The sequence below is a fragment of the Eublepharis macularius genome, chromosome 14 (genome assembly GCF_028583425.1).
Source record: "Eublepharis macularius isolate TG4126 chromosome 14, MPM_Emac_v1.0, whole genome shotgun sequence".
NCBI classification, from domain to species: domain Eukaryota; kingdom Metazoa; phylum Chordata; class Lepidosauria; order Squamata; family Eublepharidae; genus Eublepharis; species Eublepharis macularius.
The window spans coordinates 35,510,535-35,796,942 of NC_072803.1; the positions used below are offsets into that span (position 1 = coordinate 35,510,535).

Here is a 286,408-nt window from a genome sequence, read left to right on the forward strand (position 1 = left end):
ACCCTGAGAAGTGCACAAATGTACCATAATGCTAATTGGAAGTAGGACAAAAACCCCACTTCCCAACAGCACTGAACTCAGGACAACTAACCAGTGTGAAAATGGCCCCTGCCTACCAAACTTCTGTTTGGAGTAAAGAGAAGGCCCAAGAACCAAATCTTTGCTGTGTTCAGTTTCCATCTAGGGAACTATATATCATTTGTTTCTTGACTCACAAAGGCTTGGTGGAATGAAAACTATAAATAGTTGCCTACTTTTCTACATACAAACAGATACTTGAGCCCATGATCTTTTCCTACTGCAACCTTTAAAAACCGTACCTTTATGGTGAGGCTTGAAACGCCAATGCTCTGGGCCCGCCCACATGAACAGGGTTCGGGGGCTGAAATAAGAGTACTCGCTGGGATTCATAGACAGATGAAGGCACATGGACCCAATGTCTCCTTCCCCCAGGGGAAGAACACCTTTTCTGGAAAAAGCACACACACAGTCCCACTTACACATTACTTATAGATTACAGTGGACACAAAGTTCCACAAGCTTGACCACATCTTCTGACAATTTATAATATCAGCATTCCACGCATTCTGTAAACTGGTGGCACATGGATCACCCACCACCATTTTATTCCTCACAATTCCTCACCGCAAAAAACAAATAACTCTGGATAAACTTCCCAGAATCTGACTGTATGCAACAGGTCAGCCCTGGACATACCTTGAAGTTCCTGGAGTTATTCTACATGCCTCCAACTTTTCTGAGAACTCCCCAAGATCCTTAGCAACTGTCTTGTCTAGGAGGTCTGCATCAAAGTCATCCTCTGCTGGGTCCTCAGCATTGCCCCCAGAGTCACTATCAATGTCTGCATTGATATCAAATACCTGGTCACTCTTCTTAAATTTTTCCAGCAGAGCTGAAACCGACTAAAGAGAAAGCGGGACAAGGGAGTCAAATGGAAAGTGTTCTTTTTAAAAAATAAAAGATAACCATCCAATATAACACAGAATTTTTTTCTTCTTTTTTCTCTTTTTCTTTTCCCCCCCTTCCTTTCCTTTTTCCTCTCTGCCCGTTTTATTGGGATTTTACACTCATTAATAAAACAATAAAGTATTTCATAGAATCTGACAGTAGATCTGTGAAATTTGATTGTGTCATTCATACTTAAGAACGATGGTTGTTGTGGGTTTTCCGGGCTGTATTGCCGTGGTCTTGGCATTGTAGTTCCTGACATTTCGCCAGCAGCTGTGGCTGGCATCTTCAGAGGTGTAGCACCAAAAGACACAGATCTCTCAGTGTTACAGTGTGGAAAAGATGTTGGCAGGTCATTTGTATCTACTCAGGAGGGGTGGGGTTGAGCTGAGTCATCCTGTAAGAGTTTCCCAGGGTGTGGAATGCTAATGGCGGGAGGCTTCACTGTATCCTGAGGAGGTTCTTTTGCATATGGATTGGTACTTGATGTGCTAATCTTCTCTGCAGGGCTATTGTCGGGGATAGAATGTTTTGTTAGCCTGGTGTTTTTCAGAACTGGAAACCATGCTCTGTTCATTCTTAAGGTTTCTTCTTTCCTGTTGAAGTTTTGCTTATGCTTGTGAATTTCAATGGCTTCCCTGTGCAGTCTGACAAAGTAGTTGGAAGTGTTGCAAAACGTCAGGAACTACAATGCAAAGACCACGGCAATACAGCCCGGAAAACCCACAACAACCATCGTTCTCCGGCCGTGAAAGCCTTCGACAATACATCATACTTAAGAACCTTGGACAGTATCAAATCAAGAATACACAGAAATTGCATGGACTTTTCATACATTCCTTCGTGTTCCAGCACCCCCTTCCAAAACACAGAAAGATCCTTCATGTGGTTGTGGGACTTGCATGGAGGGATAGCTGTGTGGGCCGGGATACTGTAGCGAGGGGAAGAGGGTGAAATTGCCCCCTCTTCTCTTTTCTGTCAGCAGAGCTGTATTTATAGAAGACGCAGAAGAGAAATGTTTACCCCTTTCCCCCACCTCCCTATAGCACCCTGATTAACGTAGGCATTCCTTTGTGTGCATCGTGTGACCCCTGGAATGATCTTTACAGGGGTTGGAAGTGGTTGCAGGTAAATGAAAAGAACAGTGAGGAATCAGCGCTTCATGCGCACACAGCTTGGATACACATCTGTGTGTCTACAACTGCCTCTATCCCATGCTTCAGAATATGTTCAGCAATAAAAATGTTATGATACAAAATTGGAGAGTCCAAGGAAGGTATACCATGATATGCACAAAGGGAGTTCTGAGTTCAAAGCTCATAGTTTCATTGGGTGAAGAACTACAGCCAGTTGAACATACCTCATTATGGGTCTCGCTGTCCCACTCAGTAAATTGGAAGCCAGCCAAGGAAGGGCAAATTGGGCGCTTTTCAACACACTGCAGCAGGATCTCTACAAAAATGATCACCAAGGCATTTGAAATTAGCAGACATTCAGAGCTCCCATGTTACCAAGTCCTTCAAGAGACAAGAACCCTTGTTGGAGGGAAGTGCTATCAACTGGGCTAAAGTTCTAGGAGGCCTTAATCACTGAAAGGCCAAAGTTATTCTTCTCAAGTGCTTATTTTCTACTGTTAGAAGGAAGGAGGGAAGTGGGAAACAGAAAGCACCAAGCTGCCCCCTTCTCACTGATCCTTTCCTTTCCTCGGTAGGGATTTAGAACAACAAACCAAAGAGCAGGTTTGCTTCAAGAAGGCAGAAATAAACCTGATACATAAAATTACCCAGCTAACTGCTTGGAGAAAGGAATAGAAAAGGAGAAAATTGAAAAGAATGTCCGTGTGTGGTTGATCTACCTCTGGCCATGGAAATGACCACTGATGAAATTAAATTACCTTTGGCTTGCTTCCTCCCAGCTATATACAACCTAGTCAAGGGCAAAAAGCACCCTTCATGCCTTGACCCAGCTGCCTACTCTTTTCCCCAAGCAACATTTTGCATCGAACATCTTTTATTATTCATGTTAGATTTTGACTCTTGTAAGCCACAATAGGAGCCAATTTAGGGGCTAAAAACTGGGATAAAAATATCATTAAGAAAAAAATCTACAACTAGAACAAGTAGGAAACATAAGAGAGCCAGCAACTACTGGTGCCAACCTTTTAAGCCTGCCATTTTTACGTAAGAAGAGCTCGGTGGCTCGGAAGTTTCAGAAGAAGGGAGAGCTGTGACCATAGAATCAAACAGGATTTCACTGAGATAGCTGTGTGTGTGAAGCGTGGTAAGGAAAACGCCAACCGTGCTGCATTCATCAAAGGAGGCAGCAGTTTTCTGGAACATAGGATCAACCTGAGTATAAAAGCAAGAGGACAATCCCAGATTTAATATCAAACCAAAATAAACTTCAAATCATTGTTTAACAATCACTGTTTAGTGCAGAAATACTGTACTGTGGAAAGTAAAGTAAAAGACTAAGCAAGTACTCACAATGAAAGCAAATTCCACAACTAGGGGAAGGAATATGACCATCTGAAGTCACCACAACTAGGGGAAGGAATATGACCATCTGAGGGAGGTAGACTCTCTCTCCTTTTGCTGCCAATACGGCAAATAGTTTGCTCAAACCAAAAGGTATATCATTACAGCTGTCATGCTATTAATTAATGAAAGAAGCCTGTGTGGTGGGTGGAGAATGTCGTCAAGTCATAGGTGATTTATGGCAACCCCTGGTGGGGTTTTCATAGCAAAAGACTAACTGGCATTCTGCCATTGCCTGCCTCTGCAGCCCTGGTCTTTGCTGGAGTTGTCCCATCCGATTACTAACCAAGTCCAACCCTGCTTAGCTTCCAACATCAGATGAGATTGGACTTGCCTGGGCTATCCAGGTCAGGAGACAAAAAAAACCCCTCTATGCTACCAAAAATATGAACGTACGTGTTTTTGAACTCCTGAAGTACAAGGCTTGTCAGAAAAATTAAACCCTGCCACTTATGCTAGGCCCCATCAATTAAAACTTGACCTCTAATCAGCTCAGCTAGAAACTAGACTGACTGAAGCATGCCACATGTAGAAAAATGCAACAAATATTTTACTTTTTGATGCCAGCTAAATTATCAAATGTTGAAATACAATCTGTAGGAATGGCAAGCTTGACAATGGAGCAATAGTCCCTTCAGTAGAGGGGATGAGCATATGGTTGGTCCCTGACAGGTGAGTGAGCACACTCAAGCACACACTCTCCCTCCAGTGCCCAAATTTCATCCTTAACCTCATAAATTGATTTTCAATTGTTGTTATAAGCAGAAGGGCAAACAGTTTCAGGAAGGGTGAAAAATGAATCTTCAGAATAAGTAAACTCACCTCACATCTACGATCTGCGTCAGACACATTAATGTTATTCAGATTCTTTTCTATTGTTTTGTACAGGTGCTTTTTCTTGCTTGGAGGCTTCCTTCTGCTCTCAGAATCCATATCTCCACCTACAAGAACAGGTTTACTGAACATTCAAGCAAGGATTAAGCTGAAGTCAGGCACAAATACTGTCTATACCTATGTTAGCAACAAATCTAAATTCAGATATTGTATTTGATTCGTTAGTGAGATCTTCTATTTTTCTTTTTAAAGAAAGGAATCCCTCCAACATATTATTGTTTTGCCAATTATATAGATAACCGTAGCATATGAAGATAGGTACTGATATATTGAATTTCTCCTGGATTCTTAGTATACGCATGCCTGTCTTGCAGATAAAGATGTGTATCAATCTCTGGTAAGACTGCCCACTTCTGCTCTTGTGCCTTTGTTTCACACACACACACACACACACACACAGACTGATGCGTAACATATTGTAAGCAGTTTCATCCAAATTTACAGCCCAATTCTAAGAAGGGCGGGGAAAGTGAATAGGAACCTAACTAAGGCTTGCGACCGCGTATCTGGGCTTTAAGCCCGCGTAAGTCGCCCTCCGCCCGCGCTGGGACGCGGCGCTGGCCCGCCGGCGGGCTTGCACTGGCGCAAGCCTCAGGCGCCCGGGCGGCGGCGTAGGAGTGGCATAGAGCCCTGCGCCGGCGTGGGGGGAGGGTGGGGCCGGAGTTAGCCCGCTCCCTAAGCCCCTCCAGAAGCGGGAACGCCCACAGCGGCGCAAAAAAGCTACGCCACGGAAAAAGAAGGCGTAGCCCATAGGCGCCCATGGAACGGCAAAAAACCGACCCTCTCCCTGAGCGCCCCGCCCTGCCCCCATGGCCTGAAGGAGCATAGGATGAGAACTATCCTGGGGACCAATCAGCATGCGCGCCCGGAATGGACGAGCCCCCCTCTCTGCACCCAATCATCTGCGAACGTGCCCTACAAAACATCCGGCCAGCGCCGCCCAAACCCCAGGTAAGTGTGCACTTGGCCGGAGGCTCTGCCCCTCTGTCCGTGTGCTGCGTGGCATTGCCCCTTTCAACACCGAAGGGGGGTGAGGGCATTCATGGTGGCAGGCACAGAATGCACTCGGGGGACTTTGCGAAAAAGTGGAGGAACTTCCCGTAAAAGGGAAGAAGTGCAAATGTCTGCCTAACTCCCTTTCTACTCTGACAGAAAGAATGACTCAACATCTAACTGGACTCATGCAAGCTCGTTGCTTCTAACTAAGCACAAACAAATTAACCCTTCCGAGGCAGAAGGGAATGACACTTGGCAAATTAACTGCAGCCTCTCCTGTTTCCTTGCAGGTGCCCTGGCTCTGGCGCTCCCGCCTGGTGATGACCGACAGAGCGCTGACAGGTGAGGAGGTGGGGGCTGTTCCGCAGATTAGTGCAAACCGCCCATTCACCTGAACCCACCCGCTCACTTGCTGCTTTGGGTGAGGCCTAGCAGGGGTGGGGGGCAACCATGGCCGCCCCGGCCGCCTCAGAGGCAGGCGCCCCGAAAACCACATGCGACCAGGTGTTTGTTATGACCAGCTCATTCCCTCCCTTAAAGGTAAAGGCTTGCCAAGGCTGAGCACATCCTCGCCAGACCGTCATGCATCAGCTGGTCGCTGCTGGTGTCGACTATATGCATCCTCCTGGATGGCGGAGTGTGGGGCTTGCCTCGCCAGTGGAACGAGGCAAAGCCCACAAGTGTCTTTTCCCCCCACAGGCACGTCCAGGGCAGGGCTGCTCCCCCGCGTCCCGCCCTCCCCAAACATCTCTCACGCTGTAGCCTGCAGCCCAGCCCCGCCCTGCCGAGCTGGAAGGAGGGCTGTGAAGAATTCCCCGGCTCCCTTGCTAGCCTAAAAACAAGCCCACTTGTTCCAGTGCAATAAAACGAGTTGTCAAACAACTGCCTTCTGTTTCTGCGAGTCTGACTTCGTCCTCTGCTCCTCCCCCAACACTCCTGTCACATATCTCCACCTCCACATCGCCACAAATGTATCTGACAGACCCCGTTCTGCCTCCCCGCCCCCCCTCCCCTCACAGTAACGTCAGGTAGAGGGTTGGGGCAGGGCATGTCAGTGAGGAGGAGGGAGCCATCGAGGGTGATCAGTCCCTGGTAGGGCGAGCAGCTGGCACCTGATAATAAGCCAGGGAGAGGGTTGCCAGGGGTGCTGCTGCAGGGGGGCGGGAGATGGCAGGGGAAACGGTCCGCTCTCCCAAATCCTAGCCCCATCAGCAAAGAAACTAGGTGTCCTGCTTCCAGAGGTTGCCGAGTCTTAAGAGTGCTGCTGACAGGTAACGAGGTCCAGCTGGCAAGGCGAGGAATGTGCAAAGTCCGTAAATCAAGGGAGTAGTCGAGGACAGGCCGGGTCGGAGGTCAGAGAGACAGTTCCAAGGAGCAAACACAGGCAGTATAGGAGCAGCTTAGAGAACTCGTTGAAGCCACGCTGAAGGGAGCCCTCCCTCTGGCTTTTATAATCTAAGGGCATTCGGTCAGCTCGCACAGCTGCTTCAAGTCTCCTCCTCTGAAGCCCCTCCTTCCTCTGAGAAGGCTGGCCTGTTCAGAGCCCGGAGGCGTGCAGATTGACGTCGGGTCTGTAAGTCTCTTCTGTCCCTGCTACGCCGACGTTGCTCTCGGTAGTCTGGAGATGTTGGAGGGGATAAGGAAGCTGGCTGCATCTGGGCCGGTGGCTCTGGGTGGGGAAGGGGAACTTCTGGCTGGGATTCAGCCTCTGACTGTTCAGCTGTGGTCGGCTGCTGGGAGACAGGCTGCTCCTCCCCAGGAGGAGCAAGGCTGTCAGCAAGCGTCAGCTGTTCCAGTTCCTCCTCCTCAGAGGACTCGTCAAGCTCAGGCTGTACTATGACACCATCCCCTCCCCCAGGGCCCCCCACACTGGATGGGGCCGGTTTCCGTGGATAGGCCCGGTGGAAGCGGCGCACCAAGTCGGGGGCATGAAGATTCTCCGCAGGTTCCCAAGAGCGGTCCTCGGGTCCGTACCCCTTCCAGTCCACCAGATACTGGAGTTGGCCACGTCGTCGTCTGGAGTCCAATATTTGTGCTACTTCATATTCCTCCTGGCCCTCTATCATGACAGGTAGTGGTGGCGCCTCTGGATCTCGGAGAGGATGTGGGGGGGCAACGGGAACAAGGAGGGACCGATGAAACACAGGATGAATACGGAGCGTAGAGGGTAGCTGTAACCGGTAGGCCACGGGGTTGATTTGGGCAGTAACTAGGAATGGGCCAATAAAGCGGGCATCCAACTTTCGGGAGGGCCTCTGACTGCGGAGGTGTCGAGTTGAGAGCCACACCTTGTCCCCAACCTTGAGAGTCTCTCCTGGCTGACGCCTACGATCAGCAGCCTCTTTGTATGCCTCTTTGGCCTGGTGTAGTTGGTCCTGCAGGACTTTATGCAGTGCCTGCAATTCCTCCACAAAGTCATTGACAGCTGGTACTGGTGCAGTGGGCATGACCGGCGGGAAAAACCGGGGATGGAACCCATAATTGGCCATGAACGGGGTCTGACGGATTGAGGTATGCACTGAGTTGTTGTATGCAAACTCCGCCAGGGGGAGCAGTGGGGCCCAGTCATCCTGCTGGTGGTTTACATAGCACCTGAGATACTGTTCCAGTGTGGCATTGGTGCGTTCCGTCTGGCCATCAGATTGGGGGTGATAAGCGGAAGATAAGTGTACTTGGGTGCCCAGTAGGGTGTGTAGGGTGCGCCAGAAGCGGGAGGTGAACTGGGTCCCCCGATCAGAGATCAGGTGTTCTGGCAATCCGTGGAGGCGGAAAACATGGTGTAAGTACAGCCGGGCAGTTTCGCGGGCAGTTGGGAGTCCGGAACAAGGAACAAAGTGAGCCATCTTAGTCAGGAGGTCCACCACCACTAGGATGCTTGTGTTCCCTGCAGAAGTAGGGAGGTCCGTGACGAAGTCCATGGACACAGCTTTCCAGGGGCCATTAGGAGTGGGCAGGGGGAGCAATAGTCCTGTAGGCCTGCCAGGGGGATCTTTGGCTCGCCTGCAGGTGCTGCAGGAGGCTACGTACTGGGCTACATCGGTCTGTACATGGGGCCACCAAAACTCCCGGGTCAGCAGATGTGCTGTCTTATACCGACCGAAGTGTCCAGCGGGTTTGGTGTCATGCGCTAGTTGCAGGACTTCGGTCCGTAGTGGCCCCGGTGGCACATAGACCCGGTCTTGGTGGGTGAGCATCCCCGCCTGCTCTCGGTAACCCCTGGGGGGATTCTGCGTAGGATCACGAAGACACTGGAGCATCTTCATGGCGAAGGGGTCACGTAGCTGTTGTTCCTGGATCCGTTCCTGGAGCGAGGCAGTAGGGGGCACGGCAGCAAACACTTCCGGCGGTAGAACTGTGGATAGAAGCGGCTCCTTAAGGGACGGGGAAGCGAACTCAGGTTTTCGAGAGAGGGCATCTGCCCGCTTGTTCTGGGAGCTGGGAATGTAGGTAATGGTAAAGTTAAAGCGGGAGAAAAACAGGGACCATCGAATCTGCCTCTGGTTCAATCTACGAGCAGTCTGTAGATACTCAAGATTCCGGTGGTCTGTGCGAACTTGCACGGGGTGCCGGGCACCCTCTAGGTGGTGCCGCCAGACCTCAAACGCTGATTTAATCGCCAGGAGCTCCCTCTCCCAGATGGTGTAGTTTTTTTCGGCTGCGTTGAGTTGCCGGGAGTAGTAGGCGCAGGGTCGTAGGGGGCCCGCGGCAGTGTCTTGCTGGGATAACACAGCGCCAAGTGCGACACTGGAGGCATCAGTCTCGACCACAAAGGGTATGCTTGGGTCTGGGTAACGTAGGAGCGGTTCCGTTGCAAACCGGGTTTTTAGCTGCTGGAAGGCCTGTTGCGCTTCTACTGTCCAGCGGAAGGGTTCTCGGGGCCGTAGCAACTTGGTGAGGGGCACTGTTAGGAGGGCAAAGTTTGGGATGAATTGCCGATAGTAGTTGGCGAAGCCAAGGAACCTCTGAATGTCTTTCCGATTTCGAGGTGCCTGCCAAGACAGCACTGCCTCCACCTTTTGGGGGTCCATCCTTATGCCCTGTGGGGTGATGAGATGCCCTAGAAATTCTACAGTGTCTAAGTCAAATGCACACTTCTCCAACTTAGCATACAGGCCATGTTGCCTCAGGCGTTGGAGGACAGCCCGAACATGTTTGGTGTGTTCAGCGGGGTCCTGGGAGAAGATCAGGATATCATCAAGGTAAATTATCACAAAGTGATCCAGCAAGTCCCGGAAGACATCATTCATGAAGCGCTGGAACACAGCTGGGGCATTACAGAGGCCAAAGGGCATGACTAAGTACTCATACTGGCCATACCGGGTACCAAACGCAGTCTTCCACTCATCTCCAGGGCGTATACGCACCAAATTGTAGGCGCCTCGCAGATCGAGCTTGGTGTACCTTTGGGCCCCCCGTAATCGGTCCAGTAGTTCTGGGATCAGTGGCAGTGGGTAGCGGTCCCTTATGGTGATGCGATTGAGGGCCCGGTAATCATTACATAGGCGTAACTCTCCGGATTTCTTTTTTACAAACAAGACAGGGGCTGAGGTAGGGGAAGTGGATGGACGGATGAATCCTCTTTGCAAATTCTTGGCCAAAAACTCTTGTAGGGCTCCTCGCTCAGGTTCTGATAGGGAATACAACCGCCCAGTGGGCAAGGGGGCATCAGGAATAAGGTGGATGGCGAAATCATATGGCCGGTGTGGGGGCAACCGGTCGGCGCCTTTCTCTTGGAAGACATCCTGGAACTCTGCATATTTGGCTGGGAGTGCAGACAGATCTGAACTGGTGCTCCCTCCCAGGAGCACAGAGGGCGCCTCATGGGGACATGGGGTCTGGAAGCGCAGGTTCTGCTTGCTCCACTCAATCAAGGGGTCATGCTTCTTCAACCAGGACATCCCCAGCACTACCGGGAAGCGAGGCATGGCAGCGATGTCAAAGCTGAGCTGCTCCTGATGGTTCCCTATGTGCAGACCTAGAAGGTGGGTTTCCTGAGTAACTGGACCCGAGCGTAGAGGCCGACCATCGATGGCTTCCACCAAAACTGGCGTCTTTTTGGTGCGTGTCGGCACTTGGTGTTGCCTGACAAATTGGGCATCCATATAGGACTGGGCAGCTCCAGAATCCACCATGGCGTACACCAACAACCAGCGCCCCTCTGGTAGCTGCAGCTTCACGGGGATCAGAAGATGCTGGGGCCCAATGTCAGGAGGCTTTTGGTGTTCTATGGGGGGTCCAGAATGATAGGGGTGGCCTCCCCTTAAACCCTGGGGTGTAATGCTGACAGCCGAGGCTTCCACTTCCCTGGGCTCTGGGGTCAGGCTTCGGGACAAGTAGGAGCAGGGGTTGGATCCCACAGCAGGTGGTTGGCTTTCGGAGTGGCAACGTACTTCCTTGCGGCCCTGCCGTCGACTCTCCAGGCGACCGTCGATACGCAGGCAGAGTAAGATCAGGGCTGGGAGATTTGGAGGGCGCTCAACTCGGGCCACTTCATCTAGCACCTCCTCAGACAAGCCCTCCAGGTACTGGTCCATGAGTGCGGCCTCATTCCAGCCCAGGTCCTGTGCCAATAGCTGGAAGTCAGTGGTATAGTCCCTCAGAGTACCTGGCCCCTGCCGCAGCCGCCGAATGCGGCGGTTGGCCCGCTCTGCCTTCAGAGGGTCTGCAAAGATAGCCTTCAAGTGTGCCACAAAATCAGCAAAACTACTCAGCAGTGGTGAATTCATGAGCAGTAAAGGTGTCACCCATTTGGCAGCGTTCCCCTTTAAGAGGCTTAATACAAAACCGACCTTGGTCTTGTCATCAGGAAAATCTTGAGCCCGCAGCTCCATGTAGAGCTGACACTGTGCCAGGAATACAGGGAACTCTTCAACATTCCCTGCAAACTTCTCTGGAGGCTGCGCTGGGCATTTCTGGGGAGGTGCAGGACCTGGCCTCAGGGTTACCTGCTGCTGCAACAAGGCTATGGTCTGGGTTAATTGCTGCACCTGTGTCTGCAGCCACTGGGTCTGGGCAGCAAGGTCAGTAGCAACAGCAGTGCCTTCCTCCATTGTGCTGGAGAATTTTGAGGGTGGCTTCAAACTGTCCTGCTTCCAGAGGTTGCCGAGTCTTAAGAGTGCTGCTGACAGGTAACGAGGTCCAGCTGGCAAGGCGAGGAATGTGCAAAGTCCGTAAATCAAGGGAGTAGTCGAGGACAGGCCGGGTCGGAGGTCAGAGAGACAGTTCCAAGGAGCAAACACAGGCAGTATAGGAGCAGCTTAGAGAACTCGTTGAAGCCACGCTGAAGGGAGCCCTCCCTCTGGCTTTTATAATCTAAGGGCATTCGGTCAGCTCGCACAGCTGCTTCAAGTCTCCTCCTCTGAAGCCCCTCCTTCCTCTGAGAAGGCTGGCCTGTTCAGAGCCCGGAGGCGTGCAGATTGACGTCGGGTCTGTAAGTCTCTTCTGTCCCTGCTACGCCGACGTTGCTCTCGGTAGTCTGGAGATGTTGGAGGGGATAAGGAAGCTGGCTGCATCTGGGCCGGTGGCTCTGGGTGGGGAAGGGGAACTTCTGGCTGGGATTCAGCCTCTGACTGTTCAGCTGTGGTCGGCTGCTGGGAGACAGGCTGCTCCTCCCCAGGAGGAGCAAGGCTGTCAGCAAGCGTCAGCTGTTCCAGTTCCTCCTCCTCAGAGGACTCGTCAAGCTCAGGCTGTACTATGACACTAGGGTAGAGGCAGGCGGATGCCATATTCCGGGCAGGAGGTTCCACGCGCCGGAGGAGGGAGCGGCTAGGCTAGAGGTGCATGCCGCATGGGAGGAGGAGAACAACTGCGGGCGGGAGTTCATGGCTGCGGTACTGGAGGTGGGAGAGGGGCTCCGCGCCTCTCAAGCCCGTGCCGAAGCCCTGCTCAGGCAGCTCGTCACCATCCTGGACCCACCGGCCCCGCCCGCTGCAGCAGCTCCACCTGCCCCAAAGGCGCCCCTCCCTCGGGCCCAGTTGCATGCAAGAGGCCGGGCCCGTGGACGGCCAAGGGGGTCTGGCCGCCGGCCTCGCCGGTGAGCCCCGCTGCCACGTTCCGGGGGGTGGGGTGTTCTGCTGGACAGGCGGGGCCACAGACAAAGGTGTTATACAGCTGCTGGAGACAAGGGGGAAGGGTCCTGGGGGGGCGGGGGCAGCGAAGCGGGGCTTGGCCGCGTGACCTGGCTGGGTGGAGAGGCAGCTGCTTCTGACCATGCACTCGCACAGGCGCTGGACGGCACAGGGGGCGAGCGGGGAGGGGGCTGGTGAGGCAGCGCCCGGGCCGTCGACGGGCCCCTGGCTGCCTGTCCTTCCAAATGGGCTCTGCCCAGCCCTCGACACCCTGCCTCTCCTACACGCCTCCCCTTCCTCAAGTCTGCTGGGGGAGGTGGGATGGTATAATAATAAAGACTGATTTCTGTGCAACAGGTGTCTGTGGTCTTTGCCTTGGGACGGGGACGGGCAGGCCCGCTGTGTCTGCCTCTTGGTGGCGGCCTCAGGCCAACCTTCCCCTTCGGCGTGACTTGGTGGCTGTTCCCTACTCCCGGGACTGGCTGCTGCCCTGGATTCCTCATGGCAGGGCGCCTGGCAGTCCCATGCCAACCTCTCTGGACGCAGCTGCCACGGACTTGGCGCTGCATTGGGCAAACGAGGGAGAGGCTCCTCAGACCATGCCCACCCCTCTCCTTCCCGACTACGAGCCCCGCCCAACGCACGAGCCAGGGTGGTCTGCCGGCATGGGCGTGATTTGCCTGCTGCTCTGGGGCCTGGTCGGGATCGCGTGCTGCCCATTGGCTGCGCCTATCCTGGCCCCTCCTCCTGCCGCTTGTCAGGAACAGCGCCCTTTGGCTGCACCCGGCGGCGGCTGTGCATCAGACCCGCCCACAACACTTTCTGGTTCTACCAATTTGCATCTCTGCGCTGCTGCTGGCGCCGCTGTGGCCACAGTTTGCTGGCACAGGATCCGGCCCGGCGCCGCTGCCACACCGCATGTGCAGCTGCACCGGCGTTGGGGCCGGCCATAGGATTGCGCAGTTAGAGTACTAGTCTGATCTAGCTCAGTGTTGCCAGCAATTTTCTTCCAAGGTCTTTTTCTATCTGTATTAGATAATCCTTTTAAAAAAAAAGGTGCACAAAAGATTGAAAATACAACCCTGAGCACTACAAGTGCTACACTGAAGTGTGAACAGACCCTACACTTGCCATTCTCATTCCTAATCATATGCTCAGCAGATCACATTAAGACACTCACTTGTATCCCGCTCATCTTCAGGTTCTGCTGGTGCAGAGTCTTTGCCTAGTCCTCCAAGAACCCTGTAGACATCTGCATGGACAGCATCAACTCTCACAGCATAGATCTTCATACTGGCATCCAAAGTACCAGCTGCTACCTATAAGAGGAAATATAATGAGATTCAAATGAAGTTTCTCCAGCCTGAAGAACCTAGGACTACAAAGGGGACTCACAACAACCCGCACGCTGACCTGGCAAAATACCAGGAGAGGCCCACTGTGACTTGCACACTGGCAGCAAGCAGGAGCAAAGACAGGTACATATATTTCATTTAGATAATTTAATCTTGCCTTTTAAGAAGTCACAAGACAGAGACCAGAGACAGCGCCACACATCAAAAATAGATTGGAACAAAATAGGAGTTTATTGTCTTGGATTGCAGTTAACACAATACACAGTGCTGGCTTTCAAGACTCTTGGTACTGGCCCCATACAATTTTTCATCACTATATATACTGGTCGGTACGATAAGATAAAAAATTCTTGTTTCTTCTCCCTGATGTCCCCTGTCCATCAATTCTCCCACACTCTGATGCTGAAGACCAAATAATCTGAAACAGGTCAACAAGCAGACTAAAATACCCTTTTGTTGTAACTACTATCAGCTATTGCTTTCATGCCTTAGAAGCAGCTGGTGCCTAATAGGACAAGCAATTTCCCCTTATAGTAGCTCCTTGTATACAGACAGAAGTCTGAAAATCTGGCAAAGTCAGTCTTAACAAGATCCTCTGTATGGGGGTGAGGGGCCAACATCTGCACGGCAAAGGGGCAGATTCATTTCCTAAGAGACTGGGGACTATATTGAAAAGGGGACTTATGCAGACCTATAGCTCACTCCATACCAGGCAAGGAATAATTGTTTAATGACATACAATCATATGGTCTTCTAAGAAGGGGAGTCTAAAGAAATATCAGAAATCCTCCTCAATTTACCAGAAGGTGAAATAAATATAACTAACCAGACAGACTGATGGTGACTCAACATTTTTCATTCATATTCTATGTACCATAGGAACACATTAGAAGACTCTAACCTTAAAGTTGGTGAACTCAGAGTCCTTCTGTTTGAGTATTTCTGTCATATAATCAATGAGGTGGAGGCCAAATGCATTTTTTGTGGTGATTTTCTGGAAGAGAACCCAACAATTTCACATTTATGCATAAAAGTGTACATCAATAAAGAGATAGAGCTATTCTCTGCATATTAAAAAGTACATTAAATTCTATGCCAAGAAAGCCAAATTCTATAATCTGGAGTAAACAGCTGAAGCTAATTTTAAAAACCCAAAGGCATCTTACATTTTCTGTTGATAGTTTGATACATGTTGAATAATGATCAGCTATCTGGCTATTTGTCAGGCAGGGAATTTCTGGCAATGATGTTTCCGCTTGCCTTAAAGAAAAAAAGAGATTTAGAAAGCAAAATTTGACAATTTCCTTAATACACAGGAGAAAGTTTATAAAATTAATAAAGGGCTATGCGTGAAGCCCTTAATAGTCTAAAAATATATTCACGTGTCTCTGCTATGCAAATGTGTGCACAACTAATTGGTGGTCAAGCTTTCTTACTTGCGGGACGGAGATTGTACAGATAATGGCGATTCAGTGCTAAATTGCAAGTCAACAACTCTGGAACGCCGCCGCTGCTTTCTCTCCCGCTCATCATCATTCCCAGGACAATTCTCCAAAACAGGAGTTCCAGAGCAGCTAAGAGGTTGCCTCCTGGTACCGGGAGACACAAACACGTTGTCATAAGAAGTGCTTCTTTCATGGCCAGCGGACTGTAGATCTGAAGAACTCATTGCTGTTATAAGGAAAAGACAAGACATTGAAATCTATGTTCAAATCATTAGACTATCAGTCACTCTTCACACAAAGGCTCCCTTCCACATCACTCTCCCATGCCTTTCTGTCAGTTAATCACCACATGCCCTTCATTATCCTCTCAGTATCCTATTTCTAGATGTCTTTTCAAAAAGTACATCAAAGCAAAGGAGTGGGAGATAGGAGAGGAGCTTAAGAAGGGGGGTGGGTAACAGTTCTCCAGTATATCTACAACAGGAGTGAGTATGCGATCCAAACATCCCCAGGGAAGATATTTGGCATATTCTAAGAGGCTAGAGCAGTAATTCATGCAAATAAAGAACACGTAGCCTTCTCTACCATGGTTATTTTGGGCATACAGGAAACCTTTAATCTATTCCTCATGTCAAAGTTTACTTTCAAAATCTGAAAGTCAAGCTTTCTTCTTTGGACTGGTATTCAAGAATAGAGATGTACAATTTCTGGTAACTTTGAAGCCATGAGAAAAAACTGTTTTGGGTGGGGGGGAATTAAATATATACAATACCTACTTTCCTATTACATGAAAATTTCTTTTAGGTTTAACAACATAAAATGCATCATTTATAACCCACTTAGCATATATAAAATTGTACTACTTGGCATATTTATGACATTTAAAAGTACATGTGTCTGTTTTTCTAAGAAAAATTGCAAGAACACCAGGTGCTTGAGAAAGAGTTGCAAACTGCTGCACTGTGTGCTGCCATCTCTTGTATCTTTAATTTTTTGTCATCTAAGAAGTAGAAAAAAATAAAATTTGAAGGTATAAAATGAAATCTGCAAAGTATTATATTTGGATAGAAATAGTCACAGACTTCCAGCATATTTGGATATTAAGCTAAACTTTATAACACTGACAACACTAAACTCTTCAATTATGTATTTATTATCAATAGCATATTATGGCATATTGTTGACAAAATTATTTACATTTAAACAAAATTCCCTTGAAAATATAATATACACTGGTACTATCATTACCTAATGCTGTTGATTGTTTTACATTAAAAAAAAATTCATATTTACATTTTGAATAAAACCTTTCATCATGCTCTTTCATTTCACTCATTCCAAAAGTAAGGGGGGATCATAGGAGTCTTTTTCAGTGCTCCCTCAAATGCCCTAACTTTTATTGGAAACATTGAAAAAGTCCCCAGATTTTTTCATTCTATACATTTCAAGTGTGAAAAGCCTTGCCTTAAGAAGCATTTCACTTAGTCTTAAAGGAAAAAATATTTCACAGGAAGATTCCCGCCCCCCCAGTGCTCCTCAAAACTGACCACTGTTTCTGTTGGAAGAAAATTAAAGTATCCTAAAGCGGGGGGGGGGGGATTCCATTCAAGAGCAGAGATTAAGCAGAATGATGCCTGTGCACTTGTAATCTGGTAAGAGTATTTTGTCAAGCACTTGGAAAAGGCTGGGATGCAGTGCATCACTAAATGTCAGCTGCTGGAAACATTAGCTTGTGTTCATACTGTGAGCCTTCCAGAGCACCTGGCAGGCCACTGTGGGATGCTGGATTTATTGGACCACTGGCCTGGGTTCAGCAGAGCTCTTTTTATGTCCTTATTCTCAGTTAGCAGGTATACCCAACCAGAAAGTAAAGCTGTAAACCACGGGGCTAAAAAGTTATTAAGTGCTAGTAGTACAGGCTATGACACATTCACAGGCTAAACACAAGTACAGCACACATTCACCTGTGCTGTCGTAAACTAGTCACTCCCTTTTTACCCTATATACATTTGAACTGCACACAGGGAAGCTGAGCTGCTTCTGTTTCATCTCTTAACCCGTTAGATTTTCCTTTTTTTAATGCTCATGTTTCTACAAGAAAGCCAGAGTGCTTTAGCAATTATAGTAGGAGCAGAGAGACGTATGTTCAAACCCCACATCTCTATGAAGTTCAGTGGGTGACTTTAGGCCAGTCACTCCCCAAACACAACCAAATGTTTAGGATTAACATTACATAAACTTCTGTCAGCTGAGAAGAATATTTCATACACCTCTGCCTCCCAATTGCGGTTGTTTTGAATTCCTATTAAATTCTGGAAAACGACTGACATAAGTTGTAGAAACACCTTTCAATAAAGGGAAAAAACACCTGATCAAGCGAGCGCATGCGTGCTATTACCAACAGCCGACTTCAGGAGCTAATACCGTTTCAGGCTGGCTTCCTTTAAAGCTCTCTATTGGCTAAATCCTCCGGCTCTTGACCAATCAGCCATCATCTTCCTGTACCGCCTTCCACCCGCGGCCTCTTTCAATAAACAGACAGCAGCACCTTCGTTCTGTTTTTCATTTCTCGCTTAACCATCCTCACACAGTGAATAGCTCTTACCTTCTTTCGGCTACTCGTTCCTTAAAAAGATACCGACAAACACAACCCCAACAGTGGCCATAAACTCCTTTCTCTACGGAGCCTCAGATTTGAATCAACCCGCGCAGACAGGTTGCGCAGGCGCAAATAAAAGTGGACGGAAAGACGTCACGAGGGAGGAGCTATTAAAGCTCAGACAGAGGCCAGGAAAAAGAGCGGTGGGGAAGGCGATGAGGGGTTGTAACGCATGCGTAGTTGAATCGCGCTGAGAGGTTTTATATTTGTGATTGTCTGCTTCAGCCCCTTTCTCCTTTTAAAAAATAAATGAACAACGAATCCACCATGATCTTTTAATAAATGTGTAAACTGAATTCTAGCAGGGATGTGGAACGATTCATCCATGGTATCCGTTTTGAATATCAAACAGCATTTGAAAATAGTCATTGCTAAGGAAAGGAAATTTACATGCGAGAGGGAAATTGGTCACCGAGAAAGTTGGCCATCTGAGGCAAATTTCACTCGACTTTTTTCAAGCTTAGAAAAGACGTTTTCTTCTCACAGCGAGGATGGTTGCCAACCTCCACGTGATGGCTGGAGATCTGGAATTACAACTGATCTCCAGGCTACAGGCATCAGTTCCCCAGAATACAATGGCTGCTTTGGAGGGTAGAGTCTATGGCATACCTCGCTTAAGCCTCTCCCCAAAGTCTCACTGCTTTCTGTTCATCCCCCAAATTCCAGGAATTTCCAACTTGGAGCTGGCAAACCATTTCTTGAGGCTGTAAGCCTTGTTTTTTCTGTTCTTTATTTACATCACTGGATATCCACCAATCTCTTTCTTGCAGGAGAGCAGATTCCAGAGAGGTTGCCATACTAGTCTGCTGGGGCAAAAATAACGTCTCGCAGCTTTACCCTGAAGCCAGATGCATTTATTGAAGAAGAAACTTTGGTGACCCAACGCCTACTTGGTGCTCTGGACAGAGCGAGCCCTAGCTCACAAGATCTTAAGTCAATAAGTTTGCTATGCTTTCAGGTGTCACAAGACACTGCCCTGGTGGTGGTGTGGGGGAGGATTCTTCCAGGCTTAGAGTTGCTGCAGAGGGTGACTGGTATTGCACCACCAACAGTATCTGAAACGGGTTCTCTCGCCCCTCTGCAAAACCCAGGGCTACCTGATCAGACATCAGCCAAGTCAGTTCTCACACACTCCAAAGTCCTGCCAGTCATCAGTCAGATCTGACCATAGCCCAAGTGCCCCACTGGAGTCAGCATGGACAGAACTATTGAAGAATAGTTGCTGGAGTTGACCATGAAAGTCATTGCAGATGCCTTTGTATGCAGAAACAGGGCTAGTCTGGCCACATAACTAGACATGCCACAAAGTGAATCTAGAGGTCTACAATAGAACAACCTTGGGAGAAAGGCAATAATCAGAGGAGTTTTAGGGTTCCCAGGTGCCTGCCAGTGGTGGGCGAACTCCTGGAGGTTTACCTCCTTGCCCGCTGACCAACCAGTGATCAGCAGGAAGTGGCAAGCTCCTGGAGGTTGCCCACCACCAACAGGCACCCCAGGAATGTGCGCTGCGTGCATGCTCCCAGCAGGCACAATAACATCATTCCCAGAAGTAATGTTACTGCACCAGCTGTGGGAGCACTTCTGCACTTTGTTTGGAAGTTTGGCCCCAAACAGGCAGAATCGGCCCACACAGATTGTGGGACCACTCATGTGACTGGTGTGACGACATCACTTCCAGGAGTGATGTCATTGTGTAGGCACCGGGGCGTGCACGCACAAAGAAGAACCATGCTACTGGCACGAGGTAAGTGCCAGGTGCCTCCCCCTCCCAGTGGGAGGAATAGGGACCTGGCAACCCTAAGTAACGTTGTATGACCTTTTGTAGATTAGAAGAGCCATCTACAATGTATTGAGGCCCGGGTGCAGAGAGCACCTGAGAATGGCAGGAATGTCTTAACGTCACAGAAACAGAAGATACTACTCAAGGATAGATGTATTGATGGAGCACCAAAAGATATTCATATGTATGAGAAACTTGCAATCACTAATTTGTTAAATCAAAAATTTTAGTTCATTCTGTCAGGCTCTGCCAGGGGATTCTCCTAGACTACTTCACTTCATCAGGCCAGGCTGGATGAGTTAAGAGATTACCACCATTAGAGCGCAGTACAAAGTAATTGCCAAGAATGCCAGGGCATGGGCCAGTGGGCTAGTTATACCCAAAGAATGTTGCAAAGAGTTTATAGCCATAGGCCATCACAATTTACCAAACATCAACTAATAAACAATTAAATCCATTATCACAGTTTGTAAAGGTTAATTAAAATTAATTAAAACAGTACGGTATGCCAAACTATCCCACGAATCACAAAACAGCCTCTTTCAGTACCACCTTGGATCTTATCTTTTTGGCTGCGAGTGCAAACTGAGAGACTCTATAGGACACATGATTATCAGTGTCAGATAACAAAAACACAATCTTCTCGATTTCAGAATATGTGTTTGTGACTGATAGGATTCTGGCTAAGAATTTAGCTCTGGGTACACTATATAATGGACAATAGGTAGTGGGAAAGGTTCTCCACTGTAAGTAATCCACAAATGCAGGTGTGATGTTCCATAGGGATGTGAGAATAACGCCCTGCCAAAAGAGCTGTTTGCATCATCTGAAAGTGCAGAGCAGTGAAAGACACTCTGAGGTTATAATGAGAAATACTGGCTAGGTAGGGAGCTCTTAAATGGTCAGATTTGATTAGTTTATACCAAGGAGCTGCCTTAGATTTTAATATTGATAGCCGATCCATCACTGCATCTGACTTGTAGATCCATTCCTTAAGTGGGAGGTTGTTGGCTGAGACTCCTAACAGGTCATCCGGGATGTAGTTATACCCTCCTCTCTCCTCCCCCCTTAAGTCTGTTAGTCTTGGTGCATGTTTTCTCACAGGAAAGCTGGAAGAGGGAAGAGAGGCAAGCACCAAGGCTTCAAGATCATTTGGTTGGTTCCCAGGTGCCTCGACCTCCATCCACCCCCACACCTATAGATAAGACAGCTGAGTGCAGGATAGCAATAGCAGAGAAAATAGCAAGAAGACAGCAGAACTACAAACTATCTATTTCCCCCCTCATCCCCCAAAGTAAAAGACATCATTGAATAGGGCAGGCAGGTCACAGGCCTGCTTGACACATTCTTGCTAGTACATTTTATGTACTTTAAGAAGAAGTTTTAAATATGGATGGCCTGGTCTGATTATCTAGTTTGCAGTTATAAGATAATAAATTAGCTAAGAATGTGCGCCCCTTGAAGTGGGAAAGGTAGTTATTATTAAGAGATGGTTCTGAAACCCTATAAATATGAGAAGCTGAATCGTTTGGGAGCTTCTTCCTAGAGTGGGCTCTTTGCCTGTGACCTGTGTCTCTTTCAATACGATACTTTTTTGGACTCCTGTAATTGTTCTCTTTTAGTTAACTTTGTAGCTGTTATAATGGATGGCATGATTTTCTGTTCATTGAACTAGTGTTTAAAATGCTGAATAATTGTGTTTTATTAACAAAGGCTTAAAATGGAAGCAGAGATTTTGTGATATTGTGTACTAAGTCCAGTAGCAAACCTAAAACAATTTGCGGTGTACCTCTTGCCAGAAATTAAATGATTTGATAGAGGAAAGCTAACTAGATGCTCAGGGCTTCTTAAGCGCATGCCTGTATCTGAATCCGGCCTGACCAAAGTCATCCAGAACAAGTGAGAAGTTTCAAAAACTGTCACAGTCATCAGATGTCCACCGTGATTCATTGAAGGGGTATCTTAAGGAAAGGGTAGGAGACTGATTTCACTGAATGCCAGAGACAGAAAAAAAGAGGGCAGAACATTGTTTGCTGGAACTTTTATTGCAAATCTAATAGAGCAAATTCCTTTGGAACGTGAGCATACCAAAATACAGAAAAGGAGCTAGCCCTTGGAAGGTGAGCTGACTTGGCCCTTTGTACCGCCACTTGTGTTTCCCCCAAATCATGCTGAAGCATGGGAGACCTGTGAAGATACTCAAATGACACCATGCCAGGATCTGTGATGCCACTGCTTCTAATCTGGCTTGTTTTCATTACCAGTCCTATTAGGGCAAGCCAAGAAGGCTAGCCTTTCTGCTGGAGTTGCCCTTTGCTACTCTTCACACTCTGTCACCAGAGGTCTCACTTGCTGTATGATCTCCTCAAACTCCCTCACTGCCTCAGCATGAAGGTTGGGGTCCTGTGCCAAGTGCTTGAAAAGATTGAGGGGTGGAGCACTACGAAGGGCCTTGGGCATGGGGATCTGAACGGGTAGGGAGATGTTTCCAATCAGGAAGTGGTGGAGACATTTCTCCTTCAGGGCAGTATACATGAATAAGAGCATTTCATACAGCCATTGGACAGTATCTTCAGACCTCCAGTCTGACAATGGCTGGAAAAGCAGGAGGTGCATCAGACAGTTTTTGTAGTGATAGTTAGTGAGCACTGGGTTCTTCCTGTCTGATTGGTTGGACTCTTTTAGATAGATGAGGAGCTGTAAACATTTCAGGTGGCAGCTCTCCTCTGGGACTCGCTGGCTCACCCATTTGAAAAAGAGCAGCTCCTGAATGGCAAAGGTTTTCTGCCAAACTGTGCCAGCTAAATGGTCCATCTCAGCACCCTGAGTGGCCAGGAAGACTAAGCTGTCCCCTTGCTGGACTCCAAGTATGATATCCACAGTGATTGTCCTCCCAGACTTAAATGCCAGTTTCAGCTTGCATGAAGTGTTGGAAGGCTGAGGCAAGAGATCCAAGTTGTATTTGTAACGTATATTTTTCCAGGCCTCTCCCACAAGACTCTGGAACCAGTGGATGGTTTTATCCACATCTAAGTGGGAGCTGGTGCACAAAACATGCAAGAGGAAAGCACCTTGCTTGTCTTCACTCAGCTTTTGTTCAGGGTGATGAAGGAAGCACATCACATCCCCTAGCAGCCTTTCTCTCTTGCACACACACTCCATCTCCACCAAGATGTGCCCATGTTTGCTTGGGGTGCCCTCAGAATCCATCGTTTCCAGGTGGAAGGAGTGTCCCTTGGGTGGCAGAACTGGCACCAGTACACTGAATGGCTTGGATGCCTGTGAGTGCCATCCTTCAAAGGCACTGTCCACCCCAATACAGTTCTCCAAGAGAGGAAGGGTGTTCTGATAGGGAAAGGCATTCCGGCAGGCCTCCAGCAAGTCATTCACAAAGGACTCGATGAAACTGCACATATTGTTTAGGTCACTGGTGTCCACATCTATGTGGCGGTCATAGAAAGCCTGTAGCACTTGTTGCCCATTGCCAAACATTTCAGATTCCGTGTCAGTATCGTCATCATCATCGTCATCATCTTGGCTGGTGGTTGTACTGGAGATATCAATGCTAGAGTTATCACTAGGTTCCTTTCCCAAGTTGTATATGTAGCACAAGAACAAGAACAGAACGGTCAGTCTCACATAGTGCCACCTATCACAGGTTTCATCATCTGTAGACTGATGAGCTGTAATCCAGTCCTTCAAGGTCTCAGGTGGACCCCAGGTCCAGTCTCTCTGGTCAAACTCAGTCTGCAGGAGCTCCATTTCTTGTTTCATCCACTTCTCATGGTCCTGGAGCCGGTTCAGCGTGGCCATGTCTGTACGGTCACTGACCATTAGGGGGTGGTAGACCAGAGCTAGCACAGCCAGGAAGATGAGAGGGCCCAAGGCCATATTGACTGCAACTGTTTGGAGAAACATGAAATAAAACTATTCAAGCTGAATCCCAGGGAAGACAATAGGCAGGATTGTTTATATACTTTGCTGAAAGAAATGAAAATTCTACACCCAGGAATATGCCATCTGTGTGAATTATATAATAAATAATAAAAATAGCAACATTCAATTTATATACTGCCCTTCAGGACAACTTAACGCCCACTCAGAGCGGTTTACAAAGTATGTTATTATTATCCTCACAACAATCACCCTGTGAGGTAGGTGGGGCTGAGAGTGCTCCTCAAAGCTGTGGCTGACCCAAGGTCACTCAGCTGGCTTCAAGTGGAGGACTGGGGACTCAAACCCAGTTCTCCAGATTAGAGCCCTGCTGCTCTTAACCACTACACCAAACTGGCACTGGGAGAGAGGAACTTTGTAATTCTACTCAGAGTGGAGGGTGGGGGGCAGGGGAGAATTTCAGAGTTCTTCTTCGCCAACGATCTTTGAAAACTTTTATTTTAAGACCTGGCAAATTCCACCCAGAGTGGGGTGGGGTGGGGGACTAAAGGCTTGCTTGCGCCCATATTCTACACTAGAAGAATGCTTCTAACCTAATTTTGCTTGTATTTTCAACCTTCCTCTCCACAGCGATCCCAAGTGACTCTTTGAAAACAACAGTTCCCAGGAGACATTGCATCACCCAACATTTGGAGAACACAAGCCGGACATCTTATGAAGAGAGACTCTAAGTGCATTGAAGCCACTGGTATTAGAAGGGGATGACTGTTTCGGAGTGCACTGTAAATGTCTTGGCAAGTATAAAGGCTAGAGGGTTGTTCTTCAGTGTGTGTATTTTACATGAAAACTGAGATAATAAGCTGACGTCTATAATGAGTACTGCACCATGTGGCTTTTCTGCACTTGCACATGTTCAACATAACGCAGGCAACAGGAGTATGTGGGGTTGGTGAAGTCAGGGCATTCTGCTGCTGCATTTGCCACGGCAATTCCACAAATTTCAGCCCAATCTAACAAATGTTCATTTATAAGTGAACATTACTTCAATTAGGGCCTGTTCCAAGTTTGGGGGGATCCTGGGCAGAGAAAGCTCAGCACCCCCATGCCCACAACTTGTCTCTCCTTCTTGGCCTCCCACCCACCTGCCCCCACCTGCCTGTGCATCCTTCCTTTGCACATTCTCAAGCTCTCCCACCACCTGCAGTCACAGCTGTCCATGCTGCCTGCACACCCTTTCCCTGATGGTGCTGGGTGCAGCTAGGAGTGTCACTGCCATGCCCACCAGGAATGCCGATGCTCTGTGCCCCACCTGCATGTCCTTCTCCAACAGCATTAAACAAAGTATGCAGCTAGGAGCAGAGGTGACAAGCAGGCAGTGGAAGGGTGTGAGTGCAGGCATCAGAGGAGATGCAGGAGTAGGGAGTCAGCAGCAGTGGGCCCCACCAGAAGCCACTGGCCCTGGCAGGTGACCCATCTTGCCATGTCCTGATGCTGCCTTTAACTAGATCAAATTTAAGAGGCCCCGTTTCATTACTAAAAATGATAATGTTAGAGAGTGACTGGTTCAAAGTCATACTCAGGAAGCTCCATAACTGAGCAGAGATTTGAATCTAGACTTCCTTGGTTCGAGTCCCGCACTCTAAACATGACATTATGATGGTTCTAACCAAGAAGGCTCCCACTTTTTCTAGCCCAGCTTGTAAGCCTTTACCTGTCACAGGATGCAGGTGAAGGTATTTCCCCCCTTCATTTTATACCTACAACAGGAGCGTTCCATAGCTTTGATTTTTCCATCACTCCTGTACTTACCTATAGAGGCACTCTGGGGAAGTGCATCCTACACCAGGAGCGATCCACGCACCTCCCTACAGGCACAGTACAACATCCTAAGTAACTCTTACTTTTTAAAAGCTGGAGCTTTCCCAAAGCGTCCTGCTACTCATTGCAACATCAGCCTCCCCCATTATTACTTGGCTGTCTGTGAAGTCACATCAGTCCCAAAGTCATAGCTGTCCTTAAAGGGAGAGGGACCCAGCCTCAGCTTCTCTTCTGTTGCTTCAAGAGACCAAAACTCTCTTTATCAAACAAGAACGGCTCAAATGCTTGCAAGAGAAGAAGAGATACTAACTGGAGTTGAAAATCACATTTCCTCTGTTTTAGACTGGGGGCAACCATCAGATTGGTTAGAAAGGGGACCTCAGATAGCGGCATCTATCAGTTCCAAAACAGGCAAAACTGTTGGTTGTGTATGGTTCCATTAAAAATGACAAAACCAACGGTAGTAAATAATACCTTACTTGGCTGGGTCTAGTCAAAGTAGTCAGTTCCAAAGTGGCACTTCACAGCAGGAATTGCATTGAGAACCATCACCTTGGAACTGTATCTGTGAGAAAGTGTCTCATCAGAACGGGTCAGCCAGGTACCCCTTTCAGAAAAGACACTCAAATCCCCCTTTCAAAATGGCCATTTCCTTTAGGGGAACTGATCTCTGCAAGATGCATCGGGTGAAGCCGGTAGCGGGGCGTTTGAAACTGAAAGCACCCCTTCTTCTGCCACTCATTAGCAGCAGGAGAAGGGGGGCTTTCAAAGGCCCCCCCATGCCAGCTTCACCCGATGCATCGGATTCTCCTTCAATTCCCTCATGAGAGTTCCACCGCTTCTTTTCCCAGAAAAAAAGCCCTGGGAAGATGTAATCTCTCTCGTGAAACTTCTTGAGAATTTCTTTTCTCATGATGAAATGGTCAGCAAACCTTCAAACATGGTTGTGGAGATCGTATCACTGCGGTCTTTTCTATCCCTGGCTCCTAATTTGCTTCCCGGTCTAATCCAAAGTTCTGGTATTAACCTTGAAAGCCTCTATGCCTTGGGGCCAGCATACCGGAAGGACAGCCTACTCCCGTATGAACCTACCTAACCCCTCCAATCATCTTCTTTGCAGGTGCCCCTACCGTCTAAGGCTAGACAGGTCGCAACCTGGGAAAGGGTCTTCTCAGTCATGGTGCCGAAACTTTGGAACTCTCTATCCAAGGAGATTCATCTGCCTCCCTGTATTGTTATCTTCAGCCTGTGGATGAAGACTTTTTTGCTTTGTTGGGCATTTCCTCACTAAATCTTATTATCTCGTCTATCTGTTTGTATGTTTTATGCATTTGTGTTTATATTTTATGTTTGTGCTTATGTTATGTTGTTTGTTTTAATTATTTATATATATATTTGCATTTTAAATGCTTTTTAATATTTGAAATATTTACCCATGTCTGAAAGGTTTTCATGTTTGCCACCTTGGGGACCTTGAACTGAGTGGAAAGGCAACACAGAAATGTTTTAAATACACAAATAAACCACATTTAGATTGTGATTGCCTGTGTAGATGATTCTTAGAGATCTCCTGTCAAACATCCATTTTAATATATAACATGCTGGAATTTAGATAAAACATAGAACTAAAGTCAGAAGGTCATTTTGTTATAGGGAAACTTCATTTTTCTCTGGTGGAAATGAATTGCAGGGATATGCCTCGCTTTAGATCCTCTAAGCCCATTCCTGGTTCAGTACTACTGTTGTTCCTGGGAAAAAGGTCTGAAGGCATCTGCAATACAGACATTGCATTTCTTCCTCAAGTTGCATTATTTCTCTCTTAAGGGTACCCAATAGGCAATAAATTCAGGATGTACAAAAAGAAATTCTTCTTCATTCAATAGTGACCGTTACAGTGAAATCCTAAGCATTGAAATCAGTGGGCTTAGACTGGAGTAACTGCTTATGTTTTCACTGATAGTGATGATCACTAACATAGATGGCTTTAGAAGGGTGTTAGAGAGATTCACAATCCATCAGCGGCTACTAACTGCAATGACTAAAGGGAGCCTCAGAGGCAGCAAACGTCAGTCAGTTTCTAGGTGGCAATAAAGATGGAGGTCTTGCCTTCTATGCCCTGTTTCTTGGCCTTACGGGGCAACTGGTTAGCCACTGTGTGAAACAGAATGCAGGTCCTGGACTAGACGGAAATCTGTAACGGATATCTCAGTTTGGCTGGCAGAGGGCGCAATTGTGTTACAGGAGATTCCATTTTTGAATTTAGTTCCTGCATGCACACAAAAAAGCACATAGCGAAATGGGCAGGTGTTTTTACTAGCACAGGTAATAATGTAGAGCTGATTATGATGTTTCAGTGATACAGGAGCACGAATGGTATTTGGCTCATTTTAAGAGGTGTTACACACTTGACAGGGCACTCAGATTTGCTAAGGAAGGCTAGAAAGCCATAAAGTGTGAAGAACAAACACAGGTAAATGCTTGTCTGGTTTCATACTTTATTTATATAGGACTTGATATCCCACTGGGGTGCAACAGATTGTATAACGGCCCTCAAGTTAAGCAAAGATTGCTGGATGAATAAAACTCAGCCATACCCTCTCTAGACCGGCATCAATCACAATAACAAAATCCAAACACCAGCAATTACCAGCCCAAGCCAACAAATCCCAAACCAGTAAACAATCTAATATCAAATCATATTAAAGAGCCTATGAAAAAGATTTCCCCCACCTTCCTAAAAGAAAGAAACCAGACGTTTTTCAGAAGGGAAGGCTATATATGGAGATATTAATATTACTTAAGGCCCTATTGCTTGTTTTGTTAATCTGATTTTGTGTGTATTGCCATTGTTCACAGTCTTCACTATCTGAGAAATCTTGTTCATTGCCCCTGCCCTGATATTTCACCCTCTGCTATTTCACAGTCTGGAACAAAGAAATACTTCCTATTGTTTTATGTAGATTTTGCACATCAGCACAAACATAGCAGTTTATAAAAAGGACTCACAGACATTTGGCTGTATACAACTCTATTATGAATACACACACACACTGTTGAACAGACCTCAAAATGGAACAGTCATGGCGGAAAGCAAATAGACCATGTATCCTCAGGTTTGTTTTTTATTAGTCTTTCTCCTGTGTCTTTTAACAACAGATCTGTCTGTTGACCTGTACATTAAAAGTACATAGTTAGGTATCCTAATGCATGTATGCACATGACATAGTTGTAACACGTTGGTGGCTGAAAAGTGCACATTAAGTCACAAAAGTAAATGATAGCTTGGTTGCTGTGATTAGATCTGTCCAGTCTAGGAAAATGTAATGGGTTCAAACCTCTAAACAATGGGGGATGTTAGAAATGGGAATAGCTCACTATTTTCAATGAAACACTTTGTTTTTCAAATTTTAAACAAAAGGAAATTCCTGCAAGATATTTCCTCAAATTATATGAAATCATACAACATGCCTGATCCATCACAATTGTGCCACTTGTAATTGTGACATCAAAATGCACAGAGCAACACAAATACTGGCTTAGCAAGACCAGAGCAATTTCAAAGTACCCTGGTGTACTTCAGTCTGTCTGTGGGATCTGTAAGGTGCTAAGCCAGACCTGGAAGAGAATGACCTTCAATGGGGGGTCATGGAGCTGAGAAAGCAGGTAATGAGGGAAGAGTCATAGCCAAGTACTGCAGAACTCTGGAGAACTCCCAGGAAAAGTTATTCAACAAGCTCCTAATGAGTTCTCTCATATAAACAGGTGGGGCCTCATTACAGCCGGAGCCCCACTTCCTCAGCAGGGTATTGAAAGGGGGCAAGGGTCATGCCAATTTGGATTTACAGTGCAATCCTAAACAGAGTTACCCCAGTCTAAGCCCATTGAAATCAATGGGTGTCGACTCGACTAACTATGCTTAGGATTGCACTGTTAGTGTCTGATTGGTTGTCACACTAAGGGTCGACTAGGAATTTTTGCCCAAGTCAGATTGGCCAGTGGCCTGAGAGCAGTGGTCGCCAATGTGGTGTCTGTCAGTGGGTTTCCTGACACCCGTCTAATTCTTCTCCAAATCGTCTGTTTCCCAAACCAAAGAGCCAGTTCTACCTTTCTTCCTCCACCTCACTGGAACTGGAGGTGCTTCAGAAAAACCCAGAAGACATCACTGTTGTGTCTGCAAGGAGCACCCATTCAGAAACCGCTGTCTCCATTACAGGAAGATGCTTGGCTTGAAGCTGCCTCAACAATCCAAGGTGCACATTTTGTAGTGACATCCCTTTCCCATTCTCCAAATTCCAAAACTGTCCACAGGTTCTACCTTAGAACATCTTGCATTGTGCTGTTTGGCACTCATTGATGTATTTATGGGCCAGTCTTCAGGTTGATTGCTCGAGAACTACTAGAGAGCTGCAGTAGCAGAGTGGTTATGTGGTTGGGTTGTAAATTAGCAGTCTGCTGGTCCAAATCCCACTGCTGCCTTGAGCTTAGTAGATGGCTTTTGGTAAGCCGCTTCTATCAGCTTTAGCTCCCAACCTCTATTGTGGGGATAATTATAACACTGACTTTGTTCATTGCTCTGAGCAGGCACTAATCTGCCTAGAAGAATGGTATATAAATACAACTGTTATGTGGTGGAAGATCAAATTCACCTTTTTTCCTTCTCTCTCAGCTGAGTCATTCCACAGTCTCCTTGAACTCTATGGGAAATGTATCACAGTTTTAAGCACAAGTAAAGTTTCACTGAGAGCAGTGACTTGAGTACCCATGCAATAACATTTAGAAGTGAACCTTGGGCTCCTGAAGCCACGCACATAACCTAAAATGGAATCTGGGGTTAACCGCCTAAGCCTCATTTGCATTCCTGCACACAGATGCTGAAAACTATTACCAGTTACACATGCAGTTTGTGGTGCACAAATCCCAGGTGCACTTGTGTAACAGCCCATTTGGGAAGTGGTCCTAAACTGGATTTACTAGTCCAGTGTGTTTAGGATTTTATCCTTAAGATATTGAACAGCTCTCTCTGCACTTGGCTTACTTTTGCCCTCAAAAAGATAGAACTGATCTGTCTTCAACTCCTCCTGGTTTACATTTTGCTGAGATAAAAGAGAAGGGTGTCTTAAGATGTCTGAGAGATTAAAGCTGTAAAAGGAACTCAAGAAGAATCTGTATGGGGAGAGTCTCCTCCACCTCTACATGAGAGATGAAATGAAACCCATTCTGCAACACCTTTGGGAGGAGAAGGCATTTAAGTGGAGATAAAGCTGACCCCAAGGTTATGGTGCAGACAGCTTGTTATTGGGAGCCTTAGAGAAATAAACACAGTATTTGGAGGCAGTGAAATAAAAAATATGGAGAAGAAGGTGATTGGATTGGATTGCATTTGGCTCCTAAGCATAAGGAGAAGGGATTTAAGTCTTACACCCAAGCCATGTTGCTGTCTCAGGGAGTTTCCCTAATAGGCAAATAGAGGCTGTTTCAGTTGGGAAAATGGCATAGGTTGGAATATGTGAGTCATGCATAATGATCCCAGTCCAGATTTGGGATTGCCTTGGTCTTAAGTTTCCGGTGGGGAACTCCGAGGACAAGTCTGTTGAAATTTCTAGGGAGTGCTATTTGCCCTGGTGTGGGGTTGTGCATGCTCTGAATGAGGAACCTGAAATGTGTGTTTGGACATCACAGGCTAGCTTGAATCAAGAACTTTATGATGCTGTAGTCAGAGGTCTGAGAATGCAGGCGGGGGCCCCAGAGTCCCCTTCTGTATTGTATCCTTCACTATTACATGAGTCACCTAATTTGACCATGCTAGAGGTATTTTCTCATCTGGTTTTCTGCACTTGTAATTCATGATGGTTTGATTTTTGTCAACGTCATTCAAAATTTGAATTTATCTTGCTCATACCTATTTACTCTCAAATCAAGCACCTCATATAATCACATTGGGTTTACAAATTTGAAATAAGCAGTATTTCAGATAGTTTGCACCTGCAGAATTGCTGGAATTCAGCCGAGCAGCTGGCTTAGTAGCTGCTGTTGGAGCATACTCCAACAAAAGAATGTTCACCCATCACTGCTTGTAATGATACTACCACAGGAGCAAAGTATTCTGTGAGTAAGTACATGAGTAGAAGCAGGGCTTTTTTTCAGCTGGAACGTGGGGGAATGGAGTTCTGGAAAAATGGCCACATGGCTGGTGGCCCTGCCCCCTGATCTCCAGACAGAGGGGAGTTTAGATTGTCCTCTGCACCACTGGAGGGGCACGGAGGGCCATCTAAACTCCCCTCTGTCTGGAGATCAGGGGGCGGGCCCCCCAGCCATGTGACCATTTTCTCCGAGGGCAACCCACTGAGTTCCACCACCTCTTTTCCTAGAAAAAAAGCCCTGAGTAGAAGCAGTTCTAAGGAACACCAGTAATGAACTGAAACCAAAAGCAACAGCCATTTTTAGATCAGGTGTAGTTGCACAGTGTTAAGTAAAATGAAGGGTCTACCATAACAGTCTTTAAGATGCTACGAAACCTTTTTCTCCTGTAACAGAGTACTGAGGCTACCACTCAGGATAGGAATTTATCCGATTGTTAAGTAAAGTTTGTTTGTTCCATACTTTAATCTCCTTTGGCTTTATTTTATAAAGTGTTCAGCAGTAAAAATTACAACCTTGCATGTTTAAGAGAGCAATGCCTTCTACCTGCTATATTCCTAGCCCTGACTCTGAATCAAACATCCAACTCCAGCAATTATGGTTGCAGGGATCTTGGGTTGAAGATGAGGTTGCCAACCTCCAGGTGGGGTCTGGAGATCTCCCGGAATGCTAACTGATCTCCAGACTACAGAGATCAATTCCCAAGGAGCAAATGGCTCCTTTGGAAGGTGGACTCTGTGGCATTATAACCTGCTGAGCTCCCACTCCTCCCAAAATTCACCCTCCCCAGGCTCCACCCTCAAAGTCTCCAGGTATTTCCCAACCTGGAGTTGGCAGCCCTAGCTGAAAAGTATCCGCTCTAGCTTGGATTCCAGTATTCCCCCTTAATGGCCTTTTTAAGGCAGCAGCTGAGCATAAGTTTTTAATAAAGGAGTGGGTGGTGAAATGTGCTAAAAATGATACAGTAATGTTGGGGCACAAGCATCACTCATTTTGTTGCGTTTGAAGGGTCATGTGAGTGTTATTATGAAGTATGAAGCACTCTTACACCGAGTAAATCTTAATTAAAGCAGCTTATTCTGACTGTAACTGCTCTTTAGGGTCTCAGGCAGATCTCCTAAGGTCCTGAGGATTAACGTGCATGCAAAGCACGTGATCTGCTTATGTCTGCCTCTGCAGAAATTTTGGTTTTATAGTTTTAAGAAAAGAGCCATAAAAGTGAAGCTTACCTTTGGAATGACCTTTCCAAGAAGATCCATTTTAGTGCTATCATTTCTATTTTTCCTGTATCCAGTTTATTCTAACAGATTTGGAAATCTAGTAGGTCTTTTAAGGTGCTACTGGAACTGAATCTTGCTCTTCTACTACAGATTAACACAGCTACCCTATTTAAATCATGTTTGTTTCCATCCTGGCTTGTCCTGATTTAAGTGTTTTTTTTTTAAAGTTGTGGTTTTGGGGTTTTTACAGAAGCCACTTTGGGTAGGCACAGAGAAAGACTTCTTAGCAGAGCATTGTTTCCCAGGATGGTCCTCTACATTTTTGGGTGCTCAGTGGAAAGACAGGTGGAACAACTGTGTGTTGCTCTGACAGAGCTGCTTCCTTCCCCTCGAGCTGCTCCGAAGATAATGCTTGAGTTGTGACTCTGTTTGTATCCTGTTGTGCACCCCCCCCCCGCCCACACTGCATAATCCTCTCATGTCATCTCCATAATCGCCCTTTTATACTCTGCAATGTGACACCTCATAAGAAGACTCAAAACGAAGCTGGAGTAAGAGGAAGATGGATGAAGAGGACAGCAGAAAACTCGGCACACGCCATATGTTAAGTTGACTTCGGAGTCATTCTACCAACTTTAATGGCTTTGCTGTGGATTTACACTAGTGTTAGACCAGGCATCAGTAATGCAGTGGCTCTCGGGCATTTGGGAAATTCCCAGTGGCATTTGACTTCAATCATACAAGCCCAAAGGCCCCCCAAAACCATGTGTGGTTTTTAAAAACTTCCATGAACTCAAGTTTTTTAAAAAAACGGAGGCAAGTTTCTAGTCCTTGGGGTTGCAGGGATGCATTTTAAAACACAAAGGCATAAACAGTAAAGATCTGGGGTGGGGGGGGGAGTTGTTTATTGAGATTTGGTGGGGGCGTAAATTTTTCCACATGTATAAGTACAGCCTTTCTATCAGATAAACACCAGACACATTCAGGCTAACAATTTACAAAGCAAAATCAACTTGCCAGCAAATAAAAATATGAAAAAATGCCTTGCCTCATGTTTGCTTCTAAGCAGAAATGAACCTCTGTGTGCACACGGGCTTCCTTTCTTTAAACGTCTACTCCCCTCACGTTTGCTTTGCCCTCATCCAAAGTAGAATTGGACCTCCACCCTACCTCCTGCCCATGCTTCCTCACCCCTTTTACACAGGACCACAAGCCCTGCCTGCCCTGGTAAGATTATCACACATGTTTGGAGGGTGTAGTATTTATGGCTCAAGAGCCCTTTTGTTCCAGCTGGCTACCTTCTTCACCGGGAGCATTTCCCAGTCAGAGATGGGTGTGTGTGGTTCCCAGGTATTCCAGGAAGGTACAACATGACAGCAGCTGGTATATTTACAGGCTGTGGCAGGGCAATATCAAGGCTCCACATGGCTGAGGGCTGTTGAATAACCTTTTCGGGTTTATTTATGCTGAAGCTGATGCTCTGCCTCCCTGCTGTGAGGAGCAGTGCTGAGGATTCAGCGATTCCAGATCCCCTCATAAATCAGGCTGGCCGGCTGGCTTGAGTTACGAGGGTCTCCAGGTAATGACAGCCAGTTAATCCCAGCCTCCTTAGCTGGGATTACTGTCCATCATAGTTCATTACCTTTGGGCCCAATCAGTACCCTTTATGTTCTGGGGTGGGAGAGGAGGCATATTTCCACTGGACAAGAGACACTTGCTGCCTCAAAGACTTGTCATCACAGTTATAAATAAAGTGACTTGTTTGCAGAAGAACAAATTTAGCCTGTCCAGAAGGTCAAGGTGGCAGGAAGCCCGGTCTGACTCCAAATAGCCTTCCATTAAAATGGTTGTCATGTTTGAGTTTCACTTAACCAAAGGAGGAGAGAGGGTGGAGGGGAAGGAAAGGCAGGAAGAGTGCCGAAGGGTAGTGAGGGTGGGAAAATGCAAAGCTCTTTGGTCGATCAACCCCAAGAAGATTTCTCCTCTCCACACTCTACCTTCCCTTGGTGTATATAAAGTGCTGTCAAGTTGCAACCAAGTTATGGAGACCTCAAGAAGAGGCTTTCAAGGCAAGTGAGGAACAGGGGTGGTTTACCATTGCCTTCCTCTGCAGAGTCTTCCTTTGTGAGCCCTCATCAAAGTACTGACTCTCTTAGCTTCTGAGATCTGACAAGACTGAGCTATACCATGATGCCTTCTTCAACCTTTTTATTTAGTGCCTTCATTTTCAAACTGTGGCCAATGAAGTGGCCTGTCACAAGTGGATCGTCATGAGGCTCAAACTCCTGCTGGGTAAAGATGGTCTGGAGATGGTTGCCAATCTCCAGGCATAGACTGGAGATCTTCTGGAATTACAGTTGATCTGCAGACTACAGGGATCAGTCCCCTCAAGAGGAAATGTCTGCCCTGAAGGGTGGACTTTATGGCACTGTAATCTGCTGAGTACTCTCCTCTCACCAGACCTTGCCCTCCCCAGGCTCAATTCCCAAATCTCCAGGAATTTCTCAACCGGGAGCTTCTGACTCTAGTCTGGACACAATCCACCCCCAGTGATAGAAAAGGGAGAGGAGAGAGAAGAGCCATCACATTCTTCCCCCCTTCGCCCTGCACTCCCTCTTATTTCCAGATAATTGGCTTGCTCCCAAACTTTTGCAGTGCAGAATATGATGGACATATCTCATGCGCATTGCATCCTGGACATGCATTTGCCAGTGGCCTGTCACACTACATTAGCTGGTTCTGAAAATTAGAAGGTAGTTTAGAAGTGGGCCTCACTTCAAAAATATGATAATCATTGCTTAAGATAACATAGGCCTATTTCTCACTGTGTTAGTAAAGCTGTATCTGAAGACTTTACTACATTTTATTTACTTTTGTTTATTCCCTGCCTTTCTCCCCAGTGGAGACCCAAAGCAGCTTACATCGCTCTCCTCTCCTCCATTTATCCTTACAACAACCCTATGAGGTAGGTTAGACTGAGAGGGTGCAACTTGTCCAAGGTCACCTGATGAATAATAATAATAATGTTCGATCTATATACAGCCCTTCATGACAATTTAAGGCCACACTCAGAATTAGGGTTGCCAGCCTCCAGGTAGTGGCTGGAGATCTCCCAGAATTACAACTGGTCTCCAGGCCACAGAGATCAGTTCACCTGGAGAAAATGGCTACTTTGGGGGGTGGACTCTATGGAATTATGCCATGCCAAGGTCCTTTCCCTCCCCAAACTCCACTTTCTCCAGGTTTCACCCCCCAGATCTCCAGGAATTTCCCAACTTGGAGCTGGCAACCCTACTCAGAGTGATTTACAAAGTATGCTATTATTATCCTCACAACAATCACCCTCTGAGGTGGGTGTGGCTGAGACAGCTGTGAAAGAGTGCGGCTGACCCAAGGTCACTCAGCTAGCTTCAAGTGGTGGAATGGGGAATCAAACCAGGTTCTCCAGATTAGAGTCCTGCTGCTCTTAACCACTACACCAAACTGGCTGCTGAACTTCCGTGGCATAGTGGGGACTTGAACCTGGACTGCCCAAATCATAGTCTGACACTTTAACCATTACACCACACATGATCCTGTTCTTTGTGTTATTATTTTAAACATCATTATTTACTTTGTAAATACAGTCTCTGGGACTGCATTATCAAAAAGAAGATGGAAACTCCAGCCCTTCCCTCCTAAGCCATTATATTTATGAACTTCTTTTACCACCACTCCCTTCCCATTGGGGAAAAATAAGAGCACTTGCAAGTTTTCCCCAGATATAGCAAAAGAATCTCAGATATCTCTTTTTATTTCCAGTGAGAAAAGGACAGAGGAGAGAAAGGATTAAATTTCCACCCTGTTGTATTCTTTGGTGAAACAATCCTGGCATAATTATTCCTGGCATCATCATCATCATCACTACCACCACCACCACCACCACATTTGGGGAAAGAAAAGAAATCGAGCACAGAGAGCCAAACTAAATGTTCACCTTTTTAATGAGTTGGAATCCACTGCCCCAGCTGCTTTGTGGATGTGGAGAACCCAAGACGGGTGCAAGAAACCTGGACCCAACTCTTTAAAAAAAGCTTTACTGCTTCAGAGTGCATATGGAGGCCCATGTGAGAATGCTCCTCCATTCTAAGTATCTTGTCACACTGCTGAAATCTAGCACACCTTTGTCACCCCTTGTAAATTCCACAAATTCATTAAGGTATTGTGTAAAGACTTTCTTCCTTTTGTTTGTTCCAAACCTTCCTCCAGTCAAAAATGCCAGCTGGTCTCTTGGATAGAGAAATTGCACATGTAAGCTGCTTTGGGTCTCTTTTGGGAGAAAAGCAGAGAATGAATAATCTGGGGAAGTAATTAAAAAGAAACTCTACAGCCATTTATACAAAGCAAGGTGAGACAGAAAGGGCTGACTAACACCGTAAACACAACTCACAATAAACAAAAAGGGCTGGGAGGGAGGTGGGAGCTTGATAAACACACAAAGTGGTTTGGGCATATATGTGCTACTCCTCATTATATTATCCTCTTCTGCGATAATCCACATTGTTGGATTATTGAAATCTCTCTCCTTCTGCTATGCTGATTCAGCATAGCAGAAGGAGAGAGATTTCTACCAATGCTCAATTTAGGCCAGTCACTATCTCCCATCCTAAGTTACTTCAATGGATTGTTATCAGTCACGGTAACGAGGGGGAGAGCCAGGCATGTCACTCTGAACACCATGGAGGAAAAGTTGGATTTTTAAAAAATGTAAGACCTTTATATTAACCATGCACATATGACTCCTTTACCTCTTGTCTTTGTAGAAGACATGGGATGGGGGGGAGGGGGGAATCCCTCCTTTGAACTTCAGTTCTGGAGCCTTTTTTGCTGAGGGGTGAAATGCCTTCCAGCAGGTTGGTCTCTCAGCTGTCACAGCTGTCTGCAAATTCCAGCCTGTCTAACTCTGCCTTAGTACAGCTGTTGAGTGGAGGGGGGAGGAGGTAGGATGTGTGACCAAAAGACATTGAGACTGTTCAGAGCCTGTGGGGCAGAATGTCTTGAATGCATTGAGAATTCTGAGAAAAAGGAAGGACATAAGGAGGAAGGGACAGGTAACCGGAGAGGGTAAAGCTCTCAGAGGAATCTAAACAGGGTGGGAATACACTAAAGGCAAGGAAATCTTCGCATATTGATCCAGAAGCAGTCGAAGGTGGCCAAATATGGCCCAAGATGGCTGAGGCAAATGAAAAGGGGGACCATCAAGATTCAGATAATAAATGAACACAAATATAGGGTATTATTCAACAAATAAAAACATGATTGTTGTATAGGCTTGTCAATTTCAGTTTGGGAAATTCCTGGAGATTTGGGAACAGAACCTAGGAAGGATATACCTTGGGGAGGGCAGAGAGTTCAAGAGGGATGTGATTCCATAGACTATGCCCACTGAAGCTGCCATTTCCTCCAGAGGAACTGATCTCTGTAGTCTGAAGATTAGCTGTCAATTCTGGCAAAACTCCAGGCCCCACCTTGAGGATGGTAACTCTAATGCTATAGCAATGTAAATAAGCAGACCATGCAATTAAGAAAATGATTTCAGTCCTTCTGTAGTGTAGACCAGCTTCATCCATCCATTTCAAGAAAGAAGAAAGAAAGCATGACAGAAGACAGCAAGGAAATGCCCACGAGCCTTTTGTTCCAATGTTTTTTGTGTGTTTGCATTCTACGTTTATATTTTTGAATGTCAAAAGAAAGAAAGAAAGAAAGAAAGAAAGAAAGAAAGAAAGAAAGAAAGAAAGAAAGAAAGAAAGAAAGAAAGAAAGAAAGAAAGAAAGAAAGAAAGAAAGAAAGAAGACAGCCTATTGACAGTGTAATTGCTGTAATGTGGGAATGATTAGATACAGCCTATGGATCAGCTCATAACTAACGTAACCAGAGTTTGCAATTGGGGAAATATGTTTGGGGAAACTTAAAAAATGTCATATGTAAAGGCCATATTCTACAGTTGGAGACTATTGTCTGATAGGTGGTTAAAAATGGTTGGGGAAAGACCAAAGCTGAATAGTTGAGTACATGTTATTTACATGTGTATAAAGTCCCAGTTTCAGTGCCTGGAATCTCCAGTAAAAAAGATCTCAGGAGCATGACTGGCAAAAACCTGTGCTAGAGACTGTAGACTGTACTTATCTATGGACAGATGCAAGGTCTGACTCAGTTTAATACATCTTCATAGGTTCCAGATCCCACCTAGAGGTTAGCAAACCTAAGTTACAACCTCAATACCTCTAGCTTTCTATAGCTGCCAAGCCCCTAAACTGGCTGGAAGAGGGTGCTGCTGATTCCCGAGAAGCCAGTCTGTCTGGAAAGCTTGGATGAAAGAAGAGGGGATGAACATGCCACCTTTTTCAATCAGTCAGCTGAAAAGCAACATGGAAACTTGACCTTCTTCTCGAGATGGTGCAGAAGCAGCTATCCTGACTTGTCTTTCAAGGCCTAATTAACCAACTGGAGGGCTGGCGTCTCCTGCCTTTCACTGACAGCCAACTTGTGTCACTTGACAATGCAGAGAATGCCCAGCTGGGACAAAAGAAGCAGAAGAACTTGTCAGAGCTTCCTGCCCACCCGCCTCTGTTTTAGTTAGGATATAGTTGCACGAGTGTTTTGAAGAAGGCCAGACTTACATCCAATGTGTCTCTGGCTCCTGCACTCCAGCATCTGGTTGGTTCTTGTCCAGGCCCTGCTGATCCCCAATGTGTGTGTGTGTGTGTGGGGGGGGGGAGAATGCATGCCAGAATGCATTTTTTTGGCCAGGATGTGCGTTATCTTTTTTTTCCAGATATGTCTGTTATTACTTGTATAGTGTATCAGTATAGCTCTTTGCAGAGTAATGTAAGCACAAAGGACAGTTCCCTACCTCAAGGAGTTTGAAATTAAAAAGAATGTGTAAAATGGAATTGTTCAAGACGGCTTATAATAGGGAATAAGGTAGTTAACGGCTCTGAAATGTAAGCAGGTTTCATTGCTTTATTCCTTGTATACAATAAACTTGTTTATCACATTGTTCTCCAGTTGCTCAATTCAGCTCCATTGCAATATTTGTATGCATTTACAGTCCTATTGTATGTATTATACTGTTAAGGCACTGTTTCTGTTAGTTATGTTTTTATATTGGTCCTATTGCATTGTTTTAAATTATGTAATTCACCTGGAATCTCAGTGAGAAAGGTGAACTATAAATGAAGGAAGGAAATGAATGCATAAATACTGAATGCATCTAAACTGAGAACCAAAATATACATTCCCTTTCACATGATTTCTCCACAGAGGCTTGCAAGCCATATTGAAGCTGTGAGTTTGGTGATGATAACTTCATTTAGAAGTGCCATGGGAAGGGTGGTGGTGTCTGATTTGGATCAGGGCCGTGGAACATGAGGAGGAACGCTCCTGTCTTCCGGGAGGGGCATTATGTGCCCTGTTGGGAGGCTGCATGTGCAAGCATTCTAATCTTTACTGTCTTCTGTTTTGACTCAAGACAGCAGTGGGGGAGCAGAAAGTAATAAAAGACAAATATAAAGCAGCTGGAATTACACATACTTTGACTTCACTTTCGTTTGAGATGCACATCCCCAAGCTGTTTTCTAAAATAGCAAGTGGGGGGTTCCTCTGGTTTTACTGCTCTGGAGTATTCTGTGCACTTGGAGCAGTAAAGACAAGGAATACCCTTCCTCCGTGATATTTTAACACCGGGGTGGGCAATGGTGGGGGGGGGAGGAGCTCTTCCTTCCCCTGTGTTGGAGTTCTGAGGCTGTTTGGGCTCTCTTTTATTTTTTAACAGCCATTCCCCGCAGCCGCACAGCAGCCACACAGCATTTCCCTAGATCCAACCCGAGTTGGATCTAGGGAACCTAGACCCTGAAATCCAGGGACTGATCCTGTGACCTTCTATGTGCCAGGCCACTCAAAGGGTTGGAGCATCTACTCTATGAAGGAAGACTAAAAAATCTATGACTTTTGAGTTTAGAATAAAAACTCTCTCCCTCTCTCTCCCTTCTCCGTGTGTGTTTGTGTGTGTGTGAGAGAGAAGAGAGAGCGAGAGAGAGCAAGATTGCTTTTTAAAAGATGGTCAGTAGATGGAGGCATTTTTCTCCATCATAACAGTTTGGTATAGTGGTTAAGAGCAGCAGGATTCTAATCTGGAGATCCTGGTTTGATTCCCCATTCCTCTGCTTGAAGCCAGCTGGGTGACCTTGGGTCAGTCGCAGCTGTTCAGAGCTCTCTCTCAGTCCCACCCACCTCACGGGGTGATTGTTTTGAGGATAATAACTACACACTTTGTAAATTGCTCTGAGTGGGCGTTAAGTTGTCCTGAAGGGTGATCTATAAATCGAATGTTGTTGGTATAAATTGGCAGTAGATTCAGGTTGGATATGTCTTCACTGTATGCATAATTATAGAACTTGCTACCACAAGGTATGGTGATAAAGAGTTTTAAAACAACAGAAGAATTCTTCTTTCATGAAGAATGAGATTCGTTAATGGACATTGGCCCTAATAGCTCAGGGGAACCCTCATGTTTAAAGATAGTATACATTTGTATAGATGATGGGGAAAAAATAGAAATCTGTTGCTTTCTTCCCCCACTTCCTAGCATCCTCGGAGGCACCTGGCCGACTGCAGTGATAAACAAGCTCTTGGTTGACCATCTTGTTCTGATCCAGCCAGGCTGGCCTTATATTCTTCTATGAGGTGGTTCCAAGGGCAAGCCACAAAGATGAATGAAACTACAGCTGGAGAACTGTAAATACAGAGACGATTGGTGCCAGAATGGTGCATATTTTAGTGTCTACTCCAACAAGCTGAACAAAACAGTGGCCTCCCAGCTGCCATCTTCTCATCCATCCCCACGTCCAGCTTCCCTAGCCTGCTATGGAGACCATGGCTGATTGGCACCTGGTTAGACTGTATTCAGCTGTCCCTGATATTTGACACACACTCACACACATATACACACACCCCTCCTCCCTGCCAAGCCAAAGAGCGCTGCAGCCCTGGGAAAGAGAAATAAACATGTGAGGGAAGGAAAGGGTTAGAGAGCAAAAAAAAATGTTCTGAGAAGTTGCAAAAGGTTGAGGAAGGAGTCCAAAAGCAGGACCTTGATGTGGGCCTGGTGGTGGAAAGCTGAGCCCTCCAAGAACGGCTAACTTGACTCAATGAAGGAGATCTCAGGAGGGGATTTCATAACCTGAAAGGGACTGTGCACAGATCACTGTCTATGTGCAAATTTATTCCATAGCTTGGACAATCCATCCTTCTGGGAGATTTGTACACATCATCTTTGGACCGCTGGAAATATGTCAGCATTACTGCAAGCCACGAATGAGAACTCCGAAGGGATACCGCCAAGAGCTTTGGCAGGGACACCCAGTACTGAGAGTGGAGGTAAGGCATGGAGTATTCAGGAAAATACCATGTGGCCTGGGGACTTGTGAACCTGAGCCTGGGGATGGGTGTGCCTGAAGATGTGTTCTTGGGATCTCTTTGTGTAAATAAGTTATACCATAATATACCACAGGCTAAAGAGGCATTGCGTCCCATGGTGTGCGCACACATTTGTCCCTCTGTCGTTACTGCTCAGAGAGGTTTGACTAGTTTTGGAAACTTTTGCAAACCCTGCAAACCCTGTTAACCAATAGTGAAAATTAGAAGAGTGAATATACTGCAAGTAAAGAGTTTTGTAGCACAGAAAGAACAACATATTTATTGTGCCATATTTTTTTGCAGGCCAGAGCCCACTTAGTTAGATGCATACAAATCACTCCAATATATTTATTCATTTATTAATTAAAATGCTTATATTCCCCCTTTCCTCAAGGCAGCTTACAAGTCACAATTAAAATGATACAATTTAAGACCAGTAGAATAAAACCCCAGATACCTCCTTCTGAGTGTTCCCTCTTTCAACCCTCCGAAGCATCTAATGACTCTGTGCCTCTAGCCATAGCCAATCGCTCTTGTCACAACTGGTCATTAAACACTCATAAAAAAGAGATTATTTTCTAATCCATGGTCGAAATTACAGGTTGTAAACAACAAGCCAGGGTGTAGTAGCTCTTGTAGCTTAAGTAATCATGTGGAATCAAAGAATGAGAATCAAAGAGTGAAACCCTAGACTCTAAAGGCCAAACAACGTAAGACATTAACAAACTGAGTCCAGGTTTCTGCACATGCAGCTCCAAAGTGGGACAAATAACTCTCTCTGGGACTGCTTCAGTGAGGGACAGTGGTGCAGAGGAAAGTCCTCTCACCCCCTCCTCTTCCCCTGCCACATTCTTGATCCAAGTTGGGCCCCCAAAGACTTTTAAAACAACATTCTGCACAGCTGTTATGTGTCTGAGGGGAAAGTCAGTCCCCGGACCCAATTCATTAAAAAGTCTTATATAGTACGGCCCTAACAGAGAACAGTAAAGAAGCACAGATAAGAAGAAGCAAAAGACTGTAAATTGGATCTTGCAGATCCATTCCACAGATTTCCCCTAGAGGGACTGTTTTCCTTCAACAGAAGGAGTCTTGCTTAATGTATCTTGCAAGGGAGGGCTCCTGTCGCTAGAGTTAAATATACGGGGAGAGCAGGTAACAACAACAACAACAATTTTCTAGTGGGACAGAGCCATGGCATCTGACCCTAATCTAGAATAAAGTTTTGCATAGGTTGACCATAACAGAGCATTAGGATCAGTTCGGCACAATTTCTGGAGTGATCACAGTCCTTGAGGTCTTACATGACTTCTGGAATGGTGCTAATATAATTGTTCTGTAGCATGTTAGCTTGGATTTGGGATATGGTACAGGATTTTTTTTTTCAGTTGATTCCTACCAGTTGTACAGTTGTATATACAGTTGTATACTCAGTAGGAAAAAAGTTATATATTCAAGAGATTTGCTGTTATACCATATGCACATAGTAGCTTCACAAAAAAAGACAAGTCCTTGCCACACAGAGCTTACAGTATAAAGTTTAGCAGTGCACATCTGCAGTCTGGGAACTCTAGAGGTCAGAGGACCTTTGCATGTGACATATAACAGCTATCTTTCAGCCTATGTCTGTTAGGGCCTACTATTGGTTCTGACCCACAGGACATCGGCTAGGGCTTTTCTGTGGTGACAGCAGTGTTGTGGAATGACCTTCCTGAGGTTGTGAGGAAGGCCCCTACTTGGATGGCATTCCAGCATCACTGCAAGGATGGATCATTTGGAGGGTCATTTTGAATGTTGTTAGATCAAGATTTGTTTTAATTATTTTTTATTTTATATTTGCTGTTTATATGTCAGGTCTTTGGGGTGAGAGAGACAGGATAGAAAGTTTTTAGAATAAATATTATATAGCAAATCATGAAGAAAAAGCAAATAAAAAATAGGTATCCTCTTCTTTCATATTGCTAGAATTCAGGGTCACCCCAAGACATTGGCTGGCAATAAACTCAGGACAGTCCCAAGAAAGTCTTTCCCACTGTGAACAATTCACTGACGGAATTCACTGTCAGTAGATGGGGTGATGGGCATTTGCTTTGATGGATTTTAGAGGCATTGGACAAAATGGTGGGTGGATTGATTGGTAGATCAGTAGCTGTTAACCATGATAGCTAAGTGGAACCTCCATATACATTTCCTCTGCCTATCAGATGGGCAGGTTGTTGTCATCAAGCTCTGCTTGTGAACTGCGTAAAAGCATCTGGCTAGCCAGTGCTGAACTAGGTGGATCTGTGGTCTGATTTATCCAGGCAGGTTCATAGCTATGTTAAAAGGAGGATCAGGCTGCTTATATTTAAAATCTAAGGAAAATATACAATGTTTGTTGTGGGGGAAGAAGATAGATAGATCTGTCAGCCGTGCAGGAATTGCCTGTTCTTTAGGCTGAAACACATCTGGTGTTGTAGATCTTCCATCTGAGGACATCTAAAATTTGCAGAGGTTCATGCCTTAGGGTGATAAACAAACAGTCCTGCTGTAGTAGATTTTGCTTTTCAACACATTTCTTTGCTGTGTGATTTGGTCCATGTAAATATTCAGGATTAGCTGAGATTAAATGAAAGAGCTTTTAAATTCCTGATTATGTTGACTTCCAGCTACACTCATAAACATGTCTAATTTTGGGGTATATTAAGCAATGGTTGTACTTTGTAGACAAGGCCTATGGGTGACTTTTCCATGAAGCAGAGAGAAAAGGATGCCCCAGACAGTAGATATGGGGTGCCAGCAAAATCTGGAAAATTGTTAATATACTATGATAGTTCTACTGGGGGGAGGAGAAATGTAACCTTGGCAGTGTTTTGCTGCTGCTGCTGCTGCTCTCCCCACTCCATTTTGTGAGAATGCTGGTAAGTGTTCTACTGAAAACACATGGGTGAAAATGAAAGACTGGATTTACTGAGATAATTACATTTTAAGGGGAAATTGCTGGGATGGCAAGATGACTATTGGAAATCCTTAAATGAAAGTCTTATCCTTATAGCTGGTGAAAAGGTTATCAATTACACTTTGAAAAATGACAGCATACATTGTGAATCCCTAAATGCTGATTAATCCAAATGGATGTTTTACTGTTTCTTTTTTGGAATCCTTGATGTTTACTTTAAAACATGAGTTTGGTCCAGGTGAAGTAAGGAAAAGACAACCAGTTTTTGTATACATGCACACATACTGCCTAAATAAATGCATCCACCTTAAAGCTGGGAAAGTTCAGGAAAGGGATTTTCTGCTAAATCTCATCAGAAGGTTTCATGATTAGGCACTGATGATCAAATTTTGCATGTACATTTTTTGTTGTAACTGCTTTTGTTCCTTTGTAAAATCTGTATCTTCTGGAAGTTTTGGCTGTCCATATTCTCTGATCACATTGGAGATTCCATGTTAGTGACATTCAAATGAGTGACAGACTTCTGCAGCTGCAAAACTGGAAAAAAAGGGGTGGGGTGGGGACAACTGTCTCAAAGAATGAGAATTTTATAACTAACAGTGCTGTCCTAAGCAGAACCATATACTTCTTAGTTCACTGACGTCAATGTGCTTAGAAGGATATATCTCTGCTTAGAATTGCACTGTAAATAGCACATACAGTTCTGTTTGGAATGTTTTGACATTCATCGCTCATTTTATTGCATATCATAAGGCAAAATTTCCATTGTAGTAAGGATCTGCCTGGAGCTGCACCCTGGAGGACATCACATTGCAGAGGATGCAGGCTGGGTCTCCAGGTCCCACAATCACATATGAATTGCAGATTCGCCTCAATGCTTGCACATATGGTGCTTGGTTCAGGTCAGGACCACAGTGCACATGGAGAAGGGGCTTTTGTCTAACTCCCTGGGCCATTTTCCCAACCTGAAAGAGTCCTGGGGACACTATCCCATATGTTCCGTAGAATACACATGGGTTTCCCCTCCTGGAACTATTTCAGCATGGGAAAACGTAACACATGTGCTTGAGAGTTGAGGAGAACCCTTTTGACTGATGTTGTTATGTGTCTGGCATGGAACCCAGACCCAGCCCATGTACTCCACAAAGCATGAAGAGGTTAAAAGTTGTATTTACACCTCTTGGGGACGGGGTGATTTTATGCGTATCAGACTTGCTTACTCGTCTTCCCTGCAGGAGAGACTGGTGAGATTTCTCAGTGCAAATCTTCTGACTCCAGCTGTGAGGATGAAGCGAACTTGGGAAAAAAGAAACCACGTCGGCAGAGGACTCATTTCACCAGCCAGCAGCTCCAGGAATTGGAGGCCACTTTCCAGCGGAATCGCTACCCGGACATGAGCACCAGGGAGGAGATCGCAGGCTGGACCAATCTGACAGAACCCAGGATTAGGGTGAGGATCTATATCTGCACTGTAGGTTAACCAGGAATACAACCTCTGAACTTCATCCAACTGTGTTTACACATTCAAAGGCTGAAGAAGGCACTGAAATGGGATAGTTAGCCAGGTCAAAAAAAGAAAAAAAGGTCCTCTTGGCTCACTTTTCTTTCTCTGCAGCCACAGAATCAGGTAATATAAAGAATACCCTGGTTGCTGGGATGGAGTTCATAGTTCTATACGGAAACATTCTGACTTGCGATTGGCCTAAGATTGCCAGCATATCAGTGCTGTACAATGGGCCCTGCAGGCATCTTGTGTTTTGTCATACAGGATGAAGAATTTACTAGCCAGCCAAGGTTTCAAGCTGCTACATCTTACTGAGTTCACCTTGCCAGTTTTATTCCACCATTACCCAATAGTACATCTAGGATTCTTTTTTTGCTGCCACCAACACATTGTTAGTTAGGGTTATTCTTGTGTGGTTTCTGTAACCTGTATACAACAATTTCCAGAGCCACCAACTTAAACTATATAATTTAAATAAACAATACAAGCAAGGAAAACAAAGACATCCTGGGCAGGTTCTCATTCACCGAGCTAGCTACTGAAGGCCCCAGGCTCTGAGTCAAAAGCCATCGGTCCTTCAGCTTGGGCTTCTGGCCATGTCCAGAAGGCACTGAAGTCAGATCAGATGGCACTCAGCAAGGAATACACATTTAAATAAATAAATATTTAAATAATCAAAAAGGCCTAGAAGAAAGACAAACGTTTTTCTCTCAGTGATCTTCGAAGCAACTATTTGGAACTGATAAATAGTTTTCATGAGATTGGAAGAATCTATCATAGATCTTCCATCTCCTCTAATGTGGCCCTCATTCTAATGGTCACTGAATTGTTACTAACTGCTGCAAGTATAAACAGTACTGTTTTATTTATTTAGATACATATACCCCATTTCTCTCCCCAATGAGACTCAAAGTGGCCTACAACACTCTCCTCGCAATAACCTTGTGTGGTAGGTTAGGTTAAGAGGGAATGATCGACACAGGGTCACTCAGAGCCAAGCTACAAGTGACGCCTGATACAGGTTGGACACTTGTCAGCTTCCCTCAAGTTTTGATGGGAAATGTAGGCATCCTGGTCTTGCAGCTGTAATGGAGAGCCAAGCTGTAAAACCAGGATGCCTACATTTCCCATCAAAACTTGAGGTAAGCTGACAAGTGTCCAACCTGTGTAAGGTGTCACTTGTAGCTTGGCTCTCAGTGAGCTTTCCTGGCAGAGTGGGGATTTGAACCTGCCCCCTTGATTTTGGTCCAACACTTTAGCAACTCCTTACTCCTCTCTCTTTTTCTAGGTTTGGTTTAAAAACCGTAGAGCCAAGTGGCGGAAAAAGGAGCGGCATCAGCAAACAGAGCTATGCAAAGGGGCTTTTGGCTCACCACTCAGTGGCTTGTCCGGAAGCTCTTACGAGGACTTCTACCCAAGCTACACCTACAATAACTGGACCCCTAAAGGGCTGCACACCACCCCCATCCATGGCAAAGGGTTCCAGATCTTCAACTCTATGAACCTCAACTCATTTCCAAGCCCCACTGTCTTCCCTGCAGCTGCAGCAGCATCCATGTCTGGTGTGCCATCTCTGGAAACCTTTAATAGCTTGGCAAGCCCTTCTGGGCCTCCTGGTTCAACATATGGACCAGGTGCTCCTTCGCCGTACATGTACAGGGACCCCTGCAATCCAAACCTGGCTGGTCTGAGACTCAGAGCAAAGCAGCCACAGCCTTCCCTAGGCTATGGGGTCCCACAAAGTCCAGTTATAAGCCCCAGCACCAGCCACTATAATCTGGACAGACCAGTGTGATATCGTGTCTGAAATCATGAATGAATGAATGGATTTTTGTCCCCTTAGAACTCCTGCTGATAGTCCTTGGAGAAGAGTTGGCCACTGTAAGCCCTGTGTGGAAAGTGAGTAGGATTCACCAGTCATGGATAGAAGATCTCCTTTAGCCTGCTCCATTTGGAGAATACTTAACTTTCTTCTAAATTGCCTTCACACACACCTTTCAGTGTGTTGGTACTTCCTCCAAGGCCTCAAACTTTTGGCATGACTGAAGCCCACAAAGAGCCAATGTAATTTGGATTTAATACAAATTACATTTGTTTGAGATGTCCTAAGTGTTTCTGTTTCTTTAGTAAGGGGGCATTATATAAGTGGTGAAATGGGAGGAGAGGTGTCAGATGTCTGAAGGCTAAAGTAAGTCCATTTATTATGACCAAAAGAAACAAGAAGAATGAAGAAGAATAGATGAGGAACCTCAAAGAGTAGTGAGAGAGCAGGGGAGCAAGTGTGACAAAGAAGAATACGGGGCATTTTGCTTTCTTGGTCTCATCCATTCAAGTAAATTTTATCACACCACTGCTTTACATGAGAAACAGAAAAGCCTAGTCATATAAGCTGACTGCCATGCTCTGCTTTGTAGACTCTCTATCCACTGGTTCACATCAGGTTCAATGCTAAGCAGAGTTATACCATTATAAGTCCACTGACTTCAGTGCTTAGAAAGGTATATATCTCTACTTACGATGACGGTGTCAGAGTTGCAGATCTATTTGAGTGGGGTAGTTTATAATGAGAATAGGCAGGGATACAGTTTTGAGAAACAGCCCGTACAAAGACTCCTATAAACACTATAACTATGGAAACATATGCATTTCAATTTTTTACCACTTTGAGATGCAGAACATCAATTTTTTAACCACACTTTCATCAACCTTTTTTTGTGTGACTGCCATTTGAGTCTTTTTGACATACTATCAATAAACTATTTTTTTCTATGTTACTGCCTGTGGATTTGAACTCTCTAGCTTTACCAGTTTTGAACCATTTAAACAATAAATCGTGGCAATTCCAGTATAAATGGAAGGGAGCTCTGACTCTCAAAGCACATACCTTGGAAATCTAGTTGGTCTTTAAGATGCTACTGTTAAATATCGGGGTTTTACATCCATTAGGACCTTCCAAGAACACTTTCCAGACTGGTTCACTGGTTGATGAACCCTTGTGTATTGCAGAAGATTCTGAGGCTTGTTCAAAGGCACTTGATACATGTAGGACAGTAGCCTTACTTGAACTGAGGACAAAATCACATGCAAATTGTAAAACGCATGCTGAAAAGTGATTCTACATTAACCCTCCTGCATGGCCATCATAGTCCTGAAAGCTGATACAAACACACTTAAGGTTACCCCCACCCCATTCTTCTTCAAAAGTCACGAACAGCAGAAAAGGTAGCTGAAAAGCAATGTCAGCACATGTGAATTTGATCGGAGTTTGATATAAAACACAACCAATAGTCTGCTGCAGAATGAAAGAGAAGGTTAAAATAGTAGTTAGGTTTGATTTCAGGGAAGATTGTCAATCATTACTCATTGTTTCACTGAAGAACTGCTGATAACCTTAAAGGAACTGTGGTGTCTTGGAATAACGCTTCAAAGCCACTGCATTAAGACAAATAGTGCAATCCTATGCAGAGTTACTCCACTCTAAATCCACTGATTTTAATGGGCTTACACTGGAGGAATTCTGCATAGGACTGCACTGTGAAAGTAATTTAAAGCTCACTCAAGTTATGTTCAGCCATCCAGTTTCTTACAAAAAGGTCCTCACATCAATATAAATTAACTTTCCTCCATGGGTCTTTCCTAATATGACCACAGATCAAGAGTCCCCAACCTTACTGAACCTTTGAGGGCACTTCTGAAATTTTGAAAACACGTAGCAGGTACTGCCATGAAATGGTTGCCATGGAGGCTGGGGGCATTAAAAAATGCTGGAAAGTTCAAGCCAAGCATCCTGCTAAGATGGAGGCAGCTGTTTCCAAATGGGTGCTCCCTGCAGACTCAAAGGTGATGATCTGCTCAAGTATTTCCTATTTCAATAAGGAGGAAAGTCAAGGTGGCTCTTTGGTTTGGGGAAGAAAGAAGTGGGTGCCAGGAGACACATTGACAGGCACCATAATGAGGATCACCATATCCTCACCATAATGAGGATGCTGTAGAGTATCAAACCAACTTTGTTGAGTGCAAAGCAGCAGCTTCCTGTCCACAGCAAGGCTTCCACTCTCCTTTGCTGTCTTTGCTGGACTTGCACTAAAACCACTGAAGAGGTAAGAGAAGATAGTTCTGAAAATGGTATGTTTGTACAGAGCCTAAAGTATCTGTACAGGCCCTAGCACAGATGACCAACTTAGCCCTCTTCAATGTGATCTAGTCTTTCCTTTGACTTCCTTCAGCCACCAGGAGTGTTTCTCCAGCTCTAGTGTGTTCCCTTCACTACATAAAGTTGTCCTTTAAGAGCGTCTGGAAACTAAGCTCCTTCTTGTCCTTTTTGTCCTATCCATTTGGGATTGCTGGAAAGAACGGCTGGTAAATTTAGAACAAATAAAAGGAGATACTTCTTCACACAGCGGGTTGCCGGATAGCAGAATTCACAGCTGTGGGTGAAGGGCTTGGATATTCTGCCTTAAAAATGTCATACCTGTTGCAGATGCCCTTGGAATAGTGAGGTGGTGATCTTGAGAGCAGCATCAGGAGTCTTCAACTGGAGTCTTTCCTCCTAGACATATCTTTCAGATATCTTTCAGATATTCATTCAGGTCCAAATGACAGTTAACTGAAATTGAGCCAAGATAAGGCAGAAGTAACTAAGCAAGCTGCCATGGGAACTCACAACAGGGTTCCACTTCCCGATATATCACGTATGCAGCTCAGGGTGCTCATTACTGTTGGACAAAAAGATGGAGGAGGACGCTGGGTTCCCTTTTACCAGCATAAACTGGTTCACCAGCTGTGGCCATTCCTGGAGAGAGTAGACTTGTGTGGGTGAATCCAGGCTAGTTTACTGTCAAACTCCACTTGTGGGATGCCCTTGAAGATGGTCTGGAAATTCTAATTGGTATAAAATGTAGCAATGAAAGCCTTGGCTGAGGCTTACCATAATAATAAGCATATAAAATACTTTACCGGTTACACTGGCTCCCACTCTGTTTCCAGGACCAACTCAGGACTGAAGTCCTTAACAGCTTGAATCTACCAAAAGACAATCTCCACACATATCAGTGTGCCCAAGTATCTTCTGACTTTCTAAATTTCTCTCTTGAATTTAAAATATTTTCCAGAGCTCGGGTATAGAAATATTTAGCATTTACAGTGGGCATTTTAGAAATGGATGCTATGTGTGTGCTTGACCATATTCTGACTGCTTGAATGTATTTTATTCCAATAAAATAAATTACTTTTGTCTTCTAACACTGCTAAATCTCAATTTTTCTTTCCTTACATGTTCTAGAACCCCATCATGTGGACATAAATCCCTAAAATAAGAATATTGTGGTCTTAAGATTGTTTGTACTGTAATTATTAACTATACTGTAAATTACCTTGTGTTCCCTTCCAACTGAACTGGGAAAAGGCAGGTTTTAATGTTTTTTTAAACAAATAAATCCATATTTGAACACGTCGTCTGTGTTTAAAATCTAAGCCAATTCTTGCAAAATTAGACTGCCACAATGATAAAATGCTACTTAAAATTGCTATTGAGAAAAGAAGCTGAATGGATTCTGAGATCAAAGCCCTGGTTCCTTGTGGGTTAAATGAGGATCTGGACTTTTTACATCATTTCACCTGTCTTTTCTCTTAAGATGCTGCGAAGAAAGTTTTGGAGACGATAATACTTTCAGGTCAGTTGCATTTCATCTTTTCAGTTCTAGTGATCTGTTTATTTGGTTTGGGAAACCTTTAAGTATGGGATTTGCAGCACTAACTATATTTACATTCAGACTTGTGCAGAAGTAGGAACTTATCTTTTGCAATGTGGTCCAACTTACGACCACAGGGTTTCATGATGTGTTTCTTGCCGATGCCCAGCTTAGTATTCCTTTCAATTTTTTAAATACAATATTGCAGATCTCCTGACAAAGCAACCTTTGCAACACATGAGGTCATGATGTTTTTAATAAACTACCTACTTCCCCACTGGACCATTGGTGCTCTTTTGGTAGATATATTTCAACATTCATAACTCTGTAAAATTTCAACAAAATCCATTACTACAATGCAGCTCTCTTGTGTCAAATTTTGATTTGACTTGGAATGATGGGTCTATGTACCTCCACGATGTCATTGTTATATGCAGTTTTACCGGTCAAAGTACAATATGGTCAAGGACCTTCCAATGCATTGTGCTGCCATGGAGAGGCCTGCATCTAAAGTATGTAACAAAGATATCAAAATGCTTCAAAGTGTATATAAAAGCATATCTAGTGTTTAAACTAAATAAGGCTTAGTTTTAGTAGAGGATGAGGATTCAGGGATTGGCCAAAAGCTTCATATAAAAGGTGGCATTTGAAGAGGAATTTGAATAATTGATCTTAAATCAATTTGGTCATTGGTCCATCTACCTTGGTATTGTTTACTACTCTGATCAAGGAGGCTGTCTGGCAAAGCAAATCTGTTACCTGAGATCCTTTAACTGGATTGAACCTTAGATCTTCCATTCTACCAATGAGCCACGGCTCTCTGAGAAAGAGGCAATATTACATAGATGTCCTGGGAGGGAGTTTAAGGCTTAAGAGCAGCAAAGGAGAAAGAGCAGACTCATTTGAACAGGAGACCTCCATCTGCTGCAGGTGCTGGAGGCAGAGAAGTGAAAAAATCTCATCTTTTTTTACCCAACTTACAGAAATACTTTCAGCATCCATGTCTGTAAGAACACTTGGAAAATATTGTTTCTTTTGAACTCCAATCATCTTCCATGACTCATAATCTTAATACCCTTTGTTTGTCCGTACCTCAGTCCTGCCATTTCCATATTTCATGAAAGACAAAAGGGAACACATTACAAAGCAGATGCAGAATTCCAAGCTCTGTATATACCACATAACAATGATGCAGGAGTAGGGGAGAATCAACAGATGCAAGTGATCTGCTTAATATGCCTCCACCCCTCTGATTCTGTCCAGTAACCCTCAATTTTTCTGTTTTTCCTCAGGTGACTGTAGGTAAAAGTTAAGGTAGTCCCCTGCGCAAGCACTGAGTCATTACTGACCCATGGGGGGGACGTCGCATCACGACATTTTCTTGGCAGACTTTTTACGGGGTGATTTGCCATTGCCTTCCCCAGTGATCTACACTTTACCCCCAGGAAACTGGGTACTGATTTTACCGACCTCGGAAGGATAGAAGGCTGAGTCAACCTTGAGCCGGCTATGTGAACCCGGCTTCTGCCAGGATCGAACTCAGGTTGTGAGCAGAGTTTGGGCTGCAGTATTGCAGCTTACCGCTCTGCGCCATGGGGCTCTTTACAGGTGACTGTAGCACCTGAAATAAATCTAGCTGAAAGGGAAAAAAGGCCTCAGGGAAGGGGCTAGGCAGATATGGTGGAAGGAGGAAGGGTTAAGCACCTGTGAATTGTCCTAAGCAAATTTATTTACTTGCTTGAAAGATCTGTAGTCTGCCTTCTGAGGTGGACACTGCCTTCTCATTTAGGAAACATTTTTGCTGAGGTAACATGTCCTTCTGTTCTAACATTGCTATGTGTGCCTGTGTATAGATAGATAGATAAAAAGACATCCACATAAGAGTTCAGAAAGAAGTATGAAAATAAGTGAATACAAAAAAAATTACACACATCTAACGTAATTGCATAACCTGAAGACCAAATTTGGGTCTTTTGGGTACAGAATTAGGATTAATTTTTGGCTGGACAAACTTCAAGTCAGCAGCTTTGAAGATAGAGTAGGCACACAGTGTAGCCTACGGCTTGGGCTCTGATATCACTAGTGCCTTAGCTACTTGTGAATCCAGACCATCCAAAGCTATGGAGGGTGTTTCCAAAAATACTGCCATCACATACGAACCTTAAGCCTTCTGGAACATGGTCCTTGGCAGAATGCCACAGATCTATTTTAATCCCACTACAGAGGAAAAGAAGGTTTTAAAAAAAGCCATCTTGACCCCCTCTGCCCAGTTGGATTGTGTCAATGTCACATGTCCTTGAAGAACCCCCTTGCTCTCCTGCTTCATTAAAGCTGCAATCCTGTGCAAACTTCACTCAATTGAACACTTTGGAAACTTACTTCTGAGCTACTTTTGTGGTTACATGTATAGTAACAAATGTCATACAACTGGATTATACCATTAGAGAAGGACCGATGATAATTTCTCCTTGTTCATGGGCTCTAGTCATCTTCCATTTCTCAAAGTGCAAATGAACCCATGTACCACCTAAGGCAGCCTAGCAGGCTTTGTGAGTTGTGCTTCTACCTTGAGAAGTATGTGTACATTGTCTACAATATTACATGCCCTTCTAAGGCTTGAAAATGTTCTATTTCACGAGGCTTGTCTACTTGAATCATTTTGGATTGCTCTTGTTCTGTTTGCTGGGCTTCTGATATGTTTGTTTGACCGTTTTGTGTTTTATGATGGCATGGTTTTAACTGCTGATATTGTAAGTAGGTCTGAATTGATAAAAATATGGGAGATACATTCATCCAATACATAAATAAGTTAGAGGTTTCGACACACTCTTATATGGGTCTTAATAGTACACAGTCTCCATCCATCAAAAAAGGGACAATCCTAATTTGTATCAGTAATAGTGAATATGGAACATAGTGCATTACTAATACTGAGCAGCAGGGGGGGGGGCGGGGGTCTGCATTTTGAACAAAAATCAGTAAAATTCAGATTTGGAACTGGGATGGGTACTAATCCCAAAATTCCAAATGTTCAGGTTCCCTTATGCTAGTTCAGATTTATTTGCATGTGCATATGTGTGTTTGATTTCAGGATTTATGGGTAAATTGTTTCCTGTGCTGGGAATAGGGGATCTTTTGGGGTGTCTGCAGCAGGTAGAGCTAATTGCACCAAATTTACAGGGGCCCAAGACCCCATATCCCCTAAAGACCCCTGGAGTTTGACAGGGAATGGAAAATGGGTACGTAAACTCAGGTGCCTCTAGCCAGCCTGGTCTCCTGTGGGGGGAATGGGGATCTTTCCAGGGGTCTGGAGTGGATGTCTGTAGAGAAACTAACACCAAAACTGCAGGGTACAAGTCCTCTCTCTCTTATAAAGCCCTCTTAAGTTTGAAGGGGATTGGACAAAGGGTTTAACAGATCCTTGAATAAGGTCCCAGGTTCGATCCCTGGCATCTCCAGTTAAAAGGTTCAGGTAATAGGCAATATGTGAAAAACCTCCACTTGAGACTCTGGATAGCTGAGGCCAATCTGAGCAGACAATACTGACTTGTCCCTGATAGTCTGGTTCAATGTAAGACAGCGTCATGTGTTCATGTGTGTGCGTGTCCCCAGAGCCATTCTGAAACATGCTGTAGCTGATGAAAACTTATGCTTCAGGATATAGACTGGTCTATTAGGCAACTACACAGGTAAAGGTCACTCAGAACTAGGAGTTGGGACATTCCTGGAGATTTTGGAGGTTGGAACCTGAGGAGGGACCATGGTGGGGTATAGTGTCATAGAATCCACCCTCCAAAGTAGCCATTTTCTTAGGGTTGACAGCTTTAGGATGGGAAATTCCTGGAGGCTTGGAGGGTGGGGCCTGGGGAGGGCAAAGTTTAGGGAGGGAAAAGACCTCAGTGGGGTATAATGTCTAAGAGTCCACCCTCCAAAGCAGCCATTTTCTTCAGGAGAAAATTAGTTTGAAATTCCAGGATATCTCCAGCCACCACCTGAAAGTTGGTACCCTCCCTCTCTTTCTCTGCAACTTAACAGGGCTGCACCTCCGGAATCAGTATCTATTTCTAACCTAGAAGCATCAACCTACAAAACTAGAGTGACACACACATGCTGAACTTCCAGTGGAAACAGGAAGCCACTATTAGTTATGATCCTCTATGGACACAGAGTGGTGCTGCTCTATCCTGTGACATCTTTGTGGCAAAACCCCCACCTCTATTTCACACTCTTTAAAAAAATTAATAGTGTAGTGCAAATCTTGAAATGTGCAATAAAACCAAATTGTAAAAAAGAAACGTGTGTTGACAATGAACTCATAAACACTATGTCAACCTTGAATTACAGAAGTAGTACAGTGCCATATTGTAGTCAAATAGCTTTTAAACAGTAGATCTAAACATTACTTGCATTGTGTACAGGCTCCTGGTGACTATTGGGCTCCATGGCTAGATGGTGAGTCAAGTTGTTTGTTAGGGGAAGCATTAGAGTGACTATAGCTGTCAAGCCCAGCCTCAGTGACTCGATGAGAAAGTCTCGGAAAGGCTTCCAGAAATGTAACAAGTTGGGTGGACCAGGTATATATGGTAGTACAATTATGGTCAGAGGTAGATAACACATGTGGATAACTGACACATAGAGGGGTAGCGCTGTTACTCAGATGCTACCCCAATGTCGGTGAGGTATTTATCTAAGATTTGATAGCTTCCCTAGCCAAAGGCAAGTCCAACTTTGATACTAAAGGACTGATTGTGCCCCGGACCAGATCTTCCCTGGGCCTTTCCAGCAGAGACATCAAAAAATGTACTTGATCTAATGTCTCGGCAAATTCTTTATCCAATCTGATGGAACGTGGTGGCGGGCTGCATGGTCAGAATTGCATGTTTTCCGGATGCTTGCTGATAGTGTTTATACACGAATTAAAATGACTTTCAAGCTCATTTACTTTTGAACTGAACTGCACCTTGAGGAGGTTCATTGAGGAGCCAAGATAACACAAGAGTTTCAAGTCCTTATTTGCTGCATAGAGCTGCTAGATGTGTGTAGCCTGCTCTTTGACTATTGTCTCTAGGGTGTTATACCGAGCTGAGGGAATGTTGATCATATTATTCAGCTCCACCAAAGACAACACGCCTCTGTCTCGGTCAATGAGGCAAAATGCTCCTGTTGATTTCTCCAAAAAAGGGACCCATTCTGGCGCAGTGCCCATGTCTATGCAGGAGAAAGCAAGTGACAAACCTTGCTCTGCACAGACTAAGGCTTTGAAGTCCTTGAGCTGTGGTGTCTTGTACCCAGCAGCTCAAGAATGTTTAGATTTTTTGTCCTTGGTCCTCCTTTAGGTTCTAAATGTGCAGTGCCCGTGCTCTGGTCAGATTTTGCTGTTTCACTAGCTGGTGGCTGAGATTTTTTTAGATTGTCATTTGAAGCCACGATGTCATTCTCTTTATCAGGTTCAGTGCCAAGGGTGGCAGGAGAGAGTTTGGCAGGTTTCTGGGCAGTGGTGGAGATGGGTTGCTGTTCTTCAGGCTCTCATGTTCCAGGACTGGATTCAGTGCCCAAATAATTTCTTGATGTCTGGTTTGATGCCTTTCCAGATGAGGATGCTATATCTTTGTCATTGGATTCTTCTACTGTGGTGCCTTGTGGGTCATTTTGAACGAATAATGATCTGGAGTTGCTCACCTCCAGTACAGTGGTTCTGATTGCTTGTGGTACTCTGTGGCAACAGTTGGGCTAATCTAATTCAAAATTGTTGTTGCTAGATTGCTTGTCGGGAAGTGTGCCCTCTGGACTGATGGGCACTGGCTGGTGTTCCATGACATTCAAGACATTTTTTGATCATATCACGCAGGTCCTGTCGTGATTTCTCCCGCGATATGGAATACTTCCTGGATAACCGATCTGGGGACAGAGAACGAGAGAGAAGGCCACTTCGCACTCTCATTGAACAACCTGGGTTAATTTGACCCCTGAAGTGTCGCTAAACACGGCGCGAATCTCGCGACAGAAAGGCAAGTCCCAAAGTGACGCGCAGCCCCTCCTTCTCTAGTTCCACTTGAACGAGGCCGTATGAGGAGCTGCGTACAGATAGGGGAACCGCTCTAGCCCCAAGAGTCTATGACTTATCAGTCTTTCTTTGTAATTTGTCCCACCACCGCAGTTTTCTTGAAAACCGGAAGTGTCGGGACTATTGAGAGGAAGGAGTTGCGGATATGACCCGGAACGGGAACTAGTCGAGTGTTCCAAGTGCGTGTGGGGTTCGTTTTGTCTGCTCTGAGGGGCAACGAAAGAAGGCCGGGAGTGAAAGCGCTTGTCCTCCGGATTTTAAACGGAGTGGGGCGCAAGGCAACGGAGCAGCCATGGCGGATGTAACCGCCCGGAGCCTGCAGTACGAGTACAAGGCGGTGAGTGGCTCAAAGAAAAGGGTTGGAGGTTTGTGTGACATTCTTCTCCTCTAGAGGAAATGCGCACAACACAGCCTTGGTGCTCATCTGGGAATAGTGAACTGTTCTAAATAATCTGTGCAAAAAAGTGTATTGTTATTGGCGTTGTTATAATTTAGGTAAAGATAAAGGTAGCCCTTATTTAGCCCTTGTTTATAGTTTTCTTTTCTCACAAAGACTCTGGTGGATCGTCATTGTTAATAACAAACCTTAATAATATGGGTAATAGTAATATCTGAGCAGATATATTGGCATGATTGTGAACTTTGTTTGCCCCAATAATAGTAGTAATTGCCCAGAGGAGCAGTAGTTTTTGCTCTTTCGCTACAAAAACGAGAGTGGCTAACGACTCACAGAGATGCCCAGTGGTCAAGCCAGATGCAATGCAGATTTCGAATCTTTTTATGTCTATCAAAGGCAGTTTGTCAGTGTGTACAGACTTGGTTTGGATCAGGGCTGTAAGGAAGGGATGAGGGGATTTCCTATTTTTAAAAAACCTTTCCTGCTGTTAGCTCTTTAAAAAAGAAAAAGGATACTTAGAAGAATCCAAAGAAAGGTACTTTCTTTGTTATGCATGTGATTGTAGCTTTCTTCGTGTGGGTTTAATGCTGGAAGTGGGTGATGCTGTTTTTGATAGTGCAGGAAGTTTGTCCTTTTTCATCACTCCTGCTTTGTTTATTTCTCGTACCCAACAGGCTGGGAGATGATGGAATGCTGGCTAGTTTTCACAATTAAGAGTAAAGAATGTTTGTAAGATTCTGCTTTGTGGCCATTTCAAAAACATTCATCTTTCTCTTGTGCTGTGATTTTTCCAGAACTCTAACCTTGTGCTTCAAGCTGACCGCTCCCTAATCGACAGGACCCGGCGTGATGAGCCTACAGGGGAGGTTCTGTCCCTGGTTGGGAAGCTGGAAGGCACTCGTATGGGGGACAAGGCCCAGAGGACAAAACCACAGATGCAGGAGGAGAGACGAGCAAAGTGAGTCCCTGTGAAAGAAACTACAGCAGTAAAGAATATTGTATATGTACTTAGTCTGAGTGTTATGATAATCAGAGTATCTGAATTTCTGAGGCTGGACCCTGTTTTTGAATTCTATGTTATATTACACTTCTCACTGAAGTCTCTACATTGATTGACTGAGCTGGTCCATGGCCTGGAGTGCTGAAGTACAATTCAGCTTATTTGAGCGACTGGAGAGTTGACAGCTTGGTTGGAGTTGGACTATCACAGGGGGGCATGCTAAAGACTGGAGAATGATCCTGGAACATGAGGAACAGGGGAGGTATGGGGGCTGAAATGAGGGTGTAGGCTATGAAATGAGAGAGAAGAATCTGAAGGGGAGGGTAGCAAGAGAAAGAATCTTCAAAAAGAGTGTAGGAGGCAGGGAGGTGAAGCAAGAAGGGGCTAAATAAAAAGGAGAGATTGAAGAAACTGGAAAGGATAAACAGTGCAGCAAGGATGCACACAGCATTGCTGGAGTCAGTAGTCAAGAAACAAGATGGCTAAAAGGGGCACAGTAGTTAATGGTCTGAAAGGCAGGAAATTGAAAAAAACAATGGTAGTGGAGACAGGGTTGAAAAAAATGGAAGCTAAAGAGACTATATAGATGGGCAAAACTGTACATAGGGTTTAGAAACAGGAGTTTGCACTATTGGCTGATAGTTGTGGGGATGCAGCGGTGGCAGAAAAGTAAGCATGCTTTCCTGCCATCATCATCACAGAATAGGCACGATAATTTCAGACTCTGTGGCAAGAGAGAGGGCGTTCGGGGCAATTGTGTCCACAACCCAGATTATCTCCATGTTCCACTGATTTTACTGATGATAGATCAGTTGTGTCTTCAGGTATTTTAAGTAATAGTTGCATTCGCCTGCGGATAGTTATTGTTATCCTCTGCAAAGTGACTAAAGATATACAGAGATGTAAATGTGTTTGCTACATTGTGTGCTCAGTAACAATTGCATGTCTTTGTTATGTTTTTCTGTGGAATAAATAATTAAACGTATCTGCTGTTCATGATCTTGCCACATTTTTGAAGGTAGGGTGCCAAGGATTGTGAATAGCTGCTGTTCAGCAGTTGACTGCAACCCCTGATATCCCTGAAATAATCTCTTTTATACAGTAGAGAAACTAATGATGCTGTCAGTGCGTTAAAGAACAGGATGCCTTAATGTTTCTGTGGAATCCTAACCCATGCCATTTGTGAACTCCATTATTTTTTTATTTGTCTGCTTTTGATCTGGTTTGGTCCATGATCTTCCCTTGTATGTTGTTTGGCTGTCTCTGCTCCATGGTATGAGCAAAGCAGGTTACTGCAATTTCCCCTTCTCCTGGCTTTACTTCCCATCCATCTTCAAGTTTCCAGCCCTTGTCGCCTTTTTGTGGGATTCTTAGGGGTGAAGTAGGGGTGTAGTACCTTGACTGATTTGATTTATATTCTGCTCTCCCACAAGTGGGCTCAGGGCACATACAACCAAGTTAAAACTAGAATAAAATCATAAAAACAAACAAATTCAGTTCACTAAACATCACCCACAGTGGCAGCTACAATTTCTTGATCCAGCCAACACCACTCCACTGGGTGGAGGAGGTGATAGATTAACCAGTGGAATCTAGAGCAGGGGGTTGCATTGCCCCCTCCTCCCGCCCACAGGAGACCAGCCAGGAGGCTCATCCCTGCCCCAGCATCAACCATATACCTTTTGGTATAAGTAACTTACTTTACCTGTTAGTACCCCAGCATTGGTAAGAGTAGAACTTATTATTTGTAATTTGTATATTGTTTTACTGGAGAGGATGAATGTTGTCCTTGTTTTTCTGTTCTTAAGATTGTCCTTTTGACTATGTGCTGGTGAGGTATTCTGGTTTTTTTTCCTGATTGTCATATGGTCTTCCTCACTTTCTAGGAGGCGGAAACGTGATGAGGACAGACATGATATCAACAAGATGAAAGGTTACACTCTGCTTTCTGAGGGCATTGATGAGATGGTGGGAATTATCTACAAGCCCAAAACCAAGGAGACCCGGGAAACTTATGAAGTGTTACTGAGCTTCATTCAGGCAGCCCTTGGGGATCAGGTGAGAGGCAACCAGTTTGCGTTTCAGAGCTAAATGTGTCTTGATGAATGCCTGCCGTCTTTGTGCTGCACTGCTCCCCTTATTGGAAACGGTGCCCTGTCTTGCCTTGGTTTCACAACTGAGAAATAGGGATGCTTATCATGAAGTTCATGTGGGAGGCAGACAGCAAATCCATTAAGGTAACTCTTGATTTTCTCAGCCCCGAGACATTCTGTGTGGAGCTGCTGACGAGGTCCTGGCTGTCCTGAAGAATGAGAAGCTACGAGACAAAGAACGGAGAAAAGAAATTGACCTTCTTCTGGGACAGACAGATGATACCCGTTACCATGTGCTGGTGAACTTGGGCAAGAAAATTACAGACTACGGTGGAGACAAGGAGATCCAGAATATGGGTATGGTTCCTCACTGAGCCCCCTTTATATCTGCTTCAAACGTCATTATTTGTGTTCTGCATTCTGTGTAGACTAACAGAGATCAGTGGCCTCCTTTTTATTGGAGGCACGATTCACTACCCTTGACAACTCCTGTACCATGCTTTCTCACTTTAAAATTCTTCCTTGTAAGATGTTCTGTGAATTTTTTAGATGTTTGGAAGATAATACTCAGTTTTCCTTTGAATTGATCTTAAATGTACACTTTCACAATTAAAAATATATTTAATACCATAGAAGTTTGAGCTTTGTTGTGCTTTTGTGACCACTTCAGCCTGTAGTAATTGTGTGGAAAAACACAGTGTGTTAGAGCACCTGAGTTGCATGCAGAAGACCCAGATTTGATCACTAGCATCTCCAGGTAAAGGATATATAGGCTCTGCTTTGAGACCTTAGAGAGCCACTGCTATTTGGAATATACAGTATTGTGCGCAAAGAACCAGTGGCCTGATTCTATAAGACTGTGTCATATATCAATGCGTATGTTGTCTGGCAGCACTCCAGAATGGCTGCTGTGCACTGAATTCAGCTCACTGTGGGCCTCTATAATGTCCTTTAAATGTAGGCTAGGGTTGGCATGCAAAGTTGTTAGTTCTGCATGGCCAACTTGGCATATACAGGACACATCTGGGAGCCAACCTGTGCTGGCTTTTTGCCCTTGTGTGCTAAAATAATTATGGGGCTATTGCTTGCTTCCCAGCAGGGGCATCCTTCTCTTAAATAATGGACTCATTGTTCTTGGCTATGAGTTGTTTTATGGATCTGAAGCTGAGCTTCTTGGTTTTTGTTGCTGTCTTTTCTAGATGACAACATCGATGAGACCTATGGAGTGAATGTGCAGTTTGAGTCAGATGAAGAGGTAAGTAAGTGGCCAGACTCTTCTGATGTGGATAAGCCAGGAAATGGAGAAAACCTGTTCTTCCCACAGACATCTCTAAGAAAAATATCCTTGTTGTGTGTGAAGTCAGGCATTTAGAACTACACAGGCAATATCACTTCCATTCCTGCTTCTCTCTTGAGCTGGAAGTTTTTTCTTGATGCCTAGCACATTACTAGCAGCAGTAACAAGCCCAATTTCTTCCCCACCCAATCCCACTTTTTTTGTGGTTTGTCACTAATTACTAGACCGGCCCAGTGACCCCAGATCTTGCTTTTCTATCTTTGCTGAAGAGGAAGTGGAGATAGTAGAAGCTATAGTAAGTCTAGCCCTTGCCTCAAGTATGACTTACTCTCATTTCTGCTTGTTGAATCATTATCTTACTCTTCAGTCTGTTTGTCCATCTGTTACGGTGTTGGTATTGGAAATGTGTGATTGGAAAGAAGTACTAACTAGGGTGGTGTCTTGTTTCATCAGGAAGGGGATGAAGATGTCTATGGTGAAGTGCGGGATGAAGCATCTGATGATGACTTGGAAGGGGACGAGGCAGTTGTCCGTTGCACCCTTTCGGCCAATGTAAGTCATCCAGGGAAAACAGAGGGCATTTGCCAGCTATTAGGATGTTGGTTTGCAAGTGGTACTTTGTTCTGCAGTGATGTAGAGTAATAGCTTGGGGCTCTCCTATCACTGGTGCACATTAGGGTCACATAAACCAATATAGGGCAGTATACAGTCATGTGGAAGAAAATGCTAAGCAAATCTTTGACCATGTACAGTATTACTTAACAGCCTTACTGACAGAATTTGTGGAAACAGTGTGCTGTTGTTCCTCTTAGCTTGTGGCATCAGGTGAGCTGATGAGCTCCAAGAAGAAAGATCTTCACCCCCGGGACATTGATGCCTTCTGGCTGCAGCGGCAGTTGAGCCGTTTCTACGATGATGCCATTGTCTCCCAGAAAAAGGCTGATGAAGTCCTAGAAATCTTAAAGGTTTGCTGTTCCCCTTTATTCCTTTTGAGGTTAATATGTATGTGGGAAGTAAATATTGAAGTGGCTTCCTTCTCCCAAGGGAAGAACTTAAGCCTTTTCACTGTAACCCAGAATTGTTCTAGCCTTTTCAATGATGTGATTTGAATGGTGGGGATGACAAGGTGGATTTGTGTGAGAGAGAGAGTTTTCCATGCCCCTGGAAAAAATTATGGAGTTACTTCAAGTGATGGTTCCTTGGGTTCATTCTCTCATTAATGTGGCTTTTTAAATGTGTGTTTTCGGTTTTTTGGTTAACCATCTGATTGCATGCATTTCTATGTAAGTGGAAGTTACTAGATAAGGAGGAATGGTTCTCATTGGTCAGGTGAATTTGGTTCCCTCTTTCTCTAGACTGCCAGTGATGACCGAGAATGTGAAAACCAGCTGGTCCTGCTCCTGGGCTTTAACACATTTGACTTCATTAAAGTGTTGAGACAACACAGAATGATGAGTAAGTAAGACAACTAGAGTGGTCTAGTTGGTTAGAATGCTGGACTAGGATCAGGGAGACCCATGTTCAGATGTCTCTGCCACTGAAACTTGCTGGATGACGTTGTGCCAGTCACATGCTTTTAGCTTAACCTGTCTCACAGGGCTGTTGGGAGAATAAAATGGAGGTGGGCAGAACAGTGTATGCTCCTTTGGGTCCCCGTTGGGGAGAAAGGTAGGCGTATAAATTAAATAAGTTAATATCTGTTGTGGGCAGGGTAGCCTGTACTTCAGGCATTGTTGTGAATTAGCCTCTTCTGAATTCTAATCTTTTGCACCTTGCTCAGTAAAGTGGAGGGAACCATTCCTGTCTCTGGCTTGCAGGCTGCATATTTTGTTTGCCACCTTTGGGGAATATCCAGTAAGTTTTTGTTTGGCTCACTCCTCCAATGTGCTCCAGACACAGCTGTTTGCTTTCTCCACAGTCCTGTACTGTACCCTCCTGGCAAGTGCTCAGAGTGAAGCGGAGAAGGAGAGAATTATGGGAAAGATGGAGTCTGACCCTGAGTTGTCCAAGTTCCTGTATCAGCTGCATGAGACAGAAAAGGAAGATCTGATTCGGGTAAAGATTGAGGGTGGGATGGGGCGAAACCTGAGTAAAAATTCAGTTTGGCTGTCCAAAGCACCAAGGTAGGTTACAGTACATTCTTCTTAGTCTGATTGCTCAGTGTTGAGAGAGAAGGCTTAGCTTTCAGTGAAGCCAAGGTTTGTGTCTAAATCACTGATTAATTGGTGATTACTGGGATGGCTGAATGCAACCAGAAACTTGCCCAAAGCCCCTGTTTGAACATAATAGTTTTGTGTTTCAATTCAGCAGCTAGCATCTACTGAGTTGTGCTGGGTAATGGCAGGGAGGAATTCTGCTAAATCTAGCATGTAAAATATTTTGCATTTTTTCCCCTTTGCTACTGAAACAGAATGCACAATGAATACCATTTTTTTTCTGTAGTGTGTCTTGTAGTGGTGGGCCACGTGCATTGTAGCCGTGAAAACCCTTGGTAGAACAAAACCTTAACCCAACAATTTTTTAAAATAAAATTCAGAGGTGCCTCAAAATCATGAACACAGAAAGCTGAATAATATGTGCAGAATCTGATCTTTGCCAAGCTGCCTGAGGAGCTGAAACCAACAATTACTTGCAATTTTCTTTTAACTTCTTTAGGAGGAACGCTCTCGCAGAGAACGTGTCCGTCAGTCCCGCATGGACACTGACTTGGAAACCATGGATCTGGACCAAGGAGGGGAGGTATGTTGAGGAGGGGGGTGCTATGTGCTATGTGAGCAAGAGCAGCTGTGCAGAAAATTTTGCTTCTCAGGTTGCCTCCTAATAAGGAGGAAGAGTGAGTCCCTTAACCTCTTGCCAAACAAGCTACTTGGAGCAGTTTCTGTGCTGCTTTTTCTTTGGGTGTTTAGTTAAGTCTGAAGGGCTTGGTTTTCTTCTTCCATTTCAGGCATTGGCTCCTCGGCAAGTTTTGGATCTTGAGGACTTGGTATTTGCCCAAGGTAGTCACTTCATGGCCAACAAGCGATGCCAGCTGCCCGATGGCTCTTTCCGTAGACAGCGCAAAGGCTACGAGGAAGTTCATGTCCCTGCCCTGAAGCCGAAGCCTTTTGGTTCCGAGGAGGTTGATAATGTCTTTATTTCTTACCTGTAGAAATAGCTGTAGAAATAAGGCGCAGGGTTAGGGCCTTGGCAATGATCTCTACAATAGAGTGCTGCACAAAGCAGCAGCTTTGCTTGTACCTTCAGTATATATGAAGCCCACTTGGCTGGTGTTTCTTGGCTTGAACATCAATGAATTGCTTCCTGTCTCGTTACCTGGCCCCTCAAGCTGGGAGCAGGGTTTGCTGTGGCTGAACTGCTTGTCTGGTTTTCACTTCTTTGATGCTTGTACATCTGGGTAAGGAGATGCTAGAGCAAATGTGATTGTAAGGGTTTGAGTGTCAGACTAGGATCTGGGAGACCCAGGTTTGAATCCCCACTCAGTCATGGAAACTTGCTGGGTGAGCCTGATTAACTCCCAGGGTGGTTGTGATGATAATATGGAGGCAAGGAGAATAATGTAAGCCTCTCTGGGCCCCCATTGGAGAGAGGGATATGGTATAAGTGAATTAAATAAATCTCCCCACTTAATTTCTCTTTGGGAATGCTCAAAATGATGTATAATAGTACAAATGCTATGCTACTCCAGGAAAATTTCCAATTTCAAAACACCGGGTTAAATAAAAAGTTCTAGAGAAATCTCAAAATTGCATTGCCGTGGCTCTTATGGCTGGTGCTGACCAGTCAGTGAAATGCAATATGAAGTAGATATTTTGTAGCCTTGTACAGAATCAGACCATTGATTCATCTAGCTCCGTATTGTCTGCTCTTACTGGCAAAGACTTGCCAAGCAGAAAAAAGATCTTCCCGACACTTACTGCTTGATGAAATTCTTTAACTGGGAATGTCAAAAGATTAAACCTGCAACTTTCTCTATGCTAAGCATGGGATCTGGCATAGAGTTGTGATCCTTTCCAAATATATTAGGTTTGGGTCCTGGTCCCACTTCTAGAGACCATTCTGCTTGTTGCCTTGTTTTGTTTCACAGGTTCCCGCCCCCCCCCCCTTTCATCTTGCTCTTAATTCATCCACTGTTTGCTCCACTCTTCAGAAATGATTGATTTAAAGCCCTTCTATTTTGGCTTCAAATTCTGTGTTTCATAGGCTTGTATCTGATTTGCTTGAATAAAGAATATGTTGGATAAAGCCGCTTTCTCCACCTAATTATGTTTTTCCTTTGCAGCAACTGGTTCCTGTGGAGAAACTCCCCAAATACGCCCAGGCTGGATTTGAAGGTTTCAAAACACTGAATCGGATTCAGAGCAAACTGTATCGTGCGGCACTCGAGACAGACATGAACCTGCTTCTGTGTGCACCCACAGTAAGTGTCCTGCAGTATCAAAACAAGTGGATCTGTCTGTAACTCCAGCCGATTCCTGTTCTGAACATGCCATTTTTAGCCTTGCTTAATAAGGAAGGAGGTGTCTTTCTGGTGTCAAATTATAGTCTTAATCCTCCATTTTCCAGGGTGCTGGGAAAACTAACGTGGCCTTGATGTGTATGTTGCGTGAGATAGGCAAGCATATCAACCTGGATGGGACCATCAACGTGGACGACTTCAAAATTATCTACATTGCACCAATGAGGTCCTTAGTACAGGAAATGGTGGGCAGTTTTGGAAAGGTAAGAAGGGAGTTTGTCTTGTATGAGACCTGCAGTGGGTGTAAGCACATGGAGAACTGTGGCATCATTTCCTGAAAGTACCTGCTAATAATACGTCTGCTGGCATTATTTATCAACTTTTTATAAATGGCTTAGAAGTCTGTTAAGTACTGAGCAAAGAATAAATGGGAAGTGGCTTGTAATCTGGCACAGCAGTGAAGAGGGGTGGGAAGAGGGAGAACAAACAATAAGATCACTGTAGCAGTGTCAGGTGAAATGGCTGTGGTCTATTTGGGACAGAGGAACCTGGAGTGGACGCCCAAACTAAGCTGATGGAAAGCGCCTTGCTGGATCTCTCATGCTCTGAGGGCTTCACTGGAGGGAATGGCTACTGATGTAGCTTGTTGTGAGGGAGGGGAGCTAAATGGGAGTTCATCCCAACTAGGCTGCTGAAATGGGTTTGGTTGTGTTCCCCTTCCGGCAGCTGCTAGTTATCCTGAAGGCTTGTCCCATTTTCAGGTATTTGTGAAGTCTCATTCGTGAGCCAGATTCTCCTTTACGCTGCCTGCTTTACCCTTCCTTCAAGGAGCATAGCTCAAGATGCATGGTTCTCCACCCCACACTGCCCATCTTATTCTCATTACTACCTGTGTGAGATGGGTTCAGAGAAAATAACTGTCTCAAGGGCACCCAGTGAGCTTCAGGGGTCTCTGCTGAATTGAAACCTAGCACTTAGCTGTGCTATGGTGGTATTTCTTTCTCCACTGAAATAAAACTAGATCGCCCTAAAGTTACCAGCTACCCATTGCTAGATGTGCTCCTAATAAGGGCAGAGGTAATGAGGTGGCAAGGTTCTGTGGTTTGAATCTCTTCTGCCACAAACTCGTGTGTGTGTGTGGGTGTTTAGGCAAGCAACTCTTTCAGAGGCCCTCCTCTCCCAGTATCCTAGTATTGCCATACAGGATTACAATGAGGCAAGACTGTGTATGTGATGAAATGCTTTGAAACTAATAATTTAATTCTGATCTTGTTTGTAGCGTTTAGCCACCTATGGCATCACTGTGGCTGAATTAACTGGAGACCATCAGTTGTGCAAGGAAGAAATAAATGCCACACAGATCATTGTCTGCACTCCAGAGAAATGGGACATCATCACTCGCAAGGGAGGAGAGCGCACCTATACTCAGCTGGTCCGCCTTATTATCTTGGTAAGTTGCCCTAGAAGTGTCTGGCAGGGCCCAAAGGGTCCATGGATTGCAACACAACTGCACCCTTTTGAGGGTGTTGTAAAACGCACACAGCCGTCTCTAGCTTCTTTGATGCATTCTGCAATGTGCTTTGCCTTCTTTCATTTCTCCAGGATGAGATCCACCTTCTTCATGATGATCGGGGCCCTGTTCTGGAGGCCTTGGTGGCCAGAACCATCCGTAACATTGAGATGACCCAAGAAGATGTGAGGCTGATTGGGCTGAGCGCCACACTCCCAAACTACGAGGATGTGGCTACATTCCTGAGAGTGGAGCCTGCCAAAGGCTTGTTCTACTTTGACAACAGGTGCAGTGGGCGCATTTTGAGAGGGATGTTTGGACAGGGGTCACTTTTAGAGCCAGTCATAAACTGAGGACTTTAGACTTTAGGGAATGATATTGTCATCAGGCAATTATTTTGATCCTCAGTTGTATCTGAAACTTTTGAGTAGAAATGGTACTTGTAGTTGTGCTATTGCATGGATATACACTTGGAAACTAGCTTTCTGCCATGTATATGGAGAAATGGGTGATACTTAAAGAATTTGTGAAGCAGTCAGCCGAGAGTGCAGATGCCACAGAGGCAAGTTGGAAAGAGTTCAGACTCTCTCCTCTGGTATTATGAAGCCTATCTTGGGTACCTTTATGTGTCTTCACTCCTTGTCTCTATGATCATAAGAAATGTGCCCCCCTTTTTGAAATGTAAATGGAATTCTATGTGCATCATCTATCTGTTTCTGTTTGGATCTATGTTTTTCTGAGGTGCACACTTGTTTCCTGAAAAGGAGACAGAAGTACTTCTATTATCCCTCTCTGTAACATCTGAGACAGTGATTGTCTTCTATAGAACTCTCTGTGTGGCCTTAACCTCATGCAGTTTCTGCCTCCCCCCTCCTTTAAAAAAAATTTTTTTTTTTTTGCAGCTTCCGTCCAGTGCCTCTGGAACAGACATATGTGGGGATCACTGAGAAGAAAGCCATCAAGCGCTTCCAGATCATGAATGAAATTGTGTATGAAAAAATAATGGAGCATGCTGGGAAAAATCAGGTGAGATGGGGCTCTGCTGCTTTTTAAGTTCTCTGCGTCTCCTTCTAAGAGTTTGGATCTGCTGGTGTGTCTCCCCTCCTACCCAAGGTGCATTCATTTCATTGAGGACAGTTAAGCTGCAAGTGACCCAGTGAAGTTCATGGTCAAGTAGGTCTCCATAGTCCAAGTCCAGTACCCTGTTCACTATGTCTTACAGACTCCCTTTTTAGGGACACCTAGTTTTTTTTTAACCGGGGGATTGGTCCCAATGTTGTACTGTTTTCCATATTGTAATTTTGGTTCTGGATGCACTTCTTCCAAATAGATAAGGAAGTGTATCTGAGCATTCTCTAGCCACTTCAGGTGTTGAAAAAATTTCAGTAATCCTACATGAACATTGCTTTATCTCAGTCATTTCCAGGCATCTCTTGATTTTTTTTCAGCTAAAGAGTATGATGCCATGCATCTTCTCAGGAGTAGGTTGCATGTGAGACTCTTGCATAAATAAGTAAATTATTGATAATAGATCCCTTGTAGTTATAACCACAGTGAAGTCTCTTTAGGAATTTGAGAGGGCAAGCAAGAACACTTTCACATCAGATACTCTTCAATATATGAAGGTGCTTGAGGCTGTCTGGTGTATTTGAAAGTAGATATTGTTGAGGGAAGGTGAGTAGAATTTTCAGGGAAAAGGATGAAACAAAGATATTTAGTTGAATTTGCATAACATGCACCCCACAAAATCCAGCTTTTCTTTGTGCAGAATTTTAACTAAGAATCTACTTGGTCCAATTTGCCCATGCTTCAGCCTGTAGCTTCTATTCACTAGAGTTCCTCTGTGCTTTAGGACATTAATTGACTTCCTGGTTTCTGGCAGATGCTGTTCCAGTTTTCCTTCTCATTTTGAGTCCTTTCAGTACCTCTTTATCCATTCAAATCTCTTCAAGGATTTCTTATGCACACCATTCTCTCATCAAATCAAAGCTAGATCCCCACAGCCTTTGAGCAGAAGTATTGCATAAGCATAGTCAACATGGGCCCCTGATTAACAGTTGTGTTGTCATGTCTCAAACCAGGTGCTGGTGTTCGTCCATTCCAGGAAGGAGACAGGGAAAACTGCCCGAGCCATCAGGGACATGTGCCTGGAGAAAGATACCCTGGGCCTCTTTCTACGAGAAGGTTCTGCATCCACTGAAGTCCTCAGAACTGAAGCTGAGCAGTGCAAGGTATGCAGTGAACATCTCCTGGATTTTCTCTACTCGACTGCGAGTGCACTAGGAAGAATGCTCTCCTTAGCCATGTGACAGCAGTGTCGCTTCCTCCTTTGCAGAATTTGGAGCTTAAAGACCTGTTGCCCTATGGCTTTGCCATTCACCATGCTGGGATGACCAGGGTGGACCGAACATTGGTGGAAGACTTGTTTGCAGACAAGCATATTCAGGTAGGTCCAGAGTTTTCTTTGTCAACATTTGTTTTTCTTGCCAGTCCTAGTTTCTTTCTGTAAGTCATAAAGTTCCAGCAGCAAGTAAATGTTAACTGTTGTTCTTTCCTTCTGGGTTGACGACTGAAATCTTTGAAGTGTTTCAAAACTATTTTCTTGTAGGTTCTGGTCTCTACTGCAACCTTGGCCTGGGGTGTTAACCTCCCTGCTCATACCGTCATCATCAAAGGGACGCAGGTGTACAGCCCGGAGAAAGGCCGCTGGACTGAACTGGGCGCCCTAGATATTTTGCAGGTAACCTCTTCTTGGCATTTGCACTCCTGAGAGATTTGAGCACACTTTCTCTCCATCCCTTTGGACTCAAATTGCAAGCCTTTCTCAAATTCTCAGCTTCACACATTGACAACCTACGATAGAAGTTTTTATCCTGCTTTTCCACGTTTTTATCCTACTTGGCTACATAAATACGTGGAATGGTTAACAAAGAATAGCAAAACTCAAAAACAGCCTGTTTGTACCCAGCATTTAGAACAAAGAGCAAAGGAGTGCACATTCTCCCAATTTTCCTCTCTGCCAAATGCCTTTCTGTTACAGCTGATATTGCTGAGCCTGTAATAGTGATTAGCACTTATGTAGTACATTAGAAGTAAGCAGAGAGCTTCATATAAGTTCTCAGTAATTCTTACAATGACCCTGGGGGAAAGGCCAGTATCATCCCTGTAGTGCAGACGGGGAACTGAGAAAACAGTGGCTTGGCCAAGACCACCCAGCAAGCATGTGGCTTAGGTTTGTAGTTACTTATGCTATTTTTAACGTTTTCACTTCAGAAGGAAATTTTTATCCCACTTTTTAATTAAAAACTCATAAAGCAGCTTGCGGAGGCTGAAATACAGTAATGTGACATTAGTTCAAGTTAGTAAGGAGAGTTCTTCTCCCATAAGAAACTAATAAGATATTCTGAAGAGACCAGAATATCTTTAGCCTTCAGATGCTCAGTATTGATGACTTCCTTGTTAGGTATGCTGAAAGTCCTGCTCTTGAACCTCCGTTTTGCATCTCTGGCTTGTTTATTAGATGCTGGGTCGTGCCGGGAGACCTCAGTACGATACCAAGGGTGAGGGGATCCTGATCACTTCCCATGGAGAACTACAGTATTACCTCTCACTACTCAACCAGCAACTTCCCATTGAAAGCCAGATGGTGGCCAAGCTCCCAGACATGTTGAATGCAGAGATTGTGCTGGGCAATGTCCAGAATGCAAAGGTGAGGGGGGGAGATCCTTTCAAAAGTCTTCTGTAACATTTCAGCAGCAAAATGTTCTTGCAGGCAGCTGCTCTTTGGAGCTGTTTACATCTTAGAAACAAAGGAGGAAAGAAAGGATGTTCAGATAAGCGTCAGAGCAGGTCAGAAGAGACATCTGGTCACACTACAGAGCATATTGTAGAATGCTCAGGACCTTCTGTTGTAACATGCAAATACCAAATTTAGTACTAGATACAGAGTTGAGCATGTATGGGCTATGTCAGGCAAAATTTCAGGAGCCAGAAGGTGGTGTTCGCTCTTTGCATTGTGCATCCTAGCCTTTTTCCCTGTCTGGAACTAATATCTTGTAGTGTTAAAAGGAGGTTAGAGGATGCTGGCATTGATACTGTATTTATTGGGGGATGCAGGATGCTGTAAACTGGCTGGGCTACACTTACCTGTACATCCGAATGCTGCGTTCTCCAACCCTGTATGGGATATCCCATGATGACCTGAAAGGAGACCCCTTGTTGGATCAGCGGCGGCTCGACTTGGTGCACACTGCAGCACTGATGCTAGACAAGAACAACTTAGTCAAATATGACAAGAAGACAGGGAATTTCCAGGTGAGTGGATGCTGTCTGGACAGTCGATGAGAGAAGTCCAGACTCTGGTTTTCCAGGATGCACTGAAGTGGGGACAATGAGCAGAAATCTCACAAGCAGAAGGAGGAGACCTAAGATACAACCTTGTATCTTGAAGCATAAGTGGTTGGAGGATGAATGGGAGGTTTACTGGGTTTCAGAGAGACTGGATAAGAAGAGGACATGAGGGTTTTTTAAAAAAAAAATAAACATTTAGTTCTCAAACATGCTCTACTCTAGGTAGGTATGTTTATATAGATCAGCAAAGAGCTTCCAAAGTAGGTCATGCAGACAAGATACTGATCTTTTCCCTGTGCTGTGCAAAGTGGAGAATTGGGGAGAGATGTGATCAAAACTATCAGCTGTTGGGGAACAGAACAAAAACAATCTCTCCTTGGATGCTCATCTTGGTACTGTGAATGTGTTCCTTAATTATTTCCTTCCCTGACTAGGAAGGGAAAGATAACAGAGGGCTGGTATCTCCCAAAATATCTTAAAATAAAGTATCTCTCAAAGTACCTTAAAATGAAAGGAAGAGAATTGACTGCTTCACTGGGCAAACACTTTTGGGATAGGCTTGAAGAAACCACACATCCCAAAGGGACATGGAGGAGGAGTTCTTAATGCGTTTTCTGCACTCTGTCTTGAAACTCGTAACAATGGAGGTACTCATCTGTAAATAATGCTGAAGTGTCAGCTTTTAATGTGGCTGAAAGTTTAATCCTGGCTGGTGGAGTCAGAAGAAACTTGCAATGTTCACACCCAGCCAGGATATATTCCTCCGAGCTAGCAAAGGCAATGGGCTGTATCAGGTGAACTGCCAGTGCGTTACTTTTGGTCCACATGGGTCCTGTGATTCCTGGCAGTCAAAAGAGACTTTTGGGTGAAGGGAAACGTGGTGGTGGTGGGGAATCTGCATCAGCCAGGCCTTTCTGCTGGCTGTTGGCTAGATACAACACAATATTGTTTACGGTCTTTCCCTTGTAAATGCCAGATGCTGCAGGCAAACAAAAGATGGAGGGCCTTTACTGCCGCTCCCTGCTTACGGGCTTCCAGAGGTACACAAAAGATTGGACTAGATGATTCTTGATCTAAACCAGTCAGGCTATTTTTTCCCTTTGTCTTTGGGCAGTGTTTTTAAAAGTGGCATACAGCTTGCAGACCTTTTTAGACGTGTATTATGTAACCTATTTCAAGTAGAAATAGTGTTATTTGGACATGAGTTATTTCAAAGCTGATGCAGTATATGATATGCAACTTCCTGGAATCTTGCTTTCATTTTTAAAATTTCAGTTCCTGTTACAGGCTTTGGAAGGAAAAAAAGGGCAAATACAAAGGGTTAAGTAACTAGCCAAATCATAACAAAGTTATGTAACAAAATTAAGTAACAAAGCCAATCATGCTCTAAAGCTATTTGTCTGGCTTTTTTAAGAGGTTAAAAAAATTAGTTTGGACATTTAGCAGTATCAAGAGGCCGGAAGATGCACTAGACAAGCTTGGCCAGTTCCTATTAATTTTAATTATGGGGAATTACAATTTGCAGGTTCTGTCCTGGGTGCTGAAAGTCTCATGTTCCAAATCAGTATATTGCATTGTTTTCTGACTAGGGTTCTGCGGAACCCTGTAGTTCCACAAGATATTACGGAATAAAAATTTCAAAATGCCATGAAAAATTCCAAATATCCCTCAAAATATCACAATTAAGGTTATATTCTCTCTCACTCTCTTGCATGTGTACACTCACACTCCCAACCCATCCATGAGCTCTTTACAATGAATATTCTTGACGTTTCTGGTCTGTAAATATTTTCATAAGTAGAGATTCCTCAGGATTTGAAAAATTAATTTAGGGGCTCCTCCATGGAAAAAAGGTTAAGAATCATTGCTGTCTTGCCTACGTAGAATTATCTGTAGGATAATGTGGGCATTATCTGTAGGAAATACAGGATCCTGGTGCCTTTGCTTGATTTGTTTTTCCCTCTTCCTTATTTAGCCTAACAAGGCTCTGTCCTTCCTCTGTCCTTCCTCAGGTGACTGAGCTGGGCCGTATTGCCAGCCACTACTACATCACCAATGAGACTGTTCAAACCTACAACCAGCTGCTCAAGCCCACCTTGAGTGAGATCGAGCTCTTCCGGGTTTTCTCATTGTCCTCTGAGTTTAAGAACATCACTGTTAGAGAGGTATGAATCCAGAGACTTCGTTAAGCACATTTGTGTTTCTTGTGGACTTCGCTTCTTGGCTTGTGTGTAGTGGGAGAAGCATCCGTCTCATACTAACAGACACACAGCATTTTAAACAGGAGGGTTCACATGTGATCGGCCAGGCTCTGTTAGCCAGGAAACAATGTTGTGTCTTTTAAAATGTCATAATTTCCATACCTGTCTCAAACTTTAAGTGACTGAATCATATTTGAATGTATGGAACTAACAGTATAGGTGCTGTTAATCTTGCTAAGCTCGCTGGAAGAATTTTTCTACCCAGCCAGCTGCTGCTGTTACATTTCCTTACTACTGGGCTATTGAGAGGGATGTCACTATTGGATTTCTCTCCTAATTATTTTATTGTTTGCAGGAAGAGAAGCTGGAACTGCAGAAGCTTCTTGAACGCGTTCCAATCCCTGTGAAAGAGAGCATTGAGGAGCCCAGTGCTAAGGTAGTCCTCCTTTGCTAGGAGGAAGCTAGTCTCTAAAACTAGGGTGGTTCTATAGATTTCTCAGTTCTTCCCTATGCACTGAACTCTGCATACTAAGCAAGTTACCACATCAGGGAAAAGGTTCTAGTTTCACCTTCTTTCAGGTGATGTGCTGAATTGGAATGTGCAGGGAGTCATTAGTGTGGAGCAGAGCACCTATTTGCAATACAAAGTGGTGCCATACTAACTGAGCGAGTGCCCGGTAATTATTTTGGATGTGTAGCCTAAGGTGGAGGCAGTGTTAAATGGTCAGACAGGGGTATTGGTTTCAGTGCATGTAGAACTCTTCGCTTTCTCTGTTGTTTGTGCCATGCAATCTGCACTGTGTGGGCTTAGCTTTGTTTCTCGTCATTTATTTGTGAGCATAGTTTTAAAAGCTGTGGGCTGCCAGCCTCTTGAGAATAAAATGATATTACTGTTACATCCTACGACTTAGGCCAGATGGAGTCTTGGAAATCAGATAATGTGTTTTAAAAATAAATAGATCAAATCCAGAATGGTGCTAGGCAGCAGTTGTGTGCATTCCTCCTCTGAGTAATCTGTCATAGGGTTCAGTGGTTGTGTGCAAATATTATTCTGCGGCATAACTGATTTTCTCCTTCAGACTCAGACTCAATAGAGGGGCAGTTGTTTTGGAGGATGTTTATTTCTTCTCTCTCCTCCCTTCAGATCAATGTGCTCCTCCAGGCTTTCATCTCTCAGCTGAAGCTGGAAGGATTTGCCCTCATGGCAGACATGGTGTATGTCACTCAAGTGAGTAACAGAGAATGTGTGGCCAGTTTTTGTTTTATGCTTCAGTATTCTCTATGAAAAGTTTCCTTATATCTGATACTCATGAAATCTCAGGAACAATAAATGGTTTTCCTCTTTAAGGTACCACAAAGCTTTTTGTTGCATTCATACATTTGTATGAGAGTTTGGACGCATGTTACATTTACTGCATAAAATATAGCCATGTATTTTTTTAAAAGAAACTGGCCATGATTGTTAGGATTCTGAAATTCCCATAGAGATAGGTGGATAAGTTGGTAATGAGAGGGACCTGATAAAGTGCAGGATGGATTTCAAAGAAGCTTTTAAGTTTTTTTAAAATTTATTTGTTAATGGCATTTCTATGCTGCTTCTCTTCTGAGGGTTCTAAAGTGGCTTTCAGAAGTGTCCAGGACCAATTAAAAATAAAATTCTTTAAAAACCAGTTCACCAAAACAAATTCATCTTTGGCAGGTCCTTCTTCACTCTGCTGGCTATCATAGGCCTCTGTGCAGTGAGCCACAGGCCAAGAGCCCTTTGCTTCTTGCCATTTGGCTCATACCTCTGATTACACTCAGCACTTGTACCTGCAAGCAGGAAGGAGACAAAAACATAGCAGAGCTGTTGTGCAGCTGGCAGGATGCTGAAGTAGCCAGGGTGCTTAGGAGTGGTGCTGGAGAAAAGTTTGCTTTGCCATGTTAGAAATAATTAAAAGCTACCTAAGAGATTCTGAACACCTCCAATCAGATTTCTTCCTCTGATGCTTGAACCTGACCTCTTTCTTTTATGCCTCATGTAGTCTGCTGGGCGACTGATGCGTGCCATCTTTGAGATTGTCCTCAACCGTGGCTGGGCACAGCTCACCGACAAGACTTTGAACCTCTGCAAGATGATTGACAAGAGAATGTAAGTGATGGTTCCTAGAAGTCCTCTTAATTTTTAAAAAGCAGACTCTGTCTAGTGAGGAGTCTAGCATATCATGAAATCTCATTCCATGCATGTTTACTTGGAAGTAAATCCTGCTAAGTTCTAGGGGCATTACTCCTGAACAATGTGCACAGGATTGTACATATAAGAGGCTTCATTGACTGATGTGACAGCAGTCTAGTATGTCCAGTGAATAATGAGCCCTGGAGAAATTATGCACCGAACTCTTCTGGTATAGGACTACAGGATTCTGTAATCTTATGCCAGATACCACATCAACTGTATCTTCAGACCCCTTTTCCCCTGGGTCATACAGAGACTGTAGTGGGAACTCTGGGTAGAGGATCACATGGGAGTCAGATATAATAAATCAAACAAGTTTATTCAGATGGTAAACATAATTTCATTCCACTTCAGCCTACTAGATGGCAGTTTTCATTGTTTTTATCCATCTGGAAACTGAACTTAAACCTTGCCTGTTAGAAACAATCACTAAAGTCCATAGTGGACTTCTTGCCTAGCCCAGGATATCTCCTATCCCTTCTCCCTCCCTACCATTGTTTGTTGGCTGTTGACAGTTAAACATTCCGCTTCAGAGTTTCAGTCACCTTTTGGATCTGATCGGTCTGCTCTGATCATAGAAAACAGAGGGTACAACTCTCTCCTCGGTCTTGGTCACGTGCATTCTAGAATGTCAAGAAACTATTAGTGTAACTGATTCTGGTAGCAGAATTGCCTCTCATTCTCTGCCCCCACCCCTGCAGCCAATACCTTAAGAGGGTTTCTATTCCTGTTCAAAGAAGAGCTTGGCTCAGAAGAGAAAAACTCCCAGTGGAGTTATCTACTACCTGATGACCATGGCTGAGGCTCAACTTTGACAGCGAGTCTTTCCCTTGCAGGTGGCAGTCTATGTGCCCCCTTCGTCAGTTCAAGAAACTTCCAGAGGAGGTGGTGAAGAAGATCGAGAAAAAGAATTTCCCATTTGAACGGCTCTATGATCTGAATCACAATGAAATTGGTTAGTGTTTGGGGGGGAGAGGGCTGAGCTGAAGTTGGTGGATATAGCTTCAAGAATAGCAACCCCTACAGGAGGGAGGAGTTGAGAATATGTGCGTTCAAGCAATTGTCTTACTCCCCCTCTGCCTTCTTTTCACAAATACTTTTCCTCTAATATAGGGGAGTTGATCCGGATGCCAAAGATGGGAAAGACGATCCACAAATATGTTCACCTCTTCCCAAAATTGGAGCTGTCTGTCCACTTACAGCCTATTACCAGGTCTACTCTGAAAGTAGAGCTGACAATTACCCCAGATTTCCAGTGGGATGAGAAGGTAAATTGCCACTGAAGCCAATACAGATAATCGCTGCTTATATTAAGTGAGTGTACCTGGGAACTACTCTCAGGAATGATGCAAATCATGATGTAGGAGATTGAAATGCAGCAGTGCACGATAGAAGCTGCTCCTTCAGCAAGCACTGCAGTCAGTCTCTTGCTCAGACAAAAACGTTCCCTTCTTCTGGGTTAGGTCCATGGTTCCTCAGAGGCCTTCTGGATTCTGGTGGAGGATGTGGACAGCGAAGTGATCTTGCATCACGAGTACTTCCTTCTGAAGGCCAAATACGCCCAGGATGAACACCTCATCACCTTCTTTGTGCCAGTCTTCGAGCCTCTCCCCCCGCAGTACTTCATCCGGGTAGTCTCAGATCGCTGGCTGTGTAAGTTCCCCTCCCTGCTGAGTGGTGCTTTAGTGTTTGCTGCATAGCCACTCTCATTGTCCTTCCAATGGAAACCTTTCAATTTCCTCCTGTTGCACAATGTGTTGGAGAAAGAAAAGCTGCTGTGCTAACCCAAGGAACAGATAGTGTCTTTCGAGGCACATAGCTGTGGCACCTTTCTAGCACAGGAAGGTCTGCCTCAACTTTTATTTTGGATGCAGCTGAAGGAGAGTTGTTACGCACTACAACAGCAGATTTTTAACATAGTTCAGTCACTTCTAAGCATGATCAGAGAGGGGATTGCAACTTGCTGGTCAGGACCTGGGTATCACAAAGGAACAATGAAGGGTCCCTTAACTTAAGGGGCAGGTAAAGCAAAGACATATTGCTAATGTGATCAATGTTACTACTAAATGCTAGCACAAACACAGCTGTAGTTAAACTTAGATTGTTGTAGGCAGTCTTCCAATGCTGGAATATTGCTGCTTTAATTGAATGTTGAAAGCATCCCCCTTCCTTTATAATTTATTTTACAATCTATATCGGGAATTTTGCTATGAGTAGCTCCCCCCCCCCCCCAATACTGCAGAAGCTTGACATCAATCCTCACTTCAGTTGTACTTTGTTGTTCCAGCTTGTGAGACACAACTGCCTGTGTCCTTCCGTCATTTGATCCTTCCAGAGAAGTACCCACCACCAACTGAGCTGCTGGACCTGCAGCCACTGCCCGTGTCTGCTTTGCGAAACAGTGCCTTTGAGAGTCTCTACCAGGACAAATTTCCGTTCTTCAATCCTATCCAGACCCAAGGTAGGCAGGGCAGATGGGTCAGTGGGTATGGAGAAGGCTACATAGTAAGGCTGCTGGAGTGCCTAGAAAGTGATACTATCTTGAGGGGTTGGAATGGCTGTTCGACCATTAATATGTAGTAATATATTAGGTGCCTGCAACTAGAAACTGCACGTTAAAACCATGCAACCCTGCCTGCAGGTTTGCAGTTGACTAAGTGTAATCTGGCTTAGATCCAGGGAAAGGTGGCCAGTTGACTTGTTCACATCACTTTGGAGTGTGCTATCTAATCCACGCAGTATTTGGCTCTTGTGGTGACTGAGGTACTGTTGCTCTTCTTCTGAACACAGCCATTTTTCTGATATTTTTCCCTCCCCTTTTAGTGTTCAACACTGTCTACAACAGTGATGAAAATGTCTTTGTGGGAGCTCCCACAGGCAGTGGAAAGACCATCTGTGCCGAGTTTGCCATTTTGAGGATGCTGCTGCAGAACTCTGAAGGCCGCTGTGTTTACATCACACCAATGGAGGCCCTGGCTGAACAGGTTTGGAACTTTTTATTCTGCCTTTCCCAAGAGAATGAATGGAACACTGTTAAACCAATTGTTCTCCCTCCTAGTTTTACAAATAGTGAAACCAAAAAGTGTGGGTTGGTCAGAGAGGGTACACTTAGGTGGAACACATGTTCAACACAGCTCTTTCATTTCCTTTCTGTCTTCCTTTTGGTTCCTGTTTTACCCTGATTTCTCCATCCCAGAAATTCCAAAGTTGTATATTTAGAATACAAATTATGCAGAATTATTAATGCAGATAGGCGTTTTGTTGACTGTAAGCAAGATGGTAAGGAAAGAGCGTTCAGAGGCTGCTAAAGGGGTGTCCTCTTCTGCGCTGGCAGATCTTCCTGGATTGGTATGAGAAGTTCCAAGGTTTGCTCAAGAAAGTGGTCCTGCTGACGGGGGAGACGAGCACTGATCTCAAGCTGCTGGGCAAAGGCAACATCATCATCAGCACCCCTGAGAAGTGGGATATCCTTTCCCGGCGCTGGAAGCAGCGCAAGAATGTGCAGAACGTCAACCTCTTCATTGTGGATGAGGTGCACCTCATTGGTGGAGAGAATGGGGTGAGTCTTCTGAGAGAACGTAGGTTGCTGTGAAAGGAGTTGTTGGAGAAGCTAAACGTGGGTTCCTACCCCTTGTCCTGGTAATGTGGAGCTGCCTCCTTTGCTGAGTACCAAGGGGTTACACACCAGTAAAAAGCATGCAAGGAAAAAGGAGGACATAAAACACTATGGCTGGGATCCAAAAAATAGTAAAGACAGATTCTGCGGAAGGTCTGGAGCTCTTTGGGTCTCCTTGCACCATAATAGAATTTTGGATGTTGCCTCCCCTCCCAGCCACTCATCCAGCACCTGGCACCAGAAGAGGGGGTGTAGCCAGAAGCAGCAATTGATGAATTCACATGTATGCTGGGGAGTGTTTTAAGCATGTAAGCAGGGATCTCTGGGTTCAGACCTCTTCGTGTGTTTGCCTTGCAAATGAACCTTTGCCTTTTGGACTCTTGGGCAGCAGGGGACAGAGAGTTGAAACAGTCCTTGATGTTTTGTGAGGAGGGTGCTGATATATTAGGGGAAAAGAGGATCATATCTGTTGCTCATAGAGATAAATAGTTTTTCAGGATGGCCTCCTTCCCCACTTAAGAGCAAAGAATTCTTGCTGTTGTTTAGGTATAAGTATCAGCTTAGATTCTTCTGGGCTAGTCCCCTGGTTTGGTTTGCCTTTTCCAGAATATGACCACTAAGAACTAAAACATGCTTAAAATATATAGAGCTCATGACATATTCCAAGGATATCTTTTGCAAACAACATGTACTTCACGATTAAACAGAGGCAGGTGGGCATCTGAGATGATGACTGAGAAATTATCAAGTCACTTTGGCATCTTAGAAAGTGGGTGTCAGACGAACAGAACAAAGCTGATAAAGAGTCTTTGTATTCAGTGGTCTTCCTTGGGTCTCTTTGAAACTTTCATTCCAGCCTAGCTTGTAAAATCCAGAGTCAGCACTTCTATAATCCCCTTTCTGTGGATTAATTTACATTGTGAAAAATTAACATTGGTGATTGCATTGTTTAGAATTCCATTGATGTTAGAATGTTTACCGAAAAGGTTGAATGGGTGGGAGTGCTCAAGCAATGAGTTGGAAACCAACTATCTTCATCACAGGAGAGGAGTAAAGCAGACCAGGAGATGGGACCTTCCAGTTGCCCATTGCAATCTGAGCTTTCCACTGCTTTTGAAATCATGGAGGCAGCCATGAGGCATAGGATGCTTGACAATATGCTTCCTGCCCTGTCATTTTATATCTCTGGTTGTGGAGTTGCAGGGCATCTAGGAGCATCTGGCCTTAACTACCCTTCTCTGGCTTCCTTTGGCAGCCGGTCTTAGAAGTGATCTGCTCTCGGATGCGGTATATCTCCTCCCAGATTGAGCGGCCCATCCGCATTGTGGCCTTGAGCTCTTCACTCTCTAATGCCAAGGATGTGGCTCACTGGCTGGGCTGCAGTGCCACCGCCACCTTCAACTTCCACCCCAATGTACGCCCCGTGCCCCTGGAGTTGCACATTCAGGTAAGTTTCCATCATGTGGCCCTTACATTTTCCTTTCACCCAGCCACATTGGGTTGGCATCATCACGACCTGTCTCTCACATGCACACACTCTCTCACTCATCCTTTGTTTCCCTTGCCTCAGGGCTTCAACATCAGTCACACCCAGACCCGTCTGTTGTCTATGGCCAAGCCGGTCTACCACGCCATCATGAAACATTCGCCTAAAAAGCCGGTCATTGTGTTTGTCCCATCTCGCAAGCAGACGCGCCTCACAGCTATTGACATACTTACCACTTGTGCCTCAGATGTTCAGAGGCAGAGGTATGGAAAGAGGTTGGGTTTTTGTGACTTGTATACAAGCTGAGCCAGTTAACCTCTGTTGCATAATTTGTTCTGCAACTTCTGCTGCTGGCACTAACCAACCCAGAGGGCCAAAGAGCTGTTCCACAGTACTGTATTCCCACCCGTGACCACTTGCAGTTTCATTTGGCGCTCGCTGTGATGTCTCTGCCTCATAGCCATGAGGGCTAGAAACTTGTTTTTTCAGAAATGAAAGCTGCAGTTCTCTCAGTTCTGTGGCTACTGTCACATTCTGTAGCACTTTCACAGAATTGTAATATGAATGTTCAGAAGGAAGAGGGAACTGCTCTCTGGAAAGGTAGTAACATTGCTGTATAATCAAAGGGTTGTGGATCGCTAAGTCTGCATAGTTTTTATATCTCTGGAGTTGGGGTGGGGTTTTGAAATGAAGGATAACTTGCTCTGTCCGGCAGACAGTGAAAGCTTGGTGGAGCAAAAATTGGAATGGATCTCAGGCAAGGGGTGTTGAAAATATAGACAGTAATGATGGGGGAAAGCCACTCTGCAAACTCCTCCTCGGCATAGCAAGTTCCCTGAGATTCTGGTATTTTGAAAGGGAGGCAGGTGTTCTGTGGCCTGTGAGCAGTTTCTTCACAAATGTCTGCAGTTGCGCATGACTTGCTTTGTAGGAGCTGTTGGGGAAATAGCATCACTAGTGAGAAACTTGTTAGCTAGTCATCATTTGTACTTTTTGGATTCTATTTGGTGGATGGGTGGAGTTGTCCCCCTTCAGTTTTGCTGGGAGTGAGCAAGAGACTGCTGTCTGGGGCAGTGCTAGGACTGGGTTGGACCTTCTGGTTGTGTTGCTGATGTTAGCTCTCTGGCTCTATTCCTCCTTGGCAGGTTCCTGCACTGCACTGAGAAGGACTTGGTTCCCTACCTGGACAAACTGATTGACAACACCCTGAAAGAGACTCTGGTGAATGGGGTTGGCTACCTGCATGAGGGGCTGACCTTGATGGAGCGGAGAGTTGTGGAGCAACTTTTCAGCTCAGGTAAAGAAATTTGGGAGGGAGAGAGGTGGATTCATAGGGGTCTGCTGTTCTGTCTGTGGATGATCAAGGATCCTAGTGGCAGCCAATGGGGGCAAAAGGCTTTGGGGAAGAACGATCTCCACCTGCAAGTTTCTCTTAGCCTACCCACTTGCTATCCCCTGAAAAAAAGTTCTATAATGGCTAAGGAAGTAATTTTACTAGATTAACTGCATTCTGCAAACCAAAAATAATCAACTAGTTGCCCGTGTGCTGGACTTGATCTCTGGTAACCCTTCTGAACTTGGATTGAGATCCAGTAAAAGAAAAGAAATATTTTTAAGGTGACAGAACTAAAGATACCCTACTTGGATTTTGAATAGAAGGGGACAGGTGTGTGTGTGTGAGAGGTGGGGGGGGGCAGAGATTTCTTTTATCCCCACAGAAACATTCTGTAATGATTCTTACTTCAATATTGGATTTTTGCTAACTGATTAGGTTCTTTGTTATTTGTGGATCTGATACTGTGTATATTTACAGTCAGGTAGATTCATACAAGTGCAGGTGGTCCTGGAGGGCTGCCAGCTCCAAGGTATGAACCAGCCCCTGACTGCTGTTAAGATTTTTGACAGAGGCCCTGCTCTCCCCCCCACCAAGTGCTCTGTTTGTAAATCTCCCCATTTGCACCTGTTTGCCTGGCACCTATTCTTACGCGTTTAAGGGACCAAGGCAGACTTTTGTTGTTTTCCCTGGCTTTTGACAATAAGTAATATCATAATATTTTTGACAATAAGTACATCATAGTATCTGATTTATAGAATGTTTCGTTCCCTCTCCCCTTATCCTCTTGCTTGTTTATGGTTTAGTGCTACTGCTGCATTGAGCTTAATGGGTTTTATTGTATGATCTTTAATTGTTGATGAGTAGAGATGCAGTGGCATTGCAGTGTTTTAAATCTAAATTAATTTGTGCTTCCTTATCTTTTAAGCACCCACACTTGCAACGATTAGGCGTTTCCCTCTTGACCTATAAAGTTGTCTTGAGTCTAAGGGGTAGAAGGTAGGATATATATTCCATATTCTTCTGTTTTGCCCTTAGGTGCCATCCAAGTTGTAGTGGCCTCCCGAAGCCTCTGCTGGGGAATGAATGTGGCTGCTCACCTTGTGATCATCATGGACACTCAGTACTACAATGGCAAGATCCATGCGTGAGTGGAGGGAGGGAACTGTGCAGGTGTAAGGTGCCAGGTTTTAAGTTCTGGGTACAGGGAGATTGGGTGGGCAACTTGATAGAGAATATAGGAAACTGCAAATTCCTTCATAATACGGGAGGCTTTTCCAACACGAGGATGTCTCAGTTGGAACTGGGTTTGATAGTTTAACCAGTGTGTGTCTTAAGATTCACTGCTGGGATGTTGGTCTTGAGAACAGGGAAGCTGTTTAGCCAGAGGCGCATCTTCCTGTAAGACAGACATGCACTTCTACAAAACGGGTTGTAAGACAGTGCAAGCATGGGTATGCTACTCTGAGCAGTTAGCAGCATATCTAGGGTCAGCTTGTCTGTTTCTTAACATTCTGCCTTACCCCTAAAGAACGTGGTATGGTATCTACGGCTCTCCCCGTTTTATCCTCATAAGAACCCTTTGAGGAAGCAAAATAGCAAAGAGTCCAGTAGCACCTTTAAGACTAACCAACTTTATTGTAGCATAAGCTTTCGAGAATCACAATTCTCTTTGTCAGATTGAGGAAGGTTATGTTGAGAGTGAGCGATTGGCTCAAGATTTACCCAGTGACTTTCATGGCTGAATAGGGAATTTGAACCTATGTCTCCTGAGTCCTGCTGCAAATTGCAGAATATTAGCTTAATAAAAAAAAAACACCAGGTGGCCACCCCATTCCTCCCCTTGTGAGTTGGAATATGATAGTTGAAAAAGGCACATTTCTGTCCATTATCATTAGAGGAAGTGTGTGGCAGTTCTTTGTACACTTGTGGAAGTCAGTGTGTGTTTGGGGGCTGCTTCTCTTGGTGGGTGCACCACAAATCTGCTTCTACTAAAATGTCTACATCTCTGTAATTTTTTTGAATCCCAACCCTGCTTTCTCCAGCCTCTAGCAAAGAATTCTGATTCATTTCATCCAGCTACACATTAGCTCCCAGAATGAGTCTGTAAAAAAAAAAATCCCTCTCATGGTGTATTTAAAACACTTTCCTCCCCCTGAAGTGTTCTTGACCCCTTCACATCAGTCTCTGTTAATAGTGCATTATTATTCTCCTATGTGCCAGGTATGTGGATTACCCAATCTACGATGTGCTACAGATGGTAGGCCATGCCAATCGCCCACTGCAGGATGATGAGGGACGCTGTGTAATTATGTGCCAGGGGTCCAAGAAGGTGAGCAAGGGAGAGGGAGAAGTTGGACTTGTTCATTGTCTAGGGGAGAGGACCTGGAAGCATTTCAAATTAATGCTTTCCTTCACATGTTCTTTATGAATGGTTTGTTTTGGATTCGATCCATCATTTGGTCAGAGTCGATAGTTTATTGTACCAAAGGAGATTGGTATTTAGTAAACATGCACGAAACCAGCATTCTTCTCTGGTTTGCTGAACACAGAGAAGCTTGAAACGGTTTCTGCCTTTTGTGTTCATGTTCATCTGGTAGCCACTGAATCCGTAAATTTGATTCAAGTGAATTCCCCCACAGCACAGTTGCTCATCAGTTGCTCAGCAGACTGAAGGTTCTTCAGTGATCTCTTGCCAGGAGCTGTTCCTGGTTTGCTACAGCATATAGCAATGTCATGCCCCCACTTTGAGACAGGAAATGTTGCTCTGAAGAGGAAAAGGGTAGACAGCTACCCTGAGAGGGAAGTTATTGCCAAGGAAAAATGAATTAGGGGACAGATTGTGGCTCAATGGTAGAAAATCTGCTTGGCATGCAGACGGTCCCAGGTAAAAGAATCAGATAGTAAGTGATGTGACGGACCTTGCCTTGAGACCCTGGAGAGCCACTGCCAATCGCACTGGACAGTATTGACCTTGATGGACAAGGGGCTGACTTCATATAAGGCAACTTCATTTCTCCAGTTGATGGCATTGTGTGGAGAAGAGGTAGAAGATGGATGTATTTCTGAGTTTGAAACTCAGGGTTTTTTTGGCTTCCCTATTTCTTATTTCAGGATTTCTTCAAGAAGTTCCTGTATGAACCTCTCCCAGTTGAGTCTCATTTGGACCATTGCATGCACGATCACTTCAATGCTGAGATTGTCACCAAGACCATTGAGAACAAGCAGGATGCTGTGGACTACCTCACTTGGACCTTCTTGTACCGCAGGATGACTCAGAACCCCAACTATTACAACCTGCAAGGTGAGAGAGCAAGCCTCTCTCCCAAATACATGCACTTGGTTTGATCCCTCCTTTGCCTTCTCCACCTGCTGCAATCCACTTAGCCATGTGGGGCAGAACTGTCTTGCCTTATGGTTAGAGGGCATCTTTAAATAGGTTAGCCTGAGGGCCAGATTGGTGTAGTGGTTAAGAGCATGGGACTCTAATCTGGAGAACCAGGTTTGATTCCCCACTCCTCCACTTGAAGCCGGCTGAGTGACCTTGGGTCAGTCACAGCTTCTAGCTGTCAGCCTCACCCACTTCACAGGGTGTTTTGTTGTGGGGATAATAATGACATATTTTGTAAACTGCTCTGAGTGGGTGTTAAAATCATCCTGAAGGGCGGTATATAAATCAAATGTTGTTATTATTATTAATACTATTATTCGAATTATCTGAAACACAATTAACAATAAACAGAGGTCACATGTTATTATTAATTGGCTTTGCTAAGCTGATACAAGTTCCACCAGAGACCTAAGTATCAACCAGATATATATCAGCGTAATATGTACGCTGTTCCAAGTAGCACCGTCTTTTGCAGTTCTGTAGGTATTATGTCAGAAAGCTGCAGATTTTCCATATGAATTGCAAAGTTTTTCGAGATGGTTCCAAGTGCCCCGATGACAATGGAGACTACTGTTGCATTCTTCTTGCATGGTCGGGTGGTTTCTATTGCAAGATCTCTATATTTAATAATTTCCTCTTCCTCCTCTTCCTCCTCCTCCTCTTCTTAGTGTTGTTGTTATTATTATTAGTGTAATTGCAGCAAGTGATACAGATGGCTTAGACTGTTGAAAGAGAGCTAGTTTTACCTAACAGAACAGTGAACTAGGAAACACGGACTGGGAAAAGTGGTGTTTAATTCACCTCTCTGTGGTTTCGGATACTGTCAGCAGCACTTCACTGCTTGACAATCGGATTACATGATGTCACAGAGTTGTTGAGTTGTTATTCAGATATTAATAACCTGCTTTTCTTCCTAGTGGTGAGGGACCCAAAGCAGCTTACAACATTGTTCTTTCTTCCTCCATTTTAAATAATACTAATAACTGCACTTATATACTGCTCTTCTAGATAGATTCATGCCTCCCTCAGAGTGGTGAACAAAGTCAGTGTTGTTATTATCCCCGCAATCCAGCTGCAGAGGTGGGGCTGAAAGGAATGGCTTACCCAAGGCCACCTGCTGAGCTCATGGCTGTAGTGGGATTCAAACCAACAAAGTGCTGATTCACAACCTGACCACTTAACCTCTGTGCTACACATCATATCAACACTCTGTGAAGTTGAGAGCAAGTGACTGGCCCTAAAAATGAAAGATTCTGCAAGGCTTGAGGAAAGGTTTCAACTCATGCTTGCATTAAGGCAAAAATCTCCTTGTAACACCTCTGACTCACTGCTTGTATTTATTCAGTTTGCTTGATTCCTAGCCTGCCTTTCAATCATCATGGGTTCTTGTCAGGCTGGATCTCTAAGCAGAATATACAGCAGGTTTGGCTAAAAGAGGTGTTGCCTAGTTACAACAACTTCCAAATGAAAAATCCCAGATGACATTGTGAAGCTGCAGTGTGTTTCAAAGCCATTTGAGTGCCGTGGTATCTGACTCCCATCTCTTGGTTCAGGGGTTTCCCACAGGCACCTTTCTGACCATCTGTCTGAGCTGGTGGAGCAAACTCTCAGTGACCTGGAGCAGTCCAAATGCATCAGCATTGAGGATGAGATGGACGTTGCGCCTCTGAACTTGGGCATGATTGCGGCTTATTACTACATCAACTACACCACCATTGGTAAGGAGAGATGGATGTCATGTCCCCTGACCATGGTGTGGTTTGTTTTATATTCTTGATTGAGGCTGCAGCATCGTGCCTGATTATGTCCCTTTTTCCCAACTTGCCACCTTTAGAACTCTTCAGTATGTCCCTGAATGCCAAGACAAAAGTGCGAGGCCTCATTGAAATAATTTCCAATGCTGCCGAGTATGAGAACATTCCCATCAGGCACCACGAGGACAACCTTCTGCGGCAGGTGAGGAAAGACAGGCCCTCCTCAAACACTGATCTCAAGGGGCACATTGGCAGGGGGACACTGCAGTTTTGGGTACTGGATGAAGATTAATTGGGGTGGTTTATTGTAGCACAGCTGTGGCCACCCCCAGAGCAGCTTTGTCCCCTCTGGGGTTGTCTTTTATCAGCCAAGAGAACAAACCCCTTTGAAGCTTTAGTGTAGCCATAAATAAGAAGCAATAGCATAATGCAAGTTGGCCCTTTCTTAAGATGTCAGAGGCACAAAGGGCAGGGATGAAGCGGTTTGTCAAATTACATCTGTTTGTGAGATCCAGCAATGAGGGCACAGTGTAAGGTGTTTTTCCATGGTGGCACCACAAATCTGGAGTTCTTTCCCTAGAGGAGTCTGTCAGAGCTCGTTCCTTCCTGGCTTTAGAATGAGGGTAAAGACTTGACTTGTTTAAGAGGACTTTTAAACCTGAATTAAAGAACTAGTACTCTGCATGGCTGCTGAGAGGTGGTGGTGGTGGGGTTCATTTGATTGCTTTCTGGCAGTTATTTATTTGTGTCAGTGCAGGCATGCATTACAGCTTCGTGAATTGTCATCTGCTTCCTGTCGGGCTAGAAAAGCAGAACAGAAGTGCAGTATAACAAAATCTTTGTTACCTTTTGTCCAAGTGGAAGAGAAGCTCTCTGCAAATTGAGAGCTAACTTTATGGAACAAATTAAGTCACGATAATGCATATGTTTTGTTAACAACTTTGATTCTGCTCAGTATGAATGTAGGTTTTGTAACTCAAATTCTATGGTTTATGATGGCCCTTATAGCCAAAACAATAGCTAATTGACAGCTCCCTAGGCCAGCGAGGCGTGCAGAGCCTCAGCATCCAGCCCTTCCATCTGCACTTCTTTTAGGCTCCTTTCTCACACCTCAACTTCTGCCATCAGGTCCATTTTGAGTCCATCACAGGTTAAAAAGATTATGAATAAAGTGACTCAAGCTATCTTTTCACTTGGTTTTTTTTGCATGCTGATGCTGCCCAGTTCAAACTGCCTTGCCCTTTACAAATTTTTGCTTATACCAAGGAGGGCATGTTAGTGAGTATGAAAGAAAAGTGACATAAGCTGACTCCTGCTTTTTTCCACTCTTTACTCAGCTTGCCCAGAAAGTGCCACACAAGCTGAATAACCCCAAATTCAATGACCCGCATGTCAAGACCAACCTCCTGCTTCAAGCCCATTTGTCACGTATGCAGCTGAGTGCAGAGCTGCAGTCTGACACAGAAGAGATCCTTAGCAAGGTACGAGAGTGGAAGGGGGGGGGGAATAGGGCGTGAATGTGGAAAAGGTGAGGCTGCCATTTGGGGGGGTGGGGGTTGAGACCAAAGGTAACCATAGGTTACCTGCTTACAAAGAGATGAATATTGCCAGGGACTGTCTGGCCCCTTCTGGTCCCCTGTAGAATTGGCACTCCCCCTTTTGGCTGAGATTTGTGATCCCTAAACTCCTTCAATCCATCTCCTTTTCTCAGGCAATTCGGCTAATCCAAGCCTGTGTGGATGTCTTGTCCAGCAATGGCTGGCTGAGCCCTGCTCTGGCTGCCATGGAGCTGGCACAGATGGTCACCCAGGCCATGTGGTCAAAGGATTCATATCTCAAACAGCTACCACACTTCACTTCAGAGCACATCAAGCGTTGCACAGATAAGGTGAGTCCAAGTTGCAGGCAGGTTCACGCCGAAGCCTCCAGAGCCCTGTTGAGGTTTCTCATCTTGTCTCTCTGTCCTTCTTTGCAGGGGGTGGAGAGTGTGTTTGACATCATGGAAATGGAGGATGAGGACCGCAGTGCTCTGCTGCAGCTCTCCGATGCACAGATTGCTGATGTGGCTCGCTTCTGTAATCGCTACCCCAATATTGAGCTTTCCTATGAGGTGGTGGAAAAGGATGGCATCCGCAGGTAAGGAGCAGGGGCATATCTTGAGGCCAGAAGGTCAAGGCTGACACTGCAATGGAAATGTTGCAGGGAAACCTCCTGAGTTGAACACAGTTTGGAGAGGCATCATTAATTGTGGGGAGCACTGCAGAATTTACATGTGTGTGAGGGTCGGAGGCATAGACTGAAGGGTGGGTAGGGGGAATCAGGTGCTTTGTGCTGACCGAAGTTGCCTAGTCCTTCAATCCTTGGTTGGAAGTTGATCTAGTGTGCCTAAGGCAATGAGTTGTGACCCAGTTCAAATCATACTTCACAAGGTGGCCTTAGGCAAGCCATTCTCTCTTGGTGAGCTGATAATGTAGGTAAAGTACTTCTGAATTGTGATCTACTTTCTGCATTATAGTATGTGATGCTTTAGGTTTTTTTGTTTGTATTGCTTTCTAATTCTGTAATCTCAATATTACTGTACTGTTTGGAAGTCTTAAGCTGTTTTGAATTGATTTTTTATATTTTGTAATCCACCTTTTTCAGTGGGAAAGGGGGTATCAATGAAGTAAACAAATTTTACACACTCACGCTACATGAAAATAAGAGTCTTGTTGTACCATTCAGTTTTATTCTGTTTTCAGAGCCCACAAGACTCTTTGTTTTTAGCACAACACAGTGCCTTGCCTCTAGAACTGTGCAAGGTAGAAGTTTTGTGAGCATTCTTCCAGTTTTTAACCAGAAAAGCTGCCTAAGTGAAGATTTTTTTCCCAATAAAAGTTTTAAGAAAATAAATGAAAGATTATCAAGATTCTATACTGGAAGATGCTATTTGCATTATGATCTCAGCCATGTTGGTGCCTGAACCATTTGCCTGATGATGAATTGAGATTGTATGCTCAATTCATTTGCAGTGTAGATAAATGCCAAGGAATGTGACTAAAGTGTACCCTGGTTTGTCTTTGCAGTGGTGGGCCAGTGGTGGTGTTGGTGCAACTGGAGAGAGAGGAGGAAGTCACAGGGCCAGTGATCGCACCCCTCTTCCCACAGGTATTTTAAGCCTTCAGGGAGGAACTTGTAGCTAGCTGGCAGCCAAGGCTTTTAGTTGGGATCCCAATGGGGGAAGCGAAGGATGGGGCTTTGACGTGTAGGTGGGCAGGAACGATGTTGCAGCATCCTCATTTTTGTTCTCTTCCCATTTTGCAGAAACGTGAGGAGGGCTGGTGGGTGGTGATTGGAGACTCCAAGTCCAACAGCCTCATCTCTATCAAGAGGCTGACTCTGCAGCAGAAAGCCAAGGTGAGCTGGGAATGCTTATAGCAAGTAATTAATTTCATCTGAGGGGGAAAAAGGCCTTATGGGGAGGTGTTGGGAATGCATTCATAAGTGTGCTGTGCCAGGACAGGCTAAACATTGCAGTTTTAGGATTCTTGCCTTGAGTGAAGGAGATAACTTGGTCTGCCCTCTGACTGTAGGACAGGCGTGTGAAAGGAAACAGGAGGGGGGGGGTGAGCTGGGCCATAGGAGGGTGTGGTTTAAGCTGTCCAGTGAAAGGACCTCTTCAGATGTTGCTTCATTTGCCTTCCCCAAACTGCAGTGTGATAATATGGAGGGTTGCCCTTGTTAAACCATTGAAGGGAGGTAGATTTTTACTTATTCTCCTGTCTAGAAATGCAGAAGCATAGGAACTGAGCATCTCTTCCTCTATTTAGGTGAAGCTGGACTTTGTGGCCCCAGCCACTGGGACTCACAACTACACTCTCTACTTCATGAGTGATGCTTACATGGGCTGCGATCAGGAGTACAAGTTCAGTGTAGATGTGAAGGAGGCAGAGAGCGACAGTGATTCTGATTGAGCTGAGGATTCAGTATGCAGTTGCTGTACTGTGCAGAACAGCTCTAAGGCTCCTTGGACTGGTACTTGAAGGTGCCTGCTGATGAAGGCATGTCGTGGACTCTTCCTGCCTCCCTTACCTTTAAAGGCAGGTTCTCAATGGCTTCTCATAAGCCTTCAGGCAGAGGCCTCTCATTCCTTACTACTTCGGTGTTGTGGTCAGTACAGTGCTCAATAGACATTAGAGGTATTATTTTCATATTGTTCACAAACCAGAACAGCTTTTAATGTTTATGAACGCTACCGGCTGAAGTGTGATGTAAGTATTTTAGAAAGGATCCCTTGCAGGACGCATGTGTTCCTATTTTCCAAAATAAAGCTCTTTGAGGAACAAATTCCAGACTCTTATGTTGAGTAAGGGAAGACATGAAAGATCACTGTGTTTATTGTCAGAGCAAATCTATTTGACCTTCTCCCACCAAGGGGCTGTTTGCTGCTGTTCCTCCTGCCAGGTAAGCTTATTTCACACCCATGATCACTGCTGTCAGGGGCTGCTTTCTAGATTACAGCTGTTGAAATTTGCCCCAATGTAACATTTTTTGGGCCTTGCTTGGTACTGAGGTCTGTACCATTAGGTTACTTAAATTTTAAAAAATTGATAAGTGATAAGGAGACCTTTTAAAAATACTTCTGCTCAACCCAGGTACTAAAGCTTTCACCTGTTCACTCAGGTAACACACTTTAAGACAATATTTGACAACCAGGTACAAGAATCCATTATCACGTTTTTACTTTCCCCCCTGAAGTGTTATATCACCAACTGTCCTTTGTCCCTGCAGTTCTGCATTCTAGTACCAACCTTGTGTCCAACTATAAATGTACAGTAGAAACCAGCACAGGGCCCTTTCCTTGTGAGTTACAGTGCAAAAGTGATGCCATCAACCAGGCATCTGCATGGCCATTAGCTAATCAGAGTCCACAGACTTGGGCGAGGGATAAGTCCAGCAGGCCAATGTGACAAGTGGGACAATAATGTGGATTTTATAGAAGAGAAGATGGCAACAACCAGAACAAGGTTTTCCCCTTTGGCTAAAAGACAGTCTTTGTCCCTATTACATGATTCCTGAGAGAGCTGCTGGCTCACTATCTTGTGGGACGAGGAATCATTTAGAGAAAACCATACACAATCTCCTATCTGTGTTTCCTGCAAGGGCATTTGTACAACAGTGCTAGAAACAGTAGTAGAAGGTCTACACCACTGACATGAGAAACTGAGGAACACCAATACCCTCAATAAGCCTCAGGGCGCTGGTATTTCCAGAACGCCATTTCCCCATCATCACTGCATGATGCCAGAAGCCCGGGTTCCTTTGGGTTCCAAGCCACACAGTTCACATCTTGGGTGTGAGCCCTGGCCATGTGGGCAGTCAAGGTGAAGGTGGGTTGTTGGGGGTCTGAGAGCGGCTGTTCCTCAAACACTCTGACTGCATCATCTCCGCAGGCGGTGGCTAAAGCTCCTGTCAAATGGCACCTGCAAATGATTGAACAGCAGTTGGCTTCTTTATGGATGGTTATGAAATGCAAATATGCAGAATATAGGAGGGTGAAAGCTCATTTGCATCTGTTATAGCTGTTTTTATCAGTTGGTATTTAATACAATTTCATTAATCTGACATCCTAACTCTTTCAACAAGGTGAAGAACTGCTGCACTTAAATTACTGTTCCCAATGCAGAATAATGGGTGAGGGGGTGGGCTCTGTACCAACTATCAGATAACCAGTTTTAGGTTGCCATGGCTTGATTAGTCCAAGGGCTTTTACAACCCTCGTGTGGTATGGTGACAGTGGGAAGGAGAACAAGGTCTAGTGCCACTGTTACCCTTCACAGCTGCTTCACATTTGCTTCTTCCAATATGCGTCAACAGCTGTAGAACAGCAGCCAAACATGCCTAAAGTAATGCACCTTCAGTGGTTTCTAGTGACCCCTCTTGCTCTAATGGTGATGAAAATCCTGTTCTTACAGCAGAAGGTCCACGATTTGCTAATTTTCTTGGTGGGTAGCCATTCTAAGATGCAGCATGCACCCCCCACCCCACCCCACCCCCAAGGTATAACTGAGGAGAAAAACTTTATGCTCACACTGATCTCCATACATTGGCTCTTAAAAACAATTAAGCAACTATGGCATAGGGCTGACCTTCAACTTACCATGCCACATCATAGATGGTTCTTGTGTGGAAACCAGATAGGGTACAGACACACTTCCATGTGGGATCTGTGCCACTGCAAACTATACCTGCAATACATGAGCAGCTCTTCTTAAGCTATAGCCTGCCTGCTCGTAGTTTACAGGCCATTGGAACAGGAGGGAAATTTAAGCTCTCAAGTCCTGCTTTGGGCTATAGAAATCAAAGCTGAAACAGAGGCCTTGGTGCTTTCAGACCATACAGTTTTAGATGCAGTCATGCTCCCCATTTATCATCCGAGGCAATAAATAATAAACTCCTTAACTTAATCCTTTCTGTGTAGAAAAAGTTTTTTTTAAAAAAATCTGTATCCAAAGGGCTAGTTTAAGAGATTTCCATCCCATTTTGTGTTTAGGTTACAGAAGAGCAGACTGCATTACCACCTTTTACTGCTGAGTGGTCACCACAAGTCTCGTGCATTTGAGCTTGGCACAGAAATGGCACCATCTGGCTCTTTTTCATTTCACTGTCTTTCCACCCCACATCTACTATCTCCCCTCCTCCAAAAATCCAAGGTATTCTCACCAAGTGAGGGAATGCTTTCTGCACTGGAGTTCAGTCCATAAAAGATTCTACCAGGCCCCACAAGAATGAGGGCAAGGTTTCCTTCGAGAGTGCCAGTTTGGACCCAGTCACAGGAATGCAGCTGCCTGAACACTAGGTCCCTTTGCAGAAACAACCCCCATATTTTCAAGCCCCTGCACAATAATCAAGAATAGAAATTTAAATATAGGTCTGGAGAAAAAAGCACTAGATAGGACTAGAATGAGAAAAGCCGAGAAGGTTCTTTGTCCTGCCACCAATGATCTCTCGTACCCCTGCAGAAGCCACTCTGCGATGTCTCCCCAAGTTTCACCAATGAAGCCATATTGCTACTGACCTTGCTCATTGCCTGGCTGATACTGGTGCCAAATACGCACCGTCTTGTCGTCACTGCAGGAGGCCAGGCGCTCTCCACTCTGGTCAAAGGTCAAACTCCACACGGTGGACTCATGCCCCTCCAGTGTGGTGAAGCACACCCAGTCATCCTCCTCCTCCCGGTACAATTTCACTGTGTCGTCATAACTGGCTGATGCCAACAGCTAGCAGGCACAAAGCAAGAATGCCAGGTAAATGTCTCAGGAGAAGGGCTAGGAGCCCTCAGGGAACCCCAAAAGAACCTTGAGGAAGGCTGGGAGTCACTAGAAGAAGCCCTGAGCAGCAGGGCTTTATGTATGCAGTGAGTCTATGAAAGAACTGAGGGGGCCCCTCTCCTCAAACCCGTTTTTCTTTAAAAAAGCAGCAAGTTTCTCGTCCCTTTTGGTTGTGAAGATGCTCTGGGCCTGTGAAGATACTCAAGAGGCATCTGGCCTGTTGAAATCTCAGAAGCCACAGAGGTTGACAAGTAAATTTTTGCAGTGATTGATGTTGAACTCCCACACACTTGCCCCTCCCATGATGGCTCAAAATGGAAAAATATGTTATAAAAATATATTTCTCACTTTGTATGATATATACAGGTTGCAGAATTCAAGTTGCCTAATTGTGGGGTTTTAATTTTCTTAACATACACAGGGTTCTGTCCTTGATCTCTCCCCTTTAGCCAGCCCTGTTCAAAAGGGCCAAAGAAGCAGCCAGAGATTCGTTCAACACAACCACCATGGAAACAGTCCCTCCCTAGGATCCGGAGCACTCTCCCCACCCCCTTGCTGACCCACAACAGATTTGTGGGAATGACTCTCTCTCCCTCTCTCCAATCATCCTAAGCCAATCCTGCAGTTGCCTGTGGATGGTTCTAGGGGAGAGTGAGTGACGCCCAATTCAATTTCCCTTCTAATACCACAGTTGGATTTAATGTCCCAACCTGCAGATCTTCATAGGTGGCAGCAGCAGAAAACTGCAACGCAACAGTGGGGGAGAATCTCTGCAACAGATTATTAGTACAGTGTAAGGCAGCGGCACAGCTGTGTAAATTCAGATGGGAGATGGAAGAGCTCAAAAAGCTTGAAAAATGTGCTCCTTTTTGCCCAATCCAGGCACTGCATCATGCAACGCAGCAGCAAGATTCTGGGAAGGGGGCCACTCACCTCCTGATTGGGATGCCAGACGACGTGCTTTACGTCCTGTGTGTGGGAGTTCAGGACACTCATGCACTCGTACTCATCCTCTTCATCCACTGCAACACAGAAGCGGGCGGGGAGAATGAGCCAAGCGAGGAGAAAGAGCATTTCCTTCTCTCCCTCCCATCCGATGTCTGCCCCCTAGCTAAGATATATACCAAATATATATAAGCACACTGAAAAGCCCCCCACTCCTTTACTCCAACCCCCCCCCCCAACTCTCACCTTCCCAAACCCAGACGCTCTTGTCTCGGCTGCAGGTGGCTAGAAGATTGCCTGATGGGGCCCAAGCCACGGACTTTACTTCATTTTCGTGGCCCTCCAGAGTAGCTACACACTATTGGGGAGAAAAACATTTCTTCTGAGGAAACCTACTAGGATCCAGCATGAAAAAAACTACTAGGAACAATGTAGCAGGATAATACCACAGGCCTTCAGTTTATACTTCATTTAGGGCAGTGGATTTTACACTTTTTACCTTCAGGGGACATTTATGCCTGCTAGGTAATCTGTATCGCACAGGATTCTCAGGCCTGTTCTAGGGCCCTAGGCCTCACTAGATTTTTTTGTTTCAAATAATCCATATTATCTATCAGTCACAATTTCATTTCTACAATTAAATGCAGCTAACAAACTGGGTCAGTACAGTGGATAAGCGAAATAAAAAGAGAACAAGTCAACTGCTTCCAATCTATTGCTCAGTAGCCACCCATGCAATTACTGATCCCCCCAAACTCTATTAACAATATAATGTATTAAGATGAATTCTGTTGTTCTCTAGAACACAGTGGAAACTGCTGGGCCAGTTGTTACTGATCTAGAGCAATTTTTAAAAAATGCTCACAGCAGCTCATGACAACAAACAGAAAACACAGGTACGATCCTAATTCTTCATATTAAAACATTATCAACTTTTAAAATAATGGCATAATTTAAAAATGTGTGTGTGTATGTAAAGTGCTCTCAAGTTGCAGATGATTACCCTGCAAGGGTGGAAGGTATGGGCTTCCACCCCAGCCAAGCTGAATCAGCGCACAACTGATTCAGCTTGGCCAGATTTTAATTGACTGAAAAGCCTTAGATAACCAACACACTCTCTAAAGGGAACTTCAAGCTACCTCAAAATCCTCTTGGTTCTTCTTCCATATGCAGGTAGTAGCATCAAAGCTGGCCGAAGCCAGATAGTTCCCACAAGGGGACCAGGCCACCTTACGGATGGTCCTTTGGTGCCCCTCACCTAGCACCGATTTGCATACCCAGGCATCACCTGTCAAGAGAAGGGCAACGAATTAGCAAGGGCTGGCTTTGATATTGTTTATTCATTTTTTAAAAATAAATTTTATTGAAAGATTTTTAAAAACAATATTTATTCAAAACAAATCTATACCACCATTCTACCCGAATGGGGTCTCCAAGGCAGCAAACATCAAAACATTAAAATATTTCAACAATAAAACATTTAAGACATTAAAATAGCATTTATAATAGAGAATATAAATACATATAACTATACAACACACAACGCAACTAGGAAGGAGGGCTAGTAACAGTTACTGGGGATACACCATTTATTTCCCACCTTTCTCCCCAGTGGGGACCCAAAGAAGCTTCTATCATTCTCCTTCCCTCTACATTATCCTCACAACAACCCTGTGAGGCAGGATAGGTTGAGTGTTTCACTGGCTCAAGGCCACCCCACAAACTTACAGGGCAGAGAGGGATTCAAACCAGGGTCTCCCACATCCTAGTCTGGCTCTTTAACCACTACACCACACACAGGCATTCACAAAAGTGGCCTCCTGAAAGGATTCCCCAAGCGTAACTTTAGTCTGTAGCTCCACTACAGAATCCAAATGGTTTTTAACTGTCTTGGCTTCTAACACTTCTCATCCAAACAAAAAAAAAATATAAACAAATGGACCTTCTGAGCTTACCTTCCTTGCCCCATATTCGGATGCTCCGATCCCCACCACAGGAAGCTAAGAGAGTTCCTGTAGGATTCCAAGCTAGAAACCAGCATCGAGAATCTGGATGTGCTGGGATGCGAGAGAGAAGGGTCAAGGAATCCTTCATCCTAATCCCAAACAGTCACACTAGAACCTAGGGGGCAGTAAAGAAGAGAAAAGAGGATGCCTTGAAGCCAAATACATCGATTTAAATCACTGCTCTTCAACACATGATTGAAATAACCAGAAACAGGGATGGCAACTTAAAACATTGATTTAAATGTACTTTCTTATATTGTGATTCATGCATTCCTGCTCAAGAATCCATTATTTATTGGTCGCTATAGCACCTGAAATACACTGGGAAATATTCTCTACCTAGAAACATAACCCGGAACATTTTTTTGCACTTCAGACTTGTATTTCCTTATAGATTAGGGTTGGGGAAAACTATAAAATGAATGGATTTCAGTTTCTTTATATGCAAGGACACTGAGCAAGCTTGCTTACTTCAAAATTTGGCCTGGATCCTACAGTCCATTTTCCATAACGGAAGGACATCTCCACTGTTGGGAGGGGGTGCCAATTCCCACCTCCCACTACAGACTTCCACTTTACTCCCATATATCTGAATTTCTGACTCCCAGTAACAGAATTCTGGAGGGGGCCAGTGAGAAAGATAGGGAAATTCCACAGTACAAGCTCTTCTCATGTATTTTGTGGACATGCCAATGGTTACAATCCAGCACAGAGGTCAGGCTGGGCAGTGAGCTAAATGCCAAGAACTTCCCGGAACCAAATGCATTTCTACCTGTAATGGGAAGTAAATGCCTACATGATTTGGCTCACAGAGTTAGGGAAGTTGATAATTTTATGGAAGAATAAAATGTCTACAGTATCATATTTATAAAGCTTCTCTCAGAAGTGAAATATTTCTCCCATTTCTCTTTTACATAAAGTAGGCTTTCATCAGGTGCTTTTGACAGAAGGACATGAACCGCATTTTAAAAGCAACACAGCGTTTAACAAGTTTGCATTAAAGGCAGATTGCAACCATTTTTTTCTAAAACTGACAAGCGGGAATGTTTATAAAGCCACAAACCTGATTAAATAAAAAGTGCTAACATCCTAATGTTTCTAATGCTGCAATTTTTGTCTTGTAAGTTGTTTCAAGAGGCTGGGCTATTTCAGTACTGTTCTGTGTACTCTTTCTTTCCTACCCAAACCTAGTTTACAGCACAATCCCATGCAAGTTGCTCAGAAGTTAGTTACATTGATTTCAACTGAACTTACTCTCAAGTAAGTATATATAAGGTTGCAGTATTACAGTGCAATTCCAAGCAGTTTTACACCCTTTTAAGTCCATTGAATGGGTTTAGAAGGGTTTTAACTCTGTTGAGGATTGTACTCTTGGGTTCTGAATGTGACAGGCCAAACTATTCTCAGATAACATGCAACCCAAATTAAGCCCTACCTATGCACAAACCAATCTCATTAATTTCAATCAGGTCTACCCGCAAGTTGCTAGGGTTGTTTTAAATGAACAGTTGCTAGGCTGTTTTTTACGGGAAATATTTATACACTGCCTTATAGACATAAGATCCCTGATGGATCACCAAGGAATCAGGTCGTGTCCTGTTTCCTAAACTGGCCAGCCAGGTGGTACTGGGAAGCAGGTTGTGAAGGATACTCCCTTGCTCCCCATCCTGTTGCATTTGGAAGAATACTCATGCTCCCTTACTAAGAAGAATACTGTGTTCAGCCCACCCATGCTAAGCAGTATCATAGAGTGTCCATTCTTATGTCTTTAGAACCCCCCCCCTTTTTTTTTGCAGAGGTGGAAGGGAAGTTAGTCTTTAAAGTGGCTCAACTTTATTTCATTTTTCCTGAATCCTGACTTGAGAAAAGCCTAACAGTAGGGGCCTGTACTATCTATACGTGGACGGTCCATTTAGTGGTATGTTTGGGGGCTGTTTAAAGTTATTTTTTTTAATGAACATGATTGTGGAGTAGGGCTCCTGACATAAGGCCAGCATAGGATGCCTAATTAGTAGTTTCAGGAAGGTAACCGTGTGAGTCTGTAGTAGAAGAGCAACATTCGGGTCCAGTAGCACCTTAAAGACCAACTAGATGCTGATTTTCAGCTTTTCACATCCCAATTCTATCAAGTGAATCACAGTATTATTATACCTTACACCCTCACTTTAAATACCCCTTCCAGCTTCTGGCTGGATAAAACCCTATATCCACTTCTAAATGTATCCGAATAAGGGAGCTCTGACTCTCGAAAGTTCATCCCGTGGAAATCTAGTGGGTCTTTAAGGTGCCACTGGACCCGAATCTTGCTGTTATTTCTCTGGTGTCCACGATCTCCAAAGGAGTAAACGGGACTTGTCCTGTCTCCAAGCATCTCAGCTACTGGGTAGGGAGGAAGCCCAGGCCCGCCGACTTCCCGACCCCGGACAACAACCAAGAAAAGGAAGCTCCAGGTAGAAACCACCTTGACTCCTTACCTGCTTTGCTTACCCACACACGCTCCACACGACCGCCTGTGTACTGGCAATACCAACTGTATCGTTTCTTCTATAGCCGGCGATGTCGCGATCCCGCCCGCCCGCTGTTCCTTGTTGGAGTTGTAGTTTTTTCAAACTCCCTTACTGAGACGAACCATTTCCATGAAAACTACAACTCTCGGGATGCATTGCGAACAACCGCTTTATTATCTCTCGTATGGTGAATGAGGAGTGCGGGAAGTACGGGAACGAATTTATATACTTATTGATTTTAAATTTAATTCGCATCTGGTTTAAAAGCCTCTAGACAGATATGTGTCAATATGTTTTTGTTATTAGCAAAAAAAAAATCTTAAAGAAAGAAGACGGTCTATGCGTCGTGACGTCACGCGCCGCTTATCTCCAACGAGGCAGAAGAGGAAACGGAAATGGTTGCCGCTGTCGGTTGGTAGCCGGAAGCTGGGTTGTTGTCGAGGGAGGAGATCGCAGTCCCAGAGCGTCGCGCCCCGGGAAGGGGCTTCGTGAGGGGCCCGGCGGTGAGCGCGGTTGGGCCAGCCCTCTTTCGCCTTTGTGCCCCCCAGCTTCGGCGGCGATCGGAAGGGAGGGGGTGGAGTCCGGCTAGTCCCTCAGGGGAGTCCCGGGCCGCTGCCTGGCGCTCTGGAGGGGCGCGCTGTGGCCTGAGGCGCGTCTGGCTAAAGCCGAGGGCTTTGAGAGTCTTCGCAGCGACGAAGAACCGATCTGGCAAGAGTACCGGAGGCAAGAGGCGCTGCTGAGCTGGGAAGCAGGCGTGGCCTGAAGAAACAAGGGGGTGTCTGTGGAGGCCGCTTTATGATCATCAGACACAATACTTCGTGTTTGTATAGCGCCAATGAGGCTTCAGAACACCTCTGTAATCGTGCCATTGTAGACAAATCTTATCCCCATATGGGATTGGGGGCGAAGGGCGCTGAACGAGAAAAATTCCGTGCGGTGAGCTTGTGGCTGAGGCATCTCGCAGTACAGTACTAAGCAGAGTCACGCTATTCCATGTCCCTTGCCGTTAACGGGCTTGGAATGGTGTCGTTTAGGATTGCCCTGCCAGTTTCTTAGTTGCTGTGCAAGGTTGCCTGAATAGCCGAGGTGAGACAGTTTTTGTCAGATCTCGGAAGCTAAGCAGGGCCAGCCTTGGCTAGTAATTGGATAGGAGACTTCTGAGGCAGACCAGGGTTTGGCAGAGACAGGCAATGGCAAACTATTTCTGTTAGTCTCTTACCTTGAAAACCCTGCCCTGTGACTTGGCAGCACTTTCCACCACCACCATAGTTTCAGGTGGGTAGCTGTATTGGTCTGTAGTAAAAGAGCAAGATTCAAGTCCAGTAGCATCTTAAAGACCAACTAGATTTCCAGGGTTTGAACTTTCAAGACTCACAGCACTCCCTGACAGATACCACCTAACTGACGGAACATTGACTCTTGAAAGCTCATACCCTGGAAAACTAGTCAGTTTTTAAGGTGCTCCTGGACTCCTATCTTGCTCTTACTTGCTATATTAACCAGCCCCTAATTGCAGCTGCTTATTACTATTTGTAAATGGGTGGGAGGTCTGGAATTTCACTTCCAATGTGGGGAGGGACAGCACCCTTTCCAAGTTATGTAGGGTCATTCTTCAAGAGTGCCTGCCTTTTCTTGCTCCTGTGCTGAGAGCAGGTTCCTTTTATATCCTGGATGTTGGGATGAAAAATTAAAAGGTCTTCTGTACTAGTCAGGCATACTGAAGACACAGATACCTTTGTTTGAATCAAAGGAAGGCTTTTTCTGTCTCCTGGGTAGACATTGGTACTATGACCCTCCCCCACTTCAGTGTATTCTGAATGGTTGTTGTGATACTTTCAGAGAACTAGGAATAATTGAATGGTTGTTGTGATACTTTCAGAGAACTAGGAATAATTGAATGAACAATTCATTGGCTGCATACTAAGTGCTCAAATCTCTTTTATTTAAGGAAAAAACTGGTGGTGTTTTGTAGAGAAGGTAGAAAAATAATTCTTGTCTTGCTCCCTTAGTAATAATGATGATAGTGGTACTTCCATTGTTTGTATATGCTGTATTGTTCTTTCAGACTATTTATGACTTGCTTCCTAGCTAGTGTGTTAGAGTTACACGCACTGGCCTCTGTTGTGAAAAAGTAATTGAACCTACGTATTGACACAGACTCATTTATATTTTTGAGACTAGATTGTATTATGAACGCTGCTATAAAAAGTAGCCCTAACAAAAACTGTTAAAACATACTGCTTTTGTGTAACTTAATTTTGAATGTAATCCACCAGTACATAAAGGTGACGTTTAAAAAATGTCCTTATTAAAAGGAGACATTAATAGAATTGTTTCATCCAGTTCCCAGGGTCTAATCCTATTATTTGGTCTGTAAACTATTCACCACTTGAACGCAGTGCCAAGCATATCAGTGTAAATTAGTCCATTTCAGTGAATGGTACTTGGGAAGTTGCTGCATAATGTCCAGCCGGTTTTGCAAATATGCCCACATGTTTTTATAGCATCCCCACCCATATACTTCTGTGCTAGTCATTTGTGGGTAAAAGAGGAACTGAACGTTTTAAAATTTCTCTGCCTCAGGCAACCAAATGAGTGGCTATTTATAAGGAAGCATCTGTGAATCACTTGAAGCATCCATTGTCTCTTTCAGGTTCCTAAACAAGTACAGAAAACAACTGCGTCTGATGATCTGTTTTGGCTACTGGCATTCTGTCAGACTTCTTTGACTTGGCTGGTGCTGGGTAGTGTAAGCAATATTGGATGTTTGCTTTCTCCTGAAGATCCCAAGTGCTTTTGTCTGTAGTTTTTTCCTTGGATTTAGCTGACCTAATCTCAGCAAGAGGAGATCCATGTACACCCCAAGTGGCTCTGGATTGCCCAGTGGGCGCAGGCGGAGAGGCCAAGATGGGAGTGCCTTGCCAAAACAACCAGAAAGGAGTCTGGCTTCTGCACTGCCTGGTGCCCTCTCCATAACTGCTCTGTGTACTGCACTGGCAGAGCCTGCCTGGCTACGGATCCATGGGGGCACTTGTTCTCGCCAAGAACTGGGCGTTGCTGATGTACTTGGATATGTTGACCCTGAATTGCTTGCAGGTGAGTGTGAAATATATAGTGTGTGCAGTAATTTGGGGTTGCTGTAGCTGTGCTGCATGTTTCTATAATGTTTGATTGGAAGTAAGGTTCATTGAGTTGGAAATTTATTTCCAAGGAAATAGCAGTCTTTTGGCAAATGGTCATCAGGGTGGGTTTTGCATGTATGCTTGTTGTTTGCACATGTGAGACTGAGTCCAGTAAAATAAACAGCAGCTTGTAGAAATGTGGCCAATTCATTCCCAAACCTTAATATAGCTGAATTATGTTGAAAGAAGCTCCTTTTTGCTTCATTCCAAAATAGCCGTGTCTCCTCTTGTGAACTTTATATTAGGAATCAGCAGCTGGGACCCCAAGTTCAAATCCAGCATCCTGAAGAATTCTATTTTTTCCTCTCCACAGTTGCTAATCAAGAGTTAGGAAAGTGGGTGGAGAGACTAGTGTGTCACATTGGGATACTGGCAGTTCTCTCTGTGGGTAGGAGGCCTGCCCACCACCTTCCATCCTTTTGTCAAAGTAACCCTTCTGTAGAAGTAGTTCAGACTAGACCAACTCTCTGTAATCTTTTACAGAACTGGCTTTGCTTTTAAGTGCAACGTTTAATTTGGTGTGTTAATCTAGCCCAAATTAAAGTGTTTGAGCCTCAATAATTCCAATGGGTGAAAGTTAAGCATATGTATAACTGTGTTGTTTAATGGCCCTTGGGGAGGAACTGTGACTCAGTTAAAAAGTCCATACTTGACATGCAGAAGGTCACAGATTCAGGTAATAGGCTTGGAGAGGTTGTATATGTACTTTAACTTTGGTTGGGTTTATTAGCACATATTCTTTGCCATTTAAACATAGGCAAAAAGCAGAATGTGTCTTAAGCTGCAGGTATACTACCAAGAACTCTCCATTACTGACAAGGACGTTGTATACCATACTGCCTGTTCAAAGGACATGTTTGCTTAACAGAACTGTTTAACATATTCTCTCCACACTCCCTCTGTAATTTCTCCATTCATTCTCCTTAAGTTCAGTGTTTTTGACAAGGTCAAGTCTCACAGTAAACATCTGAGAACCAGCCCAACTGAATTTGCACACTTGCTACTTCACCAATGTGTGGTTAATTTTCAGCCAAACAATTGGCTGGTCACCAGCAGTTCTCCTGTAGCAGAGGCAGTAGTTTTCCACTATTAAACTGCTGCATTTGAGTATTACATTGATTGCATTTGAGGAGTTGTGGCTTTTGTTCCTTCCACTTTACACCCCCATAATAGTCTTGCCTATTCTCTGTTTCTGTTCTCATATGTGGAACACCCTCCCGGATCACCTACATGGTGTTCCCCCTGACCCCTGAATTCCAAAATAGTCCATTGCTTAACCTGCATAGTTCTCATCCCCAACCAAAATGGAGCCCATATTCACCTCCTCTTAAATGCCTTCTTACTTTAACTAACATCAGACCTTTTTGTCTTCTGTGATCCGCTATCTGCAATCATGACAATATATAAGTAATAAAATCAGAAGATAGTTCTATTAATGGGAGCAAAAGGAAGTTAACTTCAGAGGGGGCTGAATCATTCTGATGTCCCTTGCTGTGGCACTCTTGCTTCATCTTTAGTGCATCAGGCACTTTGTGAATATTTCTTTAGTATTAGGTCATGTGACTATTGTGTTGCATACAAAAGAAATGTAACATGTTTGATTTCAGATTATCTTATTGAATAGGCTTCTATGCAGCTTGTTGTCATGGTGAAACTGATATAAAGCAGGATTGCACAGTGTGTAGAGCTAGGGCCCAGGTTCTTTAAAGAACATTTGGGAAATTCTTGGTTTCTTGTTAAAAGCTGCAGAATCTCAGATCTTGTTTTCTTTATTTAAAAAAGCCTTTTTGGCCCTCAGGGCTACAGAGACTGAAAAATGTGAGGGCTAAAAATGCTAAGATAAAGAAATGAGAAACAAGTACTTTTTCTCTAGCAATCATGAGATCTAAGAACTGTGATTTTTTCCCTGAAGGATGACTCACAATCTTAACATTTGAGAATATTTGACACAGTACTACCCCTGAAAATGTTTATTAGCCAGCTTACCTTCACATACTTGTGACCCACTGATGTTGTAAAGAAAAAGGGAGTGAATCTCTCTCAGATAACACATGCTCATCTGCCTGGTGGTTGTTTAGATTAGTTTTTGTTGTGGTTTACAAGTCTAGTGTGAGGTAGCATTAATCAAACATATTTGCTTCCTTAAGGTCTAGCAGAGCCCAAATATCTTGTGGGAGCATTACACAACTGGAAAGTATGCAATTGCAGGGGTAAGCATCAGATTATTTAGGATCAGGATCCCCAAAACTGAGATGTTTCTAAAATAAGGATCTTTAGACTTGTGTGAGTTAATAGCAGCACGGCAAGCTGTATCTGAAATGAAGGGGAGAGTACAAAGCTGTTTGTGATGTAGTATGTGTCAGCTATTCAGATTTTCAAAAAGTTAAGAAATTCTGTAAAACTTAGTGCAAGCATATTGTATGAGCCTAAGCCACTCCTTGGATTACAAGTGGTCTGTATAATTTTGTCCTTGTTAAATTATTAGTTCCACTGCAAAGGAACCTGCACTTTTCTTGTTAGAGTAGTTCAGACTACTCTAGTACATTGATGGTACTATAAGAAGAATGGTTGCATTTGTTAGCCTTCATACTTACAGTCTACTCATTTTCATCTGGAATTGTGCCAAGTTCATGAGACTGGTCAAGTCATGACATTTAATTATATGCAATCAGAGAACATGATGGCCAGCTTGAGTTCTGTGTCATAGTCTATTTTATATCAGGCTCTCAGTGATGGGCTTTGCCTTTCCATGTATTAGCTCACGAGATTGCAGTTTGTTTCAAAATGGGCCACACTGTACTTGATTTGGATTTTTTATCTGGTTGCCCCATTGAAAGCACCTAAACAAAATGACGTTGAATGTTGAGGTAGTTGGGAAGTTTTTAAGATACAGTGTAAGGGAAAAGCTGTGACTCCTTGCTTGCTTTGGAATGGCTAATATGTGCACTAATGAGCATTGCCAAAACAATAACAAGGCTAGAAGGAAAGGCTCTATCTCAGTGGAAGCTGAGAGGTCTGAGTCAGACATCCTCTTGAAGGCATTAGTAACAGGTTGTTTTAGATGATCATAACAAGGCTGTCAGAGTAATAAGCTAAGATCTTGGAAGCTGAGAATTTTGACTGGTTGTGCCAGTCATGGGATCTCAGGGCAGCTGCTTTCCTCATACAATTGCCCCATAGTAATTGCTGTTGGTGAAGTCAGAGACGGAACCCTACACAAGTCTGTAGATTTACAATGTGCTAGGAACCTTGTATTCAGTGTCATGAAGATAATTTTATTTAAAAGTAGGACTCTTGTGTCCTTTGTGGTTGTGAAGTATGGCTTGGAAAGTTAATTTAGAAGTGGCATGTTACATTTTTTGTTTTTGTTTTAATCATTTTCAGAACAAATTGGGGTATGAAAGAAGAAGTGGGAATAACAGGGTCAGAGGAACATTAAGATTTTGCACTACAAGAATTATTATAATAAAATACAGAGCACACAGAACATAAGAGTTCATCAATATTATATCTCCTATTCCAACTCCTGTGTGTCTTCTCAAACTAAATACGATCTTTTTCTTACACAATATTCAATTTTAGATCAACCAAAGGTCAAAACAAGTGGTCTCCCTGTACATTCTAACTGCTATATCTTAGTATGGTTTAATGCTTCTATAAAGCAGCGTGTTATGCTTGAGTGCATGTGGTTGGAGATGGGCAAGAACTGCAAGATGAACGAAAGTTCGTCACAAATCAGGCCGATTTGTGCTTTGCAAACCAGCAGTTCGTGGAAGCCCATTTTCCACGAACTTTCATGAACTGGTCTGCCGGTTTGTTTGGTTCATGTTAAACCCCAAAACCCCTTTTCTGTGCCTCTGTGAAGCAGCAGGGAAAATGGCATGTCTACCCCCAGATCAGCTGCTTGTTGGGGATCTCCCTGACAAGCAGCTGATCCAAGCCTGTGAGGGTGAAATACCCCTTTCTGTGCTGCTTCACAGCAGCATGGAAAGGGGCATTTAAACCTCACGAACCAGTTTGCGAACTGGGGCAACTACGTGAAAGTTCGCGAAACGGGACAAATCACATGGTTCGTTTTTTTCTCAGTTCGTGCCCACCTCTACATGTGGTAAAAGACCAGAGTATCTGCTATACAGTCATGTGGCAACTGTTCCTCTTAGCAAAATACAAAGCCACTGAACATTAAAGTGCTACATAATATTCACCATCCCTTAGATTCAGAAGGATAACATGTAATTCCCATTTCACAGATGGGCATCTGATTTGAGAGTGATTTGCTCAAGTAAAAAACTAATTGGATCCTTTGTCTTCTGCAAAACTAAGAGTTTTGTTCCTTTTCTGTCCATAACTTGCTGCAGACAATATAAGCTGCTTCATGCTGCTCATGTGGCATTAAATTGGTAAAAATGCTATGTTTGTCTTCAGTGTGATCCACGCTATTTGCTTCATTCAGCCTTCTCCTTTAGCAGTAGATAGATCACAAGCTTTCTCAGTTGGTAGGCCTACTCATGTGGAAAGGCTTACCAGAATGGATGTGGAGAACGCCTTCATTTACTGCACTTAGGAAGACCTGCAAGACAGTTTTATTTCAGAGGACATTTAGTGGAGGGTAAACTGCTTGGGAGCTTTGACTGTGATTTTAAGATGCATGTTGTTTAATCAGTGTTTATTATGTTTTTAACTTGTTTTTTTTTTTATTTTGGCTTTCATCTCAATAATTAACATGTTTTTGTATTCTTGAAACTTATTGCTGTTAACCGCTTTATACAGAGTCCAGGCTTGTATGTGGTATTTGTCATCTTTTTTTAACATGATTTAAATTTTGCTCATGCTATTTAAGTATTTAAATTTATTTAAATTTGAATCAGAAATTTTTCCAATTCAAATTTTTCTGGAAAACCCATATTACTGCCCACAATGGATGAAAAATAAATGTTTGGTGGCAGACAGTATGGCTAACAGTAGGGTCAGCCACTAAGCTGAATTAATTTAATTTAATTTATTAAATTTCTTACCGCCCTCCCTGCAAGCAGGCTCAGGGCAGGTTACAACATTCTCTGTAGTATGCTTGTGGAAGTTCAACCCTTTGGATTGTCTCTGTTCCCCTTGTTGCAGACTACTGCATGAACCCCCAGACTGTGTTACTACTTCGGGTTATTGCTGCTTTTTGCTTTCTGGGAATCATCTGCAGCCTCTCAGCCTTCCTGTTGGATGTCTTTGGACCTAAACATCCTGCTCTGAAGATCACTCGGCGCTATGCATTTGCTCACATCCTCACAGGTAATGTCATGGGTCAATGGAAAACTGACTCATCTGTTAGGTTTCCAGTGTGGGGTTTAAATTCATAGCCTTTTCTAGTCAGGTTTCAAAAACATGGTGGAATTGGATGCATAGTTCTGGAACTACCCGTGCCCAGCTCCAAGCAAATGTATTTGGCATCCAAACAGTATCCCAGGCAATTCCTGTATAGTGCCACTTCTCTCTCTTCCACCTCCCCATGAGATAGCTCCAAATAAACCCCACCATTTTCACAAAACCTTCAGCTTAATCTTATTGAAAACAGCCTCTGTATGGGTATTCTCCTCTTTGTATCAACTTGGAGCACCTTGGGACAGAACACTGTGAAACATCACATATCAATAGGGTTATGTAATTAATATTTTAATAGGTACAGTGAGTTTGCTTTGCCCTCTGTGCATGGGGCAATGAAGTGCTTTGGTCCTGGAACTTACACACACAAAAATCTCAAATGCTGTGCCAACCTATGATAGACAGTTAGGGTCCCACATCTGTATAAATAGACTACCTCTTCAGTGCTTGTTGTAGCCTTTATCATGCCACTTTCTAGTGCAAGAGAGGGAACATTTCCAGAGCAAGAAGCCAGGTGTTGATTTTGTCTGTGGCAAAATGTCAATTCATGATCAAGAATATGCCTCTTAAGTTCAAAGGAACGGACAAATGTATGTCTTCATGATTTAAATTCAGATAATCTAAGCACTTTCACTTTATTTTGTTTTCACCTTCCAGCCTTACATGTCCCATCTGGGATGTTCACAAGCTAAAAATAGTGTTATAGGTAAAGTATGTTTTTAACATCACTGATGTAGGTGCCATATGATTCCATGTTGTGGTATCAAGCTGTTTAAACCAGCAAGCTATTCCTTCACTAAGTCTCCTTGCTTTTTGCTTCTGCCCTCAGTGCTGCAGTGTGCCACAGTGATTGGGTTCTGTTACTGGGCCTCTGAGCTGATCCTCGCACAGCAGCAGCAGCACAAAAAGTACCATGGCTCCCAAGTCTACGTTACATTTGCTGTCAGCTTTTATCTGGTGGCTGGAGCTGGTGGGGCCTCCATCCTTGCCACAGCTGCCAACCTGCTGCGTCACTACCCCACTGAAGAGGAAGAGCAGGCCTTGGAGCTCCTCTCTGAAATGGAGGAAAATGAACCTTACCCAGCAGAGTATGAAGTGATCAACCAGTTCCAGCCACCGCCGGCATACACACCATAATGCTAAAATTGGCTGACTGGAGGCAGAGGGTGTAGGCTTTCTGCCAGCCCACCCCCCACCCCCAGAGCCTAGCTGCAGTTTGGCTTGGGAATGGATTTCCTTGCAGAGCCACTTACTGGTGCTTCTTTTCCCAGGTGGCTCACTTCCTCCCAACTACCGAAAGAACTGTCTTTGGGTCACCAAGCAGGGGCTTCCCTTGCGCAATGACCTCCAGAGCAACCCTTTGTTCTAAGGCAATTACTTGGGGGGGTGTTTGTTTTCTAGTCCCTTCCTTTGTTATGTTACATTGAGTGGCTAACTGACCAGTGTGACCCAGCAGCTCTGTGCTTTCTATGTGACTCCAGTAACTGGCACTGCTGTGTGGTTGGTCCACATGTTTTGCAGTCTGGTGCACATACTACCATTCTGAGAAGAAAAGCACAGTTTCCAGGATGAGAGCTTCATGTGTATGTGACGGATGGTATGTGCACTGCTTAACTGGGGATGAGATCCACAATTTTGCATTGTGAGGAGATCTTTCATGCTGGCATAAATACAGTAGTGAATTCGACAGTCATGCACTGTTTGTTATCCACCTAAGCTCTGATTGCGCCTCTTTCCTTTTTTAAGAAAAAAATGTGACTTGCATCAATTTTTACATGGGGGTGGGGAGAGTGTGTGCTCTGCATTTAGCACACGTAAAGTTGGGAATCGGGTCTCTATGCACTGGTTTGTGGGGAGGTGACTCCTTTCCATTAATGTATGTACTGCCTGAAAGGCATGGTACGCTTGCTGCCGCCACTGCTTCATCCACTCCCACATTCTGCCTCATGCTACTTAACAAAAGTATTTTGCACTTTATTTGCTGTTCATGCAGCCCTCCTTCCCTCCCCAGCTCCTTAGAGGAGGGAGAGTCAGTAAAACTTGGCAGAACCAGCTCCAGGGTATTGCCACTATTGAGATTCTCTTGCATAGGTTTGCAGGTACTGGACTCGATTGGAGGTAAAGGAACAGGGCCTTGCCCACAGAAGGGGTGCTATTCCAATTGGGGTACATTGGTTCAGGTCTATTGCTACAATCACACAGCTTAAGGTAATGGCCTAGGACAAGTTTTTAAAAAAACACTGGGGTTAAAGATTCAAGAAACAGTACTGAAATTTGTTCATTGATCATCATCTCACTCCTTGTAGCTCTAGATTATATGCAACTACCTGACCCCTGGCATGATTTTAATGATTTTAATCTGTTTTTACTTAAACCTTTTCTGTCTCCCCATAGCTGTTAGCTCCTCTAACTCCAAAATTAATTCTTCCAAATTAAGTGGGTATATCAGGGAGGGGTGGGGGTTCTGATAGCTGACAGGAAGTGATATGAGAGCCTCTAAAAGTGTTCTGAACAAGAGACACCTAATTGCTTTCCCTTTTTTCTCTGCATATTATGGTACTTTGAGCTAAAGTGACTTGGAATAAGCCAGTGATTTCACTTACTCTCTGCAGCCATGTGTTATGATTGAGGCACAGGTTGTGTAGACTGGAAGGTGTGGGAAGGAAAGTATGAAGTAAACCTGTCAAGGTTATGATTCTTGTTTAAAAATTGAGTACACTTTAAAACAAGAAGAAAGACTAAATATTTCCATGCTGTCAGTATGGAGTGTGCTCCTATTCAACTTTGGATGAGATTCAATTATGTGTCTATGCCTGACTGATGGTACTGCCTGTATACTAACACTGAAGGCAGTGGTGTCTCCCTTACAAATTTATATCTTGATTTGGTTTAACAGCTTCTCTCAGTCCTTCCCATATTTGTTCCAGTTCTTGCAGATGAAATTACATCCAATGTAGCCCAGCATCAAAATGTCCAGGTTACAGATACGAAATTTCTGTAAGGGGCTTGATTGGGAGAGTGGGGTGAAGGTTTTAGTTAACTTTTGGAGTGTGACGTTTGACCCTCTGTGTTGATTGAAAGTTGTGGAGGAAAAGGATAGTGCTTTAGAGCATCAAAACAATGCTGCATGCAAGAAAGTGTAGAAAGCTATGATACTTCGCAGAACAACAGACAACCACAGGCTTTCATTCCACTCCAGTCTAATGGATAATCTGATGCAAGTTTGGGGAGGCAGCTAAAGAGAGAGTATCCACTAATGCAGCCTCTAATTTTGTATTCCCTTTGGGCTACTTGATCCCTGTCGGCTCCAGTAGAGGACCTATCAAGAATTCACAAAGTGGACTTCATAGCATCTTTTGGGTGTGGTGCAAGTGGAGGTTATCCCTCCTCCTTCTCCTCCCTTCAGTGTGCTGCATATAAGAGAAGAGTTTGACTGTAAATAGTGTGCATAATTTTACTGTCTCCACTTAAAACTCTAATCTTTGGATCTTGAAGAGATTGATTTGAAGCCTGGGAAAGTTTTTGTTGATTGCTGTCTTGCAGTTGTCTCCATTTCTGGCTCTAGGGAGGGAAAGCAGCACTAGCAGCTCCTCCATGTGCCAAAAGGAGTTTGATCTGTTTGGGGGATGGAAATGGCTTCACTTAGCTGTTCTCCACAAATGGGACTTGACCAAAACTGATTTCTATGTAATCTGTGTACTTGGTTACTGTGATCACTTTTACACCTTGAACATCATTCACGAGGCACTGTTGATTAAACCTGTCTCTAAAGTCTTGGATTACTTTTTCTACTGAAAATAAAACAAGGATGTAAATAGTAAATAGTTTGTTCTGGAGTGTTATGACTTTGGCTTTTGGAAGGAATTGGTACAATAGTGGGGACATGGAAATAGGAATCCCAAACAGGGTCTCAGAATATATTCACCAAATAGTGTTAGTACTGGTTTGTGTGCAGCCCCACACACTAAATAACCAAATATAATATATGCAATTGTTATACATAATAAAGTAACCTATTCCAGAGCTTCAGCAGCAGCTGTGTTACTGTGGATCTGCAAATTGACCTTTAGTTTTTACCAACTTTCCATGAATCTCTATGCACCTGAAACTCACGTGGCAAACAATGAGGATTCCTATTACCTTTGAAAAACTGTGATGAGTAGCAAAAGACAGAGTTAAAACCAGCCATTGAAAAATCTGCGTATCCTCCCAGTGCTTGCCTGGACAAGTTCTTGCTTCACAAATCCACCTGGAGGAGGCAATTTGGAAGCTGTAGAATGATGCTAGAAAGCCTCAGTATCCACTGTTTAGGCCTTGTCTGTAAAATGCATTGTGAGAAGGTTGTTTACATAGCACTGTCATAGTGCATTCAGGTGGATGCAACACAAAAGGGGCCTTACCCTTAGGAGCTTACACTAATTGTTTACACTGGGCGGAGGGAGGGCCACAGAGTAGGTACTGCTTCTAGCTTACAGTAGGGAAATGTGAGTAGAAGCTGCCTTATAGAGGCATAAGGAAATTAGCTGTTTAAAAATATTAAAAAATTAAAAGTGAAATCTTTGGGGGTAGAGGAAAGTTTGTGGATTAACTTTTTAAAAATCTGATGTTGGAAAACAAGAGCTGCAGAAATAAGATGTGTTATTTCTCTAAATTATTTTGAATTGAGTGTGGTTCCTTGGGTTATCTCATGTTCTGTGCCTGAGGTTTTCAAAGCGAACACTGATTTCATTGTTCTCAAAACAGGCTATCCAGCTCCAGCTCACTAGTTATCAACTTGGAGATGTAATAAAATATCTTAATTGTAACATCCATGTTTGAGAAAATTGGGTGGGAGAGGGGAAGAAATGCATACCAAAGTACTCTCTTCCCTTTCTTACACCACGTGCTTAGAGTTATCACTGGTTGCTTCTAGGTACAATGTATTCAGTCGCACGACCTTTTTCCTGGCAGGATGATGCACGAGTACCTAATTTGGACCACTAAAGGTGGCACCCACTATTTTTAAATTAACTTTTTATTCAGGTGGTTGCTTTTGAATATGTTTGCAAGTTTTACATCTCAGTGAAGACGATTTGTTAAAGGAATGCAACTGTCTCTGAGCTAATTTTGTTTAATAATAAAAGCTACCACTGTTTTGTCATCTTTTATAAGTAATATTTTGGAACATATAGCTAATGTATTATAATACACCAGACAAAAAAAGTTCTAAAATGAGCAAGTTCAGAACCCAGCAGTTATAATAGAAGATGCAAATTTTAAACAGGCTGATGCTAATTTAAACTTGCTGCTGTTCCTGTTGGTTGAGGTCAGTGTTCAGAAGAATCCCTTAATACTTTATTATGACAGTTGTGATACTTTTGACAGTACCATGTGTGGAAAGGGGACCTTTAGAATTGTTTTCTGTCAAACGTTAAGGGAAGCTGGTGCATGAGGTTTGTATACTCTGGGGCGCTCAAAGTCTAAAGTTAATTCAAACTCATTGTCAGTCCACTGAAGGTGGGCTGATTCCATTATTTGACATCCAGAGCTTAGTGAATTCACCCTGTATCCCATCCACCCTCTAGGACGGTTTGTATTTAGGGTAGGTTAGGCTTTACCCATGGCCCCTAGTTAGCTTTATGTGGCTTGTGGAGGATTTGAACTCACTTGTTCAAACAGTAAAAATTACATTACAGTGCCTTTGGGGGGTTTATATTCTTTTGGGGGGGGGTTAGTTCCTCAGGATGCAATGCCTCCTTCGAGTCTGATCCTAAAATAGGGTTGTCAACTGACCAAGAGAAAAATGTGCTCTAATAAAGGTTTACTGGGTGGAAATGGGCAGCTGGAGCTTTTCATGGGGTTGGACTAGATGACCCTGGAAGTCCCTTACAACCTTATGATTCTATGGCATGTAGATAAATATCACCCGGCACATAACATTGCATTAAGCCCCTATTCGAGTGGTAGGATTTTTTTCTTCGAAGTGGCAGCCCTAAGAACAAAGGATATTTGCACGTGCTAGATATTTCAACAGATGCAGGTTGCAATGGCCTCTGACTGCTTTTCCTCGTCCAGGAAAGTGGATATGGAACAAACCCAAATTAAGATTGGCCGGACGGTGCCTAAACTCCTTTGGCGCTCTGTAACTACCGTCGCCCTAGCGAAAAGAAGCAAACCCATTCCGGCATTTCCATTCAGGCTCTCCGTCGGGCAGCCGCGGAAGGGCCTTGCTGTTTCCAAGGCGCCCTTGAGCGGGTCGCAAGGCGGGGGAGAGGGTTGGGGGGCGGAGACGGTGCAGAGAAGGAGACGCAACAACCGCAACTGATGGCGGGCAGGCGGGATGGACGTGTCGCACCTCCAACAGGACGCGAGGATCGTAAGCGAGGGACCAATGGCAGGCTGTGCCGGAGGGTCGGTAGGCGGGGCCGGCGGAACTGGCGTGGCTTAGAGAACAAGAAGCGGGTTTCATGTGGGCTTTGGCGTGAGGGGGCTGGAGTGACTCGGGGTTGGCGGCGCGCTCTCGTCCTCCGCACCGCTGCCTGGGCCCGGATTCCTGGTAAGGGGGTGCGGTGGGAACCTTAGCAGCAGCGGGAGGGACCGCGAGGCCTCAGATGAGCGGCGGAGGGCCCCTTGGTGGCCGGCTTGTCAGAAGAGAGGCAGCCAAGAAGAGGCCTGCTGGCTCGGGGGTGGGATGTGTCCCGTTGAGCTCAGCGCAAGGCAAGTGTGGCCAGAAACCTGTGGTGCCTGCCAAGCTTAAGGGCCGGTCTTGCGTGAACTTAATTGGGGCTAACTCGCACCCAAGCTCTGAATCTTTTATTTGTTCACGTTATTTGTAGCCCGCCTTTCTCACTGAGAGTCGAGGCGGATTACACAGTGTGAGTCAGTGCAGTCCATTTCAAAGACGTTTCAATAAGCAATGTAATGCGGTATATAAATGCAAATTTGTAAAGATTTAAAAGCTGCAACTCCAATACATAGTTGAGGAAATGCTGAAACTCAGCATAATCGCCCTAAGACTGACATATTAAACAACATACGATCTACTCAGTAGGATCATACTTAAAGCAACAGACAGTAGATAATAGTACAGTCTGTAGTCCCTGTGCCTTTACTGATGCGTCTCGATTTATGGAGCAGTTAGAATTGTAGCCTTGGATTCGTTGTGGCATCAGATTTAGCATGAAGAGATTAACTTCAGGTGGTAGTTTCAGGTCAGAGAGGTGTAAAGTACTTACAAGATAAAAGCAAGAAATGTAAGTGGTGGAAAGGGAAAAAAAACGTGAGATAGAAGGCAGCTTTCTTTGTTGGTTTCATATGCTGGGTTTCATCTAGCTCACCTCCCAGGAAGTAGTCTGTTCATATGTAGGATTAATAACATTTGTATTTGCGTTGTGAGGTAGGTTGATATTATCCTCATGTCACTGCAGTTACCTTTAATACGTGAGTGGTCTTTCTAGGTTAGCTGAAGTGAGAATAGATGGTAGGTGGATTTGGCTGTTGCTGATCAGTCTGTTGCTGATCTTTGCACGCTGGTATTACAGTACATGCTTTGTACTTTGAAATAAATTTTTGTGCAAGGGTAATACAGATTCTGCATGCATGTATAAATGGGCATATAAGCTGCATGTTCTCTCTTAATTTGTATAAAGCCTAATGCTCTGCTTTCTGACCATAGGGAAGGCTGAGAAATTCTGCAGCATGCTGAAATTTTAACTTGCCCTGTCACTGCAAATCTTGTTCAGCCATTCTTTTTGCCCCTGAGATTTTAATGGTGTCTGCATATTTTTTGCATTCTCAGGGGTGCAAAGCTGCTCCAGCTTAAACATGAAAATTGAGGTTTGTGCTATCACCACATTCTGTGTGCCTGTAGAATCTTGGGGTGCCACAGATGTAGGCTTTGACTGTAAGGGATGAGTGTGTAATTTTTGACCTAGGAAGGGAATAGTAGTAGTCTCTTCTCATAGTTTGGGGATTTGAATAGCTAGAAATAGATGTAGCTGGAGTAGTAGGGTTGTCTTATGATTTCTAGGACTTGTGTAAGAGTATTTCAAGTGTTCAGAGCTGATAGCATGTTGAGTAATCCTTACAACACTATTTGTAAGGGTGTTCTCTCTTATACTGCAGACATGACGGGGAACTGAAGCTGTGGCATTGGTGGTCTGAACTGAGGACTTCCCCACCTGAAGCTTGTAAAGCCTTGGCTACACCAGGTCTTGTAGCTATATTTCATATAACACCAGGACTATAAAGGCCATCATAACATGATTTGCTGTAAAATTCTTCCTTCATTTGTAATATTAAAATTATTTTTAATCTAGGCATAATAATCAATGATCTGAACATCTGCAGGGTCCTCTCCCCTCCTGTCTCCTCCCCCTGTGAAATTAGGTGCAAATCTTTGCCTTGGACAGCCGGTATAATCTGATAGGTAAAGATTTGGATTTGGATTCATTTTAAGGCTCTGGGCAAATTATTGTCAGCCTTAATTCTGTATAACACTAGAATAATAGAATCGTGTGAGGGTGAAAAAGGGTTGTATAAATAATTGAGAGATGATAATGGTTATTCTTTATTCACAGAAAGAACTTTCATTTTTGAATTCTTAGTACAGGTAACAGGAGAGATGATGATCCGCCAGTTCAGGGGCTTAGCAGCAGGTCTGTGAACAGTTGTCCCTTGAAGGGTTGTTGGCAACCCACACCTACAGTTGTAGCAAGAAAACAAGATATCATGGGACACCAAAGGGTCATGGACTTATCTTGTGTGTTATTCCTTAATATGCTCCAACAACCCTGTTTACTTGGAAGGTCTTCCTGTACTCTGATGTCTTGATCAGTGGGTATTATAGAAATGCATGTGGCCTCCTACCATTTTCCTCACTTCTCCCCCAGCAAGCAGCAGTGCAAAGCTAGAAAGGCAAGCAAGAGAGCCTGAGTGCCCTACCCTTGCTTGCAGATCTTCCTGTTTCTTTCCACTAATGTGTCAGACTAATAGGTTTCTTCTCTTTTGGAGCAAAATAGAAAAGAGTCCAGTAGCACATTTAAGACTAACCAACTTTACTGTAGCATAAGCTTTCAAGAATCGCAGTTCTCTTCGTCAGATGCAAGAGAAGCAAATAAATACTCTCTTTTGGAGGTAATTGGTAGCTGTCCCTCTGACGTGCTGGGAAATAAGCAACAGCAGTCCTGAGAGAAGATGTTGCTGTTTATTTCACTGCTACTTGAGATTCTTGTGGAGAGTCTGAAGGAACCTTGATGAGGGCTTCCTGGTCAGCTGCTACAGGACTAAGGGAATTTTGTATCAGGGTTATTGTGGACTGTTAAGCTCATAACTGTTTAGAAGCTGGAGTTCACAGTCTGAAAGCTGATCCTGTTTCCAAGATTATCTACCAGATTTAATATTTTGTCAAGGGGGAAGCTGGGGAAGCATCTCCTTTATTTTTGTTTCCTGCTGCCCTGATAAGAAAGAATGAGGAATTGGGAGGGCATCACTGGAAATGCTTAAGTGAGAGGGTTTGTGTGTGTATCTGAGCATCATATCTCATAGAGAATGCATCGAATACTCCACACTTTAAGTTGAATGTCCACGTGATTCGACACAGCCTTTTCTAACTCTCTTGGTTTCTCCAGTCAGTATCAACACGTTAGACCAGTTAAACATTCTGAATCCTTTTTCATCCTAAATATTCACATCCTTTCTTGTTTTTTCCTTCCCTCCTTTGCATAAGTTTGCATGTTTGTTGCAGTGTCGTACTGGTTTTCCAGATCACATCTGCTCCTTTTCAGAATAATGGATGCAAGATGCTGATGTTAACATCAGTCACTTGTTCAGTTTATGACTTTGCCTCTTACTTCCCATTATTGACAAGATAAGTATGTTTGAGCAGAATATCAAGTTAGATGCATCTTCAAGTACACTGCAGCATTTAGCACAGTATGATCTGAATGCCACTGAACCATATGCCTCATTTTGGTCTGTATGGGTCCTCTGATTAGTTTAGTTACCTTTCACAAAATAGAAGTCAGTTTCAAAGCAGGAAATATACAAGAGTTGAATGGAAACTGCTCAAGTCACAGGCACAGACATAGCAAAGTAAGTCCCTCCCCTTGTACCATGTATGAATTATGTGATTTGGGTTGTCTGATCTCTTCTGTTAATGCAGCAAGGCAACATGTCTCTTATAAAATTTGTATCAGTATAGTAATGGCTAGGTTAAAAAATCTTTTGGTCCAGTCTTTGATGTAGGGCACTTGGCAGAAGCTGACTTCCAGTGTTGCGCCACTGGTCTTTGCTACTGGTTGTTGCTTCCATAAGCCTAGACTATGTTTAACAGGTCAATATCAATTCCAGACATTGAAGGCAAAATCCTAGCCATATTCTTTAAAAACCTTAAGGTGGCTAGTATTTTCTTTGACTAATTATCTGTTCTAATCTCTCTCCTCTTGACTAGGACTTCAGCTCGTGATTGAGGCTGGGCAGGCATGTTCCACCCACTCCAGTGGAGGCCTCCCTCCAGCATTTATTCCTACTACAGTAACTCAGCCCGCTTCTTTGGCTACAAAGGGAAATTAGGTTTCTGGCAGAATGAAAAGACCTTGAAGGGCAGTTTCCAGTGGCTGTTTGCATGGCTACAGAAAGGTGCAGAGAAATGTCCAAGGCAGAAGAACCTCCTCTCCCTGCTGGCCAACCAGTGCAGCTATGTAACCAGCCAGAGGGTCTGGCGAGCCCAACAGATTGGACAATTGTACAGTAACATCTACTCGGAGAAGACACGTAAGAGCCTCTTCACCTCCTTGTGGCGCAAGTTCCAAGGACGTCATGGTAATGCTGGTAAGCTGATGGCTGCCCTTACTGGTGTGTTCTTGTGGGAAGAGGAAAGAATCAAAGAAGAAGAACTCAAAAGGTGGGTCCTGATAGTGCTGGGTAGGCCTTTGGCAATTGCCTCAAGAAGTGGAGGGATCTTGTGCAGATAAGGTGTGAATTTCCTTTAGATTTTATGTTTTACTCTGAAGCCAACATTTCATTTTCTCTGGACCAGAGTGTTCATGCATGCATGTGGAATTGTGCAGCAGCAAGGCTTTTCCTGCTGCAGCCCTGAAGCAAAACAGGCACATGTTCCTTGTACATGTTTTCAAATAAGCATGTAACCAGGTAAACTAGAAACATTTGTTTGGTTCTGTTCTGGCTTTTTAAAACAAAAACAAATGGTATTCCTTGGTTATTTGTTTTGAGCCACATAATGGATTTCCTGAAAGCTGAAAAGTGATGGAGCGTAAAAAGTCTCTGACCCGGAAATGAAGCAGTATTTAAACAACAGGGAACTCTGAGACTCTTGCTTAGGTCATGTGACTTAACAGGCTGTCAGTCCCATCAGTGGGGGTTTTGACGTAAGGTACAACAGGAAGAATGTCTGCCCCCTTCCCTTGGCAGTGGTGAGATGGTCAACTTTTGTGTTTAATTCCTCCCATGCAGTGAAGTGAAAGTTGCATTTTGAGTAAAGAGAGGAAATTCCTTATTGTACGGTCCAACTGGAATTGGGTCTGTGATATAATCTAGCCTTGCCATTGGAACTCTTTCAGAGTGGTAACTTCTGGCATCACATCTCAAGCTGCCTGGCAGTAATGATAGCTTAGCCCCAAGGTACCTTAAACTGGGGACTTCTTCATTTGTCAAGTTCAGTTGCAATCTCTGATATTTGTGGAGAACACTTTGTTAATGTCCCTGTATTTCAGAGAACAGTGCACAAAGTTGATTTCTGTAGCTTTCCGTCCCCTGCAATGGATAATCTATAGGACTACCATATCCTCTCGGTATTACCGAATTCTCTCTAACTACAGACCCTCCAAAGGCTATGCTTGAGCACCTACTGGGAGCATTGTAGGACTTACTTGTTTGAGTGGCTTCAGGAGCTTGGGCTTTTGTTGGAAAGAGGATGGGGGAAGGCTTCTAAGAACTTCAGTCTTATTCCAGCGATCTGTCAGGATTTGGGGCACGTGGGTGGTGACACAAATATCTAAAGAGCTCTTGCATGTAGTTCTTCAGATTCTAGGGCTAGACTCAGGTCTGTGTGTGATCCATGTAATTGTGCTGGAACCACAGTTTCTCCAGAGGCTCCCTGCCATAAGATCACTTCTAGTTTTGTGTAAGTGGCTGCCTTTAAATAGGCATTGCTTGAGCATGAGATTTTACTCCTAGGTGTCTCCAGCAGCTCCTAAAAAGTGTTATTTTTTTCACTTTTCAGCAATATTCCTCATGCTTTGTATGCGTAGTCAAGGGCAAGCCATATAGTTAATGCCTGAGCAATGGGATGGGGGTGCAGTATAAACTTTAGTAGAAAATGTTTTGGCCTTTGGCGTGGAGGATGGGGATTTGCAAGAAACGACTTCAGGGCAGTGTAGGGGAAGTCAAGAAAATGGAGGTGCAGCCCACTGGAAACTTCTGTACAAATCTGACTGAAACAAAGAGCATGTAAGTGCCATTGGCATTCCTATTCATTTCAGTGGAGCTAGCATGGGAGAAATCCCTGGTAGGCTATGCTTGGTGTGTTGAAGCAACAGTAAGAATATAACTTGATTCTTTGAAACACTTTTTAGTTGTTAATTCCATACCTGGTTACTTTTTCAAGCCTGTTGCATGAATATGTCTTACAAGCTTCCAGCTAAAATCATAGAGAGCTCTTAGCAGCAAGCCCTGGTAGCTAGCTAGGAGAATACTGGAATCATGGGAAAGAACAGTAAGTACCTGATGCATGGTATAATCCGGTTGCTTTTGAAGCTTGAGACGGACCTCTTGGGAAGGGCCAAATTCTCTCCTAACCATCATGTGTATATTCCCATTTTACTGAACCAGGAGGAGATGAGAGCCAGTATGGTGTAGTGGTTTGTGTCGAACTAGGATCTGGGAGACCCAGAGTCAAATCCCCACTCTGCCATGGAAGCTCACTGGGTGACCTTTGGCCGGTCCCACACTCTCAGCCTAACCTAACTCGGAGGTGGTTGTAAGGATAAAATGGAGGAGAGAAGAATGATGTGAGCCACTTTGGGGGCCCATTGGGGAGAAAAGGTGGGAGGTAGATAAGATGGCAGCATGGACTTGGTGTTTCTCTTGCATTATTTACAAACTGTAGACAGAGCATTTTACAGACTGGTCGTCTTGTTACCCTCCTTTAGGCTGTGTTTGCTCACTGGTGCTCAGCAAGCCAAGCACAGACTTTCTGCCTTGTGTGGTAAACCACTAAACTCAATGAATCTCTTCTTTGTGCTGGACCTACAAAGGAGGAGGGCATTTGTCAAGACCCTGGCAGTATTGGCTTTTGGGGCAGTATTGGATGGACAGGCCCATTCTAGGGTGTGTGTTGTTTCTGGCTGCCTAATTCCAGTGATGGCCATTGCTGAGAAGTCTGAGCTGCATGTTTGAATCTAGCTTGATGTTTGGAAAAAAACAGCCTCCAGAAGGATCCCTGCACCAAAGTTTTGAGGGTGGTAATTAAAAAGCGCATAACTCTCCGCTTCCCTCTTTAAAGAACTTTGCTCCACAGTACAGCAGCCTATTTGCAAATTTCTCTGCACAGCATACTGCCTGATGCTCAGTATTCCCTAAAAGAAAGAGAACTTGCTTGTAATCCAAAATCAAAAAGAGTCCAGTAGCACCTTTAAGACTAACCAATTTTATTTTATTGTAGCATAAGCTTTCGAGAATCAAGTTCTCTTCATCAGATGCCTGATCCGAACTGGTCAAATACAGAAGAGGAGGGGAGGGGAAAGAAGGGGACATATATCACAAGAGGACAGGATGCAATTAGTGTGAAGGCAATCAAAACATTCCTTTGCTTGTAAATGTAAACATCTCCTTTTGGTGTGGAGTCAGTTTGCCGTGTTAGTTTGCCGCAGTGAAGGTATCCAATTCCTATGTAGTATAAGCCCTCGATAACCACAGCTCTCCCTGCCAGCTGCATCTGACAAAGAGAACTGTGGTCCCCGAAAGCCCACACGTACTCAGGCTGAGATAATTGACAAACAAAGCCCACACCAGGCGTCTCTGGGCTCCCCCAGACCACGCCTCTGTAAAGGAAATCTGTTACCTGTGATAATGTGATAACCATTCATAGTCTCTATTCAGTCCCAGCTTGACAGAGTCAAATTTGCATATGAATTCCAATTCAGCAGCCTCCCGTTGGATTTTGTTTTTGAAGGGTTTCTGTTGAACCACAGCGACTTTTAAGTCTTTGGTGGAATGTCCTGGTAGATTGAAGTGTTCTCCCACTGGTTTTTGGACGTTTCCATTTCTAATGTCAGATTTGTGTCCATTTATTCTTTTGCGTAGAGGTTGGCTGGTTTGTCCAATGTACAGAGCAGAAGGACATTGTTGGCACATGAGGGCATATATCAGATTGGAGGATGAGCAGCTGTAAGAGCCAGAGACAGTGTAGTTGATGCCATTGGGTCCTGTAATTGTATTCCCTGAGTAGATATAGGGGCAGAGCTTATGCTACAATAAAATAAAATTGGTTAGTCTTAAAGGTGCTACTGGACTCTTTTTGATTTTGCTACTACAGACTAACACGGCTAACTCCTCTGGATCTATGCTTGTAATCCAGTTTCCATGAGTTTAATTTAGTTGTATGGTGAGAAGATCTGTCATGAAGATCTTCATGGAGGCTGGCTTTGAACAATTGTCATGCCCTTTGGGGCAATTCTGGGACTTGTTATTTTTGGAGTTTGTAGCAGGAGTGTTTAGAACATTATTGCCAACAATAGCAACACGCATGCACCAGGCATCTCTCTTTCAGGCAGAAGTAATGACCATGCCAGATGAAGTATAGTTTTCTGTTTTGTTTTTCTTGGTGATACCACTGCGCAAGAAGTTTCACTTGCAGAAAAATTACAATTCAATAAATAGAGAAGAGCTGCCTAAATGGCATGTTGAATGCAGCCTCTGAGACAGTTATATTTAGTCCCTGACAGCCTTAGCACACCTCAACTGAACTGGGCTAAAAATTCATGAACAAAGATGCATCTCTCAAGTTTTGTTTGTAACAGGTGTATACTTTGTAGATGGACCCACATGTAAGCGCTGTGTAATGACTGAGGCTCTCTTTTTGGCAGCAAGTTTACCAAGGAGCCAGACCTCTAGTGAGCAATCAGTTAATGCAGCAGCATTGCACACTTTTGTCCCCGGCCTGCTGTCTGAAGAACAGAGCAGCCCCAGAGAATAGATATTGCCCCCCTATTGCAGAGCATTGGATATAGTTTGTTGCAGTTGTGGTTCAGCCACCAAGTCCTCGCATGGCTTTAGGGAAGTCACGCTTTGAACCTCTGCCCTCCTTCGCTAAAATGGAAACAACGGTGCTGGTTTCAAGAGAGTGCGAAGGATTCGTGAACATGTGACTGACAATGAGTTGGTTTTCCATTTTCCTTCTTGCTGTGCTGGATTGTGGCAGGAGAATTGGTGGGTCGGTGTGTGCTCTAGCCAGAGTAATGAATCTCTATATAGTGCAAACTGCAGCTACCATTGGTACAGATGCAGTGGTTTACTGCCTTTAGTCTCAGTGCAGGAAATTCATCCTGCAGAAGAGGAGGTACAACAAGGAAGTGCATAAGCTGGGACATGTGTATTTGTGTGTGTGTATGTGTATGCACACACCCCTACTTAAGCTTCTTCTAAATTAAAGAAATAAAGCTGCAGTTTTGCATATAGGTGAGAATACCTTGGATGAAGAGTGAAGCCTTAACTTGTGCAGGACAGTGAGAATTCAGAAGTTCAGCTCTCAGAATTATTACTGTACTAGTAGATTTCTGTGAAATATGAATCAGCCCTTTGTGCCTCTACACTGTAGATTTTGCCTTGAGGCTGAAGTAGCAATTCATATTTGATGATAGCAGGTAGCACTCTGGTAAGCAAGATGGAGCAGAGATGACATGCACAAAACATTTGAGCCTTTTTGTGAGTCCCTTATGTTTTGGAATTGCTGAGCAAGGACCAAAGCAGTGTAATGCCTTCAAACTGGCAGCTGTAGTAGAAGTTGTTTGCATAAACTAATAGTGCTTGTTTGTTGCCTTTCTTGGGTAACCTCCAGAGCTATGCTGTGAGGATACTTATAGCAAAAAAACCTATACATATTTCTCCATGTGTGCGTGTGTTAGACTTGAAATTGATTCTGTAGTCTGAATTTAAGTCTGCAGCCTTTAGCAAGCAATATCCACACTCTGTGTGAAACATAGCAAGCATAGAAAGGTTAGCTGAAAAGCAGCCTGAAACTGTCCCATTATTTGCACCTGCCATGCAAAAAAGTCCTCAGAAGTTAGTAGCCTGCATGCTTCCCCTAACATTCATCTAGGCAAGCCGCTTATGAAACCAAGCAGGAAAAATCTGCTCTGCCTGTTCAGCAGTGCATCCCTGCCAGGTAGCCTGCAGCGAGAGAGGAGTGGCTCTCTGCATGTCTGTCTTGCAGCCAAGAAAGTAATACCTCAGTATAGTCCTTATTGATACTTTTGCACTAAAATGGGAGTGACTTTCCATTCTAGTTCTCAGTGCAGAATAGTGTGAGTTCTGACTGCAGAGAGGGCATGGGGTATAGTGATGCCAATATAAATATAAACCATCATATGTTTAAACAGTAAGAATTTGTTTGCTGTTTATATATTGCTTTAAATGTTCTCCAAGGTTTAGAGTATAGTCAAAAGGGTTACCTATGCTTTCTGGGATTGTATGTGCTTAAGGAATGTGTGCTTTCCAGTTCAGGTTGTACTTCTGGTCATCTGCACACAAGCCTATCACTTGGGGCGCATTAATATGTTAATTTTTTTAAAACAAAAATGAGTAGAGACTGATAATATATAAGAATATATATTTTGGCTAGATTGTGAGATTGTTAAGTGTTCAAATGATAAAATTTTGATAGACTTTCTTAATGGGAGCTACATATATTTTTTCAAGAGCCTTTGGACAGCGACAAAATGGCAGCTCAGTGGGTGGAGCCAGTCACAGAGTGGCAGTTTGTACAAAAATTAATGTGTTTCAGAGCAAATCTCAGTTGAGGAAAACTTTTCTGTTACTCAGAGCAAACCACCACATGTAACAGCTTACAGGATAAAAATATGTGTTTTTCCTGGAAGAGGCAAGTAGCAGCTTGAGTGGCAATGGGGGAAGGGTCAATAGCATGCTCTGTTCCCATTCAGAGCAAGGGTGCGCCTGTGAAGGTGACTGACGGTAAAGTGTCCTGGTGCTTTCCCATCCATAGCAAAGTGGTATGTGAGTGTGTGCGCGCTCACGGTGGTGCTGTTGTCTTCACATGGAGAGGGGGAAGACACTGCTGTAGGAGTTTTATGGGGCAGGATAACAAAAATGGTTACAGCAGCACTGGGGGAGTGATGGAAAGCTACATTTATCGCTTGGAGAGTGACTGGTCCTTTCTGAGCGACCTTCTGCTCAGCCCTAGTTTAAACATTTATACATCCCTACATGCCTGTCTACACTCATTGACAACTACAGCTAATTGCAGTTTTCAGTTTTTGTGGGTAGCTCAGACCAGTTGTCACTAGCCCCCTTTTTTTGCTTCTGTCGCTGTATGCCTTTGGAACAAACGTCTGTACCTCACAGTGTTCTTTGTTGTCTGTGTGTCTCAGTTCTGCTCGCATGGTTTATAACCAAAAAGTTAGAGTGAAGATGGCTTTCCGATGCCTAAATGAGGCAAAACTGCCCTGTCCCTGTGTTCATTTTCACATTCAGCCAAGTGAGCACTGACCAGGGTCTCTTACTCCACCCAAGGTCCGCAGAAGAGATGAAGCGGATAGAAGAAATAACCAGGCTGTTTCAGAGCAATGAAAGGGAGAACCAGACACATGGGGCAAAGCCCCACAAGGACATAACTTCTGATCCTGAGGAGCAGAGCTGGGAAATGGTGATGGACAAGAAGCACTTCAAGCTGTGGCGGCGCCCAATTGAGGGGTCTCATCTGTACCAGTATCGAGGTAGCTCTCACTCCAGTCTTCCCTCACCTGTTGATATGCATTAGTCTTGCAGTCCAGTCACATGGCTGCAAGGGAAACAGACTTTCTTACTTGACCCCTTTGAATAGCTTCCACCTACCCAAATTCAGGACTACTTGTACTCGGTGCACAAAAATAATCTGTTGCTGTGAAGGCCAAGGGTTGCATCCAGACTAGACTATCTGCTAACTGGTGGGAAGATTAATTTCCCCCCAATCCCCCTTCCACTGCTGACCTCCAATTTGTCTTTCATGTCATTTCTGAGAGTCCCCTGTCCCCCACGAGCAGCATTTCAGGGAGATCAATGAGCTTTAGCAAGTGTGGGGGCTTGGGAAAGTTGTGTTCTGTTGATGCAAGTGCCTCTGTCAGTGGGAAACTTAATCTGCCCCCAACGCTAAGTTCTGTACCTTGTGTAAATTATGGAATTTTGCTCAGTTTCTGCTAGAGGGCATAATTTGAGTTCTGTTAGTCATGGGAGTGGATGTATGCAGAGCACAGTCGGTTGGCCTGCCCCTTGACCGCCAGAAGTCTTACTTGGCAAACTATTGTGATTTCAGACTTCAGCAGGCATTACTCACCTACTTTCAAGCATGTCTTGGCAGCCATAAAGAAATGAAATTCTGTAGATCCTGGGTTCCATGCCCCATATATGCCTTGAGAGCAAGAATCAGGCTGCTTTGTCATGTGGCGAAGAAAAGGTTATAAGAATTTACATTTAAGTGACGTTTGACAAGTTTCCATGCTTGCTTCCAGCTGTTGAGCTGAACTCTTCACAGTTTGTTGAGTCTTCATTAATCTAGTCAAGCCTGTCCATCCTTGTTTTGTCACTCTTCCTCATGTGCAGCTGCCTTACTCTTCTCTGCTGCTTCTCTTTATTCCATCTCTGAGGTTGCTGTTTATTTCTATAACATCTATCATTAGAAGTCATCAAGGTTTCTTCCTAATCAGGCTTCCCTACATCTGAGCTGAAATGTATGCTTCTGACCAGTAGTCATGATATGTCTGTGTCTTTCTTTTTTTGGTAGTCTTTGGGACATACATGGATGTGACTCCAAGGCAGTTCTTCAATGTGCAGGTGAGTGACATGGATCTCTTTGGTCTTTTCAATGTTCCAGTTCTCAGCTTGTGTTGCTCTTCTTCACTGTTTGTCTGAAAAATAATCTGTTGGGTGCTGCAAGCTGTGCTTAAGCATATGAGGAGGTAATAAAGTGAACTTCTTAGTAACTTATCCCAGGAGGGTTGAGGAGGTAGTAAGCTGCAGGGTTGGATCCAGACTAATAGGCAACTTCTACTGATCTCACCTCACCATTTCATTCCTTAGGGTCTCCTATTCCCTGGAGCAAAATTTCGGAGATTAGTGGGCTGCATTATGAGCGGGTAGGCAGTTCTGCTGCCAGAAAATTTAGTCGGTCCAAACACTCTCTTTTCATTTGTTGGTGATATGTTGTATGTTTTAGCAAGTCAGCAGCTCTCAGTTTGCACTCTGGCAAGCAGAAAATATATTGTGCCTTCAATCCAAGTAAGTTCTCCTGACTTCTTATCTTCTAGCTGGATACAGAGTATCGTAAGAAATGGGACTCATTAGTCATCAAGCTGGAGGTGGTTGAGAGAGATCAGGACACTGGATCGGAGGTTGTTCACTGGGTAACTCACTTTCCAGTGAGTACATCTTTCCCTTGCTTTTAACATCTTGCCAACTGGGATGGCTGATGAATGTTCCAGGTATGACCTTCTTTCTCCCTTCCTCTCCCCCATCTTCAGTATCCAATGTACTCACGGGATTATGTGTATGTCCGACGGTACAACGTGGACCAGGAGAGCAATCTGATGGTTCTGGTGTCACGGTAAGGGATCCTGTGCCAGGTAGAAGATGCATATTCTGTCCCCCATGTCTTAGATTTCCAAAGATTGGATTGTGGGGGAGGATGCTGAAGGAATTAAAGAAAGCAGCATGAAAGCAATACTTTAGGTATGCTAAGAATTTACTCCCCCCCACATACCTCCCGTTTCACCCTTGATTTGGCATTGTATAAGCCTGCCTGAATCTGGCAGATCTTTGCTAGCAGGGAGTACTGCTTGCCATCCCACAAGCATCAGGCCGAGAGAGAACAGGGTGTTTCCTTGACTGTTGTTCTCTGCTTCTCTTCTGCCCCTGCTCCTTTCAAACCCTGCTCCTTTCAAACAAGGAGCAAGAGCCAGAGTACCCTCTTTTGGCTGATTTCCCTTTGCCTTATGAAGGGCCTGTCTTGAGAGTCAGCCTCTTTGGAGGCTCCACTCCTGTAAAACTCCCATGGGGTTTGCTTAATTCCTGAGAGAAGCTGTCACTGCCCCCTGTATCTCAGCTGTGACCCATTTCCTCATTTCCACACCCCTGGTTCAAAGGTGCCTCTCAGCTGCTTGTCAGGCAGCAAGCCATTAAAGGGTCAGTCATTGCCAAACAGCTGACCAACAGGCATTGCCTTCAAGGTGCTGTGTATTGCTGGCTGGGTGAGTGGATACAGAGGGTCATGGATTCCCCACAGAGTATGGATCCGTGACAGGCATTCCTCATTGCCTTATATAAAAATGATCAAATACGTCCAGTCCAACTTGCTGTATTTTTACATGGCTCTTCTAAAGAACCTTGTGCTTCAAAACAGGAGTAAGTTGGAGAGTGCCAGGGAGGCCTTCAGCCCAGGGATTTGGATGAATGTTACTTTAGATTTTTAGTGAAATATATTACTTTTCTCTATTGCTTTTTCCAGAGCGGTTGAGCACCCAAATGTCCCGGAAGATCCTGAATTTGTCCGTGTACGAACCTATGAATCTCAGATGGTTATTCGGCCTCACCAAACGTTTGACGAGGTGAGCTTCCTGTCAGCTTTCAAGGGAGACTTCAGGCCTGCCTAATTCTGCACGTGTTGTAATAGAATACTGATGATGCTCTTGATTCCTTTTGGAAAGGAATCAAGGCAAACAATCACATTTGGATCATGTTGTGCTCAGCAGGGATATCTGCTCATAAACTGCTCTTGCTGTAGAGGCCAGTCAGGAACCTACCTCTTTAATATGTGCAATTAGCCTAAAGACAGAGAAGCGATCTTTCTTTAACTTGGGGTGTATGTAGTGTTGCCCTCGCTAGAGGAGTTCCAGAGAAGGGGCTACTAATGGTGTTTCTCTTCCCAGAATGGCTTTGACTACCTGCTAACATACAGTGACAACCCCCAGACTGTGTTTCCTCGTTACTGCGTAAGCTGGATGGTCTCTAGTGGTGAGTCATGGAGCTGGGGCCCCTGAGTTCAGGAAAGAGGCTCCTAAGGGGTTATAACAGAAACAGAATAACTTGCAAGTGAATTAAAAGGCAATTTATAAAGAGCAAAAGGACACATTTTTGTGCAACTAGTATTCAGCCTAGAGAGCGCTCTGTCCCCAGGTGTACTGTTGGCCAGCAGTATACGTGTTTTCAAAACATGGTTCAGAATAGTCTTTAAAAAGTTACAGTAATGCAGAGGGTAGTAGTAGTAGAAATGACTTCTTATGAAGGTTAAAGGAGAAAGTGCCAAAGTAGGATTACAACAATCAAGAAGACAAAAGTAATGACTGCTGAGGAATTACATAATTTTGAAGTTGACAGAAAATTGAAGTAGTTCAAGATTTTATATTCCATGTCTCAATCATCAACCGAAAGGGAGACTGCAACCAAGAAATCAGAAGATTTGGACTTGGAAGAGCAGCTGTGGGGGAACTAGAAAAGATCCTTAAAGATAAAGATGTCTCTCCGGGGACCAAGATCAAGATAATCCAAACTATTGTATTCTCCATTACTATGTACGAATGTGAAAGTTGGGCAGTGAAGAAAGCTGACAGGAAAAAAATTGATTCATTTGAAATGTACTGTTGGAGGAGGGTTTTACGGATATCATGGACGGCCCAAAAGACAAATAAGTGGGTTCTAGATCAAATCAAGCCTGAATTCTCCATAGAAGCTACAAAACTGAAAGTATTGTACTTTGGTTATATCATGAGAAGGCAAGGTTCTCTGGAAAAGTCAATGCGAGAAAAAGTGGCAGTAGGAAAAGAGGAAGACCTAAAACGAAATGGCTTGACTCAATAAAAGAAGCTGCATCCTCCAGTTTGCAAGATTTGAGCAAGTCTGTTAACAATAGGATATTTTGGAGGTCTTTCGGTCATAGGGTCACCATAGGTCGGAGGTCACTTGATGGCACATAACACATGCAACACAGAGGGCCATTATAACATTCAGGACTCCTATCCTAGATTGTTTAAATTGACTGAAATGTGGCCTGTTAAGAAGCAGGGCCACTAAAACTCTCGATGCATCCACTTCGACTCACTTCTTTGAGCTAGATGGAAAACTAAGTCTGAATAACAGTGAAGAGCAGTGCAGTTCTCACCTTTTCATTCTGGGAGTTTCCTTTTGAATCTTGTGACAGGAAGTTCTGATTCAGCACAGTAGCCAACGGGATTTGTTATTCTCCAGAACAGCTGACCACGGAGCTTGAGGTCTCTTTCAGGGATATGCCTTTTTATTGTAGGAAACAAGAGGGAGTTAACCTAGCTGTGTTTTCTCAGATGCAAGGCGCACTGCTCATGCTCTTGGTAAACATGCATCATGTTTCAGTTTCCGTGCACTGTCCTCTCAATTTCTTTGAGTTTTAGAGAAACCATGATTGGAGAGACTGCATTCCTTGTGGCAAAACTCGCAGTCGGTGACTGACATGACAGTCTTGCATGTATGCATGCAGCAATTCACATGTGTAGGATTATCACACTTGGGGGTAGGATGTTAATTTCAACATACAAATGGCTTACACTGCAAGAATTCTATAATGTAACTCTCGAGGGAGGGAGGACTATGGGAATGTCAGAATGAAGAGAATAAGCATCTTTGGGCAGTGAGAAGATAGCCCTGTGACTGATAGCTATTGCTTAGATCCTGGTCTTGGTCAATAGTTCTCTAGGGCATTGCAGGTGTCCTCCCCATTTACTCACTGTAAACCCTTCTTCTCTTTCTAGGCATGCCAGACTTCCTGGAAAAGCTGCATATGGCAGCCTTGAAAGCCAAGAACATGGAAATTGAAGTGCAAGACTATATATCCTCCAAGCCTACAGCAGGAGGGAGCAGCAGTAGCAGTGAGGAGAAGGCCAGTGTGCCCAGTCAGGAGCACAAGGGTGAAGAAGGGTCTTGCAGCCATATTCAGATGGACTATGCTTAAAGGAGGGTGTTCCTCCCCAAATAGGCTGCCCAAGGGATGACCAAGGAGAACTCTGCCACCAAGGCAGGAAGCTGCTGGGCCATTAGGTTAACATCGGAAACATTCACCTGGTCTCCTCTCTCCATTATCCTTGCCCTTTCCTGTCTTCTGTGTCTGTGTTAGGAAGAGACTAATGATACCATGGTGGCTTGGAGCCAAGCCTGGCAATTTTGAAAAGTTGTCGTGTGTAGCTATATCCATACTAGTGATCTTATTTCCCACTGGGAGTGCTCTCCTTGATGGTTTGGTGCTGTCCAGATGCCTTTGAGGGCCTGCAAAATTGCCTGGCTGCTGCAGCCTTTAACATTTTTTTGTACATATGGCAAAAGGACACTGGTAGTGCCTGAGTATGTATGTTGTGTGAAGCTAGTCCAAAAGACAGAGACTGGCTTCTGGGAACCAGGAAATTGGATCCCTTACATCTTCGGCAGCACCTGCTAGTCCAAATGAGTCCCTTGCTTTCTACCTTGCTATGTACCCATGTACATGCCAAAGTGCCTTTTCTCCCTCTCTGGCACTACTGACTGCAGCCACATCAGCTGCTAGAGGCAGGCCCCAAGCCTGGTGGAGGCTATACAGGACCTCCTTGTTCAATGCAACATGCCTGAAAGATGAAGAAAGGGCTATTGTGTGTCTCCTTCCATCAACTGCTGGCTTGGTGACATTGAGCCATTTCTGGTTCAATTTCTCAAAAAGCAGCAGGTTGGGGCTTTAGTGTTATTCTAATGAATGGTATCAACACATGTGTTGTCTTGGTGTCCCGGGTAATGTTTGTGTTTTTGGGCAGCGGGTGGGCAGGGACAAGGATTACAAAATGATTCACTGCCTGTGGCTCAAAGTTGGAATATCATTACTGGAGAGCTTCTTGTCATGGGGGTAAGGGCTTTAAAACATTCTGTACAGCAGATGAAAATATCCAGGGACTAACTTGTAACACACAATTAAGAGTTTGTTTTGTGTGGGGAGAGCTGCATTGATCTCTCCTAGTTTTTGTGGGGTTTTAAAATCATAGTTTTGGTTTGGTTTTCCTCCTTTCATCTAAACATACTAGTTAGCAGGGTTCTGTTACGATGCCCTGGAATGGGGTGGGGGCAGAATATTCCCAAATGATACACATACAAAGACAGTGCACTTGCAGTGAAGGATTATACCCTGTCTTATGGTGTATGCCTGAAACGGGGTCCTCTGAAGTGTGTTCTTCTGGCACAAGAGGTTCTGCTGAATACAAAATAAAATGTTTCTTCTGCAGCCAAAATTGTACTCCATTTGCTATTGCATATAAATATCCTCAGAACCATTAGTGCCAAGGAAAAAATGGGTTCTTGTTCCCTCAACTCCCATTTTTTCTAATTTTAGCATGTGATCTTTTTAAAGAAACCCTATCTAGGGCAGAAAATGTGAGCCACCTAGATTGAGTTGAGCTAATCTAGCTCTCAGTTGAGGAAGCTCTTCTCGGTTTGGTGATTGACTACTGGTTGAAGGGGCCTGCACTGCTGGAGTGGGGGAGGTGGTCTTGTGCATGAAGACCTCTTGGGTCTTGTTCTGTGGCCAGTGAGGGCTGTTAACATAAGTACCAATGGATTTTCTTCTTGTGCTTTTACTTAAAGCTAGTGGTTTTTATGAAAAACCCAAGCACCAATAAATTTAACAAATTGGTAAACAGTTTTATGAGTTGGTCTTCTTTTGGGATGGGAGGGGAGGAGAGAAATAGAGAGAAAGAAGCCTGGGATGCTGCTTTCTTCTGTTTTGAGGCATCTTTTCAGGTTTTGAGATGAATGTGCTTTCATCCTTTGGCACTACTCTCTGCTGCATTGCTGACCACCACGCTGACCGCCACCAACTTCTTGCATCAGTCATGAATCCTGGAAGGCTCCATACACTGGCGGAATGTAAGGCGGAGACGTAGATAGCAGCAGTAAGTGAGACTTGGTTGTGGGGCCCTTTTTTCCTTTTTGAAAGGCAGTGAAACCATCTTGAAAAGAATGTGTGTTGCTCATGGGTGACAGTGGCTTTTCCTGCATGTAGACTATTTTGTAATCCTTGCTAAATAAATTATTTGCTTTGCATAATTACTGTTGGCACTACACCCTTTTCAGCAAAAGTAAACTTTTGTGGACTAGAGTTTACTTCTTCAGATTCTATTTATTGAGAAAATATTTTATGTATTAGGTTCTTCAGGGAGAGAGAGAGAGAAAAAAAAGGACTTCAATAAGATTCCTAGAAGAACACCAAGAATAAGACCAAAAGAAAGCATGCACATGTGTTGCGAGTGGCAAGGACAACATAAAGACAACGTAGCCTGTTTGAATATTATGTACACATATAATCTTAGAACATAGCAAGGCTTGGGCTAACACTCTTGCTTTAAATCTTCCTCAGATTTGCATGGCTAGTACTGCAGTGTAGCATGAATTGCTTGCCAGGAGGATGGGCACAGCTGAATCCCTGTTCAAATCCAAAAAAAGATAACGTAAGAAGATGTCTCATACTGAGTCAGACCATTGGTCCATAAAGTCAGAATTGTCTGCTCTGACTGGGAGCAACTCTCTAGGGTCTCTCATTGAGGTCTTTCAAATCCCTTATCTTTTCAACTGGAGATGCCATGGTTTGCAGCTGTGGGACCTTCTGCATGCCAAGCAGATACTCCACTACCGAGCCACAACCCTTCCCCATAACAAAGGGAAATGAATCTGATACGATTTCAGATTAATTATGTTCTGATCTTGGTAGATACATATTTTCCTTGAATTTTACAGACACCACTTGGTAGAGAAACAGGGAGCTTATGCTGGAATAAAAATCTTGCTAGTTATAAAGGAGCCACTAGATTTTACTTAGCTGCAGCAGACTAACGTAACTACTCCGTAGAACTAATTTTGCTTCATTTTGCTGTTGTTTCATCTTTGTACCACTAAGTGGCAGCAGGAGATAGCAAAAACAGTTACAGAATTTGTTTTACTAGATAGATCAGTTGATGGAAACCTAGATCCTGTCTCCCATAGGCAGGAGGTCTTTGATGGCATTGTTTTCTGCGTGTTGCATTTAAGATGGATTTGCTAGAACAAAATTTCAGTCCTGGGAACTCTGTGAATGCCATCTTGATCTATCATTTTTGCTTAGTTTGTGGAAAGCCAGAAGAGTGGGGGCTTTCCTAACTTATTCAAGTAGGCCATTCCATAAAGTGGGGGCTACCACAGAGAATGCATGTGTACAGGCAGCTGCTGATTTTGCACATCTGCAAGGTGACACCTGCAGAAGGCCCTGTTTAGATGAGTGAAGCTGCTGTGGTGGAATATAGAGGCGGCCCAGTAGATACGAAAGACCAAGGCTGTGAAGAACTTGGTATGTGATAGCCAATAGCTTGAATTGAGTCCAGTAACTGATAAGTAGCCAGTGGGTGGCCTTCAGCAGGAGCCATGGGGTAAGAACACTGTATCCTTAGGTGGAACTATCCAAAGAGAACTTCCCCCTTGGTGACAAGGGGTTTTATTATCTCTGTTTGCCCCCTTCCCCATGGGTCAAAGAAGGCCTTTCCTGAAATCTCCAGGAAGATACTGTTGAGTGTCTTAAACCAAGTCTCTCTTCCCTACTAGGTGTCTGTTTCTAGAGGGAGGTGGGAGCTGACCTTTTCATTGTCTCCAGCCAGAGAGGCCATTAGCATTTCTAAAGCCTTTCTGGGTGAGGCTGGAGAGCAATAGACTTGACTCCTCCCCTCCTATCTGTTCTCTGCTGAAAGGGAGAAATAGTTAAAGGAGAAGGTTTTATCCAGTCCAAACCTTCAAAGTAAAATACATTTCTCCAGTATCTATAGAACCAGGACAAGCAGAGCCCTTAGAAACATTCAGCACCATAGATGCATTTAATGTGACATCCAAGATGGAGTCAGTATGACTGATTTCATCCACAAAGTCTTTGGAAGCTGGTCACAGTGAGTTACCAATAGGTCAACCTGTTCTTCGGTGCCAGTATGTAACAAACAGCTTGCAACTCAGAATAATTCTGCTGGATGGTGTTGTGCAGACATAATGGTTGCAGAAATGGTCACTGCCTGAAATAGACTCTAGGATGAACTTTTGACTGTGTTCAGTTGGGTTTGACATGAGTGTTACTCTTATTTTCACTCTAGGTGTGGTCCCTACCATTAGATTAGCTTGTCATTTTATCTGTTTACATTGGCTTCTGATGTCTCTCTACCTTCACCAAAAGAACTTCCCTTCCCCTTAAACTCTCAAGCAACCTGCTAGTTGTTGGCAGTCTAGAAGGAGGAAGTCTCCACCTTTTGTGATGCTTCCTTGGCTTGAACCAATCCTTGATCACCCGTTTGGTGGTTGTTTACCAGCCTGATCCAAAGCTGTGCTGTTTGACCCATAGCTACTCATTCTTCTCAAGTGTGTAGGATAAAAGCCTCTGCAGATCACTAACCCAAGGACAATCCAGGTAGGGAGACGAGAAATGGGATGGTGCACAATGGGCTTGACTCACATGTTGATTCTTTGGCACAGAGCTGAACGAGGTGTGGTGGGGAAGCCAGTGGGTGCGATCCAGCTCTCTCCCTACATTTGACCTTAACTTGGCTGCCTCAGAAGGGCTAGTAATATCTTATGTAATACTAATAAAAAGTGATGATCACTTGCCAACATCTTTAAGAAGGGACCTTTAGTTTGGACAGATTGCTAACAGAACTCTCTCCAGCAATGCAGCCAACACTGACCACAGCTGTCTGCTGCAGTTGTTCAGTTCTCCTAAGCTGTGGTACTCCAGTCAGCCAGTGAGAGGTGCTAAAAGCACAGAAAAAGACAAATCCAAGAGTTGCTGAAGGGCTGAGCTAATGCTTTTGAGCACCTTTCAAAGCTCTTCTTGAGGTCAGATGATAGTTTTGCACAAGCTGAAGGTGTTAGGATAGATACCACTTCCGAGGGCATATGCGTGCTTTTAAAAGAGAGAGAGAGAGAGAGAGGGCTGATGTCAGAAAGCCACAACTCTGGATGTGATATGGGAAATTCCCAAATCAAATCTACCTCCTATTCCATGGGAAATTTCCAAATCCATGGGAAATTCCCAAATCAAATCTACTATTCCATGAGGAAAAATATATGGCTCAAAATTCCTGCTGCTACAACCTAGTGCTTTCCAAGCTACTGATAAGCAGTCATGCTGCATTAAATGTAGAGAAACTCTTAACTCTTACAGCTGAATGGGGTTACTTTTTAAGGGTGCCACAAGATGACTGACACCCTTTATTTCTGCAAGGCTTATTGTGCCTCCTGCTTGGGAGGATACCAACACAGAACAGTGACTCATGCAGAGATGCGAGTGAGAGAGATCCCAGATATCACCCTACCTGTTCTCCAATATTGGGACAGAGCTGCCAAGATCTGAAAATACTGAGATTCTCTGTGACTGTTGTAGAACCAGGGTTGTATAGTGGTTATGATGCTGGAATGCCCCAATTCACAGCCCTAGTCAGCCATGAAGCTCATTGGTTGATTTTGAGCCAGCTTGAACTTACTTCACAGCATGCAGCATGGTGTGGTGATCAGAATGCCGACCCAAATTCGAATCCATACTGCACCATGAAAGCTCACTGGCTGACCGTGGGCCTGTCTCTCAGCCTAGCCTACCTCATAGGGTGGTTATTGTGAGAACGGAATGAAGGAGAGACAAATGGTATCCAGCTGCTCTGGGTCCCCGTTGGGGAGAAACTGAAGGTTTAAGTATCTTAATAAAGTAAATGGTGTGCGGCGTCCCACAAGGGGCAATACTCTTTTCACTGCTGTTTAACATCTATTTATGCCCCCTTGCCCAGCTGGTGCTGAGTTTCGGACTTGGGTGTCATCAATATGCAGATGACACCCAGTTATATCTGATGATGGACAGCTGGCCTGACTCGGCCCCGGATGTCCTGGAGAGTGCTTTTGAAGTTGTGACTGGCTGGTTGAAACAGAGTCGACTGTAATTAAACCCTACGAAGACAGAGGTCCTGCACTTGGGACGCAGGTGTTTAGGTACTAGACTCCAGCTCCTGACCCTCGATGGGGCACCACTTGCACCAGTTCCGACGGTTGGGAGCTTGGGGGTGATCCTGGATGCCTCTTTGAAAATGGAGGTGCAGGTCACAGCGGTTGCCAGGTCCTCTTTTTTCCACCTACGACAGACCAGGCAACTTGTCCCTTAACTACAGTGATCCAGGCAACAGTCATCTCTAGGTTGGATTACTGTAACTTGCTCTACGTGGGGCTTCCCCTGAATCTGATCCAGAGATTACAGCTGGTTCAAAATGCAGTGGCGCGTGTTATTACGGGAATGCCAAATGGAGCGCATGTAACACCTATATTGCGTCAGCTGCATTGGCTGCTGGTGGAGTACCGGATCAGATTCAAGGTTTTGGTATTAACCTATAAAGCCCTATGCGGACTGGGACCAACGTATCTGCAGGACCTCCTCTCCCCATATGTGCCCTGGAGGATGCTCCGATCAGGAGAGAAACAACTATTGATCCCTGGCCCCAGGGAAGCCTGCCTGGCCTCAACTAGAGCCCGGGCTTTTTCAGTCCTGGCTCCAGCCTGGTAGAACTCTCTGTCCACTGAGACCAGGGCCTGACAGGACCTGTTATTGTTTCGCCAGGCTTGCAAGGCAGAGATGTTCTGTCAGACACATGGTTGAGGATGGGCTTGGCCTCCGCCAGCCAATGAAAAAGGAAAGTGAAAGATCTGAACCCTCCTTGTTAGGGCTGTCCACCCTCTTACTTTTAAGTAGCATATGTTGTTTGTTGCCATCTGTTATACTGTTTTATCGAATGTTTTTTAAAATGTTTTTTATAGTTATTATATCAATGTGTTTTAAATTTTGTTGTAATCTGCCCTAAGCCCGCTTGCAGCGAGGCCAGAATAAAAATCTAAAGTAGTAATAATAATAATAATAAAAAATCAAAATAAAGCGTGATTGCGGAGATAAAATTTGGGAGGGGGAGAGTCACGTATCCTGCCTTGAGCTCCTTAGAGGAAGAGTGGCATAAAAATGTATACATGGATAGATGTAGCCATCTGATGATGTTATTAAATATTGATGGCATCCTAGAGGCGTTGTGTTTGCTGCTACCCTTCCAGCATGGAGCAGGTACCTGTTCTCTTTCCTTGCTTCCCAATAACTCTGGTGAGAGCTTTGCTTTCCACCACCCCATTTTCAAATTTTTATTTAGTTATGCTTAATAAACAGTTACAATTTTAAAAGAAAGTTATTCTACATTGGTAGCAAAGAAATTTTCTATTACATATATTAACGATGGTTTTCATACCATGATAAAAATAAGTTTCCTTACAAGTGAGTGTTTTATCTTTAGATATCAAATAAAGGTTAATATACTTAAACGATATCCTAAAACCTGACATTACTATTGAGAATTCTTTTATAAACATAAACGTTTGTATTACTTTTGTGAGAGCTTTGCTGATAACTACAGGGAGGGGCAAGTGTCCTCTGGCTGGACAGTAAGCTCAATGGCTTTTCCACCTTCTATATGGCCTTCAGAATCAGGCTGGGGAGATTTTACCTATTCTTCTTCACTTAAAAACGGAAATGGATGTGGATCTATGATCTCCATTCCATGAGTTTGGTGCACATCGCTTCTCATTCTATTCTCCATGGGGAAAACAAATATTGCTCTTATTCAACCAGACACACTAGCAAGATCTCCCCCTTGTCAATGTCTGGCTAAGGCATTAAATTGAGCACCTCCCCTCACCCAATGACAAGAGAGGCCCTTTTTGGTTCAACCACAGTTTGGATTTCAGTATTGCCAGAACTTTTGGTGGTGGTGGTTTACATCTTTTCCTCTGATTTAACACTGGAGGTATATTTTAGAAGGTTCATTTTCAGAAAGCCTACGAGAAAGGGGTGCTGTCCTGTAAAGGAGCCTATCCCTTGTCTGCTTGAGTCAGTGTTCTGAGTGTCCCTCTTAATTGGAAGGAGGTAAGCCCAGAGCACTGACTCATACAGAGATGCAATGGGCAAGTTATTCAGCAAGGAATCATTTGATCACGCTTGATGCAGTGAGATATCAGAATAGCGATCCTATCACAGAAGCTGAATGGAAGAAGGCAAGACCACAGCAGTGACTCAGGCAGAGATGTAGCAGGCAGCTTCCGTTGTGATTGGGTACTTGGGGAGCACAGGAACCCTTACTTTTGGAATAATTTTTGGTTTTGACCCTCAGGCAGATTCCTCTGGGCTTTATTCACCTTTGTCCCAGGAGGGCTTCTTTCACTTCCCATACAATGCCTTGTGCAGAGTGGAGCCTCTCGCTGACCTTTTGAAGAATTACCAAAGCATCAAATGATCTGGTAGGTGGGTCTGTGTTGGGGGGAACTGACTCACACACAGAAAGGAAGCGACTGACTTTATCTCATAAGGTTCAAAAAGCTACTCTGATGGAAACAGGAAGTGTACGTACAGTCTGTATCTTATGGTTGTCTTGCGGTTTCTGCAAGTGTGTAATCGTTTCCTTCCCTGAGGGGAGCATGAAGGCCTCCTGCCACACAGCTGCACCTGCCCCTGAGATAGGAAGCCATTCACACAGCACAGCAACAGACCAGGTTGGCATAGACTGTTCGGTTAACAGGGAGCTGCAGGCAGGCCCAGTTCCCTGAGAGGGTGCTTGCATAAGACCTATGTTTGCAAAGTCCATTTGTAACATCTACACATTACATTTTTAGGCACACACTTTGAAATACCCTGGCTGTAGTCAGAACACCCGTAATCAAAGACAGGCATTTTACAGCCATTGAAACTGGACATCTTGACGCTTTGCTGCATGCATTTTGTTTTTATATACTTCTTTATAATTAAAATGTATAAAACTGTAAAACAAGACACAACCAATACACTTGATTAAAAACAAGTCAATAAACGAATAAGTTTACAAATTACAACAGGCAGCAATCAGAGTAAATTTTGAAACTTGGGCGGGGGGGGGGGGGAGAGATCAATGAAAGACTCTCTGGAAAGAGAAAATTGAGGTATTCCAGGCCCAGAAAGTTTATACTTTTTGTATCTTGACTTAGGGCTGGAAATACTGGTATCCAATGATATTATTGTATAATGGATGCAATAGGATCTTGCCAACTTAGGCCAGTGGAAAAGACAGCCAGCCACATGTTTCAGTTCCTGGGCTGTTTTCAAGGGTGGACTCATGACATCACAATAGTCTAGTGGGGAATTTCCTGAGGCACAGATGACCGGTTAGATCCCAGCATTCCAATAGCAAATTAGCCAAATGGAAAGAAGGCACTCAAGGCTCTACACTGGCACCTGGGATTTTGACAGCAAGTCCAGATTAAAGAATCTTCCCCACACACTATTTCTGGGAGTTTATGAACTGGAACTGGCATTTTCAACAGATTTCCTGAGTCCCCTACTAGCATCATCTCATTTTGTATGGATTGCACTTTATGCAGTCTATGATTCCAGACTCTCGACCACGACTATCATTCATTCCCTTGGGTGTCATTTAACATGTTGAGGCCATCACATGCTCGTCATCACTTTTCCCCATACCACCAGCAGCCAGAATCAAACTGAACTGAATCCGCTTAGGTCACCTGGACAGAGAACTGTTACGAATCCCAACCATGGTTGATGGAGGGTAGTAAAAGCTTCTGGGAGGCCAGATTAATCAACAGGATTGTGCTTCCAACACAGATGATCTACTGGGGTAACCAAAGGGGTTTCTGTCCCACAATGAGGTTAGCAGCTAAATTGAACTGGAAAGGTACATTTGAAAAGGAAAGTTAAAATCTGTAGAATACAGAGATGGTTTGCTGTAAGACTCCTTACCACTGCTTCCTTGAAAGAAGCCTTTATCACTTGGCAGACTAATTTTGTGAGTCTCTTCCAGATAGCTTTCACCAGTGTGATGGGCAGGGGTCAAGAGGGCATATTTCACAATGAATTCCTCTGTCTTGTCAACACCCTCAGGTGAAATTAACTATCCAAAACACTATGACTAACAAAGGCCAAGGGGTGTTCCAGAAATACAGAAATAGCAAACAATGTGCCACTCAAGCACCTTTACCGTGTCTTACAAACAAGTTAAATATTGATGGTTCCACAGGCTGGACTTTACAAGCTTTTGAAGATCCCCTGGGCTGGCATTGCACAGATGCAATGTTGACAGTGAAATTACATTTCTTGGCTGCAAACATAGCCATCGTCGAGGCCTTCAAGCAGGGTACTCTTCCTATATCTCTGCAGAGACTGGATGAAGCCATAATCCCCCCTCTCCCACAGAAGTGGTCATGACAACGGAGTCAAAAATAGGATCCCCATCCACAGATCCTCTTCTTCAGGGCTCAATTAAAGTCTTATTAAGCATGTATGTCTTCTTGAATTGAATGTGTAGGATTGGATACAAGTCTCATGGTTGTCATGGTGGCCATGAAGTGCAGAGAAACACCTAACAAGAACTCTGCATGAGTGTTCATCCATGGTCCCCCCTCCCTTTTACCCTCACAACAGCCCTGTGAAGTAGGCTAAGCTGAGAGAGAGAGTGACTGACTTCACTCAGCAAGCTTCATGGCTGAGTAGAGGGTCTGAACCTGAGTTTTCCTGGTTGGAATCCAACTTTCTAGTCATTATGCCATTTGAAGAGGTAGCGGGGTGGCCAGGCTTCATTAATTTGCTTGCTTATAGGGGTGTCATTTTGTTACAAATGACCATCAAAACCCAATACCTGTAATAAAATGGAATCAGAAGGCTGTCATTGTCCCAGATGAACTCGTGATAGACTATGATCTTGTGCATGTAGGTTTAGATGGTAAGTCTGGTTGTGGTGAGGATTATCAGACGGAGAAAGACTGGCAAAGACAGAATCAGAGAATGATAAAAAGCAGGAAGCTCAGCATTGTGGATGGATGTTAGTTGTGATGGTTTAAAAAGAGAACCCCTTCCATTGAACCAGCTATAAATTGCCAGGGACAGAGGTGGCTCTACTCTGTGGCAAGGTGAGGTGGCCACAGATTTCAGGTGCCATTAAGGGTAGTGCAAAGCAAAACATACAGATCTTGATACAAGGGGATGTTCTTCTGCATGTGCTTAGACAGAAATGAGCAGCAGATGTCCCAGTCAGACAATTCTGCCATGAGATGGGCATCTCAGGCAGAGGATTTTGGGTGCTATCAGGGCTTTTTTTTCTGGGAAAAGAGGTGGTGGAACTCAGGACTGCACAATGATGTTACTTTTGGTCAGCTGGAACAAGGGGGGAGTTTTTAAAAGTTTAAATCGCCCTTTGCGAAAATGGTCACATGGCCGGTGGCCCCTCCCCCGGATCTCCAGACAGAGGGGAGTTTAGATTGCCCTCCGCGCTGCTCCAGCGGCGCAGAGGGCAATCTAAACTCCCCTCTGTCTAGAGATCAGGGGGCAGGACCACTGGCCATGTGACCATTTTCAAGAGGTGCCAGAACTCCGTTCCACCATGTTCCTGCTGAAAAAAAAGCCCCAGGTGCTATAAATAGTGACAAAGATATTTGACCCATGGAGCACATCATTCATTTAAATGAAGTGTGTGTAGGATGGGGCCACGGTAAGTTACTTGCTTTGCATCCAGAAAGGCCCAGGTTCAATCGGTGGCATCTCCAGTCAAAAGGGTCAGGTAGTAGGCGATGTGAAAGACCTCTGTCTGACACCCTGGAGAGCCAATGCCAAACTGACTAGACAATACTGACCTTGATAGACCAATGGTCTGACTAATATAAAGCAGCTTCATGTATTGAGGAGAACCACTGGGGTTCTGTGACAATGAATTAATAGCGTGCCATTTGGTTTTTCCATTCCAGTCAACAAAATATCTCAGACAAACCCTGTCATGAGGGGAGCAACTTGGGTAAGACAGGATGTATATGGGTAAAAACTGGAGTGTGTGTGAGGGGGTGTGACTATTTCCTCCCAGGTTCCAAAATGCCCCAAGCCAGCCCCCAAGAGATCTTGGTTGGGAAGCCTTTAATTTACTCGTGCTTTCAAAAGCCAGGTTTGAATCAGAAGCAAAAGTTCAAGGAAATCCCTGTGAGAAATAAAAGACTGTAAGAAGTTAAGATGAGAATGGAAAAACCAGTTACCCAAGAAGCCGCAAGAAGGTAGCAGCTATATTTGGCCCAGCTGAGTCTTTCTGCATGGCTGGTCACCAAATGTGTCACAATGGACCTTTTTAGGCTTAAATGCCTTAATACCATAATTATCTTTTCAGTGACATGCCCCATATCTCAGATACAAGAGATGGAAGGGGTGGAGAGGACAATGGTGTGGCTGCTCCCATACATTAAAAAAAATCCAGTCAAGATAGATATATAGAGGGTGTGTATATGTGCAAGCTCAGATGCTCTAGCTGTCCCTCTTGAGCTAAGTCCGTTCTTATTTTCTGATCTCTGGAAAATCCTACTTCCTATTTAATCTTTGTTAACATTCTCTCTGTGTGTATGAATTGCTAGCATCGCCATTCTCCAGCATTCAGGTCCTTGTCTAGAATCTCTTGAGATCCAGACTTGGAACTGAGTAGACGATGCATGTTGTGTCTAGCGAACATCCACATTAATGCTTATCTGTGAGTGCTAAGGTAACACAAGTGCAGCTGCTCATGGATGACCCATTGCAATTACGTTTTTCAAGTAAAACTTGCAACAGCAACTTTTAAATCAGTGGAGGACAGACCATTGCAAAATAATCTACTTCAGCAGAAAGCACTTTAGCAGTGGGAAGGGGGCTGGGGCAGGTCTCTTGGATAGGAAATTGTGGTATTTGTAAACATGACTCAGTTTTTGATTTGTGAAATCACAGGATTTGAGTCCACTGAAAACATCTGTGAAATGTTATTGTTGCATGTTAGAATCATGGAATCATAGGGCTGGAAGGGACCTTCAGGTCCAACCCCCTGCAAAAGCAGGAAATTCACAACTACCTTCCTACCATATCCCCAGTGACCCCTGCACCATGCCCAAAAGATGGCAAAATACCTCCAGGATCTCTAGCGACACTGGCCTAGGGAAAATTGCTTCCGACCCCAAAGAGGCGATCACTTGTAATCACTGAATTTGTAAAAAGCATTAGTTGATTAATCAAGGGGACCACCTTTTATCAGATTCACATGTTACAAAGTCCACGTGGCAGACATATGGTCTGTCAACAGATGTAAGGCTGGAGTTCTATGGTGGGAATTCAATTCTCAGGCATGTGGAGGTTTGATTCAGACTGGGGCTCTGGCATGTGGGATGAAGGCGCTTCCCCCGCCAGTGCCATTTTCTCAACCTGAAATGACCCTGGGAATCGAGTTCCCTGTGTGGAATTCCAGGCATGTGGGTGATTCAAAGCCCTTGTGGTCGCCACATCTCTGCCACATGGACTTTGGAAGGTGTAAATTGGCCTTCAGAATCCAGCTAGGTATAATGCTGGGAGATCTGTGGCTGGATGTTCCCAGTGTTTTTAAAAAGCAGAATGCAGCCATACAAGGTCTCAGAGCCAAGCTACAAGTGACGAATTACACTTGTGTAATTCATGTAATTGTAAGTGTAATTCATCACTTGTAGCTTGGCTCTCAGTTTGGAGTGGGGCCGCAGGGGGATAGAATGGGTTTCAATCATTTCCCCTCCTCAAAATTTGACTTTTCATATTTGTCACCCGTGCATTATTAGCTTTGGAAGGAAAAAAAGATGGGTGTCCTTTTATTAATCCCTCTTGAGCTAATAATAAAGTGGGCAAGGTGTTGGCTTTGATTTCCCCCCCCCCCGCTCTCCCCAGGCAGAGCCAATGTATTTGATAAAAACATTGGTGAGATCTGATCACATATCTTTATTTCATTTATAGCCCAAAGTGGCTTAGATTGTTCAGCTCTTCTCCATTTTATCCTCACAACAGCCCTGTGAAGTAGGTTAGGCTGAGAGTGTGAGACTGGTCCAAACAAGTTTCCATGAGAAAGTGAGGATTAGAACCAGAGTCTTCCAGATCCTAGTCCAGCACTCTAACCACTGCACCACCTCACCTTCAGATTCACCATCACTATTATGCTACAGCTATTTATTTTTCAGGTTAGTTTTGTTCTGGTGTATTAATATAGCCAAAAATGACAAAGGAAACCTCAATGAGTGTTTTTCTTTAAATATAAGCTCTACTGCTTCCACCGGATCTCAAAAAGGCACCTATGATGGGTTGGGTAATATGCCATTCTGTTTACAACTGATAAATCAATTAATTGGTTTCAACACAGATGATCACCTCCAGTTTTTTTAACCAGCCAGCATTCTTAATGAATACAAATCCATGAAGTTATGTGAAAATGGAGGGAGGGGTCCTTGCATCACCCATAACTAATCACATAGAAATACTATTCAGCTGATGTCTGTGACATTCACACAGTCACATTCCACCCATCAATTATAACTTCTAGGGTGAGCTTGAGCTACGCTTGCCAACCTTCCAGTGCTGGCTGGAGGTCTCCCGGAATTACACAGAGATCAGTTCCTCTGGAGGAAATGGTGGCTTAGGAGGGTGGGCTCTATGGCATTACAATCTGCTGAGGTCCCTCCCCAGGCTTCTTCCCCCCTCCAATCTCCAGGATTTCCCAATCCAGAGCTGGCAACCCTACGCCTTGAGCTGTGGAGTGGGGTCACGGACACTGGAATTTGGTTCAGGGAAGTAAATACACCTGGAATACAATTTGTGTGTTTTTCACAGAAGAGGAAAGATCCCAGTCCTCTCTGTAACAAAGAGCAATGTATGTATCTTTAACTGGAGGATGGGATGCTTGGGAAGAAAGAGGAAACCATTATCTTCAGCACATGAATGAATGGCTATTGATAGCAAGTGTTAGGAATGAGAGTCTTTGAAAGCAATCCTCTGAGTACTCACTAAGCATTCATTCTCAGCAAACCTGCTTATGAGCAGACTTCTTTTGATGAATGTGCCTTTAACTTCCAAATGGCACCTTGAATCCCTCCTTTTAGGTTGCAAAAGTCTTCCCCTCCCATATCTTCCTTAGAGGGGTGGAGTAGGAAAATTCTAAGAGGCCCTGACCAAAGACATTTTCTACTCTAGTTGTAAATGCTCAGTGAAGAAAAGAAAAGGGCAGAACAGGTTTCCTTTTAAAAATAATAATAAAGAACTGAGCATTTGTGGGATTGGGCAATCACTGCAGCCTTTTCACCCGAAAGCATTAAAAAAACAGTCTTGTACTGGTATATAATTAGAGCTGTTGAAGACTATGAAATAGTGTGAGTTGCTTAAAACAAAATGACACATTGAAGACCTGCATAAGGGTGGTGGACAGTGCTTGTAAAGAGAGGCAGAGCGCATACAAAGGCTGCTTCCCATTGTGTGTGCTTGGTTGTGACATGGGAAGGGTGGGTAGCCTGACTATGCATCATACCCTTGTTTACCAGCATCTGAAGACAGAAAGTGGGAAGTATCTAACATCCAAAGAAGCAAAGGCACTTTGGAGGTTTGAGAAATTATAAGCCTGAGCCGAGAGAAACACCAACCTTTAGTCCTCCCCCATCTGCAACATAGAGGGAGTGCTGCCTGCCTGGCAGGGCTGTTGTAAAGTCTGCTGAGATAATGCACAGGAATCTTTTTTTGAACACGCTAAATGCATCTGAGATCTTTGACAGCAACCACCAGCAGCCCTGCAACTATTCAGTTTCTAAATCTGGCACCTACTAAAGAAATGGGGTATAAAGTCATATAAGCCACCAGTACTGCCCATACTACTTCTCATGAACATTAAGTTTTTACAAGCTTTGGCTGGTTAGCTAGCTCCAGCCTTTCCTGGGCAGAAAACATCTGGCCATTGTAGTGCATGCCTTAGTAATATCTGCATTAGATTACTGAAGAGCACTCTGCGTGGAGCTGCCCTTGAGAAATGTTCAGAAACTTCCTTTGGTGAAGAACGCTGCAGCCCATATGTTGACTGGAGTTGGTTGTAGGGGACGATATCCTACCAGTCTTGGTTTAGCTACACTGGCTCCCAGTTTGTTTCTGGACACAACTCAAGGTGCTGGTGTTGTTGACCTTTAAAGGCCTTATAGGGTTTGGGATAGAGATGGGCACGAACAGGAAAAAAAACCTGAACACGATGTTCATTGTTCGTTGCCATCCATGAACAGGGATTCACGAACATTGACGGACATGACATGTTCACGAACATGTTCATAGCTGGAGGTTCGTGGGAGCCAGAACAGCCCCCTTGGGACTTAGCTGAACTTGAGCCGGGGAAAGAAGAGTCCATGGGTCTCCCCCTTTCATGTCATTTTTTCTTCACAGAGGCAAAAACTGGATTGTCTGCTGGAAGCTAATTGAGGAGTTACAAACTGACATTCCCAATGTCCAATACCCACAAAATTTGCAGGAGAAATATTCCTCACTGTCCTCTGAAGACACCCCCCCCCCCAGTTTCAGAGAGATTGGACCCTGGGAAAGCCATGATCCATGGGTCCCTTCCTTTCCTGTCATTTTCTTTTCACAGTGGCAAAAACTGGACTGTCTGCTGGAAGCTACTTTGAGGGGTTACAAGCCCGAAGGAAAGCCAGAAGGAGTTCAGACAGAGTTCAGACAGTCCATGCCTATGTTGCCAGGAGAATTGATTGACTGTCTGGCTTTACGAATGGCTGATGAACGCCACAAAGAGGGCTTGGAACAAACACATATTCGCCGGGAACGGGGCCTCACAAACAGCTTGCTCGCGAACAGCGGATTGGGCTGTTCGTTGGTTTTTTTTGTTCATATTGCTGTTCGTGCCCATCTCTAGTTTGGGACCAACATACATGAAAGACCACCTACTCCCTTATGAACATATCAACCGCCACAGTCATCTTCAGAGGCCCTGCTTTGGGTGCCCACATCTGAGATTAGGTGGTAACCTGGGAGAGGACCTTCTCGGTTGTGGTACCAAAACTCTGGAACTCTCTCCCCAGGGAGATTCATCTGCCCCCCTTTGTTGCTGTCTTCCAACACTTGGAGAAGACCTTTTTGCTTCGTTTGCCATTCTCTTGCCTGCTCAATGCTTAAAATACTGTTGTTATGTCTTGTATGTATTTTAGCTCTGGTCTTAATTGTTTTAATGATATATTTCTTTCTTTTTTTGGTTTGTTGATTGGTTTTATTGATTTTAAAAACTGATATTATTATATATGTTTTAAGTTGTTAGTCACCTTGTGAGGGCAGAAAGGTGAAATATAATTTTTGTAAAATAATAAGCAGCTGAGCTAGACAATGAACAAATGAGATGGGGGCGGGGTCTGAGAGCAGGGGCAGAGCAAAGAAGGTCTGAGATTCAATCCCCAACATCTCCAGGAACAGGTGATCAGAAAGACCTTTCTCTGCCAGAGATCCTGCAGAGTTTCTGTCAGTCATACTAGACAAAATTGGGCTAGAGGAACCATGGTCTGGCTGGGTATAAGGAAGCTTTGTAACTTTCTCTGGTTTTCTTGAAAAGCTGGTGGGTTAGAGTGATAGCCAAAGATGTTGAATCTCCACTCTGACATGAAAACACACACGGTGACTAGGGTTGCCTGAAGTGATGTCATCGTGTCAGGCTACGCAGGCTGCCAGGCCAAGTTTATCAGTGGTTGGACCATGTAGCCAAGGGCAGGTGGTAGGGAGATGGCCTGGCCAGCTCAGCCCAGCCCTCCTGGAGCACCCCTTGATGGGGAACAGGGAGGCAGGGTGCTGCAGTGAGTGGCCCAACTTCCTGAGTGCCACACCACTTGCTCCCCCTGCTGGTCTTTCCCTTCCCTTCCTCCTCTTCTCCTTCCTCCCCTCCAGGCAGATATCTGGTATTTTACAAGACATTTCTCCCAGACAGCCCAAGGAAATACCAGACTGTCTGGATAAAAACTGGACACCTGGCGACCCTATGAGTGATCTTGGGCCGCTCTCTCTCTCTCAGTCCAACCTACCTCACAGGCTTATTGTTGTTTGGACAAAATGGAGGAGGGAAAAACAATGAGGTTACCTGCATTGGACCCCTCAATTTGGAGAAAAGTGGTGTATAAATATCTAAATTCCACAAACTCTCTAGGCATCTGTCTGAACTGCAGTTGGAACATCATTTTCACAAATGAGGCTAAAAGCAGTGGTAGAATTCACTTTGTTTTGTCAATCATGCAAATAATATATATTGCTTTAAGGATGCTAACCAACCAGTATTTTATCAGTGTGACTAATAAAACTGTGTTTTGTTAGATAACTAGTACTGGAATATGAAAAGCCAGTTAATTCAGTCTCTGTCTCTGTGTCATTCCCTCCCGCCCCCATGGGCTTAGGTACGTGTGTGTAAGTGTGTACCATTCTCTACTCTGGCTCAGTTACAAAAACATTTAAGGATGGCAATAGATCCTATTTCTTTTTGTTACTAAGATAATGATACCTCATGCCTTACTGATGTGTAGTGCGGCTGGGTCTCCACAAGTAATAACTCGCTTACGTGTAGCCTATGAGTACATGCAAGTTTTCTCTGCTGGGCAAATAATACCACCTCAGTATCACTTTTGGGTCAGAATAATAGTGCTGGGGAAGACATAACCTCCTTCTCCCCAAGTAACAGGGTCCTGATCTAAATTGGAGCCCCACTGCCTGAGAATTCATTTTCAACACAGGAATTAAAGTTCACGATCAGCTAGCTACCCTAGAGACTGGGCCACTTGGACTGTATTCTGTCTCAGCCACCCTGTACAGGTTATTGTGGGCACTGCCCCCTTCTCTGGGAAGCCCTATGAATCCTCTTTTTGAGAAGACCACAGAAGTTTCCCTTGTTAGGTCTTGTTCCCTTTCCAGGTTAGCTGCTTGTAATGCTACAGAGTTGCTTCACTCTTGCCCTTTCCCTGAGGAGGTGAAAGGCCTCGCCACCCAGAGCCACTTCCCTGTTCTTTCTTGGTGCACCAATTTCCACCCCCTCTTAATCAGATTCACTTTTGCAGATGCCACTTGGCAAAATTGCCCAGGGCCATTTCAGAGTATTCGTGCTCTCTACTCCCTCCGCCAACGCTCCTGTTCTTTTGACTGCACGTGGCTGACTGCCATGTGCCTGGTCAATGTGTCCTGGCATGTTTTGAGCTTTCTTTGAGCTGGTCTCTCTGCATATGTTCTCTGAGCTGCTTTATTAGCCTATTTGAAGATGGGAGACATCACTTTTTCCCACTGCTTCCTCTATTTGCTGTCTTCCTGCTGAGGGATCGAAAACTCCCAGTTGTCTGGAACTATCCTTCCCACCTCCAGACTGGGGAATAATAACAATTTCATCTGCAATTGGCTTTTAAATTGGTTTTCATGTATATACATAGCAAAACTCAACTCCAGACTGGGGTCAACTCTGATCTGATAGTCAAATGGAGAATAATGCAAATATGCTTATCATCTCTGCTTGTTGTTTCTTTGTTTGCTATACCAAATTCATAAACTACTTTTCTATTATTTAAAAAAAGACACCTAAAATGATGTATAAATTAACAACAGGAAAGAGTAAATTGCTAAAACAATTCAACAGAAATAAAAAGGTCTGGAACGGCAAGGCAGCAAGCAGCAATCCTTGGGGTTTGATTTAACAGCCGTAGCAACAATTTATTGGAGAGACTTGGCAAAATAAGGTCAAATCCACATTCACCTATTACCCGCATGTTTATCGGATGTCTTCCGTTTGCCTCCAATCCGCGATTTTTTCCTCTTCGTTCACATTCCTGCTTCCAATCCGTCTTTCTCGCGTGTCCCTCCGGTCACACGGCCGCTCGAAAACCGCTTTTTTGGGCGGGACCTTTTTTCCCTGCCCATTTTTATTTTTTTGAGCGCACTTTTCCGTTATTTCAATCTTGCCTTATAAAGAAACATCATTGAAGATAATGATGCCTCTCTTTCTCCCACTGACAGCACTGATGGCTCTCTCCCGTTTCTTTTTTGGAAATTTGGAAGCATGTGGGAAGCTTTCGTGGGCATTTCCTATGCAGGACAGTTCAGTGCCTGAATTTTACTGAAGTTTCACTTCCTTGGAGTGTCATTATTTTGATATTTCATAATTTCGATATTACAGTAATATAATATTAAAAAAAAAACACTTAAAAAGGAAGTTTCGCGTGTCCGTTCTGAGGATGGATTCACCCCAAAATGATTTTTCAGACTACCAGATTTGATTCAGAAACAGCATAATCAATAAATCCAATGCTATGAAGTCAAAAACAGTCTTTTGCAGACTACGGAGCACTTGCAAGTTGAATCAGCCAATAGGAACTCTCAGAACAGCTGGAGAGACAGGAAGGGGGGTGGTTTTTTAAAAAAAACCCGTAAATTGCGCATTGGCCGTTCACGGCCACCGTGAAACTCCCGTTGAAAACCTGTGACCACATATTCGGGAGAAATACGAATGAAATGCGTCTCTTTAATGAGGTAATGTGACCGGCACTCGGGATTGCGTGGGGAATACGGGGAACATGCGACTTAGAATGAGTAATGCGGATTTGACCTAAATTTTTACTAATTTCATAAAGCTTGTATAAAACATGGCCTCCTTGGGCAATGCATGCCCAAATCATGGTTCTAACCATGCAAACTGCCCTGCTTCATATATTTGCAGCCTGGGTCTTGTGCAGATGGAATCCTTAGGAAGCCAAGCTGTATTAAACAGGAGGAGTTGACATGCCCAAAAAAGGGTTTCTGGCAGAACTGAAATGGCACATGATGTTGGAATTCCATGACTGGGAATACGGATATGTCCTTTGGCCCTGGAAGTCAGCAGTGGGGGAAGATATGAACTGGGTCTGTAGCACTGGGGAAGAGGGGGCTCTCTCTTTCCCCCTGAACCATTTCATGGATTGAAAACGGCCCTCTTAAGCTGAATTTAGTACTTGCTGGTGAAAATGACAAGTCACCTCCTCACCCTCCACAGCTGCTTTTTAAGAAGTTCTGTATCTGGAGTTGCAGAAAGAAGTACAGTTCATTAGAGGTGGGGAATGTGGGGGGGCATGGCCTTGAGCTACTGTCCTGGAATGCCAGATTAAAAGAAGAGCAGACTTTCTTCTTCCCTTTTTGGCCAATCTACAACCACTGTCCCTGAAGCCAGGCAAGGCAGCTAGCACCTCACCTCAACTCAGGCCCAGTACCCCACGTGGATTCTCTGTGCTTGATTGGTGCTCCTTTGATGATTGACAGCAGACTGTATGTGGAATGTGACCCCCCCCTCCCTTTTGAAAACATTGTGTTTGGAGCCATGTGCAGAGGTATGCTAGTTCTATCTGCAAGGATGGTCCGTTTGCATGTGCTGGTCATCACTTGATGTTGTAATGATCAAGTGATGGCTCATTCATATGATAGAAAAGAGTCCAGTAGCACCTTTAAGACTAACCAATTTTACTGTAGCATAAGCTTTCGAGAATCACAGTTCTCTTCGTCAGATGCATTCATATGATGACATATGAATTCCATCTGTGAGATCATTTCCTATTCATGGAAGACGCTGGGTGAGGCGTGTATTCTGATCCTTACCCCATGATGGTGCCTGACAAAAGTTACGTTCCATGGGCCAAGATATCATCAAGGCAAGAAATGGCAGCATCTGCAGCTCTGGCAACAATGTTCTTATCAGGGTTCCTGCCCTTTGTGCAATCCAGAGGATTTGTGGCAAATTAGCCACTCTGTCCTATATTGTTGGCTGACTGGGGCCGGCTTCCCTTACTTAGCCTGATATTGCCGCCGGTGCCTGCACACAGGAAGTAGGTGGAAGAGCTCAGCTACTTAATCTCTTTGGGCTCAGGAGAATTTAGCTGGCCTTGGCAGGGTCACTGGCTTCCCTGCTGCCAGCAAGCGCTGAGGTAACAGTTGGAGAAGGACTTAATTCCATTGCTTAGCAGTGTGTGTGTGTGTGAGCTCATGTCAAGGGGAATCATCAAACTAGTGTGGAGTGTTTTGCCAGCTGCAAAGTAACAAGGAGCTCAAGGTAGAGGACGCCATTAACGTAGCTGGAAATGATGTTGTGTTGTCATGCAACACCGTTGCTCCTCACTTGCACCCCGTCCCACTGCTCCATTGAGCACCAGTGAGGGATGAGGAACACCAGCAGGGGATTCCCCTGCTCCTAGCTGGCACATGGCAACCCCTTCCCTCCTTAACCTCTGCCTTCCCCAGGCACCACCCCTAAATCTCCAGCAATTGCCCAAGTTGGAGTTGGCAACCCTGTCAGTTATTTCCTCCCCACATCTCTCCCAGTGCAGAAACACACACACTGTTAAGGGCCCTTACATTTTATTTGAGAGGTTGCCTTTTTTACATTAAAAAGGACAAGACTGAAAGGGCTTTCTTAAAATCGTGTCGCTGCCTCTGCCAGGAATCACACTCCAAGATGACTTAATTAACACCAATTTGACAGTATCTTTAACATTCCAGTTTCGGACTAAGGAGACTTCCTCCAGCTTAAGTGGCTCTTCCTCCAATAAAAGAGCCACTTAAATTGAAGGAAGGCTCCTCAAGTCTGGAGGAAGTGCATCCAGAGCCCAGCCTCAGGCAGGATACTGCCCATTTGCATTATTTAAGCTCAGTGTTATATTCCTGATCAAAGAAAAAACAGACTGCCAGAAGATTGGACTTCTCCCACCCAGTTTATTGTTATGGGGCTGGAAGGAAGGTAGCCATTTTGGAGTAGTTCATAATGGACTGATGTGATTATAGTGCTAAAAGGAAGAAAATGCATCGACAATTGCATATCTGCATATGTTAATCCTGTAAATGTATGCAAAAAAAGTTAGATACCTGGAGACAGATCTTGCTTTCATTCAGTTGATTTGTTTAAATCACTCAACGTTTTAAAGCCACCTAGGGAGAATTCCAGTCCCAAAACAAAGGGGCAGAAATATCTCCACCAGCAGAGTGTTGGTGCAATGGAGGAAGAGGCTTTGGGCAACAACTGCAACAATGTCATCTTGCTGTTAGGGAGCATGGGATGACATGGCTTCACATTGGTCTAAGAAGCCTGCGCCTTTTTGCTGCCTGTTTTGACTGCTGGTGGAAGGAAGCACTGCTCCTTCCTTACAACTCCAAAAGCACAACATGAATGGAAACCCTCATTAGAAGATCTACAAGTGGGGGACCCCCAAGGACTTGCAGGGGGCATTTCATTTCCTCTCTCCCCATTCCATGAAAGCCCCCGTAGCCTTTTCCTGCTTCCTTCTCTCATTCCCACCCACCACCACCAAACCTTCCTTTCTCTGCCACTCTGCCTTCAACTTTCCCTCCTTTCCTCCCAGTGGCATCCTCTACATGGGAAAACTATGACCTGGTTGTGTGGAGCTGGCCGCCAAGCTGAGCCTAGTTGTGCACTGTGCAGTGCTGGCCACTGGGCTCAGTTGCACAATGCTGGCTGCTGGGCCAAGCTCCGTTGTGCAGTGGATAGGAACGCCAGCTCTGGGCTGGGAAATTCCTAGAGATCTGGGGGTTGATCCTGGGAAGTGCAGAGTTTGGAAAGGAGAGGCACTGGATAGCTTCCACCCTCCAAAGCAGTCATTTTCTTTCATAGAGTTGCCAGGTCCCCTTAACCTCCTGGTGGGAGGGGTGGACAACCTGGCACTTACCGGAAGCATCCCACGAATACCAGACATCTGGCTCCTCCTCTTCCCTTGTTGCCTAGCCCAACCATCTGTGGTTGCATGGCATTGCCACGGGCCAGGGAAGTGGAAGCTTGGCTGCCTGGCCTCCTGCATGGTGCCGACATGAGTGGGCTGCTTGGCCAGCATCCTGTGCTTGTGCAACACTGTGCTGGAGTGGCTAGCCAGCCGGAGGGGGGCAGCAGAAGTGGTAGCATGGTGGCGTCACTTCCTATGGTTCACAGGACCTGCCAATGGCAGGCAAACTCCCAGGGATTTGCCCCCTTGCCCGCTGATCCACCAGCAATTGGCAGGAGATGGCAAGCCCCCCCCCCTGAGTCACCTGACACTGGCAGGAACGCCAGAAATTTGTTCCCAGGGAGTGTGACAATGTTACTTCTGGAAGTGATGTTGTTGCAGTGGAAGTGGGATTGCTCCCGCACTTTTGGAGCGCTCCTGTGACTGGCGCAACAATGTCACTTCCGGAAGTGATGTCATCACACAGGCACCGGAGCATGCGCGCAAAGACAGAGCAAGCGACCAGCACAAAGTAAGTGCCAGGTCCCCCCTCCTCCCACTGGGAGGGTATAGGAACCTGGCAACCCTACTCCTGTAGCGACATCCTTATGCTAGCCAGGACCACACACACACACTGCACACACGCATGAATATTACAGAAAGGTTAGTATGGCCTCCCTCTCTCCAGGGTCCCATATTTTTCCAGACCCCACCTGGCAACCCTGTTTGGAGGAGGGGGTAGATGGGAAGAGCAGATTTGGGGGAGGGAGCTATGTGGGGATGGCATAGAGTCTCCCGTCTGAACCCGCCATTCCTTTAAGGGAACTGATTTCCGTAGTTTAGCTGTAATTTCAAGAGAACTCCATTCCCTACTTGGAGGTTGGCAATGCTAGTTGGGAATGCCTTACCCTCCTTCTTGAGAGAAATGAAATCAAAGGTGTGTGTGGGGGGTCCCCTTTCCCAACTCCATTTCCAGCCATTCTTTCTTGCCTAGTTTGCTTCCATGGCAGAGTGTGGATTTAAACCTCTGGCTCCCTCATCCTAGTCTGGTACTCTCACCTCTAGCTTACACTGACTTTTCAAGAAAAGGCAGAGGAACTTACAAAACTGCCTTAGACCTAGCCATATCATTGTACCTGAGTGGAGTTTTTTTTTTTTTACCTATTTCAACATGATTGCACCATTCACACTTGATGCGCCACATACTTTGCCATTTACATTTGGGTGCTTGTCGTGCCTGGATTTAAGAAGTACGGTGTGAATTGGATCGCAGTCTCTATCTTGAATTTCACAGTCTGACCTGATCAGACTCTGCAGGCAGAACAAATGGATCAGAGACCCTGGAGTTTCCCCCTGCCTTCCTCTTTAGCACCAAGGCCATGATCCTTTCATGAATAAAGCTTATTAGCCCATTAAGCAAATAAATCATGAATCCATGAGTGAAATAAAACCAGAATTCCACAGGGAGATGGAGACAGCAGCCCTTGCTCACTGCCCCAGAGGCCTTCCAGACCTCTAACAAAGGTCTGGCTAGATTCAGCACTCTCAGCTGTTCAATTGGCGAGCCTCAAAGCTCCCCCAAGCACAGCTGCATCTGACCTACTGAGCAGCATCCTGCCCTCTGTATTATCCATGCATCTATCTACCCTAGTTTCTGCTCCAGGCCAGCAGACGTGGCATGAATAAGGCTACTGCTTCCAAGAAGTGTATGCCCTACATCTTGGAAATGCAGTCCCAGCGGGAGGCCGCTGATGGAAAGAGCAAGCTGGCTGCAACTTGGAGCCTGCCTGGCGTGGGAGCTCCCCCAGGCACAGGTGATGCTTCAGAATTGTTGCTGGGTGGGGCAGTCTGAGTTGGCAAGGTGCCTTTGTGTTGTCAGACAGGTAAAGCCTTCTCTGACAGGCAGATGCAGGAGACAGCTATGCACTCCAAGGAACCCTAAGCGACTGGGCACATCTATTTGCATGCATGTCCACTAGATGCCAAGTGCATCTACTTCCCTCCTCCTCTCAGATGACAGAGACTTAAAGGAGAGGCCTGTGGGGAAGGGTGAAGAGCAGGGACTCGCACAGCAACATTTCAACTACACCCCTCTCCCAGGCCTAGGGTTTTTCTATGTACCAGAAAACTGGAAATGTCCCTGTAAAAACTTTCAGAGCCTATGCATGAATTCCCACATACTTCTGTGAGGTTTGATGGGTGAATATGAGGAAACAGGGAAGGATATGTAGCAGAGATACCTAGAAACTATTCTTGGGCTGAGTGCTGGTTGAGTGCCAAAACTCAGCTGCAGAAAATGTAAAGGGATCACCAGGAACATAGTGACTCTGGGAATGTGAAGAGTGCCTTTATTTTACCGCTTTAAAAAACAGACATCTTCACCAATTCTGAGATTAGGACTTCTTGAGAATATAGCTTTCAGGCCAATTTATTTCAGAAATTAAGACACTATTACTCAAATTGGGAAACTCCTTTCTCCAAAGGGGGATGGTTGTGAAGATGCTTGCAAAGTGATCACAAGCATGTTTTCATGTTAATGTCCATGTTAATATTTTCACGTTAATGCTCAAAGCCCATCATGTTTGTGACCTTCACTGGAAAACTCATGACTGTAGCCTTCAGCTTGGGTTGAGGATGAAAGTGTGTACAGCTAGAAGGTGAAAAGGCAACCTGGTTACACCAAATAAGGTTTGTAAGGACAGGAAAAATCTAGAGCAGTAAGTACCATGATTTATATCCAGAATGTCCCAGTCTCAGTCTCTAGTATCTACAGGTAATGGCTGGAAAGATTTCCACCCCCCCCCCCAAACCCCACCCAGAGAACATATTACTGGAGCTGGGTTGCCAACCTCCAGGTGGGGCCTGGGGATCTTCCAGAACTACAACTGATCTCCAGACTACAGATATCAGTTCCCATGAAGAAAAATGACCACCGTGGAGTGCATCGCACCCTGCTAAAGCCCTTTCTCTGCCCAATCCCTGCCTGTTTCTGGATGCACCTCCAAATCTCAAGGAATATCCCAGCTCAGAGTTGCAAAGGCAGAAACAGATGTGATTTTTCTTTTTAAAGTACATTTGTATCCTACCCTTTCTCCAAGGAGTGCAGAGAGACACAGATAATTCTCCCGTCCTCCATTTTATCCTTCCAACAGCAATCCTGTGAGACAGGTTAGACTGCAAAAGAGTGACTGGCCCAAGGTCACCCAGTGAGCTTCCACGGCAGTGTGGGGATTTGAACCTGGGTCTCCCAGCCCACTGCAACACCACACCGACAGTCATGTGAGCAGACAGCAGACAGGGGAGGATCAGTGGGAGGGAGGGCTGCTTAAGATCCACTGATCTTCTCCTGCAAATACTTCTCAGACCATCCGCCCCAGCTTGCTCACATTTCAGAACAGCTGGGGAAATAATCAATTCCAAATGGCTGAATGGAGGAGGGAGGATATGTATGAATGACAGACGGGGAAGCAGTTCAGGATTTCAAACACTACTGCAGAGGAACCAGTGCTAATGTGGGCTACATTTGTAGGAGAAGAATTGAAGGGGTTGTGTAACCCTTCTCTCCCCCCCACATCATCATGACTCCTGCAAGCCATTTTGAATTGATTTGTGACCAGCTAAATTCTGAATTGGGCTGCTAGGTTCCCACTGATAGTAGAGGATCCCTGCCACCCGTTGGATCACCACTGCTCAGCTGGCCAGTGGGAGAAAAACTGGGGGGGAGGGCTATCGGGCAGGATCCTGACATGCTGGTGTCACTTCTCATGCACCTGGAAGTGATGTGAGCACATTGCCAGAGACACTTTAGCATAGATTTTGCCCAAATGTTGAGAGTGTCCCCAGTGACATGCTGATGTCACTTCCAGGCACACGGGGAGTGACATCAGCAAGTCGTCATTGATGTAACTGTGATGGCAAGGCCCCCACAGCAGGTAAGTCTCCTGCTGTTTGCCAGGGGGGGACTTGGCAACCCTACTTCCAAAACACAAAGTTCTATAAAAGGAAAAATAGCCTGAGGGGAAATGCAAGGGAGAAGCAATGAGATGCAAGACGGCCTGTGTACAAACAGTGAGTTTATCGGGGAGTTAGGATTAGAGACTTCCAGGCGGGGGCTGGAGTTCTCCCGGAATTACAGTTGATCTCCAGACTACAGAGATAAATTCCCCTGGGAAAAAACGGCAGTTTTGAAGAATAGGCTGAACAGAATCCCATCCTCAGCAGACATTGCTCACAAATGTCCAGGAATTTTCTCAAGCCAGAATTGGAAACCCTAGTGGGAGCCCCCCTCCCCCATCTTCAATTCTCTTCTGCAAATGCCCAAGGTCACCCAAAGGCATCGGTTCACGTCAACAGCACAAATTCCTTTAAAAATGTAATTATTTGACTTGTATCGATAAAGTTGCTATATTCAAAGCCCTTCTCTTCCACGGATGCTTGCTGAGTGACCTTGAGCCAGTCACACACTATTAGCTCAACCTACCCCACAGGGTTGTTGCAAAGATAAAATGGAAGAGGGGAGTATTACTACGTGGGTCCCCATTGGGAAGACAAGCAAAATTAGTGGTATGGTATGAGCTTTCGCAAGTCACACCTCACTTCTTCAGCTCTTGATCTATCAATACATCAGACTGAGCAAGGAATAAAAGAAAAGGTGACCAAACAGCAATCCTCTATCCCTAGGTCTATACAAACCCTGGAAGATGGTAAATTAGGGCAGGCTATTGCACTCTTCTGTTCTTAGCATTGCACTCTCCTGGTTTCATTGCTGGTCATGGCATGCTCATGGCTGTCATAAGGCAAGTCAGGTGTGAGATAGCTCTCAGCAGGAAGACAAGATGGCTAAGACAGCTTGTTCCTCGTGGTCAGGGAATTTACAATCTATCCTTTTGCCTGCCCTTTGTGGGTCACCTTTCTTATCCTGTTCCCAAAGGATGATATCTTCTTTCCCTTTTGGCTTCCTTGGCTCTGTGGTCTTAGGTGTGACTCTAGCCTAAGTGGAACCCTGACTGCCTTTGTTCTCTCCTGAGTAGGGTCATCTTCCCATCTAAGGCGCAGGATGGCTCTGTGGTTAGGCAGTGACTCAGAGTCTCTATACAATACTTTTGACACGTGTTCTTCATGTGTCGGGAGACACAATGTTAGCCAGGAAGCATAGTTTTAAATGACAGACCGGCAGAGTTCGCTCTGCAGGGGACAGATTCTCTCACAGCCCTCTGCCACCTCTGGTGTGCTCAACTGTCACCCCTTCTGGAGCCTTTATTCCTCTGAGGCTCAGTTAATTCAAAGTTTTAAGCAGCGAGGGCAGCAGGGTACAGGCTCTACAAGAGGAGACAGTCCAGCACACCAGAGTTGGCAAAGAGCTGTAAGAGAATCCATCCCCTCTGGAGCGATCTCTGCCAGCTGTCTTTCAAAACTACGCTTCCCGGCTAACATTGCATCTCCCGACACTTGATGGACACACATTCTGGTGTGTCATGTAGAGAGACTGTCATTTCCCCTAGAGCTCAGGTTAAGCTGTAATAAGGCACTTTGGAACTTCTGAGCCTATACAGAGCATAGACCTAGTTAATGTAACCATTTTCCAGGTCTGGATTTGGTGTCATGTATGTCTGTATAGGAAGCTACATGGTACAATTTCATTAAGTTTTACACTCCATGAACTGAGCAATGTGTGCTTTGGTTCTGACCTAGCAGTCCCGAAGAGCATTGAAATTGGCACCAGCCTGCCATAAACATGCACCACAGCCATTGCTCAAAGGGCCTTGCTGTGGCCCAGCACATTTAGATTGCTCTCCCTTTCTCTCTCTTTCTGACTCCATGCAGGGCAGAGCCCGGTTCCCACGCTAGCCTCACCTTGCCCCAAGCTACTCTCCCACTCTGTACCCAAAGTGGGGCGGACAGTCACCTGTCATTGCCACGAGCTCTTGCTGCTGCCACCTCGCCCAGGCTGGGAGTGGGCGGAGGAGCAGGCAGCCTCTCCCAGTTCTGCATTTGGCTTTTGCTAAAGCTTTGGCCTCAGCATCCCTGCCAGCTCTTACTCAGTCCACTCCTACTTCTTGTTTGCAGTGGATAAAGCATGCTGGCAGCACGTGCAATGGGTCCGTTGCTTTAAATTTTAGGGACAAGGGGTTGAGACCTGAGCTGCATAATGTGACCTACTTGGCAAAACAAGAATCAAGCACACACAGAGGACATTATTTGTTTGGGGGTGGGGAGGAGTCCAATTTTGCTCACACGATTCCTGCAGGCTGCATAAACAAGTGATTTCAACCTACGCCAGTTGCTGACCTGTCCATGCTGCTGATCGAGGCTCCTATCAGATATACTACCATGAGCTATGGAGTGTCAGTGGATACAAATGGACGGAACACTTCCAATTCCAAGTGAATATGTTTGAGCTTAGACTTGGAAAAATGGCATAGCATGAAAAGATGAGCTGCAACAGACAGCCCTATTTAGGGTTGTCAGGTTGTTTCCCCCATCAAATTGGACCCTGGGGAGAAGGAGCCCCCAGCACTAACTGTTGTTAAGTACTTTGCGTGCTCTGTTGGCCCCGGTGAGATGACATCACTTCCAGAAATGACATCGTCACTGGCCACTCCCCCAGTGCTCAGGAGGTTAGGCGAGTGGGCTGGCCAGCTGCTCCCCCAACACCCAGGAGGCCAGGCAGGCGGGCTGAGCAGGCGAGAGAGCTGTGCTGCCTGGAAGTAGGGGGGAGGAGGAGGAGGAGGCGGTGGAGGCGGTGCACAAAAGCCTGCTGGCACTGCCATCAGCTCCTGCACACCAGTGGCCAGCCACTCCTCCTCCTCACACAAAAATACTGGACTGATTGAGGCTCCTATCAGATATACTACCATGAGCTATGGAGTGTCAGTGGATACAAATGGACAGAACACTACCAAGTGAATATGTTTGAGCTTAGACTTGGATAATGGCATAGCATGAAAAGATGAGCTGCAACAGACAGCCCTATTTAGGTTTGTCAGGTTGTCTCCCCCATCAAACTGGACCCTGGGGAAGAGCCCCCAGCATCAGCAAAAATATGTCCAGTATTTTAACTCAGTTTCCCCTGGACAGTCCAAGGAAATACCGGACTGTCCAGGTGAAAACCAGACACTGGATAACCCTAATCCTATTGATATATAGTCACTTCTGATTAAACATCATAGGATTGAACCATTAATGGTAAATTAAAGGCATCTCAGTCTCCAGAGACTATGAAAAAATATTGGCCTCTAAAAATCTGTTTTCAGGAAACAGCAGCCCTTAACCTAGTGTGTGCTGGTTGTATGTAGTTAATTATCAAATGGTGAGAGCACGACTTTGATTTCTAAATGTGGCCAAAAGTTTCCTTGTTTTGTATTACGTAACATAACCTTACTGTATGAAAAATAAGTTGTTGAGCCAGGGGCCGTCGTCACACGGGCTTAAAATTAGCGCGAAAATTGCGCAATCTACCGCAAAATTCCCACCTTATTCTGGCACTGTTGCGAGTCTGAGATTTCTCCTCTGGTCTCAATTTTCGCGCTATAATCTGCTTCCGTGTGACCATCCGGCATCGATTTCTATCCCATAATGACGGAATTTTCCCTTTCTTATCTTGACCCGTTATCCCAGACGCCCTTTCGTGCTCTCCTGCAGCGAGCTCCTTTTTTTTTTTAAAAAAAACGTCCTTATATCGCTATAACGTCATAATATTATAAAAATACAAAGCAATGAAAGAGTGTTCTTTCTATGCTGCTCGAGCAGCATAGACCGAAAAAGTCTTTCCGCTGCCCTTTGCCTCCGACGGAGGGATCGCAGGTGTGCATGGCACAGAGTGAACGTGCTCTGAACCATCAAAACAACCAGTTGGGCCACCAGAACTACAAGTTCACTCGGTGGAGCCATGGTTGAGTCTTCGGCGATGGGGATCACGTCAGACAGGGGTTTTTCTCAGAACAAGAGTATATTTATGGATGTTCAAATTAGGAAGAAAAACAATCTTAGCCAATGTTCAAGCTGCTTCCAGGGCGGGAAAACTTGGCCAACCTATCCTGCTCTTTTGGGGTTGGGCTAACGTTTGGTTATAACGATGTAATGTTGTTATAACGCAATAAAGCGGAAAAAATTTTTTTTAAAAAGGGGGGAGGAGTTTTTTCTGTGCCCGTTCAAAATGACGGCACAGAGCGCTACAGTGTGAACAACTCGAAGCGGGAGGAGATGGTATTTGACAAAAGATTGCGTCATGGCGCCGATAGGAACAATAGCGCCACATAATGGAAATTTGACGGAATAAACGCCCGTGTGACGACGGCCAGGGTTTGGGTGAGTTCTGGATCAATTTGGGAAAGTTTTCAATCAGCAATAATAGTGCCTTGGATTAACCTTGTTAGCTACAATATTGCCACTGCACAAATCAATTGAGACCTGCAATGCTTCTTTGTCTCATAAACTGTGTTCTTCTGATTAGTGTGTTGTGTAGTGCCAGTTTACACAGTCAAAAAAACATTTGCCTCTATTCTCCCCTACAGGGCATATGTGCTGCTTAGAACGTAGGGTAGGTAAAACCTGGGCCTCTGCCTTTATCCCCTCCCTGAGGCTGCATAGCCCTACCTGTCAGTGGGTACCTACAAAGTTTTGGCAATCCAAAACAATGCAACAGCTCATGCAAACAGGGCCTGTGAGTTGTGCAATGATTTAGTCAGAAAGTGGGGAGCACTGCACAGAAAACCAATTGGGATGATCTCACTGGATCGGAATATCTGTTAATTATTTTTGTTGGATGACATCAATAATTCTTTTCACACAACATTCCAGGGAGAGTGAACATGGTATAGAGTGAGGAAGAGGTATTGCAGCAGCAAGGCCGTCGTCACACGGGCGTTTATTCCGTCAAATTTCCATTATGTGGCGCTATTGTTCCTATCGGCGCCATGACGCAATCTTTTGTCAAATACCATCTCCTCCCGCTTCGAGTTGTTCACACTGTAGCGCTCTGTGCCGTCATTTTGAACGGGCACAGAAAAAACTCCTCCCCCCTTTTTAAAAATTTTTTTTTCCGCTTTATTGCGTTATAACAACATTACATCGTTATAACCAAACGTTAGCCCAACCCCAAAAGAGCAGGATAGGTTGGCCAAGTTTTCCCGCCCTGGAAGCAGCTTGAACATTGGCTAAGATTGTTTTTCTTCCTAATTTGAACATCCATAAATATACTCTTGTTCTGAGAAAAACCCCTGTCTGACGTGATCCCCATCGCCGAAGACTCAACCATGGCTCCACCGAGTGAACTTGTAGTTCTGGTGGCCCAACTGGTTGTTTTGATGGTTCAGAGCACGTTCACTCTGTGCCATGCACACCTGCGATCCCTCCGTCGGAGGCAAAGGGCAGCGGAAAGACTTTTTCGGTCTATGCTGCTCGAGCAGCATAGAAAGAACACTCTTTCATTGCTTTGTATTTTTATAATATTATGACGTTATAGCGATATAAGGACGTTTTTTTTTTAAAAAAAAAGGAGCTCGCTGCAGGAGAGCACGAAAGGGCGTCTGGGATAACGGGTCAAGATAAGAAAGGGAAAATTCCGTCATTATGGGATAGAAATCAATGCCGGATGGTCACACGGAAGCAGATTATAGCGCGAAAATTGAGACCAGAGGAGAAATCTCAGACTCGCAACAGTGCCAGAATAAGGTGGGAATTTTGCGGTAGATTGCGCAATTTTCGCGCTAATTTTAAGCCCGTGTGACGACGGCCCAAGTTGCACCTTGATTTACTGAACATCCACATTGCATGCATTCAGTCTTCCAGAATGTTGTGTGAAAAGTTTTCCTGTCAGGCATGGGAATCACTCTCTCATCGCTTCCCAGGAAACAGAAAATAGATTGACCAACCAGAATAACAGTCAGGTCCGAATGTTTTGTGTTGTTATCAGATATATCAGAAATTATAGCAGTAGAATGAGTTTTAGTAATTGTATGAACAGGCGTGATTTTAGATAGACCTTGATTAATTTTTGGTCACCTCCATACAGTTGTTCTGGTTCAGCTTGGGTCTGAACATGCAGTGGGTTTTCTTTTAGACCTTCCTCATAGCATCAAGATGCATTTGTGCACTTTCTGGCTTCTGTCCCATTTTGCTAGGATATTTCTTAAATCTGCTTTCCTGTGTCTTTTTTTTGGTTTTGTTTTGGCAAGATCTCAGTCAAAATGCTGTGTGGACTAGAATGTATAGACATGGTCACTGCTCCCTCCTACTCACCAAAGGGATTTTTGAGGCTTTGTTCTTAATTGGTGATTGACATATCACTATAACACTATTGTGATAAGTCAATAGCCAGTTAAGAATCCCCTCCAAAGCTCCTCTGTGGTGTGTGTTGAGGGGGAGGGTAATTGTACCCATAGGGGACTGAGGCAAGGAAAGTTCAAGGAAACCCACCTTCTGTATGCTCTGTTGATGCTACAAATGCCTCCAGGTTGGCAGCAGCATCAAGAGTCTTGGTTGTGTGAAATCAGCCATTATTCAAATGCACATTTTGGGGTGTGGATTTAAAAGGGTTAAGCCAAGGAGCTCATATGAAAGGGGGGTTCTGAGGATGGAGCTGATGGAAGATAGAGAAGTGGCATCTTTTACATGGGGAGTTCCAGGTATAAAGAGTTGACAGACTTTGGGACCATTGATGGTAGTAGACTGGAACAGGAAAGAATGCAGAAAGGAAATAATGGAAAACAAGGGTGGAAAGATAATAGACAACACATTGCCTAATAATTATTTGGGTACTTTTGATCTCAAGGCTACTTATTTTGTGTTCAATGGCTGGTTGCACCCAAAGGTATGTCTTTGTGGTGTTCTTGTCGGAGAAGAGAACCTCACAACCCACACAGCAATTCTGCTGCTGTCAGCTAAACTGTGAGGCAGAGCAAAGTGACCAGGTAGTTGATGTATGGGTGGTGCAAAACAAGTGGAAGAGACGGAAGGACATTGCACAATAATTATAATATTATCAAGTGGCCCTTTTTGTTAAGTGCTAACAAACAGAGGTCGAATCCACATTCACCCATTACCTGCATGTTTATCGGATATCTTCCGTTTGCCTCCAATCCGCGATTTTTCCCTCTTCGTTCACATTCCTGCTTCCAATCCGTCTTTCTCACGCGTCCCTCCGGTCACACGGCTGCTCGAAAACCGCTTTTTGGGGCGGGACCTTTTTTTCCCACCCATTTTTTAAAAAAAATTTTTGAGTGCACTTTTCCGTTATTTCGATCTTGCCTTATAAAGAAACATCATTGAAGATAATGATGCCTCTTTCCCCCACTGACAGCACTGATGGCTCTCTCCCGTTTCTTTTTTGGAAATTTGGAAGCATGTGGGAAGCTTTCGTGGGCATTTCCTATGCAGGACAGTTCAGTGCCTGAATTTTACTGAAGTTTCACTTCCTTGGAGTGTCATTATTTCGATATTTCGTAATTTTGATATTACAGTAATATAAAATAAAAAAATAAAAAACAGTTAAAAAGTTTCGCAAGTCCGTTCTGAGGATGGATTCACCCCAAAATGATTTTTCAAACTACTAGATTTGATTCAGAAACAGCATAATCAATAAATCCAATGCTATGAAGTCAAAAACAGTCTTTTGCAGACTACGGAGCACTTGCAAGTTGAATCAGCCAATAGGAACTCTCAGAACGGCCGGAGAGACAGGAAGGGGGGTGTTTTTTTAAAAAAACCGCGTAAATTGCGCATTGGCCCGTTCACGGCCAGAGGGAAACTCCTGTTGAAAACCTGTGACCACATGTTCGGGAGAAATGCGAATGAAATGCGTCTGTTTAATGAGGTAATGTGACCGGCACTCGGGATTGCATGGGGAATGCGGGGAACATGCGACTTAGAATGAGTAATGTGGATTTGACCAGAGTCTTTTTAAAATATGTCCTGCTTGCTGTATTTCTGGTTTAACCTTAAAGCACTAAATTGGCCATCTAGGAAAGTCCCATATGAAGGAATCCTAAAAAGCTTTATTCCTGGCCTGACTGTTTGGCTAGAAAGACTGCTGTGGGAGTGGGGGACAATATGCAGCCAGTGCCAGTGGGGTAAGGAAACTGCTGAGATCTTGTCCTTTTAATGGGTCCATCACAAAAAATCAGCACTACTATCTTGGTTTTCTCTCTCTTCCCAGTACCTCCCAAGATTGGGGCTACATAGACTGCCACTGACTTGCCTAGGCCAGGTATGGAGATCACTCCCCAGCATTTCTTGTGAAGCGGTGCTAACGGGGCAGTGAGTTGCAGTGTCAGTTCTGGTCCTGCCTGGCCTACTTTGAAGCTGTCTCCAAACTTGTTAAATCTCATTTGGGATAAGAAAGCTCACTAGAGACCACTAGGGCAACTCAAAGCATGCTAGAGCATTCTCTTTGCATCATCAACATGTCCTCACCTGTGTCCCTGTCCCACATTTTGAGATGTGTACGTAATAGATCTACTAAGCCCTGGTGGGACAGAGGTTCCCATTACTGAGAAAAATAACAAAAAAAAACTGGCTGTTGGCCCAATGGCATGTCACTTCTGGAGAAAACCTGGAAGTTATGTTAGTCCTAGGAATAGCCAGGAACACTATGGTTTTACCATAGGTATGACATCACCCATGGTCCCCCCATGTTCCCACCTCTGTCTCCTGCTGTTATGGAACCCTTCTGTTCTAGGCCTGAACTGGTTCTAATAATAGGAGCTATATACAGTTGCCAGCTGAGCACTGGTACCCAGTGGGAAAAAGGGAGGGACAGGGACTTTCCTGATCAAAATGATGCCAATGTTGTGATAACACTTCTGACATGGACCAAAGGAGACATTATTGCATCAGCATGATGCTTTAGGATTAATCAAAAATGCTATGGTTTAACCATAGAGTTCCAAGTGAATCCTACAGCATTTTGATGTTACCAGAAGTGATGTCATAGCATCAGCATGACATCCAATTGCCTCCTATATTTCTCCTCTGTCGTGTGGCAGTGGGGAACAGGGCATTCAGAGCAGGTATCCCACTATAGCAGAAGACCTGGCTATCCTGTTTTCTGGGCCTAACTGGAACTTTATGTTGTCCTCATGTCTGCCCCAATCCAGACAACCAAAAGTGTGCTGGGAGTTCAATGCTTAAACTGCTTCTTAGGCACTAGGAGGCTCAATTTGGATCAGAACCAAAGCATATGGGGAGAGAGTGTATGAGCCTTCTTTCACACATGTTTTCCTGATCTGAAACACCTCAGAGACCCATTGTTTGCTCTACTGGGGAAACTTATGTGTAGCCCATATGTACACTGAGACTGAAGGCACATTACAACTAAAAGCAGTGCAGTAAGAACAGTGCAATATAGAGAACCAACAAAACTAGAGAATAAGCTGATATGGACAATAAAGCAGCATTACAAGATTTAGAGAACAATGCAGTCTTGGAGGACATGCACTGGTAATAGTGCTGTGTTAAAGGTGGATTACAAAATTAGAGTTAAAAAACAACATAATATACACAATGAACTACCTTACATTCCATAGACACTAATTACATTATTAATTTTATACAAAAGCCCTTTTGAATAATTCTGTTTTACATTCTGTGAAGAAGTAAGAGTGGGATCCTTCCTGTCTTTATAAAAATGCCCTTGTGAACAGTTTGGTTTAATAAGTTCTGTGGAATGACAGGGGTATGAGAACCTTCCTGAGGCAAGCCTTTCCTCCAAGTGGGAGCCACATAAGAGAAAGCGCAGCTTACTAGTAGCTGCTGTTCATACCCATTGGCAGGGTGGCACCTTCAAAAGGCTTTGCTTGGATGAGCGCATCTATCAGAACATACTATCAGGGAGAGTAGAAAAAAGCAAGAGTCCAGTAGCACCTATAAGACTAACAAATTTTTTGCAGGAAAAAGAAATTGTTTCTTCTAACATTCATTGTCAAGAACTATTGAATTTCTAAATGTATGGAACTCCTTAGGAATTGTCATATTTTGAGTTTTGTATGGTTGTTTTAAGTTAATGTGGAATGGGTTTTGTATGGTTATGTTTTAAATTAATGTGGAATAAATTTATTATTAAATTTAAAAAAAGAAAAAGAAAAAAAAGACGAACAAAATTTGTGGTAGTTTTCATGAGTTACAGCTCACTTCTTCAACTAGAATGTGAGTCCATCTGTCCTTGGCCGTTTCCACATGGCTTACCTTGTTCCGGAAAACAGCGAAATCTTGCACGAAATCGCACGAGAAGACACTGTTATTGTGCGAGAAGACACGATAACAGCATCTTCTCGCGCGATTTCACGCAAGATTTTGCTGTTTTCCAGAACAAGGTAAGCCGTGTGGAAACGGCCAGTTGGAGAGTGGAGTGATTACAGATGCCAAATGACAACAGCCAGTGAATGACAATAGCAGGCATGATTGGATAGGGTGGGGTATGCAGGGGGTGGTGAGTGTGGCAAAATCAGTATTAGTCATGAGACAGGAAGCCTAGGACCCGATTCAATCCAAGTGGATGCATTGTCTTGATCTATCAGGGAGAGGTGGTCCTTTATATATGTGGGTTGTAGGCAATGAAGGGCTTTGATAACTGGCACCTTGAATTACACCCTAATAGGTAATCAGTTCTGCCCAGCTCCCAGTTGTAATAGGGTTTTTTACCAGCTAATTATGAGGACAATGTATGCCCTGAATTTACTTTTTTCACTCAACTCGCTGCTTGTTCTGAGCTGCTAGTCTCTGTGAAGTCTTTGCCTTGCTTTCCCCTCATTTGCAGAGACAGGGCATGCAGAGAGGGCTAGAGGCAGTAGCTATTTCCCTCCCCCACCAAGGGTCACAGTCTGGCTGCTGTTTCTTTCCTGTATTCTTTGTTCATCAGATAGAAGTGGGGAAAACTCACAAATCACCACATCAGTTCCTTATGTGGTTGCTTGAAACTGTGGGAGAAAGGGCTTCTGGGAAAATTCTCAATATAGAAAGAGAATGTGATGGCAGTAGGTGAGTAATTGGCTTGATCTTTTAACTTCACATCCCACACACTGCCATTTCTTTGCTCCAAATCCTACAATTACTCCAAACATCGGCTCTCTTGATGGTATCCCCAATCTGCAGATCAGTAGGTGGGCTTGACTGGTGACACAGAAGAAAGTCCCACCCAGTAGGGTTGCCAACCTCCTGGTGGGGCCTAAAGACATACGCTTGGTTGCTTTCTCTATGTGTAAATGCTGGGCTCATGAATTTTGCAGAGGAGGGGAGGGGGCTACAATTCCCACACTTTCAGTCAATGCTCAGAGGAGTCATGTGTTGAGGGCTGAAGGGAGATAATGAAATAGAAACGAAAAGAGAACACACAATCATTGTGGAATTCTTGAGGTGGAAATGTACATACTGACTCTTATAGATGAACAAATATGTCATGTGAAAGAAGCTGCTTCCCCATTATGACTGTATCGTCTAGACTAGAGCAGAGTGATTTGCTAGTCCGTGAGTTAACTGCTGAGGTGGCATTCTGAATATGGTTTCAGCTGCCATAAACCCCCAGCTGCCAGTGTCAGGGTTTTTTTAATGCCTAATCACTGGTGTATGTTTTGTTAGACTGGTCAGAATTTAATCTAGACATATTTGTTCATCTGCAGTTTTTGCAGAACCCCGCCCCCATGCCTTCCTACATTAGACCTCAGTATTTCCCTGTCTCCTGCCACCAGCACCACCTTAACTTTGGGTCCAGCTAAATTATACAAGTGACACAAGTCAAGTTGGTGGCCCACTGACCCAACTCACAGCCACACATCCATAGGAGGATGCACCTTAGAAAGGCTCTGTGCAGCTGTGAGCACGGTGAGGAGCGGAGGGGCATCTCCCTATATATGCATGACTATGGGTCGGGTTGGAGGACTACTGACTTGCCTTGTTTAGCTGGAGGTGCTTCAGGGGTATGTGCCAGGGATCCTCGGGTGTTTACAGCTTGCAAGCCAAGCCCCCTCTTCCTCCTCCTCCACCCCCATGCGTCTCAGAATGTACTGTTTCTTGACTGCTGACCTGGGCCACAGCAGTAGGCTTGGCAGGATGGAACAGGACAAGTTTGATCTTGTTCTTGTTACATGGGAGAGGCAGGGAGGCAACACAACAGAACGTGATAGACCACACCTTCATGCATATGGCTGGTAAAAGGCTGTGATGGGTCACATTCACTTGAACTGGGACAACAGCAATAGAGGGAGGGGGAGGAATAAAGAAGTCGTGCCTGAATCTGCCTTATTCTGAGTCAATCCACTCATCTGTTCAGCTCACGGTTGTCAGCTCTGGCTGGCAGTGGTTCTCCATGACCTCAGCTGGAGAGAGGTTTGCCCAGCGCTGCTGAGAACCTTCTACCAGCGACTGAATGTCAGGCATTCTACCACTGAGCACTGGCCTCTTTCCAAACGTACAGCTTCCCTATCTTCTCCATATCCCCACCATAAGTCAGAAGCAACTGATGGCATGTAACATACACACACATCCCCTGCAGCAGGAAGAACTCATGAGGGACTTGAACGGACAGCCACAGAAGCAGAAGGCAGGATACTTGCAAGCTGATTCCACTAGGTGAGCCTCCAATGGAAATAGTTCCAATTTATCCACCCCAAATACAGATTTAGTATTGGCTCTTATGACTCCTTATAGCTAAGCTGGATTCTATGATTCTCTTCTGTTAAGTTTTCTTTCAAGAGAAAAAAACTCCCTTCAACGAAGAATGACTTTGACCCTTTCCACTTGGGTTATATGCCCTAGGCTGGGTTCGATGCTGGTAGGAACTGTCTCCCCTATTTCCCCACAGCATAGTGGTGGGGAACCTCCCAGGTTCATGTACCTCCCAGGTTTTCTCTGATCTTTCCCAAAGCTGCTTTGCGGTGCAGTTTGGGGAAAGATTGCAGCAAAGCCTGGGTAGCTGCTGTAGAGGTGGGAAAGTTTGGATTTTCACAGTCCTGCTCACATGGCAGCCATTTTGCCTGAAACTGTCGCTGCAGTGGCAATGCCTTTCCCCCGCCCCCCTGCACTGGCTTTTTGTTTTTTAATCAGCAACTGAATATCAATATACTGTGAAAATCTTGTAACAATCTGTGTACTGGATTCTTTGAATTCCCGGCCTTTTAAAAAGTAAGTCTCTAGCCCTCTTCGTTGAAGAGGTATAAGGGGAAAGGTATATCTCTGAAACCAAAGGGCCCAGAGACTTCTTAAAAAAAGTGAAAGCTTGGACTTCAGAGAACCTGATGCATTATAATGCTATAACGATAATCAATTGCTGATTTTAAAAAATCCTTTAAAAGCCTTGGTGACAGGGGAGATGGCTGTTCCTGGAAGTCTGGGGCACAGAAATTGCAGGGAACCTGCCATGTGTAAACCCCGTTGTCTTTGTGCTGTGTTGGCAGCCTCAACAGCAATAAGGAAACTACACAAGTATGGAAAAACACCGTATGGAAAAAAAACCTTTGTCAGATGGAGAAAGGCTTCCTCTGATGGATAAAAAATCTTTATTTGTTGAAGGAAGTCTCTCTGTTGGAAAAAGAGAATCATAGAATCCAGCCCTAAGAACCCACAACCCAAGAGGTCTTCTCTGAGTGACAGCAGTGTGTATAGCTCATGGTGTTATACTTCGGCCACTTCATGCATTTCCTAAATATGGGGCAAATTTATGGGAATATCAGTGGTGTAAATGGCCATTAGGCATAACCTCCATAGCACACCTCTGAATTCCAATTGCTAATAGCTGATTAAGAGGATGAGTTTTTTTTCTGTAGGAGATAACCCTAGAAAAACAATCAGTACAGGGCAGGCAATTGCAGAGGAAAACAACACAGGAGATAAAAGAGAGTTTTCAGCTGTGTGGAATCATGTGTGTATGGGGGTGTGTGAATCAGGCAATGATCCTTGGAGTGTGAATTAGGGTATTGCACAAGAATGTCCCTATTTTGATTTGTAGGAAGCTGGAGGGCGTGGGGCTGCCGCCTCCTGTTTGGACCTGCATCTATACATCAGCCTGACCAACCAGTCGGTCTTTCCTTGCCTTTCTATCACCTTGCCAGGAAAAGATTCACTTGCTCCATTTCTGGGTTTAAGCTCCTTGTGAGAGGCAATGGAACTGGGCCAGCAAACAACAACAACAACCCTGGTAACCCAGAGTACAAAGAGCCCTGCTGGATTCATCTGTTCCAGCATCCTGTTTTACACTGTGGGCGGCCAGTTGTCCTGGAGGGCCAGCAATGTGGGCATAGAAGTCCTGACAATGCCTCCTAGCCAATGGGTTTCAGAGGTTTACTGCCTCTGGATATGGAGGTTCCATTCAGTCACCTATCCTTCGTGAATCTGACAAAAATCTCTTTTAAAGCCATCTATGCCGGAGGTCATCATCACCAGATCTTCTGGCAGTAAATTCTTCAGTTTAATGACGTGTTGAAGTACTTCCTTTGGTCTGTCCTATACATATTGCCCACCGACTTCATTGGGTGTCCCTGAGTTCTAGTATTATGGAAGAGGGAGAAAGAGCTCCCTCCATCTACTTTCTTCACCCCATGCACAATTTTATAGCTTCCATCATGTTCCCCTTAGCCATCTTTCTTCTATAGTGAAAAGACTCTCTAGTCTTTTCTCAAGGAAAGGTGCTCTAATCATCCTTTGCATTTTTTCAAGCTTTCCAATTTCTTTTTTGATATAGGGAAACCAGAACTGTACATAGTATTGCAAATACAGGCACACCATTGCTCTATACAAAGGCATTATTGTATTTTCAATAACTTTCCTAATAATCGAAAAGAGTTCAGTAGCACCTTTAAGACTAACCAACTTTACTGTGTACTCTTTTCGATTTTGCTGCTACAGACTAACACGGCTAACTCCTCTGGATCTATTTCCTAATAATGTTCAGCATGGAATTGGCCTTTTTCACTGCAGCCACATGCTGGGTCGACATTTTTATTGAGCTTTCCACTGCAACTCCAAGATCTCTTTCAGTCTCTGCCTCAGCCAGTTTAGACTGCATCAGCATATATTTAAAATTAGGACTCCCCCCCCCCCAATATGCATCACTTTATACTTACCCATGTTGGACTTCATTTGCCACGGTGTTGCCCATGCACTCAGTTTATTGAGATCACTTATAGCTCTTCACAATCCACGTTAATTCACCATCTTGAATAATTTACTATCATCTGCAAACCTGACTACTACAATGAACACCCACAATTCCAAATCATTTATGACCACATTAAACAGCACTGGACCAAATACCAGTCTTTGTAGGACCCACTGCCCACTCTCTCCTTTGCCAGAACTGTCCATTTATCTCTATTTCCTGCCATGGGCAGAGCAGTCTTGAGGCCTGCTGGGTTGCAGGCGGCCATGCGCTCGCATAACTGTGGTGCTGTTAGTGTGCTCCCTAGGGACTTTGGCATGAAAGTGGTGCTGGTGGCTGGGCCCGGCAAGGCATGATGACGAGGAGAGAATGCTCCGTAGTTGTCCTGGCAACGCCGGCAGAATCCACCAACAGCAAGGCAGCTGCAGTAGATGGTGCAGTGAGTGGAAGAGAAAGGCGTAGGCAGTTCGCGGGCCAGGCCGTGTTTGCCATCACCAGCTGCCAATGCCACTCCCTTGCTTTGCAGAGAGCGGGTGCACAGGGCAGAAAGACCTCCGCAGTTGGGCTTGCCACACCCCAGCAGAGGTGCCTGTCTTGAGAGGAGCCCTGTGTTGTGGGGAGAGTCACACTTAAGATGTAGATGGGGTGCTCACCCACCTGCTCGCTCAGCCCCCCTTCCTGACAAGGACCAGGCTGGCAGCTAAAGCACCACTCACTTGCAACCCCTCCCCACCGCCGCTGCCACTTGATCAACATACACCCACCATGAAAAGTTAGACCGGAAAGGCAGCAGGACCCAGCAAGGGGCGCACTGGCAGCCCAAGGCACCTAGGATCAGCTCCTCAAGTCCTGGAGAGGCAGCTCCTTAGAGGCAAACGGGGCGGGTTCTGAAATGAATGATAGGAATGCCCATTGGAAACGATGGGAGAGGCAGGAAGGCCCATCGGATATGATGGCAGCCATGAATGCCCATTGACTTGCAGCAGCTCCATTGAAATGCATCACTGCATCAAAAAGATGCAAGGAGACTGTGGGGTAGACCTTGAGGCATGCTCTGATGTGGGGATGATGGCTCCCAGAGTGGAATGATGGCCTCCAAGATCAGAGAAACTTCTCTGGGGGCCGTCATCCCATCCCCAGTGCAAGAGTCCTGAAGTCCATCCCTGCCTCCACAAACAGCAAAAGGGAGAGTGGTCTGGCCTAGTGGGAGAGAAGCCCCAGAGACCCCAGGACATTGCTCCACATTCCTTCCCCCCACATTCTGGCATCAACGTTGCCCCCCACATGCAGCAGTCTTCTATTTGGCTTATCAGATGCCAGCAGCACTGTTGGAGAATGAGAGCCCTCCCTGCCCCCCCCTGCTCCTGTGAGACACACACGGGCAACACTCCAAGCCCCACCCTGCTGCCTGCAGTGAGTTTGAGGAGGGGAAGGGGGAGGGAAGCTGGGTGGGGCTGGAGCTACTGTCATGCACAGGCAAGGAAACAGACAGGTAGGGAGATGCTGTTTGACACAGACTTTATTGAACTGCCAAAAGTGAAGAGGATGTCTGGATATGTGTTGCCAATTTCCCTCACCTGACAAAGGAACTGTGCCTGTTAGCTAGTGTGGCAGTTGGGGCTGGGAGAGCCATTCCTCATGCTTCTTTCTCAGGAGTGGGGTTGACTCACAGGCTGCCTGGGGAACTGCTCCTGGAGGTGACTCAAATGGCAGCTGAGAAGGATTACGGGGGGCTGGAACAGCTATGCTCCTCAGCCTCCCTGACAAGTTGTGACCTGCCTGAAAGGGAAATGGAGACATGTGGTGACAGGCCTGGCCTTGGGAAAGCCGCAGCTTGGTAAAGTATCCATGGTCAGGGTAGTGGTGGCTCCATTGCCACAGGTGCTGCCAGCAACCAGATGATGAATGCCCCTCCAGCAAGAAACGGCTCCTTGTCTGCATCTGGATGTTCCTCTGCTGCATGGCTGCTTGGAGCTCTGACCCTGTGAGGGAGACAGTTATGGGGTTGCGTGCCTGCCGTTGTAGAAGAGTCACAAGAACAAGCACCCAGTCACTCCAACCTGTAGCCGCACTCTCTCCTCTACCCAAGCAGGAGGCCCGGCCAAAGGAGTCTGAACGGAGCCCTGACATGGGCTGCTGGAAGCCCCCCCAAAACAGCTTGGCTCCCTGGTTGACTGCCACTGTGGCAGGCATGAGCCACTCTGGCTCATGGCCAGGGGCCGCACCCCCTCTGGCTAGCCCTAACCGCAGAGGCTAGTTTGGGGGGGGGGAGCAGGTGAGGGTAGAGGAGAGGCCAGAGTGCATAAGCAAGTTGGGGCAGCCTCCTCTCCAGCTCCTTCTTACCTTTCTGTGTGCCCTCACCCTTCCCCAACCCAGAACTCAGGAGATGAGTAACCTGCATGGGGACTTGGATGGTAGCTGTTAGTCAGACATTCTGAATGTGGCTTTCCTCCCATATGTGAGTGGGAGCCTTGCCCCGAATTTCACAGACTTTCCCCTACACACTCCTGCCCCACCACCACAAGCACTCTCTCCCCCCTTGCACTCTAAGTTCCCATGGCAGGCGGCTCTTGGGCAGAGCCTTCAGCCATGCCCCTACTTACCTGGGGTCATGGGCCTCCTTGCCCAAGGTTATGTAGGGTGCCTGAGGAGCTAATTGGGCTCAGGGAATGGAGCTTGGCTGCTGCAGAGGTGCAAGCGGGTTGGTCTCTGTGGTAGCTGGCATCTTAGGTCAGACCAGGAGCGTGAAGGGGACATTGACTTTTCCCGTACAATAGGTGCCTATGGGCTACTCCATCATTTTCTTTGGTGTAACTTTCTGCCACTGCTGGAGGCATTCCTAAGCCCAAAACAGCTTAGGGAGGCAATTAACTCATGGCCTGCCCCCTGGCCCACCGGCGCAGGAACTGATGCCATGGTTGTGCCCATGCTCAGGCACCGCTGCGCCGGTGGGGCAGGTTACGTCAGCATAACTCCTGGTTGGCTCCCAGAGCACTTTTGGCCCCCCTCTCAGGATTGTGCTGTTAATTAAATTTTATCCATAAGAATACACTTCATCTTATGTCCATGGCATAAGATAGGGTTGCCAGCCTCCAGGTAGTGGCTGGAGATCTCCCGGAATTACTACTGGTCTCCAGGCTACTTTGGGGGGTGCGTGGACTCTATGGAATTATGCCATGCCAAGGTCCTTTCCATCCTCAAACCCCACTTTCTCCAGGTTTCTCCAGGTTTCATCCCCCATGTCTCCAGGAATTTCCCAACTTGGAGCTGGCAACCCTAGCATAAGATGAGATCTCACTCAGGAGTCTTTGGTGTGGTAACTTGTCAAAAAGCCTTTTGGAAATCCAAGTATATGATGTTTAATAGATCACTGGTAGCATACTTGCTAACCTGCTCAAAGAACTCCAAACGGTTGGTGAGGCAGGACTTCCCTTTGCAGAAGCCATGCTTCTTCTCCCTCAGCAGGCTTTGTTCTGTGTTCACAGATTAATAATTCTATATTTATTTTCAGTTTCTACCAATTTACCCAGAACAGATGCTAAGGCTAGCTGTCCTGTAATTCACTGGATACTCACTGGACTCTTTAAAAAAAAAAGTGTGAATCTTCCACTTTTCAGTCCATTGCATGGAGGTCAGTTTTAGTGATAAGTTACATATACTAATTAATAGATCAACAATTTCATATTTGAGTTCCTTAAGATTCTGCAGGTGTATGCCATCTGGACCTGGAGACTTAACAACAACAACATTCAATTTATATACTGCCCTTCAGGACAAGTTAACACCCACTCAGAACAGTTTACAAAGTATGTTATTATTATCCCCACAACAATCACCCTGTGAAGTGGGTGGGGCTGAGAGAGCTCTGAGAGAGCTGCAACTGACCCAAGGACACCCAGCTGGCTTCAAGCGGAGGCATGGGGAATCAAACCCAGTTCTCCAGAGTCCCATTGCTCTTAACCACTACACCAAACTGGCTTTACTCACTTTACTTTACTAGTTTTCAGTTTGCCTAGTAGATCTAGAACTTAATTTCTCATTTCCTCAGTTTGTCCCAGTACTTCAGATACCCTTTCCAGAAACAGTGGCTCTGGCAGTATGGGTAGCTGCTCTACCAGTATAGTGTCATGAATGATATTATAGCAATATAGCTGCTACCAATTTTTAAGAGCCCTCCAGCAGTGGTGATGGCAGCAGGCATGAGGTGATACTGAGGAAAGCACAGAGAATACTTTTATAAATGTTTGTTAAAGGGATCACTGATGAAGGCCGTTAACATCAAAACATGTTTGGTCTTTTGTGGTTTGCAATAGGAATGTTGTACAGATTATGAGCATTTTGTTGATTTATTAAAGGTTATTTAATTTGTTTGGATTATAATTGTTCAAAGGGTAGATTTAGTTTTTACTTGTATCTTTGCTCCTCAACCTTTTTAGCTTCAGTCGTGTCTGTGTGCCTGGGTTGAAGGTTTACATTCCCCTATTTCTAGATGCACACCTGAGCTGTGACCCTGCCAAAATTTCATATGTTCTGTGGCTGGAATAAAATGGAGCATTATGCATGTTGTCTGCAGATTTGTTCTGCTCGCAGGAACGGGGTTACAGAATTTATAAGGGGTCTCCATCTATGGTAATGTCACAGTTCACAGGGATGTTCCACAGCTGCTTTATCTCTTATGAATCACTTTCTATTGTGGATGGTATGGCAAGATGGTAATTGGAAGTGATGACGATGGCAGCAATGCCCTTGAGGCATAATTGGCCAATGAGAGTTTGGCTGAACCTCTCTTCTACCACAGAGGGTGGAGTACCAGAGAGCAGCATCTGTTCCAAGTCATCTTTCAGCATCCTGACCATGCAGTTGAATTAATCATCTCCTGCTCAGGGATAATCTAATAATGCTCTGGTGTATTAGTTTAACGGAACATGCTCCCTCTCTCCTCTCCCCAGCTCTGGAAAGTGGGTCACATCGTTCATCAGTTAATGCTACAGAAGACTCCAAGGAGGATATATTTAAAAAGGATCCCCCCCATCCTGCAAATCATAACTAGGAATGTAACAATTAATTTCAATTTATGCCAATTTTAAATTACTCATTGGTTCACATTGCGGCAAGGAAAATAAAGCCATGTAATGATTCTGCAAGAGTGCCTTATGGAAGTGAACCAGGACTTGGGCAGATATTGTCACTTTGTGAGTGTGCGCGCGCGTGCACACATGTATGGTATATCATTTTGGGTAACCTTTGTAGAAAAGGCAGTTTACAACTTAATGTTTGAAGCACGATTATAACATTTTAACTTATTTATTTTACTCCATTTATATCTCACTTTTCTCCTCAGATGGGAACCAAAGCAGCCTCCATTTTATCCTCACAACAGCGACCTGAAGTAGGTTAGGCAGAGGGTATGTGATTAGGCCAAGGCCACTCAGCAAGCTTCCATGTAGGGTTCCTAGGTTCCCATACCCTCCCAGTGGGGCGGGCGGGGGGGAGTGGACAGACACTGGGACTTGGCTGATTTAGTCCTCCGTGCGCTTCTGGAGAGGTGTATTCTGGGAAGTGATGTCATCATGCTGGACATGGGCGTGTTCCTGATCCTGAGCTTGGCACAGGGCTAATTCTGGCCTGCTTAGGGCCAAAGCTGACCTCAGCCAAGTGTGGGAGCACGCCCACAGCTAGCGCAGTGACATTACTCCATGAAGAGATATCATTGCGTGCTGGCTGTAGCTTGCCCAGTGCTCACTTTCCCGGGTTGCCTGCTGGTGGTGGGAGATCACTGGTGGGGGGGGGGGGGAGGGAGGAGTGTCACCTCCTATCGATCACCAACTATAGGTAGGCCATGGGGCAAACCTGACTGGTAAACCTACTTCCATGACAGAGTCAGGATTTTAACCTGGGTCTTCCAAATAATAGTCTGATACACTGGCTTTTCTAAATCCCTTTATTTAGGAATAGGTGGGGTGTGGAAACTGAGAATTTTCTGCCTCTATCCTTTTTGAGGACTCTCCCCAATGGCCACACTCTTAGGAGAGTGGGGGCGGTCTTCACTGTTTTGGGCCCCCCAGCAAAAGTTGAAAACTGTATCTTCTGAGGGAAGCCCTTGAAATACATCTGTCCATTAATTAATTAATTGATTATTTTTGTTCAATTAGATATTTATTCACTGTTTTTCTATCCAGTGAGGACAGGAATCCAATATTACAATATTCTTCTCCCATGCACTATTGTATTCTTACAAAAATGGCCATGTGTGGTAGGTTAGGCTGAGACAGAATGCCTGGCCCAAGATCATGCAACAAGCTCCCACAGCAAAGTGAGGATTTTTACCTGGGTCTCTCAGATCCTAATATGAAATGGAGTTATGAAAAAGGGACCTTTAAGGACAAAGCAACTGAAGCTTGTTCGTTTGTTTAAATACCCCCCCCCTTTCACTGTATATGGTCTGCTGATGGTGTCTGAAGTAACAGCCAGAAGACTGAGGTGAGATACCCACTCAGCCATGGAAGATCATTGGGTATCCTGGGGCAATAATTGTCCCCTTAGACTAGCCTACCCCACAGTGTTGTTGTGAGGATAAAATGGAGGAGGAAGCATGATATTGTAATATGCTCTCAGCTCTACTGGAGAAGAAAAGCAGGGTACACATACTTAAATATATAAAGTTTAAATATGTACCTTTTAAATGCATGGAATTGCAGAATTCATTCCATATGTGTGTATTGTCATTGTCCTACATTCTTAGATGTACGTTTAGACATCAATAGATGTAAACTTTACAGTTGGATGCTTCTAGGTCAAAGGGAGGTAGAGTCTGAATTGGCCTGTTGGATTTACTGATTTAGGCAGTCCTCCAGGAATCTGGTGATCTAGAAGATGTAGGTCAGCAGGAGATGGGAATGACTCTTCAATTTCTTTGTTTTCTTTAAATTCATTTATTTAAATTTTCGTCAGTGAAAGGTGCACTCCTTTTCCCACCAGAGTTAAGAAGTGAAGATCAGTCAGGACCTGTAATTAGCCCAACCCTGCCATTTACCTGCAACTGCCAAGCAGCGCGGCAGTCACTGGCTCAGAATCTTCAGTTTCCTCTTCTGTTTGCCTGGAGGCTTTGAGCCCTCTGGCAGCTGGTGATTTGGGGCCCAAGGTGCCTTCACTTTGTAGTCTCCACCTCCAGGTGGGGCCTGGACAGGGTTACTAGGTACTCTCAACTAGAGATGGGCACGAACCGGAAAAAAACCCAAACCATGTGGTTCGTCAAAATCCACGATCCATGAACTTTCACGAACCTTCCCCTGGTTTGCGAACCAGTTCATTTGGTTTGTGAAAACGGCACATCCAGGCCAGAAAATCATCTCTTCTGGGTCAGCAGAAGTTCTGCAGGAAGTTCATCCCCTGTTGCCTAGGAAACTGATTGATTGGCACCAGGCTGTCTGCAGTGATGAACCAAAAAAACAAACCAAACGAACCAGCCTAAGGTTCATGACGGTTCGTCAGAAATGGGATCTGATGAATCGTGGTTCGCGAACCACGAACCGACCTGGTTCGTGCTTAATTTTGGTTCCTATTTCGGTTCGTGCCCATCTCTACTCTCAACATCAAAAAGGGAGGAGGAGTTGCAGGGGCTGAGTGGGACAGATGCTTAACTGTGCATGTGTGCTGGTCCAATTATATCATTTCTGGTGCAACCCCAAAGCGACAAGTAATGCAATGCCAATTCAGTAAAATCAACCCCAAACATAGTGTTTTGATGCTATTTTTACTGAATTAGCCCAGGCACAACCCATCACTTCTGGGTAGCACCAGAAAAAGAGCGTCTTCACACGCGAAATCACGCAAGAAGACGCTGTTATCGCGGAAGACAGCGTCTTCTCGCGCGATTTCACGCGATAACAGCGTCTTCTCGCATGATTTCGTGCATGAAGACGGTGTATTCTGGAAGAAGGTAAGCCGTGTGGAAATGGCCAATGTTCTTCCCTCCTGATTGTCTAAGTAGAAAATGGAGCTAGTCTTATTTTTGTGGTGTTCACTTGCCTAGTTCGGCCACCTGCAAGTTTTGTGAGGTCCTGAGCAAGGAATAGCATCTGTTGTTGTTGCCACCACTTACTTCCTTTTCTCCTTCTAGGCAGAGCAGCAGTGTCAGAACGAGAGGAGTTAGCCATGTTAGTCTGTAGTAGCAAAATAGAAAAGAGTCCAGTAGCACCTTTAAGACTAACCAACTTTACTGTAGCATAAGCTTTCGAGAACCACAGTTCTCTTCGTCAGATGCAGTGTCAGAACAGAACCCCTTTGAGAGTGTGTGCCACTGTTTCCCCCTTTTGCATCCTGGCCTGGTGAAGCCTGGTGCATCAATCAGTCTATTTGTAGCATTTTTATCATGTCCTTCCTCACAAGGAACTATGGGTCATGTACACCCTCCTCCATTTTATCCTCATGGCAACCCTTTAAGTAAGTTAAACTGAGTCAGTGACTGGCCCAAGATCATCCAGTGAGGGTTGAAAAATGGAACATGGGTCTTTCAAGTCCAAAATTCTGATCCAGTGATACTAATTCAGTGGCTTAGATGCCACCTGTGGCTATTCTGAGCACTCATCCTATGTTCCAGGAAAGTGGGCAAGGCCATTGCCTAGGAGGGCTTGTGGTTGGCATGATTGCCACCTTGCAACAGGTAAGCTGTGAGCCTCCCTGAGGTGCAGGCCTTGTTCCAAGGGTAGGGTTTCTGGGTCTCTATCCCCTTACCGTGGGAGGTGGGGGACCTGGAACTTACCCTCTGAGGTATCTTTGTGTGCACGCTTTGCATGTGCATGCTCCTGGAGAGGCATGATGATGTCACTTCCAGGAAGTGATGTCACCATGCCAGCCACAGGCATGCTCCTACGCTTTGCGTGGGGCTAATTCTGGCCCATTTGGGACCAAAGTTGGCCTCAACAAAACACGGGAGCATGCCCCCAGCCAGCACAATGACATCATTGTGTCCTTCCCAGGAGTGCACTTGGTGCACGTTTTCCTGGGTTGCCAGCCAGTGGCAGGTGATCGCCAGCAATTGGCTGGCAAACCACCAGGAGAGGGCCTGAGAAGAAAGAGTAAAACCACCCTGACAGCCCCCAGGAAAATGAGGAAGCTGATCACAGTGGGATGATGTTTCTTTCACATCCCTTTGTCCTTGAGCATATTATTCTCCTTCAGGTGCCTTGGCAACTTCTCTCACAGCTGTTGTGCTCATGCAGGAAGGCAAAGAGGGAGGCCCTGCCTCTCACATCAGATACATGAGAGCTAAGGTTCAACAGTGGTGGGCAATCCTGTATCCACAGAGGTCCTCTAGCAATTTAAAATGGTTAATAGCAGGGATTTTTTTCTGGGAAAAGAGGTGGTGGAACTCAGTGGGTTGCCCTCAGCGAAAATGGTCACATGGTTGGTGGCTCCGCCCCCTGATCTCCAGACAGAGGGGAGTTGAGATTGCCCTCTACACCGCTGGAGCAGAGGGCAATCTGGGAAAAGAGGTGGTGGAACTCAGTGGGTTGCCCTCAGCGAAAATGGTCACATGGTTGGTGGCTCTGCCCCCTGATCTCCAGACAGAGGGGAGTTGAGATTGCCCTCTACGCCGCTGGAGCGGCACGGAGGGCAATCTCAACTCCCCTCTGTCTGGAGATCAGGGGGCGGGGCCACCAGCCATGTGACCATTTTCAAGAGGTTCCGGAACTCCGTTCCACCGCGTTCCAGCTGAAAAAAAGCCCTGGTTAAGTTTTATCTTCTATTATTGTGTTGAGTGTTTGGTGGGGCAGCACTGAGGTAGTCATGTGGTTCTTTTGGTTGATGGTAATTGTGAATGTGGCTCTCTGTGACCCACAAACTGAGTACCCCTGCTCTATTCACTACACAATACTGCCTTTCCATGGGAGGAAGAGAGGATGACCTAGTGCTTCTGTTGCCACTGCTCAGAGAAAGAGGGCCAGCAGTGATGTCTACAGTCTGCTTCCACACTGCAGTGAGTCTCAGGGGTTGGTGGTAGACCCTCCCAGCACATGGCACCCCAGCAGATGTCCTTTGACTACAGCCCCTGACTACTCATCTGACATTCTTGAGACAGCCCTGTACGGTAGATCAAGTATGCTATTATCCTGGTGCCAGGGAAAGGGAGGGCTGAGAGACAGTGGCTTGTCTAAGCCAGATAATTCATGTCAGACAAGCAAATTGAACAAAGGATTTCCTGGTTCATAGCTTTTCATGACGATAATTTCACAGAATTTATTCCAGCATAAGCTTTTATGAGTCAGAGCTCACTTTATCAGATGCACCGAAGCCTACATCCATTAGGCTGCTGTCTTTATATTGAATATAAAAGCATCAACCTAATGAAGGTAAACCAATTTATCTGAGGAAGTGAGCTCTGACTCACAAAAGTCTATGCTGGAATAAATGTTGTTAGTCTTTAAGGTGCCAGTGGACTCCTGTTTTATTTTGCTAGTTCACAGCTCAGGCTCCTTTGGCCTTGCTAACATATACAATATTTTAATTTCATGGCATATGTATTGGGCGTGGGGAATGACTTTTGCAGGTCTCACAGAAGCAACAACACGTTTTATTTTAAGAAGAAAAACTTATTTTGTAGACAATGTAATGTTGTTTTGTTATATTCATTTGAAAACTGGATTTTGTAAAGGAAAATATTTATTTTATGGTGCTATTTGTATATTTAGGCCGAATCCACACTTCCTTTTTGTTTCCGTGCCTTTTTCGCAACCGCGGCACTGTTCAAGCAGATACGCGCTTTCCCATTCCGCGTGTTCCCCGCCATCACCACGCCACAATTGTGCCTCCTTTCCATACCACATGATAATGGTGGATCGTGCTCAGACGATATTGCGTTTACAGAATGTGAAGGAGGAGGAAAGTGAAAATTTAAAGGATTTGGTGTCGGAATTTTTGGCGTCATTCGCAAAGGCAACTAAAGAAGAGTTAAAAAGCGATATTCTGGAAGTCCGTCGGACATCTTCAAAATATGCAATGAAGCGTCAGCTGCCTCGCGAGATTATTATCGATTTTTCATCTAAGAAGACTCGGGACACCATTTTATACAATTCGAGCAACGTGGACTTGGACTTTCTTGGCAACAAGGTTAAGGTATTGAAGGACATTCCATTTTTAGCTCGGAAAAGAAGATTCAAATACAAAAGGTTTGCAGCTCTTCTGAGAAAGCGTGATATAAAATACAAATGGTTATTTCCGGAAGGCATCTGGTTTAGATATAAAGACCAAGCCTACAAGATAATATCGGAAGTACAGCTGAAGGATTTTGTGCTTAACCATCAAGAGTTCGAGCAAGAAGAAGATCCAGAATCTGAAGGGGGGAGTGGGGAGGAGGGAGTGAGCGCAGCTATTGTAGCTGTTCAAAGAGAACTGAGACCGAGACGCAGGGGGGGAAGAAGACCTGATCCTGACTGTAGTTTGTATCTTGTAAGATCTACCAATCTAATAGCATATTAGAAAGTTTAACTTTAAATATTTGTATTATGAAGGGAATTCAATACTTGTAGTTGTAGTCTGTGTTCTTATGTTGTTTTTTCCCTCTCCCCTTGTTTCCGTTTTCCTTTTTCTGTTTGTAGTTTTGATGTTAGTAATTAGAAAAAAAAATTTTTTTAAAAAAAGATAATGGCGGAAATCTGTTTTTGCCCAGCCCCCCCTTTTTTTTTTAAAAAAAAGGGCTTTCATAGCGCATTTGCACAATAAAGAAAGGTTGGTATACCACAAAACCTACTTTAGTGAGCAGCGGTTTGTGCGGGGAAAGAAACGGTCCCTAGAGCATGCGCATGTCACATGGTGACCGTTCCCATAGTGTGTTCCACCATTTTTAAGAGCGTGCGGAGAGCACTCTTTGCTATTACCAGCATCCATGTTGGCGACTACTACAAGCAGAAAATCACTGTGAGCAACAGGGTTTCCGGAGAATGTTTTAATGTGACAAATTAATTTCAAATTTGCCCACCATAACAACCAGCCAATAGTTAGAAAGTGGTCTGTGACGAGCAAAAAATGAGCCAATTCAAGATGAGGGGGAGGGAACCTTGCCATTTCTTAAAAGTTGGAATATCGGTATAGCGCAAAATTAACTTTTTTTTTTTTAAAAAAAGGGAAGTGACGTACGCCATCAACGCTGATGACGGAGGAGGGAACCACCCACTATAACGCTTTACTCAGTGGCGTGTGGAGAAATGATTGCACCACGAAGATGCACTGGGAGGGTGAATGTGATGATGCACAGCATGGTAGCGGAATGAACCCCACTGCCACGACTGTGCAAGATAAGCGGATGGTGAGTGCGTGTGGATTTGGCCTATATTGCTTCCTCAGCATGTTAGATATTCAACACCTCATGCAATATAAGATCTAAGTAAGGATCATAATAGGAGTCATTGGCAATCTGTTTTTCTACTCTATTTAAGAGAAAGCATCCATGAGTGTATCTGTTTGGGGTAAAGGCCCTTAATCACATTTTGTCCCATCAACATTCTGGTTTGTTAATTGTTTTCCAGATTAAAAACTGGCAGTCCTACCAGAACATACACATTGGATCAGACCCAGGACTGCCTAGTACAGAGTTCTCTTTCCAAGGCTGACCCGAAACTTTTTCATACCCCAGATAGAAAATCCAAATGGATTCCTTCTCCTCCATTTATCATGGGTCACAGTTTGAGTACACACACTATGAACAGACATTTTGCTCATGAAATAAGAAGAGAGGGAAAGCAGCTTCCTATACTGTGAGTTGTTCAGGTACAAAACTTGACCGAGTCAGTAGACAGTGGGAGAGGTCTGTATAGAATGGAAATCCCTGGCCTGTAGGTGATGCTTCCACAATGAAATGATGCTCTCTGACCAAGAAGCATTCTCAATGAGGACACATTGGGCCATGAGGCCCAACCTAATCTCCCTTTGTCCAGAATGAGAATGGTGCTGCTGTTATTTCTACTGACCATTCTATATACACAATCCTGTACACAATAGTGAACGTTTAGGATTTGTGCTACGGCAGGAAGCTCAGCAACTGATCCATTTCCCACAACAAGGAAATCCTGATGCTGACCTCAAAGAGATCAAGAAGCCTCATCAGCCACGGGAAAAGTAGACCTAGACTGGCTTATGCTGCCTTTAGGGGAGGTTGCTTTTTGGCTTGTCACAGAGTCAGGGAGGCGCACTGCAATTTGTGAGCCACCCCCGCAGTCTCGTGCAGAAGTCATGCCGGTTCCGCAGCTCAGCTAGGTGAAGTTGAGAACAATTACCCACAGCAACAGAGCTTTCTATATTGTTAAGTCTTGTTGATGGTTTAGCTCACACAGCCATGATCAAAAGGACTAAGCGGGTTGGCCATTGTGTGCATTAACTCTGTAAGTGTATGTTTTTAGTCCTTATGGAAAATCTGGCTTTGCAATGGTGAATCCTTTTATCTGCACTTATCTGGCAGTCCAGGGGGACCCAAAGCAGCTTACATCACTCTTCTGTCTTCCATTTTATCCTCACAACAATCCTATAAGTTTGGTTTGGCTGAGAGTGTGTGACTGGCCCAAGATCATCTTGCAAGATTCCAGTGCAGAGGGGAGATTTGAACCTGTGTCTCTCAGATCCCAGTCTGACATTCTAATTATTAGACAACACTACAGCACTACAATTGCATCTGTTCACACAAAATTGCAAAATGTTATTGGTAAGTCTCTAGTACAATATCCTAGTGTTGTGGATTCACAAAAAAGATGTCTATGGATGGGACCTCATTAGCTATATTCTCACTACCTTTGAATCTGCCTGAACCAAGTTGGTTTGATGTTTTCTGGCTACCAGACCCCCGAGGAATCCCTTCTTGCTTGCATGATTCTTGGTGTCCAAATAGCTCTTTAATCTCTAGATGATATTTAGGGACGCCAGCATTAACTTGAAAAATTCCTGGAAATTTGGGGGTTGAGGAGTGTGGATTTTGGGGAGGAGAAGGAGCTCAACAGGGATATGATGCCGTAGAGTCCACCATCCAAAGCTGCTGTTTTCTCCAGGGGAATGGTAGTCTGGAATTCTGTTGTAATTCTGGGAGAACTACATCTCCCACCAATAAGTAGATGAATAGATTCCTTGTGAGCACAAAGAAAGCCTCTGTGAACCAAAGCTTCCTTTGATTTTGAAGCTGGGCTTCATTTGATCCACTGCTGAGAGCCTGCCTCTACCAAAGAATTTATGAACATGTGCAGAATACCTTTTTCTTACCACTAGACATTACTTACACGCTTAAAATTAATGATCACCATTTTGCCTACATAGGGTGTTGCTTGTATTCTCAGCTTCAGTACACACTGCTCACAACCAGAGTTTTCTATAGGGGGGAGTGAAATATTTGTGGTGTCCTATTCAGATTAAAAGGTGACCATGCTTATAGGGCAGGTTGGGGATAGTGTGTGTTCCCTGTACGTGCACTTGAATGCCCCCAAATGACTGAAATGGGCTCTAGTATACAGGGAAAGGGATTCTATGCCAGCAAGCAAGAGCCAGAATTTTAGGAATTATCCATTAGATTAATTTTTGGTCAAAATGTAGGAGGTGGATTGACTTTACTCTCTATCATGTTTGTGTTTTGCGTAAACCCAACTATCTGTGGCATATCCCCGCAGCCCGCCAGTCATGTTTTGTGTGTTCTGTTAAATTCTTGATAATCTTTCCTCCTAGTTGCTACAGTTTGAGACATTCCTGGAAATATGGGGCACTGGCTGGTTACTGGGTTACCAGCATAAAGCTGTCAACTGGTGGAGACTAGAGTTCCCAGGTGTTTGCTGGTGGCGATCAAACTCCCAGGGGTTTGCCTCCTTGCCCGCTGACCCGCCAGTGATTGATGGTTGGTGGCAAACTCTCGGAGGTTGCCCACCACCGGCAGACACCCCAGGATCATGCGCCATGCACACACTCCCAAGTGGCGTGATGACATAACCCCTGGAAGTGATGTCATCATGGCGGCCATGGGAGCATTCCTGTGCTTCGTTTGGGGACATTTTGAGCCTCAAACAGGCTGAATCGGCCCCACATTGATGATGATGATAACAACAACAACAACAATATTCAATTTATATACCACCCTTCCCCCCTTATCCCACACCGGCTCAAAGTGCCAAGGGGGTGGCAACGTATGACTTACCATTCGTGGCTGTTGTACGGCTAAGTGTGTTGGGTTGGGGAAAGCAATGGTGAACTACCCTGTAAAACCTTCTCTGCGAGACTCTGCGGATCTCTCTCGACGCACTATAGGACAGAAAGGCCTGGAGGGGGACGATCTACGGAGTAGCTGAGGGTCAGACGCGAATGTGTGGCTTGGATCGGATCGGATACCACCCTTCAGGATGACTCAACACCCACTCAGAGCAGTTTACAAAGTATGTTATTATTATCCCCACAACTAAACACCCTGTGAGGTGGGTGGGGCTGAGAGAGCTCCTAGAAGCTGTGACTGACCCAAGGTCACCCAGCTGGCTTCAAGTGGAGGAGTGAGGAGCGCTCCTGTGAGTGTGGGAATGCTCCCGTGGGCGGTGCAATAATTACATTTCCGGGGATGTGATATCATTGGGTAGGTGCCGGAGCGCGCAAGCAAAGAGGAGCTCGATGCTGGCACAAGGTAAATGCCAGGTCCCCCCCTCCCAAGTGGGAGGGTATAGGGATATGGCAACCTTATGGAAGACTGATCTGTGGCCAGGAGGGGAGGTGGTCAGAGGTGCCTTGCCAATGACATAATAACAGTGCTTATTATGGAATGATGTCACTTCTGGTTGTGTTGGAAGTGATGTTACCACTTTAGGTCGTGGACAATTGCTTTCCCCCTTTCCCCTCCATTTTTCTCCTGCTGAACAGTGGCAGGAAGGGCCAGCTATGGCCCATAGCAGAAACATGGCAACCCTATGGAAGGTGGTGTTTGGAGCGGGGAGGATACTCAGCAGGGATGTGGCCTCTCAGTGGCACCATAGAATCTACCCTGAAGCTGCCATTTCCTCCAGAGGAACAGATCTCTGAAGTCTGGAGATCAGTTATAATTCTGGGAGAACTCTAGGCCCCACCTAGAGGCCAGTAACCATATCCTCTTCCCGCATATCATTCTTTGTTGTCCCAGAAGGTTTTATTGAACCTGTAGAACAAGGGTCCTTAGCATTGCTGAGCCTGTGGGTATTTTTGGGAAAGAGTTGAGGGCATTACCATAAAATGGCTGGAAGAGGATCAAGGTCAATCACAAAATTACTGTGGTGTGGGTAGGGCCACTCCCACAACATTGGGAGTTTCCACAAAATGTTAGCAAGTTCACAGCCTAATGTTCTTTTATACTGGAGGCAGCCATAGATAGCTCTACAGTGAGGGTGAGGTGAGGTGGCAGCTTTAGGTGGATTTTTGAAGGTGTCAATTTCTACCTCTGCTGCCCGACTGCCACTACCACTCCCTTGATTGTGAATTTTCATCTCATTAGTTTGCCCTTCACCTGGTGCTGGACAAAGGCTCAAAATGCTAACAGCAGTCAAACACTGAATCTAGAGTTCTCCCTGGGGATAAAATTTCAGACATTTTATTTAGGCCTCTAAAATTGCTCATTGTAATAGTGATTGCATTCCTTTAAAGTGATTGCTTAACATGTATCTTTCTATATAAAAGGCAAGCCATTTTGGCAACGACACACTTTTCATCCTGGAGCGCCTGCGCAGGAGCACCGAGATAAAAAATGCATCACGGCCAATACAGCCTCCAGAAGGTGCTGCGGCGGTGGGACATCCAGGCAAGCCCGCCTGCCTCTCCAGAGGAAGCCACTATCACAGGATGGCCAGGCGAGCCTGCCCACCCCACCAGAGGGTGCCATGGCAGTAGGAAGCCCAGCGTTCCTGGGTTTTCTAGGGCCCTTTAAAAAAAAGTGCTCTGTTGCTAGTTTAAAACATATTTCTGTATTTGAAATACCTTTATATATTCTACATTAGGGTTGCCAGGTCCCCTTACCCTCCCAGCAAGGGGGGGGGGCAGAGCTTATCTTCCAGATGCTTTGGGATGCTCCTTGCGTGTGTGCAAAGTGTGCACATGGCTCTGTGCCAGTGCAATGACATCACTTCTGGGAAGTGACATCATCGCGCAAGGCTGTGGAGTACATGTGTGCTTGCGCTTTTCTGCGGATCAATTTGAGCCCCAAACAGGACTGATCTGGCCTGTCTGGGGCTCAAATCAGCCCTCTGCAAAGCGTGGGAGCGCTGACGATGATGTCAGTGACTTTGTTCCATCAGCCCCTGGAAACACACCACGGAGGCCCATTCTCTGTCTCCCCCCACCCAGCCAGGTAAGCAGTGTGTGTGTGTGGGGGGGGGGTAAAAGGTGGGAATGGGAGATCCCTCACCCCCACCAAGGGAATGGGATCCTTATTCTACATACAAGTGACTATTTGCTTTACTTTCCATTTCTGCTCTTTTCCCTCTTCTATTTCACTTTATGTAAGAGACAGCCTTTTAACATGCATCCTTCATAGTGTATTTATATGTTTGTGTGATTTTATATGTTTGCAAACACACCTTTTGTGCACTTGGAAATCAAGGGTCCTCCTTTCTCCTTTGCCTGTATTTTCACACAATCCTAGCAGAGCCACGTGATTCCTTTCCTTTCCTTTTCAATGGCGGGTGGGGGGAGATGAACTTGAGCACCAGCTCTCCATTGCTGAGGGCACCAGAAGCCTGGGCGGTTCCTGGTTGAGTGTTATCCTCCCAATTTGTCTCGTGCAGAGCAGACTGGGCTGTGCAGCTAATTGGTGCCTCGGATACTCGACTCTGCTCTTCCCATCAGGTGTTGTCTGGCTGGTTGTATGGGTTGTGCCCAAGAGTCAGTTTGCTTGCAGGGAGCTTTTAGGCTGGTGAAAGGAGCCTAGCTGGCAACCCTAAGGGTGAAGGTCTCTCTCGCCAAGGGACAGGTGCTCACACCCTGCACCTCGCCATTGTGTCTCAGCCCTGCCCAGATAAAAGGAATAATTTCTCGGCAAAGCTACACGTGCCATTGCAACACCACAATATTCAAAACCCAGTTCATTGCATGGCATTTGTTCCCTGCCCTACCTTCAAGGATCTTAATGTAGTGTATATGGATACCCACATTTTATCCTCCCAACAATCTTGTGAAGTAGATCAAGGCTGAAAGATAGTGAGATGCCCAATTATTACTCAATGAATTACACGGATGAATAGGAACTGGAATCCAGGTCTTCCCACTTCAAGAAGCCAATGTTATAGCCCATGTTCGGGGAGAGGGGCATGTTCTTCAGACTGTTGCCCAGGGACTAGGAGTGCAAAGCACCTTCTCAAAGATGGCGAGGCTTTATAATAGACAACACCACCTAGCAGTAAGGGGTTATGGGGTTAGTGCTGGAGCATCAAATATTTTTGCTCTAATGCATAGTGATCACAAACGGAAAGCCCCTAGGGGAGATATAACAATGCAATCAAATAGGAATCCCCCACTAACTATTCGAATTTTTATCAAAAGTTTTATAGAAAGTGCCAAGTGCTCTGTGCATGTAATAAATAGTAATACATACAATAAATGAATACAGTTAATAAATAATTCATACAGAATAGTCAATTACATCCACAACAGTATCAGCATAAAAGCTCTTATATGAACAATCCGTGTAGAAAAATAAAGTTCTATTCATCCATGCACGAAACAGTCTATCCACTATAGTAACAGAGTGATGCAGTTTGGAATCCTCCCAAGGCTCCCACAGTCAAAAGAACTTGTAAAGTACAAAATGCAGCTAAGTATTCAGTCTTTTCCAAGGAGTGAGTCTTGTGCAAATGTGGGGCGCCACAGGGGCAGACTCTGCCCATCTATCTGCCAGCCCGGATTGTTTCACTGTCCCAGCTTTTTCAAGGGTGACAATATTGTGGTGACTTGTATTCTACCATTTTTCCTTTCTATGGAACTGCATCCGTATTATGCTGATACTGTTGTGGATGTAATTGACTATTCTGTATGAATTATTTATTAACTGTATTCATTTATTGTGTTTATTACTATTTATTACATGCACAGAGCACTTTGCACTTTCTATGAAACTTTTGATAAAAATTCAAATAGTTAGTGGGAGATTCCTATTTGACTGATGCATAGTGAGCCATCATGAATGCTCCAAGGTAGCATACCGATAAAGACAATATTGATGGAGAGAAATAAATACAATACACACACTTTCAGCAAGCATTTTACTACACCTTGCTTGTAATTCAATAGGATTGTCAGGAGAGAGCAAAAGGCACTTCAGGAGTCAGATGATCTAAAGGTGATCCACTGGCTGCTAGGAAGCCATCTCTGCGTTCATTCATGGCCCTTTCTTTTGATGAAGCTTGTGCAGGATCCTGGTTGTTTAGGCCCCAAGGGTCAGGTCTGTCTCCTACAGTAGCCATTTTCAATTTTTCAATAATGCATGCATACCAAGAGCCTACCAACCACAATTAGTACTACATGTGTTGTGGTGTGGTGTGGTGCCATGCCATGAAAGCTTGCTGGGTTTCCTTGGGTCAGTCATGCACTTGCAGGCTAACCTACCTCACAGGGTTATTAAGAAGATAAAATGGAGAAGGGGAGAATGTTGTAAGCCACTTCCTCCATTGAGGAAAAAAGTGGAGTGTAATGAAGTAAATAAAATAAATGTTTCACGCACATACAACTTTGATATGTGCAAACTGATTGCTGGTTTTTTTAGGGTTGGTAAATACACGTATTCCCCCAGTTCAAACAACAGGGCAACCATATGTCTGGGGAAGATCATGGGTGGAACACATTCCTTTTTCCCATTAAGATTTTTAAATTGTTTTTCTTATGTATAGTTGGTAGGCTCCTGGTACACACAACTGTAATGGCTGAAAGGGGCTTCTGTCATCCTTAGTGGCACCCAAGGGCCCCCTCATTTCAACTTATGCTAGGCCACCTCTGCCTTTTGCAGTACTCCGTTCCCCACCTCTCCCCAGCTTGTATATATACATACTTCTGTGTTGCTTATACCCTCTGACCAGGGCCGGATCTAGCGTGCCTGGCGCTGGGGGCAACGCTTGTAGGTCCTTGCGCGCGTGCAGTGCGCGTGCGCTCCCGACGCGGCGTGATGATGTCATTTTGGTGACATCATTGCGCCGGCGTCAGAGGCAGCATGCGGGGCTGGGAAGCCGCCCACGCCATTCGCTTCTCCGCAGGCAAATGGCGCGGTCGGCTTTGCAGCCCCCCACGCTGTCTTTCGCCTGCCCCGTGGGACAGGGGGCGGCCGGCTGCCCCCTCTCCTGCGGGGCAAGCAAATGGCATGGGTGCCTGCGCTGCCCTTTGCCTGCCCTGCAGGACAGGGGGTGCACTGCAAGCCGGCCGCCCCCTGTCCCGCGGGGCAAGCAAAAGGCAGCGCGGCTGCCCATGCTGCCGCCTGCGCACTCCGGCAGCTGGGAGCTGCTCCCGGCGCCCCCTCCCTGGTGGCGCCTGGGGGCAGACTACCCCCCTGCCCCCCTAGATCTGGCCCTGCCTCTGACTTCTGCTTAGCAGGAATGAGCTCTAGTGAGACTTCTACAATCCAGTCCCAATACCTCAAAAACTGTGCTGCAGCCCAACAGCAGCTCTGGGGCCACAACTTCCACCCCGGTCTGGGATCATTTGACTAGGTTAAAGTATTTATGACTCAAGGAGCCAATCACAAAGTTAAGTCAGGACCTACAAAGCAATGGTTTGTGAGCTCTCTCTTCAGTCTGTCTGGCATATCAGCAAGTGAAGATCTGCCCCAGACTGAAGACAACTCTTTCCCTTCTTTTGTTTAGATCACCCTGACTTCCTGGAACTTAATTTTGCTGGCCTTGGGTTTGGACTCTTGACTCTCTGCTCTTGACCTAAGCATTTTGAACCGCAGGTTCCAAGCAACACCTCTTCTTCAACCCAAACTTACCAGACACACAGCAAGGGCATTGTGACTCTCTTTTCCCTTTCAATGATTTTTGAGGGCTCAGTCCCCCACTTTATTATGTTTAGTACCAATAAAACACTAAAATGTCTATATCTAACCTCTGTATCGCATCTTTAGCTTGTCCTTCCTCAAGGAGCTCAGGTTCCATTATTCCCCTACAACTTGAACCTCATAATAATCCCGTGAGATGTTCTATGCTAAGTAAGACTGACTGGTCCAAATGGAGAGTTGAACCAGGACCTCCCAATACCCTAATTGCAGCTACTCCATGTAAGATGATGTATTTTATTTTATTTAAAATGTTTTAATCCCTCTTTCATAAAGCAATGTACAAAATTTTAAAACCAACTAAAAATTAAAATAACAGGATGAAAACCCTATTAATGATCAAAGCCATGTTGAAACAAAAGTTTTCACTTACCATCAAAAAGAAAACAGGGAGGGAGCAAACAAATTTCCTGAAGAGGGGATTTAGCAACTTCAGGGATTAAACAGAAAAGTCCTTGAATCTAGTGGAGCCCCACCCTACAATGGAAGGAAACATGATGGAACCTCAGAATATTTAAGATATGAGGGAGAGTCATATTGGAGGAGATATTCCCCGCAATATTTGGATACCAGGCTGTTTAGGGCTTTAGAGATTAAAACCAGCTCCTGGAACTGGGCTAGGAATACAACTGGAAGCCAATGTAACTGTTTCAAAACCAGTGAGAGGTTAATAGATGCATACCACTCTGCCACAGGTGTTTTGCACAAGTTGAAATCCAAGTCCGTCTTCAAGGACAGCACCATCTAGAGAGCATTGCAGTAATCTAACCTGAAAATCACCAAAGCGTGGATGACAATGGCTTGGTCGTGGTCTCCAGGTCATGACAGTCACCTGGAAATCTAGGAATAATGTCAGATCCAAGAATATCTCCCAGCTGCATAATTGATATTTTGGAGGAAGAGTAATCCCATTCAGAAGGGACATTTCTTCTACTAACTGGTCCACTGAGTCCATCATGATCCTCAACTGTCTTATCTGGACTGAGTTTAAGTAATCCATTTACATACATGTTGTTGTGATTGCGAACCAGGCCTTAGCTGCTCTCTGTTTGATGAAACACAGCTGAATTTGGGAACTCCCTTCATGAGACAGCATTGCATTCTGAAATAATATGAACATTATATTTGTAGTCTTAGGCCATTTCCACATGCCCTTAAAGGGACAACACACAAACGGAATGCTGGAAGCATCTTCGTTTGTAAAATGGATGCAGGCTGCTTGGCTTCCATATTTTTCAGCTCCTTTTCTGGGACTGCAGAAAGTGCATTCCCCAAAAAGGTGCTGAAAAAACAGAAGCCAAATGGCCCGAAACAGTTTTGCAAATGGAGACGTCTGGATTCATGAGGAAATGCTGCCCCCGTTCAGTGAGTGGGCCGTCCCTTTAAAGGTGTGTGGAAACGGCCTTAGATCTGTGTTGATGAATTATATGTGTTCCTAGGCTGCTTGCCTTTGCAAATCAACCCTTTAAAAAGGCAGGATCAAACCCATTTACTGTCTCCCACTCTCTATTTTTAAAGTGAATGCCAGGTCACAGGTTAAACGCAAGTTGGGGTGGCATTTCCCCCAACGCAATTCACATTTAACCATTTAATGAATCCTCTAATCAGACCCTCAGGTACACATCCATGCAGTGAATGCTTTCCTTACAAGATTGTTTTTGAGGAATAAAACACTCTGTGCAAAGAAAGTTCTATGGCAATAATTAAAGGTAATTGTTCAGAGCATGATAGTTAATTCCTTTCATTCTGGAAATCTGCTTAGGTGGCAATGAAAGAAGCCCTGCTGTGTTCCTGAGGGTATGGAGTCTGCATACCCCCTTGGGCTCTGATCTTATCTGGCACTGGAAGCAGAGAATGAATCAGGCCAACCAGGGTGCAAGCTACAGGCTCCATGACTCTCCTAGCATTGGTGAAAGTGTTAATTTGTAATTGCAGCTTTGGGAATTAGTCGGCAGCTGGGCACAACCTAACTATTTGGACTGATAAACACCTGATGCCAGTTTTGCCCTGATGACTCAGTGCTGGGAAATTAATAACCCTGCTAGAGAGTTTATGGGTGGAGCTATCAAGAATCTGAGCTGAGCAGGCTGACAATGAAAAAGCTCACTGGTTTTATATGGTGGCCCTTTCTATACTAGGGTCTTTTGCTGCTGCTATTGGATCACTCTTCTGCTGTTGGATAATGGAATTATACCTATGGCTCCACATGGCATTGTACTCCCATTACAATCCTCCAAAGCAAGGTGGAAATGGCCAGCACTTTACCGATTTCTCTTGGCTTTGCTGCTAGAAAAGCAGCAGAGGAAGCCTGCTTGCCCCCTCCCCTTCCTGTGGTGCTCTCCACTCTCCAGTAATGAATTAGTTCACAAGCGCTTAGCCCATGCACATTGCAAGTAGTGGGGAAATTACCACAAACCAGATCTGGGGGAAAAGATGGGAAGCCAATGCAGAAAGTACTGGACTGCAACGGTTGGGTAGTGACATCATTCAGATTTGGCATAATAATAAATGCATGAATGAATTACGGAAATTACAGACAAAAAAAGCCAGTGTAGAAGCAAGCAGCATGAGTCTGCACTCTCCATGCTTGGACCAAGTAAGGATATTACAATAGTAATAAGGATATTACAATAGTAGTAGTGGCAATTGTTTAATTTCTCTTTCATATGCACTTTCTCACTCCAATTTAGTTACTTTCATATGAACTGTCAGGACAAGTGTTTTTACAACCTGAAGCAGATCTGTTAGGATTATCCCCTCCCAAGTAGGGTTGACAATGCTAGCTTGAGAAATTCCTGGAGATTTGGTGGTGGTGCCTGGGGAGGGCAGAGCTTGGAGATGAGAGTTCAGCAGGGATATAATGCCACATCCAGGTCAAATGTCAGCTCCTCCAACTCCTCCTGTTCCAGTGAGGCCATTTTCTCCCACCAAAATTCAATTTTTAAATTTAAATTTCCCACCTCCTATAATTTCCCCCTGCCTTGTCCTCTCATCTTACATCAGTTGTAGGCTTCTCTATGTAAGCTGGTCATCATCAGCATACAACATTGCCAGTCCCCAGCAGAAAACAGTGTCATGTGACACTCTAGGAATTCCTCAAATCTACCATAGAGATTTAGGAAATTCCAAGAGTGTCATGCAAAATTGTGACAGCACTTCTGAACCTGGAAGAGACAGGCTGGCACCATGCGATGCCAGTCCACCACCTTCCCCTCATTTTGCTCCCTATGTTCCATTGAGCAACTATGGGACCCCAGGGACTGGAGGTGGGATCTTGGCAAGCTTAGTAGCAGACCCACAACATTTCTGCTTAACGACTATTAGAACAAATGCTGCCCTTGGGGATGAAAAAGAACTTCATCCTACCTTTAAGAACTCTTGTTCTTGCTTATCATAGTGGTTCCTAAACATTAACTAGAATTAACCCTGAATTTATACATGCATCTAACTAATATATCTGCACTACAGCACTACAGTGGCTTGTCTCTTTTCTCCACAGTCAGGGACAGAGAGTGGCGCTTGGGGAGAAATTGTCCTCTTGCTACCCACTGGTATCCAGTGTGCTGCAGGGGGCAACGCTCTCCCCATTATTGTTTAACATCTATATGTGCCCCCTCGCCCAGCTGGTGCAAAGCTTTGGTCTTGGGTGTCACCAGTATGCTGATGACACCCAATTATATCTGTTGATGGACGGCTGGCCTTGCTCAGCCCCAGATGTCCTGGAGCGTATTTTTGAAGCTGTGGCTGGATGGTTGAAGCAGAGTCGGCTGAAACTGAACCCCACGAAGATGGAGATGCTGTACTTGAGTCACGGATGAGTGGATTTGGGACCCCTGCTTCCTGCCCTCGATGGGGCGGCACTTGAACCGGCCCCGAGAGTCAGGAGCCTGGAAGTGATCCTGGATGCCTCCTTGAATATGGAGGCTCAGGTTGCTGCGGTTGCCAGGTCTTCCTTTTTCCATCTACGACAGACTAGGCAGCTTGCCCCCTATCTCTCGACCCATGACTTAACTACAGTGATTCAGGCAATGGTCACCTCTAGGCTAGACTACTGTAATGCACTCTACACAGGGCTTCCCTTGAATCTGATCCAGCAGTTGCAACTGATCCAGAATGCAATGGTGCGTGTCATCACTGGAGTGCCAAGAATAGCACATATTACACCGGTACTGTGCCAGCTGCATTGGTTACCAATGGAGTACCAAATCAGGTTCAAGGTTTTGGTATTAACCTATAAAACCCTATGCGGATTGGGACCTGCATACCTTTGGGACCACCTCTCCCCATATGTGCCCCAGAGGATGCTTTGATCTAGTGAGAAACAATTATTAATGGTCCCTGGCCCCAAGGAGGCCCACCTAGCATCGACCAGAGCCAGGGCCTTTTCAGTCCTGGCTCCAACCTGGTGGAACGCTCTGTCTAATGAGACCAGGGCCTGGCAGGATCTGTTATCGTTCCGCCGGGCCTATAAGATGGAGCTGTTCCACCAGGTGTTTGGTTGATGCTGAGTTAGGCCCCTGCTGGCCGAATAGGATAGAACGGAGCCTTCCCTATCAGAACATCCACCTCCAAAGAAATTTTAAATGCTTAACTATCTTTAATGATGGTGGAAACGGTTTAATCTGAATTATTTTAGTGCTGCTTTGTATATTGCATTTTAAAATATTTATATTGTATTTATTGTGTTTTAACTGAAATTTTAATGTGTATAAATGTAATCCGCCCTGAGCCTGCCAATGTGGGGAGGGCGGAATAGAAATCGAATTGAAATAAATAAAATTGCATTTAAAAAGAAGCTGTGAAATATAATTCAGTTTCAGAAAGGTAAACAAATATTTTCATCTTAAGGCTGAGTAAGGGATGTTGAACAGAACCTGTTAAATCTAACAGGAATAAACCAATAAAGCAGGATAATTTGGAAGTAAGGTTTTGTGGAAAGATCTACGTTTTGGTTACTATAGGGCATACTATAAGACATTTGTAATGAATATTACACTTCCAGACCAGCACATAGGAAAAATCAGAGAGCACCTTTTATAATCTACAGAACACTGAGTGGCCCTTACAACTGATGGTAGATATAGACATAGGGAGCCTTTGTGAAGCACTGCTTCTGGCTTTGTTCATCTGGAAGAAAATAATTGCTTTTACTACTCAAGCTTTCCTATAATGGCAGCGTCAGTTTTTGATGGGGAACATTGGTGTGCTGGTTAAAGAGTTGGACTAGAATCCAGGACATCCAGGTTCAAATTCCAAGTGTACCTTGCAGCTCGCCAGGTAATCTTGGACCATCTTTCTCTCTCCGCTTAGCCTACCTCAAGGGGTTGCTATGAGCCTCAGTGTGAGGGTAACATGTAGGAGTAGAGACTTACGTAGACCCTGAACTCCCTGAGTGCAGGACAAAAATGTACTAAAGAATATGAAAGTGAGGAGGTTGCTGACCCACCACAAGGAGCCGGCATACTCTTGGCCTTCCCAGGCACAGGAGGTGACAGCTTTCACTTCCTCGGCCTGTGCACTCATCTGCTGGGCCCTAGCTCTGCCTCTGTAAAGTTGCTCAAGTAGCAGTTCGGAAGTGGGGATGTCACACTGGGAAAACCGCATGGGGGAAACACTTAAATAAATCTTCCCTTCCATTTTGAGGCCCAAATCTGAATCCCTTCCCTGCTGTAGACTTTAAACAAAACAGAGAAAGGTACAGAATCCTAATACTTCCAGGTACATAGAAGAATGACGTTGTAAACTAACCGAACAAAATAATCTGTAAAAACAGCCTGAAAATACTGTAGAAGGGATGAGAGCTGTTGAGGGTTAGCTAAAGGCGGTAAGATGAGAGACCTGCCTGGTCAAGCCCCTGAGAGCTCAGAGAATTCTGGAAGGGGAGGTAGCAGAGCATGGGGTGGCATTTCCAATCTGATCTCTCCCTGGGATTACTCTCAGCTGTCGCCGTATCTAATAATAAAGTGGTAGCCCCTCCCCAGCAATCATGGAAACAGAACAATGAGACCACCCACAGACAAGGTAGGGGTCTTTACATCCCCAGGGGGTCCCACATATATACAGAGCAAAATGACTTCGTAAATTGACTAAAAGGAAAAAGAATCCCTCACTGTGAAATGGCTAGATGAGGACTGAATATGTTCCAGGAGCATAGAATGCTGAGAGCAGTGTCTGTTGATTACTGAGTGTCTGTGAAATGTCTAGGGGGAAATTAGCCTGCTCAAGCCCCTGAACATTTGTAGAATTCCAAGGAACATTTTGTAGGCGATCCTCTTGTTGATTATAATAACCAGAAACAAAGGGCTGAATCCAGTGACGGACTCTCTTCTACTAAATTAAGGCCGTTTCCACATGTCTTACCTGCCTGCGCAACATCACGCGAAAGACGCCGGCTTCTCGCACGAAATCGCGCCAGGACGATGCTGTTATCCGGGAGTTTTACGTGATTTCGGTGTCTTCCGGGTCTTTCGTGCGATGTTCCGCAGGCAAATAAGACGTGTGAAAACAGCCTAAGACTCATCTCTGTTGGAGGAAGAGGTGAAACTGACAGGAGAGGTGAAACTGGCAGAGCCTTCTGTAGGCAAAGAGGAAATTAACAAACCCTTTGAGCAGATTTCCCTGGCTCTGTAGAGAGGGGAAATTGACAAAGCCTTCCGATCCCTTTAAAACTCAGTTTCCAGCTAACATTACAACTCCCTTCTCATGCTCCTCCTCATGTAATTCATCTCTTGTAGCTTGGCTCTCACTTAACTGATGAGAATCTCTGGATCCAGCTCGTAGGAAATTCTGAGGAATAATCACATGTGATCTAAAACAGAGGATGGATTGCAGACTATCCCTCAGCCTTCCCTAAGTGGACCTTGTTGATCTAAAATCTCATGATTTCATTGCTGACATCTTGTCTTGAAGACTGGTTGGGCTAAAACTGAACAAAATGGAGTTTGACTCATGTTTCTTCTCACTCAGTACATGAAGAGGATAGAATTACAGGTCACTAGAAATCTGAATGTTAATAAAGCACTATTCAAAATTAATTTGATTGCCTTTTTCTGATAGGAAAAAAAGGTAGTGATTTTGTGCAAGAGAACATCCCATTGCATGGTGCCCTTATTGACTGAGTACAGCAGTGTTTGCGAGAGGTTGGGACTTTGCTGCCGAGATATATCAAATTCCATTGATAATACTATTAATTAATCCGGAAGGCTAGAAAAGAAGGGATCTCCCTCACATGTAGAAGCAGCTGACTGGAACAATAAACATAGGGAAAAGTGACAAAGGGTGTCAAATCATAGGGAGGTGGACAAAGAGGAGTTCTCACCAGCATTGCAGCAGAGCCAGAGTGAAACGCCTGAATTAATTATTTGGAAGTGGGAGTAAATAGCACCTTATGAAATTCCCGGGCAGAAGATGTTGCAAGCATTGGTGGGGAAGAGATAATAGCACAGAGATCTTGCATAGCTCAGAAACATCATTTGCTTCCTTAATTAAGCCTTCTTCTAGATGCATGTGAACAGCCATTTTTATTTATTTGCAACTACTATATGGGCTGAAATCAAACAGACATAGGTTCTCTGAAGCTGACCAGCCCTTGCTGCTTTTCATGGGTATGTAATGCAAACAGGTGCTATCACAAATAGGTGATTTGGAGCCATGTGTCCTGATGGTAGGCAATGTGTTCAATTGGTGTAGCCTGCATAAGAACCCTGGGCTGTCCTCATCCTGTGAGGCAAAGGACTCACCTTCTCACTTGCCTTGTTGGTGTCCATCTGGGTTGGATGCCTGCCTCCTTCCAAGCAGGTTCCCAAAATGGTCCTCCAAACTGATGTGACTTCTGGCTCTGGGCTCACCCACATGGGCTCTGGATCAAGTCTGATGGCTTGCCACCAGTGGGAAATGTTTGAGTGTAGTTGGCAAAGAAAGAGACGTATTTCCTCCACTTCTTGGCCCATACATTGCTCAGGCTGCTGGGTTTTATAGCTGCCAACGGGAAAGATGGGCCAGCATCACCTCCAGTCTGCCAGGGTTTAGCTGAGTACAATTCAGCTGTGCCAGAGGCTGCCAAAGATCATGTGGCAGAGTGGCTCCCATCAGACTTGTCCATTGCGGCATAGTCTCAAGACATGATATGTGGGCATGATAAGCATAGACTCTTTCAAGCCATACAAGGGTGCATGTGTCTGCACAGTGCAGAGAACTGCTTCTACACAAGTAAGCAGCATGCTGGCTCCCTATGTTGTGCATTCTTAACAAGAAAGCCCCTTGACTGTGGAGGCTTGGGCCATGGCATTACTCACGCCAGTTTAGGACGTTCCTGGAAATTTGGGGGCTATGCTTGAGGAGGGTGGAGTTTGGGGAGCAGAGGGGGCTTAGCAGGGATGTGATGCCTCCAAAGCTTCTATTTCCTCTGGAGATCAGTTGTAATTCCCAGAGAACTGTAGGCATCACCTGGAGACAGTGTTGTGATAGTGTTCTAAAGTTCACTTCTTATATATAGCTATTGAGTCCTCTTCCCCTCTTTTTTTCTCAAGAGGGATTTCTCTATCATTTCCCTTTGTTTTCTCATTGTAGTAGGGTTGCCAGGTACTCCCTGGCCCTCGCTGGGGAGGGAGGTAAGCAGGACTTACTGGGTCTGGGAGATCTTGCTGGAAACAGCAATAAGTTGCCAGCAATTCCCCATATGCCCAGAAATAACACCAATGCATTGCCAGGGAGCACCAGACTGTCCCTCAGCAATGTGCTAACATCACTTCTGGGTGCACAGGGGGTGATGTCAGCATACTAGGATGCTTCCAACACCCCCTCCCCTGGTTTCCTGCCATTTCTCTCCCCACCCCCACTAGACAGCTGAGCAGCAGCTGGAAGCACCTACTGGCATTGAGGGACCCCCTGCCACCAGCAGTCATGGTTAGCCTGGTTTGTAGAGAAGTCAGTGCACTCTTTTGTAATTTTAGCTTTTGCAGCAGGTTTATGTCACACACCATAGAGTAATAGTTCCAGCAGAGTGCAGGATAGTTTGGAAAGACATTGACTGCCTCTAAGCATCTACAGGTTGCCATTTTGAAATTTTGCAGACCCTCACTTCCTGCCCCTCCTCTCTTTGAGTTTCTCTTTGATCAAAATGAAATTGATTAGAAAAAGATTCCAGATTCCTGAAAAGGGGGAAAGAAATTGATTGATGGAGTTCAGGGAGAAATGAAGAGAATTTCTGTTAACAATGCTACCTGGAGGTTAGTAATACCAAGGATCTGTGGATGCAAACACAGAACGCCTTTTAAGTTTTCAGAGTTTTGTACCAGATCAGTCCAGGAGGCTGCAACCCTAATAACAGTTTCCTGGGAGTAAGCTCCACTGAATTTACTGGACCTTATTTTTCTGTAGTCTTGCTTAGGATTGTTCCCAGAGTCTTACAAACCCAGAAAGATGGCAGCATTAACAATGGGCAGGAGGTATTTGAGATTAGTAATAGTTAAAGAGCCTCACAATGTTAAATTAGGTGTATTGGTTCAGTTTGCAGCAGAAGATGAACTGAAACTAAATCTGTGAAGCAAAAAAAATGGGGGAACTAGAGTCTGCAGCTAAATTAGTAGTTGAAGGAAATCTTGTAGAGACATAAAGAAAGTGAAAAGAAATCTTTGCACAGTATTGCCGGTGGAGCAGATAAAGGCCAGGGTCTTCCATCAGTACTGTTTCTCAACATGGCAGGTGAAGCAGCAAGGGATCTGCCCAGGAGACACGTGGAACTGGTAGTAAAACAAACAGCCTGCTCCCCATGGCCCTCTTCTGCTAGGGAAAGTACACGGGGTGGAAAGGAAGGAATGGTGAAGCCCTTCTTGTCACTGGGCATGCTTGGGATCCAATCCCCCCCTCTTAAAGGTAAGCATTGGGTTGCAAGTTAAACATGAGTCAGGTTGGGAATTCTCCCAACTCAACTCACATTTAACGTATCATCTAATCAGACTTGTTCAGTTCTGATAATTCAGAGTAGAAAAGACATTCAAGTTTTGACCATAGTACTATATACCCAGATGGATTATTCTGTATGAAAGGCATTGATTCTTCACTAGAACTTCCAAGGGAAGGAGAAAATGAAGGCCCTATTAGCGCATTTAGGGAGATGTGTGTGTTTCTTATTTAAATTCACATAGCGTGTGGCATACAGTCAAACGGACCCAAGATCCAGATTCCTGAGGGAGCCTGATTCAGTCCTATAGCATGCATTGCATATATGACAGGCATTCAAAGTGACCACAGAGCAGCTGAGAAGGGCTGGGGCAGGCAAAAAGCAAAATGAAAAGGACGCAGCAAAAATTCTACTAAAAGGTAAAAAATAAAAACCACATCACAGCAGAGGAAACTAGCATTAACAAAAGCCCCAGTCCAGAAATGCCACAGAAGTATGCAAAAGTGGGAAATGCCTGCTGAGTAAGAATGTGGAAAATGGGGGATATTGAGTGATTTTACTAAAATGTGTAAACTCAGAGAAGGGAAATATCTGGGCTACAACAAATATTACAGCAAACGCCCCGGTTTACTAACCACTAGTGGAGACTGTTCCCATGCAAATCTATTCCAGAAAATCTGGAAAAAGCTAGCCTGATAGATACTGGCTGGCTATGAAGGCCACTGCAACCCAGACCATCTGGTTTTATTCAATTCCCATCCTATGTGATTGCCAAAGTTAGTGCACAATGGAGGAACTGGTTGTTTGAATCATAGACCTCTACTGATCTTTCAGGCAGCTGAAATTATGCCTACAAGGCTTTTCTAAAACCAGGTGTGTGATTCACACAGCCTTGCCGAGAGGGCCAAAGAGGTTCTAGCTCAAAGGCATTTTACTAGCCCACCTATCCAAGCATACTAATAGTCATTTGAAGCATCTCAGCAGGATGGAAATTTACAAAAATATCCTTATTTGCTTGCTTAGAGGCAACTCTTTCTTTCCACAAGCAAGAAGACAAGTCACTTTTTACAAACTTGGTTTAAACGGCTGTTTTTGCTGCTCTTGAACAGTAAAACAGAATATATTAGAGAGGTTGTTTATTTATAATATTTTGGCCCCATAAAATATTCTTGAGATAGTATACAAAGCTTCTAAGCCCCCCATAAAACAATAAAGCAATGTCAGATGAAAACCAGCAGCATAAAAACATAAACATTAAATCAGTTCATGAGCAGATAAAAATGTAAACCCTAAATCTATGAACAGCAGTATCTAATCATCAGTGTAAGATGCTTAACACATTGTGAGGAGCGGGAAGTAAAAATAAAACGTCATAAAAAGGAAGTAGTTCATCTAAAAGCCTGGGAAAATAAAAATGGTGCCTAAAAAAAAATGTCATGTTTGGCGCCAGGGTAACTTCTGTGGGGAGGTAATTCAACAGTGGGCATACATCAAAGAAGGCTTTGTCCCAAAGATAAAGGTGGGCATTTGGATACCCTGGTCCAAGACATATTACGGGTATGTGAGCACTTTGAACCAAGCCCCATAGCAAACCATTTCAGACCTTTTAAGACTGGTGTGATATGATGCCTAGATCACACCTGTCAGCAGTCTAGCTGTTGTATTCTGAACTAGATGAAACTTCTGAATAGTCTTCAAAGGCAGCCCCATGTTGAGTGCACTGTAGTAGTCTGACTTCATGCATAACCGTGAACATATCATGCTCTAAAGGAAGGGCTGAATTTGGCACAGCAGTTGAAGCTACTTAAATGCCACAGAAAAGATTTGGGCCGTTTCCAGATGGCTTACCTGAAGCCGCTCCATGCCGCAATATTGTGGATCATGCCGGGGAAAACGCGAAATATTGCGTTTTCTCACGCAAGTTTTGCGCGACGTCACACAAAACTTGCACGAGAAAACGCGATATTTCGCGTTTTCCCCAGCACGATCCACAACATTGCAGCATGGAGTGGCTTCAGGTAAGCCATCTGGAAATGGCCTTGTACTTCTACATCTGGATCTAATATCACCTCCAAGTTTGAAACCTGCTTCTTCAAGGGGTATGCAACCCCATTTAGAACAAGGTTGCTCCTCAAACACTAGTTGGCTTTATTATTGACCATCAGCAGCATCTTTTTTATGTGGATTGAGCTTCAGATTGTTGGCCCTAAAGTTCCAAAACATCCACCAGTTAGATTTAGTGAATGAGCTTGGGGTGCAGGGTCTTTCTTTGAAGAGCTGATGCGGGTTTAGGGCAGTGGATCTGCTGCCTTGTACAAGTGTTTGATTGTTTCCATTTAAATTCTGCTTAGCAGCCTGAATAGCACAGACTACTAGCCTGAGCTCATCAGAACTTGGAAGCTATGCAAGATCATCACTGGTTGGATGGGAGACCATCAAGAAGACAATGGTTGCTATGCAGAGGAAGGCAATGGCAAACCACCTCTACTCATTTCTTGCCTGAAAACCTCATGAGGGATTGCCATGAGTTGGTTGTGACTTGATGGCACTTAATTATTAGTAAGCTCTGCTTGCATATTCGTTGATAAAGCAAATATGATAAAACACCATAAGTCTCCAGTGCTCTGTCATCCGATAGTAACCAAACCTGGGTCGTGCTGCCGCTAGAAATTTTCATTGCCTGAGGAAGTGAGAAGTATACATCAATACTTTCCAATTGTGCTTGAAAAACTAACTTCCAATTAGCATACTCTTACAGTATTAAAAAGCAATTTTTAAACTTGCAATTTTATGCACATTTCCTTGGAAGTAAATCCTTGGGATGCATTTGGGCTGCCCATTCCATTGATTAAAATGGGACAAGCATGCACGTAATTATTTGCCACCGAAATTGACTCAAAGTATTACACTTGGATGGACTGTATCCCTTTTTTAAAAAATAATGGAAAGGTTCCTCTCTTACCCCTTTTTTCAATTACAATATTATTTATCTTACCAACACTATAATCCTAAGAAGAGTTATACCCTTCTAAATCCATTGAAGTCCATTGGCTTAGAAGTATGTTAACTTTGTTTAGGATTGTAATGTAAACACCCTATAAAACATTATTTCTAAAACTAATAATTTTCAGAACTTCATATTTCAGCTTATGTTAGCAATGTTTTCCAATTAATACAGCTCATAACTTTGGTTATAAAACAGCTAAATTTTGAGAGTGTGCTCCGGTAGGAGATGCCAGTTCAGTTCAAACCAGAAACTGGTGCATAGTGTAAGGTGAAACAGAAAGGTTGCTACTTGCTAGCTACCACCAGTTTGTCTCTCTACACACATATACAAACTGATTCAGTGCATACTTGTGACATTATTGAATCTGGTACCAGGCCAATAATAACAACAATCAGATACTCTATAAGCTAAATGACACGTTTCCATAATAGGCACAAATTAGGTGCCATCAACTAGCATGCAGAATGGGAAATTAAGTACTTCGCTTAAGCAGGTTCTGCACAAGGCATGCCAGGAGCTCTGCTGTTCCACTGACAGCAGCCTTAGGACAGAAGTCTTTGCTCCAGCCCCAAACGACTCTCTGTTTTCCCCACCCACAAATCCATGTTTAGTACTGCCAGGTTGCATTCGGGATGGATGTTCTGCCTTACCTTTGAATCTGTCACTGTATCCCAAGAGGAGGCACTTGCATCTTCTTATATATTGCATAGATCCATGTAATTGTTTATGACAACTGTCACTCATTGTGTAAAACCAGTGAGCTGGCCAAAAAAAATAAACATAAAAAGTGCTCCCAGGAATAATCAAATAATGGGAAGGTTCTTGGGTCAACTTTGGATATGTAAAATAAAATAAAAACGAAGTGGCAAGATAGCAGAATAATGGTGGTCATCATGGTGTGTATGTGTGTGTGTGGGTGGGGGAGGTTGTTCCACATATACTATTAAAACATGGTTTGGCAATATGGGACTCAGCCTTGTGCTTTCCCAAGCTTCCTCCTTCCCCTCTGCCTTCTCCTCATAAGTACCTCTTTCAATTTGTTATTTCCTCATTTGCACAGACTGTAGTATACCACTATATTGGAACAGGAGACTCTAAACCAGGATTGTAAACCAGCTTCAAACCAATTGGTTTAGATATAATATCAAACAATGGATTCTGCTGCAGAGGAAGTAACTAACTCAGTCAAGGGATGGGGGAAGGGTACACAGACACAATCCTTAATTCCTGTAGGATCAAATCAAGGTCTGCCCTTACATTTGAACTGATCCAAACTAGCTTTTTAAAAAATGTCAATATATCCAAGAGTGGGCCTTTAAGCCTTGTTGAAATCTTTCCCATCATCACAAAACATCTCCGACCACACCCCCCAAACTGAAATAACACACCTGCATATTGGTGGTCAGGCCAATTGGGGACTGGAATTCTGCTGCGGAACCTTTCGGAAGGCATGGACACTGACTAAACTAGAGACAAGAGTCGAGCTATTCTCTGTTGAGTGGGTGGAATGCTGGGAGGTGAGACACTTTGCAGAAATCCTGAGCCGCTGTAGTCATTAGTGAGCACAGGGCATTTTTAAACAAGATGTTGGGGTGTCAGCCACAGAGTCCTGACTGGATCCTAACCTGAATTAACGATTCTGTGTCCTCAATTTCCATAGATGACTACACTGTGCACTTCCTCTGTTAAAAAGCCACAAGCGTGTGTTCCTTTTACCAAGGAATTCTAGCCTTACACCACTTGGCATTCTGGAGAATAGTAAAAAAGTAGCACACACCTTGATTAGGATCAAGACTGGATCTGCCCATGTGCAATCTGGCTCTAAAGAGCAGCCTTGGGGTTGGGCAGGGGAGAAAGATGGTCCTGCTACTGGGAAAGGGATCTTTAAAACTCTTCCATATTATTTCTCTGACAAAAATGCCTCCCCCGAGCAGCTTTAAGCATTGGTAGGGGAAAAAAAGAGAGATACCTGTATTACTGCAGATTCCCCCAGTGAGGGTTGCCAACCTACAGGAGGGGCCTGATGTTCTGGAATTACAAGTGATCTCCAGGGTACAGAGGTCATTCCCCCTAGAAATAAGGTTGCCAGGTGTCCACTAGTGGCAGGCAAACTCCCACCTGTCTGCCTCTCTGCCTGCCAAATCGCTGGCAATCAGCAGGAGGAGGCAAGCTGCCGAGTGATGCCCACCACCAGCAGGCAGCCTGGGCAAATGGGAGCTCACACCTCCAGAAGTGATGTCGTTGCATGAGGTGTGGAAGCACATGCATGCTTTGTGCTAGGGCCAATTCCTTAAGAATCATCCCCAAACATACTGAGGATTAATAAGGTGAGTATTGCACATACCCTGCCTCCCAATTGCCTGCTGGTTGCCAGGGAGATCCGGCAGCCCTACCTGGAGAAAATGGTAGCTGTGGGTGTGGGGTGAGGTAGACTCTATAGCATCATATCCCTGCTGAACTTCCTCCTTTACCTAAACTTGACCCTTTCTAATTTTCACCCCCAAATCTCTTGGAATTTCCTAACCCAGAGTTGGCAACCCCACCCCACTGGTTCTAAAGGCAACCGGAGGCATTTTTGATCAGGGTAATAGTTGGGGAGAAAGAATTCAACCTTTCATTTCTCCAGCATTGCGATCCTGATTAATACCATCCCACTGGCTTTCTTTTGATGTTAAAAATGTGGAGCAATCATGGATTCTCAGGGTCGTGCAGTTTGGCTGTAAGATCATGTTACTATTGCTTTTGACCCCCCTGCCCAATAAACCATGGCTGTCTCCGATTTATATCTGTTTCTGGAGTGATGGAAATGGAAATTAGCGAAGTTTCATTTATGCCAACAAAACCGGAGTATTCAAATTCAAATCAACAGCTGCCCGTATAAATGCATTCTTTGTGGCACCCCTGCCCCACATCTTATGGAATGGCCTGCCTGTAGAGGTCAGGAAAGCTCCCACTCTCCTGGCTTTTTGCAAACTGGGAGGGCTTTTTTACACAGATAATAGGGCTGTGCGGTAAGGAAATGGTTCAGAAAGATAGACTGGAAAGGGAGAGAGACTGGAGTCTATACTACTGCGTACTGTCTGTTGTTGTAAGTATGTTCCTACTAGACAGTTTCTGTATCATGTAATATGACATGTCAAGTTGCTTTTGTTTTTGTTTCAGGATTGTTTTCTGTATCAGCTTTCTGCTTGTTTTCAAGTATCTTGCAGTCCTTACATTATTCTATTGTTTATTGAATGTCCCAGGAGCTGATTTCATTAACCTACCCTGTGCAATCCACCTTGAGTCTCAGCAAGAAAGGCAGACTATGAATGAAATAAATAAAGGAAAATATGCTACATACCTAACACACACACATTTTGTGCCAAGAAAAAAGAATGATCGGTTGATTAAAAATTGACCTTAAAATTAACCTCTTTTCTCAAAGCGTTCTATAAACCAGAATGTAAGGGACAAGTGGGCACGTCAGCACATTATTTATCAACAGGAAATACGAATCAAAGAGGAAATGCAGAGATTATCAAAACAGTTTGAATAACAATGATAAACAGTTACATACCTTTGATGTCTCTGCATTTTATGTATGTTTGCCTAGGATAATGTCAAAACTAGCTTCTTGTATTTAATATAAATTAAATTTAAAGGGGATGAGTCAAACAAAGTACAATACACATGTATTTATATCAATGTAGTCTCTGGATTTTTTTCTTGTGTGTGTGTGTGTGTGTGTGTGTATAAAAAGGGGGAGTGTGACTAGAAGATGGGCAGAAGTCTATTGGTGATGAAGGCACAAGTTTGAGACAATGACTACGGAACAGGTAGCCATGCAGAGTAGAGAAGCACTGTTTCTGGAACAGTTAAAACAACTTGCAGGTGCATCCTCCCAGCACTCATACACTAATGTCTTTGCATGTGCAGGTGTTCAAAGTATATAAATAAGAGCTGAACTTGCACCATTGCACCCATGCCAGTGCAGTGGTACAAATTCAATCCAAATAGATAGGGGGGAAACCCAGAAGAATAGGACATGAAGTGTTGTCTGCACCCACCACACAAAACACTTTCCCCTCTTTTAAAAAGGGACAATGAGTAAAGTAAAGTTTCAGGTGGATAGCCATGCCAGTCTTCAGTAGAAGAGCAAGATTCTGGTCCAATAGCACCTCAAAGTCCAACAAAATTTCCAGGGTATATACTGTCAAGAGTCAAAGCTCCCTTTGCTGGAGCTTGGCTCTCAGAAGCTTATGCCCTGGAAATCTTGTTGGACTTTGAGGTGCTACTGGAGCTGAATCTTCCTCTGGTAAAATGAAGCATGCCATCAAATTTCAGCTGACTTATTGGCAAGTCTTACTATGGGGTTTTCAAGGCAAGAGATGAGCAGAAGTGGTTTGCCATTGCCAGGGCTTTTTTTCAGCTGGAACATGGTGGAATGGAGTTCTGGAACCTCTTGAAAGTGGTCACATGGCTGGTGGCCCCGCCCCCTGATCTCCAGACAGAGGGGAGTTGAAATTGCCCTCCACACAGAGGGCAATCTAAACTCCCCTCTGTCTGGAGATCAGGGGGTGGGGCCACCAGCCATGTGACCATTTTCTCTGAGGGCAACGCACTGAGTTCCACCACCTCTTTTCCTAGAAAAAAAGCCCTGGCCATTGCCTTCCTCTGTGTAACAACGCTACACCGTTTCCCATCCAAATACTAACCATGGTCAACTCTGCTTAACCTCTGAACTCTGACAAGACCAGGCTAACCTGGGCTATATAGGCTGTTAATGTATCCCAGTAGTAAAATGTAAATGGTAAAAGGACATGGTGTGAATGGAATATCTTCTTCAAGGGCGATCCAATCCAAAAGAAAACACGGGAAGGAAGAATATTCAGGGTAACAAACAAAAGGCTCTGAGGTGGACTACCATTTCCCTTTGCCCTACCGCTGACTCTTTGACTTGAGATATACGGGCAAATGCCCCCTCCCTCCACTTTTCCTGACTACAAAACTAGCTTTTTACCTCAGGCAGCAAAATAGCAGCACTGAATCACCTTCGGCAATCACAAACAGCAGATAGCTCAAGGGATTGCTTCTGTGCATCCTTCACTCCTTACTAACTCACTTCTGGACTATTCTGCTCACAGAAGCAGCACAAACTCTTCTAGTAGACAAAGAAGAAGAAGACATACCAGCCTGCAGACAACCCCCAAAAAGAAGCTATATAATACCATTTCTTTAAATTGTGCGTTGTGTTGTGGAGTTATTTGCACTAGTCTTAATAAAAACACATTTTCGGCATACACTCTTGTGGTAGTTTCTGAAGCTGTTACTACATTGTGCTGTAGCCTTGAACTGGTTCTGTTGCAGCTGTGAATGAGTGAGCCCTTTACAACCTTGTAATGACTTTGGCTCAGGATCAAAGTGGATGGAGAAACATAGTTTTCTGTTGTAATGACTGTTTACTGCTACAGCACGTGGGGCGTAAATCACTTGGCAAGTCCTTAGCTAGCTCTTCTGCTGTTAAAACATATCTTGTGTTGGTTGTTGTGGGTTTTCCGGGCTGTATTGCCGTGGTCTTGGCATTGCAGTTCCTGACGTTTCGCCAGCAGCTATGGCTGGCATCTTCAGAGGTGTAGCACCAAAAGACAGAGATCTCTCAGTGTCGACACTAGACACTGAGAGATCTCTGCCTTTTGGTGCTACACCTCTGAAGATGCCAGCCACAGCTGCTGGCGAAACGTCAGGAACTGCAATGCCAAGACCACGGCAATACAGCCCGGAAAACCCACAACAACCATCGTTCTCCGGCCGTGAAAGCCTTCGACAATACATCATATCTTGTGTTCCTGCTGTAGACTTTATTTTAAACATCTCCATGAACGTACAAGAATTTTATACAAGATGGCTGAGAATGTCTTGGTTTGCTTCTCATATTAGAACTTACCCAAGCAGCCTTAAGAAAGTCACCGGCTCAGTTCAGATGTCATGATGACCAAACCATGAATTAGCCATTGGGAACATGCCAGAGGCTCATCCACTCCTTCCTCTCTTTGTGCATGTTGATTCTTTTGACTAAGGAATGGAGAAAGGAGTGATTGTGCATAAACAGAGGAAGAACAGGCAAGGAAAGTGTGTGTGATCCTGCAGCATGTTCCAAATATTCCAAGCACATGTACATGAAGCTTTCTTGTGCCGAATCAGACTCTTGTCTATCAAGGTCAGTATTTTCTACTCTGGCAGCTGCTCTCTAGGATGTCAGGTAGAAAGGAGTCTTTCAGATCATGTACTACCTGATCCTTTGAAATAGAGGAGCCGGGGATTGAACCTGGGACTTGCAGGCAAAGCACACACTCTGCCACTGAGTTACACAACCCCTCCTTGAAGGCTCAAGGTTACCATCGTTTGCTGGGACTTTGAAACTGGGAAAACTATGATAATTTCTATCCATTTTTACCTGCAATCCAAAATCTGAAATCTGCTTCAAGTTCAAACAATGTTTTTGTTTTTAATTTGTAGGCAAATTATGGTTAATTTGGCCAGTTTGAATATCATGGCAGATCTCTGTTCCTAAGAACCAGGAAACAGGGGAAGGAATCAGCATGTGTGAGGGGAGGAAAGAGCATGCAAGCCTATAGCATATTCCCAGGAGCCAAACCATGGTTTGAATTAATACATGATCACTTCAACTTCCTACTTTTAATATGGGTCAAATCCACATTACTCATTCTAAGTCGCATGTTCCCCGCATTCCCCACGCAATCCCGAGTGCCGGTCACATTACCTCATTAAACAGACGCATTTCATTCGCATTTCTCCCAAATATGTGGTCACAGGTTTTCAACGGGAGTTTCACGGTGGCCGTGAACGGGCCAATGCGCAATTTACGTGGTTTTTTAAAAAACCACCCCCCTTCCTGTCTCTCCAGCCGTTCCGAGAGTTCCTATTGACTGATTCAACTTGCAAGTGCTCCATAGTCTGCAAAAGACTGTTTTTGACTTCATAGCATTGGATTTATTGATTATGCTGTTTCTGAATCAAATCTGGTAGTTTGAAAAATCATTTTGGGCTGAATCCATCCTCAGAACGGACTCGCAAAACTTCCTTTTTAACTGTTTTTTATTTTTTTTATTTTATATTACTGTAATATCGAAATTACGAAATATCAAAATAATGACACTCCAAGGAAGTGAAACTTCAGTAAAATTCAGGCACTGAACTGTCCTGCATAGGAAATGCCCACGAAAGCTTCCCACATGCTTCCAAATTTCCAAAAAAGAAACGGGAGAGAGCCATCAGTGCTGTCAGTGGGGGAAAGAGAGGCATCATTATCTTCAATGATGTTTCTTTATAAGGTAAGATCGAAATAATGGAAAAGTGTGCTCAAAAAAAAAATGGGTGGGAAAAAAAGGTCCCGCCCAAAAAAGCGGTTTTCGAGCGGCCGTGTGACCGGAGGGACGCGTGAGAAAGACGGATTGGAAGCAGGAATGTGAACGAAGAGGAAAAAAATGTGGATTGGAGGCAAACGGAAGATATCCAATAAACATGCGGGTAATGGGTGAATGTGGATTTGACCATGGTCTATTCTATAGGGTTATTGTAAGGACTACTGAGGTAATGCACATGAAGTGATCTGAGCAGCGCTATACAAATATGAAGTATAATTATATCATTTTCAATAGTAAATGTCATATGATGATGTTTGTGGTTTTGGCAGTTGAGGATGAGCGACCGTATTGAGACACTTGTATGGATGAATAGTGGGTAGCCCTGTTGGTCTGCAGTAGAACAGCAGGATTTGAGTCCAGTGGCACCTTAGAGAACTAAAAAGATTTTCAAGTATAAACTTTTGAGAGTCAGAACGGAACTACAAGTGACAAAAGGCACAGATTGGACACTTGTCAGCTTCCCTCAAGTTTTGATGGGAAATGTAGGCATCCTAGTCTTGCAGCTTGGCTCTCTGACTGCTGTCCAATGGACTTTTCAACTGTCACTTGTCCAACATTCCGCCAAGCTGCCTACGTTTCCTATTAAAACTTGAGGGAAGCTGACAAGTGTCCAACCTGTGCCTTTTGTCACTTGTAGTTCCGCTCTCAGAGTCCTAGCATCTGAAGAAGGGAGCTCTAACTCTCGAAAGCTTATACTCTTAAAATCTTGTTGGTCTCTAAGGTGCCACTAGACTCAAATCCTGTTATATGGAGAATAGGTTGTCTTTTCCTTGAGAAGCCAACCTATAACTGATAACTATTTTTTTCTTGTTTAGGCTTTAATATGTGCACTGCTTTGGGTGCTATTTACAGGACATAATGAGATTTAAAATTATTTAAAACAGGTGTTTCCCTGGGTATTAGATTTGTTATATATTTGTGACCATGATATCCTAAGAACAGCTATACCTTTCTACAATGAAGTCAGCTCTCCTTCAGATGACATTGTGAATGGAACACTATGCCCTTTTTGTGCTGGTTATTCTACTATTATAAATTTTAAAATGTTTATCAACCTTTTTTTTTGCAGAATTTGCGTTATAGGTGCTCCTCTGTTGTTTGAAGCTCAGTTTTCCCACAGGATTTTGCTTTGTTATTTTTTATCTATATCAAGAAAAGGGGAAAGAGAATAGAGATGGGCATGAAACAGAAAAAAAATGAATCCTGAGTTTCATGGTTCGTCGTGTTCCATGAAACATGAACTACGAACTTTCACGAAATTGTCCCTTTTCATGAAACGATTTGTTAGGTTTGTGATTCATCAGATCCCGGGGCCCTACAATGCCCCCCTTCATACCCAGAGATGCCAAACTCACAGGGAGATTTCAGCAGCCTCTCCTCCAGTCACCCTCCAAGTAGTTCTCTTCAGGCTCTCTTTGCTGACTTTTCCCTCCTGTCCTTCTGTCCTCCTACTTTCTGTCACTGCTGGAAGAAAAGTCAAGCAGAGAGGATTTGCTTGGGTTTACTCTCTTGAGGTTCTGTTTGCTGACTTTACCTTCCCGTCCTCCTGTCCTGCTGCTCTGAGATGTCCTGCCCCTCGCCTCCACGTTCTTGAAGGAAAAGCCGAGCAGAGCGGATCTGCTCAGGATCCGCTCCAGGGAGCTTGGGGACAGGGTGGTGGAAAGGCATGTCAGAGCAGCAGGAGGATGGGAGGTAGAGAGTCAGGGAAGGGTTCCTGAAGCTGGCAAGCAGCAAGCAGCAGCAGAAGGAGCTGCTGAGGCTGCCGCCGCACCACTACTCCATCATCCCGTTCTTAAAAACAGAGAAGGGAAACAGAGAGAAGAAGGAGTCTCCGACTACAGTTTCCAGATAAACTTGCGCAGACCCACATTGCTCAGCTCTCAGATTGGCAGGGAGAGCTGCCTATCAAGGTTATGTGGGCTAAGATTGGGGTTTCCACAACAACCAAAGGTCTGCAGACATTCCAGGCCTATGTTGTCTAGGGAATCAATGGATTGGCACCAGCCTGTCTGGCATCACGAGGCATTCACAAATCAAATGAATTGGCCCCCAAAGTCATGGATTTAATGAAAAACGCGGCCCCATGAAACACATTTTTGTGATACATGAATCAGCCCAATTTGTCACGAAATTTGATTTGTTTTTCAATTTGTGCCCATGTCTAGAAGAGAGACAGGAGATCATCAGCCAAATTAATGGCCAGGAACTACTGAGGGAAAATATAATTTAAATGCCTTTTCAGATTGTACTTTTTTAATAGGGCAATTGAATTAATTCTGGCTTTTGGGCTAGTGACACTTCTGTTATGGAAATGTTGATTTTTTTCCCACCAGAAATGGAACAAAAGTATTTTGTCATCAGGAAATTACTGTTAATTTGTACTAAGGCAACATGTGTCATTATGTCATATCGCTGTTGCATGTGGTCTGATAAGCTGACTGTACTTATGGCAAGGTGTGAACAGTGAAGAATTCAAGTTCCAGTTCTGGACTTGGAAATCCAGGGATTTGCGGTTTAATTCAGGAAGAGATTGTTATCGTATGCCCATTCTTCCTATCTGTGGTACAGCTGATTATTTACCTAGTGTTAACTTACTACAGTGTGCACGTAACTCCTCAATAAGCCAGTTGACTCCCATTTTGACTATCTCTTTGCCGTACAATCAAAAATTGAGCAAAACAAAGAACGGTATTTTCACTGAAATAAAACTATTGTGTTATGTTCTGGATTTATTTTGTTGTGGTGTTGCATACAAAGTGATGTGTTTTGAGTGTGCATTCAGTGGATCCATACGGAGTTTAGCATATGGAGAAGGGGCTGTAGGATTGATATGTCCTGTGCCCAGCTCTCATAGATTTCAAATGATATCCTCCCTCTGCTTTGCCCCTTTGAGATTGTGATAGGGTTGAAATGCTAGCTGGGAAGAAACCTTGCTTAGGGCCATGTACTCTGGTTTTCAGCTATATATTGTGTCTTTCTTCTACTGGCAGCTTACAGGGCCTTTGACAGCAGGTGTGAAGGTTCTGGTTCCTTGTGTGAGAAGTCTGAAGTACCAGCCTGAGCAGCAGAATCAGGCATCAAATCATCTTCTGCCAAGTGATCTATAGAGCATCAGGCCAACATGGGGTATGTGGTATCACTTGGAGCCACTGTCTGAGCTATTCAAATATGGTTCATGATAGCACTGTATCCTTACTTTCACTTCAGTTGTGTCAATTAGCTCGAATTGCTCCTGGTTTAGGTGACAGAGTAAGGAATACCCTGAAGACTTTATTCCACATGAGTCTTTCCCCCTCTTTAGCCATGCCAACATTTGGGTCATACGTTTGGTTAAAGTCATTGTTTGGTAGTTGTGATGAATTAAATGATATCTGTCCACTGCTAGCGCTCTCCCTATAATTCATCTTAAGTAGATGAAACTGATAGCAGTTGCATCAGGCATCGAAAGGACACGTAGCTGCTAAGTGAGAAGAAATAGGTGTGGCTGTTGTGTTACCTTTAGCCTGGCCTCCGCCTGGGCTGAGACCAGTTCAGCCCTTTTAACTTCATCTGAAATACTACATGCTCACTTAGCTTGAGACATGTCTGTACTCCAGAAAATAAACTATTTATCTTATTAAATGTTTAAATTCGATTCAATTGATAATTTTTCTAGTGACTCTGAAGTGATTCTGATTCTGATAATTTAATGCAGCATTTCTCATTTTTTAAAAAAATAATTGCCCAACTAACCTTGCATGGATCTGTGCAACTTCCTAATCTTTTTGGTTTAAAATTCTGAATGCGACTAGATATGGGCACAAACCAAAAAAGCCCTGAACCATGTGGTTCGTGGTTCGTCAAATTTCATGAACTATGAACTTTCAGGAACCTGCCCCTGTTTCATGAACTGATTCGTTTGGTTCGTGAAAATGTCACATCCAGGTCAGAAAATCATCACTTCTCGGTCAGCAGAAGGTCACTTCCAAGCCAGCAGAAGTTCACTTCCGGGTCAGCAGAAGGTCTGCAGGAAGTCCATCCCCTGTTGCCTATGAAACTGATTGATTGGCACCAGGCTGTCTGCAGTGATGAAACAAAAAACGAACCAAACGAACCAGCCTAAAAGTTCATGGCGGTTCGTCAGAAATGGGATCTGATGAACCGTGGTTCGTGAACCACAAACCGGCCTGGTTTGTGCTTAATTTTGGTTCGTATTTCGGTTTGTGCCCATCTCTTAATGGGACTAAAGAGGAAATCTATAGAAGCTTGGAAGGCAACCTAAAGGAGAATTGTCCAGGAACCTCTGTGCACAAGTGCCTGCAAACAAAAATGAATCTGACTATGAATTCTAGTATGAATTCTACAACAAATGTAGGGACAACTCTATTTTTTGTTGACCTCTAGCCAAAAAATCTGCCATGTTCCCCTGCTGGACAAGAGACCTATCTCTCCTCAGTGAGAACATGCTGCATACTGAGATGTTTAATCCAATCATCCCACTGGTTTTCTGACTGGAGGGGGAGCAGCAGGAAGGACGGATTAGACATCATGAGGAATCTACTAAACGAACCCACTAAAACATTCTTTCTCCTCTGCCAATTGCTCAGTGTTGCCAGCTTTTGACACTGGCCATGACTAGCAACAGTAAGGAGAGGGGTACAATGCAGAGCATAAAAGTGACATTATCCCAGGAAGGATTGTAGTACTCTCTGTATCTGATGGACAAGATATAGACAGGGTTAGTAATAGAGTTGCTAGCCTCCAGCTGGGGCCTGGAGTTCTTCTGGAATTACAAATGATCTCTAGACTACAGAGATGAGTTCCCTGGAGAAAATGGCAGCTTTAGAGGGCTGACTTTATGGCACCACATACCTGGTGAGCTCCCTCCCCTCCCCAAAGTCTGCCCTTCCCAAGATCCACCACCAAATCTCCAGGAATTTCTCTACCCAGAGTTTGCAAGCAATGAATGATGGTTTTGGGGAAGGGGAGAATTGGGCAGCTATGAAGGAATATTGGGACAAGGCAACCTTATTATAAGTACTTGGGGGCCTAGTTTATAAGTTACTTGATACGCACTAGTGTGTTGATGTGTCTGCTTTAAACAACGAGGCCCCTGAAAGTCCTACTGCTTGGGCAATCTGCAAAATGCACATCAAGTGGCTGTCATAGTTCTGTAAATCAGGTACTCTTGCATTTAAGTGATTGTGGTTTTGAACTGTGTGTGCATCTGCCATTTATGCGTCTGTGTCAGTGACTCACTCCGGGGCTGTGTGGTCAACACAAAAGGCATGTTAAGCGCAGAGGAAGTTTCTTATCCGATTACAGTGGGATTTGCTGGTGTATTTATCTCTAATCCTCTCCCTTCTGCTTCCTTTCTTACTCCCACACTTTCTCCTTCAGCTGAATCTGTCCATACAGTGCTGCTTTTCTATCTTCTCTAGCCAAGACCCCTTCCCTCTCTCTCCACTTTTGAAAAAGCCATAGTATATTAGGTACACTAATGCAATAGGGAGGTAAGGAAAGCTGGGACAAGAACAGGCCACATTTGAACAAAAATTAGATCCATTTCCCAGTTGTGGGTCCTCCTGCTAAGGGGTTATTTCCGTACATTTTGTCAGAGGAATCCCAACTTTCATTGTGTCAGAAAAATCAAAGGGCATCCACCTCACACACAAACAATTAACACAGGCACTAAGAAGATCTCCTGCACCTAATTGAAATAAATGGGATTTTATTTCTTTTGGATCACTCACACTTATTTCAAAGATGTTTGCACAGAACTTTCTAGTGAGTTGTGCCCATAAGTCATATATGTCTGACCTACTGTCTTCCTTCAAAGGCATCCCACCCATCCTAAACTGATCATCTTATCTTGTTTTTGTTTGTTTGTTTTGTTTTTTGCAATTCATTTCCAGGTATAAAGCCAGTTAAGGATATGTATAATGTATATGGTTGAATATATTAAAATATCAATATAATTTATAAGTACAGGGTCCAACCCAATCCAAAACACCTGATATTTCAGTGAGAGACCATACCATCTGTTTTTGTTAATATTCCGGGGCTTGGAGAAATTTGCCTGAGGGCCCCCCCTCCCCGACATGTTAAGCTGCCAGAGTCCAGTCATTGTCTTGTCTATTGTGCCTTGTGGCTGTCTCACTTTACACCAGAAAGAAATCTTGTGCTACTGGCTTTTCCAGAAAAACACTGACATCATTGCAAAATCTCACCTATGGGTTCCAGTGCAGTTGTGTTGGTCCAACTTTGGCTTTTATCCAGAGAAGCCCTCTAGTAGTCCTGAGGAATAATGGCCAACAGTTAACAATACATTACAGCAAATAGATGGGGAAATGATGGCGATGGCCTTGGTGTCTCTATCTGCTAAGCAATTCAGCTTTTTGTAGGTTGCTTGAGAATTTGGAGGTGAGGACAGTCTCTTCCATGTAACATTAATGCCCAACATCCCTTTCAGCTAAAGTTTGGGATGTAGCTAGGAACATGGGAGGGCACAACGTAGTCTACACCACTACATCACTTCTGGGGAAAATCTGGAAGTGACATAGGGTAGCTCTAGGATTTGCTGGAAACTTCATGGCAAAACTGGCTTGTGCAACTGGCTTGAAATAGCCTCTATGTGGTGCATACCCTCACTGTGACATATAGAAAAGTTCTCTATGCTGTTCTTCTGCATAACATGAAGAGTCTCCTTTCCAATGTTGCACATTCCTGTCATATTGGGCCCCTCTGCTAAGCACAAGCACAGTGACGTCACTTCCAGGAAGTGACATCATAACAGGGCCCCTGGAAGTGCACCCATGCTCCACAGGGGCCCAGACTGGGGATGCTGCGGAGTGCGGAAGTGCTAATGCCCTCCACAGTGGCCCAAAATACGCCCGTTTCAGCCCACATCGGGCTTGTTTTGGGCCCCTTTTGGCATGGATCGGGACCGTTTTGAGCTGCTGCGGAGTGCAGGAGCACTCCTGCGCTCCGTAGCAGCCTGAAACGGGCCCGATCCAGGCTGCTGCAGAGCACAGGAGCACTCCTGCGCTCTGCGGTGGCTCAAAACGGGCTGGATCTGCGCCAAAACGGGACCAAAACAAGTCCAATCTGGGCCGAAATGGGCACGTTTTGGGCCACTGTGGAGGGCAGGAGTGCTCATGCGCTCTGCAGTGGCCCCAATCTGGGCCTGATCCGGGCCAAAACGGGTCCAATCCAGGCAGCTGCAGAGCATGGGAGTGCGCAGCGCTGCAGGGGAGCGTGCACAGGTGTGCTCCCCCCGCTGGCCAGGTAAGTGGGGGCGGGGTGTGGGGGGCAGGGGATCCCCCACTCTTGGTGGGGGTCTGTCATCCCTAGACAGCTGTGATTGATAGGACAGGCCTAAAATACTGTCGCCTGGCACACAGGGGAGGGATTATGTCTCCATGGTGGCATATCTATTTCATATGCAGAATGTCTTAGGTTCAATCCTAGGTATCTCCAGTTAATAGGATCCAGTAGTAGGTTATGAGAAAAACCTCTGTACCTGAGGCCCTGAAGAGTCACTGCAAGACAGTAATGAATGACCACAATAGAAAAGTGAATGATCTCAGTTCAAGGCAGCTTTGTGTGTTGAGTTTTTGTTATCATGTCTGAAGTAATTTTAGACTATTTTATTCTTACGTATTTTAATTAGCACTTTGAGTTTCTAGAAAAGGTAGCATACAGTTGCAAAAAGGATATATTTAGGAAAACACAAGAAAGACCATAATAAGACTGATCATAAGCTTGTATTAGCAAAGCTGCCCAGCTAGTATGCCCTTTTCAGCTGTCTCAAACACGGTACACCACATGAAGGCAAACAGCCCTCAGTCAGATCCCATAAACTTTGGGGTTATGGAAACACAAATGCTATATTTTTTTAAGTTGCTTTCTGACTGTAAATGGCCTAATAAGTGGGAAATGTATGTTTAAAACATACAACATTAAGTATATGCGTGGGGGAATATTTACTTAGATAGAAAATACTTGATTTCTAAACAGTGTGAAAAAGTAACTCAAACTGGTAGGAGGGTGTGAGGAAAAAAGCTTCGAATCAGGAAATTTAGTCCTGTAAAGTTGTCTCATCTCACAACTGAAATGAAGCGTATTTTCCCTTGCCCACATTTTCCTCATATGAGTGTACATTTTTGTTTTCTCAGTTGCATAATCTACCGGGAAATTCTGTCTAAATAGTTAAATGTTGGTTTGTTATATTGAACAATCACATCAGTGGAAAATACAGTCCAGCTCAGACCTTTTTGCCATGCTGGGTAAGGCAGGATAAGTGTGTATCCATACACATGGAAAGAGAATATACCAAATATTATTCTGTGAGATCCTATAGAATTCTGATGCTTGCCCTCATTATGCAAGGGGAACTGGCTGTTCTGGAAATAACATGAGAACATGGACTTATCGTACAGCACTCACCTCTTAAATTGACCTACTACACTTTGCTAGAATGGCTGGTGGTTGAGATTGTGCGATAGACTAGTGTGTAGGAGCAGGATAGTCTTGATTTTGGCAGGGTATAGACTAGAAGGGGTGCGTGTGAAACCAACTTTTATGGTACCTGCGGTAGTGAAGTATCGGGATGGCAGCTTACCGCTGTGCATCCTGACAGTTGCTCTTGCTACTTGAGTTTGTGTCACCTCCGTTTCCTGTCACTCCAACTCTTTTAATTCTTAATGAAAGATCAAGTTAAACCCTGAAGCTTAGCTCCTGGAAGGCCCAGTCTGCCATGGTACAGTAATCCTTTTGGAATGCATTTTTCTATTCACTTGAGTATTTCATTAATTTCCATCTCAAATCCTCTGTGTATTATTTCCTACCAGGTTCAGTACAACTGACAGACTGTGCTCCGAACCAGAAGGGCTAAAGCTAGAGAGTGTATTAGAGCATTTGGCCTAACAGACAGCTTCTGGGCATGGAGGTCTTTCTAGGTTTCATTTAATGAGCATTTAAGCTGCAAGCACATGGGTGCAACGTGGGATGGGCCATCTGTAAATGCACCACTTGACCTCTGGAGCTCCGTTATGTGACTAGTTGAAGAAGGAAGGAGAGAGAGAGAAAAGGCCATCTCTCTGGGATTCTATTTGACATGTACTCCTTAATATTTTTGTCCGTGGTGAACTTGTAAGGTCATTTTCCATGTTAGCTTTCCCTCATAAAAGTATGCACGCACAACTCATTTATGACACGGAAAGATTTAAACCTACATTTTATAAAGAGATTCCCTTCTTGATTTAGTGAATATTGGCAGCATTCATGTTTCCCTTCAGTTTTTATAAATCATTTTTGCCCTTTACAAAAGATATTTAGAAATGTAACTCTGTAACTAATTTTCTAAGGGTGTACTTCAGTGAAGATTAAATTTTTCTGGTCCTTTCTCTGTTCTCTCACTTTAAAAAAAATCTTTTAAAAATTATTTTTAAATGTAAACAAAATCCAGATACAAATGTGAATTATCATATAAATGCGATATAGTTATACAAAAACAATACAATGCTATATATATTAATGCTGATAAATTCAAGGAAGGGAAACAACTTTACTTTAGTAAAAATAAGTGTTAGTTAATAAGTTTACAGAGTTCAGTGTGTTGTGAAATTGGATCTGTCTATAAGTAAGATAATAGAACTATATACCTTTTACATAAAATAAAACTCAGTTTGTAAAATCTCTATTTTCTGCTTGTTTAAAAGGTATTATTAACTTTAGGGTATAAACAAATCAGTACAAGCCTGGAATTAAGAGTTACAAAACACATTCCTTACTCAAAAGATTTTTTATATATATAAACATTTTTTTTGCAACAGTCAATTAAATTCCCCTCCTCTAATTGTGTTTTCCTAGCAACTTTCATATATGAATAAACACAACGAAAGAAAATAGCATTACTAACACTAAAGAAAACTTATACATAGAGATGGGCATGAACAGGAAAAAAAATGAACATGATGTTCGTTGTTCGTTGCCATCCATGAACAGGGATTCATGAACATTGACGGACATGACATGTTCACGAACATGTTTGTAGTTGGAGGTTCGTGGGAGCCAGAACAGCCCCATTGGGACTTAGCTGAACTTGAGCTGGCGAAAGAAGAGTCCATGGGTCTCCCCCTTTCATGTCATTTTCTCTTCACAGAGGCAAAAACTGGACTGTCTGCTGGAAGCTAATTGAGGAGTTACAAACTGACCTTCCCAATGTCCAATACCCACAAAATTTGCAGGAGAAATATTCCTCACTGTCCTCTGAAGACACCCCCCCCCCCAGTTTCAGAGAGATTGGACCCTGGGAAAGCCATGATCCATGGGTCCCTCCCTTTCCTGGCATTTTCTTTTTACAGTGGAAAAAACTGGACTGTCTGCTGGAAGCTACTCTGAGGGGTTACAAGCCAGAAGGAAAGCCAGAAGGAGTTCAGACAGAGTTCAGACAGTCTGTGCCTATGTTGCCAGGGGAATTGATTGAAAGGTGCCAGACTGTCTGGCTTTACGAACGGCTGACGAACGCCACAAAGAGGGCTTGGAACGAACACATGTTCGCCAGGAATAGAGCCTCACAAATAGCTTGCTCGCGAACAGCAGATTGGGCTGTTCGTGGCTTTTTTTTGTTCGTTTTGCTGTTCTTGCCCACCTCTATACATGACTACTCTGACCCATTGGAACCCAAGAGAATTATCTTCTCTTGGATTTATGAAACAATTTCCAGAGCTGTTGGGTCATTTTGTTCTAGGAGCTAAGTTGATGATACTATTTTCCCTTATCCCTTCTCTGAACCTTTATTGTTATGATTTTAATCTCTATGTTTATTGAGTTCACTTAGATATGTCTTCTAAGATTAAACATTAAAGTTGAGGTTTAACAGTGTAGAGAGAGCGAGAATAAGAATAAGAAAAACGTCTGTTAGTTGTGTCTGACTGGAATCTTGCCATTCTTCTGAGGTGTAGGTGGTTGTGATCTTTTCCTCTTGTTAGATACATTCTCAAAGTCCATAACTGGGTCTAGGTTGATGTTTTGTAGTAAATTTAAGCCTGACTCCTGATCTTCTGCCAGATGGACTTTTCCTTTGTGTTTAACTTGAAGCTTTGTGAAGTTTGACCATCTGTAGTCTATTTTTGCTTTTCTGAGGGTTTCTGTTATCTGTTTGAGTTATTTCCTCCTGCTGAGAATTTCTTTAGGCAAGTCAGTGAATACAGCAATAGGGGTTCCTTTGTAAACAAATGAATTCTGTGATATGGCCATTTCTAGGATCTTCTTTCTTATCCTCCAGTCAGAGAAAGTTGCCAAAATGTCTCTAGGACCTCTCCTTTGTGGGTTATGTGAAAAGCCAACTCGGAATGCTTTTGAGATTAACAGGGCAATATCATCCTTTAACGTTAAGCATTTTGTTAGCCAATTTGCTAGAAATATAATTATATCTTCATTTGCTGTTTCTTCTTCATCAATCCCTCTAAATTTAAGGTTCAGTTGATGAATTGAAAGTTCTAGGGATTGTATCCTATTTTGCATTGAGTCATTTTCTTTTTGCAAAACTTGAATCTCCTTTTGCAATGTGCTACTGAGATCCATTGCACAATCTGCCTTTTGGATAGCTTTGGTAATGTCGAGTTTTATTCCATTAATCTGCTCTGTTAGATGTGTGATTTTATCTAAAATATTGGGCTCCATATTTTGGATTAATAAAGGCAGATCAGCTTCGGGTAGAGATTTACCTGCCAGTTTTGCCTCTGATGCCATTTTAGCTGCGTCTTTTCCAACCCTGCTCTGGGATTCAGTCAGCTGCGTCATGAAGAAGTAGTCCTGGAGTCTTCTGGAGATTTTATCATTTGCTTTCTTTTCCTCTGCATTTTGTTTACCCATGCCAAGGGTGATCATAACTCAGTAGTGTCTCTTAGGTATTTAGTTAGGTTCGGGGGAGCAGAGCTCAGATTTTCACGTCCATCTTCCTCCAAAGTAACGCCACACCCCGTTCTCTCACTTTTGAGATGCTAAATGTGAGGTGGGGGGGGGGACTCCAACCCAACACATGACCTCACTCACCTTCAAAATGGTGTGTGTGAGGGGATGGGCTTCGTTGGTCCCTACTTTCTACCCGTGTGCTTTTACAGATAGAAAAGGACTGTGGGGGGTGGGTGGGCTGCTTGGAGACTGTCCGCCATGGCCCTCTTCTATCTTCAAAAGCACACTGGATAGAAAGGAGGGACTGATAGAGCCTCTCCTGCTCCGAACGCACACTCAAGAGCCCATTTCTCCCCATGCACACACCATTTTCAAGGTGAGCACAATCATATGTTAAACACAAGTTGGGTTGGATTTTCCCCCAACCCACTTTGTGTTTAGCATCTCATGTAATCAGACCCCTAGTATAAATCTTCCTGATGTTATTAGAAAGGTGATGTTAGTATGTAGGCTAAGCTATGTCCAGTTCAAATCTCACCTGAGCCATGTATTCACTATATGGCCTAAGACAAACCTCAAGGCCTCATTTTCCTTTCATCACCTGTAATAAGGAGGTAATAATGGTATTCCACCTTACTGGTCTAGTATTGTGTATGAAGTTATTTGAAGAACTTGGTTTGCATTGAAAGAGGGAGTGACTTTCAGAAAGGCACTCAGTTTAATATACGAGCAGGGATTCAAAAAGTAGAATCTTCTTTAATTTGTCCTAACAGGCTATCCACTGTACTAAATAAGTGGTGGACACAGCCAACAGTTTGGCATTTACCAAATGGTAATTTTTCCACAGACAGTTCTCTGTTAACCTGCCCAAGGGAAGGAGAATTTCACAACAGATCCTGCTCTGTGGTAAAACGATTGTCTGAATCCACCCTTCATGCACCTTAATCAAAATTACAGTGAAACTGAGGTAGTGTTGGTCTATTTTCAGCAAAAGGCACTCTACATCATAAAAAGAGGCAGATAAACTTGGTGGAATTACCATCCACTGTGTGTGAGCTAGATTCCTATTGTTTCTGGTCAGTCTAATTATCATCAGGTAATTTATCTCTATACTAGATTAGCTTGGTGGTCATTCACACACACTCTAAGTGGAAACTGAGCATAGCTTGTAACTGCACATTGGGAGTGTCTAAGGTGAGTTGAGAATGGGAAAGGAAATGGAAATTCAATGCAGGCAACTTTTGAACAAGGCCTGACGGACTTGCTTGCCCATGTAAAGTCCCGCTCTAGACTTGGATGTCTGTTTCACCCTTTGTGGCAGGGTCATGTTATACAGTCATCTACTCATCGGCACCATGTTGATGTTTCTAGGAGCGCAACCAGATTATTCTTATTTCAATTGTTGAGAGTATATTTATTTCAGTTGTTGGGGGCATATTTATTTCAGTTGTTGGGAGTATATTTTCCAGGCGTCTCAGCTTCCTCGTATGTGGGGAGCATCAAGTCACATAAATTCCCCCACTTTCACATATGCTGGTGGGGCTTCTACAACTAAGGGGTGACAAAAAATGTATAGAGATAAACTTTTCCTTCTCCCAAGATAGTAAAACTTGGGCTCACTTTATGAAACTGATTGGCAATGGATTTATGACAGACAAAAGGAAGCACCTACTGTGAAATGTGGCAATGATCATTGTCTTAGATTTTTGTAGGGCAGCTTTATTACTGGCTATTAGCCATGATGGAGAGAAGGTGGCGTGGTATAGCACAATCTCGTTAGACTTTGGAAGCTAAGTAGAGTCAGTACTTGAATGGACCACGAAGGAAGACTCAGCAGAGGAACGCAATGGCAAACTACCTCTGCTTCTCACTTGCCTTGACAGCCCCTTGCTGGGTTGCCATAAATTGGTTGTGACTTGAGGGCACATACATACACGTACACATTAGCCATGGTAGCTGAATGGGACCTCTAGGTTCAGAGGCAGAATGTCTTTGTCAGCTACTGAGGAACAGTCAGCAGGTGATAACTTGCCGGTGTGGTTCCCTGTGGCATCTGGCTTGCCATTTTTGGAACTGGCATGCAGGACTAGATGGACCATTACTCTGATCCCACAGAAAAGTCCTAGGAAAGAGTCCTTTTTTTTTTTTTTGCCTCTTACGTTTGCAGCCAAACTAGGATCTCAGGAAACTTTGAAATATGCAAAACTGTGTGTGTGTGTGGGGGGGGGGGGGTGTTCACGTGGAAGGATAGGTCTTACATGACAGGCCTGACATGGGGACTGATTTGGGGAACAAGCCCTCTATGGAAATTATGCTAGTCTTTTTGATACTACTTCAGACATTCTTTTTCTGACATTCTTGACATTCTTCAATGTTTTTCCTGTATAGGAACGTGAAATTTGCTTTAGATGACCTATCAATGGCAATTTTGAGATAGTTGCAACCCTGTGTGGCAACTCTTGCTGCAAGCTACGTGACAGAAGGATAGGGAAAGAGCTTCTTGATATTGTCTGCCTGGACATTCTTGTAGTGAGTTCCCAGCAGCTCTTTCACCAGTGCCCTCTGCATGCCCTTATCATGACCTTCTTCCTATGGGTGACATACACACTGGCTGCATCAGCTTGTGAGGAAATGTGGTACGCTGTTTGTTTGCTTTGTTCCATACCCCCCATGTGATCTGTGGTTTCAGAGACTTTCCCTTGTTCTTTCACATGAGGAACTCAAGGCTGAGGGCTGAGATGAGACAGCCAGGCAGAAAATGTAAATAACAGCATCATATCCTGCTTACGCCTGGCTTCACGTTCACTGTCATGGCAACTTTTGGAAACGTTGCATACAAGGATGGGGCAATCTTGACTGAGCACAACCTCCACCACCAGCACAAGGCCCTTCTTCCTCTGAAAGGCCAGGAATTGTGTTGTTTTTATGATCTCTCAGGAAGATGGCAACAGGGAACATTTGTGGTACCAATACAATAGGCAAGCAAGACCAAAGGGTTTCACTCAAGCCATGGTCTGATTCAAGAAAATACGGCCAGAACTTCTAATTGGATAATGTGGCTGTTCCTGCTTTTTCAGTTTTCTGCTGTATGATACCCACAGCCTGGTGGTTCAGAGTGGTAAACCGCAGTACTGCAGCCCAAGCTCTGCTCACGACCTGAGTTCGATCCTGGTGGAAGCCGTGCTCAGGCAGCAAGCTCAAGGTTGACTCAGGTAGCCAGCTCTAGGTTGACCTTCCATCCTTCCGAGGTCAGTAAAATGAGTACCCAGTTTCCTGGGGGTAAAGTGTAGATGACTGCAGAAGGCAATGGCAAACCACCCCGTAATAAAAAGTCTGCCAAGAAAACTTTGTGATACGACCTCCCCCTATGGGTCAGTAATGACTTGGTGCTTGCACAGGGGACTACCTTTACCTTTTTACCCACAGTCCAAGGAGCCACTCAATGGAGAAAGATGGTGTTAGGTAGCCACAGCTAAACAGTCATTTCATCTGTGTGGAGAGCAGCAATGATGGGCATACCATTTCCACTTTCCACATCTACATCTGGACATCCCTTATAAGATATCCCATTCTCAAGGTTCAGGTGGTTCTCTGAACACCCATGCACCTGGGATTATGCCAGCAAAATCAAGACCAAATCTGTTATATTCCTGAAAGGGTGCCCATGGCATGAACAAAATGCAGAAAAAACAGCATGTGGAAACATTCAAGTGTTCCTGTGACCACATGGTTTATCCTTGACAAGAAAATCATGTGAATGCATCCCTGGATTAAGACAGAGTGCCAATTGTTCATTTCTATATATTGCTAAACAGCAGATCTACAATAACGTCTTTTAAAAAGGAAAGAACTATAGTGAGGACTGTCTCCGTCATGCCTTCCTAGTGAATTTCCCAAGAGCATCTAGCTGGCCTCTGTTGGATGGATACAAGGAAAGTAGTACTGGAGCAAACAGCTCTTGCTTGGGTTCTCATAGGCTTAGGAATGTTATAGACAAAGAACCTTGTTAAGTCATCAGGATATTTGAGCAGCTGAGGGTCAAACTAAATGAGATGCTGGGCATGGGTTGAAACCCATGTTTGGTGATGCAATTTTACCTGGGAACTGTAATTTTCAAAGACAGAGCTGCACAGGCTTCTTGGGGAAGGGAAGGATTCCTTTGCAGCCTTCCACCTGGCTGCTTGGTTGGTTCCCTCCATCCCTGCTGCATTCTGGTGGCTCACTCATCTCTTTCTCTTGCTCTTGTGCTCCGGGTGGCAGCACATGCTGTTATGTGTTGCTGCTGCCTTCCTCCTGCCCAGAGTGCAGGGGAAGGGGATGAAGGCAATAGGAAGCTGGTGGTGGTGCGCAATGGCCCGTGCCTTCACCCAGAGCGTGGGAGGGGGAAAGGGAGGTGGGCAAGCAGCCGGGGTAGGGAAATGGAGCCAGCTGTGCTGCCAGCAGAGGTGGCAGCCAGGAGGAGGGCTGCAAGGAGATCCCTTCCCTGTGCCCCAGCGAGCCCACAAGCCCACACGGCTCCGTCTTTGAAAACTACAGTTCCCTGGTTTCAACCTGTGCCTAGTGTCTTGTTTAGCTTGACCCTAAAATGCAAACTAGAGTTGCCAGGTTCCGCCCTCCGGGAGGGCAACACCTGGCACTAACCTTTTTAGATGTCTTTGTGCATGCACAAAACACGTGTGTGCTCCCAAGGTGGTACATTGACATAACTTCTGGGAAGTGATGCCATCATTGCAGGGGCCAGGAATACTCCCATGCTTTGCAGTGGACCTATTTGGGCCCCACATGGGTCCAAACAGGCCCAATTTGGCCCATTTGGGGCCCAAATCTGCTCGCTGCAAAGCATGGGTGCGCCCTGGAGGCTTGCTCGGGAGGCGTATTTCCTCACCTTTTCCTCCTGCCAGCCGGATGAGTGGTGGTGGGGTGTGGAAGGTAGGAGTGAGGAATCCCCTACCCCCACCAGGGGACCTGGGATCCGTAGATTGCTAGGTTCCCTTACCCTCCCAGTAGGGTGGGGGGTATGGATCCCAGATCCCCGGTGGGGGTGGGGGATCTCCTGCCCCCACTTCCCACACCCCGCCCCCACTTACCTGAGCAGCGGGGCGCGCACCTTCCTTGTGCGCTCCCCTGCAGCGTGGCGCACTCCCGTGCAGGACGCACTCCCGTGCAGGACGCTCCGCAGCGCTCAAAACGGGCCTGATCTATGGCAAATCAGGCCGGTTTTCAGCAGCTGCGGAGCGCAGGAGCGCTCCTGTGCTCCACAGTGCCTCAAAACTGGGCCCGATCTGCAGCAGAATGGCCCATTTCAGGTGCATTCTGCAGCGCCCAACCGCACGATGACGTCACCCTGAAGTGACGTCATTGCGCCTGTGGGGGCGTGCGCGCGCACTCCACGCGTGTGCACCTCCCTCTCCCAAAAGGAAAGTGCCAGGCCCCGGTTCCCCCGCCGGGAGATTGAAGGGGCCTGGCAACCCTAGTGGGGGGACAGGCCAAGCACTTACCTTCTTGGTGCTTGGGGACTCTCTCATGCCAGCTTGATTATGTCACTTTCAGGAAGTGATGTCATTGCGCAGAGCTAGGGAGTGCGCAAGTGCTTTGCTGCAGGCCGATTTGGACCCCAAATGGAAGCCTGTTCCCCACCTTTCCCCCCGCTGGCCAGGTAAGCAGTGGTTGGGATTGAAAGGTGGAAGCAGGGGATCCCCTGCCCCCACCTGGGAATGGAATCCCTAGATCCCTAATGCAAACTGATAATACTAGGGAGTCTCCTGTTTGATTTCAGGGAGCAACTTCCTAATCTCCTGGAAGGAAGGCAGGGAATTTTTGAGGCACAACCAGTTGGGCAGGAATAAGAAAAGCTACCCTTTTTGAACTCCACTTTGTGTAAACAATCATTAATGGTACAAGAGCTCTGACTTTATTGAATCTGTGCACTCCGCTGATGATTAGAGCCCCAGCTGCTCCAAAGGGAAGGCCTCTATAACAGTGGCCTTTACTGCAAAATGATCTGAAGCTCTTTATTGGCAATAGGTCCCCGTCACCTATTTGCACCAGCAAATGGAAACCTAACATGGAAAGCACGTTGTTAAGTGAGGCCTAAACAACAACTCCACTGAGTGTGTGCTGCCTATTTTCTTTGGTCCACCATATACTTGCCCTGTGACTTCCCAGTCCCTCCCATAACAAAGAATTGCTGGTAGTCTCAGGGAGGAGGAGGAGAGGAGGAAGGAACCAGAGTTTCATGAATAAGTGGCACTTTGTCCCACAAGGGGCCCCTTCCTGACTAGTTCAACAAGACACCTGGGGAGGGGGGGAGTGCATTCCTGGAGATTACAACACAGCTGGGTGTCTCACAAGGACTCACAATGACACACCTGTTATGCAGTAGCAAATTATGTAATTGTCTCCATTGGAACTGCTTTGTTCTGCCCCAATCGGATAGGGCTATTTAGGCCTGATTTTCAGTATAGAGTACATAATATATTACACCCCCACTGGTTGCCAGATTCCATACCATAAAGGGCTTTCAGCTGCCAGAAGGTAGGATTTCCCAAGTGTGTTGTTGTAGCTCACCACTGCAGCACTGTGATGGGAAAAGGTTGTCCTCCCAAGTTCTCCCACCCTGTTAGGATTACCAGTTGCCCGCCAGTTGTGGGTAATCTTCCAGGGGTTTGCTGGGTTGCCTGGCGGGAGGTGTCCGGATGCGCGTGACAAAATCACTTCTTGAAGTGATGTCATCGCGCTGGCCACGGGCATGCTCCCTAGCTTCGTTGGGGCCAATTTTAGCCACAAATGGGCCAGAATTGGCTGAGCGTAAAGGGTGGTAGCACACTCAGTGCCAGCGTGATGACGTCACTTCAAGAAGTGACATCATCACATCTCTCCAGGAGCGTGCAAGGTGCGTGTGAGAGGAGGCCTTGAAAAGTACGTCCCAGGTTCTCCACCTCCCACCGGGAAGGGACAACGACCTGGGAACCCTACACCCTGGGCCTCCAGGAAAGCAGACAAAATAACAACAACAACAACAACAGTAACAACATTCGATTTATATACCGCCCTTCAGGACAATTTAATGCCCACTCAGAGCAGTTTACAAAGTATGTCATTATTATCCCCACAACAATCACCCCGTGAGGAGGGTGGGGCTGAGAGAGCTCCTAGAAGCTGTGACTAGCCCAAGGTCACCCAGCTGGCTTCAAGTGGAGGAGTGGGGAATCAAACCTGGCTCTCCAGATTAGAGTGCCACGCTCTTAACCACTACACCAAACTGGCTCAAATATACTCATATATGAAAGCTCTCATCCATAACGATACAATATCGGCAGCACAGTGCACATGCACAAAGCACATGTCTTTGTATACCTCAGAGCATAGTTCATTTTTGTAGACTATTTATATATGAATAAATATTCATTAAAACATATAATGCACGCACACAAATGTGTAAATAGCCTCACAAAAAGAGAGACAGGAACAATTACAAATGCGCACAAATGTCCGCAAATGTGCACATACAAAAATAAGAACATCCTGATATATGTCTTGAGGCTTCCATACATCAAAATTCACCTGCACAAGTACATGGATCTGCAAAGCACGCACGTCTAGATTAGCTCATGCAAATGCACACTAAATTTTGTACATGCATGCAAAAATGACAAAACATGCAGAGGAATGAATAACAAAATATGCATATATGCTCAGAAGCTCATATAGGTAAAATACACACAAGGAAATATGTGGATTCACGAAACATGCACCTCTAAACACTCTAGTGTTTGAACTTTTACATGCAATATGTTGTGCACCACATGCAAAAGCTTATGTATATGTATGAAATATAGATGCAAGCATCTACAAAAGGCTCACTTGTGCACACATGGATTTACAAAAGTACACTCCTCTAAGTGCACAAACACGTACATGCATGCACACATGAGGGTACAAAAAGCATGCATAAACATACACTAAAATATGCTTGTAGAAATTTTCTCCCAGTTGCACTAATAAAAACATGCACTTGTGCAAAAATTAAATGGGAATAGCACAGCAATTTTGAAAATGTTGTGCTAATCTCCCTCTGTAGCATAAAATCCTTTTTCTCCCTCTTTTAACCTTCCACAGCAAACCAACTCTTTAAGACAAAATATTTTCTTTTGCAGCTCCAGAGTGGTGGGTTTGCTGGGGCTTCACTAGGTTTCTATAACAGAAATAATGTCATTGTTGTTAATGCAATTAATAATAGCTTCCAAACTAGCAACCGCATCCATCTACTACCACTTCACTGACTGTGCCTGGGTGTACCAGACACACCTAGGTAACACCGCAGTTTATGCACTGCTAGCTGGCTGCAGATCCCATGCTCATCGGTGTATCAGGCACACTCTGCTTTAGTTTTTCATTGCACCTGGAATCCAAGTTTCCTGCAGTGAATTTGCTCCTTCCACTGCCTTGAGTTTACCTGACCCTCCAGATGACGCATCTGCGTTTCTCGAAGTGTCTGTTGTTTGCTCTGCGCCATTGCCCGATCTCAGATGGACTGACAGCATTCCACTTGTGATTACTGAAGGCTGGGCTGTTCAGTCCCTACAGAACTCCTTCTCCCATTAGCTCACTCCAGTTTCTGCAATTACCTCCTGAATTGTTTGCTAATGTGAACATGGAAGGCAATTATATAACGAGAGCATTTTCACTGGCACTGTAATTATCATTTCCAAACTGGCATTGTGCAATTTGAAGTTCAAACCCATTCATGCCTCTGTGGTGGTGCTAGGATGTTTCATATGATCTTGCTTCTTCTGGTGTCTGCAGCATTCCTTCTGGTAATAAAAACATACGGATGAGCAGACAGGCTATCCTCAGATGAAATTTTCCTGAAGTAGGAATACAGTTACTCTAGGTATATTCAGGATCATTTCACACATGACATGTGCAAGCAGCATGTTCCAAACACATGTATTCATTCATGGGGTGAGCATTCAAACTGACAAAGGCCAAATGTCTTGTTTCATCTGCAAAATGCATATTGCAGGCTTGTTTGAGGACAGGGGTTTTAGCCATTCAACCTCCCACACAAGTCCTTTTCAGATGTTATGTGCATGCATATGGGGAGGCCAGCAACCGCACATATTGGGAGCATGCCCCTCCTGGTATTTGTGACCACTGTGTTGTCTCAACAAGGATACTATACACATTTTGCAGGCACACACAGCTTCACATGAAGCCAGGACTCTTACGTGCGGTGCCCCTAGTCAAACAACATGATGATTGTGCATATTGGGAAAAGCACAATCCCCATATGTGCAGTTGTTGGCCACCTGTTGGTATGGGGCCATGCACGTGTTTTGCACGTGCACAAAATAATTCTTGGAGCAACAGTGAGGTAAGTGCTGGGTCCCCCCCCCCACACACACCGGGAGGGTAAGGGGATCTGGCAACCCTAGTATCACAGTTTCCATTTGGGTTCTGTGTACAGTGACAAACATGAGAACTCTGCAGAGCGCTCAAGCTAATGTGTATTTCAGGAAAGCAAGGGTTCATAGTAAAACAAAAGCCATATGTGGATAAGCATTTTCTATGCAAAGCTTCTTTTGACTAGTGATTTGATCAGTTTGTTTCTAATCAGTGGGCTGAATCCATACACTGTACCAAATAGAATTCCCAGCCTCCAGGTGAGGACTTGAGGTTTCCCAGAATTACAACTCCAAACTACCAAGATGAGTTTCCCTGGAGAAAATGGCAGCTTCAGAGGGTGGACTCTGTGGCTTCACATTCCTGGTGAGTTCCCTCCCTTCCCCAAGCTGCGCTTTCCCCAAGCACAACCCCAAATCTCCAGGAATTTCTTAATCCAGAGCTGGCAACCCTATCACCAAACTATAGTTTGGTACAATGTCTGAATTGATAAACCATGGTTTGTGATTAGCTAGCAAACTAGAATCAGCAGCCAGGGTTTGCAGTGAAATCACAAACTGTGGTTTGGTGCAATGTCTGAATAAACAAATCTGAATAAACAAAGCTAGAGCTCTGGGAATGTTGAGTAGGTAGAAAATGAAAAAAGACAGCAGCTCTAAACCATAGTTTGCATGTCGAACTATGGCTTGGTTTGTAGATTACGGCTAATGTCTGAATCCAGCCAATGCGTGTAGTTTCCACTTGCCTTTTGGGGTGCTCAGGAGGTTCAGGGGGCCTGGTCACTTGAGGGGCCCAGGGAACTGTATGAGATGCAGCTGGGGTGAATCATAAATACAACAACCCCTTAAATGTGGAGGAAGGAACAGCGACCGTGGGTCAGTCACTCCGCAGACTAATCTACCACTCAGGTTTACAGTGAGGATAAAATGGGGGCCATAACTCTTTCCTGACCTCCTTGGAGCAGGGAAAGGATATGAATGTGAGGAATAGAAATGGGAAATGTAGTAGAACATGGAGATAACCAATTGGATTATGGAGTGTCTGGGAGGCTCAGCACAAAGAGCAGATAGATTGCCAGCTCTTGATTTAAAAAAATACCAGTCTTCTGCTTGGAACACATGAATATATGAAGCTGCTTTGTACTGAATCAGATCATAGGTCCATCAAGGTCAGTATTGTCTTCTCAGACTGGCAGCAGCTCTCAAACAGAGGTCTTTTACATCACCTACCACCTTTTAACTTGAGATGCTGGGGGCTGAATGTGAGACCTCTTGCATGCCAAGCAGATGCTCTGCCAATGAGCCATGGAACAGGCAGTGCTGCTGAGCAGAATCTGGTAGTCTGAGAAGGAGCTAAGGCAGATCCCGCCAGCTGAGGAGTGAAACTTGGCAGAACTTAATCTTGCTGACTGATTTTTTAGCTCCCCACCACAGATGCTGGTTGTTTCCAAGCTGCAATTAGGCAATTAGTAGTTACAACTGAGCTTGCTTCTACAAGGCAACACTTCCCCATTACAATGCTATAGTAATATTTGTTCCAAGCTAGCAAAAATCCCCGTTGGCATGGGGATCAGGGAATGGCAGGCACGAGGGGGTGACAGCAATCAAATGGCACCAATGTGGGTGGCCGCAGGGAGGGTGATTTGAGAGCCCATGCCTTCTCATCCATACATTGCGGAAACCTGCTTTGACTGCGATCTTTCAGTAAAGAGCATAAGCAAAGCAGGTTTGGGAAAGAACAGATGACGTGTGGATGTTCCAAGAAACCTCACTCCAGTTTGGTCGCCAAACCAAAGGAAAAACTCCACATGGAAGCAACCCAGAGTTTGCTTTTCATTGCATTTGAACCTAAGTTTCTTTCTACATGAGACATCTGACATGTGAAGTACACATGTTGGGAGATGCAATGTTAGCTGGGAAGGGTAGTTTAAAAAGACAGAGCTGGTGGCAGGGCAAAGGCTTTGCTATCTACTGGAGCTGTGTGAAGGGGTTGTGAACTGCCAAAAGGGAACTATGTGGAGGGGCTGTGACATGCCAGAAGGGAAACGTCAGGCCGTTATAACCTGTGTGGCTGCGATCCTACACAGTTTTAGACTGGAGAGGTGAAATTGACAGAGGCGAAGATGAAATTAACAAACCCTCTGAGGAGCAATCTCTGCAGGCTCTGTCTTTTTAAACTACACTTCCTGGCTGATATTGCATCTCCCTACACTTGATGAACACATGCTGAGGCATCTCATGTAGAGAGACTCTATGAAAGCACTCCTCCTCAGCTCTTGTGAGTGTACATGAACTTCCAGATGCATTTCCCCGACAGAACCATCTTACTGTTTGGAACAGTAAAATATTGGCTGACTGGCAACCAAACGAACACGTTCAAATCAGAAGAATATAATACTGAAAATTTCTAAGCAAATTTTAGATGGGCGTGTGTGCTTGAAAGACCCTCCCCCCATTTTTTTTTGTTTGGGTTTTACTTTGTGCTGTATGTGGAAGTGGTAAAGAAGGAAATCCAAGTGAGGAATCTTCTAAGGGCAAACTGTAAGCAAACATAGCTGAAATGATGGTGTGTTTATTCTGCAAAAAAGAGGGGTGTATCAGAAAGGAGATGTTCAGGAGAGGGCATTGTGAGCTGAGTCTCCCCCCCCCCCTCACACGGGGCTGGTTTGGCTGTGCAAACGGCTCAATCGTTGCTTGCACCAGCAATGTTTTAGGGGTGCCAGTGATGTAAGATGTATACTCCACCTTTCTTGGCTGTGTTTCAGTGAAAGATGAGGTATTGTACTTCCAGGTTCAAGCAGGCCAGATTATCAGGTGCTACTTCAAGCATTGTTTGGTGAAAGACAGAAAAACAGCATTAAATGCACTTGCGTTCCTCTTCAGCTTTATTGCACGTCAGTCTTCTAGACATAAAAGCTTCAAATAATAGTTTTAGAAACAATGCAACATTACTGGTGCACACGTGCATGCCATTCATGTCTGGCTGTCTAAAGATCCATAGATGGCTCAGGAGCTGCGGAATAATTTTTTTACATTAACTACCTGTATATGCAAAAGAATATTGGTCAGAATGGTCTGTTCTAAAATTTTGACAACCAATCTGGAGGCCTTGAAAAACATGCAAATAATGGCCTGCCAACAGATTAATAAGAAATTTAATTTTGTAGAAAGTCTGCTCTCTTCTGTATTTACTGGATTATTTATAGATTGTTATACGAAGTCCTCTGCTTTGTTTATCCAGGAAAAAAACTACAACTCTTTGATACTTCTCTTTTCATTGAAATTGTCTGGGTTTTTTAGCAAAAACTTTGCCCAAACTTCAGCCAACACAATCAAATTCAGCCAATCCCACCCCCAAGTATTCAAGACCTCAATGCCATTAGTTCTGAAACCAGCACCATTTTCTGAACACCCCACAACTCTCTGATCTTTCTGATAGAAAATGGTGTAGAGGCCCTGGTTATAGGTTTGTAAGGCTCAGATCAAGAGTCCCTCTAGCCTAGCCTCCTGTTTCTAACAATTCAGTTCTTAAAGAGACTTAAACCATTCTAAGCCCAAAGACTTCAATGGATTTAGGATTGCACTTTAACTGTAGCCAGACATATGCCTCCAGGAAGCTCACGCAAGCAGAACATGTTTGTCCTCATCATCTGGCATTCACAAATGAATTGCTTCTAAATGTGGAGGCTCCTTCTGGCTCTCATGGCTAACAGTAATCGATAGGCCTGTCCTCCATTGATTTAAAGACTGTTCTTCAGTCTTTAAATCATCTACCAAGGCACTGTTGATGCACTCTGGGAAGACATGTAGAAAGTCTTGGCATTCTTAACCCTTCCAGTGCCCCATGGCTACACATTTTCCTTTCTACTCACTCACCTGAGTGGCATGCAGTGAAGCAGGCACACCTCAAGACAAGCAGCACCACCCAGGCTAGGGAGTTGCTTCCTAATATAATTGACTTTGGAATGCTTTGCTCCGCAGCCTGGGAAGCAATATGCAAAAGGAGAAGAAAGCCGTCTGTCTGGCACCATTCTTGCCACAAGTGCCTATTAGTTTATGGGCCTGAGCTTGCCTCCCTGGAGCATCCATCCCTCACGTGGAACTTGACACTGGTTGGCCTTTGAGGCTGGTGCTCTGGGTAAAAAGCTATGATGTCTTTGCTTGCTGCAGGGTACTGCTGAGCATCACTTTTCGGATTGTCGGGAAGACAGAAGCAAAATGAAAGAGAGAGGCAATGTGATGAAGGCAGGAAGCAACCGCATCTCTCCTAGCATGTGGTGCAGGAAGCAGACAGGACAGAATTGGCACATTTATTCATTCATTTTTAAAATGTATATCCTACTGCATGGGACTTTCTTGCCTTTTCTTAAATAAAAAGAGGATAGCTTACCTGCATCCTGACTGAGTAATCCATCAAATTCTGAGCCCACTTCCTCTCTGGACATGTTGAGTCTGTGAACAAAATCAGCAAAGACAAGGGTGTGATAAATGCCATCAGACTGTGGACTCTTGAGATTATGGGGGACGTTTGCGGCCTACATGAGGGTATGCAAAGAGGTTCCCCTGCTATGGTGTCAGCAGCAATTGGCATAGGAGTAAGTGTCTCCATACCACTTGTTGCTTCTGCCACCCCTCCCCATTCCCCCTTTCCCTCCATCAAGTTTGCACAAGAGCACAGACAAGATCACATCAGGTCCCACGAAGCCGGGAAACTCATCCTTTTCCATTTCTCAGCTGAGCTATGCTGTAAAGCTACTGTGCAGCAACTGGGAAAAGGGAAAAAGCTCTTTAAAGAGCCCCCCCCCCAAAAAGAGGCAGGGAATGTGGCGTTTTTATTTTTATTTATAAATGTCATTTATAATCTGCCTTTCTCACTGAGACTCAAGGTGTGTTATACAGTGCGAGTTAGTACAGTCAATTTCAAGGGCATTTCAATAAACGTAATTGGGTATATAAATGCAAATTTGCAAAGATTTAAAAACAGGAGAAATCCAATACACAGATCTGGAGAAATGGTGAAGCAGAGCATTAGCAATTCTAAGACTGACATATTAAACAACATAAAACTACCCAGTAGGATCATACTTAAAGCAACCGATTGTACATAGTAGCACATAGTAGTAAAGTCTACGGTCCCTACTAGCACATAGTAATAAAGTCTATGGTCCCTCTCTCTTTTACTGTGAGACTAATACCTTACTTTAACTTTAGCTCTGCCCCCTCCTCATAGTGGTTGTTGTGAGCAGCCACTCCACTTGCAGCTACTCTCAGTTCTTCTTTGGAACTGGATCAAAGGAGATTTTCCTTTGGTCCGATGTAAAGGGGAAAGCTCCAGGTGGCCTTGGCCGTTTCCAGACAGCTTACCCTCTGCCGCTCCATGCCGCAACGCCGCGGCTCGTGCTGGGGCGAACGCGAAATATCGCGTTTTCTTGCACTAGTTTTGCGCGACGTTGCGCAAAACTTGCGTGAGAAAACGCGCTATTTCGCGTTTTCTCTGGCACAAGCCACGACGTTGCGGCATGGAGCGGCAGAAGGTAAGCCATCTGGAAATGGCCCTTCAGTCATGCTAAAAAAGGAGCACAACATTGTGCCGATGTTGCCATTTAAATGCGGGCTTCCTGAGTTCTATGCAAGAGAAAGTTCCTGCACGGAAGTAGCTATTATGCCTGCTGGATTTTGCCTTTCTCTTTTCTCTTGTTCAGGCAGGGATAGCCCACCTTTTTGTCCCACATGCTGAAAAGGTGCCATGCCTATCTGTGAAGGTATTGGTGTGCCAGCAAGCCAAAGAGGGAGAGAGATGAGGGTTCTCCTTGACTGAACGTACTGGGAGCAAGTTGAGCCCCAGTGGTGGTACTTGCATCTCAGGAGATCAATTTGGCTGCTTGGGATGGAGAACAGACCCTGCTGCACACCAAGCAAAAGGGCACGGCAAAAACGGCATGTCATCACTTGGCACACCTGCCAGGATTGCCTATCCCATGCTAAAGAACTGATATGCTTATGGATTAATTTGAGATTTAAAAAAAATGTACTTTTTTGTAAAAAACATTAACAAACGTTAACAACATTAAATATTAATTAAAAATTTTGAGACAAAGACTTTAATGCAAAAAAGAAACTTCAAGGCAAATGGCAAAATGTTTTAATGGCAATTTAAAAACATCGATAGAATAAACAATGCATGAAGAAAGAGCTGAAACAAATTCACTGTAAAGTCTCACAGCATTGACAAAATAATCTCCAAAACAAGTTTGAGAAATCCAATCAATCCTTCCAAATGCTTGAGGAAGTAAAATAGTCTTTACCAGAGCAAGCCTGATAAAATTCTTTGGACAGGGAGTTCCCTACCAAGGGTGCCCCTACTTATTTGTTGTGCCGCCCAATCTAACATGCCAATGATGATACTTGGAACGTGTTGATAACAGATTAGCTGGGCAGCGTTTAGGCCTGTCTCTCTGCAAAAAGTATTTGTTCAAACTGTTTGTTAACAAGTGTGTAGTAGAATCTTTCTCTGGAGGGTTTCCTGGGTAGCAATCTTGGATTATATGACAGAGATTTAAAGAGTTGTAAGAAAGCTGCTCCTCTTACACATCTAAAGGAAGCCAAATTTTGTTTATTCAAGTTAAGCACATTCATTTGGAAAAATCCTGTTGGTTGGAATTTGCCCCTAAAACTGAGACTTGAGCATGAAAACTATGTTTTGTTGAAAGGGGGGATGGGGAGAGAATTGGTGAAAATGTATTATTTCTGCTGCAGTACTAGCAGTATCCTTTCTGAGAACTGAAACCATAATTAAAGAAGGGGGAAAGCTAAAAATGGCAGAAGGTGCTGATTTGAAACTGCTAGCAGTAACTCTAAGCAAAGAAGTTTCCTCTGAGAGCTGAAACTGGGGGTGGGGAATGGTGTAGATCACTGCTGTGTGGGGAGGGAAGAGGAAGCTCAGAACTGCTGGGGGTAGAGAGAGAGATTTCGCTTCAAGAAGACATTGCATCATTGCTGGGTAGGAGCAGAGCCAACCCAAGACATTTTCCAATCCTAAGCCAGTTGTGTTGCATGTTCTGAGAGATGCACCTCTTCCTTACACAACATCTGAGCTCCTTGTGAGTATCTCTTTGTCCTCTCTGAGAGGCAGAGTGCATTAGGTGTACTATGTCTAGAAAAGGCCATTCTTACATTTCAATCCTTTACAGTTATGCATTGGGTCACATACAACTTCATCAACAGCTAGAGTTCCAGTTTCTGAGGATTTTCCAAAGTTGGGAAATGACACCCTATATTGCTACTCCAAGGGTCTGCTTAAGTTGTTTGTACAAGGCCTGGTCTACTTATGAGGTGATAGAAGTCTAGGCAACTTTGGGCTTTGGATCACATTGTTTAAACTCTCCATGGGGAGTTTTTTTCCCCCACGGAGAGTTTAAACAATGTGAAAAAAAAGCTCTTTGCAAATAAGAATTAAGCGTATATCTCACACTAATAATTTCCACTTAAAGGAAATTATTAGTGTGAGAGAAGGGAATTTTGGCCATCGTCACACGGGCATCTCTTCCGTTAAATTTACAGCATATAGCGTCCTACCTGTTATCGGCACAGTAACGTTTCTTTGGGTCACCTAACGGCTCTTCGTGCCACCAGCTGTCCACACCGAAGCACTCTGTTCTGTTCTCTCTAACCGCGCAGAAGCAGCTCCTCCCGCCCTTTTTTTTATTATTCTGGTGTTTAATTCCACTATAACGGAGTAACAGCATATAAACATTCCGTTAGAGCAAAACATTACGACCCTTTTGTTTTTCCAACTTTGAAATTATATAAATAGCCCTTTGCCCGCAGAAAACTCCCTGTCTGACATGATCCCCATCGCTGAAGACTCTGCCATGGCGACTGAGTCATTTTTACTTCAGCAGAAAGTTTGCATTGTGTTATGTCGTTATGGCGTTATAAGGACATAATAAAATTAAAAAAAGGGGAGTCGCAGGAAGAAATGGATTCTGGGATTGAAGGGAGGGCATAGGACGTTGCGAGGTGAAATACATCAATGTGAGGCATTCACACTGAGGCACAAAATAGCGCGACTATCAAGCACAAAGCAGAAGAGAGAAAATCGCTACAGTGTTGGAATAAGGTGGGTGTTTGCCGGGAAATAGCACCATTTTAGCGCTAAATAAAAGCCCGTGTGACGACGGCCTTTGAAAATTTTGAAAATGTAAAGCCTGCCATCTGAAGTGGTACTACCACTTCTACTACCTCCACCCTCTACCCCCTCCTTGCCATCTCAGTTTGCTGCATGTCTAGGCCAGACCTAAGGGACTGATGTGGAGACTGCTTGGAGACTGATGTGGCTCAAGGGATCTAGTAAAAAAGGTGGCTCTCAGCAGTGGCTGGAATGCATGATTCCCTTCCAAAAAGACCATAGGAGGGCATTTAATTTCTGGATGCTGTGCATTGAACCGAAAGTGACTGTTCTTTAGAGAAGAGCAATAACCCGGCATCCACAGGAAGAGAGATTACGTAGGTAAATGTAGACGCTCAGAACTGGCTGGCGAGCACACGGGAAACTCAACATGCATTGCATAGCACTGTGGTCATTTGAATGTTCGAGTCCACGGCCAGATTGAGGCCAATTCACAAGATTGCTTCTTAAAATAATGTGTTCCCTCTCCTTTTGCCCATGGTGATCAACACAGGAATAGTCCATGGAAATCGGCTGCTTAACTAAGATGGTGGCTGGAGAGTTCTGGATGCCCCCACCTTCTGAGGGGTATGGGGCTACCAAGACCTTGGTGGTGCCTTCTTTATGGGATTCTCATCCCACACCCATCTCTCTGGCACTGACCTTGACAAGTTTTAGTTACAGCCAGGAGTTCTCCGACAATCATGTATGTGGGGTTCAATTCAGATAGAGGCATGAGGGAAGGGAGACTTTAAGCCTTCCCTCTGCACTGTTTTCCCAGACTGAAAAGGTCACGTGAAGTCACCCATATCAGTATGTTTCCCCAATGCGGAAAATAGCAGCTTTCAGACTGGGAAAACGATGTGTGTGTGTGAAAGGGTTAACCACTCCTCCCATCAAGCTGCAGTCCCAATCTAATGTGGAGTCTTGTAAATCTTGTGCATAGTTGAGCTCTGAGGAGACCAAAGTTCAAATCCCCAGTAAGCCATGAAACTCACTGCGTGATCCTTAGTCAGTCTTGGTCTAAAGTAGCATTCTTGGAGGAATCCAGAGCCTATGACAAAAAATATTACCTTAGCGGGTCTTAATTTGTTAGGAAATGACTCTGTCCAAGCACACCTCAGGGTTTAGAGGACATGATCCCACTCCCAGATGAAGAGAGGTCTGATACGTTTGTGTGTGATGGAATGGCAGTTTAGACTCTGGATGTATGCTCCCCTCTTCTATAATCTAATGTGGGATAGGGAATCTGTTACCAAGTAGGCTGTACTTGTACAGTTGTTAATAAAGCAAATATTACAACGCTGCCAGAAGCCAAGGGAACCTACCTGGGAAAGCACTGCTCTGGGACTACTCACTGCTCTGAGCTTCTAGGGGGAAAGGTGAGACAGCAATCCAATAGACAAATATTTAAAATAATAAACTAAGAAGCAAGGTGCTCAGGGTAAAGGCACATGCCCTTGATTTTTGAATACTCAGTAGAAGGGCAGGATATAGAGGAAACAAGTCAGCAAATGAAGAAATATTGCTTGTCTTGGAAGATCCCACAGGCTAAAAAAGCAAGACTACAACCGGTGTCATGTCAGCTGCTAGTCTAAAAATATGGCAGGTCTTAGTGTAGGACGTGTTTTTGCATCAAAAATAGTGTTTCCATTTGTTCTCAGCGAACAAGGAACATGAACAAGAAGTGCTCTTTCTGAGCTTTAGAGTTGTTTCTCCAGAATCACTGTGGAACTCTATAAAAGTCAGAAGTTGCTTGCTAAATGGCGCGCAATATGTAGGATCTTTATGAGTCTTGTAAAAACCAATATAACGTGTTGTTTATTGCTCTTGATTTCCTGTGTGCAAGATTTAACAGCTCTACATTCTAGCTACCAATTTCTCTCCAGCTGAAAGGGCAGTGTGAGTTTCCTGTATGTTCATCTTGAATCATTTTTCTGTCCGCTTTTCTTCCCTATCATCCTTCTTGACTTGTGGGTGCCAGAACTGGAGAGAGGGTCAGCTAAATTAGGCTCAAGAAGACATCTTGATAGAAGATCCCCTACTGGATCAGACCAGTGGGCCTGCTTGTTCAGTATCCTATTTCACACAATGGCCAACCAGTGGCTATGGCCAAAGCCTTCCTCTGATGTTGTTTCCTAGCACTGGTATTTAAAGGTTTACTTCTGGACACAAAGGTTCCCTTCAGTCATCATGGCTAGTAGCCATTGATAGGCCTCATGAATCTGTCCAATGTGAGAAGCATCATAAAGATCCTGGAACTCCCTCCACAAATACTTTTGTGATGTCAACTCCTTTCCGACATCCAAAATCTACTTTTGCTGTGAAGTCATTCGTTTAACCCTTTAGCTCTCATTCTTACCTGAAACTAAGCCTAAGTATGTGTGATTATGTTGAACACCCTCACTCATTAGCGATGGGCGAACCTCCTCATCCTTCTATTTTAGCCTGACAGGGAATAAGCTGGAGTGAAATCCTTTATTTTGCAAATAAATTGTTCCAACTCAAGCCCATTCCAAAATTCAGACCTCATTATGATTCTAAGAAGGACCTAACAGAGAACTCATTACAAGTCGTCACTATCACAAGGAAAATCAGATGAGGGAAAGGGCTCTCGGCAGGGGACCAAAATGAGCCAATACTCAATGCCAAAAGGGGTGTGAGACTGATTCAACAGGAGCTCAGAAGGGAGTCTTGAAATACAAATCTTTCAGCCCTGTCTTTTTGATACCCAGCCATCAGCTTTCACTTGAGACCCCATTACTTCATCCAGTTGCTCCTGTCCCATTGTTGAAAAGTCTCTTGTAAGGGCACAGGGGGCTGCTTTTCTTTTGCTGCTTTTCTCCTGACCTAGATCACCTCTACAGATGTTTGCCTAGCTCCCTCTCAAGGAAAGGGGATTTGTTCCAGCCTTCTCTAAAGCTGGTGACCATAGTTCTTAAGACTCAACTTTGGCCAAACAGAATAAAATGGAGATCTAGTTCTGGCATGAAGACAGTTTCAGGTGGATAGCTGTTTGCCAGTTGTAGAAGAGCAAGATTTGGGTTCAGTAGCCTCTTAGAGACCAACTAGATCTCCAAGTTATGAGCTTTTGAGAGTTAGCGTTCCAAGCTCCTAGATCTGACACGTGACACATTTCCGAATAGAGCCTACAGCATGGCATTGAATCAGATAATGGGAAAGGACCCAAAGGAACACACACACACACACACACACCATAGCTAGCATCGAGTATCATATTGCACCTGTTGTGTTTTCAGTTCACACTTGCCATCTCTTGGAAGGCTTTTAAGCGAGCATCGGAGAGTTGACATCTCTTACTGTAGCACCACCTGCTGGGTGGGGGTGAGAGTAATACTTTGTGCAGGGTTCACATGCTTCCTCTTAAAGATATGTGTATATATAGCTTATCCTTTCTTCCCATAAAACATGCATGTGTTGACTTTCTACATAATGTGAGAAAAAAATTAGACAACTGGCAAATGGGATAGGCCAGCCTCATGGCATAATGGCTGTGTGATCCTTATGATGGATCATAAAATTGCCAACTTCATTTGCTCAGAACAGCTTGTTTAAGTAGATGAGAAAAAGGCAGGACCGTATCGCCAGATTCACACGCTAATCAATGGGAACCAGTTTCAGCTGTAACAAGGAAAATGGCTAAACTAAGAGTGTATGTACATTAGTCGATCTCTCTTTACTTGTATCTTTTGTGACTGGTCATTCAGTTGGCTCTGTTGAAAAGCATTAGTTTAGAGGTCACAGGAGGAGATATAGAAGCTCTCTTTGTGGCATGGCCCATTCACATGTGCAAATTGTTCTTTGGTGCTACAATCATGTGTAAAGTAGCAATTCTTGTATCTTGCCAAGCTTATTTAGGAGAACTATGCCATTGTATTCCAGGGGCAAATACATACAGCTGCCCTTACTCAGTTGAAGCAAGGGAAGAGCAAGCTTTTAAAGTCTGGCTGGCACAAGATTTTGACCCTGAAACCATTTTGGAAGGAAAAGAAATTGGATGACATGCAAGGACCAGGTGCAGGGCTGGATATACTTCCCCTAGGTAAAGGTCTTACTCTAAATCTGAAAGCAACTCAAAGTCCCATGATCTGCCACAGAGAGCTTAAGAGAAATCCAGCGTTTTCAGTACAGGTAAACCCTGAAATGTCAGGACTCAGGACAACTGTGATTGCCTCTTGACCTGTTTCTGATTCATAAGTAAGAACAGGGGACACAACCTCCAAAATGAAGTTTCAAATGGGTTCATTGGGAAGGAGGTGGGTGGGAACAATTCTCCTGAAAAATTCTTGAGTCATATTCAAACAGACCCCACAAGTCTGCCCTTTGTAAATGTCAAAATGAAGGTGTCGTGCTGAGCATGCTAATGCTTACTTAACGTGGATGTTAACAAGCAGAGATTACGGAAAAATTCAGAGTAGAATCGGGGGGGGGGGGGAACCATCTCAAGACAACAGCTCTGTGCGCGCAAGGTGTTAAGGTGCAAAGGTAAGAACACTGTTGTAAGCCACTTTGTGTCCCCGTTGGAGGGAAAGGCAGGGCAAAAATATCAGAATAAATGTCCTCCGAATCCTAATCTTATCACTGAACTCCTCGGTTGAACTTGGCACAAGAAAGCATAATTTGACCATGTAGACACAAAAGAGCCAATTGGACAGAAGAGAATTCCATTTTAAGGAAAATCTACAGTGCTATCCTAAGCAGAGTTACACCCTTCTAAACCCATCGACTTTGATGGGCTTAGAAGGTTGTAGCTCTACATAGGATCCAACTGCAAATGTTTTGGTTATTGGTACACCAGGGAAAAATACATCAACAGGTAATATTCTCTTCTTATCCAGGCTGGCTGTGCTTTACAACAAAGGACTCACCCCCCAAATTCCCTTTCCTGCAATCCATCCTGCTCCCCCACCCCCCACCCCCGTTCGCATTGCTATGGCACTGTATTGCTTCATCTAGGGACTGATGGTGAGTGGGGATGAAGGCTTGCTTTTCTGTGGGGTGAACTGATTGCCCTCTCGCTGCTTTCTAACCCTGTAATTCCCTGATGCACACACAGGCACATGTATTCTTGGGTTCCCAGCCCCCCTCCCCCCTCAATAAACAAAACATCAAAACCCTCATTCACATATGCAGGAATAGCCGAAGACATATATTTATAGGTGTGGTCCGCGCCTCCAAATGAGAATGTAAACATTCCCACCCAGATGGGCGCATCCTGATAAGTCGGTCTGTCGACTTCTCCCAGCCGGACGCGCACAGCCCGGTAGCGGCCGGAGACCGGCGGAGCTCCCCACACGTGAGTGGGCAGTGCCCAAACAAGGGAGTTCCTCGGTGACGCGCACCTCCATATCTGGGCTCCCGGGGCGGGCCTCTGAGCGGCCGGGGATCAGCGGCGTATTTAAGCGCCCGCGCCGATCGGGCAGGCAAATCGAAGTGGTTGAGAGTGTGGAGAAGGCGCTTCGGGTGATTGCGCAAAAAGGTGCGCCTTCCCGTCTCCACCATCTTGCTCCGCTTTTGCGCCGCGTCTGATTCGGATTGCCCCACCCCAGCCATGGTGATCGAGGAAGTGCTACCCCTGGAAAGCTCCAGCCTGGCCCATCTGCTGCGAGATCCCCAAGAAAGCGGCCGTACGCTGGTGCTGGACTGCCGGCCCTTCCTCGCTTTCTGCCAGGCGCACCTGGTGGACTCGCGGCCGGTGCATTGGAACGGGCTGCTCAGGCGCAGGTCCCGTGGCAGAACCGGAGTCAGCCTGGAGTGGCTGGTGCCCGACAGGGCGCTGTTGGGGCGGCTCCGCAAGGGAGAGCTGGCCCACTTGGTGGTGCTGGACGAGGCCAGCGGCTCGGTGGCAGCGTTGCGGCCGGACAGCCTGGCCAGGTTGCTCCTTAACGCCCTGCTGCTGGAGGACAGATCGGGGACCTCGCGCATTTACCTGCTCAAAGGTAAAAAGATGCTCTCCTGTCCCCATGTAGTAACAAGAGCAGCTTGTAGCGCCCATCAACTCACGCCGTTCTTTACTGAGCTGCATCAGTAAATCAAAAGGAGGCCTGGCCCCGGGGGGCATACAGTTGGAATGCTGACAGTGCTGTATGAATACAGCAAAGGCAGTTTGAGCTTGGTTTGGACTGAGTGTAAGAACAAAAGGGGGTTAGCTTCCTGGCTTTGATTTGGGACCGGGAGAAAGAATACACACGGGGCCTCTTGGGAGAATAGCGTTGGTTTCATTGTTATACATTAAAAATTCCTAGCTCCGTTCTGCCAAGGGCATGGTGTAACCTCTGGCTGTAGTTGCCCCTCCTTCCTACAGTCAGTTACCCAGCAGACCATTATGTGGACACTTTTGAACATGCCTGCCATTACTAGTGCCCAGTTGGGTTGCCAGCTCTGGGTTGGGAAATTCCTGGTGATTTGGGGTGGAGCCTGGGGAGGGTGTGGTCTGGAGAGGAGAGGGGTCTCAGTGGGGTATAATGCCACTCTCTGAAGCTGAGCTGTTCTTTGTAGTCTGGAGATCAGTTGTAAGACTGGGAAGCCCTGCCTTGAGGCTGGCAGCCTTAGTGCCCAGCATCTGCTTCTCTTCTACACAGGAGTTGATCATGACCACCATCCATTCTGTAGCAGTGCACACAACACTGGCACACAGCGGCTGGCCTTAGTAAGCATTAAAAAAAAAGCGGTGGTGCTAATTTTATAGCTTGAAAGTATCACATTTGACATTGGTATTTTGGGAAGAATTTTAAATTTCAGTTTTAAAATACATTAGAGTGTTCTTCCTTAAAAAATTCTTTAGTCTATGTAATTTAAGGAGATGATGCCAAGTATTTATACTACCCGGGCCTCAACCCTTTAAACCAAGTGGCATCTTTAGTTGCAAAATTGTTAATGTTGATATGTCTACCTTTGCGATAATGGATTCATACATTCACAGCATATCTCTCTCCCTACAATAGCATATACATTAGACTGAGCACTCTGCCTCAATAAAGGCACTGTTATCACTGGCCTCCTAAAACCGTGTCCTTGGTCATCCCTTCCCCTGCATAACATACCATTATCTCTTACCACGTGTACTGGTGACATTGGTATTACTAGGAGTGGGTTGTGTTCTGGTGTGAAATGTATTCTGATATGGAGAGAATGGGTTAGATGCTTCTTTGGACAGGTTTCAAAATGCTTCCTGGCCAAGCAGGAGCATTCTTGTAATATTCTGCTTGTATGGTGCTTGTAACAGACACCCCTGGTGAGATGTACTAATGGACCATCTTCTTCCAACATCTGCCTTCTAGGTGGCTTTGAGAATTTCCAAGCCAATTTCCCAGAACTCTGCTCTGAGACTCCTATGTCCACTTCCTCTCCTGCTCTGAGAAGCCCTGAAGACAACAGCAATGAAGCAATCACTCCCCTGTATGATCAGGTGAGTTCTCAGGGTGTGGCTTGTGCATGAATTTGAGGGGCCAAAGATATGGGATCCTAAGAGAGATCACCCCCACCCCAGAACAGCTACTTTTTAAAACATTCCATGTTGTTTTTTTAATTGAATAGTCTAGTCTTCAACCCATGAGTAATACTAGTAGAATTACTACTCGTGAGACAAAATACAGTTCAGTTGGAATAAAGATATGTCTAAGAAGCTGTGTTGTCCACCCTGTCCCACAGGTTTAGAGCGAGTAACAATAATTATATTCCCTTTAACTGATAACTGATTAAATATAATTTTTAAAGAGAGATTATATATTCTCATTTTTAATACAGATGACTTTGAGAGAGTGTAAATTTATATTTTATTTTATATATATTTTATATTTTATTTATATATAATTTATATATTTATATATATAAAAGCAGAATGTTGTGTGTTTTGCTCCTATTGAAGTGACATGTTGGACCTAAAATAGTCTCAAAATAAGCAACAGCACCCTTAATTCCTCGCCTCAACAATTAATCCATGACTATTTTAGTAAGATGATCTCCTAATTAAGACTTGCAGTCAGTAGTGATAATTCTTCATTCTTCCTTATAACATCTTCATTTATCAGTACTTGAGGTTGGGTTTAAACCCAGGGTTTTTATCTTCCTCTGCTGTCTGAAATGCACTTTTTGGATCTTATGGGAAGCTAGGCAGAGAGGAAAGGATGTATTCACAGTAGATTCTTGTGAGGAGAAGATCTGTTCCGTTTTTAACTCCTAGAATATGCTACGCCTGGGGAGCACACCTGGCTCTGACCTTGGACACTCTATACCTGCAGCTGACTTTAGTGTCAAGATGTGTGACAGGAGTGAGAGTTCTTTCCCCCTCCATTAACCTTGCTCCCCTTCAATCACTTTGGTGTAGAGACCTGCACAATCGGTGCAAATAAGTCTAATGCGTCTTCTCTTTTTCTCCTGCAGGGTGGGCCAGTAGAGATTCTTCCGTTTCTGTACCTGGGCAGTTGCTATCACTCCTCCAACAGGGAGGTTCTGGAGTCCTTGGGGATCACTGCCGTGCTCAACGTGTCCTCCAGCTGCCCCAACCATTTTGAAGGGCAGTTCCTCTATAAGAGCATCCCGGTGGAGGACAACCACATGGCTGAGATCAGCGTTTGGTTCCAGGAAGCCATCAGCTTCATCGGTGAGTGTTTGTCTGCAAACCTTTTTAGTATAAAGGAGCATCAGTCCTCCATGAGCCCATGCAAACAACCAGACTATTCTAGCGGGGCATCCAGTGTACTTACATCATCCGAGCAAGTATCATTTTACCACACATCAGATGTAAGTGTGTGTTAAAATGGTCTTTCATATCTACTTCAGTCAGATAGCTTTTTCTGTTAGTGGCCGAGCATACAGAACTTTGAAGTCTTGCTAACTTCTGTAGCATCTATTATAAGAACGTAAGAGAAGCCATGTTGGATCAGGCCAGTGGCCCATCCAGTCCAGCGCTCTTGTGTCACACAGTGGCCAAAAAACCAGGTGTCACCAGGAGGTCTGCCAGTGGGGAAGGGACACTAGAAGCCCTCCCACTGATTGCCCCCCCCCACAACACCAAGAATTATGCCGAGAGAGCTCAATGTACTTCTTGGCCACTATGTGGATTGATGAGGCTTTGGACTCAATACCCCTCTGTTGTACCACACAACACAATGCGTAGACTAAAACTTTACAAAAAGTAACTTGGCCTGTGACCACCTGTGGGATTCCAGTGCCTCTGGATGACCTGCTGTTCAATTAAAAGGGTTACAAGCAATTTATGGTGGATATGTCCTGACAGCTATAAGCCATGATAACTAAATGGAACCTCCACATGTAAAGGCAGTATATCTTTGACTATCAGTTGCTGGAGAGCAATCAAAGTGACGTGCTGCCTACATGTCCTGTGGGAGGCTGTTCCTAGGGGAGTAAAGGCTCAGTGTGGTACAAGAAGGTGTCTGATGCTATTTCTTCCTCTCCACTCCACCTAGGCAACCTGAGGATGCCCCATAGTTGCTGTAAAATCAGCACCTCTCCATTTTGTTGAGATGAGGAGTGTTAAATGGGTCCACTAAACCAATAAACCTTCCCCTGCTGTGCAGCCGTATCTTTGTTTGAAAAGCAATAGAAATGTCTGCCTTGCTTTAGATGGTTGTTTTCCAGTATATAGCCCCGGCTATAGAGTTTCTCCCCTTGAAGACTCCAAGTAATTGTTCTTTCTTCCCTTTTCTTGCAGATTCGGTCAAAAACAGCGGTGGGCGAGTACTGGTCCACTGCCAAGCAGGCATCTCCCGCTCCGCCACCATTTGCCTTGCCTACCTGATCCAGAGCCGCCGGGTGCGCCTGGAGGAGGCCTTTGACTTTGTCAAGCAGCGCCGTGGGGTTATCTCGCCCAATTTTGGCTTCATGGGGCAGCTCCTGCAGTTTGAGACAGAGGTGTTGTGCCATTAGCTCAGCAGCCCCTTATTGCCTGCAAGCCAGTTGGTTGGAAGTAGGGGGGACCCTCCTTCCAAGGACAGAGAGACTGATGTGTGTTTCTGTTTACATCCCTATGGGGGCGCTGTAACCCAGGACAATATCACTTCTTGATTGCACTAAATGATGCTGGAGGATCCCTTTGGGGAGGGGATCCCTTCTGCAGCCAGACAAGACTTTCTCTCTCGGCTGTTTTAAACTGCTCTGCTCTTAGCCTGCTTATTACACAATAAATATCCAGGATAAGGGCAATGGAGGGAGGGTTGGAAAGGTGGGCGGGGCGGGGGGGAAGCTCTCCCTGTTCCTCCATTGGTGAGTCATTGTGAGGCCAGAATTCTCCCACTGAAGTTGTAAAAGAAACCCAAATTCGGATGTACTCTTGTCGCATCGATCAGTGTCTTCCCAAGCTGGTGCTCGTTGGTGCATTGTATCGTCCTTCTCTTTCTGCCAGATCCTTATGGCTTTGTGTCACCATGTTACAGTGAAGCCTGCAGTTCAAACAATCTCCTTGAGTTATCTGTGGGCTAAAGGTGATTAGCAGGGAGAAATAATGAACTGGGCTGTGTCCTGTGGTGGTGTGTCTGACCACAAAGTGGGAGCAGAACATGCAAAAGAGCCGGGAAAGGCTGCTTTTGAAAAGGAAAAACCGTGTCATAGCTGTCCCATTAGTATCCCTCCAAGTAGCCAAGGCCGGCACGTATAACTTCACCCTCTTTCCAACATCGTCGTGAAGTAAGCTAAGCTGAGGAAGTGGCACTATCAGAAGGTGATCCAATCAGCTTCTTGGCTAATAGGGGAACCAGCACAGTCCATTTTCAGATAGGAAAACCTTTTCCTCATGTTGTCCATGGAGAAGATGGCCTTGCAGTCCTCCAGCGGAGGTGTATCACCTTCCTCTGCAGGTCTTTCCTGTGTCTGGGTCTCAGGCATTGGCAGAGATTTTTCTTTCTGCCTTTTTGGGTAATCCTCTTTCTTTGACCATCCTCAAACTTCAGATGCGAGTTGAAAAGTCCAGGGAAATTCAATTATACACTGAACTATTTATTTCCCATTTGGGTACATTAGGTGATTCAGTTAGCCTCTGATCCCCAGCCTTACATAGGCCAGCCAGCGACCAACAAGCATTCTTTGTAACTAGTTACTGGTTGTTCATATATGCTGTGAAAAAGTGAGGTATGGGGTGTGGGGGGGGGGAGTCCCCATTCCTAGAAATGCAGGACAGGAGAACTCGCTGCCCCGATGCCGCACAGCCCTTCCCTGTAGGTAGAAGAAGCCTGGGGAGTACCAGCGAGCCTCCTGTTCTGCTGAGATGGATCTCCTTTTCTAAATGCACTGAGAACAGACAACACCTTTTGCAGCCAAAGAACCCCCTCCCTTTCCTTCCTCCAAGGTGTTGTCTTGGACCACAGTGGGCACGAACCACTGAGAAGCCTCCTGCGCAGCTCCTGCTCCTTTCAATAAGGCTTGTGCAGTAGAACTTACTGATGGATCGTGGCCAGAGTCGTTCTCCCCCTTCCACCCATTGAGCAATATACAGTTTGTGCATTCATGCAATTAGGAGAATTTCTTCATCAACTGACATTAATTTTCAATGTCTCTTGCACTTTATATTTATTATCACCTGTTGCAATAAAATAACAATTTTTATATTGTGGGCTGAGTCCCTGAGTTCTGTCATTTGCCTTGTTTATATATCTTTCAGTTTTGCATACATAGGTACATCCTTGCAGTCAGGGAAGTGAGTCCTCTGCAATGCATGCCTTGCCCTTTTTAAAGGTTATATTCTTTACTGCCCATGTATATCCCCTTGTCTCTTACCTCTGTGTGAGTTGTGTGCCATCAAATCGCCTCAGACCTATGGCAACCCTATGTATTAAAAGATCTCCAAAATGGCCTATCACTAGCAGCCTTGCTCAGATCTTGCAAATTGGAGGACTTGACTTCTTTTATTGAGTCAAGCCATCTCATTTGGAGTCTTCCTCTTTTCTAGCAGCCTTCCACTTTACCTAGCATTACTGAATTTCCCAGAGTCTTTATCTTCTCTGAGGTGGCTTCAAATAAGTGAAGGGCCCGCTCCCTCAGCCCACTGGTCCCTCCTTTCTCAATTTCACATACACTTTCTGTTCCTGGTGTAGAGGGGAAGAGATAACAATTGCGCTGGGTTCAAATTTCCAGGTGGTTGGGATGTGCTCGCTCATGTGCACTGAACTTCAACTTCCTCTGTGTTGTGAAAATACCTTAACAACATTGGTAGTCGGCCCAAGCATGATTTTAGAGCTAGCTGCCTTGGTGGCATTTGAAAGAGGCTGTTCCCCTAGAAGGATGAATCATCATCCAATATTGTGTGGGTTATAAATTATTTTTAGCTTGTACCTCCAGTGGCCTGAGAAGAGGTTTTTAAGGGGGAAATTGAACTTTCTGTCTTGCATATTTGCCGTAATTACACTGAAAAGGTTATGGAAAGAATATTTCTTTTCAATATTTTTTTTAAAAAAAACCGTTTTCAAGGGCCCAAGAATAGAAGGTTCCCAGCTTTGTCTTCAGTCAAGCCTTGTGCCTTTAACATCTGCAAGGCAGGAGGAAATGCAGCAGGTTATGTCATCTTTCCACTTCTATGCTGACAAAAGTTTCCACTCTTGAGGTTTTACTTTAAAGTGAGTTTTGCAGGTGTGGCCCGAAGCAGCTTTGGAGAACGATGAGGATGTGCTTGTAAAACTTTGAGGGGGCTGATTTTACGTAGGGGAAAGCACTCCGATCTCTCCCTACCCATGTTTTCCACTTGTTCTGCTAGTATATGTGAAAACGAGAGCTCAAGAATGGGGGGGGGGGAGGAGTGTGCTTTAATGAACTCCAGTAGGATCATGCCAGATTGTAAGCCCCTTACCAAGAAAGGTCATTTTAGAAAAAGGACCAGGAAAGAGAATGTTTGAGTGTTGAGGGTCCGTTATGATTTGGTGTTGGCTTCATACTACAAGCACGATCTACTTTGCAAGCAAAATTGACTTGGCAGCACTGCCTTTGGCTTTCCCTACCATTTGGGAGAAAGGTAGATGTGAAAGAACACTAACAGTGAAATCCTAAAAAGAGTTACTCCAGTCTACGCCCATTGAAGTCAATGGGCGTAGACTGGAGTAATTCTGCTTAGGATTTCACTATAGAGTGATCAACATTTCAAAATCTGGTATACAAACTGAAGCTGTGAGATCCAGTTTTCAAGTATCTGTTTACAGGCACAGTGGGAAAGCACGCAGTGTGCTCTGGCAGCCTTAGGATTTCTGCTGCATGTTTCAGGTGTCCAAAACTCTCCACATAACATTCTCTCAGTAACTCTTTTCCACTCAGGATTATTATTTCTTATTCCGAAGATGGGTAGGTTAAGGCAGAGAATGGTCTTAGCTAAGACCATCAATGCTGGAGACAGATGAAAATGGTTTGAGGGAGACTTGCCGTATGCCCATTTCTTTGGTCCTGTTATCAACTCTGGACAAACAGGGCTTCGAAACAATACAGAACTCCACCAGCCCGGTTTAGCAGGGGCAATAGTGGGGTGAGTGAATACACCGTGAAGTTAGTTTCAGGTGAGTAGCCGTGTTGGTCTGTAGTAGAAGAGTAAGATTCGAGTCCAGTAGCGCCTTAAAGACCAACTAGATTTCCAGGGTCTGAGCTTTTGAGACTCAAAGTTCTCTTCATCAGATATCTTCTTCAGCCACCTGGAGTGGAAATCCAAGGTATTTGATGAATGGAGCTCTGACTCCTGAAAGCTCACACCATGGAAATCTAGTTGGACTTTAAAATGCTACCGGACCCGAATCTTGCTCTTACACCATGATTTCTCTTTCAAACCACTTCCAACTCTCTGATTAAGCAAGTTCTCTCTTTACGGCCTTAGCGTGTTCATGTCTGTGGTGAGGTCTGGTCCAGGGAATCTTTTGCCCTTGCCTGGTAGAAATCAGATTTGATCTGACAGCAGAATATACCTGTGCAAGCTTAGCTGTGGCTGAAAGGGGAAAACAGCCTGAGCCAAGTCCACTGCCTTTGCAGCGGCTGAGCCTGGCAGAGGAAGCGGATAGAAAATGATTGATGATGATGACCCTCCTGAGCCAGGAACCTCAGCAGACCCCTGGTGCTGTCAATCAGGCCATCTCTAGATGTCAGCTGGTTGCCATCTATCAGCCAGCACCATCCCTTCTGAGTAGGATCCAAAGCAGGGGGTGTTTGGCAATAGGAAAAAACTATGCATGACAGTTGGAGGGAAGAGGGATCTTTTCATCTTTTCCTCTCCAGGTCAAATGGGGCTGCACAAAGACTGCTGCATCCACCCAGCAGCCACCTGCCGCTAGTTGATGATCAACAGATCCCTGCACTTAAGCTCTGCTGCTTTGGAAACCCATCAACATCCTGCCTTGCGTAGATGTAAAGCTACACCTGCCGTCTCTGTGTCTGTCTCGGGTGTGATTAAGATCTTGCTCTTCCCCCTCTTCTTCTGTGGCAGCCGGAATTAACTAAGTCCCCTTAAGCACTTCCTGTGACCCAGCTCTGAGCTGGTTTGGATTGTTGCTTCTGTCCGATTCAGACCTTAGAAGCAGCACCACGCCTTCTTTACCTCCACTCTGCTGAACCCTAAGCAAGGAGGCCCTGATGCAGAGAACATGTACCAGTGCCTAATGCAGGGTTGCCACTCTCCTTTGGGCCCCACTCCTGCACCTAACCTTTACCTGCAAGTTAGCTAACATGTGGAAATCATAATAGCAGAGAAATCTTCCTCTCCTGCTTCCTCTATTTAAGAGGCCACTCTGCACCCCCAACTGCACTGCCCCTGAAAGTGTTCTTGAGTTTCCTTTAAGCTAGGAAGGTTGCCAACTTTTTTTTACTGGCCTTGCTCTTTAGCAACAACCTGACATGCAGAAATGGTGAAGTTCAGCGCACAGTGAGATGGGGCAGCTGCCAGGGCCTGCGGCTTCTGGTGGGTCCCACTGCTGCTGACTCCCTACTTATGCATCACCTCTGATGCCTGCGTTCATACTCTTCCACTGCCTGCTTGCGAGTGCTTTGTCACCTCTGCTCCCAGCTGCATATGCTGCCTAGCCTAGTGCTGCTGGAGAAAGGCATCTAGGTGGTGTGCAAAGCATCAGCGTGCCTGGTGGCCACGGGAATGGCACTCCTAGCTGCACCCACCACCCACCACCATCAAGGGAAGGGCATGCAGGCATCATGGGCAGCTGTGATTGCAGATGGTGGGAGAGCTTGCAAGTGGGCAAAGAAAAGATACACAGGCAGGTGGGGGCACATGGGTGGAAGAAGGGCAAGAACTGGACCCTAGAAATCGGTATGGGGGGCTCTGAGCCCTCTCTTTCCAGGGCCCCAGTCCTGGTGAGGTTTCCCCTCTCTCTTGACCTCTATTAGGAAAAGCTTCATTTGTTCAGTTCCTGCTTGCCATTCAAGAGACCAGAGCAGGACCAGTGAAAGGCAATTTCTTATGACTCGTCATGCTCACCAGTGTTTCCCCTTCACCAGTGTTCTGTCTGCTGAAATCCCTCCGTACGTATCAACCACCCACATACAGAGCTAGAAATTTTCCATACGTGCTAAATTTACCCGGCGTTACTTCGTTCCAGCCCACTCATGCAAATCAAAGCTCATGTACCAAGAACAGAATCCCAGGCACAGCCTCTCACTCACTTTGGGATGCCAAAACAGTCCCTAAACTTAGTCACAATCAGATGCTCTCGCCCACCGGCCTGCTTACGCACATAGGCACATACAGACGTGTCCCTTCATGTGCTCATGTGGTCTCAGCCTCCCTTGAAGCTCAATTGTTGTAATGCTCATATATTTCAAGTGTTTAAAGCATGTGGCCTACAACATTCCTTATCTCGTAAACTGGGCCAACATTATTTTCCACATATCGTGGGGAGGGGGGACTCAGGGCCTTCTGCAGAGGTAGCCGGGCCCTTTCCCACAGGCCAGGAGACATCCCCTGTGCTCAACGTTCTTTATTACAGCACCATCTGGTAAAAAGGTACAGCCAGCACATTGCCCTTTATCAGGAGCGGTTAATGCACATGGATTAACATCTCCCACCACAGGGTTTAGTGTGGAATCCTGTCTCAACAGAAGCCTTCCAGTAAGAGAGGTTTGGAATGGTGGCAGGTGGGGAAACCATCACCATTTATTATACATTTCTGACCAGAGGGTATGAACAGCCATATAATTTTGTGCAATTGTATAAACCAGATTGCATGGTTTATATCTAGTATGGCTGCTATGTTGTGCTATAACTAGACATGGGCACGAACAGCATTATGAACAGAAAAAAACCACAAACAGCCTAATCTGCTGTTCTCGAACAAGCTGTTCGTGAGGCCCCATCCTAAACAAACAGGTGGTCATTGCAAGCCTCATTCGTTGCCTTCGGCAGTGGTTCGGCAAGCTAGACAGTCTGGCACCTTCTGCAATCAATCCCCTTGGCAACCAGAGGCAGGGAGGAACTGAACTCTGTCTGAACTCCTTCTGGCTTTCCTTCTGGCTTTAACTCTTCAAAGTACTTCCAGCAGAGAGTCCTGTTTTTGCCACTGTGAAGAGAAAATGACAGCCAATGGGGAGACCCATGGATCATGCCTTTCCCAGGGCGCAATCTCTCTGAAACTTGTGGGGGGGGGGTCTTCAGAGGACAGTGAGGACTATGACCCCTGCAAATTTGGTGGGTCTTGGACATTGGGAAGGTCAGTTTGTGGGGTGTTTAAAGGGCCCCGCTCCTTGCACATGGCCGGAAAGGGCCCTTTAAACTATCAGCTGGCAGGCGGCAGGGGGGAATCCCTCCCTGCCGCCTGCCAGCTGATAGTTTAAAGGGATCTTTAAAGGGCCAGGTAAGCGGGTTTGAGGGGAGGGGGGCTAAGTGTGGGGGGGTTTGGGTGGGGGGTTCTGGCCCCCCTGAACAACGAACAACGAACATGTCCGGGAACAGTTCATGTTCATCCATGTTTGTTGTTTGTTGTTTGTGGATGGCACCGAACAACGAACAGGGTGTTCAGGGTTTTTTTCCTGTTCATGTCCATGTCTAGCTATAACAAGATTTCAGAAATGAATTCTTCTGTATGGATGAGCCAATCCAGTTGTTAATGACTTGAGGCTATTACAGCACAGCCATGTCTGGCAACCACCAGGACTTTGGCGGGGAGGGTGACAGGGGAGCAGCACTGCATAGACCGTGATGTCACTTCTAGAGAAAATCAGAAGTGACATCTTGTCTCTCTAGGAATCACTAGAAACTCTGTAGTAAACCATAGAGCTTCTGGCAATTTCTAGATCAATGTGATGTCCTTTCTGGTTTTTTCTCAGAAGTGTTATGACGCCAGCGTTTGTTTTTTAATTTTCTTTAGGCAATAAGAGTTGTCTGCCACCAAGGCGAGAGACCTGGCAGCAGTACGGCAATATCCAATGATGGGTGTCGGTGCTATATGAGATTGACGGCTTTTTCCCAACCTCCTGGACCTCATACATGGGATAAAATTTTGGAACAGGTTCAGGTACACTAGAGAAAACAAATTCTGTGTAGGATGCGAGAGTGCCGTTTGCTTGACCGTTTCTTTCCTTATTGTCCTTTTAACAGTGTTTTAACTACATTATTGTGCAGTTAATAAAATAATTACTACTACTAAATAGCACCTTTCCTCAATTCTCCACATGCATTATACTTTAGTCCTCTTCGACAATCCTGTAAGAGAAGCAGCATTATTGTTCTCCTATTGAAGAGCATAAAAATTACCTTGCTGGATCAGAACAAGGTCCACAACATTCATTGACCATGAAAGAGACCCCTTGTTGTTTGTCCCTTGTCCCTTGCATTTACAGGTACGCTGCCTCTGTCTATGGAGGTTCCATGTAGTCATTATGGATAACAGCTGTTGCTAGATAATGAATTCCCTTTTTCCCCAGATGCAGACCATGCAACCAGCAGCCTCACAACTGCGCACAAGGATGCCCTTATGCTGGAAGTTTACAATGGTGCAAAATGTGTCCTGCAGTGCCTAGTGGAAGGTGACCCCTTGCTTTGAGGCCCTGCTGCTATGCTTATAACAGCAAGGCATCCAACGAGCAGAAATTAAACAGGTCAAGCTTTCCCCATCATTTTCTTATCATGGCAGAAATAAACTTCCCTTCCTGATCATTCTAGTCAGGATGGGGGGGGGGGGAGAGAGAGATGTGCCTGGATTGACTTCCCCTTTCTGTTGGGAAAGCCACAGCCCTTTCATAACTTCCTTGCTCTTGTGGCTTGAGAGGAATGTAAGAACCAAAGTTCTTATGAACCAGAGATCAGACCAAAGACTCATGTAGTTCAGCACCCTGTTTCCAGCAGGGCCCATCTAGATGTCCCTAGAAGCCAACATCCTTCTCTTGTTGGCTCCCACCTTCCCATATTTAGAGATATACATCCTCTGAATATGGGGGTTTCATTTAGCTACAATAGCTAACAGTTAATGACAAATCTCTTATGTGTAAATTTACTTAATAACATTAATAACATTCGATTTATATACCACCCTTCAGGACAACTTAACACCCACTCAGAGCAGTTTACAAAGTATGTTATTATTATCCCCACAAACACCCTGTGAGGTGGGTGGAGCTAAGAGAGCTCTGGAAGAACTTTGACTGACCCAGATGGCTTCAAGTGGAGGAGTGGGGAATCAAACCTGGTTCTCCAGATTAGAGGCCTGTCACTCTTAATCACTACACCAAACTGGCTCTCTTCCCTGTCCTGAAAGCTTTCTTTAGAGGTGATACGTTATGCACAGAGTGTGTTTCTGCCGATTTTAAGACTTCACTATTCCACTGGACTCTTTTATAGGTTTAGTTGATGTGGAGTCTGTCTGCCCCCTTGTGGCCACACACTATATTCCCTTCATTTGGGTTGGAATCTTCTGCACAGAGTCAGCCAAATTTCTGCTATGACAGATCTCTGGGTTCAAGGCAATCTTCACAGAAATCTCTCTTTCTGACTTGGAATATGCCCAGGTGCATGAGTACGCTGAAGAATTATTATTAATATATATGTCCCAGGCCTGATCTCTTGCACTAAAAATAGGTGCTGGTGTTGACTGCTGAGTCCCTTACAAGCCCTATATCAAAGTTGGCCCTCAAGAGGCCAAATACTTTAATGCAAGTATACCTGATAATGCAAAAGGTACTTTCATGCAAGTAGTGTTGCCAACAGCCCTGAAAATAACAGCCTACCTTGTTTTCATAGACACATGGGGGACATACATCAGCATGCAAAGCTTGTCAGAACATAGACAATAAGTGTGTCTGACCATTCGCTTGTTGCTAAAGATACAGTGGTGACAACTGACTGATAAGCTGGCAATCCTCAGTGCAAATGTTTATTGTATTGCCATTCCCTGTACAAGGTAAGGTTCCCTTGCATACTTTGGAAGACGAGCCAGTTGCAGCTGTGCAGTCTATCCTGCCTCTGAATGGCAAGCTGCCTCTGCCAATATTCTCCCTGTAGGTGCCACAGTCATAAGGTATCCTTATCTTGTCAAATCTTCTAACAGAGTTTTCATCTGTACGGCACTCATGGCAAGGATTTCCCAAGTGTTGTGCATCAATGCAGCTCTGGGCACAACACAGAATTGGCAAGCAGCTTTTGTCCCTGTTTTCTGGACTTGCTCCCAAGTCCCGTGACATGAAAGATTCATTGCCACAGGATGTACTTAGGTACCTGGTTTTCAATGGCTTTTGGAAGGGAGTAGAAACAGATGTCCGTGGCTGTTATTGGTTAGCTGAACAGCATTTCCATGTTCAGAGACAGGAAAGGTAGTCTCTGAATACCAGAAGCAAACAGCAAACAAAGCCATCATGTTCACCCCCTGATCTGCCACCTTTCCGAAAGCATCAGGTCAGCCACTCTTGAAAACAAAATGGTGAGCTAGTTAGACAATAGATCCTGGATCACACGAAGGGTTAAACAGCACTCCTAATGAAGAAGCCTGTTTCAGGTGTGGCTGTACTGGCACTTAATAGTATATAAAGATCCAGAGAGACCGCCTTTGTTTTAAGCTGTTCATAATATTGCTTGTAATTTTCGCCTCCTTTGATAGCTGAGAAAAAGCCATTTTTTTTCTCAGTAGCCTGGGGGGGAGCTGTTTTTCAGCCATGGGTGTGCCCTTTGGTTGTTGGCCTGTATTTCTGGGTTTTCTTTGGTTGTGGCCAGGTAAAGGATTCTTTTTTCTGATCCTGTAATGAGGAATAATAATAGTGATGATGAGATAGACAGGTATACAGATAGATAGATCTTTCTAGCTGCAGGAAGGAGTTGGCTGCCCTCAAGGCTGTTCTTACTGTGCGGCCCATATGGGGTACCATTAAAAGATGGCAAATTTGATGGATTTGAAATATGAGAGGATGCTCTCTGGGTTTTATCTTAGCCTTGGCAGAGGATGCTTCCTTGGTAGGGTTACCAGCTTTAGGTTGGGAAATTCCTGGAGGCTTGGGGGTGGAACTTGGGGAGGGTGGGAACTGAGGACGGGAGGGACCTCAGTGGGGTATTATTCTATAGACTCCAACCTTCAGAGCAGCCATTTGCTCAAGAGGAACTGATCTCTGTAGGCTGAAGATTAGCTGTAATTTGGGGAGATCTCCAGACAACCCTGGTCCTTGGTGGTCTCTGTCTTAGTTCACTCCTGTGGTAGTTGTTTTGAAGTGTCTTGGGCAAGGTTGGCGTTGTGTGGTTTTCCTGTAAATTACTGTTGCTTCTATGAGCATGAATGCCATTCTCCCCAGAGAGCACGTTAGGCACGACATGCTCATACTCTCCCATCTGCAGCATGACTCTCATTCTGCCGTTTTACTTTACAAGGCTGTTAGGATCATGGAAGTGATGTACTTTGAATACTTCTTAAAAGTGAAAGAAGTAATTTGTGGCTTCGATTAACATTTCCCTGTCTAACTTGGTAAAATGCTTTTTATGCAAACCCCCCACTTTGTGATGAGATTTCATATTTATCATAAAGGAAATTTGCCTGGCTGGACTAAAGGGTTAGAAAAATGAAGGAAATAGACTTCTCATATATATTGAGACCCCCCGTTTGGTTCTACTGGAGCAATGAATGAGCAGTTTGGTGTAGTGGTTAAGAGGGCGGGACTCTAATCTGGAGAACCGAGTTCAACTCCCCACTCCTCCACTTAAAGCCAGCTGGGTGACCTTGGGTCAGTCACAGCTTCTAGGAGCTCTCTCAGCCCCTCCCACCTCACAGGGTGATTATTGTTGAGGGGATAATAACGACATACTTTGTAAACCGCTCTGAGTGGGTGTTAAGTCATCCTGAAGGGCAGTATATAAATCGAATGTTATTATTTTTTAAAGCACATCTTTAATTAAAAATAACCTGCATTTCCCCCAAAACAAATAGCTGCTTGAAGTTAAGGCCTCCATACAACTTCCTATTGTTTTCTCCCTATCCACCAGCTCCTTTAAATTAAAAACCCTGCTATATTTGATTCTGGGTCTGCGTCCACTTTAGGTCTCCTGACAGTTCTGGGAAAGGGTGAGCGAGGCTAGTTTTCCTTGCAGGCAGTTCACCAAAGAGACTTTGTCCTGTGAGAGAGGCTGAGGTCCTGTCTTCACTGCAGATGTAAATTCGTTTGTTCAGTCCACTTATACCTTGCCTGTCTTCCCAATGGGGACCCACGGTGACTTGCACGATTCTCCTCTCCTCCGTTTTACCCTCACAGCAACCCAAAGAAGTAGGTTGGGCTGAGAATGACCAAGGAACCAGAATCCAAAGGACAGCAACTGCTTAGGATTCAGGCCTCAGGAAAGAGGTTGAGCACGGTGTGAACTTGCAATGGCTGGTATCTCCTTGATCTAGCTGTACGAGGCACAGAATTATAGCCCAGAGAGTTGGCATGGTGTAAGTGGTCAAAGCATTGGAATAGGACTTAGGAGAACCAGGTCCAGATCTGGAGGGGTGGGGCAGAAGGATATGCCCCTTAAGATAGCCTTGAACATGTTGGCTTTTGCAATTGGGCTGCAGCTGCTCTCTCAAAATTGCTTTCCGCAGCGTTTCTCGTAAACGGGCATGAAGATGCCTTCCAAGAGGAGGATACCCAGGAAAATAATTTGCCAGAGGCCAGCAGTTCCGCAGACGACATTCTTGACATTAACCAAGGTAAGTGACTCTCTCCCGTTGTATCAAAAGGGCTACTTCTGTAAAGCATAGACTCTGTGTCCAGAATGTGTACGGCAATTGGGGTCTGATTCTAAGCATCTCTGTAAAATAGTAACAGCTGCACAGCTTAGTCTGTTTTACTTCCTTACTGGAAGAGTCCTGAAGAACACTAAAGCCCCAGACAGCCCTGGCAACCTTAGCAAGCAACCGGCTTCTGAAACCTCAGCTTGTTTCCTAAGGGACTCAAAGCTGTTGCTGCTGCTGCTGCTGCTTAGAGGGGGCCAGAAGGGATAGTAATGGCTGCTATTCCTGGTTGCTTTTGATGCCGCGTCGGGGGCAACGCTGCTGAGCTGCAGTTCATTTGCTCCCTTTCCAGCTGGCCTTCCCCTGGGTGCTGATGGTGCATGGAAGCAGAGCGCAGCATGACTCTTCGGGGCTGTTACTAGCCCTGCTGGTATGCTGCGCTCTGCTTTCATGCACCATCAGCACCCAGGGGGAGGCCAGCTGGAAAGGGAGCAAACGAACTGCTGCTCAGCAGCGTTGCCCCTGACGCGGCATCCTAATCTGCCTGCTCCTGCATCCTCAGAGAGGGAGCAGATTAGGATGCTGCTGCCCTGGCGCCAGCAATAACCGGAGGCAACATTGTACCCATCATGTTGGGTGACCCCCTGCTTTTTGCTGGGCGCGGCTCAGAGTGGCAGCTCTCCAGGGGTGTTCATGCATACTGGTGCACACATGCATGAAAGGGGGTGATAAGATTACTGGGGGCCACCTGAGTACATCTTCTTCATCCGCCCCCTCAAACCTGATGCTTCTTTAATGTGGTGCTTGGTTAAGGTGTTGGACTAGAATCTGGGAGGCCTAGGCTTGAATCCCCACTTTGCCATGAAACGTCCCGGGTGTCCTTGGGCCAGTCACCTGCTCTCACCCTAGGCTGCTTCACAGGTGGTGAAATAGAAGCAGGACAAACTACATGCTCTGCTCTGGAGGAAAGACGGGATCAAAACCATACAAGATAAATGTCAAGTCCTGAATACACAGACCCTTAAACATTATGGAGGCCAAGGAAAAAGAGGAATGGGGAGGGGGCAGTAGAGGAATGTTCATCCCCGATAAATAGTAAAGAGTCCAGTGGCACCTTTAGCATAAGCATAAGCTTTCGAGAACCACAGCTCGCTTCATCAGATGCATCTGACGAAGAAAGCTGTGGTTTTCAAAAGCTTATGCTACAAATAAGTTGGTTAGTCTTAAAGGTGCTACTGGACTCTTTACTATTTTGCAACTACAGACTAAAACGGCTAACTCCTCTTGATCTATCCCCGATAATACTCTTTTCCCAAATGTAGTGGATACAGGCCTAGAGGCCTGTAAAAGAGTCCCCTCCCCTCCACAGCAAAACCTTTCCCCTGGATCCTGACTGCTCATATATAGAACATTGAAACAGGCTAGGGTTGCCAAATCAGGGTTGGGAAATTCCTGGAGATTTGGGAGTAGAGCTTGAGGAGGTCAGGGTTTGCATATGAGAGAGTCCTTCGAGGGGTATAATGCCATACAGTCCATCCAGAGCTGCCATTTTTTCCAGGAAAATTGATTTCTTGCCTGGAGATGTTGTAGTTTCAGGAGATCTCCAGGCCTCACCCGGACCTCCCAGATTCTAGTCCAACACCTTTAAGTTGGGACCCTAAAGCAGGCTGGATTTCATACATCTGTACCGAAAATGAGCCAGCTGCTCAGTTAAAAGCATATATTCACCTTCACTTGAGTCAAAGAGGCCTCATCAGCTTCTGTCTCTCTTTCCCTGCCACCATTCCTCTCAGCGGGGCTTTTTTTCAGTGGGAACGCGGTGGAATGGAGTTCCGGCACCTCTTGAAAATGGTCACATGGCTGGTGGCCCCGCCCCCTGATCTCCAGACAGAGGGGAGTTGAGATTGTGTGGAGGGCAATCTAAACTCCCCTGTGTCTGGAGATCAAGGGGCGGGGCCACCGGCCATGTGACCATTTTTGCCTAGAGTGATTTAAACTTTAAAAAACTCCCCCCTTGTTCCAGTTGACCCAAAGTGACATCATTGTGCGGTCCTGAGTTCTACCGCTGAGTTCCACCACCTCTTTTCCCAGAAAAAAAGTCCTGCCTCTCAGTAAATTGAAAGATCAAAAAAAAAAACCACAAAACCCTGGGGGGATATTAAAATCCTGGAACATTTGAGGTGCTTTTTGTCTAAAACTCCCCCCCACCCCACGCAAACTCTCCTCTGGACTTGGTGTCAATTTTCTCTGAAAAGCACAAAAACTTGCTAAGTACTATTTGATACCATATTGATGCTGTATGGCAGCTGCCACACAATGGTAGTTGGTAGTGCAACCTGCTCATAGAAGACAAGGTGCCATTCAAAGTTTAGGACTTCAACAGTGATGTGAAAATTGCATTCGAGATTTGAGTACCAAAACTGGATGAGCCAAAATGAACATCTGTAGATCTCATAGTTGGCTCTCCGCCCTTGTGACATGAACTTGTGGTGGCTGAATGTATGTATCTGCTTGCGTCATGGCAAGCATGAAATGACGCTCCACATTTCTCTCTTTCCAGCGTTGATCCCTCTGGAGGCACCAGAAAGCAGCTTCCTGATTGAGGGGGACATTATCAAGGCAGTGAGTAATAACTGAATCATCTGCCGGGGGGGGGGGCGCTTCTTGCAGCTGGCTGACGTTATTCAGTGCCCTAAAGTGGATCTGGACTCTGCTGCATGGGAGGGGTGTAGGCAGGAGAGTTCCATCCTGACCTCTGCCTCTTGTCACTGTGTTTCACACAGGTGGGGCAAAGGGGAAGGGGCTGAAATTGGGGGTGGAAGAGGCAGAAATGAACAGACAATTTTACATTGTAGATCTTTTGGAGTAAGTCTGGAGCATGGGCCAGATTATACCTTCACTCTTGTGTTTTGACTACAGTTCCTTTCGTACCTCTGTACATATTAATTACATATTATGTTACAGGATGGAACCAGGAATGGGGTGGGTGGAGATGCTGGCGTGTGCCTCTCAGACTCTGTTGTTCCAGACAGCTGTATCCTGGTATGGGGATCTGGGGGGATTTCCTGTCGGAGAGAGGGAAACGTGGGGATTTCCAGAATGGCCCGGAACTCTTAAACTTCTAGTGCCATAACTACCTATTGGGTTGGGCCCGTCCTGCACTTAACATTCAAAGCTTATTTGCTCCCTTAGAGTGCATCCAAGAGGAGAAGATTGGTTTAAATATTCAGGTAATGGTGGTTTTGTCTTCTTGCTGACTGTGCATGTTCACATCGTTATGCCAATAAAGGTATTCTGAATTGAATTGACAGATGTGGCTGCTGCTCAGGGGTCTAGAATGATGAGCGAGTGACTCCTGGAGGTACAGAAGATCAGGAGGCAATGAGGAAGACAAGCTTTGTGGGGTGGGGGTGGTGGCAAGAGCCTGGCTCAATTAATCAGACTTCTCCAAAGGACTTCAAGGGAAGAGCTTGGCTGGGAGGCAGTAAAGCTTGGCTAACTTTAACCTGCTCACTCTATCAACATGGCCAGACCAAGCCTTTTGGTTAGTACTGTCATGGTCTCAGTAATGAGGTTTGTTCCATTCTCTACTGGGGGAAACCACAATACTGGTTTTATTATATTCCACCATTGTTCTTGCAGCAGTCCTTTGAATGCAGTGGAGGTTGGAACTAAAAGATGGATGACTGTTCTCTTTCCTCTAGAGTCCATTCCAGCTGTTTTCATCTGCCAACCCACGATGGCCAAAGAAGGGTGGGATTGTCCAAATCCCTTATATTATCTCTTACAAATATGGTGAGGACCAGTCTCTGGAAAGTTTTCCTTAGTAATGTGGAACAGTGAGGGGGATTAAAGGAGGACATGCTGTGGCAAGTGGGTCCTGCTTCCATTTCTGGGGTTGAACTTGAACTGGAATCTAAATGAAGGGTACCAGAGGAAAAAGTTCTAACTTCTGTCCATCCATAGTATGTTGTGTGACATGTTTCACCTTAAATAAATAAACGGAAACATCACAAAATGTGAGTTTGCAACCAATGGAAATACTTTTCATGAACGGAGCTTAATCCATGTGTCTGGCTTCATTCCTGGCTTTGTCTGTCCCTGCCTTCTAGCATTGGTGATGACATTTAGAAGTTGGAGAGGGAAACAGCATGCAGCCGGAGACAGGCACCATAGATTGGGTACAAGACTGGCTCTCAAAGCTGCAATCCTGTGTCCTTTTACTAGGCTGTAAGCCCCATTTGAACCCCATGGGGTTCACTTCAGAGCACTTGTATAGGATTGCAATACATCTTGGACAAGTTCTGTGCAGGATCAGTGCTTCAATGCAGTAGGCTAGTAAGAGATTCCTAGGGATTATGTATCTTTAAAGAGGAAGTCAAGCTTCAAGCTCTGGAAAAGTGGAGGACTTGGCAGACAAGTGTAGCTGTCAAGAATGAGCTTTGTGCTCTGTGTGAGTCTCTCTCCTACCAGTTCTGGGATCACTCCTGACATCTGGGCACAAATCTATTTCTGTTGCACAATGACAAGTTTTATTGCAGCCTGTCGCTAGAGTGTTGTTAATTCCATAAATTGGATGGTGAAGGGTCACAAAGATTTGCTACCCATGGATGTAATGATGTGTTTAAAGACAATGCTGCAGGCCTACTTATAATGTGTAAGATCTGGACAGAAATGGAAAAAACAGGTAGAGAATCCAGCTTAGCACTCATCTTCTGGGGGAAAGAATATAGCCCTGACCAAAAACTTCATTGCTGCTATATTTGTCCTGGTTGTTTCTTCAGATAAATCCAGTGTTAAGATAATCCAGGAAGCCTTTGAAGACTTCGCCAAGTTCACCTGCATAAAGTTTGTTCCATACTCCTACCAGAGAGACTTCATCTCCATTACTCCTCTTTCTGGGTTAGTTGGGAAGGGAATGCGGCTCGTTCTTCAAGTGTGGGGAGACGAGTGCCTGCAGAGGTGGCCACAGGGGTGGGAGCCTCTTGGAGATTCATCACCTGTAGGCATTGGGATCTCATCACACTCTTGTGCCTTCAGGGCTCTTTCTGTGGCCTTGTGCCCCCACTAGAGGGCTGTCCCATGCAGAGGCCTGTGCAGTATTGAAGCCAAAGCAGATGGCCCCCACGCCTTTGATCTGCCCATTCCAAGGGCTACCAATTGCTGCTTGGCATCCAATGACTTCTCAGGGGTGGTTGGCTTCTGAGAATTAGAGCTGACTTGCAGTAGCATTCACTAAAGGGTTGTGTTAATTCCACTTGTCCATTGAACCACTTGAGCTATGCACAGGCACAGAAACACACTCCCTATAGGCGTTTTATGGTTTGGTAGAGGGTCACTTCATGGCATTGCCACTTCCTCCTTTCCCTGCTTCTCCCTTAGCCTTCCTATGCCTCTCTCCCCAGCTGCTTCTCCAGTGTTGGGCGCATTGGTGGGATGCAAGTGGTGTCATTGGCTCCTGCTTGCCTCAGGAAGGGGAAAGGAGTGGCTTTGCATGAGTTCATGCACGTCTTGGGTTTCTGGCATGAGCACTGTAGAGCAGACAGAGACAAGTATATCAGCATCTCCTGGAATGAAATCGTGACAGGCAAGTACTGCTTCAGTTCTTCCACTCTGTAAGGAACATGATTTCATTGGAACAAGGTTGAAAACTTGGGGATAGGACCTGAATTTGTCCCCAGGCAGAAGCAGTTCTGTTCTGAGAGTGACTACTATGATGTAGATGTGGTTCCCATGGTCTAGACATGCCTTTTTGTTAATCCCCTATCCATTTTAGTAAAACACATGCTTGAAACAATATAACCTCAGGACATAGCTATATGCTACAAATGCATATGGCTCTATAACATTTTAACTGGCATCTGATAGAGTCCTGGAAATTGTAGTTCGAGGATGTAGAGAAGTTGAACAATCCTCCCTTCAGAACTATATTTTCCGGGGGAAGAAAGACAAAGAGTTTGAGATTAGTATAAACGTGTTGGTGCAAGAGCCCTCTGAGCATCACTTTTAATATTGTAAAGCACCATATGTGAAATATGGTACTGAGGATATCTGTTAATTAATGTAGCATAGTTGCACAGTCAGGAAAGCATGCAATTGCATGTGATGAAACTCTCCAAGCCAGCATAATGCAACAGATAAAAACTTACATTTATCAAAGCTGATTCACATTCACTTGCATTTTTGTAGCAGCAGAGTTAACATGTAAACAATACTATTTCTTGTTACAAGAGGTCAACTAATTCAGCCACATGTGAGTAGGCATATGAGAACATGGGTATGTCTCTGGCATGCTTGCACAGGAGAGCTCTGCAGAAATGCCTTGACTCTTGCAAGACCTCAAGGAGAGAGAGAACAAAAGGCACAGAAAGAGGACTCAGAGAGAAGCTTCTTGCTCAAAGAGGCATCACACATATACAGTCTGGTTCTAGTGCAAAGGGAAAAATACCACACATACACCCATTGTCTAGGCATGCTGAGTCGCCTCTGATCCAACAACCAGCATGTGCCTTCAGTGAGGTTGTAACTTGACTTTGTGTGTACTCATGGCATGCTCTGTTGCTCCCTCTGTCTACATGCTCAGGTTTAAGGAGGCCCGTCTGCTCTCCCTCATTGGCACCTATAGTCCTCCTCAGATGCCATCTTGGTAGAGGCAAAAGGGTATTTGGGTACTCAAGAGCTTCTCTACCCTTGTACTGGGTTGTTGCTCAGAGTGAGCCCCAGCTTATAGAACAACTGGGTCTCTGTTAATTTCCAGGTCAGACCATACAAGTTGCATGACTGTGTGTAATCTTGTTTTTTAGGCTTTGAAATAAACTTCATAAAGTCTTGGAATACCAACATGCTTGTAGATTATGACTACTCATCTGTCATGCATTATGGCAGGTAAGTAAGCCTACATAATACTAGAAGAATAAAGTGGTTAGATTACTGGGCTATGATCTAGGAGACCCAGGTTCAAATCCCCACTCTACCATGACGCTTGCTTGGTGATTTTAGCCTAGCCTCATGTTTTCTCCCAGCCTAACTTCCCCCATAAGGTTGTGAGGATAAAGTGGGGAACGGAGAAAAAAAATGAACGAGTTCTTTGGAAGAAGGATGGGATCAAAATGTATTAGATAAGGCTCCCAGACTCTACCAAACTTTACCTAAAACATGGGGGGGGGGGAGGACAAAAGTTTTCCTTCATTCATCTACATTTAAAAGAGTTTCATATTGTCAAAGGAAGATGTTCTTTCAAAGGTAGAGTTCTCTTGTGTTTCAGATTCTAGAATTGGAGAGTACCATTCTCATTCACCTAAGAAGTTCTTTACTTTAAAGCGTACGTGCACATCCTTCAAGCCAAGGAAAATGCATGCAACACAATCTGCCCTTGGAAGCTACATGAGCTGGTTATGAGATGACTGGAAGGGAGCTGCTGGTCATAAAGACCTATGCAGCATAGCTTAACTATAGGACAGTCATCTGGACATGGGAAATAGCAGCTATTCACAGAAAACCATTCCATATATGCCCTTTCAGGAATGCCTTCAGCATGACTGGCTTGCCTACTATTATACCACTCTCCAGTTCTCATGCCTTCGTTGGCCAGCGGGGGAACTTGAGCAGTTCAGATATTGCCAGAGTCAACAAGCTGTACAAGTGTTCTCAGGTGGCATTGCAGCCAGGTAAGGAATTAGCCTGAAGACCAGTACAGGCTGCTATCTCTGTGGAGACCGGGGTGGGTAGCAACAAGGCTCAAGGACAACAAAATCTTGTATTTTGACTTGATGGGTTATAAACCTTCAGGTTATTAAACCACTCCAGTTAGCAGTCTCGGTTTTGGGGAGCTATGGCTAAACCAACTTGTCTCTGCAGTGTGGAGGTACTTTATGTTCTCTTCACCTCACATCAGTTAGCTTTTCAGAGGCTAGCTATTGGAAACCTGTGCACGCTATTGGATGCAGCTTCCTGTTGAAGGTAATTTTAGAGGAGACTTCCCAATTGCATTTATGCCATGCCTCCATTGGCTGCATTCTTGCATTTACACAAGAAGTGTAATACCGGGTAAGTTGGTGGATACCGGGTAAGTTGGTGGAAACTATTATCAAAAATAAAATTAGTGGGCACATTGATGACCAAAAGCTGATGAGGAAAACTCAGCATGGGTTCTGTAAGGGAAGATCTTGTCTCACCAATCTGTTAGAGTTCTTTGAGGGAGTGAACAAACAAGTGGACAAGGGAGACCCGATAGATATTGTTTATCTTGACTTCCAGAAAGCTTTTGACAAAGTTCCTCATCAAAGGCTCCTAAGTAAGCTCAGTAGCTATGGGATAAAGGGCCAAGTCCTCTTGTGGATCGAAAACTGGCTAATTAATAGGAAACAGAGAGTGAGTATAAACGGGCACTTCTCACAGTGGAGGGTGGTGAGCAGTGGGGTGCCACAGGGGTCGGTATTGGGTCCAATGCTTTTTAACTTGTTTATTAATGATTTGGAATTGGGATTAAGCAGTGAAGTGGCTAAATTTGCAGATGACACGAAATTGTTCAGGGTGGTGAAAGCCAGAGAGGACTGTGAGGCACTCCAAAGGGATCTGTCGAGGCTAGAAGAGTGGGCATCCATGTGGCAAATGAGGTTCAATGTAGCCAAGTGCAAAGTAATGCACATTGGAACCAAAAATCCAAAATATAAATACAAGTTGATGGGGTCTGAACTGGCGGAGACTGACCAAGAGAGAGATCTTGGAGTCATGATAGATAACTCACTAAAAACGTCAGCACAGTGTGCGACTGCCATAAAAAAAGCTAATGCTATGCTAGGGGTTATTAGGAAAGGGATTGAAAACAAATCAGCCGGTATCATAATGCCTCTGTATAAATCGATGGTGAGGCCTCATTTGGAGTACTGTGTACAGTTCTGGTCGCCACACCTTAAAAAAGATATCATAGCACTGGAAAAAGTACAGAGAAGGGCAACTAAAATGATTAAAGGGTTGGAACACTTTCCCTATGAGGAAAGATTGAGGCGCTTGGGGCTCTTTAGCCTAGAGAAAAGACGACTGAGGGGAGACATGATAGAGGTTTACAAGATAATGCACGGGTTAGAGAAGGTAGAGAAAGATGTGTTTTTCTCCCTTTCTCACAATACAAGAACTCGTGGGCACTCTATGAAATTATTGAGCAGTCGGGTTAGAACAGATAGAAGAAAATACTACTTTACACAAAGGGTGATAAACACATGGAATTCGTTGCCACAGGAGGTGGTGGCAGCTACAAGCATTGCCAGCTTCAAGAGGGGACTGGACAAATATATGGAGCAGAGGTCCATCAGTGGCTATTAGCCACAGGAGATAGATGGTATTCTCTTTGTGGGGAGGTGGTGCTCTGTCTTGGTGCTGGAAGGAAGGCAGTGGGAGGGCTTCTGGTGTCCTGGCCTCACTGACAGTCCTTTAGATGGCACTGGATTTCTAGCCACTGTGTGTGACAGAATGTTGGACTGGATGGGCCACTGGCCTGATCCAACATGGCTTTGCTTATGTTCTTATGTTCTTAAGTAAATCTGAAGTAGCCCTAATTAGGCTAGTTTAACACATGGTTGAGGGCCAAGCTAGAAATGACGAATTACACTTGAATAGCAAGTGAACAGGCTCACATGTATTCCTCCCTTTTCACTTGCACTCCACTTGAGTGATCTTGCACTCCACTTGCACTCCACTTGAATGATCGAGTAGAGTGCAAGTGAACAGGGAGGAATACATGCAAGTCTGTTCACTTGCCATTCAAGTGTAATTCGTCACTTCTAGCTTTGCCCTGAGAACAAAGGACACTCAGTAAGATGCTCTAATCTACTGTGCTCATCTTCAGAAACTTCAACTGAGAGAATTCTGCAGGGGAAAATGAAGGACTTCATTGCACATGAACCGCAGCCCTCTTCAACTGCAAGCCAAGTCCAATTCTCTACTACCCAGGATCTTGGTTCAGTCACGGAGGCCACAGAAATATCCCATCCCGCTAAAAAGACTCTTCAGAAGCCAGATGACCAAGTCAAAGTGGATATTACCAAGCTGGTGAGCAAGCTTGCTGGGAAAGGCTTGGATGCTACAGTAACTCAGACAAGGAAAATTCCGTTGGCAGCTACATTGACCCAAGAGGGGCATGACCAAACCCTGGTGCCTCCAGGGGCTGCAGGCAAAATGGAAAAGAACAGAGAATACCTAACTGTTGGCCAGGAAGTGCCACCTGAAACTCAGCCTATAGAAACAGGAGTTCAAACAGTGGTGAAGGTAGCTCAGAAGAGCACACTGTGGCAAGCTCTGGAGAACCTAACAAGTAATGCAAAGGAACTGAGAACAACAACTTCAGACATTGAGGAAGCCTACCCAACAAGTCAGCAAAAAACCACTGAAGCCATGACAAGAACTGCTCCTCAAGTGAAACATATCACTTCCTTAGGAACCAAAAGTCCAGCATCGCTTCTAAATGGAATTGTTCTGGGAACTGCTACAAGGCCTAGTAAGAAAGCTCTCTACTGGCATCTGTCTAGCACAAGAGCCACAGCTGCAGAGCATGCAACAGAAACTTCTACCCCTATAGAGACAAGAAACCTACTGATAATGGGGAGCAGTGAGTCTGAAGATGTAAGTGGCCTTCTGCATTCAACTGAGGGATACCCGTTAACTGCAATGGAGAAACCACCAGAGGAGCTAGTTCAACAATCAACCAACAGCTCTGTAAATGAAACTGGCAATGTCACTTATGTGCCCCTGATGGAGAGTAGCCAGGCTAAAGCAACAAGCTCTGTATATGCAACAACCTCTCCCAAAGTCCCTGAGAACACAATTGCTGCTTCTTATGCTGCTGGAGTAGAAGAAACTATAAGCATCAAAGCAGGAAGCCAAGCATCCTTTACCACCGGCATCCCCAATGGGATGGCAGAAAAGGAAGTTGGAAGCTCCTACATGGCAGAGGGGAGTAGACCAGTATACAGCCATTCCTCCAGCACCAGAAAAAGTTCTCCAGAAAATGAACTTGAACAGATGCCTTCTACTGAAGAGGAACTAGTACTTGGAAATTCAAAGACTCAAGACCATCACCTTGGTCAGATTGGTGCTACTGCAGGGTCCACCTCTTCTTGGGCCTCAATAACAGGGCATCTTGCTGCTTCAAGAATGAAGGGGGCAATTCTCTCTCAAAGCAGTCCTATGGTGCATTCTGTGGAAGCAGAGTGGACTTCTCTGCCACCGGGTAGTCTGACAAGAGAAAGTAGATGGGAAGAGACTGTTACACCTTCAGGATCTCTCTTTGGGACTGAATGGGCACAAGCTACTGAACTGCCAATGAAATCTGAGAAATTGACACCTCTCCATGCAGAGTTGGCGGGCCAAGCTCCAACCAAAAAGAATATCAACTTGTATTCCTTTGCACAGCCAGCTTCCCCAGCAATGGAGACCAACCAGGCCATGTTCCCCACAGAGGGAGCCCCTCAACTAGGGGCTTCTTGGTCTCAAAATCCTGGACTACTTGAACACAGAGGAAGTTTAATATTGCAACCAAGTAACACTGAAAAATATGGCCTCAGTGCCCTTGTTGGGAGACTGGCCACATCCATAGGCGGGCCAGCTGAAGGACCACAAGTAAAACAAACCATAGAAACAGCATTTGCTACGGCCATGCAGAACATGTCTATAGAGCAAAAAGTTACTTTGAGCCAGAGGGAAGACATTGGAAACAAAATCCTTGCTGGAACTGAAGAAATTGAGGCCCATGAAAGGGAAACTATGCAAAAAGCAGTGACTAGTGAGTCAATGAGGAGCCAAACACCACCCTACACGCAGTTTGGTTGGGCAGAGACCCCACAGCAATATTCTGACTTCTCACTAGCAACTGGCATTATTGAAGCACAGAATGCTGATGCACAAGGTAGAATAAGGACAGCCACATCTCCAAGACAAGAAATCACCACTTCTTCATCTGGAACAAAATCTTCCTACACGGAATTTACAACTAAGGGATTGCCATTCCTAGACATACAGTTCAAACTGGGGTCTACTAGCCAAACAAGTCCAGGAACAGAAGTCAAAGAACATAGCTCCATCTTGGAAGGCATATTCCTGCCCATGCATGAAACCAGAACTGACTTCAGATGGGTGAATGGGTCCAGAAACTCAACTAAGAGTGCCAGATTTGGCAATTCTGCAGAACCCTTTAAAGAAACAACTTCATCTGCAGTGAGTGAACAAAAGCATACAATGCCGTATAAGTGGACAATTCCAGCGGTTACAACAATAAGTGAAGGAACTTCAGGAGTTGTCAGTATTGGTTCATTCAATTTTTCTACCACTTTGGCTCTTAGTAACCAAACTTTGAAGGATGCAGAAGAACACTCAGACTTTCCTCCATTGTGGGAAACGGCATCTGCAGAGGGTTCGGAGAGCTCATCTCCACAGTTCTTGAGTCGACTATATTCTAAGCCTAGAGAAATGAGCCCCTTTGCAGAAGAGGAACCTATTAATGTAGCAAATGCCACTGAAGAGATGCTGCTCAGGATGAAGTGGGTCACAGATGCTCAGAAAGGCACAGCTCAAAGAGCCAGTGTCCCTCCTTTCCTAGAAATGCAACCAACAGCAATGCCTCATGCTGCCACTGGAGGGACCAATGGCTTGCTGCAATCTGCAGTAGGCATTACAACTGCATCCATGGTGTATTCCACCAATAATATTCCTCTACAGACTTGGGAAATCCAAGCAAGTATACCCATCAAGGAAAGAGACCTCACAAGCAGAGCTACTAAGAAAAGTGGAGAAGTTGGTTTGGAGACTCATGCTAGCACATTGGTTTCAGCCACTGAAATGTACAAGATGCCTTCTGTTAGAGCTTCCACTTTAGTGCCCCCTGAAGGACACACTATTAGTGCAATTGCGAATACAAAAGTGATAGAAATCCCACAACACTATCTTGAACCTGAGACTATCAGGCCAACATATAAATTTGTGAAAGGAAGATATACAAAGCCCCTTCTAGAGAGAAAGAAGAGCCTCCATGGACTATATGCAATGGGTGAGAAGACTACTGTGGTGAATGTAGACTTGGGATCTGAGAGAGATGCACAAAGTGGTGGTGGTGTTGCAACTACCACTATGGCTGCTAAACTTGCTTCTCAGACAGGTTACACACACTCAAGTCATTCCTTAGTGGAAGAGCCCACAACTATCAATAGGAAGAAAGAGGTAATGAACATCTCAGCTGGTCCAACCAGAAAACTGGTCTTAGAGATGACGGGAAGCCCCATCCCAGGTGATGAAAGAACAAAAGAAATTGCACCCTCTGTTCCTGAGAGACAGAACAATTTGAGCAGTGAAAAGACTAAGACAACGCTTCATTTAGAGATAAGCTCTGAAGGCATGTATCTGACAGACATGGAGTCTACTGCCGGAGTTACAGCTACCACAGGAGCTTCGCTGGCGCATCCGCAAACTGTCAGCCCAGATGAAGTTAGAATTCAGCTGAAATACCATAGGCCACATATAAGCCAAGGTCTAGAAAGGGGAAATGGCTACAGCAGGCTGCTTCCAGTCAAAGGAACTCCTACAGTGATTGGCAATGGGGAGCTATCTGCTCCCTCTGCAGAAGCATCAAGGCTAGAATCCAAGACCAATGCTGCAACAAGACAGGAAGAAATGATAGAAATTAAGGAAGTGGGTCCAGAACACAAAAACAGCTCTTCTGTAAATGACCCAAATTCTGGTCATCAGCTTGGTGAGAAGTCTTTGCAAGAGAGAACAGAAAAGCCAGCATCACTGGGGGCAGCATTCCTACATGACAGTGACCCAGAGGAGGAATTGCCTGTCTGAAGGACTGGACACCTGAAATCCAGGGGTGGAGGTGAAATCATGAAGCAGCATTCTGAAAGGAACATTTGCTCCAAGCAGATGGGTGGCCTCCTTGTTTGTTGACAGTCTTTGATGGCAATGCAAAATGTCATGTACAACAAGTGAGTAAAATAAACTTTAAGGATTCCCTTTACTCTTATGCTGACTAGTTTGAATGCTTCTAGCACATTTTGGATCAGAGGTGACAAAACAGACCCCCCCCCACCCCAAATTTCTTTGTCTAAAGACTAGTATTGTAGGTATGACTGCAACAGTGTTTTAGATGGGGGTGGATGTGTACAGGTCTTGTTGACATCTCTACACTATGGCCCTTTCCACACATCGTTAAAGGGATGGCCTACTCACCGAATGCTGGCAATATTTCCCCTTGACTCCAGAGACCTCCATTTTCAAAATGGTTGCGGGTTGTTTGGCTTCCATTTTTTTTGCCACCTTTTCTGGGAGTGTACTTTGCCATGGTCCCAGAAAAGCACTGAAAAAAGGAAGCTAAACAGCCTACAACCGTTTTGAAAACAGAGATATCTGGGGTCAAGGGGGAAAGCCGCCAGCATTCGGTGATTGAGCCATCCCTTTAACAATGTGTGGAAAGGGCCTATAAGTCTGAACTGGGTTTTATGCCACAGGGTCATAGCTACCCCAGAAAAATTGTGGGAACTGTAAGGTGCTGCAAAGACACCAGATCCTAAAATTTCAGTTCTGTGTCTGAGAACTACAATTCTCAGGATTCTAAGGCTCAAAGAAAAAGCCTGTTAAACTGTGTTAAGACTTTAGCATGGGTACGCCAAAAGATTTCTCTAATATCCAAGGCGTTGCTGAATTCTGTAGTGGTAAGAAGAGCTGCAGCAACGCTAGTTAAAGCAAGGTTCACTAAATGCAACCAGATAAGACTCCCACAGCTGAAATTACTGTTACAAGCAGGGCTTCACTGTCAGGCACCACGCTCAGCTGCTTGGAGTGGAAATCTGTCAACCTCATGAAAAAACTTGCACAGGTACAAACTGGTATTATAGATTTTGCATTATACCGTAACATTCTGATTCCCTTCTTTGCAACATCTCTCCCACCTTCTGATTGGGATATAAGGGCTCAGGGCTCTCCATTCCTGCTTGTGTCTGCTGGAGGGAGTATCATCATCATCATCATCATCATCATCTGATTAATATACTGCCCTTCAAGACAACTTAATGCCCACTCAGAGCGGTTTACAAAGTACGTTGTTATTATCCCCACAACGAAACACCCTGTGAGGTGGGTGGGGCTGAGAGAGCTGGAAGCTGTGAGTGACCCAAGGTCACCCAGCTAGCTTCAAATGGAGGAGTGGGGAATCAAACCCAGCTCTCCAGATCGGAGTCCCATGCTCTTAACCACTACACCAAACTGGTTTGATCTGAAAGCTTATACCCTCAAATCTGAATTGGTCTTTAAGGTGCTACTGCACTTGAATCTCACCCTTCTAACAGTTTCTGCTACTGTTCATCTGGAACAATTCGCAGCTTCTTGTACTGTTCTACAGCTGAGCATCCTCCTGTCTGCCTCCTAGCTTCCACAAACTGGCTACACAGTTGATTCCTGGGTGAAACTTGCAGAATAGATTTTCTTCTTAATCTCCTCACCTCCACCCCCCCAGGAGTGAGATTACTTTGAAGCAGGCTCCCTTCCCTGCTCTATATAAGTTGCATCTGCCTCTACTTGGAGGCATCCTGGTAGAAAAAGGGATACCTTACTGGGCTTCTTTGGTGGGACTGTGCCTATTGCGGTGGGTGAAGAAGAACTGAAAGAAGGTATTTCTAGGCTCCGCCTTAAAAGTGTCATTGGAATAAAGTTTGAAGGTGGGTGGAAAAGGAGAAAATTGCCTAAGAGGCAGACAGGATAATTAGCCATGCAGGGCTGTCAGAAACAACTTTAAAGAGCTGGAATCTGTTAACCCCATCAAATAAGGAAGTGCAGATGGTGGGGTGGCTCCTGGAATGAAATGCCAGCTGGGCAGGCTCTTGACTGGCAGCTTTCAGTTGCTAAGAAGGAAGATGGGCAGAGGACTGACAGTAGTGAGCGGAGATTAAGAATCTAACTGTGTGCCCCAGTTATATATTGACAGCCCCAGCTTTTCATATGCCTCGAATAGAAGGAAAACTTGCTACCACAGCAGGCATTTGCAGGTTGCTCCTGCTGTTCTATCTGGCTGCCTTCCACCAGCAGAAGCACTCTACCACTGAATCTTCCACCAGTGTTAGAGTTCCAGCAGTTTTGCAACTCTATGAATTAACAACATCTGTGCTGCTCTTAGGCTGTAGCCATGGTTAGTGATTGTCTTGGATCTTGGAGCGGGGCCCAAAATAAGAAGCTGAAAATGAGTGTGTTGTTTGAACTCAAACAGATGAGATCAAATCTCTATATCTGTCCCTAAATGCAAAATGGCAGGGTTGTGCACCCTCAGCGTGCCTTGGGGCTGTGCAGGGAAGGTAGAAGGGAGTTGACACTTCAACCTTCACCTGTTCTGGCTCTCCATCCATATGACCAACTGTTTGGGGGAGGCACAGTGAGAAATCCCTTGTACCGCAGGAGCTTGGCTCACTCCTAGCCAGTAGCAGCAACATGGAGTGATTGATAGCTTCTCCTGTGCGAGTCAGGGCCAAGCCCCTGTAGCAATTCACTTTAAAGGGGGGGAAATGCAAATAACAAAATAGGTGGCCTGGTTTTGAATAGCAAAACCAAATGAAGGTTAAGGTTTAAACTTTTCTTTCTTCCCTGTGTGGCTGCACAAGCTTACGATTTGCATTTTACGTGCAGATAAATGCTTGCTGTTTGCGCATTCAACTGATCCAGTTTTGTCTTGGATTTCAGAGGTTC

General features: G+C 44.8%; 9 protein-coding genes, 1 long non-coding RNA gene and 1 pseudogene across 14 annotated transcripts in view; 6 read left to right on the top strand and 5 right to left on the bottom strand.

The window, feature by feature from the left end:
• Window positions 1-17,966, bottom strand: part of NCAPH (non-SMC condensin I complex subunit H) — a 25,390-nt gene extending 7,424 nt beyond the window's left edge. The window contains exons 1-10 of the mRNA XM_054997947.1: window positions 17,869-17,966; window positions 15,255-15,489; window positions 14,985-15,078; window positions 14,720-14,812; window positions 13,644-13,782; window positions 4,329-4,447; window positions 3,128-3,317; window positions 2,330-2,421; window positions 718-923; window positions 321-469 (exon numbers count right to left, since the gene is read on the bottom strand). Of these exons, the coding sequence (XP_054853922.1) occupies window positions 321-469; window positions 718-923; window positions 2,330-2,421; window positions 3,128-3,317; window positions 4,329-4,447; window positions 13,644-13,782; window positions 14,720-14,812; window positions 14,985-15,078; window positions 15,255-15,487 (1,315 nt within the window). The 5' untranslated portion in view covers window positions 15,488-15,489; window positions 17,869-17,966. The remainder of the gene's footprint in view (window positions 1-320; window positions 470-717; window positions 924-2,329; window positions 2,422-3,127; window positions 3,318-4,328; window positions 4,448-13,643; window positions 13,783-14,719; window positions 14,813-14,984; window positions 15,079-15,254; window positions 15,490-17,868) is intronic.
• A 4,052-nt stretch (window positions 17,967-22,018) lies between these two features.
• ITPRIPL1 (ITPRIP like 1) lies at window positions 22,019-217,519 on the bottom strand. The gene is made up of 2 exons (XM_054997244.1): window positions 217,433-217,519; window positions 22,019-23,604 (listed from the first exon to the last, which is right to left on the bottom strand). Exon 2 carries the CDS (start codon window positions 23,591-23,593, stop codon window positions 22,019-22,021), a length of 1,575 nt encoding a protein of 524 aa, XP_054853219.1. The 5' UTR covers window positions 23,594-23,604; window positions 217,433-217,519.
• LOC129341942 (pituitary homeobox 2-like) lies at window positions 41,794-49,305 on the top strand. Its single transcript, XM_054997300.1, has 3 exons — window positions 41,794-42,189; window positions 46,399-46,613; window positions 47,956-49,305. Exons 1-3 carry the CDS (start codon window positions 42,102-42,104, stop codon window positions 48,460-48,462), a joined length of 810 nt encoding a protein of 269 aa, XP_054853275.1. The 5' UTR covers window positions 41,794-42,101; the 3' UTR covers window positions 48,463-49,305.
• Window positions 58,611-93,846, top strand: SNRNP200 (small nuclear ribonucleoprotein U5 subunit 200). The gene is made up of 45 exons (XM_054997297.1): window positions 58,611-58,758; window positions 59,613-59,776; window positions 61,705-61,876; window positions 62,076-62,268; window positions 63,111-63,166; window positions 63,662-63,760; window positions 64,021-64,173; window positions 64,564-64,663; window positions 65,127-65,263; window positions 65,864-65,947; window positions 66,153-66,326; window positions 67,488-67,625; window positions 67,772-67,927; window positions 68,944-69,114; window positions 69,267-69,460; window positions 70,077-70,200; window positions 71,256-71,405; window positions 71,510-71,620; window positions 71,783-71,914; window positions 72,695-72,883; window positions 73,291-73,488; window positions 75,537-75,689; window positions 76,081-76,161; window positions 76,870-76,953; window positions 77,750-77,856; window positions 78,777-78,895; window positions 79,054-79,208; window positions 79,404-79,593; window positions 80,228-80,401; window positions 80,764-80,924; window positions 81,275-81,499; window positions 82,812-83,003; window positions 83,127-83,305; window positions 84,188-84,339; window positions 85,414-85,522; window positions 86,599-86,707; window positions 87,490-87,679; window positions 89,320-89,484; window positions 89,601-89,722; window positions 90,858-91,001; window positions 91,232-91,408; window positions 91,496-91,656; window positions 92,586-92,667; window positions 92,824-92,916; window positions 93,330-93,846. Exons 1-45 carry the CDS (start codon window positions 58,714-58,716, stop codon window positions 93,471-93,473), a joined length of 6,408 nt encoding a protein of 2,135 aa, XP_054853272.1. The 5' UTR covers window positions 58,611-58,713; the 3' UTR covers window positions 93,474-93,846.
• Window positions 93,872-102,342, bottom strand: CIAO1 (cytosolic iron-sulfur assembly component 1). The gene is made up of 8 exons (XM_054997299.1): window positions 102,256-102,342; window positions 99,731-99,896; window positions 98,915-99,063; window positions 98,022-98,133; window positions 97,764-97,852; window positions 96,578-96,779; window positions 95,660-95,747; window positions 93,872-94,982 (listed from the first exon to the last, which is right to left on the bottom strand). The coding sequence occupies exons 2-8, from the start codon at window positions 99,867-99,869 to the stop codon at window positions 94,742-94,744; spliced, it is 1,020 nt and encodes a 339-aa protein (XP_054853274.1). The 5' UTR covers window positions 99,870-99,896; window positions 102,256-102,342; the 3' UTR covers window positions 93,872-94,741.
• TMEM127 (transmembrane protein 127) lies at window positions 102,707-114,662 on the top strand. 5 transcript variants are annotated; one of them, XM_054997306.1, is made up of 4 exons: window positions 102,707-102,791; window positions 104,942-105,384; window positions 110,586-110,750; window positions 111,670-114,662. In XM_054997306.1, exons 2-4 carry the CDS (start codon window positions 105,141-105,143, stop codon window positions 111,975-111,977), a joined length of 717 nt encoding a protein of 238 aa, XP_054853281.1. In that variant the 5' UTR covers window positions 102,707-102,791; window positions 104,942-105,140; the 3' UTR covers window positions 111,978-114,662. The 5 variants fall into 5 exon arrangements, with proteins under 5 accessions (XP_054853281.1, XP_054853277.1, XP_054853278.1 ...); XM_054997302.1 differs by having other exon boundaries at window positions 102,713-103,563; XM_054997303.1 differs by having other exon boundaries at window positions 102,713-103,224.
• STARD7 (StAR related lipid transfer domain containing 7) lies at window positions 117,278-135,721 on the top strand. The gene is made up of 9 exons (XM_054997298.1): window positions 117,278-117,375; window positions 121,270-121,722; window positions 128,586-128,788; window positions 129,832-129,881; window positions 130,355-130,465; window positions 130,568-130,650; window positions 131,551-131,650; window positions 131,972-132,056; window positions 133,823-135,721. The coding sequence occupies exons 2-9, from the start codon at window positions 121,301-121,303 to the stop codon at window positions 134,020-134,022; spliced, it is 1,254 nt and encodes a 417-aa protein (XP_054853273.1). The 5' UTR covers window positions 117,278-117,375; window positions 121,270-121,300; the 3' UTR covers window positions 134,023-135,721.
• On the top strand, window positions 142,343-188,286 carry LOC129341943 (uncharacterized). The gene is made up of 2 exons (XM_054997301.1): window positions 142,343-142,400; window positions 187,446-188,286. Exons 1-2 carry the CDS (start codon window positions 142,393-142,395, stop codon window positions 188,230-188,232), a joined length of 795 nt encoding a protein of 264 aa, XP_054853276.1. The 5' UTR covers window positions 142,343-142,392; the 3' UTR covers window positions 188,233-188,286.
• Window positions 165,988-166,071, bottom strand: LOC129342742 (U4 spliceosomal RNA; annotated as a pseudogene).
• Window positions 217,520-219,457: 1,938 nt separating the features above from the next.
• LOC129341946 (uncharacterized) lies at window positions 219,458-238,603 on the bottom strand. Its single transcript, XR_008598181.1, has 3 exons — window positions 238,450-238,603; window positions 224,306-224,372; window positions 219,458-219,560 (listed from the first exon to the last, which is right to left on the bottom strand). It is a non-coding gene; the product is annotated as an uncharacterized LOC129341946 (long non-coding RNA).
• A 14,434-nt stretch (window positions 238,604-253,037) lies between these two features.
• Window positions 253,038-259,150, top strand: DUSP2 (dual specificity phosphatase 2). The gene is made up of 4 exons (XM_054997175.1): window positions 253,038-253,525; window positions 254,867-254,994; window positions 255,969-256,188; window positions 257,260-259,150. The coding sequence occupies exons 1-4, from the start codon at window positions 253,138-253,140 to the stop codon at window positions 257,472-257,474; spliced, it is 951 nt and encodes a 316-aa protein (XP_054853150.1). The 5' UTR covers window positions 253,038-253,137; the 3' UTR covers window positions 257,475-259,150.
• Window positions 259,151-286,408: the final 27,258 nt, after the last annotated feature.

What these genes read in the sequence shown, in the direction of transcription:
- ITPRIPL1 (XM_054997244.1), bottom strand. Translation starts at nt 23,593, where the DNA reads ATGGCCTTGGGCCCTCTCATCTTCCTGGCTGTGCTAGCTCTGGTCTAC.
- LOC129341942 (XM_054997300.1), top strand. Translation starts at nt 42,102, where the DNA reads ATGTCAGCATTACTGCAAGCCACGAATGAGAACTCCGAAGGGATACCG. An exon ending in ACCCAGTACTGAGAGTGGAG is followed by an intron (nt 42,190 to 46,398) that starts GTAAGGCATGGA and finishes TCTTCCCTGCAG; the next exon opens with GAGAGACTGGTGAGATTTCT. An exon ending in TGACAGAACCCAGGATTAGG is followed by an intron (nt 46,614 to 47,955) that starts GTGAGGATCTAT and finishes CTCTTTTTCTAG; the next exon opens with GTTTGGTTTAAAAACCGTAG.
- SNRNP200 (XM_054997297.1), top strand. Translation starts at nt 58,714, where the DNA reads ATGGCGGATGTAACCGCCCGGAGCCTGCAGTACGAGTACAAGGCG. An exon ending in GCGCCCTAGATATTTTGCAG is followed by an intron (nt 71,915 to 72,694) that starts GTAACCTCTTCT and finishes CTTGTTTATTAG; the next exon opens with ATGCTGGGTCGTGCCGGGAG. An exon ending in GAAAAGGATGGCATCCGCAG is followed by an intron (nt 91,657 to 92,585) that starts GTAAGGAGCAGG and finishes TTGTCTTTGCAG; the next exon opens with TGGTGGGCCAGTGGTGGTGT.
- CIAO1 (XM_054997299.1), bottom strand. Translation starts at nt 99,869, where the DNA reads ATGAAGGATTCCTTGACCCTTCTCTCTCGCATCCCAGCACATCCAGAT. An exon ending in GAGCGTCTGGGTTTGGGAAG is followed by an intron (nt 97,853 to 98,021) that starts GTGAGAGTTGGG and finishes TCTGTGTTGCAG; the next exon opens with TGGATGAAGAGGATGAGTAC. An exon ending in ACCATCTATGATGTGGCATG is followed by an intron (nt 94,983 to 95,659) that starts GTAAGTTGAAGG and finishes AATCATTTGCAG; the next exon opens with GTGCCATTTGACAGGAGCTT.
- TMEM127 (XM_054997306.1), top strand. Translation starts at nt 105,141, where the DNA reads ATGTACACCCCAAGTGGCTCTGGATTGCCCAGTGGGCGCAGGCGGAGA. An exon ending in TGACCCTGAATTGCTTGCAG is followed by an intron (nt 105,385 to 110,585) that starts GTGAGTGTGAAA and finishes CCCTTGTTGCAG; the next exon opens with ACTACTGCATGAACCCCCAG. An exon ending in ATTTGCTCACATCCTCACAG is followed by an intron (nt 110,751 to 111,669) that starts GTAATGTCATGG and finishes TTCTGCCCTCAG; the next exon opens with TGCTGCAGTGTGCCACAGTG.
- STARD7 (XM_054997298.1), top strand. Translation starts at nt 121,301, where the DNA reads ATGTTCCACCCACTCCAGTGGAGGCCTCCCTCCAGCATTTATTCCTAC. An exon ending in TCATCTGTACCAGTATCGAG is followed by an intron (nt 128,789 to 129,831) that starts GTAGCTCTCACT and finishes TTTTTTTGGTAG; the next exon opens with TCTTTGGGACATACATGGAT. An exon ending in CTGATGGTTCTGGTGTCACG is followed by an intron (nt 130,651 to 131,550) that starts GTAAGGGATCCT and finishes TGCTTTTTCCAG; the next exon opens with AGCGGTTGAGCACCCAAATG.
- DUSP2 (XM_054997175.1), top strand. Translation starts at nt 253,138, where the DNA reads ATGGTGATCGAGGAAGTGCTACCCCTGGAAAGCTCCAGCCTGGCCCAT. An exon ending in TCACTCCCCTGTATGATCAG is followed by an intron (nt 254,995 to 255,968) that starts GTGAGTTCTCAG and finishes TTTCTCCTGCAG; the next exon opens with GGTGGGCCAGTAGAGATTCT. An exon ending in GGAAGCCATCAGCTTCATCG is followed by an intron (nt 256,189 to 257,259) that starts GTGAGTGTTTGT and finishes CTTTTCTTGCAG; the next exon opens with ATTCGGTCAAAAACAGCGGT.